Source organism: Salminus brasiliensis, chromosome 1 (genome assembly GCF_030463535.1).
Source record: "Salminus brasiliensis chromosome 1, fSalBra1.hap2, whole genome shotgun sequence".
NCBI classification, from domain to species: domain Eukaryota; kingdom Metazoa; phylum Chordata; class Actinopteri; order Characiformes; family Bryconidae; genus Salminus; species Salminus brasiliensis.
In genome coordinates, this window is record NC_132878.1 from 62,007,639 (window position 1) to 62,251,629 (window position 243,991).

Below are 243,991 nucleotides of genomic sequence, written 5' to 3' on the forward strand. Positions count from 1 at the left end.
GCTGACATTTCCCCTCAGCTGGACAGGGCTGTCTGTAGTGACATTTCCAGAGCAATTCTCACTACTTCTCATTAACAACTTGTGCACCAATTAACAGATCCTGTGGTCACTAACCTTTCCTGCTTCATTACCACTGTGCAGCTCCTAATGACCACAAGCACACATCTTCTCAGAGCTGTGGATCCAGCTGTTGTTTCCAAAGGTCTTGGTTTGTAGGGGAGGGGTTTTCATCATCTTCCTGTTGCCTCCTTCCTCCATTTACTATCTGCAATCACTGCCTGTTCAAGATCTCCTAAAATTTTGTCAGTTTCCCAGATAGCCCATCTGTTTATTTGCCCACTCACTTGTCACTTGTTGTTAGGTTCCTTCTCCCCGGTGTGCAGTGAATGCTGCATTTTCTGTAACTGATTGCAATTACACGCCTTTTGATGAGACAATCAGTAGGTTGGGAGCCGGAAACCTGGGCCAAGCTGATGAGAACGGTATCTAGTGTTAGAAGGTTGACAGCAGGTCAGCGAACTTGAGGTAAAAGGCTAATTGTCCAATCCAAAGCACTCTGGGGCTTTCCACTGCTTTGTTTTCAATAAAAGAAAGGTAGGCCTCACTACCTAAAGGCGCTAAACTGTCTCTGCCCATTTATCACTTTCTCAATTAGCCCCTGATTAGAGTGGATGGTTGGACATATCGACATTTCATTAACGAATGCCTGCATAGCAGCATGGGGGTTATGCTAATGGATTTGGCCCAAGCAAGGTCCAGCAGTAAGCCCAGAGACTCAGTTAATATCACTTCAAGGAATTGAAAGAGTTTCGCAGTGTCAGAATCGACTTCAGCTGAGCAGACACCACATTTTTAGCTTGTTCTTCCACAGGCCGTGACACACATTGTTGGTGCTGTGACACGCTCACCAACAGAGGATAGGGAATATAGCATGGTGTGTTGTCACACCTGTGAAGGGCCAGCAATGGTTTTGACAGTTCTAACACAGGCGCTTAAATTGGTTTGTCAATAAAGACCTGTTTGAGCCCCTGAACCTTGTTTTGTCACACCACTGCAGGACATCAAAGTTTTAAGGTGTTTTGTGTCATGGTTTTCTGCTCTGTTTCTTTTGACGCCTCAGGATTTCATGCTTCATAAAGCTCACTCAAAGAGTATTAGACATGTGCAAAGATTTCAATACTGCAACTCATCACTTCAGTAATTTAGCATTGATTTGATGGCTAATAATCCAGAAGCTAAAAACTAGCCATTGCTATCTGTCACAATCAATTAGCTGAAACATCCTGCTACATAACCATGACATAAATATGCCATATATAGATGTCAAAGGCTATAATGAGGTGATAATGTCCAGTTGAACAGCAGTATTATGTTACTGGTTACTGTCATGCCACATACTGTACTGTTTGATATCATGGCTTGAATTAGCATGAATTTGCATGGCATGAAATAGCATGTCACATGAACTGCCATGATATTAAACACTGCAGCATTACTACCCTACACAAGCTGCTGCTACATACTTACTGTTATACAATGTTTGTAGGTTACATCTTACAGATAATGTCAGATTACATATTATATATTATTAATGACTTGCATGCATTTTATCCCAGTGTTGTGTGGAATATAATGAAATCGTTCCCAACTGATTAGCATCCATTTCTTGGCTTTCTTTGCATTTTCCTGTCCAGACAAATCCAATGAACCAATTTAGAGATAAATAACAGAACAAATACAACACATTTTGTGTTACATTTAATACCAAACCAACCCAATAAAACCCTTTATTTTGATGGTCCACTGTAGAAGCTTTGTAGATGATCATCTTATCTTTAACATTACCCTAAATATCTGTGGGGGCAGTGATGGCTCAGCAGTTAGGTTAGAGCTCTGGGCAATTGATGATACGGTTGTGGGTTTGATACCCGGGCTTGGCAGGCTGTCACTGTTAGGCCCTTCACCCTCTTTACTCGTCGGGCGCTGGAGTTGGCTGCCCACTGCTCTGGGTGTGTGTGCTTACTGCCTCTAGTTCACTAGTGTGTGTGTATGTGTATGTTTGCTACCACAGACAGGTAAAATGCAGCGGACACATTTCGCTGTGCGTAGTACAGTGACTATTACATGCACCTTTACTGTGAATTGCAACTGAATTGTAAATTAAATGGGATAGATTTAATCTAACACTGAACCCAAGCCCAAATCATTACTCCAACATAATACAACTATTAACACATAGTTTTGACAGCAATCAGGTTCACAGTCCTCTTCTTTAACCAAGAAATCATTTGTCAGAACAGATATTATGCAGAGAGGTAGATGCTTGTTTTGAGGTCAGGAAAGGGGAAGAGATGGAAAGAGAGTGGGAGAGAAAGTGGTTTGATTAATGGGGAAGGGGGGGAGAGTCTATGACCTTTAGCAGCCCATTCACTGGGGAAATTACCCTTTAGCCCCCTCTCTCTCTTCTGTCTCACCAGTCTTATCGATTTTAGGATTGTTCACTTAAATCTAACCAACGCCTGGGAATGCATCTTTCAGGCTAAAGGAATCTTACTGAGTATTTTCCCCCTCCTATTCTTACCGACTGGAGTTTAGTACATTTATACAGGATTCCCAGCTGACAGGATTTTAAAACAGTGGTTTCTTATGCAGTGACTGTATTGTGGGCAGGTAAGTATAAATATTTAATAATCCATCCATCACATTACCAATATATTCTGTGTACAGAGCAAATACATGCATGTCCCCCTAATTGTATTGAAGGTAGTGGAGAGTGGGGGGGGGGTTAATGTTTTAACTATCATTTTGATACATTTACAGCTGGTAGAGCCAGGGTATGAATGTAATGTAATGTAATGAATGTAAGTGGAACCATGTGCAGCACCAGCTCTGAGTTTTCTGTAAGAGAAACCTGAGCACCACCCAGTGGAGTAAAGGAAAACGGTGGGGTGTTGGGGTGTAGACACGTGGGAGGTTTTTGAACATGATGTGGTCTTAAATAGAATCGAGCAAAGTGCTGTTTGAAACTTTGCATACTCCTTATTTCTCAAATACAATTTTGTACAGAATTAGAAACACACTTTACAGGGCACTGCACAACAGTATGTAAGATTTCAACCTATTTAAGGCAGTAAACACAAACACTCACCCACTAGTAAACTGGGGTTAAAAATACACACCAGGAGTGGTGGCCTGTCATCTTAGCGCACAGGGAATAATTCAGTGTAAGTGCTTTAGCTGTGAATGTTGAGGGAGGAGAAAGTGCTGTTTCTTTACTCAGCCCACTTCCTGGCATCTAGGGCACTGAACCAGCAACCTTCCAGTCCCAAGCCTGCTCCTCTAACCTTCAGCTCACAGTCTCCAAATAACCTGCATGTTCCTGGAGGTAGTGCATTACATTTACATTTATGGCATTAAGCTGACGCTCTTATCCAGAGCAACTTCCAGGGTTACATATTTTACAGATGCGGGCCAATATAGTGTTAGGAGCCCGAGGACTTGGTGTAGCACAGCATAGTCACACAGACCAGGAATCGAACCCCATTCTCCCACATGGTGTGGTAGTTCACTAGCAGGTAGTGGTGTTACCTGTTGTGCCACACCAACCACGCAATACCAAGTTAATGCTTGAAGCGGAAAGAGCCAAGCTCTTCTTCCAGCTCTATGTAACAAAAATCTATTTTAAATATACAGTGCTCATTTAGAGGACATATTAAGCTGATAAGAACCAATGCTACACTTGATCTTAGCCAAAAGGCAAAAAAGCAACTATGCAGGATAATAGTTGTATAGTCTAGACCTTGCAGGACACTGTCATTATGTGGTCTTGCATATTCTAGATAAGCATCTAAATATAGAGACATAGCTTCTAAGCCCAGGAGCTTTGATCTACCTGCATGTTATGAATGTGTCTGTGCTGTTAGAGCTGAGCCTATTCTGAAATGTGTGCAACCACTGCAGGGCTTCTCTGGAATCCTGTACTCGCTGCCTTATCAGCCAGGCCTGGGAAAGGGGAAGCCATTAAGGTTCCAGAGAGCAGGGCACGCTCAGATAGGAAGCCCTGTCACATAAACACAGCCTGGTTCCCATGACCCACAATAACTCCACGTGACACAACTGTACTGTACAGCACCTGCATCAAGACACACACCTGCACTCGGCCTGCTGACCATTACTGGGAGTTGCTCTTGCTCACATGATCATCTGCTGTGTGTTTTATTTACTGTTGCTGACTGTCCAGTCAGTGTATTGTTTCTTCTTTAAACCCCTGGGGTACAGCATTCCACTGGAGTAAGAACATTGACTTTAGCAGTAAGAAATGCTGTTGGGGGGGAGACATTGACGTTAAGAGCATACTGTTTTAAGTTGTATGCATAGGTTATTTATTGAGACTAATTGGGAGTGAGTTTTGGTGTGAAATGCTCAATTAAATGGACATGACCAAGGTAGATTTGTTTATAGTGATGGTGATAGGAAGCAGGGGTCACAATGTCTGCAACACAAATAAAGCTGTTGCATTTCCTATCTAGGATATGAATGAATCTTTGATGAAAGCATATTGAAGCTACCGAGCCTAAAACTAGACTCTTACTCTAAAAACATGCCCCTGGTGACTAGAACACATTACATAATGTAGTATTCTCTGACCTGCAGCACTGATGAATAGTTCAGTAAACTACAACGGTTCTGAGGACTTGGATTTTGTGTGCTTACACAGTACATATATTTCCTAAATTGATGTTATTTTATTTTGTTTATGTTATCCGTTTCACACCATATATTATAATTATTGTTGGTAAATATAACAAATATAATAATTATAGAAAATATTGATATAAAATATTATGTTGTTTAGATGCACAGATGATTTTTTTTATTAGAATGTTTACATTGATTCTATACAGATTTGTGTGTACCATGAATTGGACATTGAACTGAGCCAATCAATGAATCAAAGATTCATTTCATTTGCATCACTACAACAAGTACAAATCGTTAGCCTATAAAATGAATCAGATCACTAAAATCCATTAATTTGAGCCGCACTATATTCTTGTACTAAAATTCCGCATTGATAGATAGAGAGGACGAAGCTGAAGGTGTTGTTGACTAGAAATCCATGGGAGGGCAGTAGAGCATCTTGAATACTTCCATAGGCCCAGTGAACTGGTGAGGAAGGTGAGGGGTGGTCCGAATTGGTTGTTAATGAATTAACTGAATTCAAAAATGAGCACCTTCCTACTATTTAGCTCTTCTGATCTGTTAAAAGAATGAAAAAGCCTATTGACTCGTTTAAGAGAGCTATTATACTCATCTTAACTAGCTCATGGCATGATCCTAATGCTGAGCTCAGGAGACCAAAATAAATCGAGGAATATACAGTTCTAATAACTCTAGAAAATAGAGTTGCTGAGACAGAAATGTCAGCAAACTAAAAGAGGTCTCAGCATGAAGAAAAGGAGAGAAATATTAGGGCTATTTGTGTGGAGGCCTTGTGTTTTAGAGTGGAGGGCTAGGACTGGGGGATAGAGTGGCAGGGGGGTGTAGCAAGGCTTCCCACAGAAAACACAGGGGGGAGATTTAGTGGGAGGAGGAGACGGTTCCCAAGGCAACTTGCTGCTCCTCAGAACCCCTGAAGATGATGCTCAAGCAGTCGCTTATCTGTGGAGAGATCAAGCTGATATTGCAGGCCATAGGGGGGCATACAGCAGCAATTTCTGTTATCCAAGTTCAAAATACAGTATGTGCTCTGTTTAAATACCATCAGATACTCTATCATCCTACATGAACAGACAAAAGTATTGGGACACCTGCTCATTCGCTGTTTCTTCTGAAATCAAGGGCTATCGTGCTTTCAGAGTAACTGTCTCTACTGTCCAAGGAAGACGTTCTACTATTTTGGAGCATTGCTGTGAGGATTTGATTCAGTCAGCAACAACAGTATTAGTAAGGTAAGAATGATCACCACCCCACCTCATCCCAAATTCCCCAGCTCATCTCAAAAGTATTAGACGGAGCACCAACCATCATTCCAGAGAACACAGTTCCACTACTCCACAGCTCAACGCAGGGGGATATAGCTCTCTAGTAGCACCTGGCATTAGGCATGGTGCCAATTGGTTCATGTTCTAGAGAGTCCTATTCTATTGGCAGTACTTCTCTACAGGGACTAGACAAGCTGTGTATGTGTGTACATTTACACATCTGTGTAATGGGTGCAACTTAAAGTAGCTGAATTCATTTATTAGAAGGGGTGTCCACAAACATATGGATATTTTCCTCACTATCAATATTTAGTGTATCCTTATATACCTGGATAATAGCAGTTTAAATGTTTCTAATTCACATATATATTTGCTGCATTTTTACATTTGCTTCTGAATCTACTAAACACACAAATGCATTATAACAAATACACCAAAATTACTGGATCATTCACTTACTTTTCCCTTTAATATCATAGTTTTTCTGAAAGAAGTGATTTTTTAAAAAAGAGAAAAACAATTGCATTCGCATTGTACAGGTAAAACAGTGGTTATGTGGTGCATATATACAGACTTTAGCATGATGTAACATTCTGATGTATTTTATGCTTTTTATAAGCATGAGTGATAAACACTACTTTTAGATTCAGTATCATAGTGGTTATGAAGATGTCAACGCTCTTTCAAGGTGCAAAACTCAAGAGGCCAAGAGCTCATTGAGGAACAGTAAAACTGTCTGTTTGTGCTGTACACATAATGTACTACACTGTATGTGGGTAGGGATAAGTTCACTGCCTTGCATGCTCATACGCCTGTGCCTGAGCCCTTATTGTTTGTTTCATGGCCTGAAAGAGGTTTTCAACTCTGAGTGCCCTTGTCAGCTTTCTGCTTGGCATTACACAACCGTTGTTGTATTGCTGTTGTGACCGCACTGCCCTGTTTGTGGACAAGAGAGCCTGTTGACTGATGCTGAAAGAGACCGCTCCCCACAGCCTGCCCCCCATCCCAACTTCAGTCCCATTCCCCCGCCCCCTCCTTGAAGACGTCTGCATTTCCTGTTAGTCACAATAATGGAGGAACAACGAGCTGGGCTTCCTGTTTCTCAGGCTGGCAAGGAAGGAACCAGCCGTCTGGTCACACGGACCTCAATTCTTCCTCTCTCTCTCTCTCGCTCTCTCTCTCCCTCTCTGTGTGTCTCTCCCATTATATCTCTCTGGCCATGCACTGGGAAGGTGCTGGACGTAGCTCTTGACTCCGCCACCTCCACACACGCACCAGTGGCAGGATGTGTCCCAACATGTGCCCACTTTGAGCTTGTTTTTACCGAAAGGTAGCAAAACAGAGATGCTAAATTTGTGAGGATTGTTTGTCTCTTGTTTCCGATGTTTATCAGGAAGAAACAGGACACACTGTAGGTGCTGTGTGTGGCCATGGTGATGGGCCAAACCAGGATGAGTAGAATGAGGCCACAGAAAATGGCAGGAAGCAATGCTGTACTGGGTCATTAGTTGATCACGGCAAAAAAAAAACAAGATCACCCAAAATACACTGCCTGCCAAAAAGATTGTATTACTGATACAGTGGCCTTGATGACTGCCTTACATCACATTCATCACAATCATTTTGTCACCGTCTAAAATAAGGACACACAGTGTCAGTGATGCAAAGCACCAAAAGCTATTGGAGTACTGCTAGTAGTTTCTTGTGGAGAAACCTGCTGAACATGAGTGAGTGAGGTAGTGAGTGAGTAAGTGAGGTCATTTGCATGTAAAATACAAACATCTCCATAATGATGAGCTATATTATTATATTACAGTTTTTTATAGATTTTTTTTTTCAATCAGAATCATAAAAAAGTAATACGGGAGGAGTGCCCACAGTGTGATTTAGAAAAATAATGTAAAGTGAGAAGAATATTTATAAGACCTAGAACCGTGACAACTTAAAAAGCCATTTAAATGCTTAACTGGTTCTTTGCCTCTTTAAATGCCTTGATGGAAACCCATCTGAAGATGGTTCTTTAAAAACCCTTTCAAAATAGTTCTATATAGCACCAAATTTGGTTACACATTTGGTTGTAATAAGTCATAAAACACTTTTCAGTTCTTTGAAGACCCTATAGAACATTTTTACAACATTTTCAACACATTTCCCAACACAGTACCACAGTTCTCAATGCTGTTTAAATCATGTTGTTCAAGACTTCACTTCAACCTCATTAATCTTTAGCTAGCTCTATCGCTTGAGTGTTGGGACATCTTGCAATGTGTAGTTGGAATATCAAGTCATTTTTTGTTGATCTCGACCCCTTCAAACACGTCCACGACAGCTGCAAAACATCACTGCCAGTAAATGGTTCTTGACTTTGTTGTCAAGGCACACTTTTGTAGGTACAGAACATTTATGTTATTATGTGACGGTTCATGAAAAAGTTTCCTTACACTCACAGAAATGAAAAAAAAAGGATTGGGGACCGTATATGACAGATCTTTCTTTTCTTTCTTTTTTTTTCTTTTTTTGTGGTACTATTAAGAGTATAAACTGATGTCAAACTGATGATCTGAAGATAGTTGGGCTGAATTTGGGAGAAGCACTTTGTGGACGCTGTACTTGATTTCACTTGCCGTCTAAACGTGTCGGTGTGGGTATCAGAATTCCCAACGCTCTTTAAGCTCCCCTTGTGGCAAGAGCTGGCGGGTTTCACTCGGCCGAGATGTTCTTACTCGCTGTTAATGAATAATTTACTCGGCATAGTTGTTTACGCCGTGTGATCGACCTCAAAACAAATGTTATGATATGGCCGTTGTTTGTTTACTCTCTGCCGCAATCCCCTGGAGGCCGGGGGCCCTATGGGAAGCCGGGGTTCTCTGCTTACGTCGCAACAATGGTGGCATTTAATATGGGTCACCTGTTACTAGGCAACCACCAAACCTACCGGACTGGCGTTGGATTTCGGATTGTTTCATAATTAATTGGGTGTTATGAATAATTAATTTGCCTAGAAGAGCTAATTTACAGCACAGAGTAGACCCCCCTCCCCAATTCTCGGGCCCCCGTCCCCTACTTGTAGTCTCATTCACAGCCATCATCCACCCCCATACGAGCGAGTCTAGTGCTAAGAATTTATTCTACCCATCCTCATCATCTCGCTTCACACTCAAATGTAAGTGTGTGTGGGTGTGTATGTGTGAGAGTGTGTTCATTATACTGATTGGGTGGAGGCATGTGGGTACAAGTGTGTTCTGGTTGCTGTTTCCAGCAATACGGTGCCTCTCAGCTTCACTCTCCAACCTCACACACGTTACACACATGTACACACTCATGGCAGCCCCACAGGCCGCCCACACCAGAGCTCCACCTGAAGAGTGCTTCACCCAGCCAGATGCTGGTGGACTACACACAGCCTGGAGTGGCGGGGACATGTTGCTGCTTCATTAGCTGTTGATGTGTAATTTGGGAGCCACAGGAAGACACAGGCTGCAATTTTCAGGAATCATCTGGCAAAGCTGTTCCTCCTTTGATGAAGGACTTGTGTGTGTGTGTGCCATCTGAGGCTCCTAATACAAACACAGATGAGACACACACTCTCATTGGCATGCGCTGAATTTTTTTTTTTTTTTTTTTTTTTTGAGGGACATCAGGCGTAGTTTACTCATTGTCCAGAAGAGGTCAGCACTTGTTGCACTTAGTTTTTGCTCTGTCAGTCTCTAGGGTTGTCCGTTAACTTCCCGTAAGAGGGAAGCAGCAAGAGAGTGTTTCTTTGGCAGAGTGCTGAATTTCTCGGTTGGTTTCAGAGCTTTGAATCCTGTGAGGTTTAGCTAAAGCTGCGCAACTGAGGTGGTGGTCTGCTTGTGGTTTAAATCATTCTAGACCAAGAACTCAAGAGAGGGAATTAAAAAAAATGGCGTGAGAATGCAAAAAGTAGCGCAAGAAACTGGTGGAAAGAAAAACAGCAACAGAGTTCCTTAAAATATTTATGGGCAGAAGCTGGAAATAGAGCTAAAGAAATGTAAAATGAGTAGAAAATGATGAAGAAGTACAGTTAAGGAAAGGAGGCCTGAAAGCGAAAGAGAAGGAGCTGTGAAGTTTAAAAGACAAATAAAAAAAACACTGAACATTTTTCATACCACTTCCAAATGGACAGCTTCTCCCTTCCCCCAGCCTTTTTGCTCGGGTGTCCGCAATGGACTCAAGGGCCAAGAGCTTCTATCGTAACAGCCGTGAGCAGATTGGATGACCATTCAACATCAGGACTTTCAACGTTAGTGGATATATGAGCCTAAAATGGGGCGGGGTTGTGGTCAGCAAGGCTTGGGTTCCATCCACTCCCTTTTAGCCCAGGGGTTCCCAATCCAAGTCGTGGGGACCCCACACTGTGCACACGTTTCCACTACTAGCACATTTGATTTAACTCATCAACTAATGGACAAGATCCTCATACGCTGTGTCAGGTGTGCTGGAGGAAGAAAAATACAAAACCACAAAGCCAGTCCCAAAGACAAACTTTAGTCTGGCCAAGAGCCAAGGAATCCATGGCTATGGAGATCGTCCAGACTGATAGCATTCCGCAGTTCGCATTAAGGTTAAAAGGAAAGGTTCGTGACCATGGCTTGGGTTAACAAGATGAATTACAGTGGTCCATAATGGTCTGGCTTTTCCTGCCTGATCTGGCTATCTGGATATGTCTGGATATGCTCTGCAGTAATGCAAGCTAAGCATCTCGTGCAAGTTTGCCACCAGGGACTGGACCATCCACCCTTCTGGTGCAAGCCCTGTTCTGCCAGCCACTCTCTCGCTGTTTCTTTCTCTCTCTCTCTCTCTCTCTCTCTCTCTCTCTCTCTGTCTCTCTCTCTTTCTCACTCTCTCTTTATTCTGTAGAGAGCAGGCCTGTTTTTCTGCAAATGGGGAGGAGGTGGAAAAGGGGGTGGAGGCGTGTATGTGTGTGTGCTCATGTTTGGGGGGAAAGGAGGGGGGTTAAACAGGGAGGCAGTTTAATGACCCTGACATCCCGCATCCTCCATCTGCTTTCATAACCTATTAATTAGAGCACTGCTATCAGAGGGGTGCAGGCCAGCCTGCCTGCCTGCCTGCCTGCTTCTCTCTCTCTCTCTCTTCTCTCTCTCTCTCTCTCTCTCTCTCATTTCTCCCATTTCATTCTGCCATCATCCTCTCCCACTCCTAGTTACCATTGTAACTTATCTTCTATCATCTCCCTCCATTTTACTGCCAAAATGAGTCAATCTCTCTTCCTTCTATTTCCTTCTACCATCATTCATCCATCCACTCCTTCTTAGCACTGTAACCTGTTATATTTACCATCTCTTTTTCTGTCTCTCTCTCGTTCCTTTTCATATCATACACCCCCACTCCTAATTACCACTGTAACCTGTCCACCTTTAACACCCCCCCTCCCTCGCTCTCTCCTTCCCCCTCGGCCTCGAGCCCTCATTCTCCCTCTCTTTTATTTCTAACATTGTCTGTCTCCCACTCCTTACTATTTTTCCGAATCTTCAGTTCTCTTGCATGTGTTTTACAGTTGCAATATAAATAAAGGTGCCAAAAAATGACCCTTGTAGCAATTAGAAGAAGATGCCAGAGAAGAACTACTGGGTGGTTCTTGTTAATGCATGTGCATCTGTGGTTTAAAAAACTGTATATTATTATTTTTAAATGAGAACATTTTACACAACCTCACCACATTGAAATGGTTCTATACCAATAATATCCCTGCAAAATGTACCCTAAAATACCAATTCAGACCAATGTAAAAACCTTTTTCAAAGGGTGCTGTAACCTGTCCATCTGTTACTCTCTCTCTCTCTCTCTCCTCTTCTCTCCTATTTCCTCTCCTCCATCCATCATCCTCTGGCCAAATGAGACAACCGATGGTGTTCGACGGCACGTGCTGTAGGTTTCTCAATAGGATGAATATTTCATTAAGCAACTACAGGGTCTTGTAAGTGGTCGGACATGGCGGGGGGTGGGGGTTATGTTTCCATGTAGCTTGGGCTAAAGGGTCTCAAAAGCAGAGCAAGGCTTGCCGGTGGAAAAGAAGCTTGTCATCCCATGATTACTGCTCTGATTGGGTCCAGATAATGGTGGCCACTTGAGGAGATATGGAGATGGATGTCCCCAAGATCAGCTATAGAAGAGGATTAGTCCTTTTATAAGAGAGGGGGATGTTCAGGCCTGGCTAATCAGCCCTCTTGTTCCCGTGGCAGCCGCTGTTCTCCTGCTCCATGTTCCTGTCGATGGGAGTATGTGGACACTATCAGTGTTGCTTATCACAATTAGAAAGCCAGTGTGAGCCCGAGGGAAAGCTAAGTGAAAGCTTCTCTGCATAAGAAGGCATCTTATCTCAGAAATGGTAACATGAGAGAGGAGGAAAAGACATTCTTCACATCTATTAATGTACACAAAATCAACATTCTCCAACTAACTAAACATTATTGTGATTATTGGGAGTATCTAGAACCACTACAATGTTCTCCCACCAGTTTAGTTTGCAGCAGTTTAGAATGTTCTGTTTCTCATCCTCATCCACCCATTTCTTTAACATCTCCCCATTCACATTGTTCTAAAAGGTTCCCCCATCCACCCATTTCTTTAACATCTACCCATTCAAATTGTTCTAAAATGTTCCCCCATCCACCCATTTCTTTAACATCTCCCCATTCAAATTGTTCTAAAATGTTCCCCCATCCACCCATTTCTTTAACATCTCCCCATTCACATTGTTCTAGAAGGTTCCCTCATCCACCCATTTCTTTAACATCTCCCCATTCACATTGTTCTAGAAGGTTCTAGAAAGAACATTCATGCTGTTCTATAATTGTGTCTCTCATCCACACTGTTCTAAAATGTTCTCTCCATTCTCAATGTTTTAGAACATTTCCCTTCATGTACACTGTTCTAGGATGTTCTCTTCATTTTAAGAGTTATGGGATGTTCTACATAATTACATTTTCTGCACAGTGAACTGTGCCATGTGTTCTCCCCATTCACAATTTTAGCATGTTCTCTCCGTTTAACAGCGTTCTCCCAAATATTCCCTGTTCTAGAATGTTGTTCTCATTCACAATTTTCTACAGTGTTCTCCCCATTCACACTGCTCTAGCATCTTTGCTCATCCACACTTTCCTACAACGTTCTCCTCTTTCACATGGGTCTGGAATGTTTTCCCCCTTCAAACAGCTCTAGAATCTTATCTACATTATTCAGTGGTGTGGTTTGCTTTCCCACGGTTCTAGAGTGTTCTCACCATTTACATTCGTCATATTTATTTCTACATTAAAAAGTTTCTCATTTACTAGTTGAATCCACCTGGAAGTATTGCCAGTCCACATGTTTATAAATCATTCTAATTTGGTGTTTTCACACTGTTCTAGAATGTTCTAGATAAACCTGTGTCACTGTCACTTTACTAGTACTATTCTGGCTTTAGTTTGTAAGCTTTGGGTTGGAAACAAAGGGATTAAATTTGTGCAATGAGGATATTTATGTAGATGCAGTTTCTTTTTTATTCAGTAGAGAGAACTCTGCAAGATGACAGTACTAGTCTTCCATTGTTTAATTCTGTTTGTGATCATGATTTGACACTGACCATTAAGTCCTACACATGGCCGTGCACTATTTGGTGGACTTTCTTGTTCTTACTCTGTTAAATCTTAGTAAAATCAAAACCTTCTATCTCTGAGGGGTAACTTTATATGAGGAGCCAAAAACAGTTCTTAGCTTTCTAACTGTGTGGACAGACTACATTCCAAGTAAACTGACCATTTCTGTTGGACTGTTTCACACAATGAAAATGACAGCTGATAGTGGTCAGAGCGGTCAGATCCACTCTTCTCCCTCCTCATTCCTCTCTCCGTGTTCTACATGGAAGTAGTGACTGGAGCATTTAGCGCAAGGGAGTGATATAGATGAGTGTGTGTGTGCCTTTACTGGGTTGGAGTGGTGGAGGATGTGGCTGAATAAACAGAGAGAGGTGGGAGAGGGCAGTGGAGGGGTGGAGGAGCATTTGGAGAGGCTGTACCAGAACAGGGTGTAATCTACAGGGGGAGCATATACGCATATACAACCAGCCTAAAGCCCCCTGCCTTCAGGGGGCTGACCTTGGGAAGCCCAAGGCCCTCTGAACATGGCATGGGAAGTGGCATTGCTGTCATTCAGATAAAAGACAGAGAGAGAGAGAGAGAGAGAGAGAGAGAGAACACACACATCTACATCACCTGCAAAACGGCAGAAGGTTAAAACTGATGCTCTGAATTTCTCTGATTCGAATACATACATTCTGAAAATATGAATACAGATTTGTATGTCAGCCGACTTCATTTGAAAATAATGGTTGGGAAATAACGTGCTTTGCTGACATGGAAACGATGTAAACTAGCAGTGCATTGCTTTTTCAGCCCCCAAGTAGGGATTACTCATCAGGCATTAATGTGTTTCTTTAGCTAAAGACGTTTCCATTTCTGTTAAACCAAGGGTCCATTTATTAGTTTGCTTAGTCAGTAGTTTTGATTTCAATAAACTAACCCATTTCACCCTCCATGAGGAAGCCCAACATATTCCAAACATGATATCTACCACAGAAGACCTTCCGTTTCCCAAAAGTGGGTATTGTTCTCTGTGGTTGTCACCATGGTGATAAATGTCCCTTTTGTGGTGCCAGATAGTGTTTGTTCATGTGTGTGCGAGAGAGAGAGAAAGATGGAGAGAGAGAGAGAGAGAGAGAGAGAGAGAGAGAGAGAGAGAGAGAGCGGGAGAAAGACAGAGAGACAGTAAGAGAAAGAGTGAGAAGAAAGACAGAGATTGACAAAGACATAAAATAGAGAGCAAGAAAAATTAACTAAGAGAGTAATTAATAAGAAGTAAAAGCAAAAGCATTAAAAAAGCGAATGTGAGTTTAGAAGTCTGCAATTGTGGGAAAAAAGAAAGGAACAGAAAGAGAGAGAGAGAGAGAGAGAGAGAGAGAGAGCGAGAGAGAGGGTAAACTGCAGACTGGCGGGTGTATTCCTTTGCCTAGAAACAAGAACTTTGCAATAACAGAGTTTACATTGTTTAAAGAAACAACGCGAGCTAAGCACACACCGCATTCCCTTTTCAATAAATAGAACGAAACCCTGCTGAGACATTATTCATGTCCCCTAACACTGAGCTCACCATACAGCTGTTTGGCACAGTCCAGTGCATGGCTTGCCCAGTGCCTATTTGACTGCGGCCAACCCCACACCTCTCTATTCCAGCCTGACTGTGCTCTAATGCGCTCAATGAATGCAATGGCTAAGAAAAGTGTCAAACATACTGCAAATGGACATGACATGTACTGGATAAGCTATTGAACTGAATGTACTGAACACTGAATGTACTTCAGATGTGCATATTGTATACACCAGTGGAGAACAAAATACATGGCTATAATAATTCTATAATATTTTTCAGTTTTGTGACTTGCTACATGGGAATTGAAGGATATATTCCAATCAGGGTATTTTCTTAGTGTTATTGAGGTAGATAGAGCTAAACAAGCTCTGCCATTAAAGAAGCTCTAAGTACATCACTGAGTGTAATTAGGAGTGTAATTGAAACTTTCAATCCACACCATATTTGTGTTTGCGAGTAGCAAATGAGATGTTATTGTGACCTGAATTTGATCAAAACTGATTGTAAACTGTTTTTCTCAATGGAAATAAAAATGATTAAACTGTGTAATAACTTATAAGTAATTACGTAATGTAAATTCAGTCTACAGCAAACAACCACAACTCTGGACCTCTAAAGATTGAGAAGCAAGATGTGATGCATTGTGCTGGACAGGGAAAACAGAGAGGTGAATGTCCGCCCCTCTGAGGCAGTGTGTGAACCTGTCTGGTTGAGGCCTGGAGGCAGGGGCCCCCGCTGCTTTCTCTCTCCTCCAGCCCATACACACGTTTCCCCGTCCAGCGAGGACGTGTCGGCGGGAACGCCAAACACAGCAATAAATATCTCTCGGTGGCGTTTTGATCCGTGAGAAGAGGAAGGCTTTGATCAGCTTCCTGGAAAACAAGGCACACCTACTGTATAGCCAAAGTGTGTGTTTTTCTCAGCGGACAGATAACACTGAAGCCATCTTTGCTTTTCTGGGAAACGTGCAGAAATTGCACTCCTTGTATTTTCATTGTTACTAATAATAATAACAACAGACATTGTTTATATTGCATGGTTCATACGTTTAATGCAGCTTAAAGTGATTCATAAAACAAAACATAAATTATTACAAGAGGGAGTGAACCTTTGACACACATGGAGAACCCTGCGCTTCTGAAATGGGTCCAAAGGTAAGAATGTGAAAGTTAAAAAAAGACAAAAGAGAAAAACAAAGATGAAGAGCTTGTTTACGCCTTGCATTAACATGTGTTTCATGTCCAGATTATATCAGGGTGTGCTTTGGGCGGATTCTATTCATGACTTTCAAATTAGATCCAATTTTACATTTCCAAATAAAAAGATGATTAACACATGCATGCCTTCCATTTTACTACGTTACTTACTGTAACCATAAGCTGCCAATTATAGAAAAGCAATCCAAGCCTTGCACAGCCTCTACCTTGCATTTCCTTCTTTATGTGTTCCTATCCTGTATGTGTTCACACCTGGCTCCTCATGCTCTCCAATGAAATTTAAGGGTGATACAGTCACCAAAAACGCATTTTGCTTGCAAAGTCTCTAAAAGAAAATAAAAAATTGTAAATGATAACATAATGCTAGTAATATACAACCAAATGCCTCTCTCTCTCTCTTTGTCTTGTCAAAGACAAGGCCTCTCTTTAAAGTCTCATTGATGAGACACTGGTCGCAGATCTCAGCTCATTGGGCAGTGTTCCACAAAGACAAACCATACTGGCCAGAAGCAAGCTGTTTTAGCTGTTTAGCTGTTTCTGGCTCACTGTACGATTAGAAGAGTGCTTTGTTTGGTTGGTACACAGTGACCAGGTCAGAACTGTGTTCAGAAGCAATACCATTAAGTGCTTTGTAAACAAGTAAACGTACTTCAGGTAAAGTCTGTCCTTATCTTTTCAGTGTGAGAGTGATCTGAGAACTTCTCATGGTTTTACTGCAGGATTTGAATGTGTTAAAAGAAGTCAAAGAAGAGATTAGAGGTTATAGGAGAGATTTAGATCTGTCTTGCTTAACCCTTTAACCTGCAACTGCTCCCCTCTCTCATACCTGTGTGCAGTTTAATAATAGCCACTAAATAAAATGTCCGCCTAAAATGCAAATAGAACTTTTCTACTTATGTCCCCGGTGACATTGAACATAGTTCATCATGTAATTTTTTCTTTGTAATATTCATTCAGAAAGTAATTCATTCTCAGCTCTAAAGCCATGCACCAGCAAGTAGGGAAAAATAACAACACAACTCTACTCCCCCCGCCCCACTAACCCACCAGTCTTTTCTTAGACTTCTGACCATGGAGGGCTGTGGTGTTGATGGGATTTAAACGCATGATCTCCTATTTTTTTTGACGAGCAGGCAGTTCGACAGTTGCACCACTTCAGTGCACCACTTCAACGGTGAAACCATGTACATATTTGGGTCCAAGAAAGAACTGACATCCAAATTTAAAGGAGATCGTAAGTTTAAACCCAAGCGAGGGCTCAGTGCTCTATCGTCAGAAGCTTCTCAGTCTGGGGACATCATGTGACAGGGGAAGTTCCAACCTGCAGATGGGAATAAACTGTGAACATATTGAGGAGGAGGCTGCAGCAATTTCAGCTGCAGCTCAATTATTGTTGACCAAACTCAGGCACAGAACTAGAAATTGTGATTTAAGAGAACTTTTGGATAAACTATATTAAGGTAACTCAAACAATGAACTGTAATCAGTTACTTTTGCATTTTAGACAGAACTGACCTATGTAAAGCTTGCAACCCAAACTGGGTTCTTCACTGACTTCAGAACAGTTGTGTTTTGCCCATTAACTTAATTACACACTTTGTTCAGCTCTACACAAGTTGCTATACTACACAATCAAGAGCAACTGTACAACTACTTATAGTGTTGCTAATTAAACCAGCATGCTGCAGCATGGTCAGTTTAGATTACAAGCTCTGTACTTGGCTTTATAAGTGATTACAAGAGTAATTAAAGTTGGTGTGTTTAACAGAATAGTACTATCTCAGCTTTTACTCAGCTATTATGGCTAATTAACTACATGAGTAATCTGTCCAGCCTTCAAATCATTAATGTGTATTTGTCAGTAGTCAGTAAGGACCTTGAAGATGTATTGTTAAATGAATACTTTAATTACTCAACTAAATAATACAGTAACAAAATAGCAGTTTATAGAATAATGGAAAGATGGGATCAGTTGGCAGTTTGGTGGAGTACACATTCAGTAGTTGGCTAATAAACGTGTAAAGGTTTTTGCAGCTCTAAGGCTTTGCTGGAGCTCTTCTAAAAACTGTGTTAGTAGTTATCTTTTAATCAATGCTGAGATTGCACCAAAGAAATGCATGGATGATGCTGGATGTGTGACAAGAAAAACAACGCACCTTTGTTAAAATGATAGTGGACTTTGAGCCATAGGGCTCCATGTACAAGTGTGTGCTTGCAGCCGATCACTGTCTTCAACAATCAAGTATCCAGTGTGGAAAAACAGTTTTAGGCAAGTTCAGGCCTTCGACCTTGCCACATGGTTGAGTAACATGCAAAAACAAGTCCCTATCTGGCTTTTACAGTTATACACAAACACACACTCACAAACACACACACACATACACATCCTTGAGGACGTGAGGAGACAGGAGGATATCCACCAGGATGGTCCTCTAATTGAGTAGTAAACACATGGAAAGCAGCAGGGTTCACTTTAGCCTCATTGCTCAGTCCTTATCGGCACTGTGTGGGAGACCCACACGCCTCATTTAATTAAACCTCATCTCGAGCCGTTTAACTCATGCAGCAATGAATAGTCTGTCTGGGCCTGAGGTAGGAACTGTGTGCAGAGACATGTGCAGTTTTATTGTCTATTATCCATAAAAAACATTAGACGTTAGTGGAGCTCAATGAGTGTAGCTCAGACGTACGCACAGCTTTTACTTCACATCACCACCTCAAAAACATGGGAATGGAACCATCTGGTCCTGATACACTGACCATTAAAAGGTTGAAGGTACCTCCCCTCCTTTTGAAATGTAGTAATGTAATATTTCATTTTCATCATGTCATTTAAGCAGGGAACCTTCTGTTAACATAATGTAGCTATATGTTAATACTTTTCTTGATATAAAGAGCAGGTTTTGTCCAGGTTTTGTTTTCTTTTCCAAACTAAGAGCAAATTTGTCACTTTTCCAGAGTACATATTTAAACTCTTTTGATCTGAAGTGCAGTTTAAATCTGTAAAATGTTCTGATGGGTGTTGACATCATAACAATGAAATAAGAAGAAGGACATGAAAAAAATTATATATCAGGCATGTGAAACATTCAAACAAATAAAACCAGGTCAATATAAAGCAGCAATCGGATTGCCCCTGGGTACTTTCCAGGTACACACTGGAAACACACTCTCACACACACAGATGAGATGATTGGCTTTGGTTTCCAGACTTTGGCCTTTCAGTTTTGTAGTTTTTGCAATTGAAAATGTGAAGATCTAAACAGCTTTCTGCTTTGTCTGTTATATTAAAGAGATCGACAAAGAAAATATGCTTATTTATACAAAGAAAATGTTACAACCAAGCTATAAACTGCTTGGCAGTGTCAAGTCCCCGTTCTGGCCCACCCTCACTACTTTAACCCAGCCTACAGAAGGCAATGAAGCAATGCAATGTTTTTGTCCGAACCTGGCTGCCAGAACACAGCCACAGCAGGGCCATTTTTGATTGGTCCCATTTTGGACCAAATTAGAAATGCTTCAGAGACATTTTGCAAAGTAGTTTGCCTGTGGGCCACATGTGGTCCAGAGTTTAAATGCCATGGCAAACTTTAAATGTGGCTGCTACAGCTTGCCACACGGGTAATTGCCATAAGTAACCCGTAAGTGCCTGGCCTATGCCAAATTTGGCTCACAGTCATCTGCTGTCTGGGTCTGAGATCCTGACCATCTCTGGACATTCTGTGTAGTGATTAAACATATTAAAATTCAGCACAGCTTCATTATTTAAGTGTATGCCTGGGGCAGATCTGACTGCCTTTATCACCACAGTGAGGGTGTGCTCCAGGGGTCGAGCAGTGCTGCTGATTGATTAGAGTAGCTGTGAGCAGACATGTATATTGGAGCAATACCATTAAACAGTAAATGTGCTTTAATCGCTTTAACCCTAAGAGTCCTTATGTGGGGCTTCAAATCAGTTCTTCACAGACATCATTCATTTCATTTTAGTTTCAAATGTAAATGGCACTCTATAAAGACATCTAATAAAAACTGAAAGGAATTTTTGGAGAGGTGCTATAGCACTTGGGGTTCCCTAAGAACCTCTTTAAATAAAATGTGAAAGTGTGATCCCCCCCTCCTCCCCATTTAGTCAGCCTTTCTCACATGACTTCATCAGTGCTAGAATAGTAAAGGGTAGTATTATTCTTCCACAGAGTAATATGAAGCAAGCCAACCTCATCTTTTAGAACTGTCACCGGACAGATAAACACACGTGGAGTAGAACGCTAATTGCCAGTCTTGTTACATCAGCTAACAGACACCCACACTGCCTAGCATTGTGTCTTACTCACACAGACAGAGTGAGGTCAGTTTTGTTGGGGCTTCCAGCCATGGATGCCTGTGGCATCACCAGGACTCAAACCTGTGATCTCTAGATGATAGGGCCACAGAAGACTAAAAAATCTTAGAATTGGAAATGCCTAACCAGGACACATTTTCAGGTGTTACCTGAAACCTAAATGTTAAGTTAAACATCAGCATAATTATGGCGTCACAATAAACAACCTACCAATTAATTTTCTTTCCATTGAGACCATTGGGACCAATTTCATGAGGAATAAAAGGTCAGTCGAGGCCTTCTTGAAGTCCTAGTACATCACACTTTACACTCTTAAAAACGTTCTTTAAAGTTACTTGAAGTAGAAATAGTAAAAATAAGGTTTCTATATATAACTATGACCACTGGTTTTAATGGTTTTGTGCAAGGTCCAAAACTTTCAATAGTTTGTTGGAGAATCTTAGCACAAAAAAGTTCCACTATCGTTTTGAGGCAAATAACCCTTTTTAGTATTTATAGAATCTTGTTTGCTTTTTTAGATGTAGATAGTAGTAATATAATTATTTTCCATTTTTCTAGTAAGCAATCCTGCTGCAGGAGTTTTGTAAGTTGGAGCATTTGTACTCATATATCTGTTGTTATACAGCTTTTTGCAAAAAATAATTCCCTTGACAAAGGTAAAAGCTCTCACAACCCTTTACTGGGGTTTTGCCAGTGCCTTTCACCATTCATTTCCTATTCATTGATTGACACTGAGGTGTTATAGCTGGCGGCCACAAGGTCCCCAAAATATGCGTAGATTAGGCAGCAGCAAGAAACACAGCTCAAAACCAGGCCTAACGATCCCACCTGAGGCCGTCTTACACAAACACACATGCCCAGGCCAGCGGCAGGTGCCAGGCCGTGTTAATGGAATGTGATGAAGGGGGCCCCATGGGAAGCCCAGGAACACTTAATTAGAAGTGATAATTAGCATGACAAAATGAGGCAGGCAAAGCGCTGATGCCTCATCTCTATTAAAAAGATGATCGTCAGCTTGAAGGAAGCACGTAGCATTCAGAAATTGGACTGAGTAAAGAGAATTACTGCTGTGTAACAGTACTAGGCCTTCAAAACAGGACATTATAAAGAGCGTAACTCCAGAAGAGCGAATCTCCAGCAATTGGATGTATGGTTCAAAAGCTTGCTCACATTTTTTTCTTTAAATCTTCGTTGTTAATGCAACCGCCGAGTGGTGCCATTTGGCCTGAAAATGAGGGCACAGAGTTAAGAGTAGATGCTTAGAATTCCTTCCGGTGCCTTTTTGGCTACTTACTCTGCTGTCCAGGATAAACACACCACAGCACAGTTTACTCTGAACTAATTAAAATGTCACATAGAGATTAAGTTCACCCAGAATGATCTCTGACGCCCCCCCTGAATGTAGACAGTCTTTCACACAAAAAATGCTTTCAGAGTAGGTGACTAAAAGGTAAATACATTACCTGGCTTTATTATGTCCTCACACTATGAAAACAGGTAGATGTTATTTAGAGATACAGAAGCTTCAATCTATAAAGTGAATCATGTACAAAATGCTCTCCCGCAACTGTTTCTCCCACGAAAACTGAAAACTCAGCTCAGGCGTTTTCCACTGTGCTGTGATTTAAGAATTTACTAGAAATACACAGTGTTCTGTTCCAACAAAATACATGTCATTCTTTGCTTGTGCTTCTCTCAGTGGTAGCATACATTCAGCCCAAACCTATAGATCAATTTTTAAATTGCACACAAATCCCTGCACTTGAATCCTCATTTTTTACACTATAAGACTGATAAGTAAAAAACAAAAAAAACAAAAAATGAAATAAAAAAACAACATTGCTCAACAGCAATTCTGTTAAATCAGGCAATAGTTGCATAATTGAGGCTTCTAAAGCAGGGCATTATGGAAGTCTGTAGTTTCCCTGTTGCTGTTCACAAATTCAATATTTGAACTGGATGATCCAGACAGGCCCTGTAAAATCTTCCTTCCCAATGCGGATGACTGGCTCACCCTCTAAGGAGACCAGGGATCAAAGAGTGTTCGGCACCAACCTCCCACTGGACGTTGGAGCTGATCATATGGGGGGGAAAAGGGATTCAGTCCAGACCAATGGGAAAAGTATGTCTTGGCCATCGCTCTGCATCACTGTACCACTTTCACTCCCAACATTTCAGCTCAATGGCTCATGGCTGTGCTCAGGCACATTCGCCTTGAGCTTAAGCTCTTTCTAATCCCAGATGCTTGCAATCTGGTTGAAGATGTTTGTCTTTTTTCACTCGATTTGAACTGTGGCACACATATAAGGCAACATTTAAGCAAATCATGAATCACACTGATCCTGTTGTGTGGGCTCTTTGTGATCACAAGATGCTTTTCTGTCATTGCCCCACTCCACTCTACTTTTGGAGATGGAAATCCATAAAGCCATAACAAGCTACAGTAATGTAGTGCACATAATGCAGACACACACCATTTCGTTTACTGTCGTTTTATTGATCAGAATGACTTTCTCTGCGAGGCCTCATAAGCATCATATGTGATTTATGTGTCTTTCTCCCACACTAATGGATGGAAACAAATGAAAGGTTGCGACACCATTCTGGCTAAATTGCTTTTATGATGGAAACCTAAAAGCATGTTTCATTATACCTGCATCACTGGCTCATCGCCATCCTTTAGTGGCCATTATATTTTATACCTTTATAACAGTGAGATGATGCTTGCTTTGTTTTAAATGTCTATATCTCAACACATGAAACTGCTTAGATTTAGCTCCGGCTTTAGGGCACTGTGACTATGCTTTTACCTAAAGATATGTTTCATTTTTTTTATCTATGAATGACACATGGCTGAAGATTCCAGATTGCCATTGATTTTCCATTCTTATAATAATCAAGACTTTTTAATCAATTCCTAGAGTAATCAGACTAGTTTTGTCTGTACAATATATTTATATCCATTCATAATGACAAATGAGCTTTACCAAGCTTTCTTGGTATGTTCAGCCTTTCAACCTGAATTCACTCCGACATGCATCATAAGCTTGGTCAGTGTATATTCTGATATGATCTTGGCCACACAGAGGTTTACCTAGAAGGCTTCAATGCCAAATGCCATGCCATTTAGGCATGCTGTGTGAACTGCTGGGTCTTCAGCACAGCACCTTTTTTTTTTTTTTTGCTTTGTTTGGTTTGCTATCTCACTCACCCAAGGCAGTATGGATGGACTCCCGAAAAGGCCAGATGCAGCAATCTGATTCCAGAGACAGCGGTGGGCTATGAGCAGACCTCCAGTTGCCCGCTGATATCTTACCAACGTGGCCAGATGTATGTGAATATTCATCAAGGGCAACATCTTATCCCCAGACTTGCAAGTGCCTAAGGCTTTCCCAGACTCGCTCATCTAAATGGACACACCTAGCAAGTGTATAATTATCTCAGATATATGAGTAGAGAGATCTATGCTTGCACAAGAGGTGTTGTTATTCTGTTCAATAGATACTAAAGAGTGCAGATAGAAGAAGCATAAATTAGAACAGATGTTTTTAGATTAAGTAAAAGGTTATTTAATGATTAGTAAAATATTTTTATGTCATCTGCTTCTAAATAGTATCACTGCTTTGTACATATGAGATATTCTGGGTACTATGATTATATCAAAACTTCATTATATTATACTGTCACTGTCACACCAAAACATTAGACCAATAGAAATGATCTAAACCAACTTGGAATGGACTTGGATGGCCTTTTTATTAAAAGTTTAACTTCTTCTATTAAGTTTCTGTTTTGGAGATGTCCATCATCTAAAATCTAACAATTCATCATGGTGTTACATTAACATAACATTTTTCTAACAATGATTCCAGATTTATGACCAAGATTCCAAACTATTGACCTGCAGTGTAAATGTGTGCACAGTAGATTACTGTGAACTGAAAATATGGGATCCCAGAAAGCCCCCCTGAATAACTGGCAGAGAGTGCAGAGCAGATGCCCCGGCCTTGGCAGCGTGAACTGCCTCAGAACTGGGGGTCGTCTGGATGGCAAAGTTGCATTGTACCAACACTTGCTCTGGTGAACCAAGTAATTTACTGTCAGCAGGAGAGTGAGCAAGAGGGCAGCGCTTGAGAGATGCTTTCCACAGCAGCAGCCGGACAAATTGCTGCTTTTGGAGGCACAGCGCTACTCGAAGGTGGGGGGCAGCACCCCCTCCTCTCCAGCAAGGCAGAAGGAAGCTAATTCTGGGGTGTCTTTTGCCCACTGTGTGTGATGAAATTGAGGCCTGCAATGGGGTAAGAGGAGCTCTATATTTGGAAAACAGGAGCAGATGGTCAAACGCCTGTGATCTGCTCACTCCCTTTTTCTCTTTCTCCTCAAATTAACCAAAGGGGAGGTGGCGCCATTGGCAGCATGCAAGAAAGGAGGTTAGGGAGGAGAAATGCAGATTTGTAAGTTTAACCTCTTAAACTGTAGGCTTATTTTGAATATATTAATATGAACAATTATTATTAAATGATATATCCACATACGTAATAAAAATTATTGTTGTTTTACTATAGTATTTAATATCAAGTTAATATCAGGATCAATTTACATATCTGTGTAGTGCTCCAAATGTCTGTTTCTGTAAATGTATTCAAATTTGAACAGAAGAGGGCATGGTCTAAACCTTTGTTTACACTTTACAGGTAAATAAATGGCCCATATGAGCAATAATTAGGGACAAGACATTTTAAATTGAGTGTGGTGAGCATTTAAGTGGTGTAATAGGTCAGGCAGAATCAAAGAAAGGTGAAAATGCTACATAAATTAGTTAAATAAGTTGCGAGTTGTCTCCTACCAATCAAAACCTGAAACATGTGCAGTAAAATAGTGCCAGTCCTATTCATATCTGTATTTGTATCTATTTAGAACAGATAATCTCTTCATTCCTAACCATGTAACCTAAATCCCTCTGTTTCCATTCTTCCCTCCTTAATTCTAGGAAGGTTCCACAGATGGTAATAACTACAGAGCTGTAATATGTCTGATTTCACTCTACATGTTGTGGTTTCATAGCTGAACCAGATCCTTTACTGTATTGCATTCACCTGGCAGGATGTTTAATTTTCCCTGCTTATGCCACCCAAAAAGTCCAATCTCCAGTTACGTCGTGGTCAGCACGCTGCTCTGCCTGTGCATTGTGGTCACCTAGCGAAAAGCTCTGGTGCTAACGGTGCCTGCTGGATCCTTAAGCCGATCAGGTTTTCAGCCAAAGCACCTTGAATAATTAACCGTCCTGTTGGGTGAGCCTGCTCAGGTTTCACAGCCGATTCGGATTACCTGCACACATACACACACACATACGCACACTTTACATTACATGAAGAAGAGAAGGGTATCATGCACCATTATCAACACCAATGTGGCTACCAAATGGTCCGATCTGGCAAATCAGCCACAGCCTCAAAACAACTTAATCTTCTCGACTGGCACAGCCTTCGTAACATGGGTATGAAAATGAAATTGCACGGTCATGTTACGCTCTCTGCTGGGACGATGCCAACAGCTGGTGTAAAATTTCACACCTGTGTCTGTTTCAGCAGTAGTTGTCTGTTTTCCAAAAGTTACGCATGGTAAAAAGCTTTTTAAAAGACTGATCCTTGAGGCTTGGTCTTTTCCGCTGTAAGGTGAGCCTTATGAGTTTGCAATGGCATCATGTTATGACTGTAAGCTGAGTTGAAGCCACTGATCCAGATAAGCGAATGCTTATCCAAACACAAATGATAAGGAACTAGCTCACTGCCTGGTGACCAGAATGTAAGTTGAATCCCAGTGAAGTCACATCTGCATGTATCATTTATTGGAAAGCCCAATAGAGCAGCAGGCCACATTCTAATGGACAGAGGAAGATGGCAGAGCTGTGCCTTGCTGTCACTCACTTGGCTTTGTTAGACAAGCTGCTCAAATCGAATTGAAAACATTTGATTTGAGAAAGAGATTTTCTGCGGCCTGAACAGCCACTAAAAAACTAGATTTCTATGTGGTTTCACGTCTGATTTAAATGATTTAAATGAAGTCAGATTTCTTGACTTAAACTTCGGTTTGAGCAGCCAGATCGGATTGCACGTCATTTAGGGCACGGTGGTCCTTGTTGTCAGAATATGCAACAAAAAGAAGTCAGCTGTGTATGTTTACATGTTATAGCTTGAACATAGAGAGCTTTTTAAACAGGCGTTTTAGGGGAGCAGTATCTAAGATCAGCAATGTGACTGTGACTTCTGTGAGCATAATTACTATGGCAAGTAATGTAGATTTGCAAGTCATTGTGACTACAGTCTCAAACTGACATCACTAACAAATGTTCAAAATTGTCCTACAGTTTGAACAAAACTGGACTGTATGTTTCAGTGTATACATGTGCTTGCCTATTGCCTATTTTATGAGAATGTTCTTTAAACTTGAAAAGGCTCCTCACAAAAATGCACCTTTGCACATCTTATTCACAAAACAAAATCTTTAAGGTTCTTCAGAGGATGTTTTTCTGTAGTTCTTCTATTCATATATAAGAATTCCATTAATGCGGTAGATAGAATTTCTCCAACAACATCTTTTGGCACCTTTATTATTGTAGTACACAAACTACTTTATGTTCCTCGAGAAGCTTTATATAATTCACACAAACAATATCCAATACTTGAATTATTTCAAAAATACACTGCAGAGGCTCGACAGATAACACAGAACAGGCCAGCTCATAGTACATCCAACTTTTGCTAGCTGGACACCTGATCTGGCTTGGCATGACCTGAAGCTGCTCATGGGTGGTAGTACAAGTTTAATGTGACAACTTGTACTTGTCCTGTTACATCAATTCCAGCAACATCCTGATACATATCACAAGAGGCTTGATCTGCTAAACCTACAGATTTGCTTTGCTTGCTGTACATCTCCTGCTGGACAGAAAGCACTTCTCAATAAATGTTTCAGTCAGTTGTTGTGAGATTAATCAGATGCCACCATGGGTTGGACGAGATGGCGCAGGTTACCCCGGAAATCTGATTAAAATGCTTCCATCCACTCATTTGAACGAATGTAGTTCTACACATGACACTACACACAGTCAGCACTGAAGAGCGTAGCTAAGGAACTGCTGTCTGACTATTAAAGGTTAGTTATTCTTTATGTCAGTTATTCAGAATCGTTAGTAGATGTTCAAAATTATTAAATGCTTAAAGATGCCATTCAGTGCCCACCAGTGTTTACTCTATACTGTGTGCAGAAAAAGAAAATATGTTAAATGATCCATTAATTTGATGCTGATGCTATATATTTTTGTTCAAGTAAAAAAATGTAGAAGATATTGAATGTGCCTTAATTTTGTTTTCTCAGGTTTCTCTGTCATTACTGATAATTACACGTATTTTTGGATTTATTAACTCCAACCCCCTAAAGCTGCTTTGACCCCCCAATTACCACCCTGTTTATACAGTCCTAGGGTTACCAGTGAGAGCAATGATTTCTACAGTGCTTACCTTGCACTATTTTTATTTTTTACTCTGAGTGCATTACTATTATAGGATATAAAATATAACAATAATAATTGCATAATAATAATTACATAATAATAATTACACAGTTTAGGAATCACAGCACTAAAGGATTTGCCACCCATAGTAGTGAGTGTAGTGTAGTTGACAGTGAGTAAACTGCTTGTCGAAGACTTGAGGGTACAAGGGGGACAGTAAGGGTGGAGGAGATTTCCAAGATAAGCAAGAGCCAGACTGTGAAGGACTTTGAAGGTAGTTAATTTTAAACTTAATGCAAGATGTTACTGGTAGCCAGTGCAGGTCCCTAAAAATGAAAGTGGTAGGATAGAATCTCGTCTGGAAAGATTTAAGCAAGCCAAAACTGCAGGCAAATGAGTTCATCCCATGGGGAAAATCTTCAACGCGTTGTTTCTTCTTTTAGAAAAGAAGAGAGAGCGCCTAAAATACAATATAGCTATTAGCGGTTTAATGTTTATCTAAATTGGTGGAAGTTCAAAAGGGGAGAGGAACTGGTGCTGATCCAATTAGCTAATACTCACTGTTTATTTTCCAGATGTTCTATGGGCACCTTTGATGTAAAAGACTTACTGATAACATATCAACAAAGAGTTCATGATACATCAAAGCAAAGAATGATATGTTCTGATTAATGTTGCTAGTAAACAAACCTAATTTTCAGGAATAACCTCTGAGGATGTGACAGGCAAAATACCATGTCATTTTTCAAAAACAGTTGTATGTCCCCAAGCTGATAAGTAAATTTGGTGTGAACAAGATAAAGCTTGTTCTTTTTAGTATGATTAGACATGACAAAGGGATTAGTCTGCCTTTTATGTAATTTTTAAAGGACATACAGTAAGGTTAATTTGGATAGTGACACCATTTTTATAGTTTGGCCTCTGTACACTACTTCCATGGATTTGAAATAAGGCAGTCAAACTGTGATTGAAGTCTACACCTCCAGCTTTAATTTAAGGGGTTTCAAAAAATATTGCATTAACTGTATATGAATTACAGCCATTTCATTATTATATTTTCTTATAGTTCTATTTTCACAGACTGATAAGCAGTTCCATGGCTAGGTGTAGCCTGTTGCTTCATTATTTAAATAAAGAGATAAATGTCTGGAGTTGATTCCAGGTGTGAAAATCTGTCTTTGATAGCCATTCTTGGGAACTCTTAATATGTGGTCCAAAGAAGTGTTGATGCAGGTAAAGGAGGCCATCATTACACAAAAAACAAACCTGGGATAGCAGAAACCTTAGCAGTGGCCAAATCAACAACTTTGTACGTTCTTAAAAAGAAGAATTGCACTGGCAAGCTCAACAACACCAAAAGGCCCAGAAGCAGAGGATTTTCTTGGTGAAGAACACTTTACAACATCTAGTCAGGTCAAGAATACTCTTTAGGAGGTAGACATAAAGGTAAAGGTAAAGCATCTAAAGGGAGGAAGGGAAGTTTAGCATAAAATGTTTATGGGTTCCAGACATGAACATCCAGAAATGATTTAGATCCAAGTGTTAAAAATACTCCATACACATATAATAAGGCTATATAATAAGGACAATGGGGGCACTGTGTAAAAAAATAGGTGTAGTTTCTAAATGGTTAATACAATATGTTGTTAAACCCCTTGAATCACAGCTGAAAGTCTACTCTTCAATCACATGCATTTCAACTCCATTGAGGTGGTCTACAGAAGCAAAACTGCAATAATTGCGTCACTGTCCAAATACTTATGGCCCTGATGTAAAGGCCGTTATCAACAGTGCAATCTGCTGCTGGATATGTGCCTTGGCAAAGTACCCTGCGCAGCATGCTCTCCGCATGAAGAACAGTCAGACATGTGGGGTGAAGAGGTCTGAACTGTTCCCTGTTCATCTGCTTCTCCAAAGCATTCGAAGATAAGCCGCCCAGAAGATACCAGCGTGATAATCCTCCCTCACTAAGCAGAGATGGCTATCAGAAGCCCACCCATATGTTGAACTATTATCAAGCACATAAAATTAAATAATAATTTAATGAAATTGTGAATGTGTTGGTTTTATTTCTGTTGCTATGGGTTACGTAATCTCTAGATTGAATGAAATGGCATGTGGTAAACAGTGGTCAGACAGTAGGAACTATTCTGGAATCCAAGGGGACTATCAAAAAAGCTAATTTCAAAACAGCCACGGTGACAACAACCGGCAACAACAGGAACCCAGCTTCCCTCAAACGCAAACTGGCTTCCTGATGCTCGAGTGTTTCCTGTTCCTCCACTCTGAGATTTCTCAGGGTTTGAGGCAGAGGGGAGAGAGGGGACAGGAGGGTCTTTGCTGGGTTCAGCCCAGCAGCCCCCAGCACTAATCGAATGGGCCAAAGCTCCAGCAAAATCTTTGCCATCGAGCAAACACAGCAGTAAGAGCTTGTTTGCTACAAGGGTGCGACTCCATACCCAGGAACCCAAATTCTTTTGAAAAGGAAGCGAGCAGATATAAAGGCCAGACTAATGGAGCAGAAACAGTGGCCTTTAAAGGCCTTTACAGTACAAAGATGGACACATAGACCAGACGGCCCTGCTGATGGATTGAAGGAGACTCATTAGAAAGAGATTTTCAAGCCACAACCATGTTCCAGCCCTAATCGTACAATAACACACTTCAATCTATGGCTTCAAGCTTTTCTTTGACATGAGAAAAACCCAGAGTGAGTGTGTTCAGAGCCATGCCAGAAAAGTGGTGCAAGGTTCAGCCCAGTGTGACAAGAAGTCTGGGAAGCATTCACGTGTACTTTGACCTGTCTCTGAGTGCAAGTTTAACTTTTTTTTGTATGCAGGCATAATGTATTCTCAGAAATATGTGCATGCCTGAACTCTCAGGACAACAGGATACAAATTAAAGGGGAGCACCATTTATTTTGTAAGTTTCTGCATAATTAAGTTGTTAAGATGTAAGTAAGTCATTTACATTGGACTGAACTCCTAATGGAATGTTGTCAGAACTGTTCACAATGATCGTGAATGAAACCAGATGTCTAACGTTTAAGTTTAATTCCTTTAAAAATGTCACAGTCAAATCACAGAAAATTATTACTCAGAATGGTTACAGATTTGTGATAGTTTGGAGATAAGGATTTGGGCAGATGTTGGTTGACAGGTGGTTTTGGATAGTAAATAAAATGGCCTGTGTTGTAGACATTGTTACCCCTGATTCTTATCGCCATCACTGTAAAGAGTCTTTAAGTTTCTGTACTCTGTACCATTTTTCATCAAACCTCTCTCAATGACTTTGTTTACATCTCTATGAATGAACTGGACAGAAACTTCAAATCAGTGGCAAGATTTAAGATTAACATTTTGACTTGTAGATTCTGGCCTTTGTTGAAAATGGACTTTTCACGGGGTTTTTTCTGTGCCCTCTGCATATTTCTTTCTAGTTTGCAGTTTTACATTTGTGCTGTTAATCAAGTAAAGTACCCCAAAATCTGCACAACTAACATTGGTAATTGCTCCAACATGTGATCTAATTTTTCAAAACACACACAGCGTACTATAGCGCACTGTATATGTGGCTACATGGCCGATCAAAGTTGTCATGTCAAAACAAAACACACAGTGATCCGATGCCTGGTAGGTCGGAGGCCTTCAAACAAGCAGAGGATGTATGAATTGGCTGCTGGAGAAATTGCTTTGACGTTTTATTCCTGGGCTGTGGCAGTTTTTTGGCTTGTCCTCAGGCTGATTAAAGTGGCGGGGAGAGCACTAGCATTAGTTAAAAAAACAGGAGCAGGGGCGTCCCGGCTTATCGGCGCTGCAAGCAGCCCTGTTAATTCATTACGAATTAGGGGCTCACGCGCGCCGCACAATAATCAGCCGTTTGTTTGTTTGCCCAGGCTGGCGAGGTCCTTTATCTGCCAGCCGAGACTCTGTTCACGCTGAAGCCCGCGTCTGGATGGAAATGGTCATTTGCCAGGAAACGCCTGCATGGCTGTTGAAATCTACCGACCCTGACTTGGCACTCATATCAGGGCCCCATTTAGCATCTGGTGCAGTGGCCCAGTTGGGTAACTTGAGCTCTCCGTCAAATCCCTCCTCTGGTGTCTAATGGAGGTGTAATAATTGGCAGGGAGACACCAGCCACAGGCACACCTGAGAGCAATTTAAGGGCCCTGATCCACTGACCTTTTTTTCTGTAGTTTCTCTGATTGGGGATGTAATTGTGGAAAGGCGTACGTCCAGGAATTTTTTTCTTTTATTTGTTTGCCAGCCATGGCCAAAACCCACAACACTAATATTGTATCATAGCATTAAGCAATAAGGTTTTATTTACCTCAGTTAAAACCTGATATAGACTTGGCAAACATTTCAATATTATCATTATCCTGAAGAAATAAAAATGTTTTCCAAAATACTCAACCTTGTGTTCCTGTAGGTTACTGACATTTCATATTCTGCAGAAAACTAATTATTTCCACTTTTCCATTTCATCAGGAACAGCTTGGGAGAACTGCTGGGAAGATTTATCATTTATTTAATTACAGAGGTCATGCTGAGTACATTTGAAATTCTGCTTTTAAACAAATCCTAGATTCTCTAAAATATGCACTTAGGATTACCCTCACAATCTCCCAGGAGCTTGCCAAATTATGCATGGTATGACCCGTCCATAGATGGGAATAATCGAACTTACAAAGTGTTTTCAGAAGCTGGCCAAGAGACGCTAACTCTCATTGTGGCCAAGTCTGTCATTATGAGCTGCTAGAACAATAGTGAACCTAAATTGTGCCACATTAAATGTCTCCCGTGTGAGTTGAAACACAACGGTTTTCCAGTGGGGGGAACCAGCAGGCAGAGACCAGGCCACGATCACACGAAGGCTCAATCACTCGCCCCCATTTTAGTGACCGTGAATGTGGCTCCTGGACAATGCCCTTATATCACAGTGATGACGAAGGCCAAGGGAACAGTGAGTGTGTGTGTTTGGGGGGGGGAGTAAATAATGGTAGTGCTGAACCAAGTATGAACTCTGTGCTGTTTCACAGGATGCATAAAAGAGTGGCACTGGCCACTGTGAGACACGCTTCAGTTAACAAGGACCTTGCAGTGAAAGCACAAGTTAATCAACTCCTACACAGTTAAATGTACACTCTCACAGTTAAAATAGGCTGAGTTTAACTATGTGGAAGTTAATCCAGCACTGCTGATTTTCCGGAGTAAGCTTTCACTCCGGCTCCGGCCCTGCTCATTACTCTGGGCTTTGCCATATATCTGCCGGCTGTCTGAGAGGTTTACATTGTCCCAGTGTTGAAAGGGGAGGCCAGTGACAGCAGACTCTTGAACTTGTGATTTGTTCGCTCACAGTTTGTGACCTCAGTGTTGGCGGATTTGTGTAATCAACAGAGCAGAAAATGCCCCCCCCCCCCCCCCCCCCATTCAACAAGCCACCCCAGAGTGTTTTATATATGTAGATAGATAGATAGATAGATAGATAGATAGATAGATAGATGGATGGATGGATGGATGAATGGATGGATGGATAGATAGATGGATAGACAGATAGATAGATATATGGAATGATGTATTCCACATTAATTTGACAATTACATGAGGAATAAACCAATAGATATGCTCCAAAGTGACATGGAATAAAATCTTTTACATTTACTTCTTTTTCCTTTTCCTCTAAAGTTGTTAATTGGAGCTAAATGAAAGCATAAGCCAAACATAACTCTACCCTTGACCTCAGTCACCATTTTGATAGCTCTGCTTTTTAGTCTTGTGCATGAAATGCTGCAGCTCCTGAGCTCCACAGCTTAATATTTCTTTGCCAGTTCTAATATGATGTAGGCTGTTGGCGTTGGAGATCAAGCCCTTGTCCCTGTATCGTTTCCTTGGGGAAGTGTTTTGCAGATTGTGGACTTCCATTGCTTGTGGCTTTTTGTACAATCTCAGGTTAAATCTGTGACCTCCGTTAAAATCTGTAACATGCTCCCTTCTCTGATCTGATCCCAGCATTTATTTTGAAGTGTGTTTTAATACCCACTGCAGTTCAGTTCTAGATATAGATCAGAAAATTACTAGACAGATGGCTCAATTTTCATAACTTCTATTTTTTTTATTTTCCTTAATTGCTGGCATTGTTGCTTTTATCTTTAATTCCCACTACCACTACTTTTACTACTGCTTTTTATTTTTGTTGCTTTTTATTTTTATCTTGCTGCTTTTAAATGTGTGTGTTCTTTTTTATGTGTATTCTCAGTATGTTGTCGCATTTAGACAAAAAGACAATAGGTAAGTTTACAGTAGGAGAAAAAAACTTCTATTGGAACTCAACTTACTACTAACTATTAAAAAAATATTTTTGGACATTTCTATTCCATTCATCCATAAAATTTGGAGACAATGTAAAAAAAAAAACAACTGTCATATTAAAAGTGAACAAAGGAATAAATTAAAGAATACCTTTATGAATTAATACATTAACTAAGGTAACAAATGTTAGCATAGTATAGTATAATATTGTGTAACATAATGTAATGTAACATAATGTAGCATGACAAGAGATAACCTGTTATTATACTGTTTCAAGTTCTAACATAATTTTTCTGGTGGGTTGAGTTGAGTCCTGCCAAGAGCCACGTTAACTTAACTACTGGTCATTTTCTTTCCTTTTATCTTCAAAATGGCCTTTTTTCTGTTACGCTCTTCTCAGGGCATCATGCTCTGTTCCTTGACTGAAAACAGAAGCAGCAAAAACTATAAAAATTCATTTTGAGGGACATTAAGAACAATTTGAGGGACATTAAGAACCTGAGCAATTATGCACATCTGTACTGCTATTGGTTACAGTACTTGAAAATAAATGTAATGTTACAAATATTTGTGAAAATAGCTTAAATTAGGTTAATGCAGACATTAGCCTCTTAAACAGCCAATGACCTGCCAGCAAGCCAAAAGTGTTATCACAAACTTCTATTACCAGAGAACAGCCCCACCAGTTTGTACAGAAGTCCCTGTGGCTACTGAGTAATACACCTTAGTGTGAAATAAGGCTTTCCACATTAAGAGGCTGAGTATAACTCTTCGGGTTGAGATTCTGCTTCAGCCTTTTCTTGTTTAGATTTACTGTACATTATTGGGATGCAGCTCAAACCCATCTGCCAAAATGTGCTGTTGCCATACCAGCTAGGATCAGATTACAGGCAAAATAACATTTACTTGACCTGGGGAGTTACTTTAGCTGGGCTGGCAGCCCAGACCTGAGGGTGTGTTTTATAGGGGTGTCAAACTGATTCAATCCACAGACACTGAGTGAATCTAGATTAGAACTGGTAGCAATGCTGGAAATGCAGGCAGAATATGACTATGCTGTATTACGTTTCTTAGGGCAACACATTTTGTTTAAGCTTCATTTTAACGTTATTTCATGTGACCATATTCCCATGCTGGTGTTTTACATTTTACATGTATAAATGTTAATAATTGCATGCAATAAATGTGAAGTCATGACACACAAATGTGCCATGTAATATTGCATAAGTGGTTTCACTTAATACTTCGCTCCTAATATTGGTAATGCGTTTAAGCCCCTAGACCACAGCCTCAGAGTAGTCCTGCCAAGCCTTTGTTTGCTTGAAGTCATAAATCAAAACAGCATGTCCTTTTTAAAAAAGGGTGGGCCCCAGTCTACTAAAATACAGACTTCATTATGTACAGTACGGCCACGCTGCCTGGGGACCAAATAAGACATCTTTCTCACAGTTATGATCTAATAACCAAAACTAGGATTCACACAGAATGCTGCTGGCAATACACATTTCCCAGTATCACTTATTTAGTCAGTATTTGTTACGTTAAGGCTGCTTTTATGAAGCTGAGAACATGCTGAGTTTACTCAGGACCCAGTTCAGTGGGATAGCTTCATGAAAGACTGGCTCTTATTGGATGCAGGTGGGAACACATGTAACGTAATTGACTCCCTCTAAAAACCACCTTTCAAACGGATACAGCTGCATGCCAGGCTTGGCCTGCTCACACACTCTCCCAGTCAAAGTTACATCCAAAACTGTTAAAGACCTTTCTATTGTTGAACCAGCACCTGGTTTCCATACATCTCTGAAAACAACATTCTGAATGGAAAGAGAGAAAAGAAAAAAGACTCGGCACTGGGCACTCGGCACTCCCACCATTAGTAACATGCTGCTGAGCCGTGTAGAAGTAGAAAAGTATTGGATGTCAGGGGTTTGCTGCTATAATATATATAATGTAAAATATTGTAATAACGAACAATTTTCCCTGTCATGACTAACAGTGTTTTATGATTTGCTAGTATGAAGGATAACTGCTGTTTTTTGGTTTTGTGTTAATAAAAATGGCTCAAATGACAAGTAATATTTTACTTTTCTACAATAATAATAGCATCATTTTTATGTCCTGTTGTTTTATTGGTCTTATATGCTGAAGGACAATAGGAGGTTAATGGTGGGTGGGAATCTTTGGGAAAGTTGCATTGGAGAAAGTGTTAGCCATGCATGTAGCTGGAAGATGGATGACTTTCGCGAGAATCTCCATTGTTAAGTAAAGTGGAAAACCCCCTAATGGATTTTAAGCCTTCAGAGAAGCCCTAATGATCACTGGGATTATTTTCGGTTCATTTTCATTCAGTAGCTGCTTGTGTTTGAACTCTTCTGTATTTGTTATGTTGTATTTTGGAAAACTGGAAATTAGAAAATTGTCCAATTAGGATTTTGTGTCCTGTGGTTTGTAGGTAGACACAGCCAACACATTGGTTGGGACTTTATAAACAAAACTGAAGCCAATGTGTCAGATTTAACTATGAAAATAAATAGGAACTGGACAGAGGAATCAGCCTTTTTCAAGGCCCTCTCTGTGAATACAAGTTTCAGTCTAATCGAGATTCAGACAATTGTTCATAAGAAGTCAACACAGAGAAACTGGGAGAAGATTCATTATTTCTTAAGCATGGCCTTTCAACTATACGGTCTTGTGTAGCGTTAAAGACACTCCGCATTAAATGTTCATGCTGAAAGGACAGGTTTACTGTTCAGAGACTGCTAGGCAGCAGGGAAAATAACGTCTGTGTCAGTGAGCATCTCCCTGTTGTTTATTCACCCCCCAACGCCTCTGCAGAGTTCGTTAATGCTGTAAGCATGCTCTTACCTCACTGCACTTTAATGATCAGCTCAATCTTCATCTGCTTCTAATAAACTGTGCAGGTAGAGGGTGCCTTTTTTTTTTTTTTTTTACACATGGTAGAACATGCTTTTTTATGCCTGAACATCCTGAAAGCATGCTTTTGTTTTCACAACACAAATGAACCAATTTACCTTGTGAGAACAGCCATAGCCGCAGTTATGATAACATAATGGAAAGACAAGTGGCCCACCTCATGTGTCTTCACCTGTCATCACCATCAACAGTCTGAAGCCAACAGAGGCCAACATCAAGGGCACAGACAGAGTCAAATGTCAAGGACACTGCAAGGCAGGAGGCGCAGGTGTTACATGTTGTTGTGTCAAAAAGGAGCGAGCATTCATAATACACTGTGGCAGCTTTGAGTTTAGATACCCTTACTGTAAAAAGTAAAAAAAAAAAAAAAACCTTTTATGTCCAAAATGGTAAAACAGTCTTAACTTTGTAATGAGTCATTTCGAACCATTTCTATTGGTCCATTACATAATCACAAGGGCAGTTGGCATTTTCAAACAATGTACATAAATACCTAAAACTATGATGTACATGCTTTAGTAAACCTTATTTGATCTGGATTAGCTTTACCTGGAGAGGTGCTGTCAATTTTACCAACCATGATTGCCAACAGCATTTCTTTCCACTGGCGCAAGGAAGGACACATTCCCCGTGACTTTTTCATTTTACTTGAGATCAGTTAGGGGATTTGTGGGATGGTTGACCTTCACATAAAAGTATTTTGTAAAAATATGTATAGCTACATACAGATTAGACTTAGACTTTCCATGGCTGCCAATCAGAGAAGTACTATTTAAATTCATTTAATACTAATAATGAATACCAATTATATAATATTTAATACTGAATACGTCATTTTTGTTTTTTGTTTTTTTTGTATGTGTTACTCTTGGCATATAAAGCATTAGAAATCATCAGAATTGTATCATTTTTATCTATTTTACATGTTTATCTATTTTTATGAATAAATTGCTGTATGTATCTGTTGCCTACAAATGAAAGCCTTATACATATATAAAGCCTTGTTTTTATCCCACATGAATCCAGAATGAGTGTAGTTTTTACAGTCTGACAGTGAATAACAGAGTAAATCATTTGAACCGGGAACTCCCTCATGCTAATAGAGCTAACTGCAAACTGATGTGGCTATGTAGTGTGTTATGTCCTGCGGAGTAACGTTGACATGAACATTTAGGTTTTGACCAGTCGCTCAGGGTTGTCTGCGCAAACACAGCTATTTGGTCCCAAATTAACCATACAAATCTTTGATATCACTAATAAAAGCAATCATCAATACCAATAATAGAAGTAATCTAGCTCTGTAAGACTGATAGCTGTCACTTTCCACAGTGATAAAACACACTAAATGTAGCACACTTAAACTGTGTTTATTGCAGTGGATTAAAAAATTTGTAAAGGGTGTTGTATATTAAATCATTTGCAACAATTTAGATACATTAAGACACTTTTTTACCATTAAAGTTTCCTTCCTGAAAGAGAATAGAGCATTGATGTGAAATAATAATAACTGCCCAAACAGCTTTTAACGTAGTGATTAACTTAAAAATGAGCATGTTTTGAGAGAGGGTAATTGGTAGGCAATAATGCTATTCTGCATGGACGTCCGGGGTTATCTCCTCTCTCTGTGTGAGTCCAGCACTGGGCTGCACCTGGTCCCCCTCCTGAGGCTAATGCCAGCCTTCTATTGTGCTCCTATTCATTTCCATCCCATTTGCTCTCTCCATCTCTCCAGAATGCATCTGCACAGATGGGCAATGGACAGGGCTACTGGGCAGCTCACCATCCAAAAACTTCCCTAACACACTCAGGCTACTGTGGCAACAGGAGGACTTTGCCAGTTACAAAGAGAGGCGTTATGTTTAACCGTTACAAAAAACACAACTGGCGGTCAAATGCAGATTCGTTAGTGTGGAGAAACAATGCTGTACTGTATCTTCATTCAGAATTTTGGATCAAATTCTGGTTAAATCCATTATTTTATTTGCTAATGTAACAATTTTATTTTTTAAAAAGTAAAGCTCCATATTTATGCAGTTCACAAAATGGTAAAGATTTTAATGTATAGTCTCCTCTGAATCATTGTAACTTGGCAAGGCCAAGTTCTTGTTGTTCTTCACTGAAGATGTTTGAGTTTGAGATCAAAAGATAAATGTGGGATCATCAATATCACATCTAGGTGTGTAAATCAGTGTAGACCATGTCACCTTTGTTGGTAGACCACTCAATTATTAGTTAAAAAAGTACTGGAACACATTAGTTCAAAGAAACACAAAGAAAATAACACTGCACTATTTGGTTGCATGTGCCTTGCTTGTAATAACTGTATCAAGCTGGCAACACACAAACATGACATCACTAAACATTTGTAATGCTTTTCCAGGCTTTTACCACACCTTCTTTCAGCTGCTGTTTGTTTTGGGGAATTCTACCTTTAGTCTTCACACATGAAACCCAGGGTTCAAACCAAGAGTAGATATGGCACACCTGGGCAACAAGAAACACTTACAAGAAACATCAGTTACACATTCAAGTGTTTCTGCTCAGTTAAAAAATGTATGTGTTTAAACAGAATATGCCATTTTGTAAATAAAGAGTAGTGAGTAAATATCAGTAAAAAGAAAAGTTAAAAATCAGACTCTTCTATTAGTGTATTCATAATAAAAATAATGATGAATAATAAATGATAATAAATGATGAAGAAAAAAACTAAATATGTTTTTTATGGGATTCATGGAAACAAATATGTGGAAAACGTTACTAATACATGTATGTGTTTATTTATTTGTTGATTGGTTGGTTGATTGATTGATTGATTGATTGAAATATGGATAATTCATTTTCAATAACAAATTGAAATTGTTCCAGTTGTAGTGTGTAGTATGTGATGTTGTATGTGCAATATTAGTAGGCCTCAAACCTTAAAATAAGCTTTTTGAAAGTGGCTATGTGGCAGTGACTATACACACAGGTCCTTGCTGTTTAAGGGGTAAAATTATGGTGATTTAGAGTAATCCACTATCTGTGCTATGGACTAGCAGTGAGCGAGCCAAAAGAAAGTGGGGCTGAAACAGAGAGAGTACACAGTAACAGATTTATGAGGTTTCGAATGAATGGTTCGGCAGAAATATAACCTGGGGAAATATGGCAGAGCCAAACAGGCTAAATCTACCACACACGCAGCAAAAACATGTGCACATTCTACGCCAAATTAGGCTGCATGAATTGAATTTGAACTTGATACTTGCCCCTGGCTGTGTGCATTCAGGTTTAGATGTTTCTTACGCTAAGCATGGGAAAATACAGAGTTATGTAATACTGATGTAAGTGAAAAATGAGCAGTGAGCACACACAGTTGTTAGAATTATTGTAATATTTTTAACAGATTCCTAACATACTGAAAGAAATACTTTGAATTTCCACAAAAAATATTAAATATATATGAATACATAAATATAAGAAATAAATGTTACATCTACATCTACAATGTTACATCTACATTAGCCAAAAATAGAATAGAAAAACATTTTTCAGTACAATGTCACTTTCCAATAAAAACATCTCCAAAATGATGACTTTACAGGAGAAGGCAAAAATGATCTTAACTTTGAATGGAAGTCAATGTAAAATTGACTAAGTTAAAGTTAAAGTAAGTTAAAGCTTTTCTACTAGTCAATTTGTCCAGAATTATTTTAACAGTAGACAAAGCAGCTTCAGGACTCAAACAAAGGAAAGAATTTAAGACAGAGAAAATGAAGATACCTGTTTTTTCATTGGATAGCAGCAACAGACTATTGGACTGAATGGGTAAAATCAAATGTGCTAAAGGTATAAAGTAGCAGGAGTGCAATGGCAGGAGAGCAAGGGAAGGCCCCCTTAGGACTGGACTGTGGCCAGATGCAAAAAAGTTAAGCATCTATTTATAGTAAATCTGTTAATCATTTTTTAACTTTAGAAATAGTGTGAAGCCATGAGAAACGCTTTTACTTGTTTTATGTCGGTCTTCAGCAATATGCCTTTTAGCGTGACGGCTAATTCTAAAAGCGAGCCCCTGCACTCTGACCTCGTCAGGACCTACATCTTTCATGTTCCTCTGAGCATGCCATGAGAATTTTTTGGCCAATAATAATAGATTCAAGCTGAAAAAGCTGTTTCAATAGACGGTTGTATTGTTCTTGAGGTTGCGCCACGGAGAGGAATGTCGAGAAAGTCTTGCTTGTTTTACCGCTATTGTCACACAATAAAAACACAGGGATAAATAAACGGAGAGATGTTTCAGCAAGAGCATGTTATCTCTACAAAGAACAAAATGAAGAGTACTCAAATATGACGTCAGCTCCATGTGAGCGAAACTGTACTGTGTGTTTGACAGGTGGTTCTTATCCTGCTGCTGATGTTCCATCACCCCACACGGGTGATGTCTCAGGGGTGTCTTAGTCCTGCACCCCATATATCCTCAGCCATTCTGATGTCTTTTGGCTTGGGACCAAATCCAGCAATGTGCCTTACATGGCTGGAAAACTATGCGCTTCCCTGTTGTGAAAAATGCCACTCTGCCGTGTGGCATGATTTTAAACAATCGCCTTCCCTTTGATTCCACTCAATTAGGCATTCACATGTGGCCTGAGCGTTTATAGTGCATATCAACACAACTGCAGGGTAATATATAAAATAAAACCCTTCCTGCAGGATGAAAAACAATTGTGTAAGGCTTTTCAAGGAGTTTCCCATAGCGCCATCTTAGTGACTTCCAGCGATTTAGTAGGATGAATGGCCAGTGTGTTTCAGCTACACTGCAGGAGAACAGATGTGGAAGCAGGAGCACTGGAGCTGTTGATGTTTTCTAACCATATACAAAGAGTAACACATTACTTCATTGGAAGATGGTAAATCACAGTTCAGAAATTTGGATCACGATTTTCATTAAAAATAAAACTGGCTGCAGATTAGTGTATGGGATAATTGTAATGTGTTCAAATAATTGAGAGGTTTAGAAGTTTGAAGCATATTTCCTGTTTTCTTGTTTTTTATATCTTATTAAATGTTTAATGGCATCTTCCCAGCTAGATATTTTTTATTAGCAGAACATTACCTGAATGTTCTGAACATTACAATTTTGATTCTTTTTTTTTCTTTTTTTTATATTTATTCATTTATTCTCCCAAAAGAATCCAAGATTCTTCACATTGGGTAGACATATTTCAAACACTAAGCTCAATATTTAAACTTTTTTATTAGTAGTATAACTATAGACAAAAAATATTTTATGACACTCATTAAATATTATGAGTGTGATTTTGTATCCATTGTATCCATTGTAATGTGTATATTGTATTTTATTTTTAGTTTTGGGAAATTAACTAAACTAAAAATTAGTTCAGATGTTTTCGTAAGATTACTATCTGGCTTTTATTATGACCTACATCTAATATTCAGCAATTAAATGCAGACTGCCTAATACAGCATCAGCAGTATTTCTGTGAAGCAAGAGGTTAATCTGTTATTTTGTTGTTGTTTTATTTCCTGTAGTTACATTGAAAATGAGATTCTCCTCAATATTAAAAAAAGAACATGGCATTGAATTCACCCCATAGGACCCTGGGAACATAGTACTTTTAGAAATGCTCAAAAACTACAAATGACCAATTTAATCATCTTTCATATGGTCCAACTGTATCTACTTATAATTATTTTTTCGAAATCTCAAATCTTAATGGATGGTTAAAAAAAACATTTCACAGGAGTCATTAGGAGTCACTGGAGTCACTTATATATAGTAGAATAGTAGCTACTGTACATAGTATATAGATTAATGGTTGAATGTAATATGATTTCTGCTAACTTAATTATTATTTTCAACTGCAAAAACTGCAATTATGTGTCTATTACACAGGACAGGGCTGCTGTTTTGACGGCTGTGAATTTAGTGAAGCCTACTCATGTTGTTGTGTATATAAGTTTTAAGTTTTATACCAACGCTTCAAAGTGCAGGGTTTCAACTGCCAGATGCCACAAAGAGACGACAGCAGTGCAAACAGCAAACTATTCCTGCTCTTATATATAAAGATCTCTGATTAGGACATATATATATATATATATATATATATATATATATATATATATATATATATATCAGTATGATGAGTAAGCTTTTCTTTATGCTGCTCTAATATAAAGACAACAAAACTGAATTGAACTGTCTAGGGCTACAAACTGGAGCCTTGTTCAGGGTGTATTCCTGAACAAGGAAGACTCTGGACCCACCTCTACTCTAACCATAAAGGAGTGGATAAGAAGATGAATGAATGAATGGATGAATGAATGATTGTCTAGGCCTGGTTATTTATTTCACTCTATTTGTTGTTGGGTTGCGAGGCCTAGTTTTGCACTGTTGTGTATTTATTGTACTGTAGGTTAGTGTTGCACTGCACTGTCTTGTTTAATTGCACTGTGTGGTCCAGTAAACCTAAGCCATGTGTGCATCTGGCACAGAGAACCTGGAAAAACGTTGCTTCATTCCTCTGTGTACATGCATATGAATGAAATCTTGATCTTAATCGTGAATTGAATTTTACTGTACTGAACTGAACTGAACTGAATAATTCAATGATTAGTAATGGTAAAATGGATCTACACTGGAATAAGAGGTATTTGGCACAAACTGAGACTCTAAGCCTCTGTTGTTTCTGGTTCTAGAATAAACATTCGACAGACTTACTGGGGTCAGAGCAGAAGGCAAGCCATGCTTACAGGCAGAGGAAAAACCCTGGCTCTGGCTTTAGCTTTTAGTCTGCTGAGTGACATACGCTCTGCTCTATATCCTAAAAGGCGTAAACTGTCTGTGTCTCTTAGCAATTTCATATGGGGATTGGTGGCTGGTCCAGTACACGCCTAATCATAGGGGTTCCCAGCACTTCTAAGAAACTTCATGGGGCTCAAGTTCCTTAGAAAATAAACCAACAGCTCTCACTGTGAGTGGTGAAAAAATGACAAATTGAATACAAATGTTCATATAATATATCCAGAGTGACAGAATAAATAAGCACAAATCCTAAAGTGGAACAGAAATGCACATTTTCCTTGTTGGTACTTTAAAGTTTTACCTTCACAATACTGTTTATTTTGCATGGTGTAGGAAATACATTATCAATGTCATAAACTAATTTAAAAAGTGCAGATGCTCATTCAGCTGTGTAAATACTTAATGATGAATGAAACAATTAGAAGTTTTTTAGCTTACTTTCATGTTTAAAAATGATATCTATACATATGTATATGCATCCACTGAAAGGTATTGAGTCAGCAGAGCGTTGGAGACTTTTATGCACTTTTAAGCGACCCCATTCTAGAAGCTCACATGGTCTGCCACTTCGTGTCTGAGTTGCTGTGGTTCCTGAACACATCCAGTTTTCAAAATCAATGGTGGAATGTCTAGGAGGGACTGATTCATTGCAATACTAAGTGGCATAATAAGTCCCAGTACTTTTGCCTATTTGGACACACTATTGTTCTTACAGGTATAGGTATATTATTGTTGATTGACATATAATATAATACATATAAGGGATGCACTAAAAGTATAATTCCCTTTCTTTCTATTCACTAATGTTGATAGATAAAGAATAGGTTCTGATATTTATCTCCTTTATATTTGAGACTCATTTCAGCTCCACTTCTGCTGACCGACATGAGAAATTGGTGCAGATGAAGTGTTTGCAGCCTGACTGTTTTACTGTATGATGTAGTGGCTATACCTCTCCCTGTGCCCTGCTCAATGTCACTCCCTTCCCTCTGAGCGGGATATCCATGGGAACCGTGCTCCTGTTATCGGACCCCTACAAACTGTGGCACTCATGGAAAGGAAATGAGGCTGAGGGAAAAAGGCATGGAAGACAGGTTTGGATGGGGGGGTGGGGGGTAATGACAGGAAAGCGGCTATTGAACCAGCTCTAAGGCCACAGCATCCACTGAAACCCATTCACAAAGTGCACTAGTGGGACCACCTCCCATCAGCAGGGGGAATTTTCAATGCACAGCCTCAGCTGATGAAAGTGACGGGGGATCTATGACAGGTCTCCTCTAGCAATGGGGAAGGTCATGAGAAGAAAATGATGGCCGGAATAACCTTTCTGTGCTTGTATTAAGACATAATCCACAGCCAATACTGTGCAAGCAATTAGCCATTCAGCATTGCGGTTAGCCAGTTAGATGATTTAAGGGGAGAATGGCCTGCGGTAATAGGAACGATGTGGTTTGGGCCTTTCTCTGCAAAAGAGGACCATTAAAGCGCGAGCCATTTACGACAACAAAAGCCATCAAACGCATAACTATTAAACAGGAAATGACCTTGCAAATTACCCTATGTCATTATGTTTGGTATTTTCTTCTTCTAGATCCAGAGCTAGAAATGGCAACACAAACAGCTATCATGAGCAGACATAACAAAGAGGGAATGTTATGGGGCTTTGAAGAAGAGGGTGGTCGGAGAAGCACCTGCTGGAAAACAGGACACGAGGAAAAGCCATTTACGACACAAGGAACTGCTTCCATCTGAGATGTCCCATATAAAAGCCACTGTTGCGTCACCTGACTGGGAATAAATAAGCCATGACTAACAGAACACGGTGATAGAGCGATGATAAGGAGAACAAGCATGTGTTTGATCTCTCCACCTTATGTGTTAATAGATTTCACAGACTGACCATGCAGATTCTAAAGAGCTCTGGTTTGCTGTATTACTCCACTTTTTTAAGAGTACAGCTGGAGAGCTTTAACACAGATTGAAATGCCTGTTCTGGTATTATTTTATTGGCTTCCTCTTTCCATAAAAATTTATATAAATATTCTTTTTCTTAGTGTTTTTTATGCATTACTGAAAGCCTGACCAACTTTTACTCATGCTTTAGTACACTTCAGTAACATTGAGATAAATTACTGATTAGCACAGTGATTTATCAGTCTACTAATAATTTAGTAGAGTTCAGTAATACTGAGATAAATAACTGATCAGCACAGTGATTTATCAGTCTACTCAGGCTTTAGTAGAGCTCAGTAACACTGAGATAAATTACTGATTAGCACAGTGATTTATCAGTCTACTCAGACTTTAGCAGAGTTCAGTAACACTGAGATAAATGACTGATTAGCACAGTGATTTATCAGTCTACTCAGGCTTTAGTAGAGTTCAGTAACACTGAGATAAATAACTGATCAGCACACTGATTTATCAGTCTACTCATGCTTTAGTAGAGCTCAGTAACACTGAGATAAATAACTGATCAGCACAGTGATTCATCAGTCTACTTAGGCTTTAGTAGAGCTCAGTAACACTGAGATAAATAACTGATCAGCACAGTGATTTATCAGTCTACTCATGCTTTAGTAGAGCTCAGTAACACTGAGGTAAATAACTGATCAGCACAGTGATTTATCAGTCCACTCATGCTTTAGTAGAGCTCAGTAACACTGGGATAAATAACTGATCAGCACAGTGATTTATCAGTCTACTCAGACTTTAGTAGAGCTCAGTAACACTGAGATAAATAACTGATCAACACAGTGATTTATCAGTCCACTCATGCTTTAGTAGAGCTTAGTAACACTGGGATAAATAACTGATCAGCACAGTGATTTATCAGTCTACTCAGGCTTTAGTAGAGCTCAGTAACACTGAGATAAATAACTGATCAACACAGTGATTTATCAGTCTACTCATGCTTTAGTAGAGCTCAGTAACACTGAGATAAATAACTGATCAGCACAGTGATTTATCAGTCTACTCATGCTTTGGTAGAGCTCAGTAACACTGAGATAAATAACTGATCAGCACAGTGATTTATCAGTCTACTCATGCTTCAAGTTACAGTTACCATTTTTTCACATTGAACTGATTTAATGATAATCAAGCATGGATGGTTTTCGGTTTAAAAATTGTGTGTTTTTATTTAATTATTTTAAAATTATAGTCAAAAAGATAAAATAAGTACTTTCTACATAAGGTCCTTGTGTAACATTTAATGAATACATTCATGCATTCTTTACATTTGTATTTTGAATAGGTGTTTCCATTTTTATATATATAGCATTGCATCACAACACTGCGCATAAAGCCCACAATAAATGTCAGCCTATTAAATACCGCACCAAGGTATAGTGTACTCCAAACTGAGTGAGCTATTTGGAAAGTATGACCTTTTTGTCCCATAGTTTAATTGACAATAAAACTAATCCATAAGAAGCATTCACCCCTTAAGTAATTAAAGAAAAGCTGTGCGCTCAGGATTTAACCGGTGACAAGGGTCACTTCAGTGCCACAAGGGGAAGTGCCGTAATTGAATTGGCTCGTCGGGTCTACATTTGATTACTGTCACTTAGAAAGTCGCCACTAGCTATTGACTTAGGCGAAGTGGCCTCGTTGATGAAAAAGCAATTTTAAAGACAATGCTTTTCCTATTTGCTTAAAAAAGGGCTTGGGGGGTGGGGTTTGGGTTCATCTTGTGGATTTTGCCACACATTTCGCCCCGTGCTTTAGTCTGCTCTGAGCCTGATCATTATCAGCCGCACTCAAACTCAAGCCTTTAGAGAGGGTCTAATAAAAACCAGCCGGCCAATGTTATGAGCTGCATATGAATGCTAAATGCAGTGGTGTTGGGGGGTGTTTACCACTGCTCTACAACCATCATTTAATTTATGAAATGTTCTGTGCTGCATTAAGCAGAGAAACAGCTTGGTCAGGCTTTGAAGAAAATGGCACCAGGCCCTCTCACTGGTAAACAAACAATCCCAGTGCAGCCGCAGCTCAAGCAGACATATGTTTAGCAAACTGTGCAGCATTTTTGGCTCGCTCACATCTTTTTCATCATTATCTCTCTTCAAGAATGTGATGCATGTTAAATTTCAGCCAATAGACTGAAGTAGGATCAAGAATTGCTTAAAAGCTTTTTTTTCTATTTTAGCCCTTGACAAATGGACCATACAAGATAAATACAAGATAATGATAAAGTTGTGCTTCTGAGGCAATTGGTTCCCTTGAACACTTTACAAAAGAAACAAAAATCTCAGTAAAGAGAAAGAGAGAAAGGAGAAAATCAGAAAAGAAAAAAGGCAGAAGCAAGTTTTCCATTTACCAAGTTTTTGCGAATTTTGAAAATGCACATGAATGAAAAACCTGAGAAGGAAACGCCCAGAAATCAAATCACATAAAAAAAATTCAAATATTTTTATGCCTGTATGAACTGGATAAGTCAGAATTGCACTAATGCTAAAGTGCAAAACAGAGTGATGAAAAGGGTTTTTCGAATAAACAATATCATTTCAAGCAAGTCATATAATGCTCTTGTCAGTTGGCACGGGTGGCCATTGACTGGAGAAACGACCGGCCTTGATACACAGCTTTTCAAACACTGCTGTTAACATTCTGAAATGTAGAATCCAAAGCTGGTCTAAAAAATGGCTCTGTGCACTCATGTATGGTGGACTTCATTTAAAGCTATTTTTTCACATAACTGTCATAGATGAAAAAAAAATCTCATCTAGAGAGAGAGAGAGAGAGAGAGAGAGAGAGAGAGAGAGAGAAAGAGACATACACAGAGAAAGGCAGATGGAGGGAAAGCGAAGGCAATGAGAAAAGCAAAGAGAAAGAGAGGGAAAGAGAGACAGAAAGATACAGAGAGAGAAAGAGACAGAGAGAATCAGTGAGAGGCAGAAAGAGAGAGAGAGAGAGAGAGAGAGAGTCAGTGCATGTGAATGGTTTTAGGGCATGGAGCTCAAGGGGCTGAGAAAGCTCATCAGATCGCTCCCCAGAAGCAAATCTCCTGTCCACTGAAGCAACCAGGAAGCAACAAGCCTCTCAAGATCAATGAGCATGGCGGCAGCAGGAAGAGGCGGGGCCACACACTGCCCAATGACAGGCAGGCCTCAGGGAGCACAGACTGACGCAAACCAGGAAGCCACCTGATGTGACTGGGGTCAGATAAATGCAGCAGTGGCGAGCACGGAAGAACAGGTGCTTCCTCCAGGCTGCGCTGCCTGTTTCAGCCATGTCAGCCCAGCTTTTCCCAGCAAACCCCCCACACTCGCCTTCCATGTGTGTATCTGTTTGTGTGTGTGTGTGTGTGTGTGTGTGAGTGTGTGCGTATGTGAGTGCATTGACGGAGCAGCATCCTCAGGCAGGGAGAGACGAAGGACAGGGCACGCACGCAGGCCAGGAAACTCTGCGCTACCTCGGCTGTTTCTGTTTTTGTTCTCCCGCTTTCTGTTTCCATATACAACATGTGTACGCACCCAGCAAACACGGCACAACCAAGACATGCCTCAATCATTTCAGACTATCCCACTAATGCAAATCCCAAAGAAAAGCAGCTCAAAAATATCCCAGACCATAAGAACCTGCAGGAATATGACTGGGACTGTGTGGACAGAACCGCTTATCTTTACATATACCTCACTTTACACTTTTCAGGCTTATTAAACAGTACAACCACTCACAATGACAGGGGGTCTCCCACCCTTTCAACACATTTGAAAAATGCATGTTAGGGAGTTAATAACAAAAGTGCGGAGGCGGGGCTTAGCAGAGTAGAAGGAAGCCAATCAGAGACTTGTCTGCTTCTTATGTCACCAAGGCAACCAGTTTCTTCTTCAATTTAGCTGACCCAATTAACCTGGACAGCCAATGAACCACTCATCCAGGCTTCCCCTATCACTTGAAATGCAACTGACAAGCACATGCCCCCTCTGATACATGTGAAGTCAGCCACCGCCTCTTTTCACTAGACAGCCAACACACTAGGACGAAAATACAGGATTCCTAGCTCTGATACATCAGACATCAGACAGCTGTGCCGGCCAACATCACAATAAGAGCGATGAGCTGAGAGAGCGCTCCTACTCACCCAGAGAGAGATCATGGCCAACTGTGCTCTCTCTGGCCTCGGCTGCTGATGGCGAAGCCACATGACGCAATATTCAAACTCGAAATGCTTGGGCCATAGTGTCAGCGTCTTAGGTTGCTGAGCAGTGCTATTTAATAGAGGAACAAATTCCCTTTTTTCATCATTAATTGAGGTGGAGTTACAAACACAGCAGAACAGAATCTTTCCAACCTCTTGGGGGCGCATATCCAAGTTTGGAACAGCAAAAGTGCAATGTGGCATCAAATGACTATTATTGGACAATTTTTTTGTTTAAAAAAAATAAAGGATCAGCATTATCAGCAGAGGGGAACCTTAATGGTTGTATGATGTAAATTGGAAGGTGTAAACCATGAAAAAAACAAACCAATGAGGCTGAGAGATTCTACACTGCACTACAGCATATTATATAGCCTGACAGAAAGTCCCTTGTTTGCTGACTAACTGTGAAACTAACGCTAATGTCGATGTTGGCTTATATTCAGGCCTTTAGAGTGTAAGGGGTTAACTGTATCCGGACGATAACAAAATAATGCAGAAAGAACTCATTGTTGTCCTTGAGTTACGCTCACCCATTCTGTCCACATGAGCTATTACACATGTCCGGTGAGCTTCGCGTCAGTTAGCGGCTAGCTCAGATCAGACTGTGACAGTAGACAAGGTGTTGGTGAGAAACGCAATGGAGCTCAGTGTCCATACTAGCCGAACACGTCGCAAGATAAAGACAATGGGATGATGAGAGCGGAGGATGTTGGGGGTGGTGGGGGGGACGTCTTTCTGAGTCACCGCTGGGGGAGGCACGTATGCAGCCTCTGCTTGCCCCATGCACACATTTGGAACTCATTAAACTCCTGACCTGAGAGACGGCCTGCGAGTGAAGATGTCCAAGGCTGATCTGGGTCCAGGTATTCTCCTGGTTTGACTGAGGTGGGGGGATCCCTTACACAAGTGCTGACATCCACAGACCTCTTCATTTGTCAACCTGCCTCTGAGTACAGTATACTAATCCAGTGTGGTCATTACATTTTAACACATCTCTCAGTGAACAGGGGATTACTACGGCGACTCAGTCCAAAGACATAGTGCATTTCCAGCTTGGCAACAGAAAAAGCTTAATGAAATAAAGTGCAAATAATACACTCAGTGTTTTGTTAAGTAAAGCAAGAACCAAAAGGGACAAATTAGGGCAAATTAAATAATGCACTTTTTCCCTTCTCTCCCTCCCCTTGCTCCTGTCCATCACATATTTTACGCAAACACACTTTACGCACATTGTTCTGTTGAAGGTAAAAAAAAAAGCTGTTGTTGAAACCGTTGTTTCTTGTGAAACCTAAAAAGGATAAAGTGGGTCTAGGATTAGGGAGTTATAAATTCAGCTCAGTTTGAAGGAAATGAATAGAATGTTATTCAAATTGATCCAGCAGAAATAGCTAAAAATTGTACATTACCAGGAATTTTGGTCCCACTTTTTGAAGCCCTATACATCTACAAATGCTTAAACTATTATTAAACTATATGTTGGATTGTCAACAAGGTCAGAGTGAGGATTAGGACTAGGATTAGAGGTGGTGGTGACACCCATTCCAGCACTTTAGTTCCACCCATTCACACTGAAGTTTTAAGGAGTGTTTCAACCCAGATTGCTTTTTGAATGAAGTTCAGTATATGGCAGCCAATTAGAACAGAGATCATTCACATATGTCCTTGGTTGTAAAAGGCACATGAACAAAAATTTACCTATTCAGTTATGAAGGGTAAAAAGATGTTGGAAAATGGTCATGTGAATATATATTAGGAAAAATGTGGGACATGGACTCTTTATCTAATCATATCCTTTTAAAATGCTTTTTTATGAGTTATAACCCTGACTCCTTCCATTGGTGTTTTGAAACGTTTCTCTGAAATAGCAGATTGTGGCTTTAAAAATTATGGCTCCTATCACTACTAATGAAACGTTTTCAATACATTTCTGTACAGGGAATAATTTTACATCAAATTATTCTGAATGGCTTTCTTCAAACCAATGAATAATGCAGAAACTAGTGAAAAACTGGTGGCATTAACATCCGTTAAGAATGTTTAAAGATACATTAGACAACATGATCTGCATCTACCTGCAGGACCTTCAAAATGAAGTTTTTCCAATTTTTGTAACATTTTTGCAACATATCAATAAAATTATCCAAATGATCCAGATGCCTGCCAGTCATGTTCTTTCTCAGTCATATAGTGCCAGTGTGTGAGTGAGTGTGGCTGTGGATGAGGCTGTGTATGTGTGTGGGCGAATGAGTGTGTGTGTGTGTGTGTGTGTGTGTCTATGGGGGGGGGGGGGTATTAGCGTTGCCCCTTTGTTTGTTTTCAATGGCTCATAAACAGTCTGCATAAACTGATAGAAAAAGTCCTGCTTCCCTTTTGCCCTCCGCACGGCCGATTCCTCGTTCACACTCCTCAGGCCCTGCAACTCTGGGATTGTTTTGAGCTGTCCAGCGAGGAAGGAAGCCAGTGTGAGAAAGTGCCTGTTTTTTTGGAGCGAACAGGAATTGGCCTCATCGCGCGCGGTTCCTCTTTTCGCCAGCCGAAACAATGCAGTGGCGTCACACCCCTCCACTGGAGCTCGGCTTTTCACATGGAAAAATGTTCCCAGAATTCCGCTCCCAGGCTCAAAGGTAAGACTGGGAATGAAGGGAGGGAGAGTGAGAGAGAGAGAAAGAGCATGTTTGAGAGCAAAGAAACTGACCACTAGTCACATGACGCTGTGTATCCATGTGTCCATGGAAACATACCTTCACTGTGTAGTCAACCAGGAAAAAGGTGCGCATCTGGGCTTGGAAACTCACAGGCAGACACAACAGGTCAGTTCATTGTTGAGAGTGTCAGGACAACATATCGAAAAGCATATAATAGAAAAACAATCAAGTCAATGGAACGCTGCAAGCATGATCAGACACATAAACTGAGACTGAGGAACATCTTCTTCCCCAGAGCTGTCATGCTCCTCAACACTGCCTTGCAGCGCTCACTTCCATCAGCACCTGCTCTCCACACCACACCTACATGAGATAACTCACTGACTTACTGCCTACCATGTGTCAATAAGAGCAACACCTCATGCTCTGCATAGACAAAAATACTGTCCTAAACCATGTGTATTTAAAGCAGCATTATGTAGCTTTTTTTGCCATAAAATAACAGCTTCAAAATCATTTTGATGCTCCGCTGACCTGTAATTGGGGGAGTAGCACTGCTCTCAATGCTCATCCAGGCTTGGCACAGCATAAACTGTCAAAGTTATGTAAGTCAGGATAACGCTATTGTGAGAACTGTGTAGCACTGCATAACCCACAAATCATATTTGCGTAAAATCCTGTAATATTATTTTACCACATGAGTCCAACTGCATCGAATCAAATCAAACTTTCAAAAGCATAAAAAACAACATGGTCATGCCTCAGACCATTCTGTTCTTAAAGGGAATCAGAGCAAAAACAGTCCCATTTCAAATGAATTATTTTTGTGGTCACAAAAAACACTGCATTTTACATGTATATGCTTATCTGCATATAGCACTTTAGCTCCACACATTCACACTGAAGTTATAAGGAGTGTTTCAATCCAGATTGCTTTTTGAATGAAGCTCAATACATGGCAGCCAATTAGAACAGAGATCATTCACATTCACTCATGTCCTTGGTTGCACATTAACAAAAAACAACCTAATTAATTATGGTAAGGGTAAAGAGATGTTGGAAAATGGTCACATTACACACATGTCATTTAGGATGCCATCCCAATTTGGCATATGGACCCTTTAGCTTAAAAACTGATTTTTTTTAGCTTGACCCCTTGCTTTAATGTTTTGGAAAGTCTTCTGGACTTTTGGACACCACTTATCTCTGAAATGGCAGACTGTGGCTGTTTTGTAGTGTGGTGGTAGTCAACAATAGGGTACCCATGCCAGATTTTCTCAGGCAAGAAACCAATGAGAAAATCAATACTAACCCATAATGTACCACATCAGTCATCTGTCAGCATGTCCAGGCCTTCTAAGCAAGGTTATATTCAGGCTGACAACAAAATGAGCATCCATTCCACCAGCACACAAAAACAAATAATGAGAAAAAGAATGGGATCCAGAGCGGCCGAGAATGTCTGGAACAGCTTAACAGGAGTTAAATGAGGGACAACTCGACCGTGAGCAGCGCTGCCCAACAGACTCAAGGCTAGCACATCTAGCACAGTACAGAAGAGTTGGTCAACACCCTTCATATTAGCGCCAATGAGAAAAGGAGCTAGGAAATAATGAAATCATGTGGCCATCTGTCCAGCATCCGCCTCAGCCCTGCTACAGTCATAACGAGGAGCTGGAGGACCGATGAAGTCATGCAAAACGGACAGAGGCAAGAGGCTTTCTGATGGAGGGGATCTGAAATTGATCAAATAATACACACAAGTGTAGAGGGCCTGAGGGCTGATAATGTGATGGGAAGTGCCCGCTCACCCACTTGAGATTTCTCAATCTGATCCGACGTCATTGATTGTTTGACAGTGATGGATGTGGCCAAATCTGTGCCAAAATCTGGAGCCTGGAAAAGAACTACTGTATGCTGTTAGGGAAAAGGGGGTTCTACCATATATAATGCAGAAAAGAGTTCATAAGAAAGCCCTGTATTTAAGTCACTTAAAAAAATAAGAAAATATATACTCAACTTATTGTTTTCAGCTCAGTTTCCACACTGCATTTTGACATTAATCTTAACTTGGTAGAGAGAGACTGTTCAGTGTGACTCTCACTCTACCACTGCAGAATCATCTTCGTGCCAAGATGCTATTGGGAAACCCAACCCTGTTAACATAAGATAACTCAAAGATAACAAAGTAATTTAGTTAAAATACTAAAGAATAAAATATAAAAAAAACTTCCCAGTTTTTTTGTTCCAAATGCCTTGATTTTACAATTGAAACAAAATTAATTCTATAAAGTACTTAAAGGAGTTTTTTTTTACTCATAACAACAGTAGAATTTTTTTTAAGTGGTTAATTAAATAACCAACTACCATGATTTTTTGACTTGTTGTGTATCTATATAAAACCTTTCCTTAACAGAACCCTTAACAAACATCCATTTTTAGGAGTATGATTAGCTCAAACCAGCAGCAGAAGTGTCCAGTTGGAACAAAGCTGGACACTTTCTTTTTACTGTCTAGACCCATACTAACCACCTTTGCTTATAATATGAACAGTACACGTTCTGAAACTGGGCCTGTAACAGCAGAAGCATCTTTACCAAAACACTCAAAGACATGATTAGATTGTGTTTGGATTTGTCAATAATAATGACCAAATTTTATTAGTAATCAACACAGAAATCCAGGTATTTCCAAAGGGTTCCCTCACTTTGACTTGCAATTGTATATACCTAGTTAGCTGATTATTTGCTATGTGCTTTGTGTCTTGCTTACCATGATAAGGTCAGCTACATACAGAACACCAACTGCTTAAGACTAGATTACACCAATCTGAATGACACACAAAGATAATACACACACTAAATAAAAGAGTCTATGGGGGACTCATGCAGGATGCCTAGAATGACCAAAGGGTCAGCCTGTTTAGGCAGAGGAACATAAGCCTTATGCTGAGACCCCAAATAAACAGCAAGCAGCTGTTTTCATCCCCTCCTTCCTGGGCTGATGAGAGGAGAGAGTGACGGAGGCCAGTGCGTAGTAGTTTGAAGTTCCTCAATAAACATCACACGTAAAGACATCAGGAAGCCACTGTAGGGGTAGTGGGAGGCGGGGAGAGTCGAGGTTGGTTGCTTGAGTGGGAATGTGAGGCTAAAGAGGAAGTTGACTCAGAGTCACAAGGAAACAAGGCAGGGGGGGCTTCTCCTGGACAAGCTGTACACCTGGGTGGGCTGAAAGGAGATGGAAACTCAATCTGCCATTTCACAAAGCAGGTTAACAACGGTGTGCAGTGGAGAGCGGGCAAAGAATGGAAAGAGTACTATTACGGTATTAGAATTTCTTATTCAAATGAATACAAATGAAAGGCATATTTAACATGTTCATAAAAGTTTAAAGCCAAGGTTTTACTTTCTTCACACCAACCTACTAACCAGCTCTTGACCAGAGCATTATGTATGTTTCATTTGGTGATGGTGGTTATGCTGGTCAACCAGCTTGGTCTTGCTGGTCAATCAGCATAGTCATGCTGGTTATGCTGGTCAACCAGTTAAGTCCTACTGGTCATGCTGGTCAACCAGCTTAGTCATGCTGGTCATGTTTGTCGACCAGCTTGGTCATGCTGGTAATACTGGTGGTCTAGCATGGTCAGCCTGATCTTGCTTGTAGACCAGCTAAACCATCATTCAGCAGGGAAGTCAGCAAGGCACTCATGACAGAAGATACATAATTAAACGCTTTAAGTTTAGTAAGATGTGACATACTTGCTATTCTAAAATGGTAAAAGAAAATGTAAAAATGAGTTGCTAAGCTAAGTTAGCTAAACTGCTATCACAAGTTTTATTTTGAAAATACTTAAAAACTTAAAAACATTATTAGAAATAAATGAAAGAAAAATGATATCTAAAACTGTTAAGAATGAACCCATCATCATATCATATCAGAAATCACGATAATAAAAGCTACACAACAACAGACAGTGAGCCCTGTTAATTGACTCCAAATTTCACATTTCTGTCAAATTTAGATGATCCAAAGCTGAAACATCTGTTTTTTGTTTGTTTTTTTTACCATAAGCTTGGACATCTGTAAGATACTGAAGAAAATCAATACCAAGCATTAGGGTGAATGACAACCTTTTCAGTAATTGTATGCTTTTAAGCTCCATCTGCTCACAGAGTTCTTCACACTCATCTCCACATCTACAGAAGGATGTACAGAAGTGGTAACACTCACAGGTGTAAGTAATTCCTTGCCAACTAAAAATCTTTTTACTTTACTGTGGTAGTGCACATGTTCCCAACCATCGTGGCATGAAATTGCACATGTTGTGCTTCATTTTCAGCGTTTCAAACACACATTCCAAACACAATGAGTGACATTGAAAGAACCATGACCAAATAACGGTCAAAAGCTGGAGCTAGAGGCTGCTGGATTTTTTATGAATGGAGTGGGTCACTTCTGCTTTTAACCCTTTCATTGCAAGTCCGGACATTCTATTTAAGTTACTCGACCTGAAAATAACTCAAATGTTATGTGACTTATAGTTTGTTAATTAAATAATTTATGACCTGGACCTGATCATTTAAATTTACAGCAGCATAGTGATTGTAGGAGGTGTGAGTTGTGAAACGGTTCAACTTATACATCATCACATATCATATATAATGTCAGGCTCAAAATCAGGAAGAACATCAGACACCGGCCCCATAAAGTGTTCACCTTGAATCCAGCTATAAACAATAAAGTGATGTCAAAGATGATCCCAGAGCCAGGAAGGTCACAGTAAACAGGATATTGCTCACCAGCAAGCTGCATCCCATATCTAAAAGCAAGCAAGTGTTCTAAATCAAGGCTATGGGCTACTACACTGAACCTCTTTTATCAATGTTCAGGACATATGTGAATGTTATGATGCTCCAGGGCCCCATCAAACAGCTCATACTAGTGTTCAGGACATTCAGGTTTGATTTTGCAATAAAATCCAAATGTATCGGTTCGAACGCTCTGAACAGTTCCAAATCATCCATCCATGCACTCAGACCGTTAATAGCAGTGTAATGTTTTACGTAAGCCAAATATTTTCGGTCAGGGTTTCGTGAAATTTGCTCAGTGTTCCTCTGAGAACTTTCAGACCAAACCTCTGCTGGAAAAGACCATACTAGCCTTGTATAATACGACCAAGACATTTTGGCTGGCTGCCTGAACTAAGACAAAACTGCTTGCACGCACTGGCTTCTGGACCAGCACATACCTGCTCGAGTTCTCACTGGAACACATGAAACACCTTCACACACACATAAGCACACATCTGAGAGCTGTCTGGGAACCTCAGATAAGAGGAGGCTGGGTGACGAGGGCTTGCAGGCGGAGTTTCAAGGGGACGGACTGAAGGATGGACCAATCCGTTTTTAAAAGTTGCACACAAGTCAGCATTTTGAAATTGTTTTAAGCAATGACTCCCACTGAGAACCATTTAAATGCCTCGGATAATGTGCCTATAAATGCACTCAGCCCGCATTATGAGTAAGGTAAAACGGCACCTTCCTATTGTCCACTTTTCTATAACACTGAGCCTGATATCCTGCTCCACAAGGTACCGTGCAATAGTATGTAATGGCTTATTGAGGTGAATTATACCTCTAACAATAGTGCTGATAAACTAAACAATTCCCATGCAATACTTAAAAAAACAGCATTCAGGGAGTATGGACGGAACACCCCTTTCATTTCCCTAACGAGGCCACAATAGGAAGAGAGGCAAGGCCTTCTCAGCATTGTGTTCTCTGTGTAGTTTACTGGGACATTGAAGCCCTAATGTGTACACAGGAGGCACAGGCTGGTTGACAAAGGGCCAAGAGAGCACGTTTAGAGAACACTACCTCATTTACAGTGAGGATTCAACATAAGAAAGATCTTTACCTAAATGACGGCTAGAAATACAGCAGCAATGTGCAGCAAGTTTAATTGTCCCTAACAATAAATTGCCCGAATATATATATATATATATATATATATATATATATATATATATATATATATATATATACTTTATTTATGGCATTTAGCTGACTCTCTTATCCAGGATTAATTACATGTGAATCATGTCATACAGACAGGAGAATGTAGCATTGTAGAAATCTTGCCTAAGGACTGTAATTGGTGTAATATGGCCTGTTTGCCTGGCTGGGAAAATCGCACCCCAGTCTGCCATGAGGATGGTGGTCTTGTTATCCACTACTCTACACCAGCACTAGACCAGTTAAAAAGTAGTTGTTGACTAATTTCAAATAGTCTTGCTAATGTGATTTTCTGTGAGCGATGCCATATAAGAACCACAATGCCAGTGGTTTCTATATACTGCAGAAATAGCAGGAGCCATCCTCCCATGACAAGATGCCATGCATTTTAAAGCTAGACATCATAGATGATACATTTCTAAACTGGTCTAGTGCTGGTGTAGAGTAGTGGATAACAAGACCACCATCCTCATGGCAGACTGGGGTGCGATTTCCCCAGCCAGGCAAACAGGCCATATTACACCAATAAGTCCTTAGGCAAGTTTCCTTCGAGCTTCAAGTACGGCTCGGCTCGACCCGGCACAAGTTGGTGGAACAAGCTTCCCCTGGGTGTCCGAACGGCAGAGTCGCTCACTGTCTTCAAACGCAGAATGAAGACCCTCCTCTTCCGAGAGTACCTGGGCGAATAGCAGATTCGTCACCTTACTGACTTGTGTTTAGTAGTGTCTAAACTTAGAGGTATCTTTGAATTATTAGCCTTTTCAAACTAGCTGAGGTTTTTCTTGGGTAAATAACAAAGCACTTTTGTAAGTCACTGGCTAAGAGCATCTGTTAAATGCCTTAAATGTAAATGTAAGAGCGTGTGCAGAACATCTCAACAGTACGAATTCATTTCAAAGTGGGACTACACACATTTAACAGTGTGCAGAAGTTGCAGCAGCAGATGCGACGAACAGAACCGGTTAAAGTTGGGGACTGAAAAGCACTGAAAGCAGTGTGGAAAAAAAACTATGCTGGTTGCTTCATGCTGTATCACTCATATAAGTCATCACTATGGCCTCTTGCTTCATTAAAGTGTCACTTAGTAAGTGAGTAAACATTACACAAAAACTAGTGTTGGTAAAATCTTGAACCCTGAACCTTATCAGTACTTTTGTATATTTGTAAACCAAAATTCAGATACCAAACATGTCTTTGCTGATCAATTACATTTGACAAGGGGGGAAATTGCTGCAATGTTTCACTGATCTACTCCTTTAGAGAGATGCTGGGGCAATTTTTCTCACAAGCAGGTGCACCGCTGACAGCAGACTAAAAAAAAAAAAAACACCTGTCAATATGTCCACACAAAAGACACTCAGACACATAACCTTAGGCCATTTGCTTTATTTCAGCCCACTATTGTTGCTACAGTCTGAGTGAGTGACATGCGTGTATGATTGAATATGGGCCGCTGAGATTTCCTGTGGTTAGCCACTCTGAGATCCTCTCACACACTCCCCACCACGGCTCCCACCACCCTGCTCCATCACCACAGACACCCCACCCCAACACTACTTCCCCTCAGATTTCCTCGCCTTCATCTCTAGCATACAGTGTGAATCACGATGGTGAGAAACACTGAGCTGATTTCTAAAATAAGATTCAATTCTACCTCTCACTGATTCATGCAAAGGGTTTTTTCTACTGAATGAGGTCATACTGCTCTGCTTTGGTCTCCAACCGGACTTTACCGGACGGTAAAGTTCCAGTCCGATGTCTCCTATCCAGGGGATTATAAGAGCACTTTTCAGTCAGGAAACGTAAGTTCAGAAACTCTGCGGCATCATATCCTCTTTAAAAATTGGTTATAAATATATAAAAGAGAATTGTCTGAAAGAAGTTATAAAGATGGTTCTCTGAAATACTAAATTCAAACATTTATCATGAATGTAGCCGAACAAAGTAGCCGTGCTTCTTTGGGTTTTGTGCTGGAGCTACAAGGTCCAAAATTCTTAATAGGTGACAGATTCCTATAATATTAGCCTTGTAGCTCCAGTGCAAACGTGAAGAAGCAACCAACAAGCAACAAAGAGCAAGAGATATCTTTTTTTTGGAGGGGGGAGGGCTGGAGTTGTTAACATACGCCCAAGCCTATACCCCTTTTGCCTCAAAATAAACAGTGCCCTTTTGGATGGGCTCTAGATGCTTATGCCGCCGCCTAAAACCTGCCTGCACAAAATTCTCAACTATTCCTGGAGGGCATGCATGGTTTGGTTGTGTCTGTAAATACCAGCCTGTTCACACAGTGCAACTGTTGGTCATGCTTTACTTTTTGGCCTGATGCATTCAGCTTACAACATACCATAACACCAGCGAATCTGTCTTGTTTCAAAATTTAAAGTAACTTAAATTACACAACATGCGAGACGTCAACAACATTACTTTTATTTATATGGCAATAAAGTCTATAACAAAAATGTCTATATTAAAAAGCACTGTAGTTTGATGCTATCACCATACATAATTTATGCATGGGCTGACTTTAGGCCAATAATAATAATAAAACTACTTAAAAAAAACTTCCTGAATTGTTTCTGGCCATCCAACCTGTTTCCTCTCAGCTGAGAATTACACTTTGGGTCTTACTGGTTGACAATTGTTTAAACTGATGATCTGGGAATCTGCAGTTCATTAGAAATGGCCCCATCAGAAATGTCTGGCTTATGTAGGTTTATGATCAAGGCTGAGGCTGCAGTGGGCACAGGCTCACCAAAACTGGACGGTTAAAAACTGGAGACACTAACCTGGTCTAATAAATCTCAATTTCTGCTGAGGCATGCAGATGGTAGTCTGCGAAGTCAGAAATTTGGCCCAGTGGCATGGACACATCTGCCTTGTGTCAGTCCAGTCCAGGCTGGTGGAGATGGTGCAATGTTGGGTGGAATGTTTTCTTGGCACACTGCATCAAGCGTTTGCATGCATCGGAGGAGGCATGTGTTAAGTACATGCGCTCCTGTTGTGGGGAGCATCGGTAGTGCTAGGGGGATCAACGGGCGGGTGGGTCAATTGGCAGTACCAAATTGGGAGAAAAAAGGATAACAATTCAACAAACAAATGAAAAAGAATGAAACGATAAAATAATGGCTGATCTATGAATCATAGTGTATTTAGGATTCAAATCAGATCTGCATACATAAATGTACAATATTAGAACACATTTGACTCAAAACATTTAGGATCCTAGAAACCTAGTTCGAAGAATCATCAGGAAAGTCCAGATGACTTTTGTCCTTTAACCTCACTAAGAAAGCATCCCTCACATAACTATTAACCCAAAGAATGCATAAGTTGTGCTCTACATATAATGTGTCTGAAGGTACTCCAAAGAATAAACCGCAAATGTTGAAAATCGCCCATAATGGCAAGCCATAGGGGCCATGTAAACACTGTCTCCTATGATAAGTAGTGGGTGATCAAGATGAATTATGACGGTTTCTCTGGAATTCATTACAATACAAATATGTAAGGAACACTGAGAAATGACAACAAAAAAGCAGCAGAGGCAGGCAGCTGTGAATGGTCATTTCATAACTGTAGAAAGGCACAAGCATCTGAGGACAAGAGAAGAAAGAAAGAGCAGTGTTCACATCACTATGTTTGTTAATCAGTTACAGAATCCTGCACTGGACAGACGGGGGAAGTTTAGAAACATGACTAATCTTGTTGGCCTATCATGTAGAACCATGACGCTGTAAATCTTCATGGGGTCTCAGATTTTAATGCTTGTTGTTGTTGCTACAGATTCCATGCGCAGACAGTAGGACTATAAGTCACGCAGAACATGTGCAAGGAATTTGGCTGACAGGCCTCCGAGGCAAATATGCATCAGCAATTTCATACCAATTTTTGTCTTGGAGAAATTGACACAGATGTCCAAGCCTTAGGAGACAAAATAAACAGTCATGGGGGGCAGATAATTGTGAATTTGAAAGGCATACAAAAGCCCACTTAAGAAACATCTGCTGGGCTGACTTAATGTCTTGGAAGAGATGTGAATTTATGTACCGGTAAATAAACCATAACATGAATGACTTAGCAAACTTGTTTCTCCCCCTGCTCTGGTCATCAGATGTAAACATGAGCACACGCGTTGGTTGTTTGTACCTCATACTGAAACATACCCCACATAAACATTTACACTCCAAACATTCATCAGTGTGCCCCTATCTCAGTAGATGAACGAAAATTCCAGGTAAACAGCTGACCATCCAACAGATATTATATAAGTAATATGTAATATGTCGTTATGAATGTAGTATGTAATAATGGTAATGTATTAAGCAGGTCTGGAGTAAAATCTGTACACTGTATTTCTCAACCCCAGCCTTCCTGTAAAAGACTAAGTACGGATTTGCTTTCAGTTTATGTTTGCTTGTTTGTTGCAGTTGTGCTTTAGGGTCTTCAGGAGGACATCAGTCATAAAACCACATTCTACAACAGAAACTGCACTTTCATAGAAACTGATTTATTCAACTGTGCACCTTTAGAGCCCATTCATGAAATCTTTAGGGGTCCAAGCACAGAAGCGATTGCAACCCTACTGTTATAGATCAGATTCACTAAAATACATTTTCGTGGCCAAAACTCATACAGACAACAGTAAAGACTACAGACATGAAACTTGGTCAACAGGTAGTACTTATTCCCGCTATGCAGGTACATGAGTCGAGCCCGAATGCTCTGAAGGGGGTGCTACAGAGTGTTTTATGTTTTGGCCTATAGCTCAGATACTGTGGGGCAGACATAAATGTGGGTTCTGCTAAATCATTGGCTCTTATCAAACCAATCCAAAAAAACAAAACAAACACTTAAAACAGCCTCCCCCAATATTGTGCATGTTTTGCCAAAAATACTTTTGTGAACTAGTCCTAATCTTTTAATCTGGTTCTTGGTAGGAAGAGCCAGAATCTTAATAATGTAAAAGAAACAGCATTAGTAAACAGCATAATGGCCACATGACATGATTCATTTTATTTATTCTCCCTAAAGTTTACTTGTGACATTTTGGTGTGTTTGGTGTGTATGTCAAAAAGAGTCATAATTTTTGCAATTTGTGTTTTTGTTACTGTGACTCACTGATACATATGCTAATGATCTCTGTTCTAACTGTATTCTGTCTGTAGCTGCCAGCTAAACAGGTAAATGGGTTTGGGTTTTATGACATCCCAAAAAAAACAATGACTAAAAACAGGCATGCTTTTACAGCTTAGTTTTCCTGTACATGTACTGTTTCTGTCGCTAAGGATAGAAAAATCTGTTAAAACTGATCTGTTAAAAATAATAATTAAATTATGTTTAATAAGGGGTTTTACAAAGCCAGTGGTTTTTTAATAAGCTTTTGGCTTGGTAAAATGGTTCTTCTCTAATATTAAGTTCCAAATAGACCTTTTTTAAAAGGCGTACTCAAAATCATGGCAAATAAAACTCTCAAGAGCGCAACAGATTAGAAATACACTCAGCAAGATTAATGACAATCTGTAGTGAGACAAATGTGTTGTCCCTCTTGCTTATCATGGCGGACGATTTTCAGGCTGAATTCCAATCAACTCATTTTTCTCCAACATTTCAAACGGACCTCCTTTTCGCATACATGCCGAAAGAACAAAAACTGCTGTGCTAGGCCAGAGAGGCTGAACAGAATAGTGTCTCTGTAAACATGCAGAGCGGCCTTGTGGTTTGGACTGTTGGTGAAGCAGCGCTGCTCTGTTTTTATATCAACAACATGCTTCAGGCAACGACGATGTTTCTAAACACCACAACCTTTGGCATATGGTGCTGTGTGATGGGCTTATTTGTTATACACATATACTTGTCACTCCTATTCCATGGCTGTTAGTATTAGCCAGTGACCCCAGTCAGAGACAGGGCCGGCCATGGCAAAAGATTATTGGAAGCCATGGCATCTGCAGATAACTTCTAGCATTCACGTCAGTATAAACTATAGGGTTGTCAGTTTGGCCTTCTGTCAAACACACTCTACAATCAAGGGCAGCCACCCTGACATTCTGTCAATGCATTTCATTAAGAGCAGGAAATGTCTCCTCCAAAGTATATAACCATTTCAGTGTGAGTAATAACATCAGTAATCAAAGTCTGGTCCTTCAGCGCTTCTGAGAGAGGCCGTGTTAGTTGGTCTACTTCTCAGTTTTCCACTAGATGTACGGGTGGTCATATCTGAGTTATGTTTGCATAAAATATGGGTGACTGTCAATTTGAAAAGACAGGTTTATGATCTGACAGGCTGATAAATGTTCCCAGCCAACAGCAGTTTAGTGCACCACCAGACAAAACTAGGATCGGTCTATCATAGGGTTCAATCAATATTTGTGCAAAAAAAAAACCATTGTTATATATATATATATATATATATATATATATATATATATATATATATATATATATATTATTACAAATATTTAGAATGTGTCAGTAGTTTTAAATAATCCATCACACTGTTTTTTTTTACTATTTTAATTGCTTTCAAGATTCATTCATCTTGCATTCCATACTATTTATGTACTTGTCAAGCACAAACCTTGTAGCATTTTTTACATTTTTTCATTTTTGACATATGATATAATGTGAAACTGGTTGTTCTTTATGCTGTCAGTCAACTGCCATGATGAATTTAACCAATAGAAATGCTCCTTTCAAATGAATTGGAATACAATCTTTTCATGTTGACACTGAAGGTAAATAAGATATTTCTGTCTACCTTCAGAAATAAAGCCTGCATTCAGTGACAAGAACATTAGTGAGGTCCGGATGTTGGATGATCACCACCCCACCTTAATCAGACCCCTCTAGCCCACGCCTGGCTTTTGCCATGGTGCTAATAGGTTCATGTTTATCTGCTCTAGAGAGTTCTATTCTATTGGCAGTACATCTCTACAAGGACTAGACAAACTGCGTGTATGCATTTGCACATCTGTGTCAGCAATGGATGCAACTTAAAGTAGATGGATGTATTCATTAGGAGTGTCCACTCTGCATACTTTGTTGACCTCTTTTCAACCTGTTCTTTTATGGTCAGGACTCCACAAGACCACCACAGAGCAGGTGGGTCATTCTCAGCACTGCAGTGACACTGACATGGTGGTGGTGTGTTATTATGTGTTGCGTTGGTATGAGTGGTTCAGACACAGCAGAGCTGCTGGAGTTTACCTGGAGTTTACCTTGTGGATGTAAAGTCAGAGGCAGAAGCTCCTCTCGCTGCACAGTTTGTGTTGGTCATCCTCTAGTCCTTCATCAGTGGTCACAGGACACTGCCCACAGGACGCTGTTGGCTAGATATTTGTGCTTTTCAGTCGAGCAGTGACGCTGAGGTGTTTAAAAACTCCAGCAGCACTGCTGTGTCTGATCCACACCATCCTACCGGCTCTGTGGTGGTCCTATATGGTCCTGAAGAACAGGGTGAAATATTTCCTTTTCCTTTGGCCCTGGTTGCATTGCCTGCAAGACTGAGCTACATAAATAAGTCAGGTTGAAGTGAGTGTAGCCTTTTATTTCAGCCACACGAGTCTGTTTTTGGCACTGACAACACAGACAATTATTCACACAACCACACAGGCAAGGGGAATGTTTCCCTTGCAGACCATCTCACGCAACTTTTGGTTTAGTTAAAAGTCAAGCAGTTTGATGCAAAACATGTGCAAATCAACAATGAAATAAGCAGTAAACTACCAGCTTTAATAGAAGACACCCATGATTGGTCATTCGCATTTATCCGGGAGGGCAGGTGCCACCTCAGCCCCCTCCCCCAAGACTTGATCATATAATGAGTCTGGACACCCCCATAAATTTTCTGCTCAATGTTTACCAAAAACCTACACCTCTGGGTGGAAGAACTTGTCAGTTTGAAGGAAGCTGAGACCCATCTGCGTGAGCTGTGTAAAACTCTTTCCACTGCCCCCCTCCATGTCCAACACACATCCCATCAGCAGCTGTGTCTGAGAAAGCAGCACTCGTGGAACTGTTGACACGATCTCCCCACATTTTCTAATGGCCACATCCTCCACACCCTGTGTCCCCTATACAGACACACACACATACACACACACACGCTCACAAACACACATACACACACACACACAAACTTCCTAGCAATCAGAGGCTGAGAATAGGAAGAAGGGAGAGGAAGCGGCCGTGCATTCACAGGCTGGGAACAAGGGGTGAAGAGGGGGGAGAAGGGGGGAAAAAAACGGAACCTGGAATTTGCAAAGGAAAAAACAACAGGCTTCCAAAAATACCTCTGACCCATCCCCACAGCAGATAAACAGAAATATTATTCCTCTGTTGCTCGGGCCATCATCTTCCGCTCTTGCCCCCTGCCCCCCCCCAACCACCACCACCATCACCACCATCAGGAAACAGAGAGGTGACCACTGATTAGGAATCTCGTTAGCTTCCCAAGTAATGACAACCTAAAAACTCAATCAGCGTAGGGAGAAGAAAAGCGCCTGCTGAGGAGATGAGCCTTGAGCTACTTTTCCGTGCAGCTCCTGAGTGTTTCATCCTGTCCCTTCCTATCCTCCACTTCAGTTTACATAATGGCTTCCTATATACCAGCGTGAGACAGCTGTGTTGAGCCGTGCTCACGCAAATGAATTTGACGGCACTGAAATCCATGACCTTCATCAGCTCTTTGGACCTGGAGGATCTACCCAAGGTCACTTGGGCCTGGGATTCCTATGAATTCTCATTGGGATTTATGTTTATTGTATCTTCATGGATCTTAACCCTTACATGGACACCCCAGGTTGCTAACAACACATAAACCTATTTCCATCTTGCTACCCTGTCCATTCAGATACAGTTTAAAAAAAAAAGGGAGGGGGGGGGGGGGTATGATTTAGGATCCATAAAGAAGCTTCCAGTGAATGGGTCTTCTAAGAGGAAGACTATTGTAGCAGTGTATTTTGATTCAGTGGGTTATTTGTTAAATAAGTTTAATAATAATTAAAAATAAATAAATAATTAAATAAGTCAAAGGAAACTAAAGCAGAGAAATGTTGGAACCTGCCACTGAAAGGCTGATTTATTCATTTTTAAATCTTCAAAATGATTCTATATACAGTATATAGTTCAATAGCAAGTTTTAAATACAATCAAATTTACAAGAATGTCTCATTTTGAAGAAAATAGTTGATATCTTGTAAGCTAGCTTGGAGAACCAAGCTTGGTTCCAGATTTCTTCAGGGTGCCCCAGCCAAACCGTGGATTTGTTCAATTTCATCATTAAACACTGATAAATATCATGTATAAATTCATCATTGTATAAAAATCAATGTAGAGTTTAGGCTGGGTTAAGGTAAAGGCCACACACTTTGCCCAACACTCTGCCCACATTGGCCAGCTATGGCCGAGTCTTTGTGTAATTAGGGGTCAGTGCCCTGAGGTCATTTCTTCTGACCCCAGCTTCCTAAGTGATTCAATTTCCTACTCATTGGTCTGGCAATTAGCATTCTCTGAAAGAAAACCTCTTTCTGATCTCTTCTTAATTGCGATAACTTAATTTTTTTCCAAAAGAGGGAAATTAGATTCTTAAGACAATAGTTAACATATGGTGCTTAGTAGAGTATGACAAGCTCAATGCAGCATTGTCACAGAATGAGCAATAAGAATAGAGGATGTGCCTAATACGGGACGGTGTCAACTCCATCAATGAGTCATAAATCCTTGAAAAAGGTGAAGGAGGGTCATGTTGAATCTTTCACACTAGTGTCTTTTGGAAACAATGCCATTCCTGTGACAGTTACAGCTGTTTAGTGTGGACAGCACACCCAGAATGTCATTATACGTAGGGCATTATAATTAGGCCTATGGAACTTTAACGGTGCAAAATATTTAATTGCAATTGCAAATATTCAATTGCAAATGCAATTCCAAAATCAAGACTGCGAGATATATAAGTATAATAGGAATATAATGTAATGTAATGTAATGTAAGGAATGTAATAGGTGTATAAAAAAACATTTACATAAAGACATTCATAGATATATTTTATGATTTACACAGATTTAGTGAGTCTGGATTGCGTCATATTTGCAATTTGTGCATACGTATGAGGGTCGAACTACATTCAGGTGTAATAGGTGTATAAGGTGTCTCTAAACATCTCTACGAAACTCTATGAAACATCTGGGTGCAGTGTTATTACTGGAACATTTAGCACAGATTTATTTTATGTAACTGCAAAAATACATGTACCAAAATATCAAGAATTTAAAAATGTCAAATTTAGCCAAATAGTACATGCTTTGTGTAATTTTCATTACATTTGTATTACTAGAAATGCATAGTTTATGTTGTTTATACACCTAAGCACATTATTGGAATCCATTAATTTGGCTATAAATGTTTTTACTTTAAAATTTTAGATGATTAGCATTGAAGATTAATTCTTATAAAAAATGTGACTGATATTTTGTGTACACGTTACAATTTTTGTCCAGATTGTGCCTTTTTATGTTAGTGCTGCAGCTACAAGTCTAAAGTTGCTAACAAAACACTAGAAGTCAACAGTAACACAAATCTGTCAATTTCTGTAAATAAATGTCCACACACTTCACAACTTGCTTATATAGCAGCCATGTCTTCATTAAGGAAAAGGAAACTTGTCACAAAGATTTGGAAAATGTGAAATAATTGCTGATATATTAAAGTTATTTGTTTTTATTATGATATTGCTAAACATGTACCACCAGAAGAAATAGCTTTTTACTTTAGTTGTTGCTCAAAGCTTTTGCACAGTACTGTACGTATAAATATGTATGACATAAAAAAGTATTGTTCTATAATTAGGGTCATTACTGAAACATGTTAAATGACAGCCTTAGTGACCTTGACAGAAAAATCCTTTTTCTAAGCTATTACTGGAGATATTTGAGAACACCTACCTACCTTGAAACTGTTATTATTACACAAACTGACTCAGTCTTTTTCTGTAAAGAAGTGGTTCCAAGTCCCAGGCCAGGTGACCCAATGATCCACTGTGTTTTCCCTGCTTTAACACAACTGACTCATGTTGGGAAGGGATTGATCATTAGCTGATGAGCTAAATCAGTTTATGGAAAACACAGACCATAGTGTGGCATCCCCACAGGTTCCTGCTCGATTGTGTGATTCATCCTCAGTCACTTCTTTCTGGCAGAAGGGAAAAGGCTAAGGCTGACGTGATCTGCTTGAGATTTGCCTGAATGCATAATGGCTTCCAGGTCCTGTCCAGCTTCTACTGGTTATTCTACTTGACAAACGACAAACAGCCTGAAACAGCCTTGAATGGACTTTAAGCAATGCTCTATTACAAGCTTCAGTACTTAAAACATGCTGAGAATATTCTTGATTTGAATGTATATGCCATTTTCACATCAATAACACATCCTACATCAACACAGCACTGCTAGAGGTACACTATGTGTTTAAAGATTGTTGACACCAGCTTAGCCTTCATCTTAAATCAATGGTCTTGATCGGGAGTTTTCCCCCCTTTTTTGCTGTTGCAACAGTCAACATCTACCAAGGATTTATGGTAGATGTTGAAACATTGTTGTGAGAATTTTTATTGTCTTCGGCGACTAGAACATTCGCGAGATCAGGCACTGAATGTTACATGATCAGTTCTTATGTCCCAAATTCTAGCTTACACCAGAAGTACTGGATGAAGCTCCAATTATTTCTGAGAATGCAGTTCTACTACTCCACTGCCCAATGCTAGGGGGCTTTATACCACTGTAGCCGATACTTTGCACTGGACATAGTGACCTGAGGCTCATGTGCAGCTACTCCTGAGTGTCCCATTCCTTTGGTCAATGCTTTTCTATGGAGATACATATGTTTGCAACTGAATGCCCATGTTAGCAATAGATGTGGCTCAACATAGCCACCAACAAAAAAGGTGTTTGGATCTACCCAAATTCAATACACTCTTTACATATGTTTTCTTGCCAGAATCTAGAACGTAGTAGAAGTAGAAAATAATGATATATTAATTAACAATGTACTGTAATTGAAGTTAAAAAAAATAAGGTACATCATGCTGTAAAACAATAAGGTTGGTATAAGCATGGTGTTGGAAGAAGTTTCCTATACACAGCCTGGATTTTCCCCTATAAAGCCCTGTAAACCGCAGCAACCTGATTCTGCCACTTCACTAATTGCTTTGTTATCATATGCCGTCTGAGGCCTTCATTAATTCAGTGTGTTTGACATATTTTCATTTAAACACTTTATTTTAAACAAGCCCTCTATGTTATGCTTATATCAGGCTATTATGGGGAGGGAGTTTTACGTTTATAGAGATACAGAGATATAGCCTCATCAAACACACCGAGTTAGTGGAGAGACGAGGCGATGGTTAGGTGAGGAGTGCATGTCATATCCTGTTTGAAGTGACCCGTAAGGACATTGTCTTGTACTGAGAAAACAAACCTCTCAGGCCTGTAATGGATGATTCATACCAACATGAGATCTTCTGAGCTCAAGGTGAATGGCTGAAATTGTATGTATGTATGTATGTAATGTAAAAGCATAGAGGGTATTATTTAATTATTTATTATTTTACCACTGCAACAAGATAAGTTTCTCAATAAGAATGCACCCCAAGAAATTCTTAACATTTACATGAAGACATTTATAGACATATTTTATGATTTACACAGATTTAGTGAGTCTGCACTGCGTCATATCTGCAATTTGTGCATACGTATGAGGGTCGAACTACATTCAGTACACATCGTACAAATTCTGAAATGGTCTTTTAGTCACTTATGCATGATTTCCTCTTGAGAACAGGCTGACCATGGATAGTAACTGTGACAGAAAAGAAAACCTGTTGACTGTCTGGGCAGTTAAATCCTACACACATGGACATAGATTACTGTATAAAAAATGGCACTCTAAATTAAACACAATATTTTAAGGCTGCCTGGTTACTATCTTAAAATATACACTTCTGTAAAGTGTAGATTAGCTTTAGCAGTGTCAGGCTTAGCCAAGAAGTAAAACACTTGTTGACTGATTACTGGACAAAGTCATGGCTGCAAATGAACAACATGACAGGAATGTGCCCCTTGCGATAGATTGCTCAAAGTGGTTTTAAGCTTTGGCCCAGCTATAAAATCTGGGCCTGCTGCAACAGGTTGGAACAGGGGAGTGAAAACAAAAATCTGGGATACTATAACCAATCATAAGGCAACATTACTGCCCCACTGACTTCAATCTATCTCTCATCTGCCAGCTTTGCTGGGAGGGTCAGCATGGTGTGCCGAAGACAACTGGGATTAGCTGGGGCTGCAGACTTTAATCCCATTGTGGCAAAGGCTTTGCAGAAACAGTGCCCCTACGTGTCACATTTGGCTGGGCTCCCAAACAACCATATATCTTACAACTGATGTCTGCCTTCTTCTGCCCTTCCTAGTGCACAAGACAAGTAAAGCTAAACCATTGTATGTACTTGTATCCCTAGTTTACTGTTGTTAAAATGTTGCTTATTTGGCAATGCAAAGCAAGTAAACGAAGACTTCCATTCACTTAAGATGGAGAACCAAGCAGTTAATAGATCGATATTTCCAGCTAGGCCAAAGATATAGGTGTAATACAATATGCTCTTGATGAAGACAGTATGTTTTACAAACAGATTAGGCCATGCTATAATGCAGCCTTGCATCATGCTCTAAACCCCTTACACTACTGCAGGTGGTCCCCTAATCTACGTTCTCTATCTCAACCACATGTCTTCTATAATAATTAAGCAAATCTGACTGAATGAGCAGACTGTTCATGTTGGTACCATCATGCTTTATGGATTTATTAAGTTCACCTGCTGCTTTTCTTTTCTTGGGGGCGGGGGAGGTATGGGTATGGCACTCAGAGATTAATTTAGCCCTATCTTTAATCTATAGATTATGTTTCCATAGTTACCCATTTCAGAAGCTGTGGACCCTGAAGATAAGAAACATGCTTTAAAACAATTTAACATTTATGACGGGACAATGAGTAATGAAGGACATTTAGTAGGTTTTATGTTTGTTTTTTTTTTATAAACCTTTAATTAATTTCATTTTTTAAATTTATATATTACTATACAAAAAGGCTAGGGCACCAAAACCAAGTGATCACAAATTAATTTAAACTAATAATAAAATTAAACATTAAATGCTTTACATGAGTAGAATTTTTTATTCATTAACTATATTTGTCCCATTTTTCAAGAACATAAAGTTCATTATTAAAATACTGGCAGACATGTTTAAGTGTGGCATGCCTTGAACAAAGGACATTTATATAGGACCTCAGAAAAAGAGTAATCAAAGCATATCAGTCTGGAAAAGGTAACAAAATCATTTCTGATAAATCGTGACAGAAACAGTCCACTGTGAGGTAGAAATGTTTAGCACCACAGTTACTCACTTAAGAGGTGGTCATCAAGCAAAATATCCTTTACAGGCGCAGCAAATAATACTACTGGCAGTCGCCAAAGACCCCAGGGTAATTCTAAGGATCTACAGGTCTCTCTTGCATTGAGTAATGTCAATGTTCATAAGTTCACCAACAAGCAAACAAACAAGAACAGAGAGCAACGACAAAGTCACTGCTCTCCAACAAGAACACTGCTGCCCGTCTGAAGTTTGCTCAAGAACACATGGATATAGCAGAAGTCTACTGGAAGACAGATGAGTCAATAATAGAGCTTTTTGGTTTAAATGAAAAGCATTATTTTTAGAGAAAAAGACAAAAACAAAACAAAAAACCCACTGCATTCCAACATAAGAACCTCAACACAACTGTGAAACAAGGGGCATTATATTTTTGGGGGTCATGCAGCAGGACAATGACCCTAACCACACTTGTCAGTCTATAAAGAAAAGATTAAAGCAGAAGAAATTTTGACCAGATGTTAAACCAACAGAAATGTTGTAAAATGACCTACAAAGTTCAGTTAATGCAAGGAAGCCCACCAACATTACTGAGTTGAAGCAACCAGAAATCATCCAACCCATTGTGCAGGACTGATTACCAGGTTCTAGAAACACTTAGAAATTAGTATTAGCTACTTCAGGAAATCACACAAAAAGTTTGGGTTTACTGACAGGGATTAAGCCTTAGCATGTGCTGTATGTTCCTTTAAATGGAAAATGCTGTGTAGTCCAGGTCTAGACCTAAAGGGCTGTATTACCATGGGATTAAAAATTTGAATACTGTAATACTGAATTGTAATCCATGTTTTCTCAGGGATTAAGCCTAGTCTGAGACTAAATTGTACTTTCAATTGAGAATTATAATTCAGAATGCTCTGTAGTCCAAGACTAGGCTTAATCTTTGTCTGTAAAACTGGCCCAAAAATGTATGAGAAATTGTCCCTAAGGGCCAGTTGCCTTGACATGGATTAAGCTTAGTCCAGGGCTAAATTGTAACATCAATAGGTTAACACTGAAAAGCTTTTGTAGGTTAGACTTTATCATTAGCATTATCCGGGTCTGGGAATTCAGTCCTAAGATTACTGAATGGAGGTACCTGATAATGCTTTTAACAAAACAGAAAGGAGATTAGTTCATTGACAGTAGATTAAAAATCATTGTAAAAGTTAAAATGACAATAAAAGGTTAAAGTGAGAGGAAACATTTGGCATGTTATACAATGCCCTAGTGACCCATATTCATGGGTCACTGTTTCAGTAAATGACATTGTTTCAACCACTCACATTTTCGATTAGCAGTGTGTTGAGGACATGAGCAGGCAGAGTGCAGGTACAGCTGTGTTTTGTAAACAGAGGGTGGAGAGTGTGGCTGGAAAGTTCTACAGAAAGTTTTAAATGGCTCGAATACCTTCCTACCGTTTCACTATGGGAACTGTGTGTATGTATGTGTTTAAACAGGGTATCTAAAGAAGGTTGTAGCAGTCTGACAGACACATTCCTTAGATTAGAGTAGCTTTAATAATCATCAATGGCATATCAATGCTAGGGTACACATGTTCAGAAGTAAACACATATTACATCGTTATAATGTGATCACCAAGAAATGATGTGTAAAAAAGAATGAATCATGATCTATGAAGTTGGCATCATTAGTTTGAAAAAACAAAACATACCTCAGAGAGAGCAGAAACTTTAGACATGGCCAAGATAATAATTTAGTACATTCAAGAAGGAATGCACTGGTGAGTTCAGACATATCAAACAGCCTAGAAGACAACTTAAGTGGATGATTGCAAAAATCTTTCCTTTGTAAAAAGACTTCAAAAACACTCTTGAAGAGTTATGTCTACAATCAAGAGTTGCCTTAATGAAAGTAAGATTAACAAGGTTCATGACCCAGAGCATACTACTGTCTTGTGAAAGATGTGAACATATCTTTTACTTACTAAAGACAAAACTGAGGACAAAAACACCCACAAACAAGCAACAACTGACCGTGGCTACAGTAAAGGCCTGGCAGCGAAGAAAGATGATGTCTATGGGTTCCAGACCACAAGCAGTCAATGCAAATGATTTGCATACAAACATTAAAAATAATAATTATGTTAGTGTGTTCACTATTGAGTAATTGTACAACTGTATGGAGATAAAAATGTCGGTGAAAAAGGTAAAAAAATCTGTGTCGTTCTGGAGTACCACATCACCAAGGTCTCCATGGTGGCTCCTAAGGAAACCTAAGGAACTGTGTCAGAAGCTAGAGAAGTGGCTAAATGACTAAACAGCTTAAGCTAGGCTGGTCATAGAAAAGAGAATGAAGGTATCTAACTGCATACTGTGCCAAGAGGACACAGAGATGCCAGCCTTCATAATTAATTTCACAAGCCCACCGGAAACAAAAATCAGTGTGTTTCATCCTGAGGCAAAATTGGGAAGGTTGTAAAGAGGCCTGTAAAACAAGAAACTTACAATATAGAAAGAATCTTCTACAACTTGATCTCAGTGCTGCCTTTGACAGCATTGATCATAAAATTATTATATACAGACTCTCTGGGCTCTCAGGAACAGTGTTAAAATGGTTCACTTAATTCCTGCAAGGCAGGATTTACTTTGTCAAAACAGAAAGTAATGTTTCTGAGAGTGCCAGTGACCTGTGGTGTCCCCTAGGGTTCAATTTTTGGCCTGTCCTTTTTTAATTTTTACATGCTTCCTCTTGGCTAGATCCTACAAGACCATGGGATATCTAACCCAAGCTATGCAGATTTATTTGACCCTCTCCACAAACAACTACGGCCCCCTTGACTTTGCCTTGAGCATATCACTAACTGGATGGGACAGAACTTTCAGCGGCTGAATGAAAATAAAACATTATTTTATTTGGGAATAACAATGAAAGGCACAGACTAGCTGCCCATCTGGAATCGAAAGCCCTCAAATCTAAATAACCTTAGCATGTAACCTTGGTGTACTAATGGGCTTGGGTCCAGCTCCTATTTTTTTATTTTGTAACTGTAACATTTTCTGTTTGTTTTTAAAATACATTTTTTGTTTTTTTTTTCTTAATGTAAAGCACTTTAAATGACCTCTGGGTCTGAATTGTGGTCTATAAATAATCTTTGCCTTAGCTGAGAATCTATTCTGTTGTACTGCCTGCATTTTTTCCATCTACATAAATGACCAATAATCGTTTATTGGTCTGCGTTGTGGATAACACCACCACCTTTCCCCAGGCAGGGTGCAATTCTTTGACTGGACAAACACACCAAGCTACGCTAATAAATCCCTGGGCTCCTAACACTACATTCATCTGCCTGTATAACATGATTCAAATGTAAGTCGCTCTAGATAAGAGCATCAGTAAAATACAGCAAATGTAAACATAATTGCAGATATAAAAGCTATTTTCTGTGGGCAGAAAATGTTTGTAGTTGCCCACCCTGTGTCCCCTCCTATAGCTACATCACAGACACACAGCAATAAAAGAAAGCTTGATTTTAGACCTTTTGTGCTTGGACAAAAGATCTGCCTTCTGTAAGGCAGTATCCTTCTGCTATGGTACCCTGGCCTTCAAATCAAGATCTGGAGCGTTTTACAATAGGGCTTAGGCCTACGTCAAACACTGTGAACGGAGCAGTGTGTCTGTAGAGCAAATATAGTGGGGAAGTGTAATGAGCAGAACAGGTGGTTTATATTGCCCTGATATACTGTACCAGGGCAGAGGCAGTACACTGGGCTGGCCATGAATTTGCCAGAACAGGTTGTGACTCAGAGACCAAATGTAGCATTAAGCAGTGCAAAACTGCCATATCTTTAATAGGGGTGTAATTCAAGTGGAGCAGAGCCATCTAACTGCGCTGCCAGTGCTGGCTATAAAAGACATTCATTTTTGCTGATCTGGGGTCAGCCCTGAAACGGTAATGTACTGAAGTAACCGAAGTGATCCAAAGGCGCACATAAAATGTATTCTAGTCGTTTCGTTTTCAAAAGTTTTTATCGGCTGAATGTTCTATTAATATGTCAATAACGTAAATGATGTACATGGTAAAATCAAGTTCAATTTAATGCATTATGCTTTGGATGTGGCTCTTTTGAGCGTGGATAATGAAAAGCTAGCTGTTGCTATGCTACAGCAATACCCCAATGTCCTTTTTTAATCAGGTCACATTCACACCAGTTCCCAAGATATTATTGTTTGATTGGCAAATAAATATTCTTTGACAGCAACAGCAACCAAATATTGTTTTTCTGTTTGCTTTTGGCCGACCGAGCCCAGAGCAGCTGCCGTGTGGTGCGCTGCAGATTTCAGATGAGATCTAGATCCAGTGTAGCTGTGAATGCAGCCCATTGTAGGAAAGGGTTCAATAAGAAACTGTAAAACAAATACATTGTATAACGGACCTCGTCTTCGTAGGTTTAGATCAACAAATGCACGTCCAAAAACAACACACATGGGGACAAATACACACACATACATTTATACACACGTATACTGGGACTTTGTTGCTGCATAATTCTCATTCCATTCTCAACAATAGGAATTCATGTGTTCAACATTCAGTTGGAAGCATTTAATGACGCAGAAAAACATCACGGCGGCTGTGAGAAAAGACACCATACAAAGCAGGGAAACTGGGATTGGGCCGCAATTTTGCAACCTGCAGCCGCAGAAGCTCTCTTTCTTACATTCGAGTGCTGTGGAGCGAAGGGAAGTGGAGTAGACAGAGGAGGAAAAACAGTCACTGATCCTATCTCCACCGCTCGCTGTGGGGTGATGGAGGATCACAGGAAGTTTAGTCGAAACCGCACTTACCCCACCAACACAAAGGAGTATGGATCAGTTTTGCTCTGCACAAAGACTTGGATGGCTTCATGGCTTCATGGTTTGGTCAAACACACGAATAGCTGTTGGGTAACACAGTTTTTGAAGGTTGGTTGCAGCTGGTCGCTTGTGTTGCAAGAAAGCGTAAATCTTTTTTCTCCCAGAACACAAACAAAGAAGGGCATTGTCTTCATAAAAAATTTGGAAATAAGATGTGGATTTGGTGTGGTTTGGCATTACTTTCCAATTTCCACCTATAAAAAAACACTTACATCTCACCAAACACTCTTCAAATGGCTCTTTGAGAGATGCCACAGAAGAACCCGTTTTTGTTTCTATAAAGAACCATGTTTGTAACAAAGATGTGTAAGTGTGAAGAACCTTGAAGAACACCAAGGTTTATTAGACCTTAAGTTACCCTTAATCCTCTCTATTACAATATATGGTTCTTCTATGGTATCTCTCAAATAACTATTTGAGGGACCTTCATTTTTAAGAGTGTACTAAATCTGTTTAGTACAATTCATAAGACACATTTCATAAACCCACTATCAGCGCTGTGGTTTTATCAGCAGCATCCATGCGTGAAAGCCAACTAATAACCATCAGTGCGATTGTCACTAACTTTATGACACTTCTATTATGGTGGAGACATATGTTGGGACAGTAGATAAGATAGGAGACATTTGCCAGTGGGAGCCATAATCCAGCACTAGTGCAAATAACACTGCCTGATACCATCTGACCAGCAGCCACACAGCAGACTTTCAATTGTTGTGTCATACAAAAAAAAAAACAACATTTATCAAGGACAAACTCAACAACTGAAAAGGCATCTAGGATAATGCTCAGTGAACAGGTGCAGTACAATAAGAGGCAACACTGAGACAGACAGCGGCTGCTAATGCATCCTTTTGTCCAGTGAGTTTCAGTTTAAGCTTAATAAGACAGAATAGCCTAGTCTAGTGTAATAGGTACAAGCTTTGTGATTCCTTTGTTGTATTGGAGTTCTGGGTCCACACATCTGAACCGTTTCATTCTAATCCAGGTGTCAGGTACCTACCAGACTGTCTTCAGAGAAGATACTAACACTGCCTCAGTATTCCAGGAGGAAGAACCAATCGAGTCCAGTCTAGAGGAAATGTGAAACAGATGAACAGTCTTGAAATCATAACCATGCTAAATCAAGCATTTCCACATGTGAATGTATGTGTAATTATTCCTGACTTTAAAGAGTGACAAAAAAGCATCTTTGCTTACAGTCTCAGCACTGGATGCTGAAAAGCCTACAAACAACTCTGCTTATTCTGCATTTACTTTTACGGTGTCTGGCTGATGCTCTTATCAAGAGCGACTTACATATGGACCATGTTACACAGTAAGGTGAATGTAGGGTTAGAAGTCTTACCCTTATTGGGAATCGAACCCCAGTCTACCACAGGGACGGTGGTGTGGTTAACCACTAATCTACATCACTCTACACAATAGTAAGTAACAGCGATGGACAAAGCACACATCTTGTATTTGAGTGAAAGAGTGAAAATATTGCTTCAGTAAAAGTAGACGTCCACGGTTCACAGTTTTACTTAGTTAAAGAACAAAAAAAAAAGGAAATGTAAAATGTAGTTAAGTAGAAAACATTTTGTGAGATATTCAGAAAAAATCCTACATTTCACCTCTATTCTGTTTCCAGTTTAACACATAAGTAAAATGTCATTACCTTTACAAACTTCTGTTTTGAAAGCTTGTCAGAGGTACCCATGCCTAGTCGTAGTGGCTAAGCTAGGACTAGATCATCTGTATTTAGGAGCAGAGTTTAGTGAAAGAGTTTGGTTGGTTTGATAACATTTAAAAACTCATCACATTCTTTTAGGAAATTGTGAAAATCTAGTTTTGAGTAATGAGTAATGACACATTTTACTGTAGTAGTACAGTGAAAATAAAGGTTTTAGAAAATGACAAAATGTGTATTTAAAATAAATTACAGACACTGAATACAGAGCTGTATTTAAAAGGTACATGTACTTTGTTACTTTTACTGTCCATCGTTGGTTGGTAATCTCCACTTTGATCATCTTCAACACTGATTTTAAAATATATTATTTATATTATTATTATTAGTATTATTAGTATTATTATTGCACCTATAATATTAGTCTACAGTAAAAATACAATAAAAAAGAATACTTAATTATTTATATCCGTCTTTTTGAACTGTGAGAATACAACACATCATTACTTTCCTCAATTATTATTACTTTCCTTATTAATCCTTTGTCATCGTCAGCGTCTAAACGTCCTACATAATCTAACAAAACAAACATGTATTCAGTTGACAAACTAAGCTGGCATTTGGTGGACAGCTTAATTTCCTCTGTTAGTCTCTCTGAACTAGTGTAAGCCAGGGACTGTTTTCCTCAGCATCGTATGTGAATGTGTGTGTGTCCGTGTTTGTGTGTTCAGGCTTCAGATCACAGCATCTGAATGTGTGAGATAAAAGTTCCAATGGCCAGTGTCATTGTGAAACAGCTGAGAGCGGCTCTCTTTTAATGGCAGTCATTTATGGAAGGTTTAAACTGGAGGCAATTAATCAATGCAGTGTTTGTTTCTCATTCACGAAGCTTTAAATATCAGTAACTGAGCACAAATCAGAACGGATTTATAGATCAGAAAGGTAATAGAAATTATAATTCTACTTATTGAATATAGTTTTGTTTTTCCAACTGAAATGAAACACTGTGAAGCATCTCGAAAGAACTGCGCATTTTACACTGAAACAGTGCTGCATCCATGCTGTGTATTCTCCTTATTACAGAAATTAGTCACTATTTCATAAAAAAAACAACTTCAAATCATTTTAAAGCCAAAATAAAAAAATGATTATCTTTAGTCACCTAGGAAACAGGATGGCAGATTAGATGGGTGAAAAGAGCTCAAATGACAGTGCTTACCACAAAGCAATTAAAGCTTCTTTCATAAGCTCTGCCCACCTGGGCCTGCATCAGGGTTTTATCTTCTGTCTGCCACACTGGAGAATGAAAACACTGCTGGCTGTGATGGTTCATCATTCTGCATCATTATCTTACAATTAATGTGTTTTTGTTCACATTCAGTCCAGAATGTGCCAAGCTGAAATTTAAACGAGCTAACAGGTTTTTTTTTAATACTACTAGAAATAACCCCCTACACAAACACACACACACACTCACTCCTCCTCTGCGATTGGTTAATAATACATTATGAGAAGCCGTTCACCAATCACAGACCTGAATAGTTCAGTCAACCACAAGTCAAGTCAAGCCAGATTTATTTGTATAGCGCTTTTAACTGTTGTCGTCACAAAGCAGCCTTACATAATTAGTAATTAACAAAAGACAGAGTCAAATAGAATAAATAATTTAAGACATTAAGGATCTAAGACCCCCAGTGAGCAAGCCAACGGCGACAGTGGCAAGGAAAAACTCCCTCAGAGCTGGAGGAAGAAACCCTGGGAGGAACCAAGACTCACAAGGGGGACCCATCCTCCTCTGGTCAACCATACAGCACAGCAAACCTTCAACGTTTGGGCATGAAACTGCCATCCAAATTACGGGTGCAAAATGCACTTGTACACAACCACTAACATAGAAATACTACAGAATATCACATCCTTGGACTGTTAAATTACACATACTGACAGGAGGTTTGCTGTTTGCAGCACAAAGGCACGGTTTACCTCTTAGCCTGACAGCTAGCTGGTTTTCTGGCGGGCTAGTTAGCTATATTAGCTTCAGCTCTGTGGTCCTCCGCTTCACCAGAAGCCAACGTGGACAGCAATGACGAAAAAGCACAGCACTGCCTACACACCTCCAGAAAAGCGCACAATAGTCCCAGGCCAGTTATACGGTTGGGTAATTATCTTTACTATGTGTTTGCGTCGAAGAAAAATAATAAAAAAAAGTTGTTGTGGAATTGTATGGGGTTGCATGTCCTGGAAAAGCCTATAGAAACTCGTTAGAAAAAGCGTCTTTGTGTGAAAACGCTGTGATTTTATTCAGTATATTTTTACATTTTAAGAAAAAATATAAAACATACTTTCTAACATTTTTCCTAACATTTTTCTAACATGGTTAGGAAAAGGATGGATAATTGCAGACAGGTTAAAGTCATCAGTTATCTCAGGACTCTCCTACTGTTCTCCAGATACGGTCCTATATGATGTATCCTACGCCTTTACTTGAAACATGTGAATCAGGCCGTGTCATAAATCCCGCCCTGGATAAAAGGGATGGAGTGATTTAATACTCTGTTTAAAAAAAAAAAACCCAATGGTGCCGAACAAACACCTGCAGTCTAGAAGAGGAAATTCAGTACGATAGAGACAATGAACCACCGTGTGTGAATGCAGGCTAATAGTGAGGCTGCTGTGTATGATTAATCATTTATCACCGCTGTGTACTGTAGCCTAATCGCGCTCGCAGGCGCATTTAAGCGTGTTGGAGATAAAACTTGAACAGGGCCGGGGAGCGTGGAGCGGCGCGTGTCTCTGAGCTGTTTACTTGAGCGCGCTGTGGGTCGCGCGCCCCTGTTTTATCCGCCCGCGCGCGCTCCCGGGTCCCGCAGGGGCGATGGAGGCGATAAGCCCTCAGCTGTATGATAATGAAGCTGTACTGCGCTGTACTTACACCTCCCTTAACTCCTGTAGGGCTCACCGCGCGCACTGACGGAGCGAGGTGAGCCACACTGGACTGGGTGCGCTGCACATTCGTTATTCAGCGTAGACAAGCCTTAAAAAAACTAGGATTAATTAGTTCATGTATAATAGTGCAGACTAACACTTATAGTGTTTAATTCACTCTTATATTGATCAATTAATCCGTAATATATTTAATTCGCATAGTGTAATGTTGAAAAAATACACACGGCGGTTCATTTACTCACACAGTGATCAGTGTTTGATTCACTCTGGTGGTGTTAGATTGACACCAGTTAATTCTCTCTTGCAGTGTTATAACACACACACACACACACACACACACAGAGAGAGAGTTTCATTCACACGTGTTGTGTTGATTTAACACCTGCAGTGCTTAATTCGGTCTGGGTTTGTCAAATGAACACCTCGCTGTGGTTTAATTTACTCATATAGTGTTGAATCATGAGGTGCTGTTATATTCGCCTTTAACACCATAATAAATACCTGGATGCTTTATTTCACTCGTACAGTGCTTTATTAACTCCTAATGTTTTTAACTATTTCCTATAATGTTTATTTAACACGCACGGTGTTCATTTTAGTCATGTAGTGGTAAATTAACACCTGAAGTGTTGAATTTGGTGTGTTAAATTATTAAGTACAGTGTTTAATGAACTCTTACTGTGCTACATTAACACCTACCTAGTCTAATTCATTGGTGCTAAATTAACTGTAGTGTATAATTCATTCACACAGTGATAAATTACCACCCACCATGTTTATTTCTCGTGCACTCAAGTTTTTAGTTCACTGTCATGGTGCTAAATTAACAAAAATGCCTTATAGTCGTAATTATTCTATGCATACATAAAGCCCAGAGGATACGTAAATATAAATATAGGTTATTTTAAAAAGATCACAATTATTTTATGCCCTAAAAGCTTAACATGGATTCAGGGTGGCAGCGCATTACGCCATTATGCCATAGTTATGGGGTCACACTATTTATAGGGGGGCACTTACTTTCCTCCCAAGCCACAAAAGGCGCGCTTTAAGCCGTCTCTTAAAAGCTGAGAGTAAAGATGGGACCCCCAAGCTCTCTTTCACACAACTGACTGGCACCATACGGCCAGAGCCAGCGCATACTGACTTAGGGTTGCAGAACTGCTTCCCTTTCGCGCTGAGACGCGTTCAGACATATGCACGAACGTGCACGAGCTCTAAATACGTCAACAGATGTCAGTGTGATGATGATAATGATGATAATGCTCAGCATTGAGGTGCTGGGTGTTCAGATGTGAACATCATTATTGTTCGAGCAAAAAAAAAAAAAAAAAAAAAAAAAAGAGGGAGAGCGAGGGGAGGAGGGGCGTGGCCGCGCCACGAAATGGGCGGGGCCAGAGTGACGGACGGTTTATGTAATGAGCAGCGCGGACACAAAGCCAGTATAAATACTCAGGGACGCGAGAAACAAGTCTTCATTCACGACTTAAGAAGACAGGCGTTAGGAGAAACACCCCCACCCCAAACGCATACGCACGCACGCACACACATATATATACACACACGCGCGCGCGCACACACACACACACTGGAGCCCCTCATGCACGAAACGACAGCCTGAGGCATCGAGGTGACCACAGTGGAAGGAATAGGACCATGCACGGTGGTCGGACAAGAGTGGATACTCATCTACTGGCTGAGCTTCACCTTTTGGGATAAAACCGGGGGAAATTCGACCCTCTTGTTGTTGTTGTTGTTGTTGTTTTTTTTACATTTCTTGCAACGGACACGCGCACAGAGGCGCAGGACCGGAGGAGCCCGCGCGCACAGGATTATACGCCTTGCCTCTGTTTTTTGTATTATTATTATTTTTGAATTGTTGCAACCTGCAAGCACGCGTTTGGAGTAGGAGCTCGTAGGGAATAGGCTACTGAAGCCGCGGGTGAAGCAGTTGCACCCCCCCCCCTCCTCCCCAGGAGCACTGAGCAGCAGCATGGCAGCTCGGCTCACCTTCCTCCTCGCAATGTTCTCCTCGCTCATAACGCAGGTAAATACCTATCCCCCCTCCCCAGCAGCGCGCGCACGAGGGGCAGCGAGAGCCAGGGCAAAGGCTTTGCCCCTTTGCACCAATAGCCATGCTTTTGCCCCATCATCATCATCATTACCACCACCACTACAGCACCGTCCTGCGCAAAGATGCATATTATAAAATGCGCACAGAGATGCATGTTGTAAATGCATTGCCTTCTGTTTGTCCCCCTCCCTTCTCTCCCTTTAGATGTTGGGATCCGGCGTTTTCGAACTGGACCTTCACGAGTTCAAAAATTTCAAGGGGTTGCTGGCCAACGGCGAGCCGTGCCGGCCCGAGTGCAGGACTTTCTTTCGAGTTTGCCTCAAAAACTACCAGGCGGTGGTCTCTCCCGGAGACTGCATCTTCGGCACCGCCGTTACCCCGGTGCTGGGCACCGACTCGTTCAGGACGGGGGATGGTCCTCTCAGCACTCCAGTTCGACTGCCCTTCAGCTTTGGATGGCCGGTAAGACGCGCTGAAACTGCTGCGTTCTCGTTAGAATCAGCTGGACGTGCAAAGCAACAGTTTGTAGTAGTGCACAAGCAGCCTATTGCTAAGAGACTAGCCAACTTAGCAATGCTCTTATACTTAGAGATGTGACGTTTTCTTGGAACAGACCAATGCATTTGGAAATGGTTTTACTCAAAGTGTTTATTTGAGCTGATAAACCAGTTTGAGTTGCTTGTTAGCACATGGTGTCATTTCCAGCTTGTCATTTTTACAGTGTACACTCTTATAAAACACAAAAGGGGTTCTTCAAGGGTTCTTTAGTTCTGCATATCACAGTGGCAACTCAAAGACTCATCCAAACTGGTTGGGTGCTCAGATAGTTCATTGCCTGGTTTAAAGGGTTCTGCACTATGGTGGGAAGCCTCTTAAGATTATTATATTCCTATAATCTTTTAAAATATGTCTCTGCATAGCATCAAAAGAGAAAAGGCTCCCACTTTGGCTCCACTAAGTCAAAGAACCCTTTCTGCATTTTGCTTAGAGTGCACCCCCACCACACACTCTGCTTTAAAGAGCACAGTTCTAGCTACATGTGTCATAACTACAGTGTGGATACATACTTGTTCTGTACTTGAAAACGTTGGCATATGCCACTCTTGTGTAGATGTCTTTACAGATGCAGATTTCTCTCTTTCTTTTCCCCTTAGGGATCATTTTCTTTGATTATTGAGGCCTGGTATTCACCTGTAGGTAAGTGGATCACTTTCTGAGCCACTAGAGGGCGACACCACTGTACATATCCTGTATTCAACTGAGCATCTTTATTTGTTTTGTTTTTGTTGTTTTTTTGACAATAGTGTTGGTTACTTTCAGTAGTGCGTCATTGTCCGACTTCTCAATCTTAAGGAATAATATTTGTAGCCACTCTTTTCTTCCCCTACTGCTTTTCAAACGGCACGTTTCACGCCGTGAAACCCCACTTTGTTTCTTGCTCCAAAACACCTCCACATTCTCATACCTCGAACACAATTGAAACTTCCTTTAGTTTATTTTTGGCGTGGGAAAGCTCAGTGGGCTTTGGTGAGAATACTCAGCGCTTGCCAAAACCATCCGACTGCATTTTCCTGTATTTTACACCTTTCGGTGTCCCCGCCCTTTGGAGTGGGATAACAGCATGGGAATGTTTTTGCTTGACTTAAAGGAAAAGGAAATTCATTTTCCCTGCATACGATTCAGCTGCCCCGAAATGAAAGTCTATCAATGAGACTTAAAAAAAAGTTTTAAATGTTTTTTTTTTTTTTACTTTCAGTAGAATTTTCATTTTGAAACAATTGTATGTTTATAGAATTATCTATGTTATATCTATGTGGATGTTTTTGTGATATGCTCCTATGGTCTAAGCAGGCCTGTGTGATTGACCTTTATGTCTTTTTCCTTTTTTTCTCTCTCCCCCAGACTCAAACAACCCTGACTTAAAGATTAGTTCTTTTGCCATCCAAAGACAGTTGGAAGTAGGGGCTGAGTGGTCTCAGGATGTCCAAAGCGGGCAGCAGACGGAGCTAAGGTATTCTTACCGGTTCATCTGCAATGAAAATTACTACGGCGACAGTTGTTCCAAAATATGCGCGCCCAGGGACGACCGTTTTGGCCACTACACCTGCAATCCAGATGGGCAGTTGTCCTGTCTCCCTGGCTGGAAGGGGGAATACTGCGAAGAACGTAAGCAATCAGAGATCACCATCTACTGGCCTTTAGGCGATGGAGAGATTTGCATTAGTACTTTCACCTTTGCTCTCTCTTCAGGGGGGCTGCTGATGGCCTACCCTAGTGGCTGAAAGTGACAGAAAGTTGGTCATTTGTATAAAAAACTTAGATGCTTCCTCAGTGTTGAATGAACGCCTATGGTGTGGAGTTTGGTGTGGGCAGTAGGACGGTGTAATCATTATCATAATGAATGAAGTCGTACTTTGCTTCTCTGAGCTTAAAGAACTGACGGGTGTTTCATATTTCATTACAGAGTGAGCGTAGTCATTCCTCCTTGACTGGATTTAGAGTAGTGCAGTGTGTTAAGAGTTATGTTATTATCACTGCTCCTGGTTTTTCATAGTATTTTTTAAAACATGGCTCTACTCTGTTCCAGCTCATTAAACCTCAGAGAAATGAATATTGTGATATGTATTTGTGTATCGTGGTATTATGATACAACCAGTTAATATTGTATGAGTTAATCAACCACTTGAATTATAAAGTGTTCATTCAACACTGTAAGAAGAACAGACCACAGAGTAACACATTTACTTACCTTTAAAAGGTTCTTCACACATATCCTCTTTATGTTTTTTTAAGTAAAAGTGGTTCTACCATGGCATCGCTCAATAACCCTTTGTAGCACCTTTATTTTTTTTTTAAAGAGTGTGGATCAGGCTTTAGTACGGTTCTCGACTCTCAGAACGTAGATCCCTGCAGGTTCTTAGTGTTTTTTTTCTTTGTTCTTTGCTCCGCTGTTTGTGCAGATTTTACTGAGCAGTCATACAGGTGTCTATTCAGCACACCATAACCGAGCATGTCAAACCAAACCATGCAACGTTTAGGAGTAGTTCCAGCACATGTGAACTATGCTGGGCTAAAGGACAAAGTCTACGTTCAGTGGTGTGTGTGTGTGTGTTATGTGCGTGTGTCCAGTAGTCTGGAACAGCAGTCCTGCCAGCCATATTCAGCCCCCTCAGCTGGGTGGTGCTGCCTTTATACCTTTACATAGCCTCAGCCTAGGCGTGCTGCGCGTGACCTGTGTGTGAGCAGAGCAGAGAAGGGCTCAGGGCGCGAGCAGACACCCCGTTTCGTGTGTATGTGCGTGTTTGCGCGCGTGTGCGTACGGGCTACCCAAGCGCGTGCGTGGTAATTTAATCCCGCGCGAGCGCGTCACGGCGCAGGGGGAGGGGCGAGCACGCGCCGGGTTAATCGCGGCATTATTATCCGCCACGCGCCACGAAATTGCCGAGTGCTCCATTGTCGCGCTGCAGCGGAGCAGCTGCAAATATGGCTCGCGCAGACTGCGAACAACAATAGGGGCAGCTGGCCGTTATTGAGATGGAGCATCTGTTCTGGCCTAACCAGCAACACAGCTCAGCTCAGCTCCACACAACAGCCCAACGCAAACAACAGGCGACTGGAACCTGCCTCCCTAGCAGTTGGCCAGTTTAACAGGTTGCGTTTAGCTGCGGATAGCTAGTTACTGGCAGGGCTGTGCTCGGGTAGGGTGGCCTTTTATTTTGGTGCTGAAGGCAGGCCTAAGTAGTTCCTATGACCACCACTCTTAACAATTCTGCTGAAAACTACTGATAAAAAAAAAAGTCGTTTAGGAGTAAACACAGTCATTCAGAGTGAGTTTGGTGTGAAATGGTTCCTTGCTGAGGAACTTGGCGAGAGGCAGCCATGTCTACAACACAAATATAGACACCTATCCAAAATCACAAGTGAATCTACGTTATTATGGGTCCTGAGTTCTTTCTCATTGTGAATAATAGTAAATATATGTAAAAACTGGTAAAGTACGCTTGCTTTAGGTACCATGTTTCCATACAACGCCCTGTTTGTACCTTTCCAACATGAATGTGTAAATCAAATTGTAGCTAGCTAAAATCCTAGCTCGCATAAAACAACCTAATGCGTGTTTGTAACTATTTTGTGCTATTTAAGTTTCTGGGCAGGATTTAACTCTTCAGACATCTGGTTCTTATCACCACCACTGTAAACAATTCTCACTCAGCTTGGCTTTTGTTTGCAATGAGAACCAAATAGATTCATGTACTTCATTTACATAGGAGTGATTAGTGTAGAAATCAGTTCATTCTATATAATCTGATCCAGAATCTGCCAAAAAAAAAGTCCATGAAACCACATGTTTAGATCATGCAGCAAGATAGACCATCCAAACCCAGTTGTTGTTTTTTTTTTGTATTAGGGTTTTTCCGTACTTGTCTATGTCATCATACCGTGTGTTTTATATCTTGACTCAAATGAAATCTCGGCTCAGTATGGAGCTTCATGATGAATTGATTATGACTGATATCTGGCTTGAGTTAGATTGTACTTTCAGAGCTGTTGATTAGAACCATTCATTTTACTCAGACATTGCGCTTGAAGTCATTCATTTAGTGAACACTGCATTGAGCTCAGCCAGGCCAGCACCACTGGACCTACTTTACTAATGGTGATTCTCATTTGCTATTGCAGCTATCTGCCTTAAAGGGTGCAGCGAGGCCAATGGCAATTGCTCCAAGCCTGGAGAGTGTGTGTAAGTACATGGGCTGGGAAAATGGGTGTGTGACACTTTTGAATGGATTAGGAGTTCCCTGTGTCATGCCAGCACACTAAATAAGAGCTATTCATCTTCATAAAATAATGGCTGCTTTGCCCCAGATTCTGCACCGAGAGCTCACCCCAGAAATCCAGTTCTGCGCATTCACTGCATAGCATATGTTTATACCACAGTAATTCTGTTTTCGCTCTGCTGGCCAGTACTGACCTATATAAATGAAAGATGAATCCCTACTGTGGGAGTTTAGCCAAGATTATCTCATTGTGCTAGTTACACCTCTTATTGCTAAACTGCCATTTGGGTGAAAGTGAGATTAATCCAGCATAATAGTAACTTGGTAAATATGAAAGCTATATCTAGCTGTTCCATAGACTAATTTATACCTACATTTAAATAGTTTTCCTATATGCTAATGTGCGATCTGTTCTATGTTGCAGCTGCAGAGAGGGCTGGCAGGGAACCTTCTGTACTGAATGTAAGAAGCACCCAGTGTGCAAGCATGGCACTTGCAACCAGCCATGGCAGTGCAACTGCAAGGAAGGCTGGGGTGGACTCTTCTGTGACCAAGGTGAGCCTGAATCCCATCTCAGTCCTGAAGTGTGGCTAGTTTTACAGCTTACTAAATATAGAAATGATGATATGGACTATGGGATGAGTAGAGCTAAAGGTAGATTACCTGAACTGAAAGTTGACTGTAGGTTGTGATTTAAGTGGTATCATTCACATTTGACACTAGATCTGAACTTCTGCACCCACCACAAGCCGTGTAAGAACGGAGCCACGTGCATGAACACGGGCCAGGGCAGCTACACGTGCACGTGCATGCCAGGCTACACTGGGGTCAACTGTGAGCTGGAGGTGCGGCAGTGTGACAGCAACCCCTGCAGGAACAGAGGCCACTGTACGGTGAGTTTGGTCCCTATGTTTTTGCCACTGTCACCCTCATCAGACAGTTCACATTTTTGTTCTGTCTATGTGTTGGGAGTTGGGATATAGCATAAATATGGACCATATGGTTTGCCCACCACAAGATCCCAGACTCACTGTCCTGTTTCATCTTAAATAAATATCTTCCCACCCACATTTCTACCTACCTATCGTCCTACCTACCCCACCTACCTACCAACCAACCTACCTATCTACTCGTCCACTAGCCCACCAACCCCTCCATCTACCCCACCCACTGACCCACCTATCCGTCCTCCCATTTAACCCACGTTGTATGTCTTTGTTTTCAAACTGCTTCATTCTGCAAACATTCCTGCTACTAGCACCCCTACTGGCAATTATAAGAAGCTCATATTAGGACAATTCTAACCTATCAAAAGTGTTGCCTAGTAAAAAAAGCACATGTATGCTCCATATTTTCCACAGACCTTCATAAGACCCACTGGCACTTATACAGAGGTTTAAATTTTTGATGTGTATGTTTGTACAGTCTTTTTTTTTGTTTGTTTTCTCTTATCAAAAATTGTGCTATACCAGATCCAAGAGATGCAAATGTGCTAAACATTTAGTTTAGATTCTACAGATTCTGTAGACATGAAACACCATATTTCCATATTTAAGTCAGAAATGTGTTCATCATATTTCCATATCTAAAATGCATCCAAGAATGACTTGCAAATCTACAAACTCTTGGGCTTAACAAAACTTTGTATGCTGTTGTAACAAAAAGTACTATTTGATCATTTCTTTTGTCCTATTCATTATGTAAAGGTCAGCTTATGCTATCAAATGATGAAATACAAAGATAAATACACAAATGTTATATTTTGCTAACCAGACCAAAAAAGGATTGGTGTTCTAAAAGCCTGTGTCCTCTATGTCCTTTCAGGAGCTGGATAATGGCTACATGTGCACCTGCCTGCCTGGCTTTGAGGGCACTCACTGTGAACACAGCCTGCTCACCTGTGCAGATATGCCATGCTTTCAAGGCGGAAAGTGCCACGAGAAGGACAATGGCCGCAGCTACTCATGTGACTGCCCTAAAGGCTACACAGGCCTCAACTGTGAGAAGAGGGTGGACAAATGCACAACCTTGCAATGTGCCAACGGTAAGTCCCAGTTCAACTTCTTGTTTTGTGATACACAGCAACACAAATTAGGCCTAGCTTAGAAAAATGACAGAGGTTAATTCTTTACTCTATGTGGATTACTTTAGGGGTCTAGAGATATTATTATCATTTTGCTATGCATTTGATTTATTTTCATGTAATTATGCAGTTCTTTACATAAAAAGTCTGTATGCACAGCAATGACTAAAGGTTTTAACAATATCTCTGAGTTATAAAATAATTAAACAATGTATGAAGAGACATTTGAAAGGCATATACACCACAGGGTAACTAGAAAAGTTAATGAGGATATATGTCAGTGTGTTCATGACTATGAATGTAATATGAACCTTGCAGATGTTAGTGTGTTTGTGTGTTTTTATGCATGGGTGTTTACCTATATGTAACTGAATATCTTGCTTTGCCGCCATACAGGTGGTGCTTGTGTTGTTCTGGGAGGTGTCCGCTCGTGCAGCTGCCGTGCGGGCTTCATGGGCCAGCGCTGCGAGATCAACATCAATGACTGTGCATCCAACCCCTGTGCCAACGGGGGCACCTGCCACGACCGGATAAGCGACTACGTCTGCTCCTGTCCCCCAGGATACGGAGGTCGCAACTGCAACCAGCTGACCACCGCCTGCCCCGCCCAGCTCTGCCTCAACGGGGGCTCATGTGCCTCCATCCCGGGCGGCCCTCCAGCTTGTTTCTGCCCCAGCGGCTTCACAGGACCCCGCTGCGAGTACTTCGCCCTCACCCTGCCTGCCCACCCACCCACTGATACCCAGGACAGTTTCCAGTGGGCTGCTGTGTTCCTGGCTGTGGGGTTGGTGGCCCTGCTGGTCCTTCTCTGCATGGTGGTCATTGCGCTGCGCCACATCCATAGACAGGCCAACGCCGAGAGGACACAGGCAGAGGCCATGAACAACCTTTCTGATACGCAGCGGGACAACTTAATACCGACGTCCCAGCTAAAGAACACCAATAAAAAGGTGGACCTAGAGGTGGACTGTGGGTCAGACAAGTCCAATTACATACACAAGAACTACCACTTGGACTACAACTCATCAAAAGACTTCAAAGAGGCCCCTTCACAAGAGGATAAAAGTCACAACTACGAAAAGTGTTTAGAAGACAAAATACCATTGAGTAGAATGTACAGGTAATTAAATTCACCCATCACTATTGTATGTGTTACATATAGGGCTCAAGTTTAGATGGCTGAAAGGGGTTTTCGGTGGTGATTCAGTGGAATGGCAGTTCCAGACTAGGCTTGGGAAACCTGGGCGTTGTATATGATACCAGATGATGCTGTTTGAGAAAGAAGACAAATGTTACTCATTACTGTGGAGACATCATTCAGGCTTCGCTTGCATTCTAGAACTAGATATTAAGATATTAATCTCAAAGGACTTTTCCAGCATATATATATATATATATATATATATATATATATATATATATATATATATATATATATATATATTACACACATAGAGTTTACAGTTGCTTGTGGGACCCTTTTGTCTCCTGACCCCTTTTTATATCCCTCCCTCTGCCCCTAATGTTTTCTCTCCAGCTGAGCACAATGACTAGCTGCTCCATGTGCTTTTACTTTACGTTAACACCCAGTGTGATTTGTGTGTGCAGCGAAAAGCCGGAGTGTAGGATATCAACAATATGTTCCCCAAGAGACTCCATGTACCAATCCGTGTTTGTAATAGCGGAGGAGAGAAGTGAATGCGTCATAGCAACTGAGGTAAGGAGGAGCGAGAAAGTTCCTTTTAATTCCTTAACTCGTCCAAATGGCTGGTATGCGGTTTTCATTTTCAGTGCTATGAAATGAACCTTCTGGATATTTGCTATCATGTTTCAAACGTGCTGTCTTTTGCGATCCCTTCCTCCTCAGGTATAAACGACAGGAGGATGTATATGAAGAGGAGAGATAGGGGAGGACACAATCAAAGCAGAATTTTCTGGATTGTTTACAAAAAACTGAAGACTGGAGATGACTATTTGTGATGTCCACTGCTGCTCTGAGAAACTTGAGGAACTGGAGAGAGAGCGGAACTCTGCTCGCTGAACGCAATAGATTAGTTTCTGTTGAAGGAGTGTTTGTGTACAAACGTGTACAGTCCTGGACGTTTTTTTCTTACCCCTTCTGCTACGGTATGGTTTTTCCCTCACAAACTGTAAGGAGGAGAAAAAAGGACTTACACTGCAAGAAGAAGAAAAAACATTGTCTTTGGCAGAGCGATGTGGTCTCCCCCCACATCGAGTGAGTGTTTCTCTCTCTCTCTCTCTTTCTTTCTCTGTCTGTCTGTCTGTCTCTCACTCTTGTGTGGTAATCACGGACACATCATCTGCCAACGAATCAATAAGAAGGTGCCAGGGACTTCCAAACCTTCAGCCAGCATTGCCAGCTATGCAAGAACGGAGAGGGGGGGAACCAATCAGAGCCCAATCCCACTCATCCCAATCATGAGAAGAGATATGAATGTCTGAAAAAACAACATATACAAATCAATCAATCATATCAAAAAGTGACTGTTGTTCTCTGCGCTAAGATTGTATGCAGCCCAAATTCACAACAAAGCCTTAAAAGAACGGGATAGGATGCTAATTTTGTGCCCTGAGTCTTCTTGGATTGCCTGAAAGCAAGGGAAAGATTCCTTTTTAATCAACAGGGATTCTGACGACAGCAGGATTGTGATATATCAAGCTGCACAAGCAGGACATAAAGTCCAAGAGGACATAAAGTCTTTTATGCAACGTGGCCCAACAAAGTACAAGACCAGAGGAGGAAAAAAAAAAAAGTGACTGCACACCACTGACTGCCTATAATTAGTTTTTGAGACCAATAATGTAATTTTAAAATAAAAAAAGATTATTTCCAGAGTTAATTTAATTGACACACTGCTCTTTATATGTTTTATACTATTATTTTGTATATAATGCATATTTATAAGAACCAAACATCTGAAGAATAAAAAATGTTAATTCCTTCTGTACATGCTGTTTACTTGCTTTGAGGAACGTTCCGGCGGACATGCTGGAGTGCAAATATTCTTGTGTTTCCTGTTTTTTTGCAATTGTCTAGTTTTCTGCCTATCTAATATTTCCTCCCAATCATGAAAAAGAAAACACCACCCTCACGGCCCCCTTCCAGCCTTGCTCAGTTGTAAATTGGCTTGAAATTCAAATCCGTTGCCTCGGATACAGGCCCCTTGAGCTGGAAATTCTGAAACAAAGACGGGTGAAGAGCGCATAGGAGCGGCACGGGAGCGGCCCCTCCTCAGAAAGCTGAAACAGATGCCCCAGGGTGCAACCCTGCTCTCCGCCATAAAAACAGCGGCATATGCCACCCCTCTCGCCCGGCAGCTCCACGTGGCGACTATAAAGCACTCACGCACTCGTGGGCTCTGGCGCCAAGAGCCTCAGCCTCGCCTTCAGGGTTAAAGGAGAAATGTCTGCTTCTACCTCTACCCCCCACAACCCCCAATAAACTGTAACAAAAGATGTAGGGAGAGCCATGCATGTGGCCATGGCCTGCACAGATGGGCTTCAGGGCAGAGCCCACTGGCACTGTGCTTGCTCCCAACATGAAAAAAGGGCTATGTGCTCTCCAAAGGTTTAATTGACCCGTCTGAGCAATCTGGCATGAGAACGGAGAATTATTTATTGCCACTTTTCAACATGGGTGCCACAGGGTCACCTGGGCCTCCACTTAAGGGAGGAGGGGTCGAAAGGTCACCTGTTAGCCAGGCCGGAGATGGTAGTGAATTTATGCTGGCCATTAATGCGCCCAGCCCAGTCTGGCCTTGACCTGAGCCAAGACTCGACGAGACATAAATACGATATTGAGAAACCACTAAGAATAATTCCCCCACCCCTCCATTTGGACAGCTCTTCCGTGTTTAGGCGTTGTGTCAAGCTAATGACAAGCACACCTCCCCTGCCCCGATTTGTGAAAGGACATCCATTTCCAAAATCCACCAACTCCAAATAATTCAACACTCTGGCCAATGTCAACCTCCACAGACCACATGCAAAGTAGAGGAGGGTGGAGAAGAAAGCAAGCTTTCCTTTAAGTACTGTGGCAGAAACATTGTCCTCCACAAGAACTGCAGGTCAGCTATCATGCTGCCAGGGGTGTAAAAGATACGCTGTATTCAAACGGGTTCTATATAGTACTGGAAAAGGGTTCTGTGACCCCTTTTTGGTGCTATATAGAGTGATTTTGTAAAAGATTCTATAAAGTCATCTACCAGGATTCGAATGGTCCTTTGAGTTGTCGTGGTTCTAAATAGAACCTCTGCCTTTACTAATGCCTTTACTTTACTTGAAGGATACTTTTACAGAGAAAATGTTCTGACAAAAGATAAATGTGTTTATGCAAAAGTTTAGACATCTTACCAAGTTAGTAATTAGAAACATCAGGCAGATACCTAGTAACATCACAATATCACAAACACCTTCACAGTCAGGTAGTTTTCCTGTTCTTGTTTTAGGTATTTTCATCCACTAGATCTGCAATATTCATGGGCTGCTTTGCACACACAGCATGTTCCAACCACAGATTTTCAATGATGTTCAAATCAGAAGACTTAAGAGCAATTCCAAAAGCTTAAGCTTGGCTTTTTCTCGAAGAAGTAAAATCAGAGTTTTTTTGCTTCCAGAAATTGCTAATAATTAACGAACACACTATTCTTACGGTCTGAATGAAAATATAGGCAATAAAAATATGTAGTTCTCATGGCAAATTCATACCTATGAACAGTAATGAAGTACAACTACTCAAGTATTTTCCAGCCCTTTCGGATGATCCGTTAACATTTGGCTTCACATCAACTATACTCATCATTCAATACCATCTCTAATAATCATCAACCAATACCATCTCCAGTAATCATCATTCAATACCATCTCTAATAATCATCAACCAATACCATCTCCAGTACTCATCATTCAATACCATCTCTAGTAATCATCATCCAATACCATCTCCAGTAATCATCATTCAATACCATCTCTAATAATCATCAACCCATAAAACATCTCTAGTACTCATAAACCCATAAAACATATCAAGTACTCATCAACCAATAACATCTCCAGTAATCATCATCCAATAACATCTCCAGTACTCATCAACCAATAACATCTTCAGTAATCATCATCCAATAACAGCTCTAGTAATCATAATCCAATAATATCTCCAGTACTCATCATCCAATAACATCTCCAGTACTCATCATCCAATAACATCTCTAGTGCTCATCATCCAATAATATCTCCAGTACTCATCATCCAATAACATCCCCAGTGCTCATCATCCAATAACATCCCCAGTGCTCATCATCCAATAACATCTCCAGTAATAATCACCCAATAACATCTCTAGTACTCATCATCCATAACATCTCCAGTACTCATCATCCAATAACATCTTCAGTACACATCATCCAATAACATCCCCAGTAATAATCACCCAATAACATCTCTAGTACTCATCATCCATAACATCTCCAGTACTCATCATCCAATACCATCCCCAGTAATCATCATCCAATAATCTCTTGTACTCATCATCCAATAACATCTCCAGTACTCATCATCCAATAACATCCCCAGTAATCATCATCCAATAACATCTCCAGTAATCATCATCCATAACATCTCCAGTAATCATCATCCATAACATCTCCAGTAAACATCATCCAATGACATCTCCAGTACTCATCATCCAATTACATCTCCAGTACTCATCATCCAATAACATCCCCAGTGCTCATCATCCAATAACATCCCCAGTGCTCATCATCCAATAACATCTCCAGTACTCATCATCCAATAACATCTCCAGTACTCATCATCCAATAACATCCCCAGTACTCATCATCCAATAACATCTCCAGTGCTCATCATCCAATAACATCCCCAGTACTCATCATCCAATAACATCTCCAGTGCTCATCATCCAATAACATCCCCAGTAATCATCATTCAATAACATCTCCAGTACTCATAATCCATAACATCTCCAGTAATCATCATCCAATAACATCTCCAGTACTCATCATCCAATGACATCTCCAGTACTCATCATCCAATAACATCCCCAGTAATCATCATCCAATAACATCTCTAGTACTCATCATCCAATAACATCCCCAGTAATCATCATCCAATAACATCCCCAGTAATCATCATCCAATAACATCCCCAGTAATCATCATCCAATAACATCCCCAGTACTCATCATCCAATAACATCCCCAGTAATCATCATCCATAACATCCCCAGTAATCATCATCCAATAACATCCCCAGTACTCATCATCCAATAACATCCCCAGTAATCATCATCCATAACATCTCCAGTACTCATCATCCAATAACATCCCCAGTAATCATCATCCATAACATCTCCAGTAATAATCATCCAATAACATCCCCAGTAATCATCATCCAATAACATCTCTTGTACTCATCATCCAATAACATCTCCAGTACTCATCATCCAATAACATCTCCAGTACTCATCATCCAATAACATCTCCAGTAATCATCATCCAATAACATCTCTAGTACTCATCATCCAATAACATCCCCAGTAATCATCATCCAATAACATCTCTAGTACTCATCATCCAATAACATCCCCAGTAATCATCATCCAATAACATCCCCAGTAATCATCATCCAATAACATCCCCAGTACTCATCATCCAATAACATCCCCAGTACTCATCATCCATAACATCTCCAGTACTCATCATCCAATACCATCCCCAGTAATCATTATCCATAACATCTCCAGTACTCATCATCCAATAACATCCCCAGTAATCATCATCCAATAACATCTCTAGTACTCATCATCCAATAACATCCCCAGTAATCATCATCCAATAACATCTCCAGTACTCATCATCCAATAACATCTCCAGTAATCATCATCCAATAACATCCCCAGTAATCATCATCCAATAATCTCTTGTACTCATCATCCAATAACATCTCCAGTACTCATCATCCAATAACATCTCTAGTACTCATCATCCAATAACATCCCCAGTAATCATCATCCAATAACATCTCCAGTAATCATCATCCATAACATCTCCAGTAAACATCATCCAATGACATCTCCAGTACTCATCATCCAATAACATCTCCAGTACTCATCATCCAATAACATCCCCAGTACTCATCATCCAATAACATCTCCAGTACTCATCATCCAATAACATCTCCAGTAATCATCATCCAATAACATCTCTAGTACTCATCATCCAATAACATCCCCAGTAATCATCATCCAATAACATCCAATTTATGTTACTCATCATCCAATAACATCTCCAGTAATCATCATCCAATAACATCTCTAGTAATTTATCATCCAATAACATCCCCAGTAATCATCATCCAATAACATCCCCAGTAATCATCATCCATAACATCTCCAGTAATCATCATCCAATAACATCTCTAGTAATTTATCATCCAGTAACATCCCCAGTACTCATCATCCAATAACATCCCCAGTAATCATCATCCATAACATCTCCAGTAATCATCATCCATAACATCTCCAGTAATCATCATCCAATAACATCTTCAGTACACATCATCCAATAACATCTCCAGTAATCATCATCCAATAACATCTCCAGTACTCATCATCCAATAACATCCCCAGTAATCATCATCCATAACATCTCTAGTACTCATCATCCAATAACATCTCCAGTACTCATCATCCAAAAACATCCCCAGTAATCATCATCCAATAACATCTCTTGTACTCATCATCCAATAACATCTCCAGTAATAATCACCCAATAACATCTCTAGTACTCATCATCCATAACATCTCCAGTACTCATCATCCAATAACATCCCCAGTAATCATCATCCAATAACATCTCCAGTAATCATCATCCATAACATCTCCAGTAAACATCATCCAATGACATCTCCAGTACTCATCATCCAATAACATCCCCAGTAATCATCATCCAATAACATCTCCAGTAATCATCATCCATAACATCTCCAGTAATCATCATCCAATAACATCTCCAGTACTCATCATCCAATAACATCTCCAGTAATCATCATCCAATAACATCTCTAGTACTCATCATCCAATAACATCCCCAGTAATCATCATCCATAACATCTCCAGTAATCATCATCCATAACATCTCCAGTAATCATCATCCAATGACATCTCCAGTAATCATCATCCAATAACATCTCCAGTGCTCATCATCCAATAACATCTCTAGTACTCATCATCCAATAACATCTCCAGTAATCATCATCCATAACATCTCCAGTAATCATCATCCATAACATCTCCAGTAATCATCATCCAATGACATCTCCAGTAATCATCATCCAATAACATCTCCAGTGCTCATCATCCAATAACATCCCCAGTACTCATCATCCAATAACATCCCCAGTAATCATCATCCAATGACATCTCTAGTGCTCATCATCATTCAGTAAAATCTCTCTTTCTTACACACACACACACACACACACACGCATGCATATTGTCAGTCAGAGTTCAGCTGTGTTTTACGTGTGTGCCAGCATGAAAAGAAGGCAGGCCGGGTGTTAAACACACTTGTTATCGCAGCAATAAGTCATCTGCTAAAGCCTTCGAACTGCAACCTGCTCCTTTACCCTCCGGGAGCGGAGCGAGAGAGAATGTATGTGTGTGTGTACATGTATGTGTGTGTGCCCCACTCTTTGGCCTCTGAGTCTCCATCACATGGCCAGGCATTCTCATTGTGTTATAATCACAGCATCCTGTTTGTGACCTAATGACATCATTTCCTGCTTCCTTTCTGATTAAAAAATGCAGAACATGCCGGCACTGGCCAAGCACTTTTCTCACGCATCTTTTTTTCCCCCCTCTCTCCGCTCCACGTTCGCGTGGATACCTTCGATTTCAGGAAACCGACTCCTAACAAACAAAAAGGAGGGGTGAACAAAAATAAGAAGATTATTATTATTTCATTTCCTACAAGTTTTGAAATCAGCGCTGAAGCAAGCGGAGGCTGACTTCACACTGTCACAGTTAAGCTCCACAGCCTTCCCCCAGACCAGAGAAAAGAATGACATCAGAGAACACAGGTTAAGCCGTATGATCAGGGGGTTGACATCTGACAGTTATTCACAAAATATGACCGGAAATACAAACTTACTAAAAACCAAAATCAGCAAGGTTCAAAAAGCTGACACCCTCCATCTTGCAGTTTTCATTAATTAACACTAGGGGTCAGTAAAATGCACAATGAGGGACTTTGGTTCAGAATGCACCTTAACCTTACAGCAGTCACGGTCAGATGTTGAAAAGTGCAGAAGAAGTAACTGTAGGGAAATCATACTGTTTTAAAAGTGGCAATCATATTCTGGAGTTAAAGGTAAAAAGGCATTGAAAGGCATTTTATTTTTTGTGTGTGATACCATGCAAATAACTGTACAATAAACAAATAAATACAATAAACTCAACTGACTGACACAAGAAAACATGCTCACATAGTGGGTGTGAACGCGGGCTTGGGGAGTTCCAGGTGGGCCTGGGCTCTGAATGAGTTTGTAAATGTGTTGTTACTGGGACCCAGTTGAGACCATGTTTAACCCCTCCTGGTCCCATTAATGACCCTGGTGGGATCCTGGTGGGCATTCATATGTGGGGCCAACATAATGGCTGCCAGTTGGGCTAACCATACAGGCCCCTCATGGGCATGTTATCTAGGCTCCTGGACTCAGAGGACAAATTTGAAACAAATAGTTTTAGGGCCAACAATGAAAATGTAAGAGGTATGATTTTCCCCAAAAATGTAGCTAAGTAAAAGCATGAGTGTTCTATTACTGTGCTTTATTGCTTGCACAATTACTAGTCAAGTACAATTAATTAAGTAAAGTTTTAGTATTTATTGTTCATTAGGCCTGTATAGATTCATTATAAGATTGATAATGTTCTATTAGGTTAGAATACGGTTTGTAGTTTTAATGCAAATACAGTGAGACTGAATTCAGTTTGGTACACTGAAGACGCTGATGATGAAGGCATTTGTTTGGCATTTATCTATATTATATCTGGATCTTCTTATTTTATTGGCTTAGCACCTTAATTCCTTAGGCTCATTATATCCTAAGATGAGATCATTTTATTTGTACTAAACATTTTAATTGGCCTATTAACCAAATAATGCTTGCATCTGAAATGTTGCAGTTTATTTCTCTCTGTTCTTTAAGCTTGTCAAAAAGAAAAAAATCTTCACAAATCTATTAATTCATTTGACAAACAGTGAGGTGTTAACTTAATGTACCATATTCTGATAAAAGTGTGATGTGGGTCTAATGGTGTAATTGTTAAATGTAGATGGCCATCTAAGCTATAACTGTAGAAAAGTTAATCACTTAAGACCCTTTTGTTTTGTGGTGTTTATGATCATACGAAATGTAGTCGTTGAACACTTGCTGCTCATGCTGTCTCACAACTCAATGTTTTAGAAGGCAGTGTGGTGATGATGGTCTCAGAAAATCACAACGAAGACAACACGTCCTGATATTGCCAAGGTAGACAAGCTCACTGCTAGATATGAGCATTTAGCTGTGTTACTGTTAGCCATTAGTATTTTCACCCAGTAAAGTAAAAGGTTCGATTTAGACATGATTGGGTGCCTTCCTGCCTCAGAATCCTGTCTAAATAGACAGGCTTTCTTATGTTTCAGACACAGCCGTACAACCTTGTGAAGTTTATATCCGGCTCTATTCAGCAGAATCTGAACATTAAGACCAGTTGTGCCGAAACCAAACTGAGGGGTAGATGTTTTTGGGTTTGGCCGCGCTGATGTAAAACAGGAGTCAACAGTTTCAGTCCAGGAGGGCTGGAGTCTCTGTGATCCTTCTGCTCAACAGAGATGGCAAACTCAGGTCCAGAAAGAAAAAAAAAACATTACTTTTCAGGATTTTGCGTCCAACTACCTGGACACCTAAATTCCTACCTAGAGCATTCCAGGTAGATTTTACAAAAATCCAGAATTGTTTTTCCTTTTTTTGGACATGAATTTGTTACCCTTGCTGCTCAAACACACGTGATTCAAATGATCAATGAACTAACAGGTATAGCAGGTGTGTAAGATCAGGGAAATCACTTAACCGTGCTGAACAGAGGCTTTCAGGGCTGAAATGAATAACTTTGCAGTATGAAGTACTGGTCACATGACACGACAGTTATTTTCCATTCCTGGTCCAGTCCAGGGCACCCACTGACTGCTCTGCACAGATCAAACTGTTCCCTACCCCAACACACCGGATCCATCTCATCAGCTAATTATCAAGTCCTTCATGAGCTGGATCAGAAGTGCTAGAGCAGAGAATACCTAAAACTGCAGAGCAGTGGGTCACAGTATATGACATATGACAACAGAAATATAAGTAGTACATTAGCAAAGTCTGTGCTTAAGTGCTAACTGCACATTAAACAGCGCAGCTTGCTTCTTTTTGTTATTTTGGGGTTTACATGCTTGGTTATTTGATATATGATATTTGGATGGGGTGTTTTTTATGACTGGTAAAAACTAGGTCAACTAGGACATTCACTTCAACCCACACCTATAAAACAGGTTTAGGTGGCTCACGACTAAAAATAAACATGTGGTGAAATGTGCCGGCCTTATCGGAACTTTTGTCGTAGTCTGTCCTGGAACAACTACGGTATGACGTCAAACTCTTCATGCCAATATTTATGCCCTCATATAAATAAATAGACAATAAATTAATATTTACATACATCATATAAATAAAAAAGGCCTGAACATACAGTAAGCGAAATTCCCAAGGCTGTGTTTTTCCGTGCTATGTTTACCACACTGTACGCAAGGTCAGCCTTGCATGCCAGGGCCTAAGGTTACCGCCGGAGAGAGTAAACAGGCTGTTCCTTGAAAGGTTTCGGCCACCAGAGCTCCACCACCCAGCCAGGCAGCAGGCAGAGAAAGCCTATGCATCATGCAGGCTTTTAAGGAGCTTACATGTGCCTGTATCTTATGATACCAGCTAATACCTCTATTTATAGATAATCCTATTTTAACTAAAGAGGACCCTGAGCTAAAACATAAGTAAGTGTTGAGGTGGTGGAGGGGGGCACTTTGTTTGTCAACCTATAAGGAGTCAAATCAAGGGGAAGATTTAAATGAAAAGATTCCAATATAATATATATTGTAGCTGTTATGCACCGTTTTCGCTATTTGCTTCAAAATGATCTGAATCTGGAACTTTGTGGACTGGGAACAGAACAGTATGTTGTAAAACACCGACAATGATCACAAAGCCAACTTTTTTTTCTTTCAAATAAGTCAGTTATCACTGTGGTTGAAAGTATACATACACTCATCATGGACATGAATGCTGGCAACATTGCACCTTTTAATGATTTCTTAAAAAAAAAAATAATAATAATAATATATGTCTTGAATAGAAAAAAAACGATTTGAATTTGATGCAAAATTAATTTAACTGTTTAGAAGTTTTCTGAAATCACACAAAATTGTACATACGAGGTCAAAAATGTATTTTTGATAAAAATGTATTTATCTAAATTTTTGTAACTGAGTGTCTTGCTATCCCTTTCTGCTGTCACACTGTGAATTTCCCCACTGCGGGACTAATAAAGGACTATCTTATCTTATCTTATCTTATCTTATCTTATCTTATCTTATCTTAAAAATGTCCAGACACCCACTTTTTTGTTGTAATTTTCTAATGCTGAAAGTTCCAATGCCTTTTAACTTTTAAGCTTAAAATGCTTCTTGATACACTCATTGGATTGACCAAAACTCAGCATAAGTGTCAAGTCCAAGGTGTTCAATGCAAGTCTGAGAAGGATGATGGTACATCTACACAAGTCTGCGATTTCTATACATCTACAGAGTCCAAGATTATCAGTATGTAATTGTATGCAGCGTAGCTACTTTGCCATGGTCTGGAAGAAGACCCAAACTGTGATCCTCAGCAAAGGGGAAATTGGTTTGGATGATCAGGAACCACCCAAGAACTACGGCATATGCTGCCCATGAACTGCAAGCTTCTCGAATGCCAGTCATCACCACGAAGTGATAGGCTATCTTCCAAGAAAGAAGCACTTGCTCCAAAATCCACACCCTCAAATTGCACCATGGTCCTGGAGGAACGTTGTTTCGTTTCACTATGTACTCTGTATGTAGTTGAAATGACAATAAAACCCACTTGACTTGACTTGACTTGGACTGAAGTTGGCAGCTGACCACAGGGACAAAGAAACAGCCTTCTGGAGGAATGTGTTGTGGTCAGATGTGACACAGATGTTTGGAACCTCATCAACACTGTTAAGCATGGTGGTGGTAGAAACATGTTTTAGGGCTGTTCTGAAACTGGTACATTGCACAAGAGGATGAAATAATGAAGAAGGAGGACTACTTCACAATTCTTTAGCATAACCTTAAACCATCTGCTACCAAAGGCAGTTGTGGAATTGATAAAGCAAGCTAACATTAAACCTGTGTAACAGCTTTCCCCAAGGTCCAGATCGGTGCCAGGAAATCAACACTTTAATTGTACTCTTCTTCAAATATTCAACCAGAAGCTTGTTGGAGGCAACTTGCTAAGGGACATTTAACCAAATGTTAGGCCAGCTGTATATGCATGTATATGACCCAGTATATTTTGATCTTGTTGATTTCAGACAACCCTAAAAAGTTCAAAAGTTCAAAGTTATTTATCATTATTTATTTATTTATTTAGATTTGCCAGGGAAAAAAATCACTGAAAGCCCATTACTGCATTTACATTACATTAATTTCTATAGTATGTGTATGTAAACCTCTAACCACAACTGTACATGTCTGTTATATGGGCTTTTAAATCTGGTTTGAAGGTGCTAGGAGTGATGGTCAGCTTATAAATGCTTTTTTCTGTCTTTTGAGGAAAATAAATCTGTTTTAAGTGTTACATACAGCGACAAACTGAAGTGGAAGTTCAAACTGTGGCTTACACTGGTGCAACAAACTGGTTTCTGAGTCTTATGTTTCAGCTTGTGCTTGAGTGTTTTTCTCTTCTCAGTGTGTTAAGCAACAGAGCTCTATAATTATCTGAGAACAGGCCTGTCATTTCCACAGTGGTGATTGAGCAATGTTTTCTATGAACTGACTGAAGATTTCCCAATGCTATATTCAGAATAGTCCCATCTCTAAATCATACTCTGAATCCAGTATTAGAGGAAACAAATAGTGATAAACTACTAGTAGTGGGTGGATCCATGTCGAAAGTATTGAGATCTCCGATCCTGACTGTCTTTTATAACATAAAATAACACCAACAACAATGCAAAACAAAACTACTACTAAATGTCCTTTCTTTTTAACTAAAATACAAATCCCCTTGGCACCCTAAAGCGTCCTGAGACCACCCCTATGCCGAGGGTTCGCCCAGGGTGCCATACAAGCCACTGCATATGAAGGTGTCCGGTGGAATCTGGCACCATGATGTTACAGCCAATCCTATAACATCTTGTAAGCTGCATCCATCGCATCCCACAGGTGAACAGCACACACATACCCGACCATCCAACGGATGTAACAGAAAACAGGACTTGTCAGAACAGGCAACCTTCTTCTATTGCTCCAAGGTCCAATCCAAACGCTTGTATACCCACTGTAGGCACATTTGACAATATACAGGGGTTAGCATGAGCATGCTGGGGTTGCAGGGGGCCCTGGACTGTGTGTTGTGAGGTACTCATCCCATAACCATCACAAAAGATTTCAGTGACTTGTGTCACAGCAGACCTTCTATTGGTCCTCACAGACAAGAAAGCCTTCTTTGCCTGCACACATCGATGAACCTTGGGCACCCAACACGTTGTCACAGATTTTGATTTGTCCCTCCTCAGATCACGGTCAGTAGTTACCCACTACAGCTGCCTAGGAGCACCTCGCTAGTCTTTCTTTTTTGGGAACGCTCTGACTAAATGACTGTGAAAAACATGGACGCTGTGGTTCCATTCCAGTCTGTTTTAGAGAAATGTAGTCAGACTCATTTGTTAGACCTGCCCCCTTTTCTGAGATCAAGCACAGAAGTAGAGCAACTTTTCCCCTGGATACCCAGTTTGTCCGGTTAGTGAAAGATTTCAACAGTAAAAGTGTAGTTCATGCACGTTCCACTACAACTCAGCTGCTCCATGTAACGAACAGACAGGGTACAGTGTCTTCCAGCCAAGACTGTCAATCATTTCTCACGATAAAGCAGAATGTGGTCTTCAAAACTGATTTCTGTGGGATTTCTGCTTTGTCATTGAAACATATAGGGATAGGCAGGCTACACATCACACTGCAACCAGTCAGCAGAGGGGCTAGACTTGTGGCTAGCCATTGCTCGGACCCAGTTGTCTGCCCATAACAATTTGGTGTTTGTCAGTCACTGAGATCTTCACACCTGCCTCTTTCTTCGAAATCTAACACACTGACTACAAGCACCAACAAGCTCAGTTAACCTCTAACACACTACCCAGACGTGTCATCTGAATAATCAACGCTATCTTGATCTATATTAACGTATTGGCTTATTGGTATATAACAGGCATAACATTGCTGATGTATATCTCTCTAACAGGTCAAACTTTACGTGACAGAGCTGTGGGGCTACCAATCAGATTTTTTAGACTGTGGCTTCGGCTTGAGTTCATTTTTGTGTATTGGTTATTTAATTTTTATGATTATTTGGTGAAATTTAAAATTCAAGATGTTTTTTTTTTCATTTTTTTGGATAACAGCTGAATCTAAAATGAGAATTCAAAAATCGTGTTGAATCAAACTTTTATGTAGAAATTTTGCAATGTACATGTAAACTTAAAAAAATTCCCAATAAAGATTGAATCAAATGTATTTGTGTAGCACTTTTCATCAGTATAATCAGTATAAAGACAAGACATAAAAACCTAAAACCCCTCCTCTGGTCAGAACCATTTATAAGTTATTGGTTCTACTGCCCAGGTGTGCTGATATAGTCATAATATAATATAACTAATATAATCATAGTAGTGATGGTTATTGGTGATAGTTAAAGTCCATGTAAATTTTAACAAAGTCATTCGGCAGATAGCAGTGGCAGGAGGGTGGGCAGCTTATTTGACATGGCAGGGGAGCCTGGCGGGCAGTCTTCCATCAGGTCAGGCCAGACAAGTGGGCAGTCATTAACTCGGAGAAGGTAAAGAGTGCATTGCAGTCGCTTAGCCTTGGGGTAATAAAAGCATGTACATAAGCACAGTTTTTCACTTCACCCCCCCTCAAGCTCCGACCTATCTTTTCACAATCCTCATCCTCACAAATCTTTACCACTGCACGATCGAGAGCGCCCTGACTGACTGTGTGACAGCGTGGGACGGCAGCCCCACTGTGGTTGACAGGAAGGCCCCGCAAAAAGGTGGTGAAGACCACTCAGCAGGTCATTGGTGGACAGCTCCACCACTGCCACTGAAGACATTCACCACACATGCTGTGCGCGCAGATCATACAGCATTATCAGAAACTCCTACTAGCCCAGTCACACACTGTATAACCTCCAACCAACCAGGAGGTACAGAAGCATCCGTTCCAGAAGTGGTGGCTTCAGGACTGGCTTCTGGCCATCAGTTATCATCACTCTGCTGAACTTCACGCCACACTAATAAATTGCACAAAGCTACTATTTGCATTTTTGGTGCCTCATACTTGTTCTAAACAATGACAAAGTTCTGTCTCACAGTAAAAAAAAAAAAATAAAATAAAATAAAATAATAATAATAATAAACTGAAATTAGGGAACACTGCAGCCTCAGGCGTGTAGACCAGGATTTCGACTCCAGCTTGTGATCACTTCTTCTCATTGAATGACTGTGTTGCTAACGTTGCGGTCATCTTTACAGGACTTACTATATTCAGTTTTATTGTATAAACTTCCGTTACTAGTAATCAACAGATAACATCGGTGTCATGCAAAAAAAAAAAAAAGTTATTTGACTAACGTACAGCATTTCATTGTAGATATCATGAACAATACCGTTGGTATCCCTATTGACATAGGACCGTTAGCCTTTATACTGCTTGCTTTTCCTGCATTTTCCCCTTAGCACAACTCGCAGCAAAAATATGTAAATAAAATATTTTAAAAAATTATATATGTAAATATATGAGAGAAAAGACACAGGAATGTATGTGGATGTCAGTACAAGCAGGAGACCGAATGTTCTCCTAACAAGGCTTTGACTTCTTAACTCAAGTTTTTGCTTGGTAAATCGGCTTACTCTGCTGAGGTGTGACACTTTAAATACCAGGCCAAAGTCAATTTGACAGACAAGAACACGACATTTCTGTACCCACATTCAAGCAGGATTTTGCATGTTGAACGCTTCTTAGACATGAGTTTCTAGGACTGATGCAACATCTACCCGCTGTATTTTAGGAGCTGAGAGCCACTGAAACGGCTGTTGCAAGTTGCATCAGCCACTCGCAGCATAATGACATGCAAGCATTTTAAACGACAGCTTCCTCAACGAATAAGCGTCCGGAAATAACATGATTGACAGTTGTTAAACCAATGCGCGAAAAAAGAAGGCGTGCTCTGTCTGGGATTCTCGGCCAATGCCATGTTCCAATAATTACGCAACCAGCAGCGTTTCAATGCAGACAGAATCTGATTGGCGAAGAGGTACGAGAGCCCGCCTCTTCCGAAAGATCATTGGTGTAGCGTGCAAACGCAGTGACGTAGACCCGTGGATACTGGCATCATATATGTAGCCAACAGGACGACCTTCATTTCATCACACGGGGAAGACCAGCCGTACGACAGACCGTTATCTAACGATTTTAACATATTTATTGACTCGTTTCCGTTATTAAGTTATTAATTATTAGCCAGTTAAGGACTTCGTAAACGCTAAACAGAGGCTGGCGAAGGAGCTAGCCCGCCAAACGAGTTTCCGTTGTCGTTCTGTTCCAGCTTCGAGCCGAAGAGGCTACGATGGCGTTTTAAGGCAAAGATGGCACACTAAAGCATCGGCATGCACCAGGCACAGCAAAGCAACCCGCGTACCTCCACCTTCACAACTGCCAAGCAGTTGGGCTCCAGCGCCGTTCGCGGTATAGCGGCGAGCCAACCGATACCTCTCCTCTTAGACCGGAGGAAGCTGACGCTAGCGAGTTAGCCAGCCTGCTAGCTGGTATAACCGGTTCGGTTAGTACCTCAACTTCACCTGTACGTCTACGCCTCCTCGAGTTACTTCAGCATCAGACACCGGAGAAAGCATCACACCGCTAACATGAAGCCTCAAGACATCGTGGGTGGGAAGAGCAGCTTGTGGATCTTCGGCTATGGCTCGCTGGTGTGGAAGCCCGACTTCAAATACAAGAGAAGCAAGGTCGGCTACGTCCGGGGCTTTAAAAGGCGTTTCTGGCATGGAGATAACTTCCATCGTGGGAACGACGAAACGGTGAGTTGATTTATTAGTGATGTAAATTCAAAGGTTCTTCATCAATAATTAATTAGTCTGGTCTGGATCGTCATATTGACTCTTTGCTCTTTTCTCTGACGTCATGACAGCCTGGGAGAGTGGTGACGCTCATTGAGGAAAATGACGTAAGTGTGTTTATTTTTATTTTTATTTTGTTTATACCATTTGAGGCTTCAAAATATCAATTTGAGTTTTAAACAATGAATAATAAATAAAAAATGCTAATTTTAACCCAATTTCTCACAGGCTTGCACATGGGGCGTTGCATTCGAGGTGACTGGCACCCAGGTTGAGGAGTCCCTCAAGTACCTTAATGTGAGAGAAGCGGTGCGAGGGGGCTACCTCACGCAGTTCGTGGAGTTTGTCCCACGTGGTGAGAACCAGTCGCCCATCCAGGCCCTGGTTTACATTGCCACTGCCGACAACCCCATCTACCTTGGGCCAGCCAGCACGGAGGAAATCGCAGCCCAGATTGCAGTGTGCAAGGGGAAGACGGGCCACAACATCGAGTACCTGCTGCGGCTGGCAGATTTCATGAGGCACAGCTGCCCTGATGTGGAAGATCCTCACCTGTTCTCCATCGAGGCAGCATGTTTGGCTATCCTTAGGCCTATACTGTTAGTGGCCCAGCAGCCTGTACCTCCTTCGTAAAGCTTTTAAGTGAGGCTGTTTGTATCCAGTCCAAGTCCTAACATGATCCAACATGCCACTGTGGTTGTTTGTGGATGTTCCATCCCATATATTAAGACAGTTAACTTTTATTATACGGTTTAAAGGGAAGCTAGGGGTTTTAATTTGTTGATGGTATCTGTTGTGACTGAGAAGCATTACACGATGTACATTAGCCCTGTGTTTCTTTGGGCATGGCAATATAAGCTCTGTTAGCAAAGTAATCAAATGGTTCACTGTTGTACGAAACATGGTGTTTGACGCATGCTTACTTGACACCGCCATCACATTCACCCTGTGGGTTGTTTTTTTTTTTTTTTTTTTTTTTGCATAACTGTTTCAAAACCTGGTTACATTTGTCAGTTTGATTTGCACAAAAGCTGACTTTCAGCTGTAAGCCATTCTTGATTTTACTCTTTTTGAAAAGCCTTTGTTGTAAAAGGTTTAACTCCATTTGTGTCTTTAAATAAAGTGTTGAACCCATTTTCTCGTCTCTCGTTTCCCCCCCGTTGTTTTGTACTTGGTATAAGGGTTGCTGGTGGCTACTGGGTACCTGTTCACCAAGGTCTGAGTTGTTTACAACTTGCAGAACACTTTAGCCTAAACCAGCTTTGCATACCTGTTGATCGAAATCAGCAGTGGAAAAAAGCATGGTGCAATCTCAGACACTCACTTGTCAAACCCATCCTACAACTTTACCTTGTTTACACACAGCTGACTGTAACACTTGGCAGAGGTCCTTTGGACATGGCTCAAGCTGACTCCTATCTAAATACACATACAGGGTTACACAAGCTGGAGCAGGGAACAGGCTGCCCCTGGAAGTCCTGTGTTTACGATCTGCACTGCGCTGAGGTCAGGAGGAGCAGGAAAGGGAGCGACAATCCTGATAAAGCCTTGAGGCTTGTCTTTGCTGTAAGTCTGTGTATATCATTAAGCTGTGGAAAGAATCTCAGGATTCCCTTGTATGGTTGAGTTCATGACCTCTGCCCTCTGGAGGGGAATTTACCTACCATCCAGAATGAAATTGACCAGATTCTAATCTGTGTACTAGCTTGCTTTACAACAGAGGGCAGACCACAGTAAGTTAAAGTACACCTACAATACAGTTTCAACTGAGCATGCTAATAATACTTCCACCCTCCACTGCTCACACCCAATAATGCGTCAAAGCATTTAGAGCAACTTCGTGCTCAGTATCACTGCCCATATTGTTTCCTTTCCCAATTTCCAAATTGGTCTGAAGTAACTCATGCCACAGGCAGGCAATATTTTCCATTGTGAATCATATGGATGGTAAAACAGCACAGTTCATTTAATCAGGCCTCATCATCAATTCAAAAGAATGAATTAGATGAATCTGAAATGATTTAGGTGTTTTTATTATTTTGGATTTACTCCAAGTTAGTAAAACAACCACTTTGTCTCTCTGGTATGTACACAGTGACCTATAAAAATAGACAAGCAATATGGGAAATATGGGAATAACTTTGAATAGGAGCAATATCCACTGCATTATTTACAAACGATGGACAATATTACATTTGAAGACAAAAAAAAAAAAAGAAAATTTCAAAACCACTGATGCCACAAAAATGAACTTCCAACGCATTTATCTTTTAAAAATAAATGGCTTCCATACAATTTACAGTTAGCACAAATCTTCATAAATTACCAACTTTTAACTTAAGCTATGATACATTTTACATCCATCAAAGAATATGAAGTCAGCATTGATCAAGCAGAGTGGTGACATTTTAAGCAGCGCTCACACATCTATATTTCACTTCTCTACAAAATACCTGCAATTCTTTTTCTCCTTCCTGAACAAAATATATATATATATATATGTATATATATATTAGTATTTAAAGCCAAAATGTAATTTGCTGCAAATAACTGTAAAAAGAGAAGGCTGTTTGGCATTGGAAATGGTTAATGTTCCTCCTGCAACAATCTTGATGAGCCTTGTCCACCAAAAAAACAAATAAAATAAAGTCACTGGTAAAAGCAGTCTTATCTGTTCTGCTGAATTAAAGAACTGTCTGTTTTTACTGATTGTTCGTGGGTGTGCAGTAGACTAACAATTTGTTCCCCACTTTGTATTCTTGGTTTCACAGTAACAACTATGTTCTTATGAACTTGCAAACCAGAAAATGAGCATCTAGATATTTTTGCCTTGATGTCTATACAAGTGGTGTCTGATCAACAAGTGCAAAAAGAGGAACCATGGGTGAATCTCCTCTCCTATTCTTAATTGCCAAACACATCGGCACATGTGGTTCTTTTCATGGATCTACAGCTCAGATTAAATAGGAAAGAATGTATTGAATGTCCAGAAATGTGAGAGTAAGTTATGCAGCCCTTTGCTCAGTGCATAATGCAGTGTTGTACAACTTCACAAACTTACCAAATACCTAAATATTGCATGTGCCACAGCCTTTTTGTTATTCTCTCTCACGTTAAAAAATATTTTGTCCTTCATAACCCAAATTTCAGTTGAAGAATCCAAATCCCCCCCGCCAGACCTCCCAGAACGCTCTGCTTTGATTAAGGGTTAAGATCACTTTACTGCTAAATTACAGGGGAATGAAGCAAGGGTTCACAGTGGCAGCAGGGCTGGTGAAATGTATTGCGGTGGGTAGACATCATCAGAAATATGAAGAGGGTTCAGCCTAAAGACTGAAATACTGGCCAATCTAGAATTACACATTAGCCATCCACCAACCCTACATAGACTGCTACCGCCCACCATGACCGCTGGGTCCTTTGCCTCTCTTGGAAGGGTTGTGATGAATGTGGGAGCTGCCATGTGCTAACATCTGAGATCCAGGGCCCATAGCGCTGCCTTTAGCCTGCGGGGAGGAAGTGCCCACAGGGACGAAGGCAGGTGTGGCCGAAGAGCGAGCCAACGCAGGCTGCAGTTGGCCGGAAGCAGGAATACCTGAGGGGAGTCAAACAACAGAAGTGTCTGAGCGTGCTGTTCAAAAGTAATCTGAAAGTCAGGGCCACATTCTCCAATAATTTTCCATGTGTGAAGTCCATGTATATTAACGGTGTGATTTAAAGTAACAGAAAAGGACACCCCAGTCAGTCACGCTGTTTGGATGTGCAGATCCAGCAGTAATATGTTGGCTTTCCGAATGCTGGGAACAGGACTTTTTTCAGGCCACAATTTAACAAACTGCTTTAGGCTAAACGAGTGTTCACATGTACAGTGGCATGCATGCAAAAACAGCAGAGAGGAAAGAAATATGCATCTGCACCTTTTATTCTGAAAGTCAGAGAGAGCTCTTTGAATCTGATCATGGTAACATTACTCACTTCCACAATCAAGAGCAAAACAAACTAAAAATGTCTGAGGTTTCAATAAGACAGGTTCTTCCAAAATCATCTCTAACCATGAGCAGCTGATGTGCTGCACCTAATTCTAATTTCAGGCATTTTAACCAGTAATAAATGGAGGTGTCCTAACACATTTCTTCAGTTTTATTCATTTATGTTTAAATTAAGATCAAATGTCCATATGTTTAAATGTGGTAACAAAGACAAAGGTTTTAAGGGTGTCCTATTTTTTTCACATCACTGCTTATTTGAGGGGAGGGTGGTTTGTAGTTTTAAGTTACGCACCAAAAACCTACCTTTGGACACACTGTAGCCATAAGCAGCGTATGCGGCAGCTGAGGCAGCTGCTGCTCCTGCCATTGCCCCGGCCATGGCTGCTGCACTGCCTGCTGTCGACTTCCTTCCTCGACCCTTCCTGCCGGAGCACTTCCCGGCCCCTCCAGAGCCTTTGGGACGACCTCGGCTCCTACCGGACCTTCCTCTGCCTGGACTGGATGTGTCTTGAGAAGAGACACCTACAGGAGAAACACAGGAAAAGTTCAGCTGGAGGATCTGGCCGCCAACTTAACCCCAACTCTTTGCCTGGAGGATATGACCTCGCAAGAGACCAAAACACACCAGCACACACCTGCCAAATCCTACAACCTCGAGACAAATCTGCCTTTTACACATTATGCAATTATCTCCTTGCCCCAAAGCAGTCAGTCTGCCAACAAATGTTTGGAGTCTGAACCTTGCTTTTTGCACTGTAGCAAGGAGTAGCTAATGTATACAGAAAAATGTATACAGAAAAATGTATACTTCCGTCAAGATCAAGCGTGGTTTCCAACACTGTACGACATACTGTTGTCTATAAATATGGACAAAAGCCTGACATATCTGTACTTTCATCCATTTGTGTGGGATAATTGAGTTTTCATGACATTAACTGTTGGGGTATTAGTGTTTTTTCATTAGCCTCTTAGGTCCAGTGCAAAACTAAAGAATCAGATTTTTGATCCCAAACAAGTGTTGGCTGATTGACTACAATTTGGGTAAGGGAACATTGTGTAACTGTTCCTTGAAAGTCAGACGTTTTGGCTTCTCTTCACCTCCCATGCACTTTCATTCTCTCGCCCTCTACTCCCTCCTCGTGGATGAAGCTGGATGCCAAGGCAGCCTCTGCTCTTGGGTACCAGCCAGGTTATAGTCACTGTGGGGCCAGACAGGGCGGCCTCCCCTAAGCCCTGTCTCCCTCATGGCCACGCTCCTGCTCATGTTTCCTCAGCGTGTTCCAATCCTGCAGCCCTCATTGCTTTAAGCTGCAAAACCTAGACAGCAACACTGCTTATTAGTGTTGTCCATCACTCAAGACCCAGGCAAAGAGCCAGATCCATGCTAAAGGCTGTCCCTCTTGGAGCCATTCTGTTTATGTGGGATGTGATTGCAGCAGAGCAACTCTTTAAAAAAATGAGGGAGGAAGACAAAGACGCGAAAGGAGCTGCAGCACTTCAGCTGGCAACAACTGAGCACAGGCCCATACGAGCGCTCCCTTCCAGCAGTGTGAGACTGAATATATCAGTGGCTTAGTTAGCCAATTATTCCCTGTACTCAAGGCATGGTGTCAGACCAAACAAATCAAACTGAGGAAAGGGCAGACTCAGCAAAATCTGTGAAAAGAACAGCATAAAAAGATGACAGGAAACCCTGCAGTGAGTAGTAGTAGCTATGCACAATCTATTAAAAACATGCTTTATTTTAAAAAAGCCACAGAGCACTTTTTTACCTCTCTGCATATAAAACAAATGCACTTTGACAAGCACAGTGTTTACATTAGAGGCTCTTTACATCTACTGTTAATTATGCCCCCCATGTGGCGAGCAATTAATAATGCTGCAATTGCCTGCAATTACTTGGATTGCTTGGTTCGTTGTATGGGGACCATTAATTCTTAAACATGGGCCATGCTGAACACCAAGGGATTTCCCCCATTCCCAGTGTAGGTTATTAGATCAGCCAATTTAGGCTAACATAGCTAATAAGTATATGTAATGGAGGATTATACCCAAACCATCACACATCTGTATTGTAAGCAACCTCCAATATATTCTAAAAAAGAGAGTTGAGTAATTGAACTTATGTGGACAATGCATGACCTGATGTTAAAGTAGACAAAAGTACATCACATGGCTAAAACAGTAGTCGTCTCCCTGAAGGCTGAATATATTTTCAGAACAATCAGCTCTACTTACAGTGGTGCAAACTATGAACACTAAAATAGTGGATACTCTGCAGAAAAATACACAAAGACATTTTTCATCAACCTATTCCTTTAATTTTTAAATCTGCAGAACAAGCAGGAATGATTTTATGCCAAGCAGCGGGTGCGCGTGGGCTATACCCACCGTTCAGGTTGTCCGATACAGAGCCGGTACCGGAGGCGGGAGAGTTGGTTGCACGGGACTGTGGGGCGGAGGACACAGGCTCGTCCACGATCACCAGCATGTCACTGCTGCTCTCGTCGGCTGGGAGTGAGCCAGGCTGCAGCTCACTGCTCAGAGAAATCTGCACAGACACACAGCTCTAAGGGTGAGACCGGGACAGAGGGACAGCATCACAATGGAAAGGTGTCAGGGCAGTTAGGTGGAAAGGAGGAAGGGAAGGAAGAACGTAAAAGATTAAAGGCCTGCACAAAAGCTAGATGTATCTGAGGCATAATTAAGTATTAGGTCATATAAGTTGCAAAAAGCAAAAGTGTGCAATTCACAGCACATAACAGTGACATTTTAATGAAATTATTGACAGCAAGTGATTTGATTACATTTGATACCTGTAATGTATTTAATTGGCCAAGATGTACAGCTAAATGCAAACATTTGGGGTGTGGATTTACTAATATTGGTTGTGGACACAAATTTGTGTGACTTAAACTCAATTGTTTTTGCAATTGCAAATTTAATTTTGCTTAGGAAAAAGCCTAGTGTGACCACAGCTTTAAAGCAGTCAGTCTACTGTGGCTCACCTCACTGAAAGGGCTGGGCATGGCTGAGTCCATGTCCACACTGATGAAAGAGTCCTCCCCATCTGCTGACAGATTGGAGTTGTCTGCAGAGGGAGCGAATGGAATGACCAAGTTCACACCGTCTTTCTTCTTCTTCACGTCCAAGTCATCCTCCTTTTTCCTCTGGGCAGAGAAAGCAATGAGAATGTTTTTTTCTCTAATTCGTCAGGGCCCATATTTGCATATAACAGTACACCGAAATGCTTCCTTAAACCATCTCACAAGCATCATTACCTTCTCCGCATATTTCTCCCTCTTCCTCTTGCGGTCCTTCACCTTGCTGCTCTCTTCCTGCTGCCTCTTCTCTTCCTGCCTTAAGCGTACTGGCCATAAACACAAACACAAACTGCTCATAAACACAAACACAAGCCAGAAGCAGAACGAAGGACACGAAGCAAAGCCTGCTTAAGGGGTCACTCAGGGTCAAGCCAATCCATGTCAGCCAGTCAGACCCTGGGTGACCCGACAGCACACATGCTAATAAAGGCCCTAGTAGTAGTGGTGAGTGGTTGACTAGTGAGACAAGTTGGAGTTAAAAATTTAACAGAGTTCTTAGTATGTGGCTTGGTATGGGGTGGATTTTAGTAATTCCTTAGAAGGTTGAGGGCACACAGGTCAAACAAATAATGTGTGTTAAACAAATAAATTGAGAACAGACCTTCTGCAGGAGCCACATGGTATTTCCTGCAGCCCTTCCCACAGAGGCCTTTAGAAAACATGCACTCACGTTTTTTCTCCAGCTCCTCATCGTCCAGCAGCAGGCTGACCACCTCTTTGGGCTTAAGGGTATCGGGTTTGAAATTTCCTCCAGAGATCACCATCCTCTGAATCTGAAAGACAGAAGACAGTATGATTAGTGCACCAACAGTGGCATAAAAACTTTAAATGCATTATTTCAATGAAAAAATTACTTCAATCGGTAAAAAAAACCCAATTTAGATCATACTAGTAAATAAGAGCAGATGTATAAAGCATAAAAAGAGACTTTATCTTGCAATCCTTTGTGGGAGTGAATGTCTCTACTGTCCTGGGATTTTGGAGCATTGATGTGAGGATTTGATTGAATTCAGAGACAAAAGCATTAGTGAGGTCAGGATGTTTGATGATCACCACATCACCTCACCCCCCCAAAAAAAAATTGATGAAGCTCCATCATTCCAGAAAATACAATTCCACTGCTCCACAGCTCAATGCTGGGGGCTTCATACAACAATATGACAATACTTTATTGAGTCGTGATAAAGTTTGTTTATTGTGATACACAATTTGTTTTTATGAGTATATCACCAATATTGTCAGTACTTAAAGAACACTGACTGACTATATGTTTCAGTACAGAGTGTAGAGAGTAGAGAGTGTAATTACTCCTGCTTAAATAAATGAAGTAGAAAAATAAAATAAAATCACTATAGTTAATATGGGACAGTATTTGGATTGCAGATTGTAAGATCTGTGGCTCACCCAGCACTACTGCTAGCGAGTCTATAAAGCTGTGTATGCATGTGCACATCTGTGTCAGCAACAGATGTAACAAAGAAGCGGTGTACACAAATATTTGTAGATAGTGTGTGTTTAAGGAAATTTTCTTAGTGTATAAAATCTAAAAATAGGGAAAAGAAAGAAAGGTATACAATAAAACTAAAAAGAAAAAAAACAACATTCAAGTTATTTGTGGAGTGGGATAGATGCACATGTACCTCACTCTTCTCCTTGGCCCTCTGTAAGATGCGCTCCTCAATTGAGCCTTTACAAATGAGACGGTAGACAGTGACCTGCTTGGTTTGGCCCAGCCTGTGAGCTCTGTCCATGGCCTGCTGATCTACTGTAGGGTTCCAGTCACTGTCATAGAAAATCACCTGCAAGGACATACAGGAATAGGTTAACTCAAAACGACACATCCTCAACAACAAACCACCTCAGATGCACTGCTTATATAAACTTCCTTTCCTTAGCGCACAGTTTACTATTGTTCTACCAAGGCAAACATAGGAAGAATGCTCAAAAGTATAAACCATTTGAAGGCTGAGGCAATCCAGCAAATGCTGAAACCTTTAAATGCTGTGCTTATATTCTACAATTGGTAGACAAATACGAGCACATTGCCTGCTATACTTTGTTTGCCACAAATTCTTTGTGTGTGTTCAAACTGAAGAGTTCCAATTGAAAACTCTTGACTAAGAAAGACCACTGAAGACCAGTGCCTTCTGTATAGCCTCACCGTGTCTGCAGCAGTCAGGTTTATGCCAAGGCCTCCTGCCCTTGTGCTGAGGAGGAAGACAAATATATCCGTCCTGCAAGCCAAGAAGAGAGAGAAAAAGAGTGAGAGAAAGGAAAACAAAAGGAGAGGCAGACTGTGCCTCTGTCCGGCCCACCAGGATTTACAGCAAGAGACATTTCAATATACCACACACCCTCCTGCAAAATGGAAAGCAGACCCCACTGCGTTCACCAAAGCAGAGATAATGCAAACCAGAGCCCTCGAGAGGGAGGTCGAGAGGAGACTGGGGGGGTGTGCTGGGGGTGGGGAGGGAGTCAGAGGAAGAGAGAGAGAGCAAGAGAGACTGAAAATCAAAACCAAATCAAAACTCCTCTCAGGCTGCAGGCAGCATCAGGGAAGAGGATTTTAGACATTTAGAAAACAAGGTCCAATTAGCCTAAACAAAGACGGACACTAACGTCTGCTTTTTTGCCCCCTCCCATGCTCTCCCACACTATTGCCCCCACTTTGATTGGCAGCTCACCGGCTCTGGAAGTCTGCCACCATGTCTCGTCTCTCAGAGATCTTGGATGAACCGTCCAGCCGCATGTAGGTGTGCTTCCTGTACACCATGTACTCCTGTAGAACAGGAAGATCGAGAGTGATGGAAGGGGTTGTCACACTGAATAAGCAAGTTCAATAGTACAGCATGATGTGTGGTACTGGAGAATCACCTAAATCTCTCTCATACGTATGCATTAAAAAAACAGAATGTGACACAGGCACCATGAATGTCCTCCTTCACCTCAATAGCTGGCAGCATAAGTCTCATTAGCACCATAAGCCCACTTTTCAGCTGAAACAATTCCAACCGAATCCCCAACCAGTCTTCAACAGTGACCTCCCACCCTCCCACGCCACCCAGAGTGAAACCTCTACTCCATCAGGCCTGGGCCTCCTCTGGCCTCACTCGCAAAAGCACATCTGGACTATGTGAAATGCGCATTAGCACTCTTGTTGACATTAACAGCCTTTGATCAGGGCTTCAGCTAGGGCCAAAATGACACTGATTCTAAAACCTAGCCCCCTTTTGCAGATCAACTCACAAGGTGCCGATGGGACCATCTGCAAAAGGTACTACACTACTGAGAGTCTGCCTCCTGGCCAGCAGAGCGGCGCCAAACATAACACGACTTAACTCAGTGAAATTCTGTCCAAAACATTACTTGGAATCAATTTGTGTGGGATTTAAGGAAAGAAATATAAAGGTAAAATCTGAGAAGACCACAAAGTACAATTGGAGTCAAGGAGTCCCCATGGACAGGAACATAAGTTAAAAATCGGGAACACAGAACCCAAGTAACCAGAAAATGACTTTCGATGCTTCCTGTTTTAGGCGTATTATATGATACTGGCTTATTTGCATCCAAAAAAGGCAGTCAAATAATGATTTGCTATTACACAGATGAGTAATAGTGACATCAGTGCCCACTCACAAACTTAACCACTGCTGAGGTCATGCCAAACTAGGCAGTGTCAAAATGGGGAAAAAACACAACAACAAAAACAGTGAAGCTAATGGCACAGATTACAATCAGTGGGTCTTTTCCCCAGAGGTAATATAGGGACCTCAAATTGACTGCAGCTGGGTCTTTTAAACCCAGGCCAAGTCAATTGAATCGTGGAAAATTGGTCGGGCCATGACTTCATTCGCCAAACACACTGCAGACTTCTCCATTTGTCTCAGCCTTAAAACTCTCTACACTCCCACCCTTGTGCCCACTGGCCAAGAACTGGGGTTTATCACTCTACTATGATAACCCAGTGATGTACTATAATCTTGACTGAGTGATTAGTAGAAGAAGAAAAAAAAAAAGAATTCCCACATCAGACCTAGCAGTCAATCAAAGTCAAGCCGTGCGGTCCTGTTTTTTCCCATGATTAACCTTTCCCATGGAGCAACTACTCTACAAACAGAGGAAGCAAAATCATGTGTAACCACCTGGGAATCTTCTTTCATGGTCTGCACAGAGGTGTTTGCAAACTACAAATGGTATTATGCATAACACACAGCAACAACAGCAAGAACAATAGTTGTATGAGACCAAAAACAGCCTTTGTTGAGAATGCTAATGAAAGGTCTAGTTCCAAGTCTGGCTTCCAGCTCAAAAGGAGGCAAAACAATTGACCTTTTCTGGCTTCTTTTTTCTCTCTTTTTAAGTCTGTAGGCCCATTTCTCCCACCGCATGCATGTGTTTCATGCCAGGTTTTCAATTCCTCTCCTCCTTTCTCACCGTTTTCTCGGTCTGTATTGCAACTATCGAAGGCCACAAAATAGAAAATTACTCTGGGCCATTTCATAGAAGAGGCACCCGTTCTGTTCAGTAGTATTTGAGTCTGATGGGAATTCATTAGTGTTTTGGATGCGTTCCACAAAACAACTGTGCCATCATTCCAGGGATTAGGAGAAGGTTTTGGACGTGCTCACCTCCAGCAAGTCAATCATGCGAGTCATCTGAGAGTAAATGAGGACACGATGGCCCTGAGACTTCAGCCGAGTCAGCAGCAGGTCCAGAGTATGAAGCTTTCCGCTGTCCGTGATTAGGCTTTCTTTGTCTGAAACACAAAAGAACAAAGAGAGCTCCAAATCAAATGATGTCCCATCAAGGACATCTGTACTGTACTGTGTGATCCCACCAGGCTGTGACTAATCATAACAGAAAGTACATCAAACAGCTGCATTACATCACCCATACATTACACCAGCTATCATGGTTAGAAGAGTTCATTCAAGACAAGATCAGAGGGAGGATTAATACAATTAAATCAATAGATCATGTTGTGCATGAGACCAAGGTCCTGTCAAAACACCTCCAACATGTCATCAGGTGCACATCCATTACAAAAGCCATAAGCTCCTTTTGAACGTGCACACGGACAGATAAACAGAGCAAAAGAAAAGGGGTGAACTTTCCACAGTGGCCTCACTCAACTTCCTGACCCCCAAAGATCAGATGTGACTGGCGGCAAGTGACCTCACTGGTCATGGGGGCCAATGGAAGTAGTAATAGGATGCAGGGGGCTAGCACATAGACACCATCCAACAGCCATTTCCACTGGCTGTGCTAATGTGTACCAGGGATGAACCCTGTCCAATCACCACATTATCCTAAATAAACAACTAATGGCTCATAAATTAGCCAATAACACAGTCAATATATGCTTAACTGCTAAATTTAAACACATTTCAATCCTGTACTATAATATTTACATGGCTTTATAAATGTAGGAGTATAAGAAATAGGATACCAACTATCATAACAGGCCATATAATGTAACTTAAATAAAACTTGTCAACCTATGTCAAGCTGTTATAAGCAGTTAAACGTGTCTTAGAATGGTTATTATCTTGACATAGTTAATAATATAAATATATAATGAGAGTTTGGTACATTGACAACAGTGAGCCCCGAACACTGCTGTCATAACCAAAAGAGAGCTGGAAAACAGGTGCATTTCAAGCCCCCCAAACTATTTTCATAACACTTCACTCATTCATATTGTAATTATGTCCTTAACATGTACCTAAACCTACTAGCAAAAGCCTTTCCACATCTATGTCTATTTAGGAAAATATAGTGGTGTTGATATTTGTAATCCTAAAGAGCAGCAGATCACCTCCACACTCTGCTAGTTATGGGAATACAACAAGGTGATACGTGAACCAGGCCATATGACCATGGTTTTTAACGTGCCAGTGTCTGCAGAAGGGAAGCTTAAACTTAAGGCACAGGTCAGGGAAGCGAGCAGGTAACTGTGCTAGACTAAAAATACTAATACTAGCCAACTATTACAATCTCTTCTCTTCATCATCCGCTCCCTCAAAAACAAACAACCTCAGTTGAACTGAACTGGGGCTTGCTGGAATGCTGGAATTTTTTTTTACTGATAAGATAAAAATAATTGGTCTTACAGTGCTAAAACTGTGCTCTCCTGTGAACCCTCTCGTGCCATGAACCATCCAATAAAGACAGAGCAGAATCAGACAGAAACAAACTAACAGGGTTCCAACACCTCAATCCAGCATTTTTTTGCCTCATAAATTCATAAATTGCCTCATACATTAAAGAACAACTGGATTTCCAAACATATTCTACTTAGACTTGTAACATAACATTATAAAACATAAAAATATGTTGAATGTTTATCTACATTTCTTAAGCTCTTTAAAATTGGGTCAACTTTAAAATCGGTCACTGCCTGTGGTAAAGGGTTCTAGCCAGGTACTGGCACCAACTTCTCAGCTCAGTAATGGTTTAATAAACGGTGTTCCTTTTGAATATCCAGAGATGGCTTATATCGTTGGGCCAGGGCAAAAGAAAACAAACAAAAAAAAAACAAAAAAAGTGAGGCAGACAAAAATCTGTATCTATGTATACATCTATTTGACTCCATCAATCACTGCTGATCTGCAGTCTTTGCTCCTGCTTTGAACACAGTGTGGTTTGATGAAGAGAATGTCAAACACTCCTCCATCAAAGATCCCTAATCTAATGGGTCTGGCGTCAGGGGACAAGGAGAGGCACAGGGTTGCCAGACCCAGCTTTATTAGGCTCCATCAGAAAGGAAATGCGGGCTGTGAGCTGACAGTGCCATCTTCAAGCAAACCCACAGAGTGTTAGCACTTCAGAGACAAAGAAAATGCTTTCCACAGGAAAGACGGTGGAGCCTCCATGAGCCTCATGGAAACAGAACACTGAAAAAAGACTGAACCCTTCATGTTGATATTTTGAAAAGACAAGGTATTATTATGAGCAGGCTGGTGATTCTCTATTAAATATTATTTAAGAGTGTGGGGGGGGGCTTAATATTAGCCAAACCGGTTCGTTAAGTGTCAACTCATTAACAGTGAATTAATAGGGACTGGGCACTCTTCAACTAATGATGGGCTTCAGAAAGGTGTTCCAAGGCAGCCAGTATTGTGCCACACAACCATTGCCATAGTTATAGTTATCAAGCCCAGGCACCTGCTGGTGGCCTTCCCTCCCCCACCCTTGAGGACCCTTTCCAAACTCTTAACAGCGTAATCCAATCCCTCCTGTCCAGGACTGAGGTCTGACCCCATGGTGACCTCATTTAAGGGAGGGGAAAAAAAAGAGGAAGAAGGGAAAAAAGAAAGCCACCATGAAGTCCTGGTCGGGCAAATTAACCCCGCTGCCTGCTACGTAAATGCTTTTGCGCAGCTCGCTAATTTCATTAAAGTGATCTTGGTTTTCCCGCTGCTTGTCTAGAAGGACAACCAATTGGAGGACAGAGTTGGACGGTACTCTCTGGCCTTTGCCATCATGAGATCATCTCACTTGTTTACAAAGGCTGAGCTGAGCGGATACCAACACCATCAACATGGGCACAAGGCCATAATCAGCGCTTGTGATGGATGGAGGTTAAAAGTCAGAAACAAGGCTTTTCAAAGCTATACTGAAAACAACTCAAACTTCTGACCTTAGGAGACTTTTTAGCAAGAAAATAATAATCACCACATACTACACAGTGAATGTTGCCCCCTGTGGGTGACCTTCCTCCAAGCGAACACGGAATGTCAAGGGAAATACTCACTGTGGTCACAGACCTACAACAATAATTATCATGGTCTTAACAGTCTTATAACATGTCTTATTTAACTTTGCTCTGGCCTGTGTTGTTAGCTTGCTTAGTAGGTTGTCAATCACTAATCCTACAGTTAGTTAATTAGGCTAAAGAAAGCTCGTTTTATACCAGAAGTAAAGAGAGGCATGTATTCATGTGCATTTTGTATGAGAAAGTAGCTTAAAACAAGCAGTAATATAGGCCAAATACAATCTCCAAGATATGAGTGCCTTTTCGGATACAGGCTTTAACAGACTTCGCATGTGGGGTTACCCTTCCATTATAGGAAAGAAGAAGGGGTTCTGCCAGGCTAGCTCATACAAACAAATTAGCTTATGAAATATATTATACACCGTTAATACAAATATGCTGATGTTGGTGTCCGTAATCAACCACAGAAGGGAGTCAAGCTCAGTAAGTCATCTTATTAGTCCTCTTCATACCCTTACAGCCCTGCAGATTCAAGGTGATCACATTAAGCACTTCAGTGACCATCTAACCAACATAGGTCCAAGGTTTTAAATATAGTTCACAGGTTCAGAGATTAGACACTTGATAACTGAGCTCTGTGTGCACATCACACTGATAGCAAAGGAGTGCTTTACATATGTCAGTGGTGTAGCACAGAAGCGAGTTGTTAGTGTATTTGATATAAAATGCACTTCATTTAGCAAAAAAAAAAAAAAATGCATAGCTTCTTCATGACCCATTCGTTACCACACTGTCCACACTACCACCACCCTGGTCTAGTCTGTCAGCTCGTCTAATAATAATAAAATAGAGCAACAATCTGGAAACACTCAAACTGGAAACATTCTCTGGGGAAATTGGTTTAAAAACACTGAAAACTGACCTTGCCTTGTCAAAGATAATTACCACTGAAGTGCATTTTGGGGGGATAAACAGACTGGGCTCTGAGGGTGCGTCTAGTTTCAAACTATTAGCCAGGTGGGGCATTCTACTCACAAGTCACATGACCAGGCCTAAGAGGTAAAGAGGCAAGGACAGGTCAGGTCATGGGCCAGTGAGGGAGCTCGGGGTTTAGTGGGCTTGACTTTGATGACGTCAACTCAGGGCTTAAGAGGGTGGGATGCAAAACACATGAAACAGCTCCCCCTATAGGTCACAAAGGATCAGGAGAACACAGGGTCAACTCCTAAGAAGAGAGTGGAAGTGATACAGCGAAGACCTGTGCACTGCCCACTGATTGTAGAGCTATACAGAAACACTGTTCTGGAGGGTCCTCTATGGGCTGGTTTGAAGAAACACCTCCACTCTTGAGGCCTGGCGAATTGTGGTCTTTTTATCTTCGTCAACATGGCAGGGCCAAGAGCTGAGAAGATTGCGAACAATTACGTAGCCGTCAATGTTTGGGCCAAAAATCAAAAAAGGCCAAGAATATTTCCGCCCATTTTGCTGGAGCACAGGGATTCTTTGAAGGAACAGGAAGGGAAAGCAGAGTTTCCCACAGGCTGTCTACAAGCTAAGACCAATTGCTGCTCCCCCTCCATCACAACAACAGTCTGCAGCAACGCAGTTCCAGTAGAGGAAAAACAAAAAGTCACAGTGCCAGAGAGCTATTGTGAGAAAAGACCTTCATGCTACGTTGCCCTGCCCTCTAATTAGAGAGTGTCACACAAAATCCACATTGGCAACTGAAAGGAGTGGCAACATGCTATTATACCCACTCTGTTTACAAAACACCCAGCAGGCCGCTCCACCACGTCAAAGATGCAAAATGCGTTTCTGGGTTTCTGACTCATGCTGGGGCAGAGAGTTCACGGCAGAAAAAATACAACAGGTAACCACAGTCTACAAAAAGACTCAGCGGTGAAAACAGTTGACGGCAATGCGCCTCACACATTTCGGCCTAATGAGTCAACCAGCCAAACAAAGTCACACCACCCAGTGTGCGTGTTTTGTTTGAGCTTTGATTATTTGAAATACTTCTGTAGCTTAGCTAATATGTTGATATTGCTGATTAGCTCTAATCACAAAGGGCATTCAAGCCCTCTTCCACCATCTTCAGAGGTATGGGCTCATAGGTTCCGTTAGCTAGACTGTGGGAGTAGCAATCGCGCTGCCACAGGACTTCAATGAACCTGGCTCTGTGTTGTGTCATTTCCTTCCTTGGGTACAGTATGACTCTGAGAAAATGGGAAAGGAGTGAGCTGAAACACCTTGAGTCTGTGAATGAGCGGTCGCGCTCACTCACACACATGCTTGCGCGCACACACAGTGCTTACCTAACAATGTGCTGAAACAATGTCCAATAGTCGAACTTCCTTGCTTTGTCCCCCCTCCCAACTTCACAAGGGCTCATGGGCCTCCATCTCACAAGACCGGCTCCCAGCAGTTATGCTGGCCTTGCATGTGTGTACTAAGCATGTACTAAGCCAGTGGGCCCTTGCCCTCACTGAACGTTATTTCTGCACCAACATGATCACTTTATTTCAGGAAGCTTTTGTAATTGTAAATTTATAGTTGGAACAGGTGTGCTGGGGAAGGGACAACACCAGAAATGGAAGAGAAGAGTTCTCCAGCACCAGGGTTGGGAACCACTCGCCCAAGAAAACAGAACTCTCGTCTTAGCTTTTCTGCTATCGCTCCCACTTTTGACAGCCGCATAGCGCTAACGTGTAACAAATTGCAGTGTGCTGAGCCAAACGGTGACAGTGACGGAGAGGTACAACAGGGCCAGGCCGTGACCCTAGACCAGCCAGGGCCGGTGGCCACCGTGACCTGTGTGACTCTCCCACGGGTATCCCTCCCTCCTCGGCCTGCTCAGGGGGCCCGAGCTGGCAGCCTCTCCAGCTCCTTTTGCGGCGTTTCCTCCAACTCACACGCACAATGGCCTTTGGGACGCAGCTGCGTCGAGGGGCCCGCTGAGCCCAGCCTATCGCGCAAGGCCAGCCAATGGAGGTGCAGACTGAGAGAAGACATGGGGGTCAGCTGAGATTCTGAGAGTAGGGGTGTTTCTAAGGGGGTGTTGCCTTTTTACACACAGCCGCCACAGCCCTCACCAAGATTTGTGTGGCGCTTAAGCGATCTGTGCTTCCTTTCGAGACGCTTTAAATCGAGCAAGCAAACTGTGAGAAAGTTTTTTTTTTGTCTTAAATAAAACAGTCAACGCAAGAACAATGGTCGGATACAGAGAAATAAAATACCAGTCAGGCAAATGACTTAGTGCTGTTGGTCAGTAGTCTTACGCTCAAATACGCATTAACACACCAGCATGCAGATGTACACACTGGGGCGGGAACCATACTAGTTCTGTAATAAAGGCATAGTCTAATGGACTAATAACCAACATTCAAAGTTCATCATTCAAATGTACTACAAAAAAACAGAAGTCATACCCACCCCCCTCCCGCTACTCTTCCTGTAGTGTATTACCGGCTGTCAGAATGACCACATGTATCATGTGAACATTCCTAGCAAATCAATTCAGGGACACGATGACCTCTTTGCATCGGTTACAGGTCAACGTCAACTAAGTGATCACACTGATTTTCAGTGTATTCCACACATACACACCACCACTTCCATACCTGGTATCCTGATGAAGGACCAACCATGTCTGGGCTGGAGGGCCATCATGCCCCCGGGGCTCTGAGGGTGAAAAGAGTGGGAGCGGGCAGCCCAGGCACAAGCCAGCTCTGGTGAGCCATACAGGAAGCACTGCTTAGCAGCCAAACCCCCGCCGTCCCGGACCTGCCGCCACTCATACTCAGCACTCCGGTCTGGACAGTATCTCTCTATAGGAACTGCTGTCACCTTAAAAAAAACAAAAGCAAAAGAAATTGAGTTATGCCATGAAGTGTTGACATTTCGTCATGAGACACACCATAAAAGCGCCACACATCACACAGGGATGTATTCTATGGCTGAAATTGAACCCTAGGTTTGCCATGTGTCGCTCACGGCCAGGGGTCTTTAGGGAATATGCCTTTTAGGGGAGGTATTGGACAAGAGAGCTCATTGTTTTCTCCCTGTTGTGGCGTGTCATTAATGTTTAAGTGGAGTATAATTAGTGATAAAGCCCTTGCACATGCTGGTCGACTAGCTGGAACCGATACAAACAATTTGCATACATCATTTCCTCCAGTCAAGCGGGAACAGCAGTCTCATGAAAAAAAGGCTGGGAACATCAGGCAGTACTACTATACTGCCTGGAAGACATAAATAAAAGTAATCATTAATTACCATCTTACCTAGTAAAGTCCAACGAAACAAATCATCATTACCTCTCAAACCAAAAGGTCCTTTTAACTCTCACCTAAAGACCTATCAATCTTCCTTTTTTTAATCAGTGAGTAGCACTGGAAGAACTGCACGGAAGAGAGAGTACAGTTTCCCACCGTTACACATACGTACGCTCCCTCACGCACACACATACCCCTACATTTCCGATATTTCGTACGAACCCTGCGGCTCCAACAGGAAAGCGTGGCAGAGGTCTCTAGTGCTAACAGCGCTAACAGGCCTTCGGGTAACAGATGACCATTTCCTGTAGTGATTCACGCCGCCCTCGCTCCCCTTCCATTCTCTCTTTCTTTTCTCCTTCACATCTTTCTCTTTCGCGCTCTCTCTTTCAGCTCTTGCCGAGAGTTTTATGGCTTGCTGACAAGCGGATGATATTATCTTCCTTTCATTCTTATCACCGCTGAAAAACAGCTCAGCTTGGCCGGGCTTCTGGCTTTGGCGCGGACAGCTGACCAATGGGAGAATGTACGCGCAGATGTGGCCTTAAAAGCCAATAAGGTCAAGAGCCCCTTGTGAACAAAGAGAGAAAAAAAAAGTGCTAATCTATCTTATCACTTTCCCACAGTGCCCATATGCCCCTGGCGCCTGCGGGCTGGTGCCAACACCGTGCCAACTCCCACGGACACATAGCAGATCCATGAGGCCAGGCAGGATCCCAGCACTCACGCATGCTTTAAGGCAGGGACGAGAGATTCTCGTCATACTTAAACAAATGTATGCGTTGTACTGTAAAGTGAACATTAACACTGCCAAAGAACATTACCGCGTGACGTAAAAGTGTTATGCTGACGCACTTTGGGGCGAATGTCTTGGCCATTAAGGGCACACATAACAAGGCCATGTCTAATACTATGTTTTTACCTTCTTTTACTTAGACACCAGTCTTTGATAAGGTCTCAAATTTCTTTCCAACCAAAGTCAGTTTAGAAGACTTTAAAGTAGGCAAGCCTGGACTGCGTGCATGTGCACTAAATATGCCCCAGTCCCTTTGTGAGTTCAGAGTGGTAGCTCTCACAGGCCGCTCCAGTTTCTCAGTGGTGGGCTTGCGTTGTTTAGTTGTACTGCAGAGAGGTCAAGCCCAGCTAAGCAGCTGATCTGTAAGGAACGCAGGGTAGATAAATAAACCAATCCTCTAGTCAGGGCAAGCCACTGCCTTTGAGGATTTATTTTAGGGGGACAGTTTGTTTCTGATGCCGCAGGAGATCCCCGTCAGGCTCTGGCCACCAGCGTGCTCTTCTACACGTTTTGGAGTCTGTGCTGCCACGCAGTTCAGTGGTTCCCAACTTCAGCCCTGCAAATTTTAGAATCTTCCTTGCACCCACTCACTTTCAGAGAGGCCTTATTAATATGTCAGCTCTTTTAGAGAAAGGAAAAAAAAACAAAATATGCACATCAGCAAACTATCAGCTTTTAGACCAGATCAAATTGGTGAAGGGCCTACAAATGATATGATTCTCAATGTATGCAGTCTTTATAAAGTACAAATGGCGGTGTGTGTGTGTATATATATGTGTAGGAGTAAGGTATAACATCATCACTGTGACATGAATTTCTGCAGTAGACACATAGTTAAAGCAACATTATGTAGTATTTTTACCTTCAAATGACCGCTCCAAAATCATGATGATGCTCCACTGACCTAAGATGTGTAGAGTAGTGCCCAATGCTACGCAGGGCTCGGAATGCTGCCAACTGCACAATGTAACTTTGGTGAAGTGGGCAAGACATAGCTCCAGCTAGTAATGTGATGAAACTAAATGGCCAATTACAAAACACAAACGTGCACAGCTCAAAATCTTCTCAAACGACAAGGCTGCAAATATGCTTTAAAAAGCGTTTCAGCCTCAGCAGCACCCCAGTACTGACACCTGTGGCTCGCTTTCCTCTCATGAATGACTATAATAGACTTTCTCAGTCACTCTCCGCGGCGCTCTGTTTGTGTGCTCTCATTCTGCCTGTATTTGGTTTCATTGTCTAAGTTTTCTCGCTCTTTTGTTCCTTGTTTACATTTAGCCTTTGCTTGACCATAGCTTATCTTAGCCCTTGCCGTGTCCTTGAATTGTTAACAGCTACAGCTATAGCCTGCTGAGGCCTAGTTTGTTTTTAGCCTTAGCTGTAGCCTTTGTTTCCTTTATTTACCATCCTTCAGCTTTGCTTTAATTTAGTTCTTGTTTATTCTTTTATGTTTGCTTCTGCGTCAAAAAAGTGGCAATTAGTAGATTATAATAGAAGTGTGCATGTGGTAGGAACTAGTCTTTTTACCCAAAGATTTTCCCACCAATTGAATCAAATGCAATTTGCACCCACTAGATATGATACTACCAAATGTGGATGGGTGAAGGCTAGTAAGTGTTTTAGATACAAAAGAAACACCACCAGATCTGTTTAAAGTGCTGCGAACGTAGCATCACTGAACAGCTAAAAAGCACCTGGAAATGAACGCTTATTGAACAACGGGGGAGAGGGAAGACCACCCTAAACGTCCTAAATTTCACTTCTGGCCACAGATGGCTGAGGCATTATCAGGGACTGAACTTGTGATCTCCAGACACATACATAAATGGACAACACAGAACACAAACAGTACAATTACTATAAAGGGTTTGTATGACCTCACCTTTGGTGTGGCTGTGAGTAAGAACTTGGGCGGTTGGGTAGGTTGACAGGGTCTGAGGGAGGAGATGGATGAAGAATGTCTACTGTGGACAATTACATCTGCGTGTGCGAAGAGCCATGGATGCTGAGCCATGAAGACCAGGTTCTGCAAGCAAATCAAAGCTCAGATTAACATGACAAATCACATCTTCAGTCACTTCATAACACACCGTCAGCGGGAGTGTACCTGTGTGTGCATGAGAGAGATAAGGGGAATTTGTATCTTCAGCACAAGTACGAGTAAATGGTTACACAGCACCCCCAAGTGTCACTTCTCAGCACTGCAGCCAGTGTCCTTCTCTATGCCAAAACCCCTAAACCAAATTTTCCACACAGCTAAGCAGCTAAGGCTTATATATCACTTCACAACACCCTCAGAGACGCTGCCGACCACCACACATATACAGTGACTCGCATGATGCCAAAAAGAAAGATGTAAGACCAGGTCTCCATGAAGATGCACAAAAGGACATGAGAGAAAGAGAAATTCAGAAAAAAGAGAGGAACTATATATATTTTTTTATTTGTTTGTTTTTTTCCCCCCTTCTTCTCACACAGACACACACACATGGAGAGCGAGAATGGGGGTTGTGTCTGGAGACCAACTGTCTGGGCTGCATTCCCAACCACAAGCAGAGAGGGAAGATGCGTCTGGAAACTCTCCTTAAGACGAAAGCAGTTGGAAATGAGGCGTTGAATGAGGCATGAGCGCCCAGATCACAAAGATCACACTTTTAGAGAGCGCCAAGGCACCCTTGTGGCCACATTATCAAAGAAATAATCAGAAAGAAATATTACATTGGTTCATATTCAGTATTTTTAGTTTTATATTTGTACATTTTCCCCTAAAGTTCACGAATACATTTATTAGTAGGATTACGTACCAAAAACATAATTCATCTTTACACAGCCATAACTCATTTTCCCTTCTTATGTTTTTGGTACTGTGCCTTTAAGACTGATTTATGAAAATGATCTTTGCTCTAATTGGCTGCTCTTATTCTAAAAGCAGTCTGGGAAAAAAAATTACCTTCAGAGTGAGTGTGTGAAGCTAAACCGCTGTAGATCGAATAGGTGGACGTGTTTTTCTTTGGACATCGCAAGAACAAATCAAGACAGGTTCACTCACTGACTAGTGAGGAAATTTTTCTTATGACAAATTCTCATGTGCATTCATAAGATAAGCAAAAACTTAAACCTAATATAAGAAAAGACCCTAGATGACCCAAATGACGAACTGCCTCAAAAACTTTCCTGGATGGTGGTGTTTAGACTGTATCTGCAAAGCTCTCCTCACAAATCAAACCTCGGACACACAGGAAACCACTATTGTTCATTTAGCCCCATGTAAGCAATAAAGGCTTCCAACACAAGTACAAAGTGCAGAACTTATCTACATACTTGTGTTAGCACCCAAATCTACATACTTGTACATCAGAGTCTAGACACGACTGTGCTTCATATTCCTTCATTAGCAGGGGTTATGGCACGTTACAGCTTTCTGAATAAATACAGAAAACCGAGATAGATTTTGCTCCAAGCTGGAACACATGAAGGTTTGAGGGGAGGTCTGGAAAGCCAAGAGTGGGGCAGCTGCTTCCTCCTTCATCCGGAGCAGAGCCAGGAGCTGGGGGGGTCAGAGGTCCTCAGGCTTGGAGCTAATGCTGCACAGTGTATTACTTGTTAAATCCATTACCATAATACTGATAACAGAAGGCAGGCACATACAAACGAGCCCTTTACCAAATTTAAAAAATGTGCTCATGTGCTGGAAACCTCCTAGCCAATTTGACATGTTCCAGATTAGTGTTCGGTTATCGTTTTCATGAATGAAAGTATATACGTAATTCAACAAATTTAAACAGTACTGGTCAAACTAATAAAGGCTTGTCTTTATGTCACAAGATGGCAACACCGGTGTGTTTTAGACCTGCCTCATATACACTCACTGACACTTCATTAGGAACTGGGCATCCCTTTGTTCTCAAAACAGCTTTTATTCCACAAGATGTCGGAAAAATCTTTAAGATTCTGGCCCGCAGATTTTTCATAAGCACTTCCAAGCTACGAATCTTCCGTTCTACCACATCCTAAAGGTGTTTTATTGGATTTGGATCCAGTGACTGGGAAGGCCACTGAAGAATACCGAAATCATCATATTCCTGAAACCATTATCACGCTAAGGTATCCATTGGAAGATGTGTAAATTGTGGTCATGAAGGGATGCACACAGTCAGCAGCAATACTCAAATAGGCTGTGGAATTCAATGGTTCTCCACACCATTACACCACCTCAAATCTCTGACTCTACCATCTGTGTGTGTCAGCACAAATCAAGAATCATTGGACAAGGCCACTACATTCCTCCAGTTTTGTCCATTGTCCACTGCAGCCTCAGCTTTCTTTTCTTGGCTGACAAAGGTGAAGCTTGACATGGTCTTCTCCTGTTGTCAAAGTTCACACATGCTGTGCATTCTTAGATGCTTTTCTGCTCATCACAATTGTACAGGGTAGTCAGAGTTACTGAAGCCTTTGTGTTAGCCTTTCTTCACTGACCTCTCTCATTGTTGTTCCCAACATATGGTAAATGACCTATTTTTTGCAGCTAACCATGACTAATTACACTTCAAAATGCTCAGTCAATTTAAAAAGCAGTGCCATGCACCTGAACATGAAAAATGCAGTACCTCCATATTCTACACTGTATACATAGCCTATAGCAGCAATACTATAAAGCTGCAGTACATCATGTTTCAGTATTGTACTCAGAGCCAGCAGAGGCTTGGCGCAAGCCTGTAGGGAGAGTAAAGTTAGCGTTTGCTGTGGTGTCAGTTTCCTGTCCATGCCCCAGTGGAGCTGGGAGACGCCGCGCAGTGCGAGAGGCCGCGGAGGAGAAGAGTAGGATTACGCTTCAGTCAGCACCTGAGGAGCGGCGTTTCCTCTGCCATCAGCTTTCCATCAGCCCAGCACACCACTGCAACAGACACCAAGCATTCCCGCTGCCCCAGCCGCTTCGCTAAAGAGAGTCCGGATGCTGGGGACTTCAGAACCAGTTCAATTTACATGACATCTCTACCTCTACTCTGCCATCTCCTGCACTACGTCAACCACAGTTTTCTTAAAGGAATTGGCTGGCCTAAAATGTATTTTACACAATTTACTCCTTAGCTTACATGTCAGCCAAGACGTTTCTGGTGTTCAAATCTCCATTCATTTGCACTGGAGCCATCAGTCTAATGTTCTTAAGAGTATATAGATGTATATATCCCACCTATTAGTGCTATATGTTTTTGACACTGTAGGACACCCGGTTATCTATAAAATAGACAAAAGTACAGATACAGTTATGAATTGTAGTTCAGTGTTAACAGGCGAGGTTTAAGCTTATTATGTAAAAATTTTTGCTCCAGTGCAAAAAAAAAAAAAAAAAAGGGCACCAAACAGGTCATGCTTGATCCAAGATATTTGAGAGGGAAAACTGTATTAATCTTGGGCTATAGCTCTAGGGGCAGACATGCATTTTGTTTTGAACCCACAATGAGTAAAAATGGATCATTGCCTATGAGAGGCTTCAAGTGCATATGCAGCGAAATATGAGTCCTAGCACTTAATGACTGATGAGGACCACCACTTATTCCCACTCTGTGAAATAATCCAAAAAGAGAGCAGACCTGAACGGCTCTGCTTGCACACACACACACACGCTCAACGCAAACAGTGTTCTGCTTCCAGTCAGCACAGCTGACTATTCTCCTGTCCAAGGTTACAGTGAGAATTTTGGAAAGAATCAAATCTATCTGGAGTGCTGTTATTCACAGAGAAGTGACTTATGGGGTTATTAATTATATTCCTATCATGTTTCGGTCTGTACTACAGATTATCTCAACATCTCAGAACAGAGATTTGGTTCGAAAGCCAAGTACATTCATCCAGCAACTCTGCTCCCCAGAAAGAATTAAAACTTCAATGACATATTCAAAGAACTGCAGACTGGATTATGTGCTGTGGAGTCCAGTCGGCCAGAAAAGACTATAAATAATTTTGACCGCAAGAGAAGCAGCTGAAGCATATACCATCAGCCCCAGTGAAGCAGAACGTAATGCATTACCATGTTTAGTTTCTAGGCATCTGCTCAACAACCCGAAAAAAAACAATCATGTCTTCTGCTACAGCAGCTTTATGGCAACTCTGGGTCATCCTTATGACAGTGCGGTGAAGCTGTGGTTTCTAAGGAACCCAAAGGGACTCACCTGCAGGACGGTGCTATTGTGCGTGTTGGGGAATGACGTTGGCCTGTCTAGCCACAGAACGAGGTCTCTGTTAGAAAGGCAATGAGCTCCAGAGCTCTTCTCGACTGTCTCCATCTCCTCTTTCCACAGCCGCTGATGATGGAGCCGGTGGGCAGATTTAAAGGAAAGATAAAGTGCTAGCCATCTGAACAAGCAAAGAGAGGAAATATTTCAGGAACAGCATGGTTACAGTACCTCTGGACTAATTACTAACTTATCAGACTAAATCTTTAATGTGTAATAGACTTTTTTGTTGCATTCTCTTAAAAATAAAAGTGCCACAAAGGGTTCTTTGAGCAACATCGCAAAAGAAGCACTTAGGAAAAGAAATGCGTACATGTAAAGAACCGTTTAACTTGATATTGATAAAGGTACTCGACAAACAACTCTTTTACACACATGGTTCTGGAACCATAGGGCCTATTTTAGAGGTGTTTAAAGTGTGTTTAAGTGTGCAGCAAGCAGATGCAGCGGTAGAAGCCCTGCTAAAGAACTCCTAGAATTTGACAGTGTGCTTGCCTGAGTGAGCGATCAAACCCTATTCATGAGGGCAGCAATGTTATCCACTATGCTTTACCAACCCTTTTTCATAGTACATCAAACTCTTATGGGAAAAAATAAAGAGAGACAATAACTAAATGGAGTTTTGCAAAGAGTCACAGTGTTAAGAAAGCAGACCTCGTAAGTGTGCCCCGCAGCATGACATTGGACATTTCTGATGGTGACACATCAATAAACCGTAGAAAAGAGAAGCAGCTGCCTTCATCATCACCTGAGGATGGTGGAAGAGAAAAGGCACAGTTCGCTTAAAAAGTGCCTGTCATTTAAGCAAGACAGATAGAGAGGAAGAGAGAGACTGACTTACTATTCCTGTGAAATAAGGACTGCTGGATGTGTTGAGGGGAGAAAGGGGAGAGCAGAACCTGTAGTAACCTATATGCCAAAGAAACAAGGGGTCAGGGAACAGGTCTAAAACTGTGCTTGTCCATTTCAGACACTTTTAACATATGAAACATGATATTAAAAAGCACTGAATAATGGGAGAATAAAAAAAAATTCAGGAGGTGTACAATGACCATGCACAGATCAGTGAACTCACTTCGCCCTCCCCTGGCTGCATGTATTCAAGAGGCCTTCACGGAAGAGAAACTTGGACATGATGAAGGGCTTCAGAGACATGTGAAAAGGTGAACGTGTCTCCTGACGTTCAAAGAGGTCTGGATGGTTACATACCTAAATAAACAGATAAAGCATACATTTGGTATGTGCATCCATCTCCTCCTTAACTGCAGAAAGATAGAATCCTTGTGGGGAAATGAATCACCACTCTTCCCATGAAGCTCAGTGGCACCTTTACCTTTCTGAACTGCATAACAAGGTTCATGAGGCTGCTGGTGGTGCTGTGTGCTTGTTGGGCCGTGCCCATGGACGACTGCAGCAGGTCCTCAATGGAGATCTTGTTCTTCAGGGCCTGGTACAATAGTCTCTGCCTGCTTGTCAGTTGGCAATAGGTCAAGATCTCGATCTGGAGAAGCAAGAAATCAGGGGGTCATCGACTATACATAAATGAATAAGAAGGCCTGCATCAAAACTTAGGGGTGTCTGTTTATTTGACACCTCCATATTTATTTATTTTAACCCAATAAATTCAATTATCTTTCTATGTAGTTTTCTTTAAGTTTAAATCACATTAACACTAAAATAAATCTCATAAGAAACTGAGATTAGGAGCAGTACCTTATCAGAGAGCTCGTTCTCCACATCCTTCTTTATTCGGCGAAGCATGAAAGGCTTCAAGATCATGTGTAGTCTTGAGAGCTGATCTGCATTCAAAAACAGGACAAAATCAGAACTCTAGAGTCATGGATCATTCATTGTTGAATGAATTGTTGGCTTCAGAAGGTCACAATACTACTTACTCTCATCAATGGCAGATTTGTTCTCAGCGTGGCTTTCTATGTCTTTGGAGAACCACTCGTTGAACTCCTCATGAGAGTCAAATAGTGTAGGCATAATGAAGTGAAGCAAGGCCCACAACTGAAGAAAACAGAGGATTAGTCCTCATCAGTCAAAATGAGAAAATCCCCAGTCACCCTCACCTCAAACATTGGAACATAGGTCAGGATGTGATGTGTGATTATACAGTGGGTTCCATATGTGTTATCTACACTTTTACATGAGGCAAGTGTAAGAATAGGTTTTAACTTAGGTTTAAAAATAAATAAATAAAAATAAAACATAGCTTTGATCCCGCAGGTTAACCCTGTTTTTTCTCAAATTGTCCAACAAAGCACAGATGGTTGCATCCTAAAAACCGAACACACAAAACACACACTTCTTGTGCGAGCTCACCTCGGCCATTGTGTTCTGGATGGGTGTTCCTGTTAGTAGCAGCCGGTTTCGGCACTGGAACTGAAGTAGTATCTTCCACCGCACGCTGTTGATCAAAACCAAACACACTCATCAAGCAGCTAACACACACAGGGCTTATGAAAAGATCTAACAAGACCCATCAGCATGGCAGCAGCAGAGAGGCCCAGACTGAAACCGACACAGGGCTCCGTCACAATCTCAAACTAAGCCTCTGCTTGACTGCGGGACACAGAGGACTTGCTGAAGCTTGCTGAAGCTCCTCTGACAGCCACGGGAGGCACTTGGTGCGCTCATAAATCATATTTCACCACAACAGAAGCTGCTGGAGGCCCAGTCGGGTACAATCTCACACATCACATTTGGGAGATGGTCCCAGCTCAGGCCTGGTGTTAGCACATCCGAGATGCCTCAGTGCTGCAGACTTTCTTTTATAAGCTCTATACATATACTGCCTTTAGAAAAGACAACTAACATTAAGGACCATATTATGTTCAATTTACTTTACTGGTGTGGGGGAATAAAAAGCAGTTTGGGGGGGGGGGGGGGGGTATAACAGAAAAGTTTAGTTAGCTGGGAATTGGAAAACATGAGTATAATAACTAGCACTTATCTTTGGATAATAAAATGTACACACAATTAATATGGTTACTTGTTAATTAACTTAAATGCTTGCTAAATTAAAACTAAATTAAAAGCTACTGCTACACTAAAAACAATTACTGATCAATGTTAAGCACTTTAAGGTAGAAAGTAATTCTGGACCAATTTAACCTGTCTATTTATAATGAAGTGGTCACACAATGCCACAAGCAGCTGGTATTCTCAAATAGTGCAAAATGGAGTTACAAGGTAATGATATGAAAGTGGCTATAAGCTTCAGGACGGGCTCATTACCTTGTGCTGCTCTTTAGTGCCTGAGCCTCATCCAGAACCATGTACTGCCACTTCACTCGCTGAAAATACTTCACGTCCTGCACCACCAGCTGATAACTGGTGATCACAACATGGAAGGGAGCATTTTGGGTGTACAGGGTTTTCTACAGGGGCCACAAAAGGACAGAGTTAATGTCAGACATTTTGTAAAGTCCAGGGTTCTTGCAGCAACTGGAGTGGACTACACAAAAGCCTCAAACTCACCTGGCTCCAAAATTTTCGGATCACTTTGCGGTCGTGGGGGTTCCCCCAGTATGGCAGCACCTGTGGACCAGAAAAAGAAGAAAAAGAATTTTAAAAAAATTATGGTTAGTTGGCAGACTGCATATACATGATATCAGCAAGCCGATTAATCACCACTGTTGCAAATCATCCACATACAGCCATTTTTACAGCATTTTACATGCATGTAGAAGTTTCATGTGAAACCTGACAAGTCTTCAGGGGATTTCATAGCTTTCCATAGCAACCAGCTTATAGATCAACAAAGGGATTAAACTAGAAAACATAATTTCTCTCTTATGTTCATAATAATTAATTGCGTCATTCCAGCTAAGAAACAGCTTCAGCTGTAGCTGTTGACTGTTGTTAAAAGTCTTTTCAATTCCTTGTGGCAGTGCTCCATTTCAGTAGACAATGTCAGCAATGATCCAACATTGCCCCCTACAGATCGCCTACAAAAACACATCCCATACTGTAGCACTCAAGCTCAAGCCACGCATTTCCGTACAGTTGTTCTAACAGGGTAAAAATAGGGCTAGGCAACCTTGTCCGATTGTTATTGTTCTGAAAATAGAGCCGGTTCAGTGGGTTTATGGGAGAGAGGGATATTTAAAGGATTCCGCAGTTGCAGGTGTCATCCTGTCCAGCTGCGGCACTCACCTTGAATTTGGGAACGAAGCGGGTGAACTCTTGGTGCCAGTTGTTGAGTGTGGAGGCTGGGGAGATGATTAAGAAGGGTCCCCAAATGTTGTCTCTCTGCAGAACAGGACACACACACACACACACACACACACACACACACACACACACACACACAGAAAATAAGACCAAAAACCATCAGGTGCAAAGGGGGGGGGGGGGGGGGGGGGGTTAAGATGGAGAGATGGTGGGAAAGACATGAAGAGGAGAGAGGGGTGAAAACAGGAAGCAACTAAAGAGGAGGCAACATGCAAGCACAGTTTCCTATGGGCCATAAGGCACAACTCTTTCATATTGAATTCCAAAACTCCCCAAATTCCATTTCCTCCTGCCTTTGAAGGCCCCAAGGGCCAAGGGACGCAGCGGAGGCAGCTGGAGAGTTCCCACAGACACCAAATGACAGGGCCTTGCCTTCTGGAGCACGTTAGGGAGAAATGTGTAAGTGAATCCAGCACAGGAAAATGGAACGGGTGAGCTGGCACATCTGTTTCTCTCGTTTTTTTTTTTCAAGCTGTAAAATGATTTATCTATAAGGTTACAAAACATAGAACTATCTGCTTATCCACAGCTGTCTGGCCCCGGCCGCCACTGCACAATTTTAACTATTCTCTGTCCCAACATGCTTGATGCAACTCAAGAAGTTCTTGATAAGGTCTTGATCAGGTGTGCAGAGGCAGGGAATATGTAAAACTGTGCAGACCAATGGACTGGAGTCACCAGACTGGAGTTCAGAGCCACTGCTCTGAGAGATTACTAGAGTGACGTCGATTACTCTCAGGTTACTGTAGAAAGAGCTTACCTCTGCCAAGTGAGCGAGTAGGGCAATGCTCTGGACCGTCTTGCCCAGCCCCATTTCATCCGCCAGTATGCCGTTGATGCCCTGAGATGGAAAAAGCAGAAACATTTTTACTCTGTACTTCTCCTACACATCATAAATTGTGCACGCTCACATTCTCACATGGGTTGCCACTTACCTGTTCATAAAGGTTGGCCAACCAGTTCATGCCTTTAAGCTGGTAGCCTTTGAGCTTGCCGTTGAAAATAGTGGGCTGAGGGATATCCTCGCCAGCCTGAATGGAAGGGTTGGACAGGCTGTAACTCTCCCCAAAGCCAGAGCCCGACACACTGGCCACGTGCAAAGAGGCACAGCGGCTGTCCTTCGCCTCCTCATCAAACTGCCTGGTCTGTATTACACATAGTGGGAGACAACACTCAACGTTAAGGCCGTGTCATTAATGGCCAGGAGAATAAATGTCTGACTTCAGAATGACCCAATCTGTTTGCAATAAGTATGTTGATACATTATAAAACCACAAACTATTTCATGAAACCACAATTCGATTAAATTATTTTGGTATTATTCAGAAATACATCCATGAAGCTTAAACATTGAAAATGCATTTTCCCCATTTAGAAATAGGCTAACAAATGTATTTTGGTCAGCAAATGAGTGCACAGCCTAATCAAAATATGAGGATGCATTATAATCAATTCAAAATGAATGCAGTAGAATCACTACCTTATAGTGATTCATTGCATTGTTTACTCCCCAAGGAATGAAATAATACATAAAAATGTGTTTTCACCCATTTCTGAACTTTTCTGAACACACCCCTCAATTTACTCACTCTAGCTTGGTGAATATGAAAAGCTTCTTTTGCATTCCGCAGGGCTTGAGACTTGTAGTATTCGCTATCTGCATGGAAAGAAGAGAAAAAAAATACATTTAAATTAAAACTATTTTTAACAACCAAAGAGATGTAAAGTGATGTTCTCACACTCAAGTGGCATAAATACAACTGAGCACTAATTCATATCATGTTCCTTTTCAGTCAGAGCACACTGCAGAGACATACCATAATCCTCCTGACCCACGTTGACCATCACTCCCCCACCGATGTCTATCTGCCGATGGGCTGTGTTCTCATCCAGCTTCCGGAGGATCTCTTCCTGAGTGCTGTCTCCTCCGGCCACATTCTGCTTACCCCCCATGAAGTGGGCATACAGCTCAGTCTGTGTGATGAGGAAGTTCAGCTTCCTCTGCTGTCTCTTGGCCTAATCAATCAGACACAGGATTGAGGTTTGAGGGTTATCTATCAACCTAAAATTAATAAGCAAAAAATGGTCATGCAATGCTTTCTGCCAGAAAGACAAATATATTTATTAACTTTCTGAGGAACACTACATTAATACTGGGTAGTGCCTCCTTTTGCTCTCAACACAGTTTTAAATCTTCATTGTATGGAATACACAATATGTTGGAACTGGAGTGGTGTTTTACTGGATTTAGATCTGGTGACTAGGAAGGCCACTGAAGAACAGTGAAGTTCATGATCATAAACATGTTCATAAAACCAGTTTAAGACATTTGCTTTGTTTTCATGCTGGAAGAAACCATTATCATTACAAGTCAATTGCGGGCATTAAGGGTTAACTCCTACTCATATAGACTGCATTATTCACGCAATGACGATTGGTATTAACAGGCCCTATGTGTGCCAGGATGACACTCCCCACACCATTAGATACCCTCAGAAACCACAAGACAGTTGACACAAAGCAGGTTAGATTCAAGCGGTCAGCGTCAAAGCCTGACCTAATCATCAGTGTGCCTCAGCAGAAATACAGAATAATGATGGGGCTAATGATGAAGTTTTTAGTGTTTAACTGTCTAAGTTTGCTGAGCCTTTGCCCACTGCAGCCTCAGCTTTCTGCTCCTGGCTGACAGAAGCAGAACCTGGCATAATCGCCTGCTGCTGTAGCCTATCCACCTTAAGGTTGGACATGTTGTGCATTCGGAGATGCTTTTCTGCTCACCACAATTGTACAAAGTGGTTAAAGGTTTCTGAAGCTCTACTTCTGTCTCCAAACTGTCCACTGAGCTTGCTCATTAACAAGGCGTTACTGCCACTCACTGGATGCATTTTCTTTATTGCAACATACAGAGTACACTCTAGAAATACTCTAGAAGGCTGGCACCAGAAGTCATGCAACACTTGAAATCACTGAAATCATATTTTTCCCCGGAACATTATTTGAAGCCGCTGGCTTGTATCTACACGGTTTCAAACACTGCACTGCTACCACACGATTGGTTGATTAGATAACTGCACGAATAAGGAGAAGCACAAGTAATAAAGTGCTTGCTGATTGTACATTTAAAAATCACCCTCACATTACATGCGTAATTACACAGATATGTATACACATATACACACAATGTTATTATAAGTATTGAAATAACCCATCTGAAACATATGTATATCTTCACATCCTGACAGTGTATAAAACAATCCAGTATACCAATATTGTGTATACCTCTCTCATCTCCTCGTCTAGTTTGCGTTGCTCTAGCGCCTCTTTCTCTGCACGCTTGCGGTGCTCTTTCTCCACTTTCTCGTACTTCTTCCAGTACAGTAACATTTCTTTAGTGAGGCGTCGTGCACGTGGCAGGGTCTCCTTACAGTTCTTCTGAGCCTGGATCGCAGCCCTGCGCACCTCACGCATGCATTGATGGGCCAGCTGGACACACACACACACACATCAACATCCAACTCCCACGTTCTCAGCAATAAAAACACATAATTGTGTACTCAGTCTATTTCAGCTCTACTGTTACCTTTTTGGCATTGGTTAAAACAAAGTTCTTCGCAGATGCTTTCTGCTTAAAAGCCTACAAGAAAGAGGGCAAAATTAAAATTGAATGCTTATGAAAAACATATCTGGTGGAGGAGGGATATGAAGAAAACAACAATACCTTAGGGTTTTCTTTCTTGGCAATGGTAAGCCAGACTTTTCGTCTGCGAGCATTTAACTGCTCAATCGTTAAGTGCTTCTTCTTTGTCATGGGGGGCGGTGCATCATGGGAGAACTTGGCAAATATTTTGGTGATGTATGGCCGTCCCTCCATAGATGAATCTTCACCCCGTTTCTTCTTCTTTTTCATCTTCTTTAACTTGGCTGTGAGCAAACAGAGAAATGTCAGCCATGGGAGTATTACATACAGCAAATGTCAAGCCCAAGCTTAGAATGAACACTCTTCCCTCTCCCATACCCTTAAATTTCTTGTCCTCCTTAATTTTCTTTTTCTTGGGCCCCAGTAGATGGCGCTGTTGCTCGTAGAAAGGGTCTTGGGTGGACAGGAGGCCTGTGCTGTAGTACTGATACTGCTGCAGCTGGAATCACACAGTTTTTGTTGTTACTACCCAACTGAAATAGGTTGATTTTCCTCTTCTTGTGTGTGTGTGTGTGTGTGTGTGTGTGTGTGTGTGTGTGTGTGTGTGTGTGTGTGTGTGTGTGTGAGAGAGAGAGAGAGAGAGAGAGAGAGAGAGAGAGAGAGAGAGAGAGAGAGAGAGAGAGAGAATGTAATTGTTTCTATATACCTCACGGTCAGCCTGAAACTTGCTCTGGTGCAACCTGGTGAACTTGTGCAATCGCAGCATGTCATGCAGCTCCTCGCGGGACATTGAGAAATCAGAGTCATCTGAGTCAGTGTCCGAATCTGTAGTGTCATCGCTTAACAGGATGCCCTGAAGAACCATAAGAATATAACGTTATTTAAACAGAACATTTTAATATATAGAATGCATCTCAAATTGCTTCACAGCATAAAGCAAAGCAAAAATACAAGCTAAAAGTAATAAATACAGATCTATTAACAAATAAAAAAAGAATGGTTTTGAAGTAGTAATTATAATTAAAACACTATATAATATCTAAAATGAGGCAGACCATTCATAAAATGACAAACTCGCCAGATATGTGTTCAATAAGGTAAGTCATACAGACAGGTCCCTGTTAGTGCAACCTCTCTGATTGGTCTGTTTCACTTTCTCAGCCTAATCATGGCTTGCTTTACTGGCAGTGACGGCTATTTAGACTTCAGGTTGACAGTTAACAAACAATACATTCCAAATCAGACCATGGAACAGCTGAGCAACCACATGGTCTTAGTCTTGCAGATCCAGTGCAGATTCTTGCAGATCTAATTGCAGTCGCCTAACAACTCAAAGTGTGATTCAAGTGTGAAGACTGAGGTGTGCACAGTGCCAACGTCTCTACTGATTGAGAAAAGTGATATTCGAAATAAGTAAATAATTGTGTAGCTGTAGATCTTTTACTAACCGTTTCTTTAAATATTAACATCATAACAGCATAAGCAGTGCAAATACCTTTAGCCATTTCCGGCTCTTCCTCAGTTTGGTGAAGTTGTACAGACTGGCTTTGTCAGCCTTATGCTCTGTTTAAAAAAAAAAAAAAACATTACATGCTGAGTAACAAAAACAAAATGAATCAATTAATGATTGAATCTTGTTCTGTGCTAAATAGGTGTAAGTCTGTTGATCTGTACCCTGAAGCAGAGCTCCATTGAGAGTACCACACTCTGTCCCTCCTCCTCCACCAGACACCTTGGTTCCTTCCTCAGAGTCAATAGGCTCATTCTTCACTGCTAGCATGGGGGCATGAGGGTTGGAGGGGGCCAGAGAAGGACCCTCACCCAAACCATCATCACTGTCATCACTGAAACATAAATACACAAGACCATGAAGCGCCATCCAGCCACATGTCTGACACACATATGTAGCGACTGAAATTAAAAGGACAAAGCTAAAATGAACATTCTATTGGCACCTATCTACCTTTGAGACTCTCAGGAGAATGAATCAATAACAAATAAACAGTAGCAATATTTGCAATTATTTTGACTAACTTATGATTATTTGTCTTCAGTACTTATTTTGTTACATGAACCACTTCTTAAATCGCAAAACCATCTACCAATAGCATAAGACCATTACTAACCAAGTAGACTCATAGAAGAAATACACTAGGTTAAACAACCTTACAATATTCTTATAACTTCATAACAGAAGGCATCAGATATATTAAGGATGACTTCACTTGATAAGACATGCACCAGCTTATCACTGCTCTCTATCACACACTGTCCCTACCTGGATATGTCCTGGTTAAATATGGCAGAAGTCTGGCGGAGGAAGGCATCCAGCCTAAGGGAACGCTCCAGGTACTGCAGGTGGAGCGGTTTGGCCAGCTTAGAGCAGGCAGAGTCCACGCCATCCTGCTCTGAGGCCATAGGGAGACAGAAAGAGTCCTGGGCCCAGCTGGGCACTCACTGCAGAGATCAGACCATGATCATGTGAGAATAAGGAATACAGATTAGTTGGCAAAGGCACTTATAAGCATGTAAGAAACCATTCTTACATAACAAAAAATGCAAGATTGCTATTTGTTTATAAAAATAGCAATTACTTAATTAGCAATCATTTTTCATAATTCGGTGTATTTATTCAGTGGATGTTGATTCTTACATAATAAAGTCTTCCTGTAGGACTGTAGAAAGCAATGGAAATAGTCTTAAAATTCATGTAAATTTATCATATTGTAGAAATATTGCAAGATTGTTCCCAAAACATTGTACATGAAATTTCAAGTACCTTAGGAAAATTAGACTTTATCATTTCCAGTTCCAAGATGCAGATTTCATGAAATTGCGAGGCTGAAATAAAACAGAGGGGGAAAAAAAATCACAACTGCATCCTCTGGACCATAACTGGAGGCAGGGATGCCTCCATCCAAAAAGCACTGACCCCTTGTAACTGCAAAGTAGAGCTATCTAGACTCATTTACTGGAATAAATGAAACATAACACAGACAATGCTCTTGGTACTTTTACATTCATGCCACTATATAAATGACTACTACAGCTGTATGCAGCGTTTGCGCACCACTGGTCAAATCACATGGGCTGGGTTTCCCCAAAAGTGTCTTAGCACAAAGATAACTGACAAATAGTAGAGCAAGCATCACACTGAATACTATCAATTAAGATGCTTTTGAGAAAAAGTGCCTCGTTTTGGTTATTTTTTTAAATATGCAGATAATATTTAGGTAGGTTTACTGCAGGGGAGATTTGTCCACTTTGACCAACAATGCACAATTTGAACAGCGGTACCCAAACTTCTGCATAATGCTGTGGGTGTCTTAAAAGAATTAAAGTCAACGTTAACATAACTCAGCACCTGAACTAGATAGAATAGACTGATTTTCTTGGTATGACATTATAACTCCCGTTAACTCATATCTGTGCTGATTTAACGTTTATAGGCTTTATAGGCTCATGCACATCACATGAGTTCTGCAACAAGATTTCACTGGAAGTGATTACTCCTGTATGCAATGAGAGGAATCTGTATGGGCCCTGGCACTACACTTGCATGGAAGTCACCTGACTGGCTGTCTCGCCATCTAGGTCTCTACAGTGCATTTCTGCAGGGCTCTTTTAAAGAGTCTCTGAGTCAGCACCCTCAGGAACATACACTGTGGGCTGTTTTTCTTAGTCGACACAGACTACACAGCATTTTGAGACTTTCTATTGAAAGGAAAATATAATCCATGACTAGTCTTAATCTCTGGGAAATTGACCCTAATGAGTAAATTTGGCTACCGTAAAGTGCACCAATTGCTGACACACATTCAGTGGCGACCACACGGATTTGTATAAACTCCATAGAATAGGATGCTCTTGCACGCCAAAAATACAGCCAAACTTAACCAAGTCCAACACCAAGGGTTAGCTAGAGAGGTGCAAAGGGTCCCCAGGACAGGGCTGTGGAATAGCGTTTCATCCAACACCTTTGAGATGAGTTGGAGTGGCTCTTGTGACCTATGGCTGATCATTTAATATCAGAGCCTGACCTCACTAACACTCTTGTGACTGAAATGACTGGAATCAGACCCCCACAGTAAGCTATTTAGCTTCCCGCTTAATTTACACACAAAGACACAGTACAGCATGTACCGATCCATATCAATATGTTGATATTTGTTTCCAGAAGGAACACAGTGGAGTGTTTAAACAGCTGATGTTACTTCACTGATGGAACAGATTAGGAGCACATTAAATATTTGAATAAATTATTCATATTTTTTTCCAACACAAGAGTAAAGCTACAGATCCTCTAAAGTATCAAGGTAGATGAATAATAATTTGAGCATAGACCGTTCTATCAGTTTAACAATCTGTTCTCTAAAATTACTGAGTCATTTCCTCGGTTTAGATGCAAGACTAATTAAACAAAGGGAACAATTTATTAAATGGAGGGAATGTTTTTATTAAATTCAGAAAATGATTTAGCTAAGTCTCTAAATATTATTTTTCTACCTTGATATTTTAGGGGCTCTGACTAAAGCCTTCCCTGAAGGCTGGAGGCTGTTACTGCAGAAAGTGGGTGGAGGGGGGCTTCCTATTAATATCAGAGGAAACCTTTGTACATCTACTGTAAATTTCCTAACTTCATCATGTGTATAAAGAAGTCAAATCCAGGGCAGATAATTGGAGGAATATTATAGCTAACTTGAATAGGCATAAACAGTCTGTAGCTCACCTAATAAACTCTTAAGTCCTCAACCATTAATTAATTAACATTTTTCTCCTAAAAAAAAAAAAAACAGGCTAAGCTACCCAACGTTGCCATTATCAATCATAGCCTTGTGGGCTAAATAACACCAGGAATCTAATAACTTGAGTGTGATTCTCGCGTGAAATATTAAGTATTTAGTGTTTAGTCTGATACGGGTGATAAATTCATAACTTTTCTACCCAAAGCCTGAAGCATTGGCGGCTGTATGTGTGATGTAGTGCTAGCTAGCTAGCCAGATAGCCTAGTACCAGATTTGACATGCTAGCGAGCTGTTAGCCAAACAATACACAGAGCTAGCGAGCTTTAATAGCGTTACCTCTGACAGATACCTAGCCAGCTACGCTAAGCTAAGCTACAAACTGAACGAGGGCAACTTTCAGCAGTCTCGTGTTAGCGTTCGCTACAGATAAGCTAGTTTATTAACCTTGAGCGGTTCGTTAGCCTTAAGAGCTGCTTCCCTGACGCTCGTCTTATAGACTTGTAGGAAGGTCTGCGTTCAATTTGCGTGCATTTCTACAGACTGGTAGATATAAAGGGTGGCGAGTTTAGGGTTTTTTTTTTCCCCTCCTACACGGGTCGCATTTTTAGGGATTGTGAGGATTTGTTTATTTCAGTTTCCACTCGTCAATTCTGAATAACCGAGACGGGCCCTGTCTCTTTAAGGCCACATCCAGCCAGGACACCGATATAAGTAAGCCCAGCTAGTGGGAGAAATTACATTTACGTTCAGGCCTGGCGCTTTCCAACACCAACGCGTGGCAGGCAAACCAGCTCTGCCTGCTCGCCTCTCTCGCTCTCCGCCAAATGTCCCCTCTGCCCCGCAGAAGGGCAGACCCGCTCGTTCCATTCCCCCGTTTTCTAATTCTTTCTCCCTCCCGGCCATCTTACCCCAACGCTCCCCTCCCTCCATAAACACCGGCTCACCTTCGTCCCCCCACCCCGGTTGTGTGTTGCCCCTTTTTCCTCTCTCCGTCTCCGTTGCTGCCGACTCTCAGCGCTCCGTCTCCAAAATGGCGGGTGCGAGCAAAGGGAGAGGGACTGAGGCGCCGAGTCGGCAGCAGCAGAGAGGCGGCCACTTTCAGCGGCCGGGAGAGCGGCGACCACGGCGCCATGGCGAGGACGGAGCAGAGAGCAGCCATACTAATCAACAACAGAGCGGATGGGGTGGCACCAAAACTGACTTTTCTGGTGTCGTTGCTGCACGTCAGTCATCTCTGAATAAACACGATGCGTGTTTAGTCCACAATGACTGCTGCGAATCGCATTTAACGTCCAAGACGTGGGTTTAATGAAGACGCGTAGTTTTCCGGGATCGATTGGTGATGCCTTGAACTCGCCAGCGCGAATGTGACGTACATGACGTCGGCTTCGTCGGCGTCTACGAAATATCGCGAGATTGGTCACGTTTTTTTAAGCTGGGCTTGCTGCGAAATACCGCGAGACTATGATTGTTACTGTGTTTTGCTGTAAACGCACATGCTTGGATTATGGCTAGTGCCCGCTCCTGTTTTTGTTGCCAAAATATGGACAGTGATATGTGTGTAATCATGGGTCTCACAACGATGTCAACAGTAGCGATTGCGATGTTGATCAGAAAGAGAGCATGGGAAATGACCTCAAGCCACTTACTTTTTGTCATTTGCTCAAGTGTACAGTTTGCAAACTAAACAAATCTAAATGAATTCACATGATTTAATATTTTGGAGCATGACAGCCCATTGGTCTTCACTATGAATTGCATAAAAATGAAATGCAACAAACCTCAATGTTTTAAAGTTTATTATTTAAGGATAATTGATTAAAGCAATCAAGCACACATGCACAGTTACTGTGGTGAACAACTGTACATACAGTCTTCAGATTAGTTGAAAATATCCTGCGTTTAATGAGATGATAAATCACATCACATTCAGGAATTCGGACATACGTTGATTCTGCAACACATACACAAACATGTTGTAAGCTCTAAATTATTGATGCATGAATGGTTACATTTACGGAGAGCTAAATGCTCAAAACATAAGAGTTTCATGAGTGCTATACTTGAGGCACATTCTTGCAGCTGTTACACTTTTGCATTTATTTAAGACCATAGTCCAGCGAGTGCTTTTTATTATTTTTTACTCCTCCTTTTTTTTTTTGTCCTAACCTTAGAGCCAGCTAGACATCTCTTCATCAAACCTCTGTGGATCAATAAAGGGCTTATCAATAGATTTGATCATCAGCTCACCACAGTAGGCACACTCAGAAGCAACGAGATCATCAATATCTGACTTGATCTGCTCCCTGCTACCCTGGCCTTTTCCTAGGCTGACAGTGTCCTCCTCTTTGGGCCTGTGACGGGACTTGGTGGTCTGGGTGGTCGCAGCAAGCTTTTTCTGAAGTTCCTCCAGCTTGTTTTGCTTATAGGTCGAAAAGTGAGGGGTGACTTCCTGTAAAAGACAGTCGTAATGGAACATGTGTCCACACAAGAAGAGATAGAAGGGCCTGTTAAGCAAAGGAAAGTCGCAGGTGGCACATTTCTCTTGAGACTCCACCACGCCATATTTGTTCCTCATTTCCTGGATGTCCTCGCGTATGCGCTTGGCACTCTCCGTAGCCTCCTCCATCTCTTGTTTCAGCTCCTCAATGTGCTGGTTATACTCTTCTAATGAGCTGCAGATTGCCTCCTTGAAGTGGTCAATTGTGACAAAGTCTGGAAAGAAAGGCAAGATGTCCTCAATCTTCAGCAGGTTGCAACTGGACAAACAGTTCATTGCTTTCTTCACATCCTTCTCTTCTTGAACAACATGACGGGCGATTTTCAGCCACAGCTTCTTCCTTAGCTCCTCATCATCCTCTGGAAGGTCGGCACATGACTTGGCCAAATCAACATCAACCTCAACAGGAAAAGAAACAAGCAACAAACAAATTGTTAGACATTGTAGACTCTGGATTGGGTGTGTTAGATTAGGCATTGAACTAAACTTCACAGGGTGGTAGACTAGAATTGGGCACCCCTGATTTACAACATACCATGTTATAGTCATGCAATATTATCGAACATACATACTTGTAGGGCTAGATCCACAGCTTCTTCATACAGCTCCATTATCTTGTAAACCAAGACACAAGCCTGGAGATACCCATGTTCAGCACAAAGGCGCAGGGCATATTTCAAGTCATAATTGATTTCCGAGGCATGAGTACCTGCCTGCTCTAGATACCACAGCAAAGAATCAGACTTGTATTTGGCATACAGTGACAGCAGATAATTATGGATGGCCTCCTCCTTCACATCCAGCTGATACACACAGAACTCCATGTACCGGATAGTCTCATTGATCTGCTGGGTGCTGCCAATCTGACTGTAGTTCACTAGAGCTGGGATCAGTTTCTTAGGATCCAGTCGGTTTCCCATTTTAATCCAGGCATCCACTACTTTTTTAGGAATGTGCTGCATGAGCACTGGGGAAAACTTGTAGAAAAGTTTTTCATCACAGTGCTTTGACAGCACCTCCAGGGCTGCACTGTAGTCGTCGTGCTGGCAATGGTGGGAGATGACCCTCTCATAGTCCTGCATTATAACCGAGAAATACACCATGTCATCCACATTACCATGGCTTGCCAGAAGATCATAGATGGTGCTGCGATTGTTGTAGAAGAAGTCTTTGTACTTGGTGCTGCAGAGAAAATCACGAAATTCCTCCCGGGTTTCCAGAAATAATTTGCGCTTACTTTCATCTGCTTCCAGCTGCCCAAGTCGGTTCAGATACAGCTCGGTTAACCAGGTCACCAAAAGGGTGATCTGGGTCTTCTCCGAAGACTTAAGGTTTCCCAACTTCTTCAGCAGAAATTCCTTTAGGGCTTCCTCCTGTTTGGCTTCAATGAACTTCAGGGCGATCTCCTCGAAGTAGTTCTGAGTGAGGGCGTAGCACTTGGCACTCTCGAGATACCGTTTGTTCTGGAAGCAGTGCTCTGCCTCCCTGGCCAATACCATATCCGTGCACTCTGGCCGATCCTTGCAATACTCTTTAGCCAGGTCAAATTTGTTCATGCTCATGTACATCTGCCAGACATCCCTTGACTCCTTCTGAATATGATAGCGAAAGACAGCTTTCTCTGTGTAGATCCATACCAGCCCACCTACAGGATCCTTGATCATTTTTTTAAGCGTGCCAAATTTGTCTGGGAACACATCTTCATAGACTACCTGCCCATTCAAAGTACAAATAGCTTTGACACGGTCAGGAAGCAGAAGAAGGAAATGGAACTGGGTAAGTACAATGGAAACAGGCTTGTTGAAACTAAAGTCAATATCTGGCGTGTATTCCCACACCTGCACATCGCTGAGAAGAGAGTCTGGCCGCACATAGTCCAACTGGCCGTACAAAACCCCATTGCCCATCATCCAGGCAAAGGACTTTGGGCACAATCTGAGCTTTGAGGTGTAGAAAGCAATCTCACTGTAGCCCATATTAACCGGAAACTCCTGAAAGCTAGGTAAGAGGTCTTGATTCTGAGCAAAGATGGAGCTAAACCCCTGTTGCTCGGAACCTTCTGCCAACTTGCCCACAAACTGAAAGAGACGCTTGCGAGTGGTCGCGATGATGAAGTACTTTGATTCTATGCCACGTTCCACCTCAAGGCAACAGACCGGTGCTGGTTTGCCATCCTCCTCCAAGGAATGAACTTGCCTGAAGTATTGGTCTGGGTTAGTGTTGAACAGAGTGCCCTCTGAGGCAGATATTTCTGCTTCAAAGATGATGCCTTGGCTGGTTCCAACCAGAATCGGCCCAGTATTACTCTCTGTGCCTATCAGCTTATTCCAGCCCACACTCTCTATTAGGTGGCCCCTCCACCGAGAGAGACTGCGAACCTTCTGGGTGTTTCTGTTTAGGTAGACACACTCGTTTGTGGTCAGACTAATCACCAAGTGAGACCCTGCAACACAAAGAAATGAATTTTATTCTTATAATGACCTGCATGAAGGAGAATAACTGATCATGACTCAAATAAAGAGAACAGACTTCTTGTGGGACTACAAACTGATTATTTTCCAATGGGAATAGGATGCATTTCCATTGGTTGGGCTGATACAAATTCATGTAAATGAAAGAAAGTCTTAAATAGTTTGTAATGGTCTTAAAAAAAAAAGATATAAACGGTTAACGGTTCCCTACAAGTTCACCATCACAGAAGGCCCTAGTTAAAAATTAATCCTGTTCAGTGTTGTGCTATTTTTACCAATTTGAGTTTGATTCTGCATATTCTAGCATACATACTGTATAATTATACTAAATTAACTTAACAGGCTGTAACTGGAAACTCTTCATTTCAAATCCAGCATAACAATATTTAATTTAACATAAATGCTCTCACTGATCAGGGTGTGACAAATCACCTGTTGGGTCCAGAAATAACTTGTGCACTTTACTATCATCCTTCCTCCCCAGTTCAATCTGATTGGGCTGATCTGGTTTCCCAAGATCGATCCTAAAACACAAACAAACATTCATTTTTAAGCATCTACATGACACAAAGAAAATAAGTGAATACGTTTATCATCAAATCAGTAAGAGCTCTCTGCAGTCCTTTAATAATCTACTAGCCACACCGTGTCAGATCACCAATCTAAGATCATACACCACTAATCATAACAGTCAGGCACATAATCTCATTACTGCCGCTATAATAGCTACCCCTGTTAGCACCATTCATCTCAGGAGACATCAAAGAGACGGAGACATTACCACCCATGTGTGCGTATGCTAACGTAGCTCTTCACCTACCTCAAAAGGGTGTCCTTGCCGAGGCTCATGCATAACTGGTTGTTACATACTGCGAAGTGGTTTATCTTTTCAGGAGGTGAGAAGTCAATCCGCTGCTTGTTGAAGATGGGCTTTTCTTCCTCCAGCCGCACGTTCACAAACCCTGCAATACACACCAAGCAATGGTTTACAGAATCAGAGACGAACTCCTGCCTTTCTACAGGTGTCAGCCCACCTCCACCTCCACCACCACGCTTATCGCGCGCGACAAGGGCGATGCTGACGCCTGTCCGCCTTTACCTGAGTGAGTGATCCCAATCAGGTTGGACGCAGACATACGGGACGACTGGACGGGGTGACGGATGATTTGCGAGTCTTCGTATTCGTCGAGAATAGACGCCATTGTATCTCTATCGGTAAGTCAAGGCTGAATTTTCGTCCTAATAACGAGCAACTGCTCCAGTGCCCTGTAAACACCTGGCTAGCTACGATGACCGTCTGCAGAGCTACAGCTCCATTAGCCAGTGTCCGGGTTAGCTAGCTAACAGACGACTAGCTGGCAGTTGCTAACTCTGACTTCATCCCGCATTCTCGTGTCCGGTGAGAGGAGAGCACCGACATAAAGACTCATTAGAATCGAAATACAGAAGAGATTACGGAAACGGTATCAAAGAAACAACGAAGAGAGAATATGGCTGTTTTGGCTCGGAGATCAACCAACGTTGTGAAGCTCCTCTCTGTCTGTCAGGTGACCAAAATCATGTGACTGGGTGGACCATGGGATGCATGCAGCAGCTGCAGCTGCTTGTCTGTGCACGAGGGGGCGCCATTTAGTTAAGTTTAATTTAGCGCAACTATTACTCATTAACATTAAACCACCTTTCTGCTTTTATTTTCTGGCGTTATTTATCTTTGTATATCAGATGGTTAATTGTTCAGATTTAGATTTAGATCAGATTAATTGTTGGTAATTCATTTAAAATATAATTAAATGTAGTAAATTACATACAATTAAAATAAACATTTATACGGGGGTGGGAAGCATTAAGTGTAACTAGTTTGCAAAAGTTTGCAAAAACAACAAAAAAAACGTCAGTATAGTATATATTAAAAAATATTCTAGCATATATATATATATATATATATATATATATACACTATAATATAAAAATGATTAAATGAAAGTAAATAACATGTAACATGTAAATTTAATCAGCACGTGCAAGTTACCGTGTTTTAGGCACAAATTGTGAATGTGCCTCGTTTTTAAGGAAAACTAACTGAATAAAATGAGCTTTTTTATATACACGTTATTTAACGCGATTGGACAGTAATTGCTATGGGAATGTTGTGGTCTTTTCAGTTTCACAACACACTGTTTAGGACACACTTAACCGCGTCGTCAGTCCTTGTGTTAAATACGGGACTTTCTCAGCGTGTGTGGGGGCGTGGCTATGTAAATGAGCCCCCTTCTCAAACTCGGCCGCAGTTGAAAACTCAAAGGCTTGCAGGAGGTGTGATGATAAGGATGTTGTCTGAGTGACTGAGGTGGTGTCTTCACTCCCTGTGGTTACACCGCGCTTTCCCAGAGCTGAGATCACTCGTCAGAGTGCCTTCAGAGCTTTTCAGAGGACTAACTTTTCAGTCGCCAGTCGTTGGACATGCCACCTCAAATGGATTATTTCTACCAAGACTCGAGAGTGCCGTCGGTGTGCTTGGATCAGGACGACGGGCTGGAGCCTGCTGTTAGCTGCATGCTGGTTGGAGACGGTGCTGTTGGCAAGACGAGCATGATTGTGAGCTACACCACCAACGGCTACCCCACAGACTACAAGCAGACAGCCTTCGACGTGTTCTCAGGTAAGCATTTAAGCGTTTATATGGTTTCTGTATGGATCGGGTCCTGTTGAACACATCGTCTAGTGCGTATGCTGTCAACCATGGCTTGTCTGCATTTTCACCGAGCTCCCTCTTTTTCCCCCTGTAGGACAAGTGCAGGTAGATGGCACGCCTGTACGGATTCAGCTGATGGACACAGCCGGACAGGTAAGAATCCAAAACCTACGGAGGACATGTTTGTCAGGTTGATGTTAGCTAGTGTTAATGAAAAGTATGGGTTTGGACGACATCTGATCAAAAAATGTGTTGATTATCGATCTATGGCCTTTACACTTTATTTAATACTTACAGCTTAACCACCACCCCTGCTTGTGGAGCTCTAATTCCTTTCAAATTTAAGCTCTAACACTTATCAAGCCCTATTTTTGCCTTCAGACGTCCTGGTTTAGCTGAGTGAGTGGAATGGATTTGGGTGGGAGGTAAAACTAGTAGGAAGGTAGCTCTCCAAAAGCAGGACTGGTGACCCCTGCCTTAATAATGGCTTAATTTACACATTGTCATACAAAAAGAGCAGTACAAAGTGCTCTACTATATATTAAAATGAACCAGAATATTACCATAAATAATTAAAGAAAATAGCGAACACCAAACCGTAGCATACATTTAAAAGAGTAAATGTATCTGGTAAGGAGTAAAGGAATCGGTATCCACAATATGCTCTAAAAAAATTGTTTATCACCATATTAACTATTTCTCTCATTAACAGACATTTTCCAAATTCTAGACTTACTATTAAATGGCTAAACTAAAAAAAAAAAAAGTTACATTAAAAAAAAAATGTATATTTAAATGGTCTTATGGCTACTGTGAAATTCATATTAAGTTTCAGTGTTACATAAGTGAGAATTAAAGGCCTGTACAGTTTGTTGGCTTAAGATGTAATATATATATATATATATATATATATATATATATATATATATATATATATATATATATATATATATATATATATATATATATAAAAATATAAATAATTTACCTGCTTGGAAATGTAGGCAGTGAGCCCTTATCTCTCCATCTTTGGCATTTCAGGAGGAGTTTGATGGCTTCCGCTCGCTATCTTATGCCCACACGGATGTGTTCCTGCTGTGCTTCAGTGTGGTGAACCCCACTTCCTTCCAGAACATCACCAAGAAATGGATCCCAGAGATCCGTGCCTGCAACCCGAGCTCCCCCATAATCTTGGTAGGAACTCAGTCGGACCTACTGTTGGACGTCAACGTGCTCATCAACTTGGACCGTTACAAGGTCAAGCCTGTCCTCAGCTCGCGGGCGCGTAGCGTGGCCGAGAAGATCCGGGCAGCGGAGTACGTGGAGTGTTCGGCCCTGACGCAGAAGAACCTGAAGGAGGCCTTTGATGCAGCCATATTTGCAGCCATCAAACATAAGGCCCGGAAGGCCAAAAAGATGAGACTGTCGGACAGGCGCGCCAAAGCCTTTTCGAAGTGCAGCTGGAAGAAGTTCTTCTGCTTCATCTGACCCTGTGACTATGTGAACTCTTTCTTGTAATTTATTATTTATTTTTGGACTTTTGAGATGCAGAGCTGATTGAGACTCGCAAGGGTTGTCGCCGGGGAGAGCAACTTTGACCTGCACACGGAATGACCTCAACTTTTTGGATTGAAGAACATCTCACCACCCTGCAATCCCTGACTCATTCCATTACTTACTTGTTACACTTGCGTACTAATAACACAGGGGTGCACATAATAAGCTGTACAGAAAAGACTATGTAAGGCCGACCAGATGCGGGATTATACCCAGTCCCAGACTACAGAAGGTTTTGAAGAATTAGTATTAACAGTGTAGAGCAACATCTGTCATAATTTACACCCTGACAACTGCTCCCTTGGATTCAACATCTTCACTCGATGATAAAGCACCTACCGCATGTAAATGCTATGAATTTGCATTGTGTGGATGGGTGTTCATTCAAAGCTGTGCATAGCTTCCCACATGAAGGGCGTCTGTGAGAAGCTGGCGGGGACCAGAATGGTTCTCCATTCTCTGTCTTTGTTTTGGGTGCTACCTTGTCAGACAGGACTTTTCATATGCAAGAGCCTGAGCTCAAGCTACAGTGTGACTTGTATGCTTGATCTCTTCCTTTTGAACACTTAAAGAGACAAATTCGCGACTAGAGGATTCAGTTTATTCAGCCAACCGGCATCTCTGGGCCGGCCATTGTCTTGCAAATTGTTACTATCCACTGAGGTTTATTTTGTTTAGGGGGGGGGGGGGGGGTGGAAGGTTGGGGGTGCAACTGAGTTTTCTCCATCAGGACTTTTTCTTATTGGCTCATTGATTAGTTTTCTAGTATTGTGCTCCCTCCCTCCCCAACTTAGCTACTCATCACCTGAAATTTATGCACCTATTGAGCAACATGAAGTTGGGAACTGTAGACCCCCAACCTGCAATGACTTACTTTGGAGCCATGGTTTGTTTATGTTGATTGTGGCCTTTATCTTGGGGAGGATTGTCTGATAACAGTGTGTACACATGATAGAGTAAAATAGTGCTGTTTTTACTAAAACACTACCTGTTTATTCTTCTTGTAGAAGATATCCTGATTGCTGTTTAACAGTTTTAACTGTTCTGATTTAATTGAACTTTTTTGATCACATTCAAGATGAACATCTAAACAGTGTTTTTGCTTAATGATGTGATAATAAACTGAAGTTTAAAAAAAAACATCATTTGCATTGTATGTTTTTCATGCTACAAATATCTAGCAGGTTACCAAAGGGCAAAGGTAACTCTGCTTAAGGTACAAGAGCAATTTATCATTAATGGGGTCAACTGTCCTCATGTTTGTTGTTGACTGATTCATAAAATAGTCATATTTACTGCACTTTTAATCAGTCATACTTATTCATTCTTCAATTACAGGTAATAAAAGAAATACATGGTCTATATATTATGTGGGATGCTGTAGCACACTTCTATTTGATAGACATAAAGCTTAGCTCAGTCAGATACCAAAGTGTATCTAGGACTGCAATTGGGTTAAAGGGAAATGGGCAAAAATAAATAAATTTTTGCAGACCTACTGCTTTATTTCCATTCCTGGAAATATTGTGTTTGTGAGACATTTGTGAGGAGAATACTGTGTCAAACAGCTAAACTAAATGCCCACTAAACTCTTACAATTGAGGTCTTATGTAGTTTCTAGGTCAGGGTGACCAGCCCTCCTCCTGGAGCTCCAGATCCCAGCAGAGTGTACTTTCATGGAACTGCCCCCACAACCTAGCTGGCCTGATAAAGCTTCTCATACGATTGGCCAAATGTCTTCCAGTCATTTTCTTAGCTGATTCTGGATCAGTAGGTCAGTCAGTCTGTCTCCCCTCCCAACACCAAACAGAAACATCAGCCACTAACCCAGACTATCCACCTCCTTCCTTACACCAGTAACCCACCTAGGAGCCTGATATGAAACGAATAGCCATTGAATGTTTAGTTGGCTAGGTGTTAGCTAGTGAGCTAAACACCATTTAGTCCATTGAGGTGTTTGATGTGCATTCTTACTCATGAGAGTGAGGTTAGGTGTTAGCATTTTAATCATGGAAGTGGTCACAAGTGGCCTTAGATGAGATAAGGGGTGGGGGATGGTCCTTATAAAGTGTTGAAGCCATTATGTTATGTGGACCTACCTACATCATAGTTTGTGACCCAGCTGATCAAAAACCTCAGGAGTATTATTAGGAGAAATTGAACAACTTGTAGCCATTGTTTGTATTAGGCAAATGCAGGGCTCAGCTTAACACATATTGTTTTTGTAGGCAGCTGTGGCCTAGGTCACTGCTTCGATCCCCGGACCGGCATCCATGGCTGAGGTGCCCTCAAGCAAGGTAACTAACCCCCAATTGAGATTCATTAAATCAGAGTTCTTACTGTCCCTATTCACTAGTGTGTGTGTGTGTGTGTGTGTGAGTGTGTTTATTGCCATGGATTGATTAAATGCAGAGGTTGAATTCTGTTGTACTGCTGTGCAATGGCAGTACAATGTGCTTAATTGTAAGTATGTGAAGAAGTTTAAAACACTGTTACAAATTAAACCATAAACATTGTATCTGGTACCAATTGTTTATGAACAGTTAACTTTCTGAAATCGTATCAGACAGAGGGGCAAGAACCATTACTAAGTCTGGTTAATTTCAATTGCAATTAATACAGCTTGAATGACGTATGTTCTCTGAACTAGATGAGCCATTCAACTTAAACACATAAAATGACCTGTATCTACACAAATGTGATAAGTAAATGAGGATATATCAAATGTGGCAGATATGTTTCTGACTACAACGTCTAACGGCAAATATCAGAGTAAAATGTAGACATTACACAGTATAGTGCAGAGCTTTTAGGCACTGAAGCACATTATTTAAAACCACTGATCTCAGCAATAAGAGAGTAGTTGAGAGTAGTTGCAGACAGTAGTTGATATCCTGTGAGCTAGTTCGAAGGATTTAAAAGTAGTGGGTTTACATCACTTCATTAAAACCTCACCAAAGCTCTTCTCATGAGAGTCTGGTATTATCTATAGTCCACATCCAACAGCTGGTTCAGTGTTAAACTGTGATAAATGATGAGAGCTGGTGATGGAGTTGAATAAATCCATGTGCTGGCTGGAGGTGTCCAGATTTATTCAACTCCATCACCAGCTCTCATCATTTATCACAATTTAACACTGAGCTTTGGTGATGTTTTAGTGAAGTGATGTAAAACCACAACTAATTATACTTTATTCTACTGTATATTATTATAATTATTGACTCTTATTGATCAGACAAGGAGTTTGTCTCTTTCTATTTTTTTAGGTGCCTAAAATGTTTCCCCAGTACTGTTGTTCTTATTAACAGAACTATTACCAGAATCTACAGTACATTTTTGATAAATCTGTCAAACAAAAATGAAATGATATCAGTTTATATGAGTGATACAGACTTAACTTGTTTTTCATTGTTTGCTCTTACTGTTGAGAAGCTTATATGCTTCAAAGTCAATCTCTCTGAATTCTTCAAATGCCATTATGATGAAAATAGTTATAATAGGAGTCATCTTGTTATAATTTTATAACATTTTTTAAAATGATGTAAACAAACAGCTTCCCGACCATTCTTTGATTTCTGTCTACATTCTCCACACATTTCAATCAGGTGGTCATGTTGTTCATATTGTTCAACTTCCTCACTCCTACGCCATCACTTAATGAGTGCTCAGGTCTTCCACACTGTCTTCTACATTGTTTGTGGTTCTCCACCACAGAAGGAGAGATAGCACCTTCAAACGCTCCCAAAACACTGATGGACATTAGCATATGACAGGCAAAAGTTTTAGACTAAACATATATTTGAAAAGGAACTTGTGTGGACAGTAAGTGTTTATTAGTGCCTAGTACGTGGTTTGGCTGTGGTTCAATCAGTGGTTCATTAAGTGAATTCAGGTAAGCTGCTGCAGCAGGTTAATTTGAATAAATCTGTGATGGCTAGGGGTGTTGAGGAGAGCTCTGGAACCATACCAGTGTTCCCCTAATTAGCTGAAAAGATCAACTACTTTTTCAAAACAAGTCATTCCTCCTTTTTTGCAGTATTTTAATGTTTATTTGCATTTATTGTAAAGTCATATAATATTTTACCGGTATAAGCATACTTACGTCTGTTCATCTCAGCAATTCTTCAATTCGGTGTATTAATTAACAGGAAGTGATCAGGCCACTGATTTGACAGAGGTGAAGGCCATGATAGGCAGTGCAGCCAACAAAGTGATATCAATCTCTGGCACAAAACTAGGGAGAAACTTAATTTCAGGCCAAGCTGCCAGTGAACACTTCATCCCGTTCCAGTTTGCGCTGTCTGAGACAGACCACCGTTCACTAGTTTGTAAAGAGAACACACACAATATCCTGTTCAAATCAACTGAATGGGTATTGTCTCATTCAGGTAAAACAGGACTCATCATCAGGGTACTTGTGTTGGATCAAATGACTCACTGGAAGAACAAATCTTTGTAAGTGACCACACATTCATGTGAAAGCTTCTTAATGATTGGGTGACATCATGCTTTTCATCCGTTTCCTCTTCTTTTTCTCTTCCTAATGAGCTAACCTGAGAGTGTAACTATGGGGCTTAGGTTCTTCAAAACTGCTTGGTCTAATGTAACACACCCGGGTACAGGCAATGTAGCACTCAGATCCAGATCTCTGTCTTGCTCTCTCTCTTAATGAGACACATCCGCAGATATGCACTTTTAGTGGAGCTGGACTGATACTACTTTCTACATATTGTGCAACAGGAACCGTGTTTGACAGGTTCATGTTCCCAGGAGCTCTGAGGTGTTCCTCTGGCTTTGTGGTGAGGGACGGTTACTCACCTCTTTGTTCAGCTCTCTGCCCGCCCCCTTTCCCAGGGCTCAAGCTAAACAGAGCAGCGCCTTGCGTGGCACTGCGCCAGTTTTAAACTCTCTGAGTTTCGCTGATGTCACTCAGTGTTAAAGCTTAGGCCAAGTCAGGCTGCTGGCTAGGCCTGGTCTTGCAGATTTCTTGTTACCATGACAGACATGAGTTATTTTTCTCACGGAATTGTCCTTTTTCCCAATAACATAAGAATGACAGTAATAATGATAATAATAATAATAATAATAAAAAGATCACTACAGTATGTCCAAAAGCTCATGCAGTATTTCTTCTACAATCAAGGATATTAACTGTGTGCCTCCATTGCCGCAGTAACATCACCATACGTTTTTGAGAAAGCTTAACACTAGATGATTGCTGTGAGAATTTGATTGCATTCAGCCACAAGATCTGATCAGTTCTGGATCACAGCGCCACTCCAGCTCATCTCCAAGGTCCTGGAGGGATCTCCATCACACCTGAGAATGCATTTCCACTGCTCCACAGCCCAGTGCTGGAGGGCTTTATACCCCTCTAGTCAACGCTTGCCATTACATATGGTGACTTGTGTCAGCAACAGGTGCACGTAACTGAATTCACGCATTAGAAGGGCTGTCTGAATACTTCTGACCCTAATGAATGGGTTTATGTAGCTTGTTTCATGCACAGGGTAATTTTTTTTATTAGGGATTTTTAAATACCCCACAAAATATACAGTACAAGTCAAAGGTTTGAACACCTGGTTGAAAGTGTGCTGGTCATCACGCTAAAGCTAGAGTGATCTTATTACATAGTACATATTATATTGCATTGAGGTACCTTAACATACTGTAGTTGCAGGGTTTGACCCCTTGACCCCCCACCCCAGCCACAAAATCATAACTATGGTGTTAACATGTGCCCCCAGTGTCCTATTTTTTGAAAACAAAAATATGGTCACCCCAGCATTTTAACCAAATGTTTTTAAGATGATGATCAGCACATATTCAATCTAGTGTGTCCAAACTTGGTACTGTAAGTAACACAAATTATAATGAAGGAATGTGAACTATGTACATTTTTTACTGTACTTAAGTATTACTTTAGAACAATTGTACTTTACTTGATTAAATAATGAAATGTACTTCTGCTTAGTTGCATTTCTGAGAAACATTTTCTTTTAGACTGTTAAAACCCTCAAAGCCCCAAAGACCAGGAGATATTTCTCTTTTCTTTTCATTTGAGTCAGTTGAGTTGAATTTACAATATATAAAACATTCATGTTAGTGTAAAATGAAACTGCCCACAACTACGCTAATGCATCTTTAAGTGAGAATGTTGTTCTGCCAATTAGTCATTGCATAACACACCATCTTATCTCTCAACGTCTGACTTTCAGTTTTTACTTCTATATACTTCAGTGTGTTTATATGTAGATACTTTTTACTATAACTGCCTTTGACTCTATCTTTTTAATGGAATGGATTTTTACTAAGTACCCATTCTTTCATTTAATACACTTTCTCTATTCACTTGTGTCTCTGTAAGACCAGAGGAAGCTAAATGTAGCTTGTGCCCACCAGGACTAGGAAATAAACAAATATAACACATATACATAGAGTATTTCTGGATAACTGGAAATGATCAACAGACCTGCAGTTAAAACTGACAGTTTCGATGTGCTCATGTCTCACAGCTGTTGTCTGTGGATTTGCCTGCAGGCAATAACGTTACTCACTCCTGCCCCAACCGCCAAGCTCCATGGAGTTCTCCCTAGTTTCGGTGTGTGGCTTATAAACTGTTGTATTTTTACTTCACACAGAGGTGCTGCGTCGCATGACGGCAGATAAAAAAAAAAACAAGTACCTTAAAGTGAGCATGAACACCTTCTCAGCGACCCAGAAGAGGTTTGAGGTTTAGATAAGAGAATGTATGAGGAGGTTTGAAAGGTGAAAGCAGATAATGCTGTTTTATTGCTGAATAATTCGCTACCTCGGGAGTGAACAGGGACCCCCCTGTACTTATCAGTGACATTTGTCATTACAGTTTCACATCAAAGCATGATTTCTGACCTTCAAACAGCCACTTTTCCAGAAAGCTGATGAGCTGATAATCACTTCAAAGCTTCAATCTCTGCCTTGTTAACAATCATTGACTCTGCTGGATTTGTGCCGTTATCTTCTCTGTCTCATCATGTCTTGATTGGATTGGCTGGCGTGAGGGTATCGGGCTGACCATTGGGCCGAGTGACTCTGTTATTCTTATCCCCTCTTACTGCCTGACCTGTAGAAAAGGTATTAGGAAACAGCACATTGAGCAACTGAGGAGTTGACAAAATCAACATGACTAAGATGAAACTGTATCACATGCTACTTTCTAATCTAATACTTTTTTTTTCCTAAATAAAAGAGTGCCTTTCTTTCTGTGTGTTTGAGAACCATTTGATTATTATGGACGCCACCTAAAACATGATCTGATGAACTCGTATTAATAATCTACAAAACAACATTCACACACTACAACAGTGGGACCTTCCTTATTCAAATAACTCAACCTGCTGATCATTCCTGTGGTTAAGAGATATGTTGACCCTTTACTTTATTCAAAATCTTCAGTTCTTGTATATGTTTAGGATCTGTTTCTGAAATGGCCAGTTCCAGATCACAGCAAGGTGGTTAAAAGGTGTTGGCTGTTGGAACTCTTATCTTGCCATTTTATCATATGAAATTTTATTCTGTTTGAACTGATCGGCTTCTGATTTACAGCTGTTTGATTTACACCTACAGTACCAGTCAAAGGTTTGGACACCTAGTTGAATGTCTTTAAAAAAAAGACATTTTTGGAAAAAAAAGAGAACACTGCGGATGGAAAGATATTACACTGGGCTCTAACAACTCTCCAACAATTCTTTCAAAATACTCAATTAATACAGGTTTTAGGGCCCCTGTCAGTCACAGGCCCTTAGAATCGTCCTAACCCTTCCCTTAATTTAAATCCCTCCAGCCACGACATCCTTAATATGGCAGATACCTGTGTGTCCTCTGTGTCCTCTTTATTCTAATGATCAGCTCACACTCAACTAGGTGTCGCTAAACTTTTGACAAACTTTTGACTGACAACAGACACTTCCTCCACCATGCTTCATAGTTTAGAAGTGGTTTTTAGTGTTGCTGTGTACATTTATAAGCATGCTTAACATTTGTCTGGGAGAGTAACAGATTATCTATAGATCATTTAATGTAATCAAATTTGTATAGCATAACATCTTACCTTTTAATGTTGATCTAGTGTCAATCCATCCACAGAACCGATCCATACTTTTTATCATGGTATGAATGCATTTGTAGGGCAGTATTATATCCTGCAAGCTCATCGGTTCAACAGAAATTATATTTTGTATCCTTATTGTTCTCACATATGTCAATTCTCTCTCACTACAATCCCCAGCACACAGGACATATATACGTCTGTTGGACAAGTGGAAACCTATCTGTCTCATACCAGCTGTAGTTTTTCAAAAGTTTGAGATACACTATCACAGGTCTCTTTGTCACTTGTCACTCTCAACTGTCACTAGGATTGCACAGTTATATCTGAGGAACATCCACACCTAGGTAGTGCAGCAAGGGTGCTGAATTCGTTCCTTCTGATGGGGGGCCCTGCTCTTTAGAAATTATTCAGTTTTTTGATAAGCACACTAACTTGGTCAAACACACTGACGGATGTGTTTTCCAGAGGTTCAAATACTGTTATACACAACATGTATTCGACATGGCATTTCACTGCCACTTCGAAAAGGCTCACAGGTGTTTCTGCAATAACTGCAACCTGTTATACTGTATGTAACAGCAGCATCTGTCAGGTACAGACACATGCTCTCGTTCTGTTAGTATCAAACAGTCACATCAAATCATCAACATTTCACACAGCACAGCCAAACAGGGCAGATTTGCATGAAAATATTGTGATAGGTCTGTTCATGGTAGACAGGACACTGGAGGTGTGTTCTAGTCTGGGAATTAATGGGTGTTGCCATTCTCACACTGTCTGTTTAGGGGAGGGGGTGATGTGACTCATGGTGACTTAGGCTTGATAGTGCAATGACAAGTGGGGACAAGACGCTAACAGTAACCATCAGAATCCCACACTTTCACATGCACTGGAGCTGAAGGGAAGACGTTGACATCAGGGTTTGTTTACTCATGGTGAATGGTCTTGACTAATTGAATGTGCATGAGCTTGGGATGAGTTCTGTGTTCACTGGCAGTCAAAAAACAGACTTCTTCCTTCATGCACTAGTCTACGGTGGTTATTATTTTTATTGTTAAGAATGGTTCTTATTATAATTGATTATTGTATATAATAATAACAATATTATTGCTGTAGGAATAAGGATATAATGTTTTATACTTAGGTAATTTAAAAGGCTTTTCTAAATATCAATAAAAAATAATAGTGTTATTATTATTATTATTATTAGGATTATTATGATGATGATGATGATGATTGTTATTATTATGAACTACATTTTATTACCCACACACAACTTGTATAATGTCAGTAGAAAAGCACTGGCAATTGAATAGGATGCTCTGGAGCAGCCACTCATGACCCTATAGTGTCACCATTACCATGCACTGGCTAGAGGGGTATTTTAAAGGAGGAGAAGAATATTAGCTTGTATCCTAGCGCAGATTCCCCCACCTCCCCTACTTCCAAGTTTGAGCTCCCTGTCTGCAGACACTAGCACAGGAAAAGCCATGGTCTGGACTTGAGGTGGTGCTCTTCAGTGTCAACAAAATTATATTTGCCTGCTGCTTTCACGGTTTAACGTTTTACCAGATTTGACTTTGTGCGGTAAGCCAGTTCCATGTACTTAACTCTTACTATGTCAAGAAAAATAGAGTTTAACATTCAAATGCAAAAATCTCCCCACTAACATCCTTGATTTTAGAAGAAATACTAAATGAGGAAGTGTCTACAGACTTTTGGACAGTGAAGCCAGAAGGGCATCTCTATGGTATACACAGTATTTAGTCAAACCATTCATAAAACTACTACTAAGCTTTTTCACATACTTATCCATTAATAAAAGGGGAGTCCACCTAGTTCATCAAATTTGTCTGCATATTGATTATGATCATGATTAACTGAAATGGGAACAAAGTCAATTAGATTAGAGGTTTGGTATGAAATGGTTCCCTTTAGAGAAACATACTGCCGCCTTTTACAGTGGTGGTGACAGGAACCAGAGGTTATGTCTACAACATAAATATAGCCATTTTATTTACTATCCACAACCACCAGTGAACCTCCACATCTCTTCTGAGTTTTTTTAGGTGTAATGTTGATAATGGTAAAATGGTCAAATAGAAGTCTAATGATAATGATTTTGCCTTCCAATGTCTTACTTTATATGTGCACTACATGTCCAAATGTTTGTGGACACCCCTTTCTAATGAATGCATTCAGCTATTTACTTTGCAGCCATGGCTGACACAGATGTGCAAATGCACACACTGTGACCCTGAACCTACTGGCACCATGCCTAATGCCAGGAACTGTGTTCTGTATGGAATGTTGGTGCTCAATTCAAAACATTTAAGATAAGCTGGGGAGCTGGATAAGCTCTTGTTGCTAAATGCAATCAAATCCTCAAGATTTCACCAAGACTGTAGATAGAGTTACTCCAACAAAAGCAGGATAAACTCGGTTTTAATACCCTTCATTTAAAAAAAAAACAATGAACGAGCAGGTGTCCCAATACTTTTGTCCATATCTATGTATCTCTGACTTTTTTACAAATACATTTTAAACTAAAACCTTTAATACTGTTGTAAAAAAAACGTGTTGTCAGGCTACAGACAGTATATTTGTAACCATTCTGTGTAATACTTTTCTGTGCGGTAAAGGTGCGAGGCCTTAAACGCTTTGGCTCTCAGGTTCCTGTTACCACCACAGTGACTATGTAAGTTTCTCTAAAATGGGCATTTCACACCAAACCACTCCATGAAATGAAACTTCATGACTGAAATTGTGTCGAATATTTGAAGAAGCAGTGGATCTCCCCCTTAATAGGCTAGGAGTATCTATATGAAAGCCGCTTACAGTACAAGTTCTGTTTTATGGGGTTTCTGTAATGCTTTCAACAACTTCTTCACTACTCTGCTAATGGCAGATGTCAAACTAGTGTTAATGGTGCTTTCCACTAAGCTAAGAATAGAGATGAGGAACAGGCCGAGTTGTGGGCAGTATCAAAGACAGTGAATTAACATGAAGCTGTTTGGGTACACATATTAGACCTACTAATAAACCCAAATGATCCATATGTGAATTATATGACTTCTGTCTTAATTCCTACAAATGGTTGTTTGCGTCTATAGAATATTTACTTTGGTTCCATAAAGAACCATGTTTGTAGTAGAGATGTTTGAATGTGCAGATTTTTTTGGACCTTCTCCACACTCACACATCTCTATTACAAACATGGTTCTTCATGGTAGTTACTGAATAATTACAAGTCTTAAGCGTAATAACTTCATAATAAGTCTAAGTTAAAGAGGTTAACTCATATTTGTTTAGATGAGTAGGTCTTCTCCACTCCATAGAGAAGTCACAATACGTTCACTGTGGCCTTCTTGCTCAGATAGCCAGCAGTCACCTCCATCTGTGACTACCATCACATATCTGAGACAAGCATGTGGGTCAGCTAAATATTTTCACCATGGATGACGTCTTCACTCAAATTTTGTTCGGGTTTAATGACACCCTGCTGTTTTACAGTGAGGAAAGGAATGGGACTTGTCAGACCAAGTCAGAAAATACCGATTCTAAGGGTCATTCCTTTAAGCACACGTGACAATGCACAGATCACCTGGCATGCATTAAAACAGAACTGTACTATTTCTAAAGAGCTAAGTAGTTTAAATAAAAAGGGAAGAGAAATGTCATTCTTATGTCAGTTCTTAACCACTAATAGTTTCTCTACTTTTAAATGTGCGGTTATTAAATGTACTTTTCGCAATTCACTCTATAATGTTTTAGTTTCCCAGTGTTTTTTTTCTCTTTTCGATTATCCTGTGTGAAGCACTTTGATAAATTGCAGCATAAAAAAAAAAGATTATTAATATTACTTATGACAAATCTTTTAAACCCACAAAACATATCAGGCCAACCACTCCCCTTCAGAAACCATTTAAAGTGGGGGAAGAAAGGCTTCTCACAGTTCATACATAGTGCTGTATTATTTCAGAATGAGCAAGGTGAGATTGCCCTGTCGTAACCTCAAGGCACACGTACACGTGTGTCTTACTGATAATGAAAAACACCTGTTGCAGAGCCTCGCTGAAAGTCTTTGCTCACCAGACCGGCTTGACAAGTCCTTTTCTCAGCATCTTAAACAAGCCAGTCTAACCAGAAGAGCACACACACACGCCATTTGTCTGTGCACACACAAGTCGGCATGGCAGGGAGCACTGACCACACCAGCATCCGCTTCCTCAAACCAAGCTGTCTGGAACTGTTTCTCAGTTCATATCAGAGCATGCCTGCTTGATCCTGTCGTGTGAGCACTTCAGTGCTTTATAACAGAGGAGGTGGGAGGAGGAGTGTGTTCATCCTGTCTTCTATTAAACGTAACTGAAGCTGAAGTTGAACGGAACACTGATATATACATCAACCTAAACGTAAACTTAAACCCAACCTGAACTTTTACCCAAGCGTTTGTTAATAACTTAAATATCTGTAGATCATATACAGAGGACTAGCGAAATAAAGTGTAACTGAAGTTGTTACTTAAAGGGAATAATGACGCAAGTTTACAAGTCAAACTGTGTCTGTTTCAATGTCTGAGCTTCTATGGAACTGCAGTGGAACCTCCAAATATATCCACAATCTGTCCACAAAGGAACTGGAGTAAATAAGAGATTCTTCTTCTTCTTCTGTTTCATTTAGGGCTAAACTAATATATGTCTGAAAAGCTAGAGATGTGAGTAACAGAAAGGTACTCCAACTCCAGCTGAACCAACTTACTTAGGGGTTCGATTCCCAGTCTGGGTGACTGTGCTGTGCTACACCAATGAGAGTCCTTGGGCAAGACATTACGTTGCCCCACCTCTGTAATACGAGTAACCTTGTAACCTCTGGATAAGAACGTCAGCTAAATGCCATAAATGTAAATTAGGTTTGAAGAGAATTATTTACTAGGGGATGCGAGGGGCATGGGATCTGCCACTATTACCCGAGGATCGCTGGCTCAAATCCAGGGTCATATTGCCTGCCATCAGCAGCCGGAGCCAGAGAGAGATAACAATTGGCCTTGCTCTCTGCAGAGGGGTAGATGGCTTCCTTTCTCTCCCCACATCTCTTCAGTCTGCTAGTGAATGCCTCAGAGTACTCAGCACTTTCCTCAGAGTGTGTTGGTTGACCGGTGACGGTGACGGCAGATTGGGTAAAAGCACAAATCTGTCAAAATACTTAAATTATAAATCATAAATGTACATACATCATCAATAAATCATTCAAATAACTCCAAATACAACCATTTGGGCGGTTCTTCGTCCGGTTAAAGACTTCTTTAGATTGGTGAAGAACCCTTTGTAGATGATTCCCCATAGCATATATCATTGTGAGTCGAAAAACCTTTTTCAAGGCTATGTAGAAACTCTTTTTTTTAAGTGTAGTTACTGGTCATTCTCCGGAATAGATTTATGTGTATACATGTAGCTTGCCTAACGTGCCAACTCCAGAACTCTGTAAGAGATGGTAGTGAGCAACACTGGCACACCCAAGGATCAGAGTTTGGTGATGTCCTTGCTCTAATGTACCGGCTGTAAATGAACTGCGAAGTTGTGTTTGAGTAGAATCCAACTCTACTGCACTCTAGCCCTCCAAGAGCCCTGCCCTAATTTCCCTGTACAACATCTCTAGCCACCTGCAGAAGTATTCGGATGAGTCCTTCATTGAAGAAAGTCCTCACAGTGAAGATAATTCAACATACAGGAGGCTTAGCATCAACAAGACAAAGGAACTGGCGGTGGTGTCAGGGGGGCCATGAAACCAGTTGCCATCCGGGGGGGGTGGGGGGGTTAATGCCTTACCTACACACTTAAAAAGGGCTTCTTCTTGTTTAGTAAATTAACCATGACAACTCAAAGAACCATGGTTCTTGTCTATGATGGAAAAGCTCTTGTAGACAGACATTCTGGTGAACTCACTGGGGCAATGACACAGGAGAGAGTGGTAGCATTGTGCTACTCGGCCCACCCCTCCTTGACGTGTTGTGCAGGAACTCCTAAAGCCACTGGCTCATTTCACCAAGGTGCTCTAGGAAGCACTACTACAGATCTTTTCTGACAACTGCCTACAGAGCCTTCTGCCAGTCAGTATGATTATGGCTACGTCAACTCAAACTCTCTGCACAAACAATAGATCTTCCCACACAAACAGTAACACATATAACACACAATACTGTCTATTCCAACTTTCTTCCCCTTTATGAGAACTGCAATATGATGATGATGATGTGATTAATATACAGAAACATTACAATCCCAGTTTGCATGCCTATGCACTAGAGCCATGGTTTTCTGAGTGGGGTCTGTGACATATAGCCAAGGAGTCTCTGCAGTTCTCTGAGCCAACTGAAAGTTACATGATGAGAGAAACACGATGAGAGACAATCCACAATATTCCTAAACTCATTGCTCTGTAAATCAGCTACAATTAATGTCATTTTTAGTACAATAATGACTACATCAAATTCAGTTTTATTGAGAACACTGATAGTAGACCAAAATGTAATCTTAAAGTTCTAGCAAATGAGGAAATGGAGCTAACCAAGCTACATCTGCATACAAAACATTATATATAGAGCCCCTAACCCAGGCTGGTTTTTAATAAGGTGTGGCCATAAGACAATACATTAAGTTTATAGTGGCCTCCATATATTATCTTGTGGCCACGCCTTATTAAAAGAACCACCTAATGGGTTCTGTGGCACCCTGATTCCACCAACAAAGCACATAAACAAGAGTGCTGAGTACAATCTTTAGAAAAAAATAAACTAAAAGTGAGTGAGTGAGTGTGAGAGAGAGAGAGAGAGAGAGAGAGAGAGAGAGACTGTTTCCAAACTGACAAGTCGACCCTGTAAGAAGGCAAGGGGAAGTAAACTTGGAGCCAAAATTCAAATGAAAAGCTGAAGCTGTGAGGAGTGTGTAGGGGGATGCAGGCTATCTGGTGTGAGTTCTGAAACTGTTCTGAGACAGGCGCGGGGGATGGAAGACTTTTTGAAAAGCACAGCGGTGGGCCTTTTAAATACAGTTACCTCCTGAGGACCAGCAGCTGAATCAGAAACACGAGGTGGACATTTGAGAAGCTGCTCCTTATTTAAGAGCTCCCCTAAGGGCCTTGTAGAATATGTGCTTTTTGCTCCCAGCCACTCCGAACCATAATGCGATTTCCTGCATATGGAAACAGGTCTGAGTTAAGTTTTGTGAACGGAACCCAGCTGCAACAGAGCATTTTTTTTTTATATCTGCAGTTATAGACTATATGTAATACAGTACATGTGCTGAACGATACTATGGGGCTTTGAACAGAGCACTGGTTGTGTACTTATTGCGTATTGACTGTCCTTGTTTCTAATGTGTCATCAACAAGAATATATGAACACATTACATCATCATTAACTATCGCAACTATTACAAAAGTAAGTAAACAACAGCATTATTAAGATTAAGCGCATTGTACAACCCCACAGCATAAGTTAAAGACAAGAGACAAGAGGCCTGTACATATTCCTCTGTACTTACCGTTGCCAAAGTGCATGCCACATTTAATATGAAAACTAAAACGGCAGTTTGTGCTTTGTCAGTTAAGGAACACAAGGGTGGGGGTGACAAAGGGAAACTCCCAACTCAGTGGGGTTCTAGCACCCTTCCCGCGCAGCAGGGTTTCCCTCCAAAACACTCCTTCAGGCACAAAGCTGAGCTAATCTAGACATACAATCTCCCTCATTTAGCCTAAATCTAACGCCAAAGCAACACTTCATTCAAAACCTCTAACATGGCCATGAGTTAATGAAAATGATTGGAACCCAATTAGCCTGACTGATCTACCTAATGCTAACTGGCAACCAATATATGTGCATCATTAATGGCAGTGATAGCATTTTAAATAGGAATATTTCATTTATTGCTTTATTACAGCAACCAACGCTTCATCTGAAAACATTTCCCCCATCATGCTAATGCTAATGTTTTTATCCACTGTTAAACTATGGAAACAGTTCATTATCCTGCTCTTAAGTCTAGTGTTTTACCCAAAACCTCTAACATGGCAGTGAATACTAATTAGCATGATTAATCTGCGTTATGCTAACTGAATGCACTGTGTCGTTTATTATTGGCAACATTAGCACTGTTTAAGTCACACGGTATCCAAACCCAGTGGATGGCTTATCATCAATTTTATCATGTTTTTCCTCTGAAACCCTTTTCTTCCTAGTAGGGGGCCCTTCTTGCTAATGTCAGCTAGAACTTTAAACACAGTTCAGCATATTCAGATCCTTTATCTAAAGTTAAAGAACACTTTGCCTAGAAACTCAGGAAACTCGGGTTTAAAGGAAAATGGATGGAAATCAGTTTTCATTATGTGTCATGGATTATTTTTATGCCTTTTTCAATGGCATATTTCCCCTCACCATCATATTACAGCAGTCAAAGCTTGAACTTGTCCTCCAACTGTAAGAATGAATTTCATCTGAAAACCTATTCCTCCTAGCAACTGCTCTTCCCTCCCATAACGTCATCTGGAAATGAAGACACAGCTTAGCAAATCCTGTTGTTGTACTTATAATGTAACGTTAAAGAACACTTCACCCCTTAACCTGAACATGAACCTGTGAAAATGACTAGGACCAGTTTGCATGACTAATGTGTATTATACTAACTGGGATCCACTTTTTGACATGCGTGATTAGCAACACTAGCAAAAAAGCATCTAAAGTTGGCAGGCCCCTTTATCTAAAGTCTAATATCAAAGAAGTTAGCATGATAAATGTGCTTAGTGTCAACGGGGATTAACAATGTCTATTATTAGCACCACTTTAAAGTTCCCTTCTTGTAAATCACTTTCACTTTGTCATGTTTTCCTCTGAAAAATCCCTTCCTCCTAGTAAGAGTCTCTTCTTTGCTAATGTCAACTGGAAACATTCATGCCCTGAAAATCTGACAGCATACACAAACACAACATGTCAATGTACACAAAACACGAAACACCCGCTGCATCTGCAGTGTTGACATATATGCAGAGTCAACAGTGCTTCTGGCCATCCGTCAGGATCAGGGGCTCATGTGTACACATGTGAAAGTTTATCAGGATCCTAAATGAGATATAACACTCAACAATCATGGTGCAATAATTGCTTTGAGAAAGTCCAAGTCAAGTGGCATGATGATGTTTGTGTGTGTGTTCCGAGTGGACTAAAAGGTGTCGCTATCTGACACCCCCAGCCCTCCCTTTGGCCAGTTCCTGAGCAGTTCACACCTCCAGTAGGGATGATTATCCTGCTAGAAGGGTTTTCACAGCAGGCTAACACACCGCCCTGTGAAATTTCTACCCTCTGGTTGTTTTCACGGCTTTTCCGAGAGGGGTTTATAATCAGGGCCCTCCAAATGGTCAGGAGGAGTGAGGCAAAGGTACATGGGAACCAGTATTTTGGGGGGGAAAAAACTCAGGGTCTCTGAACTCTGACCTTCGAGACTATTCATGTCCAGACATGATCTGAGGCCTAGCATGAAGTGCAACAGTGTGCCTGCTTTTTCACTGTCAAGAAAAGAGACTGACCTGAAAATCAAATGCTTTTGCTAACAGTATACACACACACACACACACACACACACACACACACACACACACACACACACACACACACACACACAGATACGTGTGTGGTTTCTCTTTCCTTTCTTGCTGCAGGCCAACCTGTATAACCACTCTGTCTTACAAGACAGCTAAGAGTAGGCAATGCTAACAACATATCCTTATGTACAGTGCTAGTAAAACATGGTTAGGCCTAAAGCTGATTTTAACAGCACTACAGAGATCACAGACTTGGAGAAGAGCAGGCAGAATAATGCAGTAATTGCCATGAGTCAGCAATGGGTTGATGACTAAACGTGCATGTGTCCATGTGTCCACCCAACAGACTCCACAACAGCCGTTCTACAGAAATCATGTGAAATCAAGATTACAGAAAAACGTCATTTGCCTTCTGCCATCCTATCTTGAAGACAAGTATACTGTCAAAAACAAAGCAAACCAAACAGGCTAACACGTACACTGTAAACACAAATACCTGACACATTAAATTCAACTAACCCTTCCAAACCCAGCAGAGCTCCCTTGGGGAGTAGGTGCAGTTATAAAACAAGCCTCAATGAAACCTGCTTGATGCCATATAGTGTGATTAGATTAACAGCATGTATGCAATCTCTAAAACTCCCCTGGACTCAAAACACTTTCTTACAAAAGGGCTTGCACAATTAATTACTGCTGCCCCACCAAGAAGGAGGGGAGGTGGATTAGCATAATCCAGCGACAATAGGGACCATGTTGGAGACTGAGGAGAAGGCTGGGGAGACTACTGTCAGTTTCTTTACAGTGTATTATTGTAAACCACAATCATGGCACCAGTCACTGATTCCCTAAACCGTCACAAATGTGCACCAACACGACAAATCCTAAAAGTACTGGAAAATAACAAAGCTCCAAAGCTCTTGAACTCTTAAACTGCATCACAGGCACCTTTCAAGACTTCTTTATTTATCAGTCATGAAGGCCGCCAAACTCTCAGTCAGGCAACACAGAAGAAGCACATGATTTCCCCCTAGTGGGTATCAGACGTTAGCGCCCTCTTTTCAGTTTGCTGAAAAAATAATTATAAAAGTAAAAAACATAAAGTGTTTTTTTTTTATTTACAAATTTGTATTTCAGTTTGTAAAATGCATGTACAACAATGTACACCAGTGTATGAAACAATTGTATCTGTCACAAGGTGAAACATTACTACATATGATTTTTTTTTCTTCAGAAAACAACAACCATACAAACAATAAACATCATATAGTTTGAAATCACAGTGAGAGGTTTAGTGGAGCCGTCTAACAATAGAAGGTATGTGGTGGATAATTTAACTCCATGGTTTCAAAATCGGACCTCAGAGAGTACCAGACAGTCCAGGATTTTTTTTTTGTTCGTTTGTTTGGGTTTTCTTTTGGGGGTGAGCCCAACTCACAACGCATAGGGACAAAGTAAAATCTTAGGCTGCACAGTGGTCTGTGAGGACCATTTTGAGAACCACTGATCTAACTAACAAGACACACTAAACTAATCATTAATCAGTAATTTATCTAATAATCAATGTGTATTATTATTATTATTATCATCATCATCATCACTATTTGGTCAGATGTTAGAAATTAAACAGTCGGAATGGAGTGAGGCAGGCTAAAAGGCTGCCAGGCTGAAACATTAGTTTTGTTCATGGGGAGTTTCTAGACTGCAGTGAAGCATTTCCATACCCGAGTACCGAGGAAACACACTGTAAAAGGAAAAAGAAAAGGCTATAAATACAGGTTTGGAAAGCATAACGTAGCTGAACAGATATTCTTAGCATGCAGCAGGACTAGTAGAGCGGACATTATGCCTTTACCTTTATGTCATCAGGTCTGTGCAATTATCTCCTGACAGCTTTTGTACACTCGAACCAGGCAGTTGAGTCGTGGCTTTGAACTCTAGGGGAAAAATGCAAAATGTAATATTCCAAAGAATGTCGCCTGTCACCAGTTCCAGTGGATGCCTGTTTCACCTCATGTGTTGTTTTTGAGGAATATTGTGGTAACTGATAGTGGTGTACATTTGGAAGTCGTCCAAAATCAACAACTACACTGTATGTGCAAAAGTTTGTGGACAGTGGCTTATTCAGAGGTTCTCCTGCCTTGTCACTTCTTTGAATACTTTCCAAGATGTAGGAATACTGATGCAAGATTTTGATTGCATTCAGCCACAATAGCATTAGTGAGGTCAGGTGCTGATGTTCAACGATCAGTTCAAGGATTACCCCAGTTCATCCCAAAGAGAACAGCCATTTAAACAGCCCCACAGCCCTAAGCTTTTCGTCTATGTGCAATACCCCCCCCCCATGTGCAATTAAGAGTCTTTTGCTGTAAATAGTATTGTTATTGCTCTTTTAATTCTTATTTATATTGTGTATATAGTGTAAATTATTTATCCAAATTTTTTTAACTGAGTGTCTTGCTATCCCTTTCTGCTGTTACACTGGGAATTTCCCCACTGCGGGACTAATAAAGGACTATCTTATCTTATCTTACACCGTCTAGGTGAGGTTTGGCATTAGGCATGGTGCCCCCAGGCTCATGTGCGGCTGCTCCAGAGTGTCTCGTTCTATTTCTGATGCTTTTCTATGCAGATTACACAGGCTGTGTGTTCTGCTGAATGTGCACCTAAAATAAATTAGATTATTATCTAATCATCATTAGATCTAATCATCATTAGATCAACATAGACTATGTCCAAATGTTTTTGTGGACACCCCTTGTAATGAATGCATTCAGCTACTGACATAGTTGTGTAAATGCACACACGTGGCTTTTCTAGTTGCTGTAGAAAAGTATTGTCAATAGAACAGAACTTTAGAGCAGATAAACATGAACCTATTGGCACCATGCCTAATGCCAGGCATGGGCTAGAGGTGTTTAAACCCCCCAACATTAAGATGTGGAGCAGTGGAACCGTGTTATCTGGAATGATGGTGCTTCATTCAGTACTTTTGGGATGAACTTGGGTATTGGAGATGAGTTTTGGTAGTAATTGTCCAACATCACTAACACTCCTGTTGCTGAATGCACTCAAATTCTCACAGCGACACACCTAAATCTAGTAGAAAGCCTTTCCTGGACAGTAGAGACAGTTACTCCAACAAAAGCAGAATAAACTCTTTTTAAATACCCTTATGTTTAGCAGAAACCATGAATAAGCAGGTGTCCATACAGGGTAGGGAAATATACATACCTGGAATAGAGGGACAACACTGGCAACTCCATTAGGCTCTGATGGGTCCTTTATCAGGATGCAGAGATAGTATATGATACTTTGCTGGAAACACAGGTAGGTCTGTATGAGCAAAACCTTACACACAAGACAGTAGCACTCACACTCTATTTTACTGATCACTGTAAATCCCAAGGTGTCTACTTACCATGTAAATGGCCTCATTGATAACAATGTCTTTGATCTTGCTCATTTCAATAAATGTAGTGCTCTCCCGTCCCGAGGCATATAAAGAGGACAGCTGGACACCCAGCGAGCCGATTATGAGAAGAGTTTCTTGGTCCACTTTCACAAAGTGGATGTGCAGCATCATTCCAACCAACGTCACAATTATAGCACTCGACAGGACCGTGGTGTTCTACAACAGACATTACACACAGTTAGCTCTGCTCTGCTGGCATTCTACACAGTGTCCAAATGTTTCACCTAGAATCAAGGCCATTAATTTAATTAAAACTCTCAGAGAGAACTGGCTCGCATGCTGGTAAGACACGCAGATCACAACCTCGACAAGACTATCAAGAAGCACCCTTAAGGTTTAAGGTCACAAGGGTGGTGCAGTGTTGCTTGCACAAACATAAGCCTCAGGACAGAGTGCTATGAGGGGAAACTTTGCCTCTGCGTCACAAAACCTAAAGTATGCTACAGAACATCCAGAGGTGCTGTGGACTAATTAAATAAACAGAAATCTTTGGCCACGATCAGTAAAGATAGGTTTGGAGGAAAAAGAGGAGCTGTATGTCATGAAAAAGAACAACCCGCTAACTGCTGCAAATGGCATTATCAACAATGCATGTGTGAAGGGAAGAAAAACTCCTTGATATCATGACCTGAACGTCACAGAGAATGTATAATTGAGTCAGGACTGCTAATAATAAAGCTTAAGACTGCAAATACTCTTTCTACAGCGTTTGTGCATTTTGCACTAGCCATGCTTTCAAGAAAATGTTGTCAATGCCTTATATTCCTGAAGTGGGTCAGCTGGCCTGTTTTCCGATTAGTATTGCTCACTCTCTTCATTGCTCCTACTCATGCCCCTCCCGTCTACTCCTGGCTCCTACTCCTACTCCTCCACACTCTTCATGAGTTATTTTTCAATAATTAATGTTTTATCCAGACATCTGCACTCATTTCCTTTAAAAAAAAAAAAAGAGCATGAAATATTTAAACACAAAGGTTTTTGAAAGCTTTTAATCTGATGAAACCCATCTGATGTTCTTTTCAAGCACTGTCAAGATGCCAATGAGCGCAAACAGCCAATGACTGTTCAGCATTCGCTAGATGATCAGAATGATAAATTATTTGTTGTAAATTCTGCCTGAACAAACTAGAGGGAAAATACTTTATTCAAGTTTTAAGGCCTTGCTTTTAAGTGCCCTCTAGCGGTGTTTAGTCACTTTCTAGTACAAGGGGAGGAACATCTGAGACAGCTGGGTTTATGAGACTCTCCCGTGAACTGCTTCTGGCTGAAATGTCTGGAAGCGAACCCGTAAGTACTGAAAAGGGTATTTCTGTGCTGGCCAGGGATGTTGCAGCCATGACTTTCCCCTCTAGTGGATATAGCTGTTAAATCATCCGGTATACAAACGGCATGAAGACAAGTATGTCAACAATTCTGCAGCTGTAAAGTTAAAAATAAAGCAACCCTTCCCCTCAACAGCTTGCTTACAAACCCACTCAGAGCCTGTCCCTACCTGAAACCCACCAGATCACATGGATCCCACCAAAGGCAGGAAGGCTGAGAACTAAACCTGGTTTAGAACTGACTGACTGAGTTCATATGGGTGAGCAACAAACTAAGCTGTGCTGGATTCCTGCCCAGCAGGACTAGACTGAATGACCCCTGCATGAGAAAATGAGAGCGAAGGGAGGGGATGGATGGATGGATGGATGGATGGAAAAGTAGTTCCAGTTACAAGCTGATTTGCTATATTTCTTATTTCAGCATCTGATACATATCTAGTCTAATAAACTGATGATATTCAGTTATTTTGCTATAAGAAAAACCGAAAAATTAAATTGACGTTAGTTAAGAAATAAACGTCAGGATCTAAAGTATCGATCCTTCAGTATCGATCTGCCCGGCTCTGGACCGACGTGCATACAAAAGCTACACTGTAATTACACTGTAAAACAAGAATCACAGCGTGTATCACCACACACCTCTCACACAGAGTGGATGCCTGAAAGTCAGCTCACCTCCGTGACGAAGAACACGGCGTAGGCGACCAGCCAGACGGAGCAGGTGTACACCATCACCTTGAGTAAAGACACCTTCGGGGAGCTAACAGTAAACTCTCTGCAGAAAGGAGTATAGTTCTGGCAGTCCAGTGAAATCGGTTTTCCGCTTATATCGGTGAACTGTCCTTCTTCAGCCATGTTGGAGACCGCAGCACAAGCTAACGCTAGCTCCGCTCAGCTCCCACGAATCACCGCTGGACAAACCTGTCAAAAAGACGTCCCATCAACAGCCAAGTGTGTTTCAATGCTCCCTGGTTTGCAGCTGATTGATACCTGTACAGTACGTCTACACTAATCTAATTTCACTTGATATTTACTGATGTTTGTAAAGACTTGGTGAGAATCAGTTCACACCAATGGAAGAGAACTCGGTGACCTTAACTCTGCGCTGCATTGTGGGTAATTGAGTTTTACCACTTTTAAACTTACACGTGAGATTTGTTTTCATGACACTGCGGAATTACACAATAAATGTCTTACATTTTACAAGTCTTAATTAATAAAATACATTACACATTTTGGTTTACAATTAGCAGAAAAAATAGTGATTAATTTTGGCCCTAATTAGAAAATTCGTAGAATAAATACACACAACATATATAATAATAAAAATAAAAAAAATGAGTCAATATTATATTGTTAGGAAAGGAAACGACCAGAAAAAAAATGACCCTTGGTGTTTCCTTTTAAAATAGACTTGTTAGACCCTGTTAGAGAGAGTTAATTCCCTATGAAATAGCTGGTGCCGTTACGGTAACATGGGACACTTGACTTGTAGCTATCTTATATCCCCTATTGTAAAATGCATATAGTGTAAACAGCTCCCTATGGCTAAACAAAATTCACAAAAACTTCAGCAATTCAGCAATAAACACTGTCCCTCCACCTTTTACTGCCTATATTTTAAACACATTTTTAAAAAAATGTAAACATTACTTTTGTGGTTTTACCGAAGCATTCAAAAAACAACCTAAATCTGTAAGACGAAATATTAGAAAACGAGGTTAGACACAGGTTATGTGTTAAATCCAGGTCCAGAAATAGAAATACGCGCCAAGAGTTTAGCTCCGACTGCTTGGACGGCTCCGGGGTACACACTGGCTTTGGACCTGGGTTTGCCACCGTAGCTAGCAGCAGCAGCAGCAGCAGCAGCTACGCTACTAGCGCCGTTTCTCGTTTTCACTACATCTCCCAGCACACCTCGCAGGAGCCGTTCCCCTCCGACCTTCAGGCTGAAAACAGAGCGGATCAGCTGATGTGACTTGGCAACAACACTCTCCGAAATCAACCGGGCAGCGGAATTACTTAACCAGCTGCTTTCAAAAACAAGCGGCCCGACCTTCCTGTCCAGTCCGTGAATTTGTCCAGAAATAGTCCGGACGCTGTTGTGTGTCCTCCTGCGGTTGGTTTGGAGGAAAACACTCCCGCTGTCTCGCTCGAAAGACAGATTTGTGGTGCTGTTTTGCTAAGTCAGGAAGGCTGCTGACCGCTGACTCCAGAGCTGTTGTTTTGGGGTAAACACACTTCAGAGACCGTTTAAAACGCAGCCTGACACAAGGAGCCAGTCACGCCCGTCTTCTGTATGTGTGTTTATAAGAGAAAGTCTAATATTTGCTCCTATTGAACGTTAGCTAGAGGGCAGTGTCCCCTTTTTTCCTCTCTGTCAACGAAATGCTAATGCTGCTAGCTTGCTGAACAAAAGCTCAACACGTCCGTCCGCGGAGCTCGTAGCCTGCGGTGATCTCCAGTTTGGTTTTGGGGAGCGTATACGAGCTGGAAACGCCTTTGTGCTGATGGTGGTGTTTATTTATTAACGACTGGCGATCACTAATGGTCGTTTGAGCCGCTCGATCTGTGGAGGTGGCAGTATGCAAGGGAGCTCAGTGTACAGGACCAAGGCCAGTATGAGTGATAGCTAGCTGGCTGATCCATTTCTATAGCCTTATGGTTGATTTCTTGAACAGAGTCAGCCCAAATAGCGTTAATAAGCTGAAGCTGAAGGTGTAGCCTAATTTATTGTAAGCTAAGTGAAGGACCTCGACGTGGTTCGAGCGGTGTCATTAAGTTACTGTGTGTCTGTGCTGGAGACATGTTGTTATTTTAGACTGTGTACGTGAGTGGGTAAGTTTTAGAGCAGCTTTAAGGCCTTTAAACTGGTGCAATAGTTGAGCTAGTTAGCTAGTGCAACCCCGTTTTGCAGGCAGTGTCATAAGTGGTGTATGTGTGGTGTTTACGAAGCAGACCCAACTTTCTGATCCAGCAATAAACTCCGCAGCTCGAATGAACGGTTATCATCAGGTGCGTTATCAGGTCTGAGCAAGTTGCTTGAAATTCGGCGAGCTACCTCAGTTGTGGCCCCAGGATGAGCGGGCAGGGAGTGACCGGCGCCTTGGTCTGCCAGGAGAGCTACGCCTGCGGCGGCTCGGACGAGGCCGCCTACGAGTGCGACGAGTGCGGCAGCCTGCAGTGCGCCCGCTGCGAGCTGGAGCTGCACCGGCAGGAGCGCATGAGGAACCACGACAGGGTCCGGATCTCTCCGGGCCATGTGCCCTTCTGCGACTCGTGCAAAGGCGACGGCGGGTGCCCGGCCAACGGTGCTCGCCTCAGGGCCGTGGTCAGGTGCCAGGGCTGCAAAATCAACCTGTGCCTGGACTGCCAGAAGCGCACGCACAGCGGCGTGAGTAAAAGAAAGCACCCTCTGTCTCCTTACCCGCCCTGCAAACCTCCGGAGGCCAACATGAACACGGCTGATGAGGACACGCAGCGTCTGAACGCTCAGCTGGACAAGGTCTGCAGCTTTCTCATGGTGGATGAGAAGGAGGAGATGCAGGTATGGGAATGAGTTGGATTAGGGCTGTGGCTCCCATCCGAGAGTCATCCCTGTGGGAACTGGCACTATGCTCTGTACTTGGTGCTTTTAACAGTGCTTTTGGTTTTTTTTGGTCAGTGTTATGTAGTTCACATCAGCTAATTAAAGGAATGGTTAACCAAAATAAAAACAGTCCCCCTGTCCCAAACATAGTTGATCGTAGATGATCTACACTTTTGGAGAAAGGTTCTTTGCAATGCACTTTCGGTTCCATAAAGAAATAGTTAATAAAGAAGTAATAAAGACCTTTTAAAGGTTCTGTACGCTTACATCTCTCCTACAGGCCTGGTCCTTTATGGAGTGTAGGTTGGTAGTGGATCAGTTGGTAATAGATGACAGGTGACCATTACTTTTCGGCTACATAACCCTTGCAGCTATAGTACAAGACTTAAGAAGCAAACTTTGGACAGCAAGCATGGCTTGGACAATGGACTGCGTTTGGCGTGTGGGGACAACTGAGTAAAATTGATCTTTTGGTAAACCATTACTTTAATAAATCCTTCTGCACTTTAAATGGGATCTATTTTCTAATCTACTATCTGTTTCATGGCCGTGGCTGTTAAACTGTTCTGGAAATGTGCTGTAAGCCTCTAAGCTAGAGTAATCATCTACACATTTCTTAATGCAATAGGTTGTGTGCATATGCAATACAGTGGTCAATACAGTGGTGCTGAATCTTATATGACAGACCTTTATTAATGCGTATTAAAAATGATGACCACTAATATAGTAACACCTCTACTGTGATCAGGTGAAGAACGCAGAGGACTTTGTGAAGAGACTGGGATGTGCACCAGACGAGCTGCTGAAGGTGGTGTCCATCTTCGGTAATACTGGGGAAGGCAAATCGCACACACTCAACCACACCTTCTTCAAGGGCCGTGAGGTGTTCAAGACATCCCCCACCCAGGAGTCGTGCACTGTCGGAGTGTGGGCAGCGCTGGACCCGCTCCACAAGGTGGTGGTCGTGGACACAGAGGGGCTCCTGGGAGCGGGAACAAACCAGGGCCAGCGGACACGTCTCCTGCTGAAGGTGTTGGCTGTGTCAGACCTGGTCATCTACCGCACGCATGCCGACCGCCTTCACGACGATCTGTTCAAGTTCCTGGGCGATGCCTCAGATGCTTATTTAAAGCATTTCACAAAGGAGTTGAAGGCCACCACTGCCCGCTGTGGTCTGGATGTGCCGCTTTCCACTCTGGGCCCAGCTGTTATCATATTTCACGAGACCGTCCACACCAAGTTACTAGGCTCAGGTCAGTGATCTGGAACTCTCTGGAGTTGCTATAATATTGATAACTTGTAAATGTCCTAATATTCAGTGTTTTTAGTTTCTAAAAACTGTCCAGCGCTAATTTACGCCCGTCAATGTCCTACAGATAAATCATCAGAATCTGCTGAGCGCCTTCTCCAGGAGCGCTTCAGAAAGCTTGGGCTTTTTCCAGAGGCTTTCAGCTCTATTCAGTATCGAGGGACACGTACCCCTAACCCTCCCACCGATTTCGATGGCCTGCTGAAAAGCGTGGAGTTGCAGTTAAACAATACCACCACACGCTCTCCACGTTCTGCTAGTGTCATCTACAAGGCTCTGCAGGTGAGATGCTTTCTCATTTAAATTTGGCACTGCAAATGATGCTTTTTAAAAGGTCTCTTTCTTTCTCAGGTGAATATGAAATGCACAGTATTAACAAATGTGCAGTATTCTTGGGCACAGTGACCATTTTATTACAATAAAATTTTATTACACGTTTCCCTTCATGAAGAGAAGATAGCATTTGTGTAGTTTTGTGTACTGAAAGCTCGTTTTACCATGGAAAACTTGTCTTTATCTCTTAAAATCCAAGAGGCTGTTTTTTTTTCTTTGCTTTGAATTGAGCCTGGTTCAAAAACATGAAATGCTGAAATATGTAATAACAACTATCTTAGTTTTTTGGTGGAAATGGGAAGACAACTGCTGTGGGCTATCTGAGTGGTCATATATAATATGCAGATAATATATAAATATATAAGAGACCATCCTACATCATCAGTTTATCTGGTTGTACCATTTATAGGCAATGTGTTTATGAAAATTAACATTTCAAACAACATGGAGAACATTTCCCCTAAATTCCTAATAAAAATATTTGCTATTTAGAGCATTTATTTGCAGAAATGACAACTGCTCAAAAACAACTGTTCAAATAATGCAAAAACATTACTATAATAATTATAATGCAAAGAAATCTACATATATATATATATATATATATATATATATATATATATATATATATATATATATATATATATGGCAGCAAGGAGGGGGAAAGGCTATAATGAGACAACCATTTTTTTTAGCTTGTTATTAAGAAAAGGCAGTTCAGTGGAACTGTAGAGGTCATGGTAACGTGCAAGACCAAGGCAACCTTTAGAGTCAACTGATCAGTTGCTGGTGAGACAAGCAAATGATTGCCAAGAACCTGCAAGAAAGCTTAGCTGCGACAAGGTGGGGCGCTGTTCTCATCAGAAACCTCTGAAGTGTGCTACAGAATATTTGGAGAAGTCAGGTGAGTTTTAGAAACAAGCATTATGGACTGATGAAGTCAAAACCGACGTCTTCTGCCACAGTCACGTACATTTGGAGAAAAATAAGGATTGGAATTACTGACTGTGAAGCAATAGGGTGGATCTGTCATGCTTTGAGGGTTCTGTTGCTACCAGCACTATTGACAACATTGCATGAGTCGTACAAAATACCAGCAAATCCTGGATGCAGAGGTCAAACATTTGTTAAAAGGCTGAAGGGGGAGGCGGGTGGGTGGAGAATGGCTTCTACAGCAGGACAAGTAGACAAAATATACATCAAAACCACAATGGACTGCCTGAAGAGACACAAATTGATACTTTTGGAATGACCTTCAAAGTCCTCTGACCTAAACAATTTTTGGATATATCTTAAACAAGCTGTGCATGCAGAACAACCCATAAATATCTCTGAACTAGAGACCTTCTTCAAAGAAGGATGGGGAAAATGTTCAGCTACAGCAACTGAAAGACATTTATCTGCTACAAAAAGCCCTTGCCAACTGTGATTTCTGTGATTTCTTCTTAGGTCCATACTCTGTAAGGTGCCTGTGTACGGTGTAACTTTTACACATGCCACATTGATGACTTTGATTATTTTTATTATTTTATGTTATGTGTTTTAAAAATATCGGTTCTAAAGGTTATGCATCTGTAATCTTAGGCTTTGAGTGAGCGGTTCAGTGGAGAGATCCCGGACGAGCATCTGACCAGCAACTCCTTCTTCCCTGATGAGTACTTCACCTGCTCCAGCATCTGTCTTAGCTGCGGGTGAGTGTTTTATAGCACCATGCTTGTTGATAGCAATACTGCTTGAATGTTCAGTGTGTTTGAACCAAAGTCTGCTGTATGTGCTGCTGGGTTTTAGCTCGGGCTGCAAGAACAGCATGAACCATCTGCGGGAGGGAGTGAGCCATGAGGCCAAGCACCGCTGTCGCTATTCCCCTCACTATGACAACCGCATTTATACATGCAAGGTCTGTTACACCTCTCAACTCACCAAACATCTATTTGATTAGATGTTTAGAAGTTTTTGAGAATGTTTTATGTGATTATTTCTAGGTATGTTATGAGAGTGGTAAGGAGGTGATTGTGGTTCCCAAGACAACAGCATCCTCTGACTCACCCTGGTTTGGCCTAGCCATATATGCCTGGTCTGGGTAAGGTGCTATTTGGCTATTGGTTATACTGCATTGTGGTGCATTTAGCGGATTGTGTTAAGCCATATCTGAAAGCTGACACTTATTTCTTTTTGCAGTTATGTGATTGAGTGTCCCAACTGTTCAGTGATCTATAGAAGCAGGCAGTACTGGTATGGGAACCAGGACCCTGTGGACACAGTTGTCCGTACTGAGATCCAGCATGTTTGGCCAGGGGTGAGCAAAGAAAATAAAAAAATCTTCATAACTAATGTTGGGTTTGAATATAAACATTGTGTTCTTCATGATAACACTTTGTATGATGGCACAATATTGGTCCGCTTCCACAGTCCTGGATTTTCTGCCTTAATAGACATTGTGCCGTGTTTTAGACCTAAAACACAATTGTGTGACAATTGGTATTTTTGCTCTTGGGCTCCCCCTACAAGTTGAAATCAGTGTAGCATTTTGAAGCTGTTACTTTAAGGTAAATTGCTGTATAATGTTGTTTTCAAGTCAAATTTGACATATTATTAGAAGTATTATAGCAATTTGAATACTAATAGCAGCCCATTTGTATTGTTGAATGTTGGCACATTGCTATTATTGTGTTTTTGGTATAAGTTGTGCATATCATATGCACTCAAGCTCTTTGAGTGCATCCCACATGAATGTTCTTGTATGTATGTGTATGTATGTGTACATACAATTTTGTCCCCTGTACTAGCTGTTGCCAACACTCACAAGCTATCTAGGTCACCCCTATCACACGATAGCTACTAACATGGAAGGGTGTGGATAACACTCGGCAACAAGCTGCTTTCCATTGAAAGATCCTTTTCTGTTCTGCCCTGCTCTGTTTTTCCTAACTCTGCAGTATCATTGTTTTGTCCCCCCCCTATGTTTTACTGAAGTCTGATGGATTCCTGAAGGACAACAACAATGCTGCTCAAAGGCTGCTGGATGGAGTGAACTTTATGGCTCAGTCAGTGTCGGAGCTGAGCGTCAAACCTGCCAAGGCCGTCACTTCCTGGCTCACCGACCAGATCGCCCCTGCTTACTGGAAACCCAACTCTCTCATACTTGTAAATGTCATAGCATTTCTTGACTTTCCATTTAGAAAAGGGTAAAGTATAGAGAATAAAACCACAAATGATGGTTTGGACAAAGCTGTATTCTCTCTTTTAGTGGATGGTTAGTTAGTGTTAGAGGTATGTCTAAGGACAAGCTATGTGCAGCACATGATTGGGCCTACAAGTAGATGCTTCTTTAAAGTAAGTTACAGTACATAAGGTGTATGATCATTGTAGCACCCTATATAGTATTTAGATATGTGTTTTATGTTTTGGAAATGTTTCAGAACTGCAAGAAATGTGGTGAGGGCTTTAAGGATAACGATACAAAGCACCACTGCCGGGCCTGTGGAGACGGCTTCTGTGATGGCTGCTCCTCCAAAAGCAGGCCTGTACCTGAGAGAGGCTGGGGGCTGGCACCTGTAAGGGTCTGCGATGCCTGCTTTCAAAACCGGGGCATTCCAGAGGGTAAGCACTCCTATGCTAGCAAACATATCTTGGGCAAGTTTTGAAGAGGCTATTTAAGGATTTCAGCGTCAATGTTTAGTAGATCCACAAGCAAACTACATATTAATGGGCCTTATTAATCAACTGTTCTTGAAAAGAAACCTCTTCTTAAAACCCACATATACAGTTTTCAGAAAATGTTCATTTTCTCCAGCGTTTTCTTGTTTGCGATTTGTTCAGTTTAGCAGGACATTGAGGCATATGTTTATTATAAAAGCATAGCTGTGAAGTGGTTGAAAAACAAACCATGAATCTGCTATGATAAATTCTGAAACATAATTGTTCATAGATCTTACTGTATGTGTGTGGAAGGCTACGCCATGTCTGTTCTCTTAATTGTACTATATTTCCAAATGTTTGCAGACACCCCCCTCTGAGGAATGCAATCAGCAACTTTAAGCTGCACCTATTGCTGACACAGATGTGCAAATGCACACACACAGCTTGTCTAGTCCCAGTAGAGAAATACTGCCAGTAGAATAGGACTCTCTGGAGCAGATGAACATGAACCTATTGACACCATCTTGCCTAATGCCAGATGTGGGCTAGAGGGGTATAAAGCTCCTCAGCATTGAGATGTGGAGCAGTGAAACTGCTGTTCTCTGAAAGGATGGTTGGTGCTCCATCCAATACTTTTGGGATGAGTCCCAGGACAGTACTTCAACAAAAGCATTTTGGGGAAAATAAACAATGGATAAACAGGTGTCTCAACTTATGTCTATATAGTGTAGGTTTCAGTTTCAGTGTTCTGCAAAGATTTTTCCAACAGAATTGTAGGCTGTCTCATGAGGTTTACCTGCTTCCACATAACTTTGCGCTCTCTCTCTCTCTCTTTCAGAGCTGTTTAATTCTGCGTTGACAGACGACGAGAGTGGGACTTTGATTGCCAGAAAAGTAGGAGAGGCTGTACAGAACACTTTAGGAGCTGTGGTCACTGCCATAGACATCCCTCTGGGTTTGTATTACACTGTTTACTTAAATAGCCCACTGGAAATGCTGGAAATCAGTTAATAAGTGATTACTATACTGCGATCACAGTCAACCTGAAATCAAAAATTACATTTTGGCTTGTTACTTCACATCCTTGGTCATACTGGGCCTAATAAATCAATTGCAAAGGAAAATGATTCATCAATCATCTTGTTGGTCAAATGATTAAGATAAACTGAAAATCATCTTCATGATATCTACGTTTGATAAATGAACATGGCAGTTATGTTTGAGTTTTTCCTAAGTAATTTCAAAGCCTACTGTGCTACTTTCCCCCTCTCACCGACCAGGTTTGGTTAAAGATGCCGCTCGCCCAGCTTACTGGGTACCTGACCAGGACATCCGTTGCTGCCACCAGTGCCAACGCGAGTTTAGCGCCCGCCTCTCCATCCATCATTGCCGAGCCTGTGGGCAGGGTGTGTGTGACGGCTGCTCCCCTGACCGCCGCGCCGTACCCTCGAGGGGCTGGGACCATCCTGTGCGGGTGTGCACTGCTTGTAACCAGAAACCTGGAGACCTTTAGCAGGACAGGAATTTCACAGTATTCACTCAGACACCCTCCCCGCACACAAGATGCATTGGTTCAGCCCAAGCTGGGAGCAAAGCACCGTGCTATGAAGTTAGAAAGGAGCAGCTTTGCCTCTTCGTCCCAACGTTCTTTCACAAGCTCGTCAGCACTGCTCTAGCTTTCAGTGGACTGCAGCTCCACTGAAGTCCAGCTCAGAACGACAGAGAAGCAAAGACTCAAGTATCATGTTTAATTTGCAGCTAAAATCAATTGGGGAAAACTTGACAATATTTTGACAATCCATTGCTTATCATGCTATATAACCCATGTTCACTGTGCACCCATCATATCTGACAGTAGTATGTTCCATATTTCTGCCGTTTGGGGGATATGAACTGAAGAGCAGCACAGCTGCTCTTCAGGTCATTCTCATTTACGTTCTGCATGAATCCAGGGAATGCCTGTACTGTAAGCAAAGGCAGGTAGAAGGTCATTACCAGAAACTTGCAAAGCAGGCTAGTTTTACAGTTCTTGAGCTTTAGACGTTTCGGTCCTTATTTTTGTTGCTTTTGGTTTCTTACCTCAAAGAGTAATTGATTTTATTCAGCATACCCTTAATGTAGTACTTTAGGGCCATTTCATTTTAACCCAATGTTTTGCCTCCTATTGAGCTCATCTGCTTGATCATAGGATGATCTCAGTAAGTCAAATACGTCTTATTTTATAAACAGGATTTTAGTGGGATTTATTTTTTACTTAACGTTTAAAGTAAATCACAGTGACTACTGCCACCAAGTGATTGACATGCATACTGCTTTTAACACTAAGCCATATAGAAACTGCACAAAAAAGGCATTAAGATGTGGCATTGCTTAGGGGGGATGAACACGGTCAATCCACTTGACTATACCATCATAAAATCCTCTGTTGCAATGTTAATATTCATATTTCAGTCATCACTACAGTAGTTGTCATCTAGCCCCTGGTATGGGTTTCATAGATTCATATAATGGGTTCTTGGCCAAAATAAAGCTTGTCTAATTGAGTTTGTTTTATTTGAAGTGTAATATTAGGATGACTGAAAGTGACCGAAACAGACTTAAGTAACATGAATATCAGTAACTGTTTTACGCACCTATGGTGAAATTAAACTTGAGTACCTCTCTAAAGTGTAGCTGTGAATCTTTTAAAGTTGCACATCTGTGTTTGAACTATTGACATGTGACAATATGGGGATATACACTATGTGGACAAAAGTATTGGGACACCTGATCATTCATTTACCTGCTTCTGAAATTAAGGGCATGAAAAGGTTTGTCTTGCTTTTGTTGGAATAACTGTTTCTACTAGATTTTTGCTAAAAGGATTTGAATGCATTCAGTAACATTAGAGCATTAGTGAAGTCAGGATGTTAAATGATCACCACCCCCCCTACATTCCCAACTCCCACCAAATGTATTGGATGGAGCACTATCATTCGAGAAAACAGGATTTTATACCTCTAGCCAATAGGTTCACGTTTGTCTGCTCTAGAAAGTCCTATTCTTTTGGCTACAGGGACTAGACAAGCTCTGTGTGTGTTTACAAGTTTGCACATCTTTGTCAACAACAGGTGCAACTTAGAGTACATAAATAGATTCATTGGAAGGGGTGTGCATCAATTTGGACATATAGTGTATCAGCATATCCAGCATCTGATGTATTTATTGTATTCTGGCGGTTTACAGTAATTGTAACTCTCCATACATGAATGCTGCGTTTTCCCATAATGCAAATCAATGTACACAGCTGTAGCCTAAATGTTAGAGAAGCAAGCTTGGCACTAGAAGGTTGCTAGTTCAAGCTGCTGTACCAGAATCAGGGGAGTAAAGCATTAATGGCTGAGGTTCCCTTGAGCAAAGCACTAAAGCCCAAATTGCTACCCAGACACAGGTGGGTGCTATATTTTTAAATTGTTTGTATCAGCATCAATATTCCACAATTCTCATATCTGTGCATCCCTTGCACATTTCTATCCCCTTTTTCCAACACTGTATATGAACCCCTCATTAATTTAAACTGTCCATGTGCGAAGGGGAAAGAATACATGCAGTTCCACAGTTGTGTCTGGATTCCGGCAACATTAGTGTTATTACTGGAGGACACTTTAGCTTATTACCAGCAGGTGGGGCTATAGCTCTTTTCCAAAAAGTCACTCTGTGAAGTTGTTACTCGTTTAAAACTTTCTGACATGGTTATGTGCAAAATAGGCTTTCAGTTACTAAAAAAAATAATTCTTTAAAAAGGGAAACTATGCAAGATTTCACTTTTGTAACAAACCTCAAGCCATGGTCCTCAAACCAGTCCTAGTGTACAGCATAGTTTGGCTCCATTTAGTTTCAAGTTTTGTTGGAGCAAAAAAATCTCAACCATTTAAGGGGTTGATGATGAACAATTTGGGAACCATCGACTTATAGGAAGACCCTGTCCCTCCACAAACATTACTTCTTCATTATGAAATCTAAGGTGCGGTTCTCGTTCTATAGTAGGAGTTTATTATTTCATATTTTCTGGACATTCGTGTTCCCATTTTACAAAGAGTATACAAAGCAAGTTCACTGAGAAATTTCATATTTGAAGCACAGTCCTCACTCAATCCTTCAGCCTGAAATTGCACTTATGGAAGTCAAAACTGAAAATTAAGAGTGGCTGCAAAAAAAGAAGCTTTTTTTGTTGTCTTTGTGGTTCAGTACATATGACCAGCTTTTACTGCCAGTCATAGAAGCACTGTTGAGTGTGTGTGTGTGTGTGTGCACCAGCTAGTTTTGTCCTTCTGGTGTCGCTCCATCTTGGTAGTCACTGTTATATGGGTAGTAATAGAGATCATGTTGGACGGCCATTAGAAGGCCAGGCAGTCCTCTGCGGCCTCCAAGTTGGGAGGAGAAAACTATGTTGGGGATGGAGTCTTTCCCTGCAGGGTGTGGAGAGGGGATGGTCCTGAGAAGATGCCCATCTCTAAGACTCCACAGACGGGTGTAGCAGTCCTGGCCCACTGCGAACACAAAGACAGTGAAGTTGTAAAATAAAACTATTAGAAATTACATAAACTCCTAATCAAATCAGTCTACCACACTGACATATAAGAGTAATTGTTTTATTGTGTACATACATGCTCATGCATTTCTCATTTGTGCATTTTTTAAAGGCTGACTCTGCATAAAAACAAATTGAATCAAATAATGGTGAAATGTCAGGTTTCATGAGACAGAACATCAACATGCAGTATCTCCTAATCAAATCAAAGTGAGGTCAGAGACTTGAGACATCAGGGATTTTGGCAAACTTCTTTGTGCACAGTGCATCAAATCAAATGAGCATTGCCATCAATAGTAACAATAATCTGGGCTTTTAAAATAAAGAGAAACAAAAATAACTCTTACCTGCTAGCAGCAGTCCCTCTTGCTCACTCAGGTGAAGAGGCAAATAGGCGTACTCATTGTGATGACCTTCGTACTGCTTTACTGAACGCCTAACACGAATGTCCCACAGCTTAATCTGAGGAGATAAAGCAATGCAGCTTGTAAATATCAATTCATATTTTTAGTATACTTTTTCCCTGAACAATTATTTATTTATGTGTTTATTTTAAGTTGTAACAGTGGCATTTGTTTCAGAACGCTCATTGCCATGAGGAGCCTCTCAGACCTTTCCCAGCATGTCAGCAGCGAGGAGGTAGTTTTCATCCTGCAGGAGTCGGACGGAGGTGACGGCAGAGTCCTGATAGAAGCGGCAGGTTTTCCAGCTGTGGTCCCGTCCTCTGCCCCGCTGCCTCAGGTCAATGCTGAAGATTTCCCCCGAACGGCAGCCATTAAAAAGCACTGGTGCCTTACACAAACAGCACTATGTTTCAACCCAATATGGACCCAGTACCATGCAAAGTAATGTGCCATCAATGTATATTTCTGATGTCTTTGTCAAAAGCTGTATCATTTAGAGAATTTGGAAAAAACACCATAGCAGACAGATGATTAAACATGTGCCTTTAGGAAATTTCACATCACAGCATGATTTTCTAAGTGTATCTCAAGTATCATCAGTAATTCTAAAACAGAGAACTGGATGAATCATAAAAAACATCTTTAGGCCAATTTTAGAGAGTCTGTAAAAACGAACAGCTGTGAGAACTGCATAGTAACATGCAGCTGATTGCATGTCAGCTTATTATGTCATTACCTTATTTTATTACTTTATTCTTTATATTTTAACGTGTTAATTTATTAATTTATGTTGCAATGATGATTTTAGTCAATTACAGCCTAGTTACATTTTCTGGATGTGTAAACATGTCTAAATAAGTATAATGATGTCTTTCTGTCACTTGACACCTAACTCACTCTTAGCGCAAACTGTTGGGCCAGAACGTCACTGCCAGTGCCGTACATCTGTCTTCGGCCGGTCACGGCATCAGTCACAATGACATGCCGTGAAAGACCTAAAGGGATGTTCAATTATTAGATGTCTGTTCAGAACAGGAGATAAATCACATGGAAACAAAGAAAACCTCACCAGTACTGAAGGTTTTATCAGCCTGAGGATTCAGGCACCAGGCACAAGACCAAGCTGTAGAGATCTTAAAACTGCAAAGCATTCCAGGCTGGTCTGATTATAGAAAAGAAGGAAGCAGTTGTAGGTAAATCTTAATAGGAACAAATGACTTGCTGTATTTTAACAGCAATAGTTCAAAGAAGTGATGGAGGGATGGAAACGGACAAAAATGATTCAAGACTTCTCTCACCAGGATTGGAGTTACTGAACAAAGAAGCAGGTAGCAAACTGACGCAGCCTGGAGTCTGTGATATACCCACCAAACACAACCTGAGGTGGCTCATCAGGAAAATAAAGACTCTTCTTATGAGTTATAATGACTACAAATATGTTATAGCTAGCAGAGTGGATAAGAATTACTTAATGCACAAATGAAAAGGATACAACACATGAGAGTCTGAATGAGTGACAGAAGCCCAACACACAGAGTTCACCTGGAAAAGGAAGGCAAATGAAGAGTTAATTCCCCTTCTTTCTTTGCCACTGAGTGCATAAAACAGTGTGCATATAATCTTCCAGCTCACCTTGCGGTTAGTGAAGTACAGGTTATCACACATCTCTACAGACAGAGAGCCCTTCCTGCAGCCACGGAAGTTCATGATGCCGTACTTGCAGCCTCCATGAGACACATCATTCACCGTGAACACCTGCTCACAAGCCGAGTCTGCCTAAGGAGTAAGGTTTTAAAGAATGCACAGCAAAGACCCGCAAACAAATTAAAGGAATGCTCCAGCATATTTCAACCTAATCTCTGTTACTGATGGAATTCAACAACTGCCCAATGTTTTCTATTAAAGGGGAGTGCTGCGAGTTCAGACCATGTCATCAGCATACAGTTGTTACAAGAGAAGAAAATAAATGACTAAAGAAGAGGAGAGAACTTTATAAGCTAGAAGGCTGGACCCCCATTTAATGGGCAGACAGAAACAGAACTGAATGATAGAGAGGAGATCGCCACTAACGGGGTGCCAGAACATTGCCGCGAGAGACAGAGGATAGAAATGGAAATGTATAGATGTGTGTGGGATAGGGTAGGGTGTTAGATTGGAAGTTGGAGGAACTTCAGACATGAACCTCCTCCCACACTTAGGTTGTTTCAATCCAGGTTTTCTGTTCTGTTTTTATAAGGACTGGGAAAACTGCATGATTAATTGCAGATGGAGAATGAACATATGCTACAGATGTGGCAGAGACTAGGACGTTCTTTGCGTGTTATCAGAAAATAGGACATTTGTGACATGACAACAACATTTTCTGTGTGCCCCATTAGGATTTCTTTGTCTATCTGGTAAAAAGGTAAGCCCTCACCACAATAAGACGAAAGTTGTCTGTGTTTGGGCTGCTGGAGTCAGAGCTCTGCACCTCCAGCTTGTGACGTTTCATCTCACTGACCTTCACCTCGTGCACCAGCCTGATGAGGATTACAGCCCATGCAAATCAAAAGAAAAAAAAATGAATTTTAGAAAAAAAATAGAATTTAAAGAAAAGAAATAGAATGACATTAACCTATATTAGCATAGGAAACACTCCAGTGTTTTTTACCCAATCTCAAACAGTTAAATCTATAGCATATAAGTCAACAAAGTTCTATACATATGGAAATGACTTTCTGTGGTAATCCACTGTACGTTTCATTTATGTTGCAGATGCCAAAGCAGAAAAAGGATGTACTTCACTTTGTTTTTCCTTCTCCTTTCAACAACTTACCGTTACTGAGTTGTGAGGTGTTTTTTTAAGAGCAATAATATACTAGTTGATTTACCATTAATTAACAAAATAATTTAGCTAACTTGTGGAGAGAAACATACATCCCAATGATGCCGTACCTGCTATAGGAGCTTGGTGGCAGCAGGCCCAGATGGCGCCTCTGCAACAGCAATGCAGAGTTAAGTCCAGTCCGTGGAGCTTTCTGTTTAGGGGTTCACAAGACTTGGTCAGTGGAGAAGCATATGCTCAACATCACTGATCATAAACCTTAAGGCAAATGGCTTGAATTAAATAAAAGTCATGCTTTTGTGGATAGGATGGGTAATCTCTGCTCTAAACCAAACTAATGGTACAATTCATTACACTTCTTTGTTCAAATAATGCCTGGACATGATTACAATCACCTGAGTGCTTAAACACACATTAGCAACTGAAAGCTCACCTTACTTGGCTGCTCATCCTCCGCAAGCAGCTTGGAGCGCCTTTTCTCTTGTTCTTTCATCTCCAGCATCTCCTTTGTTAGTGGATTGCAGTTATTGTGACCAGGCAAAAGCCGGAAGTAGCGATTCTTTTCCGGGTCAAAGTAGAAGCCTGGCAACTCTTAAAAAAATAAAATAAATAAAAAAAAATAACAGTTAAAGTACAACAGTCTGAGGACTGGTACTACTAGACTAGATGTCTGTCACATTTGCAACATACAACACATTTGTAACAAAGCTAAGAGAAAGATGCTACAGCATCAAGTTATCTTTTACTTAGTACAGGGAAATGTGGTTTTTTTGTGTTGTTTTTGTCCATGGTACAAAAAAGTCAAAGCATATTGTATCTGCTGAAGGAAAAAAACTCCAAAACACAATTGACAAAATGTAAAGCGTTTAACTGTGAGAAGGCTGAAAAACACTGGATAATTCCTTTACCCAGTGATATGAGCTAACCTGGAGCAGGCGCAGTGGCTGTTGATGAGGAAGCGGCCTCTTGGTCTGAACTGCTCTCTGCTGCTCGGGGAGAGGGCCCCGCTGCCGTACTGTCCCAGCTGCACATTAACAAAACACATGACTGTTAATGATGCAATCCACATGTCTCCATTTCTAAAACTGCAACGGGGTAATGGCATGGCATTTATCTACTCAAAAAAGGATAAAGGTTAACTCCGTAATACTATAGGTTATCCATATGCAGAAGAAGCTTTAGCATATACTTAAAATATTTAATAATCTTGTTAAAGATAGCTATACACATATACATATATATGTTCAACACCCTTCACTGACACAGGTGCTTAACTTAACACAAATAGCTTGTATACCCCTCAGAGAAAAGCACTCCTTATGGAATCTAAGTCTAAGTGTAAAATCCCCATGCTGTGTAACAGAGGGACTTTAGACTCTAGAGTGATGGAGCTCCATCTGGGACCTCTGTGTTGAGTTGGAGAGGTGTTTGTGACCCATAACTGAGCATCCAACGTCATTACTAAACCCCTCTAGTGCTATTTTGGCTGTATTTAGTAAAACAAGCAGTGTAAAGCTTTCCCAGAACAGTACAGACTGTCACTGGGATAAAAGTCCCTATTAAAACCTCTAACTTAAGAAGATACGAGGGGGTCCACCAACCTTTGGACAGCAATAAATGAAAAGATTAGCCCTTATTTTAGGGAGAAAGTAGCTATTTAGCTAGCTAACTACTTTAGGCGTTGATCAGTGGACGCTTTACCCATACTCGTGACTTCTGCCAGCGGAATGGTCTCTCCTTCTCCAGTCAGCCCGACGTTGATGCTGCTGCTGCTGCTGCTGCTGCTGGTGGTGGTGGTGGTGGTGTTGTTTGCCCCTCCCTCGCCAATTTCGTCTCTTCATTTCTCGTATTCATGTGTAATGAGAGGCACGGAAGTAAAAACTGCTACTACTACACACTACGCAGGCATGAGGAGAAGTGGAGAAGGCACGTCTAAGCATTAGCTAGCTAAGTTAGCTAGCTAGCTAACTAGCCAGCCAGCTAGCACCTAAAAGCCTACCACGTTAATGTACACGTGGTAGACCATGTTGTTTGGACAACATCCAAACACTTTAACTCTCCCTCGAATTGTTTAGGTCGAAATTATCTCAGGCTATGGCTGTTATCCACAAAACACCTTAGTCTTTCTCGCGCAAACACACGCACACACAGGTATCGTCCCGCCTGCCTTAGATAACGTTGTTTCCTCGTGTGGCTCGGCAAACACCCTGCCTACTACGCGCCCATTGGTTGGTTCACCGAAAATATGTATCATTCCTGCATGTGATTGGATATCTGCGATGTCAATCACATGAGAGGACGGTACGAGAGGGACAATAACACACAGAGCAGAGCGCGTTCATATGTTGTAGACCTTGTGGACAGAGAGGAATGACAAGAGATAAACGTGTTTATTTCAGAATTAATTAATAAAAACCTCGTTAAAAGAGACAAAAAGAGCGGGATGAACATTATGAACATTAAGCATATACACTAACCAACATACCCATGGCCAAGTGAGCAGACGCTCCACTACATTTCTGTGGTAGATTTAATGGATTTTTATGCGAACACAATTCACCAGGATGTTCAAGCTATTTAAGTGTATTTATATAAATATACGGATATAAACATATGCAATATATAGATGTGTGTGTTTCTGTTATGGTTTTGACAGCTATCCTAAGCCACGCCCACGTCTTAAATCCCTTTATTGTATTGGCCAAACTGCTGGACACTGAGGTCCGTATTGGTTGTTTTTTTTTCATAAGGGTCCCAAAGAAGTCTGAGATTTTGAATATTGGGTTACAGTGTGGCAAAATGGCGACTGTCATTCAGAATCCACTAAAAGCGTAAGTAATAAAAGAAAATATCTATATGCTTTTCAAAAGGGGCTGATTTCTAGCTGGGGACGTATGTCGCACGTATAGAGCCGGGCTGTAGAGCAGCTATGGACGGAGCGGTTGGATGCAGATTCCGTGCATGTTGGATTTGAGACTCTGCAGCTTGCACGCTCGTGTGTAGTTTGTGCAGCGTTAGTTTAGTCTTTGTGTGTTTATGGGCTTGCGTGTGGAGCCCTGTGGCTGTGTGCTGGATGGTGATCTGCAGATCTGCTAGATATGGGATTGTAACTTGCAGGATAGCTTTGCTTGCATGAGTTTTTTTTTTTTTTTACTGCAGTGCTCTTTCACTGATGCTGTTCTGCATCTATAAGCGGGTGTAGAATAAGTTAACTATAATACAGTGGTGATGTTTTGTTGTTGTTGTTGTTGTTTTTTTTAGTTTAATGTCTTTGTTGTTTGGTGTGGGAAATAAGGAGAGGTGGTTAAAATGTGCTGAAATCGCTCCTGCCCTGTTTAAGCTTTTGTAAAGCGCTTCGGTCTGGTGCGATTTCTTTCTCTAGACGGAAAGCCTGTACATTTAGCCTACATCCATACACTTCCACACCACTTCACTGTACTCCTTCAAGCTTCACAGTATTTCTGTGAATAAATACATTCTTTGTTCAATCTTGTTTATTTGAGCAATGTAAAGCTGTTAACCAGGACTGCTGGAGAGTTACATACTCACATATTCTGATGAAGTTAAATTGGTTATCATTGTTGTAATTATTTAGGTATTTAAAATTACATTTCAAGCGATCTATATATTTTTATATCAGTTATTATTATTATTATTATTATTATTATTATTATTATTATTATTATTGAGTAAAAGATGTATTGTTTGCCATCAGTTTAAAAAAAAATTTGTCTAATGTAGTTATAAATAAGTCTTAATCACGGAACTGCATGGTGTTCAATTAAAACTGCTATATATGGGTTAAATAATGTTACATATAATATGCCTTTCAATAATCCTGAGTAAAGTATGCAGATGGGTTAAAAAAAAACAGCATTAACAAAAGCATATGAGTGTGCAGCTGCTTATGAGTTATATGAGTAAACTGGAGCCATGTAAAAATTGTGTGGAATCGAGGAGGATTTCTGAGACTGTTTAACTGGATACCCCGCTTGCAAACACTGTAAAATAGGATTGAGGGAGAGTTACACACTCTAGTGGTTTAATGCAGTAATAAATAATTGTTAATCACTGAAGAAACTGAATAACAGTGAAATTATATTGAATGTTCACATTGTGATTTCAGATATTTCATTGCCTCACTTTGGCAGCTAAATGCATCCAGTGTATTGTGGAGGCACTGTGGAAAATATTATACACTCTAATAATTGAATGTAGTCATAAATGATTGAACCACATGCTAATTAAAATTGAAATATAACATTCTTTTGGGTTAAAGAATGTAAAAAACTATCCTCATGGGTAAAATAGTATTGAATAAAGTGTATTTATGAGGTAAACGCTTTTACACAATATGTAGCAGATGTTGGTTTGTTAACATTGGTTTGGTCTGCCTAGAAAGTAAGAGGAAAACACAGCACTAATCACAGCCCACAGTAGACGCTGTGATTTGATTAAATGATAAGTGTCATGTTGTGGTTTTCTGCATTAACTGAATGGCAGAACCCAGCGGTGAGAATGAACCAATTATATATCGTACAGCTCTTCTGTACAGTGGTGCTCAGGTGTTTTCATAAAGGAAGTCCTGCATTTTGCTCATGCATGTATTTTAAACTACTTTTAGTGTCAGATTTCTTATTCTTCGATTGTGCTAATATTAATTTAGGTCTGATTTAAAAGTGAGGAATTTATTAAGAAGGCAAGAAAACAACATTCATTCACTAGGAGATCTTTGGCCTAAGTAAAATATATACATATGTATGGCACATTTCTCGAATATACACCACTGCTTAAAATCATGGAATCCCTGTTTTCCCCAGCCATATAAAATCCTTCTTTAATCCTTTATTCCTTTATTATTTATAAATACATTATTATATAATAAAATATTATACCATTACTGAAGTAGTTGCAAACCCAAAGGTTTTGCCTCAATACGATATGATTTTCACAAAAACACTTTCAGTATACAAATACTTGAGTCATTTTGTTTCTTCCAAAACCATGATGTTAATAGAAATAGGCAAAGTCCTGACCCCTGTGTGACAGATGACTTATTAAGGTCTGTGCGTTTATCATCCTGAGCTACATCTATTCTGCATCTCCACACAATACACAAAAAGGTCACAAACTATGCATCAAAAATGGCATATGTGGATTTATCATTTGGATTGTGTGGAAGATGTATTTTGGGGGTGGCACTGTCTGTGAACGGCAGGATGGTGCAGATTACACACACATACACACACCCAGGATCCTTCAGGGCCCATCTGTTCAGAGGAACCGCCTTAGAGAGGTGTCACACCACGAGAGAGCGAGAGAGAGAGAGACCCATCTGCTCAAAGAATTGGGGCACACACACTACACATACCCCATGCACGTACATAAACACACACACACCCTACATACACACACACACACACACACAAACAATACACATACATGCTCCTAAAGAGACATAGGGGAGGGGAAGCACAGATGGGAAGCACTGCACACGCACATGTTTTTTCACACTTTCTGATCTACACATACACACTCACACACATGCCATACATTCATGTACAGCCTATAGACAGCACACAACTGTATACATATATATACAAACCATACATGAAGAGCATGTATCTCAAAAAGGCAAACAGGGAGAGCTGGGAAGCTAAGTCGTTTGTCCTCAGCCGTTGTTCTTATTGCTCTATGCAGGGTGTCATTGTCCATTTATGGCATTATGGAGGAATGTAAGTGCACAAAAAGGTTTGAGTGTCCCAGAAGAATTTGTCTTTGTTGGGCTCTTCCCGCTATGGGAATCTCATTGTTCCAGAAGCATCTCAAAATTCGTCTTATTAACCCCTTGAACTGTAGGACGTATTCATTTAGTAAACTCAGATACTTAAAGGTGCAACTACTGTTTATAATCTCCAAAGAAAAGCACAGCAAACAGAATGGTATGCTTGCTATCAGCTACACATGAGCCTATAGTCAAGATGCCAAATGCCAACCAGCAACTTGAGGGGTGTGAGCACCCCAGCATCTGGCTGCGGAGTAGTGGAACTGTGTTCTCTGGAATGATGGAGCTCCATCCAATACCACTGAGATTAGCTGCAGTTGTCTAACACCAGTACCTCAACAATGTTCTTGTGACAAATTCAATCAAATCAATTATTGTAAAGCCTTCTAACAACAGTAGAGGCTGTTACTGCAGCAAAGCAGGGACAGACTCTCTATTAGGGACATTGGTTAAGGCTAATCTGGGGCTAAATTACAGTGTCAGTGGTTTTAGCCCAGGTTTAGCCTTAATCTGAATATGGAAAATGGCTCATGATGTAGCTTTATTGGAAAACATAACTATTATGATGTATTCAGTATTAAGGAACTAAAACTATAAGTTATGTAGTTATAATACTGACAAACTGAATCGTGACCCCACGCTTTCAGGAAGATCTTAAGGGCTCGGCACGCTGCTAACTTCACTATGTAACTTTGGTGAAGCAGACAAGATAGCGCTCACAAGAACTGCATAAGGCTACATAACTGGAGTCTTATTGGTGTAAAATCCTGTAGTATTACTCTAGTTAGTCGGTCCACATGGGTCTTTCACTTTCAGTTTAGCTTGCCATAATGAATGCTTTATAGAATGTATCCTATAAGGATGACTCAAAATGTGAATTACGCTTCAGACTGCAGGAAATAATGTTGCTTTAAGTAATGGGTAACCGATTAACTGTGAAAATAAAAAAGGAATTCGGCTGAAATTACATGGGACAGTAGGCTTATTTGAGAATGTTACAAGGTAAATGTAGTATCACAGTAATTTAGCAGCACACAGAAGGATACGTTTCAAAAGGTATTCATGTCAGTTTTCACATCAAATGACTTAAACAGCTACCTCTACAGCTGACCAGTACAGTGTTGGATTCAGATGAGAACTTTTTGTCCTCTACACAAGGTAGTTATTCTTCAGTGTATGTGTTTGTTAGTTTCTGCTGTTTCTGAACCAAGCTAACATCACCTAGAGTAGAGAACATCTCGCTAACATCATCTACAGTAGAGAACATCTCACTAACATCACCTAGAGTTGAGAACATCTCACTAACATCATCTACAGTGGAGAACATCTCGCTAACATCAGCTAGAGTAGAGAACATCTCGCAAACATCACCTAGAGTAGAGAACATCTCACTAACATCATCTACAGTAGAGAACATCTCGCTAACATCAGCTAGAGTAGAGAACATCTCGCAAACATCACCTAGAGTAGAGAACATCTCACTAACATCATCTACAGTAGAGAACATCTCGCTAACATCACCTAGAGTAGAGAACATCTCACTAACATCACCTACAGTAGAGAACATCTCGCTAACATCACCTACAGTAGAGAACATCTCACTAACATCATCTACAGTAGAGAACATCTCGCTAACATCACCTACAGTAGAGAACATCTCACTAACATCATCTACAGTAGAAAAAATCTCGCTAACATCACCTAGAGTTGAGAACATCTCGCTAACATCATCTGTAGTAGAGAACATCTCACTAACATCACCTAGAGTTGAGAACATCTCACTAACATCAGCTAGAGTAGAGAATATCTCACTAACATCAGCTAGAGTAGAGAACATCTCACTAACATCAGCTAGAGTAGAGAATATCTCACTAACATCAGCTAGAGTAGAGAATATCTAGCTACAATAGCTAGAATAGTTAAAGGTTTAAAGGTGCCTGTCACTGCACTATGTACAGCAAAATGTGTCCTCTGCATTTCACCCATCTGTGGTAATGAACACACACTAGTGAACTAGGAGCAGTGAGCACGCACACCCCAGCCAACTCCAATGCCTGGGGGGGCAGAGAGGGTGAAGGGCCTTGCTCAAGGGCCCAACAATGACAGCTTGCTGCACCTGGGTATCAATCCCACAACCCTGTCATCAATAGCCCGGAGCTCTGACTTAACATTTAACATTTAACATCTAGTTAACATCAGCTAGAATAGTTAACATCTAGCTAACTATTAAATGTCTAGAGTACCTGAGTATTTAATATCCTATATGTCCATAGTGTATGTTTGAAGACACCCCTTCTAATGAATGCCCCCGCATTGAGCTGTGGAGCAGTGGAACTGTGTTCTCTGGAATGATGGTGCTCCATCCAGAACTTTTGGGATGAGGTGGGGAGTTGAGAATGCAGTGGGGTGATCATCCCAATCAGCTTCTCACAGCAACACTCCAAAAGCCTTTCCAGGACAGTAAAGACAGTTACTGAAACACAAGCTGAATAAGCCCTTTTTTAATACCCTTGATTTCGGAGGAAACAACAAATGAGCAGGTGTCTTAATACTTATAGTGTATCTAATTAACATATATAATAGCTAGAATAGTTACATCTGTTCTATCTCAACCTTTACATCCTTGAAACATGCCCATGTTAAGTCACCTTTTACCCTACCCACAGAGTAGAAAATTATACATGATATTTAAATAATATTTGTTCAGAATATTTTCTACATTTGTCTTTCATGAGGAATAACCAATAGCTGAATTCAGTATTCGAATACACCTTGGCACCTTCAATGGATTAAAGAGTGCTCTAGTATTTGTGGACATCCCAACAAATCCATAACATTGCTGTCAAATCCATGTTTGAAACCATATTTAACATGAATCAACATGAATGGACCAACAGAAGGTAGAAAATAACTTTGGAATAAAATCTCATTAAAGTTAATAATGTTTTGTTCCCTCTTAAATAAAGTCACCATTGTTTTGGAAACAGGACATATTTGTCATGCCAATGTGTGCCATATTTGTCATGCCAATAAGTGGCCATAGGGGGAGAATGGAGTCAGGTGGGTATATTTTGTTCTGCATAGTTTGAAGGGGCAGCAGGAGGGGGGACGTATTGGGGTTAGGTTTGGGGGCTGTTGCCTGTTTTGTTGGAGTCTCTACCCCTCCCCCCACGTTGCGTGTGAGTGGCTTGATAGGGGGAATTGTCTGTCTGGATGAATTTTGGTCCTTACATCAGCAGTGAACTAAAAACACAGAGGAGCCTGAAATCCTTTGTGTGTGTACAGGCAGAAAGAATAACTGGGGCTTGTGCCAATGTAATGAACACACCGCTATACCCCCTTTTCCTGTGCCGCACTTGGAGCCTGCACATTTGCTTTCTGTGTGTGAGAGTAAGACTGAGTGAAACACAAACACACACACACACACACACACACACACATGGTTTTTATCATTTTTTACTGTACTGAGCTCACATAGGCCCTGCAGTAATAACTTTACTCTGAGCTTCCAGATCCGCTCCGGGGCTTAAAAACCAAAAAGGCAAAATGAAACAAAACAAACTAAAAAAAGTATAACCTCTCAATCGAACCGCCCCCCCCCCTTCTATCCTGTTCCGCCTGCTGAAAAGCGGAGTGTGGCAGAGCCTGGGGTGAACATGACCTCTGACCTTTTGACAAGCTTATGAAAAAAAGAGCTTTCCAGCAGCTCCTGAACCTCCACGCTCTTGCTTATCCTGAGTCTTGCCCCCTCGCTCATGGGTGCTTCTCTTTTATTTAAAGCAGTGGGGTTTCCCCCCGTACAGTGCGGATTATGTCCCAAAAAGGGGCATGATCTGGTGTAGGCTGGTTAGAGTGTCACAGACTGAATGTGATCTAAACTTCCCCAAACAACCATTTAAAGAATGTTAGCGGCCATGGTCTAGCTACATATGTTTGTCAGAGAAATTTATTTTTTCTATTTTTGAACCTAGCTTGAATCAACTAGAGTAGTTAACATTTAGCTATCTACAGCTAGAGTGGTTAACATCTAGCTTACATCAGCTAGAGTAACAGTTAGAATCTAGCTAACATCAGCTAGAGGGGTTAACATCTAGCTTACTACAGCTAGAGAAGTTACTAGGGCTGCAATAATGGACTATTTTGATAGTTAAATAATTTATCGATTGAAACATAAATTGCCAAACCAAGAATGTGTAAAGCAGCAGCAATAAAATATAACAAATCTAATTCAGTTTCAGATCAGCAAAAAAAGGGAGACAAATGTGGACAGTAATTTTAGATTTCAGTTTGAGAGTATTTTGTTATAGCTACATTTATTTGGAAGTATTAGTGACTTTTATTTTGACATAGTCTGTTTGTGACATAGCAGTCGAATGAAGTGATTGCCTCTTCCTCATGCTTGATTTTTTGCCTTTTATTCCGCTACGCAGTAAAAGTTAATAATAGAGTCCACCGTTCTGAGGTTTGAGTTACTTGAAGAGTTCTCTTTTTTACACTCAGCCCATGTCCATATGAGGCTCCCACGCCTCACACTAATAAAACTCTGCTCTCTACTAACACACCAGAGTGATGTCCCTGTAGAGGTGTGACCATGTTGTCTTATGGTTCTCATGGCTCAGTGTTTACAAAGCGTAGCATCCCCCCCCCCCCCCCCCACATGCTCCTTTGCCGTGACAGACAACTGCTCAGTCTGTATATTCTCACTGCAGCTGTGCGTCCAGATTGAGGCAATTCTTACTATAACAATATCACAACCTCAGTAAAGCTGTCCTCTACACTGCTATGGTTAAACTTTGACGTACAATCTGTGGTTCATGTGCATCCCGGATGGCTCCTAGCCAGTGCAAGAAACACATGTGAAATCACCTACGAATTGATTATTCAATTAGTTGCCAAATTATGTGGTCGTTGTTGCACCCCTAGTGGTTACATCTAGTCAACATCTATCTAACATGAGCTAGTGAAATTAACAACAACATGTTCAATCTGTTTCCCAGTCCGCCCAGTGTTGCGGGACATTTCTGTGCACTTATACGTTCTTGCGTGACTGCATGACTTCATCCAGAGCTTGGTACAGGCCCAGTTTCCCAAAAGCCTCTAAGCATCTTAGTTAGGCCATCTTAACTGGTAGTGAGAGTATTCAGTGTGATGTTCCAGCACTGAGAAATCTTGTTCTTATCAGAGAAGAATGGATTAAATTTGAATTAAACAGTGTCTTTTATTTTACAAACATTTTTGCACTTTTTTAAAGCAAGTAATTTGTCCAACAGTGACCATTTATGGTATTAGTCACACCCTAGCACCAAACCTGGCTTTTGCGCCCCCGAGAAGTTACAATTTCAGTTGTGCTGCATTTTAACTATTTTTTTCAGGCTAGTCCCTATAGTTCAGATAGAGCTGAGTGTTTTTCATTGAATTACATAGTAATTGTGTGGTATCAAGCACCTTGATACAACACTTATAACCAGTATTAATGTCAACATTGCTTAAGGGGTTTAATGTGCTTCTAAGTAGGTCATTAAGCTTACTTAGAAGCCTTCACACACATGTAAACTGATATTCCCCTTCCACATCAATGTCATGTTCAGAAATCTCTTTGTCCACACAGGAGAAACCAAAACAAGTTGACAGCATGAGCATGCCAGCACAGAAAGAAGCAAATATATGTCATGAAATATGATGGCAAATGCCTTGAGAAGAACATTAGGAGCACATGTAGAGCACGAACGACTGAGCATGAAGTAGAAAGACAGTGACAGTGTATTGCAAATGCACTAACACGGTGCCTAAAGGTTTTAGGAAATGCTTTTGGAAAACAAAGAATGACAAAAATAAGAGAGATTCCTTTATTACTGAGCCTGTGGAAATTCACTGCAAAAGCAGAACAAAACATTGGATTTTTTAGATTTGAACCAATGCAAAATAATGCTTGATTTGACTTTGCATTGTTTCTTTCAAAGTATACACAGTGTTTGAGTTGATTAAAACCACAAGCTGATGCTGTGATGTCGTGTCCGCATGAAAAACATAGAAAATGAAGTTACCTAAAATGGCAATAGAAAGAAATAATCTTGTGTTCTGATCTTCTTGATTATTAAATAGATTATCTTTATAAGATAAGTGTGTTCCTTGCATTGACTGCAAATGTCAAGACCTGACATATTTAGCTTACTATTAAGATAATAGCATTGATTTAATCATTTCTGCAGGCCACCACCCGACCAAAAATATGCAGAAATGAACCAGAGTGAGATGAACTGTTAAATAGATAAAAAATATTACGGCAGGATTGATGCTGTCCTGCGCCTCTGTTGGAGGTTTAATGCGTTTTCGAGTGCTTTGCAGAAGAACACCGATGGTCTCACTACTGCATGAATACATTTCCTATTACACAATGAACATATCCTTAATTAGAGGCCGCTATCAGATCTTATATTAAATGTCCGGATGTGCTGGAGAACTGTATAGGCGCAGCACACATTCATCAGACGACGTTATTTTAATCAGCAATTCCATCAGAATCACTTGTCACACATTAAGCAGCCATTCCATTCTAAAGAGCTGCTCACTGTTCTAATGACTCGGCAGCAGCACAAATCTATTAATTGTCAATTGGATTAATGAGTATGTAATGAAGCTTGAGCACTGTAGTCTCCTTTTCTCAATCTCAAACTCACAGGAAGCACTTGGACTGCTCTCTCTCTCTCTCTCTCTCTCTCTCTCTCTCTCTCTCTCTCTCTAGTTCAGTACAACTAAAGATAGCTTAAATGATTTAACTGTATTTAGCACACTGCCAAAGCATAATAGGCAATTAAAGAACAGGAATTAAAGCCATTAATAATGTGAGTAATAATAATTATGTGATACTCTTGTTTTTATTTGCCCAAAATATGCCATTATGAATATGTTTGTATGTACTGTGATATTGACAGAATGTAATATTGCAACTATTTTGATACATATCATTGTTATTATGCAAAGACCTCCATAGAATTTGAATCGGGCAGTTGTGTGATAATGCATTGACCAATAGAAATGCTCCACAAAGGAACACAATGGAACTTTTTTACACTTACTTCTATTAAAAGCTTAGATTTGTTTTCCTTCCCCTGTAAAGTTATTATATTAGAGATACAGGGTTGTTGCATGACAGTGACCACTCCCTAATTGCAAAATGACCTGCAGTGTAAATAAACACAGTGGTGACTAGTTAAAGACTGTCCTGCATTATTTACCAGAGTTACTACTTAGATTTCTTGGCTCACATGAATATTTTGATGCATTCAGACATCCACAAAATTGCTCACAGCCTACAATATATATCCAATATTTTTTTTACAGGGCTCATTTGCATGTTTCAGACTTCTGCAGTCTCAGTATTGCAGAGGCCAGTGTTGTGAACAATAAACAAACAACTCGCTGTGCAGTCCTGGTTTAATATCCTCCATGAACGAACGAGCACAGGGTTGTGTCTAAATTGAATGTCTGGTTGCTGTGCAGACAAAGGGTGTGTTTTAAAGAGCCCAACACTGAGGAATGATGAAGAGAGAGATCAGGTTGCAAGAGAAATGGAAATTTCAGGTTAGTTGGATGAGGATAAGAAGAAACAGTGAACAGTTTGAAGTAAGGGTTTTGTTTTAGTTTCCATGAGTCCCACTCATTCACACTCATGTTAATTAGAAAAATAAATCCAAAATAAAACTGTTAAGAATAACTCAAAGTGTCTAGATATACACTGAGAGACCAAACTGAATGCCATATTATTCAAATATAGATAGAAAGACATATGGATAGATAGACAGACAGACAGATAAATAGATAGATGGATATATATATATATATATATATTTATATATTTATATATATATAGATAGACATACAGACATATAGATAAATATATATATATATATATATATATATATATATATATATATATATATATATATATATAGACATACAGACATATAGATAGATAGACAGACAGACAGGCAGACAGATAAATAGATTGATGGATATATAGATAGATAGACAGACAGGCAGACAGATAAATAGATGGATGACTGTTGTGAAGCAAAGACCAAGATAAAGGTGTGTTGAGACCACTTGGTAGAGTGTTTGCTGGTAAGTCAATGGTTTGGAGAGGAATGAGTATCTGTTATACAATACCTCCCTGAAGAGAAGGAGAAAGTGAGTGGAAGAACACTTCTGCTTGACGACATTGCATAAGAACGCTTTGTTCCTCCCTTCCCTTAGAGATTTTCAGTCCAAACGCTGTATGTGTGTACGAGATGAAACCATATTCATATTCCAATGGCGGGGGCGCAGAGCCCATGTTCAATTTAAATTCAGCACTGATTATCAGAGCTCTATGCATATGGATGGCAAAGGGAACAACAGTACTTTAAGACACACCTCCCCTAAGCCAATGATTATTCAGCGACACTTGTCCAAAGAGAGACCCTTAAAATCCACCCAAGAGGGCTATTTGAATATGAAAAGGCTTTTCCTCGTCTGAGCAGAAGAGGCCTCAGCACTGAACAGCTGAACCGCACTTTGGGTCAGTAACGGCCGCCTCACACTGGAACAGCAGACACTAAACATTGCCCTCTTGTAGAAGCTTTCTGTAGCTGTTAGGATGACAGCAGTGTAAACAGAGCCCCTCTGCCGGGTCTTTAAAATCTCACACACTGCTGGGACACCCGGTGACACATGACTTCATATTTCTACTTCTTCTTTATCTCAGTTTCATACACAGGTTTACTCCTAAGTAGCAACTGCTAAAAAAGCTCCAGACATCCAACTATAGTGATAGTTTGGTTTAAAAAAATCTATTTCCGAGTTTTGGTGTCTGCAGTTTTGGCACTCTTTAGTGTTGTTTTGGAACAAATGTAACTAGCAGTCCTCATCATCACACTCATCATCACATTTGCTTCCATCTGCACTGAGTTTGCAGTAATTTTAAGAAGACTTGCTTAGTACAAACAAGCACCTACCATAGAAAAACAGTGTAAAAGTCAGTGTAGTAAATAATACACTGGAGTTGTACACAGCCCTATCAGAAAGAGATAAGATAAGATAAGATAAGATAAGATAAGATAAGATAAGATAATCCTTTATTAGTCCCACAGTGGGGAAATTCTCAATATGACCACCTACCTAATAGTGGGAATAGCCACCCTTGGCACTAGCGAGGCGTTGGCATGGTCTGTGTTAAGTGACAGAAGGTGTTCGTTATAGAGGCATCAATGGCCCGTGCGGCACCACGATTACGCCGTTAGGAGGCACTCAATGTGCCAAGAGTGCATTCTCGATACACCTTGCCTACGGTGGCTCTAGAACAGCCCATGAAGTTTGCAGTTACTCAGATGCTACCACCTTTTGGGTAGTTATTCCCACTTTTAGGTAGGTGGTCAAAATATCCGGATGATTTGTCCAATTTTTCAGACATTGTGAGACATTAGTTTTAAGATGACTCATTGTCTTGACCTGTAAAACAATGTCTGTAATCTTGTGATCATGACAATTAAATTTTTAACAAAAAAAGTGCTCCAAGGAAGGAAACCATGGTCTGCACCACGGTCATGGGCTCATTGATACACATAGGGAGCAAAGGCTAACCTGATCTAGTCCAATTCCTCTGAAGGGCTTATGTAGCATGAATTGCTAAAAAGGTTAATGCTAGCTATGTCTCAATAGGTTTGAACTGTGGGGCCTACACAATATTTTGATGATATGACTGATTGCTGTAATTGAAAACGCTGCATTCCAAACATTGATTCCAGTTGAATGTGATTCTTATCTTTAGAATAGTTGTGTAAGCAATTGCTTGTTAGCTATATATAGCCAACACAAAATGACCATTCCTTTAAGAAGCTGCAGTGCCAGACTGAATAACGAACCAGGAAAAGAGGTGATGCTGATTGTGGAGGCTGAGCAGTTGTGGCAGTCCTTAATAGAAGTAAAACCTCAAGTATATACAAAATAAAAATACAGAATTTATACACATCATTAACTTACACTATACCTAGTATCGTAGCACTGTTTAAAATGTACAAGTTTAATATATAATCTGTGCAATATTTACATTACTGTTTACATAAAGACATTGAGTAAGAAGTGAGTTCAAGTGTAGTGTGAGAGGGGAGAAGTCTTTGGGGGAAGTGATCACAGAGTCAAATTTTTATCATGGAGACTGTGTTAATATCTGTTATCTATCTGTTGCTAATATCATCTCCTAAACCCTATAGTTTTGGTTGGGGAAAAAGGAAAGTGGTCCTAGAACAACACTAAATGTGTCAATGACGGCTGACCTGATCTTTCGGTCTCCAGCAGAGAACACCAGCGTTTCATTTGAGGCAATGAAATAATGCACACAGGAAATGTAGTCATGTAGGGAGGTACACCAGAGGGAGGCGAAGATATACACATGTTAAACAGGAAATCTTTCATTTTGGCTTTTGCGCTGTGATTAATGATCAGATATGCAAATGGAAAATGTGTTTTGACTGTAACCATAGATTTGGGAAGTACTGTCCATTCGGTCAATTCTACAGAAATGCATCTGTTTTGTTAACTGTCTTTACTGTACCTACTGACTTTCGTGCTCGAGACTGCACTCTCTTCTACCTACCTGTTTACTTTCAGTCTCTCGCTCTCTCTCATTCTCTCTCTCTCTCTGTGAACACTGAGGCCCTTTGTGTCCCACTGCAGAGTCGGAGTATTCCTCTTTGTCCAGCCCAACATTCCTCACATAACTGTGCATCCTCTAACCCTGAACAAGGCTGATCTAATCGAGACAGGACGCAGACTGAGAGAAAAAGGCCAGAGCAGGCTGGCTCATGCCCAGCACAGGAGATTCTCTTTCAGCTTTGAGTTTACAGTCCCAGTCCCAGTCCTGGTCCTGGAGATCTACCACCGAAGAGAGTCTTATTTTCAGAAGTGCCTGAACGTCCTTATTAGGGTCAGGTGTGTTATATCTGCAGGCTTCGAGATCTTCAGGACCAGGACAGTGCTCCACTGATCAAGATGTTTCTAGTCAGGCTGGCTGGTAGACCCCTTGGTACCCTAGACAAGACAGCATGTTGAGTATGAACAGATAGCACTGCAAACTGTACCGTGAGCTGTGAAGGTGCTCAAAGCAATATCACACTCAAACAACTGTACTATCAAATATGGCATGGGATCACAACATGACAGTATAGTGGAAGCTTGTGAGAGTGTATCTTCTCTCAGTATCTAGACTTTGATCACACACTGGTGTCTAAAAGCGGATCTTAAGCGAAGGGCTGCTGTCCAACACAGTTTGGTGATTTCCCTGTTCAAACACACCTGCTTTAACCTTCAATCTGTTAATTGCTAGGTTTAATAGGGGTGGGAAAGCACCAGACTCTGCTGGATTCTGGCCTTCCGGGAATGGGATAGAATACATCTGCCATAGATCTACTTTTAGTTTCCTAAGTAATATTTCAGTGGACGATTTGTCAAGAAAATGTTATTTGTGTTTGAGGGACCCTCACACAATGGTAAATAGTTATAACTATATATTATACTATATTAAAGAGTTTATTCCTAGAACCATTTAGCAACCTTTATTTTAAAGAGGATGGGGGTATTAGTCTTCTAGGCTATGGGGAGGTACAGGAGCAATCTGCTTTTCCAGCATATGTTATGCTGTGTTTGAGAAGACACAAGGCTTACATTATTGGCTAGAATGTAAACATGTATAATGACAAAATGATCACCCTGGCCTATGGAGTGGCTAAGTAAAGAAAGCAGTGAAGCACCCACAAGCTATTTTAATCACAATAGCCATCAGAAGTAAGTACTGCTGGAAAAACACCCTGTACAGCAAGTCACAGCATATATCCTCCACGAGAAAATCCAAACGATTTGTGGTGATTGAAAATCTCTGACCTCTCTTTGATTAGATTCAGTGCTGAATCTTTAGAAAATTATTCGGTGCAATAAGAAATTTCACTAAGATTCGCTTTTATTGGATTCTCATTTATAATGATTCAGGAACATGTGAATACACAAATGCTCCATTGTCAATACATCAAGTTCTGTTTCTTCATTTCATTTTTTTACTGTATTTTATAATCACATTACATATATATATATATATACATATATATATATGCTAGGTATTTATTTATTTATTGAACCATCCTTTAAAGACTAAAACCAGCCTGGGACACTAATAAATAGATAATCAAAGGGTGCTGTGCTGCTTTTGGTCTTGAAACTGTGCTACCCCGAGCTTCATATTGAAAAACTGTACTGAGCTTCATGCTTCTGCCCCTCTCTGATTATCTCCCCCCAGCCTTGGCGACCAGTTCTATAAGGAGGCCATTGAGCACTGCCGCAGCTATAATGCCCGTCTGTGTGCAGAACGCAGCATCCGCATGCCATTCCTGGACTCGCAGACCGGTGTGGCACAGAACAACTGCTATATCTGGATGGAGAAACGGCACAGGGGGCCAGGTACAAAAACCATAAATCAAAGCAATAAACTATGAAAAAAATATCAATTTATTACAGTGAGTTTACTTCAGTTAAAGAGTTCCATTCATGGTCATATGTGTGTACATTAAGTTAACACTAATAAACCCTGTTTATGGGCACCATACAGTTATGACCATATTTGGAAATGCAGGTCTAAAAGGACTTTCTGAACAGGAAAAATTAATTTTAGAAAAATGCTGTCCTATGGATATTATAATATTTATAATTATCACTAGATCCTCTGAATGAAGAGGTTGTTAAGGCATCAAAATATGAATATTGCTACATGTTGGCTAATGCTACTGTGCACTAAATTTGCATCATTAGCCTCTAGTACGCTTTGCCAGTGTATTGGCATGTGGTAGCATAGCATAGCCTAGCTTAGCACTGTAACAAAAATTTTCTTTTTGTAATTATTAATTATTAATGCACTAAAATGGACTAAAACTAAACTGTAGTTAAATAAAAAAAAAATAATAATGGCTATTTCAAAGAGAATATGATTGTGAAGGAGTATGGACAGCAAATATTATTCCGAAAAATAAAGCAGCCAACACTTCACTGAAAGCCAACATTCATAAGACTAAATGACACCTACATAAGACTTTCATAACAACTGACAGAAACCTACATAAACATTTATAAAGGCTTATACCAAGAAGCGTCAGTTGCCCTTCAGCAAAATGCTGAAAATGGTCAGCCATCAGTGGATATCACATGTATTCCACGACGTTTGATCCTACCACAAGTATTTGGATAAAGAGAGCTTAGCTACTCACACCCCTCTCAGTTTTCCTGTAGAGTATAAATAAGATCTGGAACCTAAGAGTTTCACATCTGATTCAGTTGGTATTTCTTTTATACCATTGCAAACAGACACAGGAAGCGGGCATGTTTGCCTGTGGATGTCCTTAATGCCTACTAAATATTATAATAACACTCGTACAGTATAAACACTGTACTGGTGAGCACTGCTCCCTTGTGTTTAGGCCATTTAGACTAACTGGTTGTGACAGATAAGCTACAGGGCTGTATCCTATTCTGTAGCATACGCTTAAGTTTGTTATGAACTAAAGGGCCTTTGTGTAAAGCAATCATGACACAGCGTTGTCTTCCTTCTGACCTGACCAGAGCCGTTGTTGATATCGAGACAGCAGCGTTCCCTGCCAAAAGGAACGGTATGATGCTGAGAGCTGGACACAAATAGAATCAACATCTTGCATGCTAAGGCCTCTCAGACACACCCTGTACTTTGTGGTAAACCAGTGTTTATTACATGTTTTTATTTAGGGTATTTAGGGCTTATCTGTCCTCTCCCTCTCTCTCCCTCGCTCTCTCCACTTCCATCTACTGAAGTCAGTCTATAAACCTCTTTAACTTCAGTCATATTATTCAATAAATGCTACAATTATAAAGCTCTTATGTGAGTTACATAGGTAAGAACCGCCGGTGTAACTGTCAGTTTTTTAAAACGGACATTGCCGGTCTAAGGTTAAAAATGTGGAAGTGAGGAAATCTAGATGTAGAGCAAGGTTTTAAGAATGAGTCAGACTTGTTAATGACCCAATAGTCATGAAAGCACCTCAGGATTGATCATTTTAGGGATCAGTTAACTAACTCTTCACAAAGTTAGTTGAGCTAAAAGGTGCAAAGTGAAGTAAGTTACAGTTAGACTGGGCTAGCTACAGTAGGTTTGCTGAGGCAACAGACCAGTTTGTTTAGCTTAAAGACTTAAAGACAAGCCACATCTAAGCCCATATGGCTTTCTGTGGTCTGGCATGCAGTAATAGAAAGAAACACTGCATGTCTGGTGTGCAGTGGCTTAATGATAAAGGAAACTGAGGTACAATGCAAAAGAAACAGTCTCAGACTTTGTTTGAAAAAAAGCCTTCAAGAAATATCAATTCCTGACATGCCTATCCTTTGAAACTATGTGTCGTGTTCTGTTTAGTGTCCATGTTCAGTATGAAATTTCAATCTATGGCCTAGCTATAAGCAATATTTTGTAAAAAGTGTCCTAAATGTTGTTTATTGTGCTAGAAGTTCTGGATGAATAATGATGACCAATACTTATATACCAAGAACTTATACCACGATCTGCTTGTGGGGAACAAACTTCCCCTGGGTGTCCGAATGCTGACTGAAAACCCACCTCTTCTGAGAGTACTTGTGTGAAGTGCAGTGCTGATTATTATGGTCTCCATATTGGCTTTTTGTGTTTAGTAGTAGATAGTAGATTTTTTGCATCCTAGCCTACACAAACAAGCTAAGCGTATTTTCTGAGTAAACAGTGAAGCACTTTTGTAAGTCGCTCTGGATAAGAGCGTCTGCTAAATGACTTAAAGGTAAATATGTATATTGGTTTTGTAAGAAAGATAAAACTATAATTCACATATTTAATGTAGTGAACCAAAAACATCGACTAGTTGTACCTTGCCAAGACATAGATCAATGAGACATGACAATAATTGTAATTATTTATTATTTTATATATAAATAATGGCAACCCTGCCACATAACATTGACATAACAATGCCATAAATATGTCATGATTGATGTCATATACTGTCATGAGTTCTCAGACAGATTATGTCCATTAATGAAGCTGTGTCATTGAACATTACCGGTAACTGACAGATGCTGTAATTAAACGTCTTTATGCATGTGACATCAAACACTGTAGCATCTGTCATGACAGTTACCAGTAATGGTAAATTTGCACAGTTATTTTATATACATTTTTCCTCACAATAAGAATGTGTTGCAGAAGTGTATACACTGTTTAAATGTTCACTGTTCCCAATCTAGTCCACAGAGTCCAGACATGGAAACTAAACTGAAACCGCTTATTTTGAGTGAATTGTTTTTGTAAAAATTAATTTAAAAACACCCTATTGATGTACAGCACTTTAGCCCCACCCACTCACTCAGTTAGAGCCCAGACTTTTTTTTTTGTTGAATGAAGCAAAATACAGGGCAATCAGAAGAGATACATACATCTTACATGTCTTAAAGACACTGTAATATTATATTGATACAACAACCTTAATTGTAATTGATTAAAAGAAGTTGGTGTAAGTGTGTGTAAACAGTTTTTTCACTCTTGTGTGCCACTGCAGGATTGGCTGCGGGTCAGATGTACACTTATCCTGCCCGCTGTTGGAGAAAGAAGAGGCGACTGCATACCCCCATCGACCCTCAGCTTCGACTATGTGAACTCAGGCTTGGTATGAGCATAACAGAAGGTTCCCGTGTCTTTCTCACACAGACACACACACACAAGCCACCCACGCTATACACCTTGGCTTCATATTTCCTCCTTCTCTGTCTCTCTCTCTTTCACTCTCTCTCTCTCTTTCTCTCTCTTTCCTTTTCTCCATGGTCATTCAGAGACTGTAGCATTGGCCTCATCTGGCTCTCATTACCCTTTTCTTTCTCTCTCTCTCTCTCTCTCTCTCTCTCTCTCTCTCTCTCCTTCTCTCTCCCTCTCTCTTTTTCTTTCTCTGTGCCCTGACTGGGCCCCTTAAATCATTTGGCCATGCAGCATTAGAATGTCAGTAAGGCTGAGTTGGTGTTGGTGGTTGTTGGTGTTGAGGGCAGGGTTGACGGAGCTTGAGGAACTTGATAAGAGGGAATAAATGCCAGTGTGTTTCTAAAGGAAGCCCAATGCATTGTTTCCAGCAATCTAATACTGCCGCCTAGAAAGCCTCCTTTCTCTGTGCAACTAGCTATTCCAAATGCCGTGCACAAGCAAGGAATGAGACATCGCAGACGGAGAGTCTTCAGCACAATCACATTCATCTACAAGACTTATATAAGACCTATGAGAATACCAGAGCTAGAGTGTGTAAACATTGCTGCCCTGTTGAAACTGCATGTTGGCTGGAATAGGAGTTACTGTGCTTCTCTAAACTTTGAAATCAGCTTAATGTATCTTACATTTTCAGCCGACAGTATGTTCGGCGCTGTCACTATAAACAAGCCACCCTGTAGGAAAAAAATGCTACTTTGAAATGCAGTGGCAAACAGATGTTGAGCATTTAGTGTAAGAATTTAGCATAAAGTAAACTCAGTTCATGTTACTCCTTTTCTACAGAGACCATCTGTGTTACTGGTCCTCTTAAAAGATGACCTTCTTGAACTTTAGAAAGTAGGTTTCCTGTTTTACATGTACGCCTTAATAAGCCTCATAGATGTCTAATAGTGTATACCCTGCTTCTTAAAAAACACCTCTTCTATTTTGTTTAAACATTTCTCATTGAAACAAGCAAAGAAAGAAATTCTGTTGCATGCAGATTCTAAACCTTCTTTCTGGAATAGTAGAATATTTGATCAAGTAATAGAATAATGGCTAATTATTTTATCATATTTTATCATATTTTATCACATTTAGTCACATTTGCATTTATTTATTATTATATACAATTATGTTTTTAGAAGAACATTTTATTACATGAAGATATATTTTATAGTTAAAACCAACTGACAAAATGTCATTTTTTGTTTCTTTTGTTTTGTTTTTGACACCAAAATGAACGTTAGTCAAAAGTGCTGATCTAACCTAAACCTGTTCACGCAGATTGTACATCAAATTTAAATTAATATTATATATTATGTTACAAACTATACAATCAATTAGGTTATTACATATAAATATTTGTATGATAAATCAAATATTTGATTAAACTCTAAACTAAGGGTTAAAGTTGAAAACTGAACAATAACTTATGCAAAACAGATGTGTGTGTGTGTGTGTGTTTTACGTTGAAGTAGCTACACTCTGTGAACTCTAAGTTCACATTTAGCAAAAAAACAGGCAAGTAAAAAAAGTAAAGGTGCCCTAAAACTGTATTTGAGTTGTAAACAAGGAACCAAACTTTTCATTTTTCCACAGTCTACAAATACAGTCGGTCACACAGTTTTTCTTAACATATGATGAACAGACTGCTAGAAATGCTCCAAAAGTACTTAAGTAAAATAAAATCTTTTTGCATTTACTTACATTGAAAGTTAGGAAAGTTTTTTTTCCTTCTGCTGCAAAATTGTTTCATCACCTTTTTGGTGATGAAACAGATCAACTCACATCAGTTTCAGATTGATATTCCATACTGAGCCTTTCAGGATTATTTTGAATCTACTGTTTTGCAGCTTCTCAGTGAGCTTAAGCACAGTCCAGCAATCAGTGAATCTTTCAGAACCCCAGAAAACATGAGCCACTCATAGTATTGTTCAACGTGTCTTTATATATTTATCTATATTTATTTCGAATATTCAGAATTTGAATAACAGGAATGCCACATTTGCTAACTGACATCCAAACATCCGGTTCCTCTCTAGATTTCCTGAGGAACAAACAAGAGGAACTTCAAAGTTGTAGGCCAGCCAGGCCTCAAAACTTTCAGCCATTTAAAATGGGTCTCACCTGTCCTTCTTCAGACTGCAGCAACAGAATGAAACCTCAACAGAGTCAAAACTCTCTTAACTCAACTCCCACAAACATGCATAAAGCCTCAAGCTGTGGTTGGCAGTAACACTAGGGCTAAATGTAAACACACCTGCATAGGCTATTCAGATGTGGTAGATCTTTAACCATCTTTAAGGCTGCGACCGACCACACACACACTTCCACCTTAGTCCACACGACTGTTTCACTGTCCAGCGGAGAAAGAGTCCATCATGGACCAGGAGCTGAGGAATGTGAGGTATGTGTTTGATAACAGTTAGCAACCTAATGAAACTTCTCTCTCTCTCTCTTTGGATAAAGTCAGAGTTTTACAGTGTATATAAAACCAAGCGAACAGATTTCTGACTATGAAACTTTCATGGATACGTATAGAGAGCATGGCTTTGTGCGAGACATCTGCCAGAGTTATATTAATTACAGTTTCAAGAGATCATTAGACACACAAAGCAGGGCTGGTTTCACAAGCTCGCACTACACTGTCACACTGTGATCCCATGCTTTAATTTAGAGCTGACATAGTGTGTTATTGATCACAGCTTACATTAAGGATTTCATTGCTATCCTTTCATACTGTTCTGTCTAGAGCACCAAACCTGGAACACTAGAATCTAGAAGAAAGCAGGATTAGAGAAATAAATGAAGACTGAATGAAGACTGCTATCAATACAAATGGAAAACCACCAACATATTATTGCTACTTTGTAACACAAGACATTTTCTTTGTATAAGAAGAACCATCTATTTAAGCAACATACCATGTAAGCATTGGGTTTTTGTGTTGTCATGGTTCTTAATAAGAGCACGCTCTTAAAGGTGTTCAGTGGTTCTTTGAGTAGTTCAGTGCCACTTTTGCCTCTATAAAGAACCAGGCTGGTAATAAAGATTAGTGAGTGTGAAGAACTTAAAGGTCTTAACAACTTTCATTTGCTGTGAAGGTTCTTTAACAATTTAAAGGTTATTCTCTACCATGAGCATCTTTCATGATGGACCAAAGAGTGAGATTAAACTTTAATTGAATTTAAAATGAGTGACTGTATATCAGAATCAAAGTATTGAATTTGTCAAGCAAGGTTTCCGCAGAAGGTATCAGTGTTAGTATCGATTCTGAAATAATGCAGGACAAAATAGATACCAAAAAGCAGTGGGTACAGCAGTGCAGTGCGCAGATGCTCTGTACAGATTGAACTATAATTTATATTTATACATAAGTGAATATAAACAGTTAAAGATGTGAGCAGTTAATATGTAATGTACATGTGCAATATGTTAGAGTGCATGTGTGCAGCTGATCACAGATGAGGGATGGGTCCTTATTTTGAAGGATTACGAAGAACATCTGAAGTACATCTAAGAGACCTTCAGTATGACTTTTAAAGTCACACTGAGCTCCTCTAGAAAATGGTGCTTAGAATTTATGTGATTCTAATGTGTTACATCAACACCAGGGTGGCATGGTGAAACAGGACCTGGGGTTGTGGGTTTGATTCTCGCTCCTGATTGTGAGTAGGTTCTAGACCCAGCATGACTCATGAAGCATGAAGAAGTGGATAAATTCAGCCATGTCACTCCACTGCTGCGTTCTCTTTACTGACTTCCTGTAGCCGCTGCCCGCATCAGATTCAAAACCCTGACGCTGGCCTACAAAGCCAAGAACGGACCAGCCCCTCCATACTTGATGGCAATAGTCAAAAGCCGATCCGCACCAAGAGCCCTTCGAGCTTCATGTACGGCTTGGCTCGACCCAACATCCCTCAAAATCCACGGAAGACAAGCGTCCAGGCTTTTTTCTGTCCTGGCACCAAAGTGATGGAACGAGCTTCCCCTGGGTGTCCGAACAGCAGAGTCGCTCGCTGTCTTCAAATGCAGACTGAAGACCCACCTCTTCCGAGAATACTTGGGCGAATAGCAGAGTGGTCACCTTACCAACTTGTGTTTAGTAGAGTCTATTAGAATTAGTATTATTATAAGTAAATAGCAAAGCACTTTTGTAAGACGCTCTGGATAAGTGTTTGCTAAATGCCTTAAATGTAAATGTAATGTAAATAAGAAGATACCTGACTGAAATGTAAATGTGATTTAAACATTTAAATCAAACAAATGTTTTATGTTTTTATTTCAATTGCATTTTTAAGCCGTTGCCATATTGGACTGGACTTAAGCCTAGTGAGAATTTACAGTGACAGTATCACTACTCCACTGAAGCTGAAGCCACTGCCAAGATTTTGATATGCATGGTTATAAATGAGGCCTGAGTTGAAAAACAGTGGACATGCCTGTTAAGCATTCAGCTATTCCATTATTTTACAGTCCATAAGTCCAATTTCTACACTGGAGTTTACATAGTGGTTTGTGTCCTGTTGCATTCTTGTGTCTTATCTGTCAACGCAGCCTAAAGTTAACAGGCTTTGTCTGAGGACCCACCACTGAGAAGAAGACATATTGTATCTGCAGATTTCTGGGAAAAGACCCAAGTGTCTCCAAGATGCAGAGCATTCGTTCAGTTCAGTTTCAGAGTTGTGTACACACTCAGTAGACTGACTTTACATGGTGTAATGCCACTCGTTAGGAGCTGAATGAAACCTAACTTCATAGTGTGCCAGCTGACAGTTGCACACAGCAGGTCATGTCATATGGAACGTGTGGCACATTTAATTATTAGCAAAATTAGTAACTACATAGATCTTAATGCAGCCGGCTAACCAAGCAGAACAAACGCTGGTACGAGCAGCTGCTCAGGCAGCTGTTGTGTGGACATTAGCTGCCAGTTATAGGGTATAGAGTATGAGAGATGCCATAAGTGAGTCTGCTTACTGTTATTATTGTGCTTCATCACTGAGGAGTGGTAGCAGATTTAAAAGAGCAGTAGTGCAGGGTTTAAGGTCTCCCATGTATCGGGAGGCTGCGGATTTGCATCCTGAGGTGAACATCAATGAGTTTAAGCCTGATCCTGGAGAACTGCCAATGTCATCGCCTTGCGGCGGCTAAAACTAATCCTTTGTAGCAACAAGAGGTTAATGTGGAAAAACTGTGGGGTTTTTTTGGGACGTAGGATTTTATGTAACCATTTACACACTAATTCCAGTGTGCAGGACACAAAACTGTGAGTTCAGCAAACACCGTAATAAATAAAACAAGAAACAGAAAACAGAAAGTTAAGAAAATGATCATTGAATCACAGAACCTGAAACTTTTTTGTTTGGTTAAAGGAAGCGATGGGTGAAAAAAATCTAATGATCAAGATTAATTACTGACCCCAGATTCAGCCAATCAACAAAAAAAAAAATTATATCTGAAACTTTGTCCTTTAGTTTAGTATAGAAGATGCAAGGTAACATTGCTAACAACCACTGGACCTAGACTGTCACCAATCTCCTATGTGGCATCATCCCATGCATGGAAGGCCTGGTTTGTAAAGTCAAATCAGCTCATTGTTACATTATGCTGGAATTTGTTCCTTTTGTATTTGATTTATTGTTTATTGTGTAAAAATGTGTGCTAGACAAACAACTTTTTTGTAGTTTGTTTGTTTATCATACATTTCTACACTGATATTCACACCATTAAGTGTAATGTCAGGGTTAAAATGCTAACTGTTCTTGCATGAAGTCTCACGACTGCTAAATAAACCCCCCGATCTGAGAGTCCCTGATCAGCATATGCAATACGGTGATTAAATTAAACTGGGGAAGCGCTGTAGAGCAATCTGGTGTGCTGATTGGTGTGTGTTTGAAGAATTTGTCCTCGATTAGGCTCTTTGTCTTTCCTGTCTGCTCCGGCTGCTGATTAGCGGGGTGTGAAGTGTAAGATGAGGTGTTCAGCGTTTTGCAATCAGTGCTGAGTGACAGCACATTTCCCATGGGACTCAAGGAGCCAGACACAAAGAGGAGAGAGAGAGAGAAAGAGAGAAATGGGGGAAAGAGCTTCACCAAAACACCAACACATATGCTCCTTTGCTTTGTCCTGGAAAGAGTATAGAGAGCATGGAGGCGCTGTACACCATGGTGTCCATAGCGGCACAGATTAAACATCTAGAGCTTCTGAGAACAAAGCTCTTTCGGGCTGTACATCTCCTTTTCTCATTCTCTCTGTCGCTCTCTCTCCCTTATCCCTCTTTTATTGTGAGCACCTGGAGGCTTTCTCTTTTCATGAGGCCCGTCGGGCCATCAGCTCAGCAGAATAAATGTATGAAGGGCAGGTGCATGCTGCAGAAAGCTGACCCTACTGACCTTCACACACACACACACAGCCATAAAGAGGTAAATTACTTTTTTACCGCTGGTATTTTGGGGCAGAAATTCACAGGGAAACTCAATGGATCACTGTTCCTTACCCTTCTCTCTCTCTCTGTCTCTCTCTCTCTCTCTCTCTCTCTAATACGTTGTCTTTTTTCTTTTTTCCTCTCACTGTCCTCTCTTTCTTTCTCCATCTTTCCTTGTCATCCTCGCTTTTTCTCTCTCAATTTCGCTCCATATCTCTCCTCGCTCTCTCTGTCATTTTTCTCTCTATCATGTCTTTCTCGCTCTCTCTTTCAGAAGCTGAGCTGATGCCCAAGAAAGAAGCCCCGCCCACCGAGGCCACGGCCCTGGAGGCTCTGCTGAGAGGGGAGGGCATTCTGGACAAGAAGAGCAGCAGCTCTAAGGAAGAAGAGACACTGCTGGAGATTCAGGTATACATACACATACACAAACTCTTAAATGTTAAAAGAACCTTGTCTGTCGGCTGTTTGAAGACATCTAGCTTTTTTATGTTTTATTACAAACCAGATTTTCTTTGTCGGTTTGCACAAAAACATATTACACAACTGGGCTTAGTTGAAATAGTGATATTCATGCATATCAATTAGTCAATCAAATAGTAGAAGTATAAAGTGGTATCAAAGTGAAATGTTATCCCCTTGTAGTGATGCCATCTCCTTTCACATGGAGTTTAAACACATTTTAATAACAATTTGGAAAATAGAGCTTATTTATGAAAACATTTTAAATGCCAAAAGCTGTTAGCTTATAGGTGCTTGAAAATGGATAGAAACAGTTCCAAGAAATTACCAGAACTATGCCAAAAGCACTGTAACTCACATGTTCCCATGGCTTATTGATTTGCAAATATTTGCAGACATTTTTTCTGGGTGACTTGAAAAGTAACAGGGACAAAATAGTGCTTTGTTGTTGGATAGAATGTAAATGTTATCTAAAAGGTCCAATTTGGCACCTTAAATTAGTTTTATGGCTAGACTACATTCAGTTTTCCCAGGATAAAAAAACATATGTAAAACTTCACGTTTTTTAATAAAGAAAATAAAATGAAAATACATAAATAAATAGCTGGGGTATTTGGAGTCAGTGCGACTTAATTGCGATGGTAGTTATATTAACTAACTTAGAGGTATCTTTGAATTATTAGTCTATTCAAACTAGCTGAGGTTTTTCTTGTGTAAATAGCAAAGCACTTTTGTAAGTCGCTCTGGATAAGAGCGTCTGCTTAATGCCTTAAATGTAAATGTTAAATGTAAACAAACTAAATGTACTGAAGATATGTCACACTGAATGAATTGCCTCAGTAACGAGCAAAAGTGCCATTAGTAAATGAAAGGTGTTCCCAAACTTTTGACAGGCAGTATATATAGAAATATAAACAGTTTATAGGACTGTTTTGAAACAGAGCACCTCTTAGAGGCTCATTAGCTGCTGTCCAGATCCTCCTTCCGCTACAGGGGTGATGAGCCCAAATCTTCACTAAGCACCATTATTTGGCTTCTCCTGAAAAATCTGAGATTCGGTATCCCTTCTGAGCCTAAAAATATTTTCTCCAACATTCCCCCGTGATCTGTAGAGGGTGCTCGAAGCTGAGGAAAATGGGGACGGTTTCCATGACGACGAGGACTTTGAAGTGGACACACCAAAGAGGAAGCAGCGAAACAAAGGCAGGGTGAGTAACATCACTGCACATCAAAACAAAATAACACAGACTAGTAACACCACGAACAGAACAGAAAACACCCAGCCTGTGTCTCCTACAAGCTATATTAATTATAATATTGTATTAAAATATAACATTAAAAGGTAATTACACATCCCATTTTCCCAAAGTCACTTTTACTCACATTCGAATACCAATGTAATTTCCCCACTTTTACTTCTGAACATGAATGTGGCATTGAGCAACACTTTACACAGTTACTCTGCTCGTTTGAATGAGCTGACTGAGTTTGTTAACGGATGTGTTGCTCAGAGCCGGGGTTCCGGCCGCAGGAGAACTGAGGCAGTGGCCAGTGATGACCAGGACAAGCCCTACGTGTGTGATAGTAAGCACCGCCTCACACTCAACCTCCATGACCTTTTGCAGTTACAGAAGCACACAGCTAGCTCGCCCATAATCACCACTCATCCATTAGTGCTGAACCATCTGGACTGGTATTGTGAATCTGTTGTTTCATATTGCAGCTGTGGGAAAGCCTGCAGTATATTAAACATAATAGTAAGTCAGCCTGGATTATTTTGACCAAAGTACTTTTGTTGGATTGCATGAATATCTTAATGCGTCAAGCCAACCATAAAAACACTCTTCTGGAACTCTGGACATGCTCACAGCACACTGTGATTATTTATAGGACTCGCTTGCATATTGCAAAGGCCAGTGTTACAAATAGTATATATTGTGCACTCCTAACACACACACTTAAACATTCACATTAAAAATGAAGATGCCACAGAGAGCTCAGAGGGAAGCACTTAGCTTCCTAAAGCAGTGGTTTTAAACTCCCCGCTGCCCTTAAAAAAACAGAAGGTCCTTCCTAGAACCTATGTAGAGGTTCTTTACACTCATACATCTCATCTATAAACATGGTTCTCATTTTTGTGTTTTCCCTCCACTTACACAGTCTATTCAGCACAAGAGGAGCCTGTTCACTGGGTATTAAGTTGAATCAGGTGCATTAGTCATGAGGAAAGGCCCAAAAAAAGAGTTCTTCTATGGCAGGATGGGGAACTCCAGTCCTGGATGGCCAAGATTTCTGCACAGATTTGTGTTTTACCTGCTCAGACACATCTCATTCAACTGACCCATTAATTGCCAGGTTTAGTCAGTGTGTTAGAGCAGGGAAATTACCAAACTGTGCTGGACCCTGGCCTTCAGTTCCCCATCCCTGTTCTGAGATTATATTTTATATTATATTTTTAACAATCATCAAACAATATATACCTGCATTACATTGGTCACATGACCAAAATATTATTTTTTTAAAAAACACTTTCTATATCATTGTTATACCAAGTACCAGAACATCAGATTAACACTACAGTCCAACTACAGTATGAACATGGCTTGTGTTTTTCTCAAAATAATGCTGCAGCCTGTGTTTTCCATTTCAGCATGGGCAGTATTCCTGCGTGGTCTTTGTTAGTCTCGAGAGCATGTGTCTACCCAGCAGAGGAAAAAAAAGCCTTTGGGTTCCAGAAGCATCTTTGAATGAACCTGTTTTGTTTTCTTGTCTCTTCTTTTGCTTTGTGTCTTCTCTATTCCAGACAGATACAAACAAAAGCATAACTCAAAAACTGCTGACTCAGGTATACGGCCATGATGCCCTCTTCCTCTTGCTTGGACTTATGGGCTGCACGAATGACAAGGCTTACAGAGGCTGTCTGCTATTAAAGAGGGGTTAAAGTTAACCGGCCGACACTAATCCGCTTGTTCTCCAGTGATTACTGTGCAATGCTTTCTGCCTATGTTAGAGTCCTTGGCTAAAGCTAGCATGCATGGCTAATAATAACACTGTTTCTTTATGCTAATAGCTATACTACTAAATATCAGTTAACGCGCAGTGGCTACAGATCACCTGCTGTGCTCTGCTATGCTGACACTACTTATGACCCTGAATGTTGCCAAGAGATTTGATATGCATGCTTTGACTTCCCTTTTGCATTTTATCTAATGTTATGCCTTCCGTGGTGTCAATTCTATATGATCTAGGGTCTTTAGGGTTTTTGTATGAGCCAGTCAAAGTGTAGCCCAGTCAAAGTGGCACTCCAGTCTAGTAGTCACCAGTAGTTGAGGCCCTGTCCATACGTATCCAGATATTTTTGAAAATATATTTCCATATATCTCCATCTCCAACAGAGTTTCTAAAAATCACTCTGTCCACAATACAATGCAAACATGGACCTGAAAGCTACTTAAAGAGTCCTTATAGGCTCTATGAATGAGGAGGAACCAATTTGAAGGTCAGATTACTGTTTTAAAAACATTTTAAATCAGTGATAAAACCTCATGAATAGTTTGGAGCCCTTGACTCAATAATGCAAAAAACTATGTGATTTTCCAACTCTTTCTGGATACTGCACTTGCACAGATCACACGGAGGGGGGCTTTCCCCACTAATGCCAGCATATACAGTGGGGGAAAAAAGTATTTAGTCAGCCACCAATTGTGCATGTTCTCCCACTTAAAAAGATGAGAGAGGCCTGTAATTGACATCATAGGTAGACCTCAACTATAAGGGAGACAAAATGAAAAAAATCACATTGTCTGATTTTTTAAGAATTTATTTGCAAATAATGGTGGAAAATATGTATTTGGTCACCTACAAACAAGCAAGATTTCTGGCTGTCACAGACCTGTAACTTCTTCTTTAAGAGGCTTCTCTGTCCTCCACTCATTACCTGTATTAATGGCACCTGTTTGAACTTGTTAACAGTATAAAAGACACCTGCCCACAACCTCAAACAGTCACACTCCAAACTCCACTATGGTGAAGACCAAAGAGCTGTCGAAGGACACCAGAAACAAAATTGTAGACCTGCACCAGGCTGGGAAGACTGAATCTGCAATAGGCAAGCAGCTTGGTGTGAAGAAATCTACTATGGGAGCAATAATCAGAAAATGGGAGACCTACAAGACCACTGCTAATCTCCCTCGATCAGGGGCTCCATGCAAGATCTCAGCCCGTGGGGTCAAATTGATCACAAGAACGGTGAGCAGAAATCCCAGAACCACACGGGGGGACCTAGTGAATGACCTGCAGAAAGCTGGGACCAACGTTACAAAGCCTACCGTAAGTAACACACTACGCCACCAGGGACTCAGATCTTGCAGTGCCAGACGTGTTCCCCTGCTTAAGCCAGTACATATCCGGGCGCGTCTGAAGTTTGCTAGAGAGCATTTGGATGTTCCGGAAGAGTATTGGGAGAATGTCTTATGGTCAGATGAAACCAAAGTAGAACTGTTTGGTACAAACACAACTCATCATGCTTTGGGGCTGTTTCTCTGCAGAGGGGCTAGGACGACTGGTCCGTGTACATGAAAGAATGAATGGGGCCATGTATTGTGAGATTTTGAGTGCAAACCTCCTTCCATCAGCAAGGGCATTGAATATGAAACGTGGCTGGGTCTTTCAGCATGACAATGATCCCAAGCACACTGCCAGGGCAACAAAGGAGTGGCTTCATAAGAAGCATTTCAAGGTCCTGGAGTGGCCTAGCCAGTCTCCAGATCTCAACCCCATAAAAAACCTTTGGAGGGAGTTGAAAGTCCCAAAACATCACTGCTCTAGAGGAGATCTGCATGGAGGAATGGGCCAACATACCAGCAACAGTGTTTGCCAACCTTGTGAAGACTTACAGAAAACGTTTGACCTCTGTCATTGCCAACAAAGGATATATAACAAAGTATTGAGATGAACTTTTGTTATTGACCAAATACTTATTTTCCACCATTATTTGCTAATAAATTATTTAAAAATCAGACAATGTGATTTTCTGATTTTTTTTTCTTATTTTGTCTCTCATAGTTGAGGTCTACCTATGATGTCAATTACAGGCCTCTCTCATATTTTTAAGTGGGAGAACTTGCACAATTGGTGACTGACTAAATACTTTTTTCCCCACTGTAACTAACAAGCTGATTGGCTCTTTTTGTTAATAGGTGGGACTTTATCTATAAACAGACGCAATCTTAAGCATTACAACTCAAATTTCAACCAGTGACCGGTCTCCCCATTTATAACGTCTCTGATATCCAGCCCAGCAGGTGGCATTAACTTCCCAAGTTTGATGTCAAATTCATTAAAGAAGCAAGTGTCCTTTTTGTAAAACAGACCTAAATACAGCCGAGGACATTTTCTCCAAAACAGCAAACAGCAGGTCTCCATAGCTCAATCTCATACACAGACTCAAAATCTAATTTGTTCCAGGAAAATCATAATCAAATATACCATAGTTTGTTTTTTTTTACATTGCTGTGGCGGCTTTGGAGGCTTTTTGTAACCAAATGTGAGTTCATTACTCATTACAAAAAAAGCTCTGTTGTCAGCACAAGCATTGTGCAAGGTAACATCATGAAATCAGCATTTACAAAAAGCTGTTTGCTCATCCACAGAAAAACACTGAAAATGATGTTCTCAGGAATCTCCACCCTGGGGCACTTTTTAAAAAAACTTTAAAAAGCAATGTTTTTTTTTTTTAATATCAGGATATGTGTAAACAGGGCCTGAGTGTAATGCAGCTTACTTTCGACAGTGTAATCCTTTCCTACACTACGATTTTTATAGGTATACTGAGTAAGGTAACGCAGTGAATTTACAGTAATTCAAATGTGTAAAATGTGTACAAAATAAAAATATCCTATCCATGATGTACACATTTGAGTAGAGTAGACTTTTTAGACAATAGATGCAAAACCCTATAATAGATGCACCCCCCACTTTCTTCCGAGGGCCTCTTACTTTACTCCCTTTCATGGAAAATGCTGCCAATCATCTGAAGTTCAGATGCATTCTGTCAGAGCAAAGTGGGTGAGGCTTATGCTTTATGTACACCCACTCTGGCTGTGTTTTTCCCCATTTATTAGTTCCTGGGGTTGTGATGTGTGTTGATACACCCCAGTACAGTATTTCAGGCATAATTTTTAGTTCGGGCAACTCATTCACTCAACACATTGTAAAGATTGTAATCGGCTGTAAAATAGCTAATCAATAATTGCTACAATAATTCATGAGCTCGCTGAACAATGAAAAAAGTGTGCGTATGCATGCACTGTATGTATTGAGAAAAGTGTGATATAGAGTTAGAAACCTGCGGCAAGTGAAATTATATAATCATATAATGCATATTGTACATGATATTAGAAAACTACAAAACTATTTTATAATAATAATAATGGATCTGAATAGGTGATCTGAAAATGATGGGCTGGTAGTAATAACACACCACGTCTGGTAATTACAAAGAATCAGCGACCAAACCTGTATTTCCTCTGATTGTGCTCCTCTAACCAACACATGATTGTCCATCATTTATTTTATGTTTTTTTGTGATTATGTTCACTTGTATTCATTCTAATGCTAATATTCTGAAGCTAATTTTTGTGACTGACTTGCGCAGTACTGTAGGTTATATTCATAGGCTTTCCTTTTATGTAGTCTGCTTAGACTCCAGCCAATACAGTGCATGCTCACCTACTGCACAAGTTAAGTCAATTAAAATGAGATCAAATTGGTCATAATGGAATGAAAAGCAACTATAAAAACAGTACTAACAGTAAAGCTCTGTGGTTACATACCTCTGTTAAATAATAGCATTTCAGTATAATCTGTATAATTCTGTAATCTATGATATGATGCAGTGCTACTCTGTCCCGAAGCAGTCAGAAGCAGCCCCTGATGCTACACTTTTAATGTGTTGCTGTTGTTTTATCTTTTGCATATTGGGACTCGTTTTCGTGTGCTTGCCCTGTAGCCTCCATCTTAGCCTCTTAGACCCAGCTGCCCTGTAGACCGCTGCCCTGTGATAGCATTTAGTGACAGCTCGAACATGATTTTAGTGTTGCTCTTGTTTTCGGTAAGATTTTCCTCCCTATATTGTTTTCTGTTATTGTGACATTTCGTCTCCTCCACTGTAGTTTGTGGTAAGCGTTATAAGAACCGCCCTGGTCTGAGCTACCACTACACCCACACACACCTGGCTGAGGAGGAGGGAGAGGAGGAGCGAGAGGAGGAACGAGAAACGGAAATTCCACAGTCGCCACCCGAACACAACCCTGAAAACCATAAACGTAAGATAACCGCTAATCAGACATTATTATACACTGTGTCTGTTCACACATGTCCATGCACTTTCTGTAATAAGGCATTTTGCTGTTTTCTTCCTGTATAGATTACTGTAATGCATTGTGTACAGGATTACCTAAAACCACTGTGGACAGAATGAATGCTGTGGGCTAGTATTAACACACAGGAAAGAGAAAACATGGATTTTCTGATTCTTTTACTTCTTTTTAAAGCTCTTAAAAGGGTCTCATCCTCATACAATCAGATTTAAAGATTTCAGGCAGGTCTTCACTGGTCTTCACTGCTCTCCATCAAAGATCTGAAACTCTTGAGTGTTATGGCCTACTTTTAGAGGCCCATCATGTGGTATTGGATTGAGTATTCACTGATTTACAAGATTTCAACATTTCTATCAGTCTCGGAAAAGAAAAAAAAACAATAGTTACATTTTTACGTATGAATGAAGTTACTATATGAAGTTAAATATACTGTAACGTATTGTTGGTAATATGACTTAAATATTGACCTTTTCTAATTCCTCTAGCCCAAAAGGGACCAGATGGTGCCATCATCCCCAACGATTACTGTGACTTCTGCTTGGGGGACTCCGGCTCCAACAGGAAGACGGGCCAGGCTGAGGAGTTGGTGTCCTGTTCCGACTGTGGTCGCTCTGGTCAGTATCTCCGGGACCTGCACTGCTCACCTAGCTACTTCATCTGCCCAACATTTGAGAACTAAAGCCATTGTGCTCCACCAAGCAACAGATCTTCACCTCCATCTTTCCTTATTTGAAACTGAGTAACCCTCTAATCATTACTGCATCTCAACATCTGTTTTAAAAACACATGACCGGTAGACAACCTAGCAGTACTATTTGCAGAGGATGTAGGCAGTTATGGCAACAGAAATCATGTTCAGGGCTGTTTTGTAGATTAATTTTTTAAAGTTTTATAAGAAAACATTGTAGGTTTTAGACAAGCAGATGAATGTTGAGGCAATGTTAGTAATCACAATTTACAATGTTGTGAACTACCAAAATAATAATCATAAATTTTCCTGTTATGTAAATAGTACAGGTTCATGCATTTTTAATGAAGCAATTTGATTAAGCACTATTTGATTCTCTTGCGGCATGTTTCATGACCATTTACATCTACCTGTACCATGACACCATGTACCATCCGCCCATATTCTGTGACTGAGTGTGTGTGTTTTTTTCTGGTGTTTATTGGGTTTAGTTGGTTTGGATTTGCGTTCACACAGAGAGCTTTGAAAAGGCTAATTTGCCATTTAAATGCAACACAATATTTTTTTTTCTTCTCAATTTTCCCCCCAAAAATTAACATGACAAATAATGAGGTCTGTGAACAAGTACTGATCAACAGTAAAACTTGAAGTTCTTATTAGTACCATAGATGTTGTCTACTCCTTTAAGTTTGAGATCTAGTTATGAAAACAAGACTGAGCCAGTCATTTCATTTTCCAAAAATCAATGACGGTCACATATGCATGTATTCTCTACATTTACAGTTGCAGTTGGAAGTTTACATACGCTTATGTCATGACAATGTATGGCTTTACCACATGGAAAATAAAACACCTTATGAAGGAAAGTTTTATTGTTACATTAGACAAAGGTATTTGGAGGAGTAAAGGTGAGGCATTTATGCCCGAGAAAACTGTAAAGCATGGTGGTGGTAGCATCGTTCTCTGGGGCTGTTTTGAAGAGCCGGTTGAACTGACACATTGCACAAAGTGGATGGGAATGTAGAACTGCGTTAGAACTCTTTTTAACATAACCATTATAATATGTTGTCACTCATTCTGCCTCTAAGAAATCACTAAAGCCCAAAACTGCCATAACATTCATTCCCATGATGAGTTTATGTAAACTTGCAACCACAACAGTAGCGTTATTTAAATCTCAGAGCATGTGATGGGAAATATCCCAGCATGGGTGGAACATAGACTAAGTGGTTTCCAGGTGGGCATGGTCTCTGAGTGGGTTTGTACATAGGTTTTTACTGGGACCCAGTTGTGCTTCCCAAATAGGCCACATTATTACAGCTCACCTTAATTTTACATGGGTCCTTTCTAGACCCCAGATGGGGCCTATGTTTAACCCCTCCTGTACTAATCACTGACCCTGGTGATCCATATGTGCAGCCATTGTGGAACCCAAGGAAACGTTCTGGTTCCCAGTTGGGCTACTCAGGTCCCACGTGGACATGTTAGCTGGGATGGTCATGCTTAAACTTTGGTATGTGTTGTCAGTTTGTGTCTGGTAATTTGTGTCTTTGTTTTACAACACTGTGGCCTGGTTGGTGGAACAGAGATTTTATTTGAAGTTAGGAATTTAGCACTTCATCACTTTACTTCAGTTCATGTGCTTCACAAAATATTCTGAATATTGTTTTATTCTTTCTCATATTTTTACATATTTTATGTTTATTCCTATAAATGTCCTTTTGATATGTCACTCATTCTCAAACTATTTCCCTGCTAATGGATGCATGGCATAACTAGAGAGAGAGAGAGAGAGAGAGAGAGAGCGTGAAAGAGAGAAAGCGAGAGAGAAGATCCAGTAAATATATAATCTCTCCGGAATTACATCTTATGCAACTGGAAATACAAAAGACCTACTAAAGACATACTAAACAGCAGTGCACTCCTGGCCTCTGTCTATCCCTTTAATGGAAACAGAAATAAAATGAAACACATCTGATTCTTGAAGATCAGATTTTATCTCGATTGGTCATATGTCAGGCTGCCTCTGTTGTATTGCCAGTTGTCCAAGCTGAGAAGAGTGTGTGAAGCCTTGCTGACTTCAGTGTTGCTTCTGTGTGTTTCTGCTGTGGTGCTGATATGTCCGTCGTACATGTCAGCTGGATGCGCGACTGAGCCTGGGGCGAAGAGGAGGATGGCTGGACTTCGGGACATGTTCAGCGACACGTCTGAAAGTGAGGCGTCCACCTTTCACGGCTTTGAGGAGGACGAGCTTGATGGGCTTCTATCGGATGACAGCAGTGGTCCTCCCCAGTACAGATAGATGCCAGAGAAAAATCCGAGAACTGGCCTTGAAAAAAGCCTTGCCACACGTTCACCAGCGTTTTTTCATTTTGATGTTGGTAAAAGTTTGCATAAAGGACTTTAGAGCTGAGATGCATTGCTAATGGAACCTAATACAACTAATGGCTAATGGCTTTCTTTTACATCCTTCTTGTACTAAGAGAAACTCTCTCTTTGAGACTGTTATAGCAATAAGGAGAATGGGGCAGGGGGTTTGAATAGGTTTTAGCATAGATAGAAAAAAAGAATGGAGAAATGAACTCAACTTCCAAACCTGTGCAACTTCTAAAGGACTTGTAAGAGTGCTAATGGACACTGTGTGAATGGTCCTACCTCTGAAAAAATACAATCAATGAGAAGAAACATATCGCAAGACGGAGCAGAACGGGACAAGTCTGAGAAGATGTTACCACAGCAAATTGGATACACTGGCCTTTTGGAAGGCAGAAAGAGGCGAGGTAAGAGCCAGTCGGCGTTTACTTGTCCATCTCTCAACTAACAGGGAAGAGCAGTTCTCTGCAGGACATGTGAGTCCTTGTCTCTCGAATGTAAGCTGCTAAACACCTGGCAGGGGGAAATGGAAAGAATGAGTGGCATTCATTGGACACGTAGTGTGTGAAGCATCACATTTCTTTAACATGAACTGGGATTGACCTTCGCAGGCTAGATCTTTTTTAAGGTAGACACCATACGCTGAATCACATAGTCTACAAATTTCGAAAGGGCTAAATACCTGCAATAGCATGTAAATGAAGATCATTAATGTCAAACAATATGTCCACACAGAGACATGTTTGCTGTATCAGATATGTGATATTTTCTCCTTTCATTGTGCACAATTCTTTTGATTCTGCCATTAATTGACAGTTTTGGAACTATGTTTCTCACTCTATTCACTCTACTGTCACTGACAAATTACAGTATTGTATTGTAAATTGCTTGCTGAATATTCTTTTGTGGAGTTCCCATATTTTTAATACCCAGCACTGCAGAATACAAATCCTGTTATTTATGAGGTTCTAGGCTTGGCCTTTTCGATTGTAAAACCATGCCATTTGGTCTAGCCCCCGCTGCTCTCTCTAAGCTCTGCTTATGTCCTTTCAGTATTATTTTAATCAGTCGAATCCAGCACTGCGCTGTGGTAGCAGCTGGGCCTTGTTACGTTCCATTCTAGCTATTCAAGAAACAATACCACGAGGGCTAGAGTTGCACTTGCGTGCATAGTGTGCATGGAGAACATACATATTGGACCACTTAATGGGTGCATTGTTGCAGTACTTCAGACTGGGTTACTGCTTTCAACAGTTGGTACTCTGTACTCTGGCTTTAAGTCAGCGACTGCTTTAAGTGATTCTGTCCCAGAGGTAAACGAAAGCCTTTTGCATCAGCTTTATTCAAGATCATACAGGTTTTCCTCTGTAATCCCATAACTTCTTTACTGCAAATGTCAAAGAGAATTGACAGACATGGTATCTGTGAGAAAACAACACAAGGCCATTTGGTGGTGATAACTTCTGTTCTTTAACAGTTGTTCAAGTGCAGTATCATCTGAAGGGCGGTTGAACAATTGTGAGTCTGACAAGAGAAATGTAACTGGGCAGGTGAAAGCTTCCTACAAAGAAAGGGCAAACTCACACACACATTTCACACTCTGCATGCTTTCTGGACAGGGAGTCTTAAGCAGCTTTACTGATTACTCAAACAGAAGAAGGCTGCTGAGCTTCCAGTCTGATGAAGGTAACAAGGTGGCCATAATCACAGAATTTGAGAGGGTGAGCGAGAGAGAACATGGGAGAGAGAGATAAAGACTATGTATAACCCTCTGGCTTATTCAATACATGCACTTGTAAGTCTATCTATCTGCCTGTCTGTCTGTTGCAGTACAATACATCAGTATTGTAAAGAAGTGCATATGTGATGGTAAACATATCCATCTACCTTAACCATCCATCTCTAGAATGACTGTATTTTAGATACTGAATTATCTCTCACTTCGCTTTTTCTCCCTCTAGGCCACCCGACTTGCCTTCAGTTCACGGACAATATGATGCAGGCCGTGCGTACGTACCAGTGGCAGTGCATCGAGTGCAAATCCTGCAGTCTGTGCGGCACCTCAGAGAACGATGTAAGGGTCTCCTGCTCATAAAATTCTTATTGAATCATGACAGAACATACTCACAGACTCGTAAAAATAACATGTTATTTTAAAAACTAAATATGGGAGCATTTATGGAGTTCTAGCCATTTTACACACTTATCACATATACATATATGCCCCTTGAGCAGTACAGCTTGTGTGGAGTTAATATAAATAAAACATAGAAAAGTCTTTCTTGGGGTTGTCCTGTATAACATACTTGTGAATACCACGCTAATCATTGGTTACGTGTTTCTCCTGCAGGATCAGCTCCTTTTTTGTGACGACTGTGATCGTGGTTACCACATGTACTGCCTCAAACCTCCCATGACTGAGCCTCCTGAGGGTATGCTCTCACACATCTGCATACAGTTTAGTCTTTTCATCCGCTCAAAGTTCATCCGTTTTCCTGTATATTTACAGCAGATTGTACTGTGCAGCTTAAGTTGATACAGAGTTGCCAGATTATTACTTACACCTAGCTTGTACTGACACTCACTGGGCAGTTTATCATATAGGTTTACACTAACATGCCACTGCCATATCTGCTCATCTGTGATCCTGTGGTCTCTGTTCATTTAGTGATGAAGAAGAGGGGGCTGATAAATTGTGCAGCAACATATGGGCTACATTCAATAATTGTAAACCTACAAAGTGCACCTATGTAATATATGCTATTCAGTGGCCAGTGAAGATAGAGACACATTAGGTGTTTCAGTGCTAAGAAACTGCATTTGCCCCTTCATGATGCCTTCTATTTTGCTTATTTGTCAAAATTAACTATTTTAGATCTTTTAACCATTTTAGAAATTTGACAATTTTATACAAGACAAAAGCCAAATACAGCTTTTTCCAACTCCAACTGGCTCTGTGTGAAAAAGTTATTGACCCCTTAGTTACATTAGAAATTATCCAAATTTAATTGATAATTGGGATCAATTAAGCATAAACGTGGCTTGATTATTCCTAGTCCTGCTAAATCTAAACATCACTTAAATAGAGCCTGCAATGTGAAGTAGAGCTGATAGGTCTCAACAAGCAGTTTAGACACAAGGCCTCGATTAGAAGAGGCATTTCCAGAAGAGATGAGAAAGAAGGGTATTGAAATACGTCAGTCTGAAAAGGATAAAATAAAATACTTTTGAGATAAGCTGGGAAGTTGGGAATGAGGTGAGGTGGTGATCCTTTAACATCCTGACTTCACTACCGTCACAGCAATGCTTCAAATTCTAGTGAAAGATCTTTCCTTGACAGTAGAGGCAGTTACTCCAAAAGCAAGATAAATCTTTTTGTAGAACCCTTGGTTTCAGAAGAAACAATGATGTGTGTCCCAATACTTTTGTGAATACATTCACATAACATCCCTGTATTAACCCTGTCTTTCAATGGATTGGCAGGAAGCTGGAGTTGTCATCTGTGTCTGAATCTACTAAAGGACAAAGCATCTGCTTTTGGAGAACCATCGATGGCTTAAAAGAGGCCACTTCTTCCATATCCCTTGAAACCCGGCGAGTGTTTCAGCACATTCGCAGCACACAGAGCAGAGCAGAATCAGGATGGTGGTACACACTTGTTTCTGTCCAGTTTGCAGCTCCAGGCTGAAGTGGCGTCAGGAGCGTCTACCTCTGTAGCGGTCACCCATCTACACAGCACAAAGCAATACACACAGCTGGACACTTCAGGCATGAGACCAAGCACTCAGCAGTCTACCTCGCAAACTCTCTCTTACACACACATAACACAGAAACAGGTCAACACATCCACGTTGAACCTGTCCAGGTTTTTGAAAAACAGTCCTTTCTGTCAAACACGTTTCAAGAGCATGTACCAAAAAAAAAAGACACCCGATGCAAAACCGATGGAACAGAGGCTAGTTCTATTACTCAGTTCACCTTAAACCAGTTTCATTTAACCCAGGTATCTGTACGATAAATGACTAGGACTATTAATTACTGTCTTAATGAAGCAATATGAGGACGGGCAGATCTTTGCACAGTTTGGAGCAAAATGCCATTTCCGCCTACGGTACAGAACAGCCTGTTCAAATAATCCCCAAGTCATTATTGTTTGTGTATGTCACCTTTCTGTGTTTCTATTTCTGTATATTTAAGCAAAAAACATTTCACTATAGCATGTGATGCCAGATTTCTCACAACTAGTATTAGCTTGCACTGAGCGACTGATATGAAGAAGAAAAATGTGAGTAGGAAAAAGGTGTAAACTAGGTAGATACTTAGACCATTGGATTATCGAACGCTTAGAAATGCACTCGTAAAAGCAGCAAAAACAAAAATCATTTTAGCTACTTTGGAAAAGTATTTCATGCTATACAGAGCAACTATAACTTTGTTAAGACTGGAACAAAATTTTTTGTGCTTTTTTCAGTGTTTATCTTTCACAGACAATCATGATTTAGATTAGTTACAGGCCTGGACAAATTTGTTGGTACCCTTCCACAAAAAATGGAGAACCTACAGTTTTCTCTGAATATAAAAAAAAATTATGAAACTATGAAAATGGCATGGACAGAAATGATGGCACCTTTAATCTAATATTTTGTTGCACAATCATTGCAAGCAAGTGATGTCTGTAGCTCTCAAGGAGACTTCTGTGCCTCTCCAAGGGTAGTTTGGCACACTCTTCCTGAGCAGACTGCTCCAGCTGTCTCAGGTTTTTTAGCCATTCTTGGGTGCTTATAGCTGTGTGACTCATGGCCTGTAACTGAGACAGAGCTTTCTGACAATGGGCAGTATCTTTTGCACCAGAACACCTTGATAGTCTTGAGATACCATTGTCCTCATACAGTCAAGGCACCCTGTGTAGAACACAGCAAAGTTGCCCCCAAAAATACCCTTTTTTTCATTGTAATTATTAGCTGTCAAATCCCCCCCCAAATTTGGTACTGCCGATTACCCACCCATTCATTGCTCCCCATCACTAGTAAAGCTCCAGACACTAGCAGGGTAAATACACAAGGTTAAAGCAGGGTAAACACGTCTCCTCTAATACATATGAAGCCAGCCGCTCAAAGCAAAGCCAACATTGCTTAAAATTGATGGGGTAGAGAGCGCCATCTAACCACCATGGAGACTGGTCATATAGAGAGCATGACCAGTTGTGCTCTTTTGGACTTTGACCACTGTCGACAAAGCGACCCCCAGGCCATTAAAGCAGTGCATTACACTGCTGAGCCACTCAGAGCTCCAGCTCCTCCATATTTACAGTAGGTACAGAGTTAGGTTCTCTGATGGCATTATTTTTTGCCTATGAACATAGACCTCACATGACCTGCAGGAACGCTCCAGTTTTGTCTCATCTGTCCACAGGACATTTTCCCAGAAGCATTGCAGCATTTTTTATGTTTTTCTTATAACAGTGGAGTCTTCCTGGTTTTCTTCTTTGGAGCCCTCTGTTGCTAAAAATGCGCAGACCCTGATGTGTATTGACCTTGGAGTTTAACTTTTATCTCTGTGGAAGTTTCCCTTGGCTCTTTGTCTACCATTCACACTTACCTTCTGTTTTCTGCTGCAGCCACATCCAGGGAGGTTGGCTACAATCCCAAGGACCTTAAACTTCCTAATAATATTTGCAACTGTAGTCACAGGAAGGTCAATATGCCTGTCTTACAGCCTTTACCTTTAACATGCATGTCTATAATTGATAAATTATAATATATTATTATATATAATAATAATAATAATAATAATATATTTTAGAATAATAATTATTCTATAATTATTATATAATGGAAATATTACTATATAATACAATTGTTTATAAATTCTAGGAGAAGTGACCCCTCTGTCCATGCCATTTTAGAATCTTTGCAAAAAAAAAAAAAAAAGCACTAATCTGAATAATTTCCTCGTTTCCTAGCTTTACTCTGTGACATTCCAAAGGCCTACCGGGGGCAACTGCTTGTAATTTCATCACTTCTCAGGAGGATTGAAGCCTTGTTTCAATGAGCTGGAAGGATACCAACAAATTTGTCCACATCTGTATGTAGTGTAGTGTGTTGCATATTGATATTCCAGTTGTGCTTCCCCATGCCAAGAAAGCCTGGATTTCTGTGCATGCTGTGTTTCCTTCTAAATCCCAAGCCTTGATCTACATTTCTGTTTGTGGTTTTTTAGCCTGTATGAAAACAAATGACTGTTCACCTTGCATGTTCTCGCTTGCATCAAAGGGAACAGATATGAACAGAGGAGAACTCTGCACTTGTTCTTTTTAAGTGTTTGACTAATTGATGTGTTCAGGAAACATTCCATTGTACCAGTCACTCTAGAAAGTTCTGTAGCTACCTCCAACAAAAAGGGGGCGCTTAAAAGTTTTACACCTTGCAGAGTGAAACATCTGCTCGCTCCATTTTGTATTTCTTTGTTCATGATATATTAGCATCTCTATTTCCATCTGGATATTCTCGCTCGTCGTCACTCTCTTTCCCCTCCTCCGGTCTGTATAATGCATTAGAGGCTCTATTTTCAGAGCCAATTTATCAAGGCAAATCCTCTGAATCCTCAGATCTGCTGAATATTTCATCTGATTCTGGCAAGGGCTGGCTACATTGATCCTAGCGAACAAAGAGCTTCAGGAGACACTCTGATCGGAAGTCAGGAAACGTGGATGAATATATACTAATTTGGAGGCAAGATAAACAAGCTGATGATTCTGGTTAAATTAGACCTAATTTACTGTTTTTGTCATTTGTTCTCCCCCCTTTCCCACATGTTGTTAACAGATCCTTGTTGTTTTCATTGTTTGAAGTATAATAAACCATTCAAAATTGGGTTTGCTTTGCTAGATTTACCATGAATGTAATTGCACTTCACCTATCTAACACTGGAGGTCAGCAAATACAAAGACAAACTTCAAAGAAGTACCTCACACTTCTAAAGAACTAAGGTAATAGCTTTGTTTCACACATTCACAATAAAGGCCCAAAATTTAGTTTAAATATTTATAGAATTTCATAAACTGCAACAGAACCTGTACAGAATGAGCAGGCGCAATAAAACATGTCCTTTCAGTGCTGCCCAACTTCGCTTAGGACAGATGAGGGGAGAGAGCACCACCTACCCACCCCTAGGAGAGAGCATGGTCAATTGTGCTCTTTCAGCCACTGATGGCATTCAAACTTGCAACCCCTGGGCCATAGTGGCAGCACAACAGACAGCTGAGCCGCTCAGAGCCCCCTTCAGATAATGTTTTAATGATGGTGGTGTGATACATGGGCTCAAAATATCTCATAGAAGTTCAACTGGGATGAGATTCGTCAGGATCGTTTTCACAATCTGAAGACCCTTTACTGATCAAACGTGTCCTGTGATTGGGGGCAGTGTCATCCTGGAGGAGATAATTCCCATCAGATTTTTTTTGTCCACTGAATGAAGACACTTTCTTCT

At 40.8% G+C, this 243,991-nt stretch overlaps 9 protein-coding genes and 1 pseudogene across 18 annotated transcripts; 5 read left to right on the forward strand and 5 right to left on the reverse strand.

The window, feature by feature from the left end:
• Positions 1 to 3,591: 3,591 nt before the first annotated feature.
• LOC140538244 (U2 spliceosomal RNA) lies at positions 3,592 to 3,769 on the reverse strand (annotated as a pseudogene).
• Positions 3,770 to 84,499: 80,730 nt separating this feature from the next.
• On the forward strand, positions 84,500 to 94,931 carry dll4 (delta-like 4 (Drosophila)). The gene is made up of 11 exons (XM_072685200.1): positions 84,500 to 85,078; positions 85,310 to 85,567; positions 86,260 to 86,302; positions 87,008 to 87,271; positions 89,786 to 89,846; positions 90,308 to 90,438; positions 90,607 to 90,776; positions 91,708 to 91,927; positions 92,363 to 93,086; positions 93,575 to 93,683; positions 93,834 to 94,931. The coding sequence occupies exons 1-11, from the start codon at positions 85,025 to 85,027 to the stop codon at positions 93,837 to 93,839; spliced, it is 2,040 nt and encodes a 679-aa protein (XP_072541301.1). The 5' UTR covers positions 84,500 to 85,024; the 3' UTR covers positions 93,840 to 94,931.
• Positions 94,932 to 109,755: 14,824 nt separating this feature from the next.
• On the forward strand, positions 109,756 to 111,628 carry chac1 (ChaC, cation transport regulator homolog 1 (E. coli)). Its single transcript, XM_072685254.1, has 3 exons — positions 109,756 to 110,455; positions 110,566 to 110,601; positions 110,723 to 111,628. Exons 1-3 carry the CDS (start codon positions 110,285 to 110,287, stop codon positions 111,125 to 111,127), a joined length of 612 nt encoding a protein of 203 aa, XP_072541355.1. The 5' UTR covers positions 109,756 to 110,284; the 3' UTR covers positions 111,128 to 111,628.
• An 882-nt stretch (positions 111,629 to 112,510) lies between these two features.
• Positions 112,511 to 150,452, reverse strand: ino80 (INO80 complex ATPase subunit). Of its 5 annotated transcripts, XM_072685241.1 has the most exons (38): positions 150,176 to 150,352; positions 147,266 to 147,327; positions 147,140 to 147,161; positions 146,765 to 146,943; positions 146,161 to 146,330; positions 145,982 to 146,049; positions 145,193 to 145,339; positions 144,865 to 144,985; positions 144,568 to 144,770; positions 144,430 to 144,483; positions 144,129 to 144,332; positions 142,667 to 142,865; positions 142,439 to 142,506; positions 141,785 to 141,994; positions 141,610 to 141,690; positions 140,772 to 140,867; positions 140,094 to 140,153; positions 139,851 to 139,993; positions 138,936 to 139,020; positions 138,503 to 138,620; positions 138,321 to 138,406; positions 137,941 to 138,108; positions 137,683 to 137,816; positions 137,449 to 137,516; positions 137,262 to 137,355; positions 136,545 to 136,728; positions 132,257 to 132,400; positions 128,925 to 129,150; positions 122,216 to 122,343; positions 120,272 to 120,366; positions 119,749 to 119,821; positions 119,228 to 119,386; positions 118,258 to 118,360; positions 117,765 to 117,853; positions 117,492 to 117,653; positions 116,875 to 117,034; positions 114,787 to 115,005; positions 112,511 to 114,089 (listed from the first exon to the last, which is right to left on the reverse strand). In XM_072685241.1, the coding sequence occupies exons 4-38, from the start codon at positions 146,902 to 146,904 to the stop codon at positions 113,887 to 113,889; spliced, it is 4,662 nt and encodes a 1,553-aa protein (XP_072541342.1). In that variant the 5' UTR covers positions 146,905 to 146,943; positions 147,140 to 147,161; positions 147,266 to 147,327; positions 150,176 to 150,352; the 3' UTR covers positions 112,511 to 113,886. The 5 variants fall into 5 exon arrangements, with proteins under 5 accessions (XP_072541342.1, XP_072541328.1, XP_072541312.1 ...); XM_072685227.1 differs by lacking the exons at positions 147,140 to 147,161; positions 150,176 to 150,352 and adding an exon at positions 150,433 to 150,452; XM_072685211.1 differs by lacking the exon at positions 147,140 to 147,161.
• A 563-nt stretch (positions 150,453 to 151,015) lies between these two features.
• vps18 (VPS18 core subunit of CORVET and HOPS complexes) lies at positions 151,016 to 155,744 on the reverse strand. Its single transcript, XM_072685265.1, has 5 exons — positions 155,302 to 155,744; positions 155,023 to 155,164; positions 154,635 to 154,726; positions 152,304 to 154,174; positions 151,016 to 152,130 (listed from the first exon to the last, which is right to left on the reverse strand). The coding sequence occupies exons 1-5, from the start codon at positions 155,402 to 155,404 to the stop codon at positions 151,402 to 151,404; spliced, it is 2,937 nt and encodes a 978-aa protein (XP_072541366.1). The 5' UTR covers positions 155,405 to 155,744; the 3' UTR covers positions 151,016 to 151,401.
• A 638-nt stretch (positions 155,745 to 156,382) lies between these two features.
• rhov (ras homolog family member V) lies at positions 156,383 to 159,541 on the forward strand. The gene is made up of 3 exons (XM_072697464.1): positions 156,383 to 156,861; positions 156,989 to 157,047; positions 157,936 to 159,541. The coding sequence occupies exons 1-3, from the start codon at positions 156,663 to 156,665 to the stop codon at positions 158,380 to 158,382; spliced, it is 705 nt and encodes a 234-aa protein (XP_072553565.1). The 5' UTR covers positions 156,383 to 156,662; the 3' UTR covers positions 158,383 to 159,541.
• A 17,722-nt stretch (positions 159,542 to 177,263) lies between these two features.
• On the reverse strand, positions 177,264 to 183,207 carry pigh (phosphatidylinositol glycan anchor biosynthesis, class H). Of its 4 annotated transcripts, none has more exons than XM_072685313.1 (6): positions 182,982 to 183,207; positions 181,601 to 181,846; positions 179,550 to 179,759; positions 179,363 to 179,446; positions 177,984 to 178,065; positions 177,264 to 177,872 (listed from the first exon to the last, which is right to left on the reverse strand). In XM_072685313.1, the coding sequence occupies exons 2-5, from the start codon at positions 181,778 to 181,780 to the stop codon at positions 177,994 to 177,996; spliced, it is 546 nt and encodes a 181-aa protein (XP_072541414.1). In that variant the 5' UTR covers positions 181,781 to 181,846; positions 182,982 to 183,207; the 3' UTR covers positions 177,264 to 177,872; positions 177,984 to 177,993. The 4 variants fall into 4 exon arrangements, with proteins under 4 accessions (XP_072541414.1, XP_072541398.1, XP_072541405.1 ...); XM_072685297.1 differs by having other exon boundaries at positions 182,741 to 183,207; XM_072685304.1 differs by lacking the exon at positions 182,982 to 183,207 and adding an exon at positions 182,579 to 182,725.
• Positions 182,780 to 192,462, forward strand: zfyve1 (zinc finger, FYVE domain containing 1). The gene is made up of 11 exons (XM_072685276.1): positions 182,780 to 184,472; positions 185,263 to 185,767; positions 185,891 to 186,105; positions 187,741 to 187,847; positions 187,945 to 188,053; positions 188,139 to 188,236; positions 188,335 to 188,452; positions 189,130 to 189,300; positions 189,576 to 189,756; positions 190,634 to 190,750; positions 191,076 to 192,462. Exons 1-11 carry the CDS (start codon positions 184,005 to 184,007, stop codon positions 191,306 to 191,308), a joined length of 2,322 nt encoding a protein of 773 aa, XP_072541377.1. The 5' UTR covers positions 182,780 to 184,004; the 3' UTR covers positions 191,309 to 192,462.
• A 1,342-nt stretch (positions 192,463 to 193,804) lies between these two features.
• wdr21 (WD repeat domain 21) lies at positions 193,805 to 199,771 on the reverse strand. 2 transcript variants are annotated; one of them, XM_072685325.1, is made up of 13 exons: positions 199,295 to 199,771; positions 198,520 to 198,617; positions 198,027 to 198,184; positions 197,704 to 197,786; positions 197,186 to 197,288; positions 196,402 to 196,545; positions 196,262 to 196,311; positions 196,068 to 196,147; positions 195,839 to 195,931; positions 195,667 to 195,764; positions 194,978 to 195,157; positions 194,713 to 194,827; positions 193,805 to 194,324 (listed from the first exon to the last, which is right to left on the reverse strand). In XM_072685325.1, exons 1-13 carry the CDS (start codon positions 199,432 to 199,434, stop codon positions 194,092 to 194,094), a joined length of 1,575 nt encoding a protein of 524 aa, XP_072541426.1. In that variant the 5' UTR covers positions 199,435 to 199,771; the 3' UTR covers positions 193,805 to 194,091. The 2 variants fall into 2 exon arrangements, with proteins under 2 accessions (XP_072541426.1, XP_072541435.1); XM_072685334.1 differs by lacking the exons at positions 197,704 to 197,786; positions 198,027 to 198,184; positions 198,520 to 198,617; positions 199,295 to 199,771 and having other exon boundaries at positions 196,402 to 196,541; positions 197,186 to 197,270.
• A 601-nt stretch (positions 199,772 to 200,372) lies between these two features.
• On the forward strand, positions 200,373 to 243,325 carry dpf3 (double PHD fingers 3). Of its 2 annotated transcripts, XM_072685358.1 has the most exons (12): positions 200,373 to 200,424; positions 215,701 to 215,861; positions 219,002 to 219,109; positions 225,879 to 226,012; positions 227,176 to 227,271; positions 227,575 to 227,647; positions 228,867 to 228,908; positions 233,236 to 233,388; positions 233,928 to 234,056; positions 238,465 to 238,577; positions 238,854 to 238,935; positions 239,987 to 243,325. In XM_072685358.1, the coding sequence occupies exons 1-12, from the start codon at positions 200,393 to 200,395 to the stop codon at positions 240,061 to 240,063; spliced, it is 1,200 nt and encodes a 399-aa protein (XP_072541459.1). In that variant the 5' UTR covers positions 200,373 to 200,392; the 3' UTR covers positions 240,064 to 243,325. The 2 variants fall into 2 exon arrangements, 1 of the variants encoding a protein (XP_072541459.1); XR_011979999.1 differs by lacking the exons at positions 238,854 to 238,935; positions 239,987 to 243,325 and adding an exon at positions 236,269 to 236,910 and having other exon boundaries at positions 238,465 to 238,548.
• The last annotated feature ends 666 nt before the right edge of the window (positions 243,326 to 243,991 follow it).

Coding starts and splice junctions, on each gene's coding strand:
- chac1 (XM_072685254.1), top strand. CDS start 110,285: ATGAAGCCTCAAGACATCGTGGGTGGGAAGAGCAGCTTGTGGATCTTC. Junction 110,456..110,565: donor ATCGTGGGAACGACGAAACG/GTGAGTTGATTT, acceptor ACGTCATGACAG/CCTGGGAGAGTGGTGACGCT. Junction 110,602..110,722: donor CGCTCATTGAGGAAAATGAC/GTAAGTGTGTTT, acceptor AATTTCTCACAG/GCTTGCACATGGGGCGTTGC.
- dll4 (XM_072685200.1), top strand. CDS start 85,025: ATGGCAGCTCGGCTCACCTTCCTCCTCGCAATGTTCTCCTCGCTCATA. Junction 85,568..86,259: donor CCTTCAGCTTTGGATGGCCG/GTAAGACGCGCT, acceptor TTTTCCCCTTAG/GGATCATTTTCTTTGATTAT. Junction 90,439..90,606: donor TGGACTCTTCTGTGACCAAG/GTGAGCCTGAAT, acceptor ATTTGACACTAG/ATCTGAACTTCTGCACCCAC.
- ino80 (XM_072685227.1), bottom strand. CDS start 146,904: ATGGCCTCAGAGCAGGATGGCGTGGACTCTGCCTGCTCTAAGCTGGCC. Junction 137,517..137,682: donor TGCAGCCAGGGGAGGGCGAA/GTGAGTTCACTG, acceptor TTTGGCATATAG/GTTACTACAGGTTCTGCTCT. Junction 137,356..137,448: donor GTCCTTATTTCACAGGAATA/GTAAGTCAGTCT, acceptor CACCATCCTCAG/GTGATGATGAAGGCAGCTGC.
- rhov (XM_072697464.1), top strand. CDS start 156,663: ATGCCACCTCAAATGGATTATTTCTACCAAGACTCGAGAGTGCCGTCG. Junction 156,862..156,988: donor AGCCTTCGACGTGTTCTCAG/GTAAGCATTTAA, acceptor TTCCCCCTGTAG/GACAAGTGCAGGTAGATGGC. Junction 157,048..157,935: donor TGATGGACACAGCCGGACAG/GTAAGAATCCAA, acceptor TTGGCATTTCAG/GAGGAGTTTGATGGCTTCCG.
- wdr21 (XM_072685325.1), bottom strand. CDS start 199,434: ATGAAGAGACGAAATTGGCGAGGGAGGGGCAAACAACACCACCACCAC. Junction 197,289..197,703: donor CCACCAAGCTCCTATAGCAG/GTACGGCATCAT, acceptor AATCCTCATCAG/GCTGGTGCACGAGGTGAAGG. Junction 195,765..195,838: donor TGATAAAACCTTCAGTACTG/GTGAGGTTTTCT, acceptor ACATCCCTTTAG/GTCTTTCACGGCATGTCATT.
- dpf3 (XM_072685358.1), top strand. CDS start 200,393: ATGGCGACTGTCATTCAGAATCCACTAAAAGC. Junction 200,425..215,700: donor ATTCAGAATCCACTAAAAGC/GTAAGTAATAAA, acceptor ATCTCCCCCCAG/CCTTGGCGACCAGTTCTATA. Junction 238,936..239,986: donor CATGACTGAGCCTCCTGAGG/GTATGCTCTCAC, acceptor ATGGATTGGCAG/GAAGCTGGAGTTGTCATCTG.
- pigh (XM_072685313.1), bottom strand. CDS start 181,780: ATGGCTGAAGAAGGACAGTTCACCGATATAAGCGGAAAACCGATTTCA. Junction 179,447..179,549: donor TCAATGAGGCCATTTACATG/GTAAGTAGACAC, acceptor CTGTGTTTCCAG/CAAAGTATCATATACTATCT. Junction 178,066..179,362: donor GTGTTGTCCCTCTATTCCAG/GTATGTATATTT, acceptor TTTTTCCCCTAG/AGTTCAAAGCCACGACTCAA.
- zfyve1 (XM_072685276.1), top strand. CDS start 184,005: ATGAGCGGGCAGGGAGTGACCGGCGCCTTGGTCTGCCAGGAGAGCTAC. Junction 185,768..185,890: donor CACCAAGTTACTAGGCTCAG/GTCAGTGATCTG, acceptor AATGTCCTACAG/ATAAATCATCAGAATCTGCT. Junction 189,301..189,575: donor AACCCAACTCTCTCATACTT/GTAAATGTCATA, acceptor GAAATGTTTCAG/AACTGCAAGAAATGTGGTGA.
- vps18 (XM_072685265.1), bottom strand. CDS start 155,404: ATGGCGTCTATTCTCGACGAATACGAAGACTCGCAAATCATCCGTCAC. Junction 155,165..155,301: donor GATTGGGATCACTCACTCAG/GTAAAGGCGGAC, acceptor TGTGTATTGCAG/GGTTTGTGAACGTGCGGCTG. Junction 154,175..154,634: donor GTTATTTCTGGACCCAACAG/GTGATTTGTCAC, acceptor TTTGTGTTGCAG/GGTCTCACTTGGTGATTAGT.